The sequence below is a fragment of the Elgaria multicarinata genome, chromosome 3, assembly GCF_023053635.1.
Source record: "Elgaria multicarinata webbii isolate HBS135686 ecotype San Diego chromosome 3, rElgMul1.1.pri, whole genome shotgun sequence".
Taxonomy (NCBI): Eukaryota; Metazoa; Chordata; class Lepidosauria; order Squamata; family Anguidae; genus Elgaria; species Elgaria multicarinata.
In genome coordinates, this window is record NC_086173.1 from 38,095,675 (window position 1) to 38,346,027 (window position 250,353).

The window sequence follows — 250,353 nt, forward strand, 5'->3', positions numbered from 1 at the left end:
CTAAATGGATAAGCCTCACCAAAGCTTGGCTTTCCTGACACAAGAGTAGGTTGCTCTTTATAGAGGGCAAGAAGGCATCTCCTTCCTGCTATAGCACCATGTTTTCCTTGCAGTAGGGGTTTGGCCTATAGAGAGGTGGGAGTGTGTACATAATGATTCTATTCAGTCAACCTCCGGAACATGCAAAGACAGAGGAGCATGCTGCACACCAGTAAATTACTACATCACCAACACAGACTAGACTGTTGGGTATAAGAAGAAAAAACAGTTCATCAAATTGGTGTACATATTCACATTACAATTGTCTCTGAAACAGCCGCTAACCTGAATTTTTAAGCCAAAATGCAAAAGAGAGCAAGTAGTGGAACTCCTTGGAACAGTGAACGACGGCTAGGTTTTATTGTCTTAAAGGGTAAATCTAGGGCAGAGCACACATGTAATGTTTCTTCTTGCCTACTCACATGTGACAATGAGTGCACTATGTGTCCCAGGTAAAAGAGGCACTGCTGGAAATGCGTTTGGTGTAGTCTGTGCACTATGCTACCCCTTCTTGCTAGAAGAGGTCGAATAAGAGTTAACACATCTCCCTCCAACAGGTCAAACTGCAACTTATCTAAGGGCCTACACATTTACCTGGGTGTAAACCTCATTGGGCTCGCATGGCTGAGAATATCAGGCTACTATTAGCACTTAAGGCAGTGTCAGTTTTTACATATTAAGGTATAGATTTTTTTCAATAAAACTACATTTTTATAAAAAGCACTATATCGCAAAAATAATTCTTTGCTGAGTTGTGATTGGTTAGTGCTCCCTTATGTGTGTGCATCTGGTGTATCCTTGTAGTTTTGTACTCTGAATATGTAATAACTAATTATCACACATTTGGCACATGAAAAAATACTATGAACTTTAATATTGATCCAGCTGCTGTTCTCTAAATGCCTGACCTGGCTGGGGGGCAACAAGTACAGGCTTAAAACTTGTTTGGTACAACCACAACAGCTTACATTAGTCTTCTGTTGTCATCTGGATGTGCAGTGATGTCATATATTAAGGTTGCAACCCCATGTGTAAATACTTGAGTTGGAAGCAAGTCCCACAGAACGAAGAGGTACATGCTTGTGCACAAAAAAATCATAGGATCAGGCTGCACATTTCCTGCACTTCAATAATTTCGAATCGTCAGAACCTAGGTATGTTTTTAGACTTCTTCCATGGATTATTGCTAATCTTAGACATCTGGTGTGAGTTACGTTTGGTGGTTAATGTGTAAGAGAAGGACTGCAGTTTAAAGCTACCTGCCACCCACGGTTTCTGACCTTGAAGATTTAAGCCTAACCATGTATGTGTGTGCTGTGTTTACCAAGTAGTTTAAGAAATGCTCTCTGTGTATGCGCAGAGGCAGTATTTACTGTATATATTCTATCGCTGAAGTCTATTAATTGAAAGAGATTGGGTTCTAGGACTAGGTTCTGATCAACTCTAGTTAAGATAAGAGGTGGTTTCTCTACAACCGCGGGAACGTAACTCTGCACCGCCACCAAGTCCCACCTTTTAACGATTGACAGACTCTTTCTTTTACGTTCAAAATGGCGGCGGATTACATTGTAGCCTCAATCTGGGAGAAATATGTGTTCCCTTATAGATGAAAACTACATCTCCCGTCATGCAACGCGGAGGTCACTTATGTGACGTAATCCTCACGCGCATAAATGGACGTATAAATAGCAACGGACGGCCTTCCTGGGCCTTTCTGCTGTTGCCACCATCGCCATCTTGTATGTGAGGTGTTTGGCGGGGACTGGCGCGGTCTTGTGTATCCGTCGCCATCCGACTACAGTCTTGTCGTCTGTACTCGGGAACTGAGCCCAGGGGCTCCACCCCAGCATGAGAGCTAAGGTGAGTGGAGGATCGGACTGGATAGTGAGTTTACCTGTAAATGTAGATTGGATTTGGGGCCTGAACGTCGCTTTCTGGCACGGGGAGGTCGCACCTTCGCTTGGTTGGCCGAAGATATATATGGGATGTTAATGAGGAAGAGTCAGGGGCATGAAATGAAAAATTCGAAGGAATGCCTGAGGCCTTGAACTGAGCAAGGATTTCTTGATGCGTACGGCCTATGAGGCGAGGTGGACCTATATTGAGGCCTAGGCTATTTCTGAATATATAGTTCGATGATGGAAGAAAGAGCACATTGTGTGTGATGCAAATTGCCTGGGAAATGACTAGCAAAATATGAGAGACTCTAGAATCGTGGGGGGCAATTCCTTACGGAATCGGATATGAAAATCTGGTATCCGCAGAAGCTTCTTGCTTTGCCTGGGCCACAGCTGAGTTAGGTAGTGACTGCTGTGCGCCATGTTCCTGAGTGTGCGCACTCTCTTTGTGAACGGAATGCTGGACTAGATAGGCCTTTAGTCTGATCCAGCATGGCTGTTACGTTTACACAGGTACTTAGGCTTAAGCCCTATTAAACTCCGGGAAACGTACTCTTGAGTAAACATACCTTGCTTTGTTAAATAGCATTTGTGAGTCCTGAATAACTGAGTAGAACAAAGATGTGATGTATATGGTTAATTCTTGATTTCCAGTACAGTGCAAAACACCAGCTTTGACTTTATATGTATATAGTTACTTTGTGTAGTGCTCTCTGTGTATCTCGTATTGATCTAAGTAAGGATAGGTTTCTGTATTTTGCTCCTGAGCTTGCAGTTTCTAGATAAGAACAGTGGTTGACTTATAAGTATTGACAGAGTTCAGCCCCCCAAAATCATGTAAAAACATGCAAATGGATATCCTGTACATTTTACTTAGATAATGTAACATGTGCTGAAATCTGACTTACGTATGTGATTGTTCAATGATTTGGTGCTATAAAACAAGCTAATGAGACTTTTTTTCTCTTTCCCCCTTTTGTTCTTTAGTGGCGAAAGAAGCGAATGCGCAGGTATGTGAGCACATGGTTTTATTTTACTCTGCAGCTTATTTGCTTGCTATCTAAAAGTTTACTGTAAAAAATCGTTTATTTTAATTCTTAAATAGCTTTAATCTTATTTTAGCGAGACATACATGGACGTCTTAAAACTAGATGGTGGTAATTAAAATCTAAAGGCCCCAAACATATCTAAGCTCAGAACTGGTCTAGTGGCTAAGGTGAATTGAAATACAGTTCTAAGCATGCTTATTCAGAAAGTCCTATTGAGCTTACTCCCTGGTAAGTTTGCTTAGAGTTGCAGTGACACTGGTGCAAGGATGCTGAATTTCTTCTTTCATTGATGCAGCCAGAAGTCCACACTGATGCAAAGAATCTAGGCAGTGCAGGTGCAGCTGAACCATGCAAAACCTAGTTTGTATAAATTCTAGGTGAGCAGAAACAGGCAGTGGCTGTTCTGCAAGGAAGCATTTAAGAAACATGAGTGATAATTCAAAGCACAAGACTGCCAGTGAAGAGCTCCATAATACAACAGGGCATACACAACTGTATTCATACAACAGGCCATAGGGGTCATAAATTGAGAAACAAGAATTTGTGGATGCAGAACTTCGTCTTACTATGCACACATATTTATTAGGGATGTGCTCCGCTTCTCTTCAGTTCAGAGAAGCAGGAGCGAGGCGGCCTAATTCGCCTCTGGAAAAGGCGGAGGCGAAGAGAGTCAGGGGTGCTGCGGATCGAGGCGAAGAGGATTGCCTCAATCCGGAGCTTCGCCTGCAGGTAAGTGGGGGGGGGGGGAGAGGGACTCATCTGGCGCTGGCAGTGCCGCCATCCATGAGGCGGTGGCAATGCCGGCGCTAGGTAAGAGAGGAGGGACGCTTACCTGCGTCCATCGCGGGCTTCAATTGAGGCCCCAGTTGAAGGCAGAAGTGAAGGCCGAGGCCTCGTCCGGCTTCAACCAGGGCCTCAATTGAAGCCCGTGATGGATGCAGGTAAGGGGGCGGGGGTGGCTTATCTTGCGCCACTGCCGCCGTCCATGTAGCGACGGCGGTGGAGCGGGAGACTGGCGGAGCAACGTGAAGAGGATCGGGCCACGAAGCAGATTGGGGGTCTGTGCACACGCCTAATATTTATTATTGAGACATTAAGGTTGCAATCCTGAACACACTAAGGAGTAAACCCTGTTAATCAAGTGGGACTTAGGAAACATACTATACTTGCACTGCACTTACGTTAAATGAGAACTTCACCTAGGGCAGGATCTCTTCCTTTAGCTAAAAACAAAACAAAAACCCTACTTAAATCTATTTTTTTCAAACTGCAGTAACAGTTTTTTCTCTCTCTCCCCACCCATCCCCAGTAACTTCAGTATAGAGAATGAAAATTCAGTAAGGTTCTCCCACTTGCTTGCTTTTTATGTACAGTCCTTTCATATCTCCCCCACCACCACCCCAGTGTATTATCTTATTATGCCAAAGTGTGAAGGGTTTGGCTTTGAAAAGAAAATTCTTAACAAATCTATGTCAAAAATACTATTTCCTGATCATCTGTACTGATTCTAGGGGAAATAGCAAAAAACAAACAAACCCACAATCCACTATTGAATCCTTAGCATGAAAATAGTAGATTAGGTTCAGATGTCTAGCAGTAGGTCATTAGTGAATTGCCAGGATATACTGAATTAAGGAAATTAAGTGTTATCCCCCAATTGAGACTAGAGAATTTAAGGCTTCAGGCATTTCCTATGAAAAAAGATTTGATTGATTTATTGCATTTGTATACTGCCCCATAGCCTAAGCTCTCTGGGCAGTTTACAAAAGTTAAAAACAGTGAACATTAAAAAGTATACAAAATTTAAAACCATCAAAAACATAAACAGTATAAAAACAATGGCTTTGTTTTACTGTGCATGGAAAGTGATAGAAGTTCTGCATTCTGTCTGGTGTGTGCTTAGCAGCTAGGAAACAGGACATGTCCCTTGGCTGAGGAGAAATAAATACTGCCATCTGTCAACTAATTGTCTTCCACTTCTAGAATAATGAGCTTACACATTTCCTCACTTTTTTTATTAACAATACACTAATACAATACTACAGTAACAACAAGAAAAAATTTTTTTTAAAAAAAATTAAAACATAATAAATTTGAATAACCTTATAACATTTCTAATTTAATATTTTTAATATTCCATAACAAAGTGCACCCCCCCACCCCGGGATCTATTCCTGTTTCCAAAATCTCATTGATTCTTCTGGAGATGGTTTTCCACTCCCCTTAGATAATACATATTCTAGGAGCTGATTTCAAATTCCCTCAAAACCATTCGTTTTTGTTATCCCTCTTCTTACTTTTATATTACATGTCAATTTATCATTTATAGCAATATCCCAAATCTCTTTATACCAATCCTCAACATGATAATCTCTTTGTACCTTCCAGTTCCTAGATATGATCAACCTTGCTGCTGTCAGCAAATTCGTTATCAGTTCTTTTGTTTCTTTATTACATTTTAAATCTCCATATAATGATAGCAATGCCACTGTAGGTGTCTCTTCAATCTCCATTCCCACTATGTCATTTATCTCTTTAAACACCATTTTCCACACATTTCCTCACTTATGGAGGCAGAGTTTTATTGCTCTGGTTTATACTTCAGTGTGCCTCTTGCAAGTTGTAAAATCTGACATAGCATTTGGTGTTCTAGTTTTCTGTCCAGATGATTTCTATTGCAAAGAAAATGTTTTTAGTGGCAATTGTAGAGCTATAAGTTGCCTGGTGAGCACAATTATTATTATTAATATTATTATTATTATTATTATTATTATTATTATTATTATTATTTATATAGAACCATCAATGTACATGGTGCTGTACAGAGTAAAACAGTAAATAGCAAGACTCTGCCGCATAGGCTTACAATCTAATAAAATCATAGTAAAACAATAAGGAGGGGAAGAGAATGCAAACAGGCACAGGGTAGGGTAAGCAGGCACAGGGTAGGGTAAAACTAACAGTATAAAGTCTGCACAACATCAAGTTTTAAAAGCTTTAGGAAAAAGAAAAGTTTTTAGTTGAGCTTTAAAAGCTGCGACCTGAGATTTCCAGTTCATGGTCCCTCAAAGGTGTAATCTTAACTTGCTTACCAGAAATGAATTTGGGGAAGGCATGATAGGCTGCATTTTGTCTTGCTCCCTCTCAATTGTCTCTTTAGTTCAGATTCTGCAAGCAAATTGTGGGAATTATGCACAGGTGTGGTGGGCATGCCACTGGAAGAGCTAACTGCACTACTTCTTGAAAAGTGTCTATTGAACTGCCATGTGGTGCAATGTTACATTAGTACTGACAGTTAAAGAATATTGTCTCTTATAGGCTGAAGCGCAAAAGGAGAAAGATGAGGCAGAGGTCCAAGTAGACATCGCTCACAGTGCTACTGAAGCTGCAAAACAGCATGGAAGGGTGGAGCTTGGGAAGCTGACTTCCAGATAATGCCTCCTATTTGTTGCTGCTGCTGCTGCTACTAGAAGACTCCTTACCTATCTTCAGGCGGTTCCATCTTAAAGCCTAGGAGCTGTTATCCTTCAAGGGTGTTGCCCCTGAGCTTTACTATTCTGGACTGATCCTGTTCTTTGCGGCATGATGTAGCTACTGTATAAAATAAAGCCTTTTTTGGAGGAATTCTGAACATTTTTTCCTTCTACCAAATGTTGAATCTTCAGTAAAAGATTTTCGAATGGTAGTGACCAAAGTATGGTTTCTGGGTGGCTTAAATTTGACTTGAAAATTGGGCCTACGTTTATTAGTACTCACTCCATGGTGGTTTTTCACACTTGTTCATACACTGCTACCATACTGCATTCTAATTGTGGGGTGGGATCCAGCCCTGTAGCCTTCAGTTTGAAAGAAATTATGCTATGTTGCAGAGCTCCCTTAAAGTGAAAGCATTCTGCTTTCAACCTGGTTAGCAACATTTTCTAAACTTACTCTGCTTGGGAGCTAGTTCTGGCCAGAACAGAACCAACTGGCAAGAGGCTGTCATAGCTTTCAACTACAGGTATTGCAGCAACTTCTGGGAGCAGACTTCTAGTCAAACTACTCAGAGGAGCACAGTGTCTGTCTGCCTATCTGGATCCCAGGCTTTAAAAAGTCAGTATCTGGTTAAAAAAACAAAACATTGGCCACTGCTTAGGGTGACCATATGAAAAGGAGGACAGGGCTCCTGTATCTTTAACAGTTGCATAGAAAATGGAATTTCAGCAGGTGTCGTTTGTATATATGGAGAACCTGCAGCAGCTATACTAGAGTGACCAGATTTAAAAGGGCAAGGCAGCTTTAACTGCTGTGATGAAGAGGAAATTTCACCAAGTTCTCCATATATACAAATGATACCTGATGAAATTCCATTTTCAATACAACTGTTAAAGATACAGGATCCCTGTCCTTTTCATATGGTCAGCCTACCACTGCTGGTCTATGCATAGCAAAGTTTTTTGCTTGGCAAATATGTTCTGTGAGCTTGCTAGCTAAAGGTGCCCTGTTGAATGTTTCTAGCTCGGTTCTGCCGTATTGGAAATGTATTGGAACTGCTTTACAATGGCTTGGTTTTTCCTCACTTCACATTAACAAAAACTGGTCCAAGAACTGCAGTTCTTATAATCCATCCCAATGTAAGGCTATTTCTCCATCCACAAGTAGCATGTAGGCTACTTAATACTAGAAAGCAACTACCATCCACTATACCAGCTTTCCCTAGCCTCATGCCATCCAGATGTGTCAAATTATTCCCAGCAACCCTCAACCAGCCAGATTGGGAAAGGCTATACTACACCTATCTAGTGAATCTTCTATAGTCTGTATTATGGCAAGACTTAAAACTTTCCTTCACGTTAGATGTACAAGAGCTTGCAAGGCAAGTCCTTTATAACCTGATCTAGTATTCAATTTCTGAAATTAGTAGGTGCTTGGTTAGTTTGTGGTAAACTTCCAGTTTGGAAGATCAGTTATGTAGGCATGCAGTATTGTGCTCTTGTACAAATGTGCTGTTCAGATAAACTCAAATTTGTAGCATGATACAAGCTGCTGAATACACATCACATGCTGTCCAAACATTAAGGGTTGGGAGAGAGGTATATGTGGTTGCCTAGTTTTCTAATGCTGGTGCCTAGAAAAGTGGAAACTACATTTTAGAAAGTGTCAGTGCATGAAAACTTGGGAATTTTCTAGAATTATAATGCCTGAACTTGCACAGATAGTTGTCATGAAATGCACTTTTCCTAAAGGCATTTATTTCTTAGCTGTGTAATTTAGTTTACTAGGAATTGGAATAGGGAAAAGTGTACTTCGTAGCTTCAGCTCTCTAGGAAACGGGTCAAAAGGTCGACACATGCACGGTGGGTCTCTAATTGCACATTTCCTCGTTATTTTGTTCCACTGCCAACAAAAGGCCCCAACAAAACGCCACAAATCTAGCGCCGTCGTGTTGGGCTGATGAAGATCCGAGCCTGGCGGGCGGTTAGCGATCTGATGAGGCTTCGCTCAGCTCCCGCCGAAGGAACTCAATGGAAACGTCACGTAACTCTTAGAAAGTCTCCTCGTGTTTTTTACAAAGTCCTGCAACGTAGAGTGAGTGGAAATAGGCCGCGTTTCGTGCTTCTCTCTCTTCATTACACCTCCGACCCGTTTCTTATTTTTAACGATGCATGCGGCAGTCGAAACGGGGGGGGGGGGGGAAGCATCATGTTGCCACGGCAACGGTAACTCCCGGCTACTTCCCCCCGCGCGGAGGAAGAAGCATAGAGTACTTCCGGCGGCAAGACGGGAGAGTTTACGCCGGAAGGGGTTGCGCTTTGTTTGCACCAGACGAGGTCGGAGTGAGGGTGAGTGGGTGGAGGTGGCGGAGTGGGGAATTGGTAGTCCAGCCTTGGCTCCCCTGTTCCTGCTACGGGTTGCAGTGTGTGTGTCCCCATTTCCTTAGAAATGAACGGCCCGTACCTGGAAACACTTAGGCCCCGACCCTGCGGATGCCTTCCCTGGGCCTTCCACAGGAGCGCCCCGCTCCCCTTCTTTTTCTCCTGGTAGGCTCTCTTCCTTCTTCCCCTCGCTGACCTCATAGAGCCAAAGTGAGCCCTGCCTCGGACCTTTCCTTCACCAGAAGTGGGTTTCCTTTTTTTTTCCTTTTCTTTTTTAAAGGATTGCTTGTTATTTTTGGATTAGGGGGAACTGGTAGAGTTTGGCTGGTGCTGGATAGTTGGAGAACGGAACAGCAGCAGAACTATGAAGTAAGGGCGAGGGTGCTCAGGAACTGTCATCAGTGCTGAGCTACTTTCTCACTGCTCTAATTGGGATGTGCATCCTCACCACTGATCAAAGAGGTTTGTTCTTAGTCTTGCTTTCTAAAAACAAATATATCAACATCACTTGCCATCCAAGTGCTACAGAATGGACCGATGAAGTAGAGACTTAGTTCCAAAAGTTACTTGATGTGAACATACAAATCGTAATTGTGCTTCTAGACCTCACACGGTTTGGAAGGGAAGCTGCATCTCCTGTTCAGAAGATGCTCTTAAAAAGGCCCCACAACACTTTCATCTGTAGTGTTATAAAGATGTGTCCCCAATCAACGGAGAAAAACACATCTACCAATGTGTAAGTAAACATACTAGGACTGGCAGATGTGTATTTTTCTTTGACTTCAAATGTTGCCATTACCTTTATTTGGTGATCAAGTAGCTTAATAGTTTTTAAATGATGTGCTTAGGAGCTCTGAGTTTTCTCAGAAGACTGTTGGGGATTCTTTGATAAAAAGATCAGTTGTGGTAAACAAAATTCCTTAAGGGCTGCTTCACCCCACCCCCCTCAGCAATGTACAGCCATAGAGGAGTGTGTAGATTTACATCAGACTTAGCCAGGGCAGTGTGAATTAAATGTACCCTACTTGATATATCTTTCCACCCCACCCTGTTTTGTCTAATCTCGCATGAGAATTCAGTGTAAGCTTTGTGTCAGTCTGCAAATATAAGATATGCAGAATTTACAGATTGGACACACTCCCATTCCCACAGTTCTTGTGAGACTGACTCACAATTTTTAGCCATGGTATTTCTATGACAAAAGGGAGACAGGATAACTGTAGGTGCACCTCCTCCCCCCACCCAATATAATGTATTTATCTGATGTATTTGTATGGTTGTTGTTAGCCACTTTGAACGTCATTTGGTAGAGAGGTAGGATATAAGTTTAACAAACAAGTACATTGATTAAATATATACTTTCCCTTTTCTAGAGTACTTGAAGGGTCTAGCAGCCAGTCTTCAGGTTGATCTGTGTTTTCAAACAATTATTTCTGCTAGAAATGTTAGGTCCATCTGTGTGTCTGCATCACAGAATACTGTTGATTTCCAAAATGAGAGAATCACAGCCATTCCATCTCTTTGCTTGATCTTAAGGACTTTTATGCAAAATAGTAGCTAGCTATAAATGAAGCATCTTATATCAGCAAGGTGGTAAATTGGGGTCTGGGCTGTGCCACGACAGACTGCAGCTGAGGGCTCATGTGACTGAATGCTCCGTACGAAAAGATTCCTTCCATACAGATAACTGGATGTCTGGAAGAAGGATTCTAGTACTTTGAACGGGGAAGTATTCAACCTGCAGTTTGAGATAGAACTGCCCATACATGGGTTTACCACCTCAGTGAGAACTAGGTCTAAGAAATAGCCCAAGTGTAGGGCTGTGATGACAGGGAATGGCTCAGTTCTCATTGCAATCCATTTCCACATAGATCAATCTGGGACATACCGAAATGAGACAAAAGCTGCTCAGTCCAGACACGGAGATTATCATGGCAAGAGAGCAGCTATCACTTCTATTCTAAAGGTGACTTGAGCAAGACCCTTCCTTTCTTCCCATATACATAAATGGCTGACATTGATTCTTACTGGCAAGAGTAAAAGCCTGTGACTTTGTGATGGCACCATAGCTCAGTGACAGAGCACATGCTTTGCATGCATTAGGTCCCAGGTTCAATCCTTGCCATTTAGAGGTAGGACTGGGAAGACCCCCATTTGAAATGCCGCTGTCAGGGAGTGGCACTACCAGGCAATGTAGTCAATACTGAACCAATTGTCTGATTTGGTAGCTTGCTATGTTCCTAAAGCACTATGCATATGGATATAAAGTTGTAGTTGGAGCAAAATCTATGCACCATCCCTGACTCTAGGTGACACAGGCACCACTGGTGAGGGTTCCATGGGAGGGAAATAATGTCCCTCCTAAAGGCGAATTGAAGACTGGGGAATGGGCGTGCATTTCTGATCCCCTGCCCTGCAAATTGGCAGAATTAGAGGGGACCATTATCTTCCCCCTCCTATGTGACTAGCTTCTGTTTGGGAAGCACTCCTAACCCCTTTCTTAAAGGGTATGGGGCCAGGTTTGGAAAAGCAGGCATCAGTCGGCTTTTCGATATTTCTGTTTTTGACAGTGACCTTACTGATGGATGGCAGATTGGGTTGTTTGGTGGGGTGGGAAAGTAGTTGAATCCTCCCTACTCTGCAGCTCAGTCTTGTTAGGCCTCATATAGTATTTACAAGAACTAGTTCTGAATTTTGTTTATTACATCTAGAGCAGGGTGAAAAGAAGAAAAATGTAAAGTTGGCTTCCCAGGCCTAGGAAAGGATGGCAAAATGTTGGAGGCATAATGCTTCTCTCCCCTTGACAAATTGGTTTCAGGGGGAAGAGGCAATTCCCAGGATATGAGAGAAAATCAACTGTGTGTAAGAAATTGGCTTGGTTAAGGAAGGTATGGTGGATCAGGCTGAGGATGCATAGGTTTTGGCCTATAACTAGTTAAAAATAATTTAAAATGGCTCAAAGATTGTCCATATCAAGAACAACTTTAATGTATATTTGTTAAAAGTCAAATTAGATTTGATCATATTGATTCACAGGTCTTGAGCCCTCAGTTAAAATGCTTATAGAGTGACTGATACAGAGAGCCAGGTAGTAGTATCTAACTTTGCAAAACTATACAGACGCTTACATACACAATTGCTACCTTGTGCCCTACATTAATTAATCCTCCTAAGGCCATCTTCTGTTTCTGCACATGAAGAATCCCTTTTTCACTCCTTCAGTTGAAAGACCCTAGATTATGGACATTTATAAGAATGCTTTAGGTTGCTCTGAGTCTGGGATATAGCAGGATATAAATCAAATAAATAAGGATATCTACGAAATATTTTTTAAAAACTACTCTTACAGTCATGATTATGAGCACAGTAGAGTGGTTAAAACATGTTAGGAGGTAAATAAACTTCATTAGTGATCCTGCATATGCATGCTTGAAGTCAATAGGATCCCACATAGGCTGTCCCATACCTAAATAAATCTTGATTTAATGGTCTGGCAAGATAAAACGTGAGAGAATGGAGGAGAGAGGGTATTTTGAAAGCGTTGTCTATGGGCATTTAATTAAAAACTAATGTACTAGGCTAGATGGATTTTGATTTATCACTAGCAGTTTAGAATTTCTTGATTTAAACTTCGCAACACCATAATGAGGCCCAGTGTCATCTTTATTGTTGGTTTCCTTGGCCATCAAGGTCCTAGTCCTGAAGCCCTGCATTCACAAGCACAAGTATTTGGTTTCAGGACTATAAATGCTATTCAGAATAACTATATGATTTTTCTAAACATTTGTACAGTGGGCTACTATAGTAAGAAAGGCAATTAAAAACAGAGAACTATGAAGAAAGGGATAGAAAAGAAGCCAGTTGAATAACCCCAGTGTGATGTTCAGTTCTGGTCATCCCTTTCAACTGCTAGAATTGTGGGGAAATACGGAGCGAAATTAAAACAGCCATTCCGTCTATGCAAATGCTGTAAGATTATGGTGCCAGTTCAATGATTTCTCTCTTATGGTTGAGAGGGCATGCAAATGGACAGTAAAATACTTGGATCTGATCAAACGTTTTTTAGATCTGCTAATTGACCACTTTCCCCCTTTATGTTTCTTGCTTGGTGTCTTGTGCTTGTACAGAAGCCTGATTTTGGCACCAGGAAAACATGCCTGACCGTGACAACACCTATAATGGTAGTGGCAGCGATGAGGCCAGTGCCAACTCTGATGACCTCTGCCGAGACTTCCTGCGCAACGTCTGCAAGCGGGGTAAGCGCTGTCGTTTCCGCCACCCTGACATCAACGAGGTGACCAACCTGGGAGTCAGCAAGAATGAGTTCATTTTCTGCCACGACTTCCAGAACAAGGAGTGCGTCCGCATCAATTGCCGCTTCATCCACGGCACCAAAGAGGACGAGGACTGTTACAAAAAGACCGGGGAGCTCCCCCCACGCCTCCGCCAGAAAGTGGCGGCAGGACTAGGCCTTTCCCCAGCTGATCTCCCCAACAGCAAGGAGGAGGTACCCATTTGTAGGGATTTTCTCAAAGGAGATTGCCAGCGTGGGGCCAAATGTAAATTCCAGCACCTACAACGGGATTATGAGTACGATACCCGGGGGCTGGCTACCCGGGAGCAAGGCATCACCACTCCTGTGCGTCGTTATGACCCCTATGATCCCATGTATGACACTGACCGATGCTATGATGACCACGAACCTGTGCTCAAGCGGCGGCGGGTAGATGGGCTCCACTTCGAGACCTATGAGTATAACTTCACCAGTCCACGTACGGTGGAATACAGGCTCCTGGAAGAGGAGAACATCATGCTCCGCAAGCGTGTGGAGGACCTCAAAAAGCAGGTCAACAACCTCCTGGCCACCAATGAGGTCCTCTTGGAACAAAATGCCCAGTTCCGCAACCAGGCCAAAGTGATGACACTCAGCTCAACAGCGACAGCCACTGAGCAGACTCTAGCACCCACTGTGGGCACGGTCACCAACTACAATCACAGTATTGCCCAGACTCACACCACCCTGAGCAGCCAAGCTCTGCAACCACGGCCTGTCTCCCAGCAGGATTTGGTGGCACCAGCGGGAGCACAGGCAGCACCTCCCAGCAATACAGCTCCTCCTATGAACCCTGAAATCACCCCGCTGTCAGCAGCTCTGGCTCAGACCATTGCTCAGGGCATGGCTCCACCAGTCTCTATGGCACCTGTGGCTGTATCGGTAGCGCCTGTGGCTGTGTCAATGGCTCAACCATTAGGGGGCATCACCATGAGCCATGCTACGACACCCATGGTGACTTACCCCATTGCCTCCCAGAGTATGAGGATAACAGCCATGCCTCACTAACCCACTTCTGAGGGAAGTGTCCTCATTCAATTTGTGCTGCCCCTAGGTCAAGGGAGAACACTGATCAGGATCCATTTCTGTTGAAGGATAATGATTAGGAAAAGAGAATGAATCTGATTTCGGATGTGGATCTGAAAGCCACTGGAATTCTCATCTCTACTCAGGGGGAAGGACTGTAGCTTGGGCTGACAATTTTGCCTTAAGCAGGCATATGTGACTTCCCCTACCCACTACAAATGGCAGCAGGGCTCAGGGATGACAGAACTAACAAAGCGATTTGGAGTGTACAGTAATCTCATAGACTTCATGTGTATCGTGTATCTATTTTGCAGGTTGTCCATCCTCATGTAGTCATCCACCAAGCCCTTTGCATTTAGTAACTGAGCAAATCCCCCCATCTCTGGAAGCATTGCTTATGTGCACACACACACACAGAGAAAGAATCCTGTGGTGAGCTAGAGAGAAAATACAATTAAGATCCCCGGTTCTTATCAGTGGGATGGAGTGATGCTCTCCTTTGATCAATCAAAGAAACTGCAGAAACTCAAAAGAGTACTAATACCGCAAAGAGCCAGCCTGCATCGCTTACCTTTGCACACTTGTTCTTGCAAGGATCCTGGCTCTTAAGTAGAGTGTAAGCTCCATTGCTCTAATAATCAGTGGGGGGGTGGGGGAGCTGGAAATGGTTCCAGAGAACAAAATTAAATCTGGTCATTCCTTCTGTCTTGTTTGGAAATGGAAAGTTGAAATTGTAGCCCTGGAAAGAGCAGGTTCAATATGCCTACCGTTACTGAAGCTTGACAGTTTGCAGGCTAGAGGGTGTGGCCGCTGTATATGAAGATGACGTCTTTTGTATGAGTTTTTGGGTTTTCAAAGAGTCCAGAATGAAGTGACAGGATCTCTTGCAACTGCCCTAAGGCTGAGCAGCTTAATTTCTTGTTGACCTTTGCAAGCAGTACTTGGTGCCTTGCAAACCCAGAACAGCTGCTTAGTTTTCTCCTACTCTTTTGTTCTTTCCACTGAGGTCTTTACTGCTTTCTGCCTGTATTTCATGTCTGAATTGCTCTCCCATCCAACGATGTAGTTGCAGGAACTTACCTGCTGTACATCGCTTCACATTTGGTTATAACAACACCACACTTTTTTTTTAAAGAAAAGAAAATCCAAGAAACTCTTTCCTCATCATATGGGGTGGGATTTTTCCTTTATTTTTAGGTTTTGTTTTGTTGGTGTGAATGTCAGCTCCTCCTTGGGTCTAAAGTAGTTTTTGTGTCTTTTGTGTTGCATTGGATTAATTTTTATTAGAATGTTTTAAAGACAATGAGGAAAATGTTTCATGACCCAGATGTTTCTACAGTTAAGAGTGTAAATGTTCTCAGCTATTAAAACAAATGTACAGTCCTCACAATATTCAGCACGTACATGATTTCACACACACACATGTATATATTTAAAGCTCTTCCCTCTTCATAGATTTCTGCATATGCAATTCAGAATCTCTAGTGTGCAATTTTACAGATCCCGACAGGTGGTCTCCTATGGGGCAGAACACAACAGCTTCCTCAAGCAATGACAGCATTGGAGGAGAAAGGGAGATAGTGAAAGAAACTGGGAGCAGGGGAAATCTCTTCTGATTTCAGACTAAATTGGTGAGCCTTATAGGCTTGTTTCTGCTGATATTGATCAATAGTGGACATCTTGATCTGCTCATCAACCTGCAATCCTAACATCCTATATGTTAACAGAACAATCCTATGCATGTTTACTCAAAAGTAATTCCCACTTTGTTCAATGGAGCTTGTTCCTGAATAAGTGTATTTAGGATGGAAGCTTAATGGCATTAAAGGCATGCCTTTGCCTCAACGGTTCGTCTCTAAACCTTGAACGCCTTGAAGCGTGGAGATAGCAACTAGCCTGGTATCTTTTAGGCTGCCTCTCTTTATTCTCATCCTGGCTTGTAGGAGGGAAACCATTAACCCTCTGTAAGGCACTTCAGAGCAGCATAAACTTTAGCCCAAACCAGTAAAATGGTGCATAGGTGTGTGATTGGTTGAAACCATGTTATGTGGGTTTTTGATTTTTGATAGCCCTTGCTAAAGGGAGTTAATATAGCCATTCTGTACTGTGTGCCAATACAAACTGATCTAAATGCCCCTGCCATATAGATGAACATTTGAGCATTTTATTTACCTAACATGCAAAGGATAAAATAGGTTCACCTTGTTGACATACAAGAGGGGCCCTGGAAAGGGGGGAGGAATGGGGAAGCTGCAAAATTATATATGCAACTCTCGTATAAATGCTATATGAAATTATATATGCTATAACTCACCGCCAGTTCCTATGTGTAAAAAATACATTGCACATCAGATATGATGGATGGAACTATATATTTAAACCAAATACAAAAGGAGGTGAGCATCCAAAACAGGTCAGAAAAAAAGAGAGAAAATTTTAAGCCACATTCAACTTTAAGAAGTTGACTATTGAGTCCCTGCTTATGTATAATTTAAGTGACACAGGGCTTTTTTTTTTTAAAAAAAAAGTGTGTGCTCTTTGCATTTGTTAAGATGTGGTGTTTTAATGCATTAGACTAAAATATAAATATTGGCTCTCAGAACAAGATGTCCATCACACTGAGGGTGCCCACATGAGGAAGTAGGCAGGGGAGGCTGGTGCATTAGAGTGAAGAGGGCACTGCCCCCACCAAGCTCAGGCCAGGCTGCCCCCACACCCTGCCTGCCTCATTATAATCAGTCCATGGTGTGGCATTGGCTGTTCGTCTCTTCCTTAGTCATGCTCCGTGAGTCTTTTCTTTGCGAGGCTCAGCAGGCAGTTCTCTCCCTACAAAGACTCACAAGTACAGAGGCTTTTCTGGTAAAGGTACAGGAGGCTCTTTATGGACAGTGGTAGCCTTCAGCCATGAAAAGACCATTTGAGGAGGGAGAGTTATAGGAGGAGAGATGGAAAAATTGACAAGAGCTGGACAATGAGTTCTCATAGAATCTATTGTCCAATCACAGACTCAGAAGGGTGGTTGGGGACCTTCACCATGGCCAGTGAGATAGCATGCTGGTGCTTGGGCTGAATAGATCTCCATGGCTTGGTTTAGGCTAACTGGGCTGCTGTTGTGCTTTGCTTTTGAAGATGAAGTGGAACAGCAGCTATTTCCTACTTGGAAGGGTTTCTTTTGTCTGAAGTTACATTATGGTGTGGATTGGGGGGAGAAGAATCAAGTATGAGCAAGGGTGTGAGAAATTGGGTGAAAATGGGAAGTCTACAGGGCAAAAAAGATTGAAAATGAATCAGTGGGCATGGGGGAGCTGAAATGGAAGGTGTGTATGTGTGTGTCTATGTATGTATGAAAATGGAAGCCATGCATGGCAAAAAAAAAAAGGTTGAAATTGAAGCTGCCAGAACCAAAGAGGCTCAAATGGAAGGCCAGAGAAAGGGTTGGAGAAAGAAATGAAAAGTGGGCTGGCGACTGGATTGAAAATGAAATGGTCAAGGTGAGGGGCAGAAATGGGAGGCCTCAGTGAGGGGGGCTTTTCCATTCTTATGACATAGATTAGGTGTGTGGGAAGCTGGGCTATGGTTTCCGCCCAGTGGACCACATGTCTAAATTGGGGTTCAGCTTCCCTGCTCTGCTTCCTTTTAATTTGGGGGTCTTTGCTTTTCCATAGATTCTGGGCAAAAGTTGCATCCAATAGAATTAAAACATCCTCTTTCATTTGCATGGCTTTTATATGGGATCCCCTCAGAGCTATCAACAAAATTAAAGTTTAGATTGGTGTCTGTAGACTGCATAATAAGCATCACTGATCAGATGCTTTCCAGCACTGCCAGGGAGAGAAAACCTAGATCCTGAGCATGGATCCTTATGGATACTGATAATTTTTTTATGATGGCTTACCCCAGATCTATCAAGTCATAGGTCACCTGTGTGTCCACAAATCCATTCTGTGATTTAATGGTGGTTTCGTTGGCTCTGCCACCCTGCCCTCTGTCCCACAAGTCCCAATGGGCACTAGCTGCCACTGGAAGCAGGACTAAATGAAGCCCTGCAGAAGTTGCCAACATTTGTTTTAAACACCTCTAGCCTCCCGGGTGGGACTAGTGGGCAAAGCCAGGGCTGATGTGGGATCTAAACAGAGCTTGATAGGTTATGGGTGCACCCTGGCAAAATCTGGAGTTTATTTGCTTTTCAGACACTAATGCCAGTTACTGACATCACTGCCTTGTTGCCCAAGTGGCAGAATATGGAGTTTGCCCTGCCACCTACTATCCCCACTATCTACTGTGCTGCAACCCAGGCCTGTTGAGAAGATACTGATGCAAGATTAGGGCTCTGTTCTAATCCCTATTCTACAGCTCTTCAGAAAAAATTATAACTGTGTTGAAAAGTTGCATTTGTACATCCAAGTGGTCTTTGCTATAAGGCATCCCATTGACTGGAAAACATCTACTGGTGGTTGTCCACAGGTTTAATTGCTGCATCTTCTTTGAAGTTGTACTACAGAGTTCAAAGGTCTTTTTGCTCTCCCCTCCCCACTACTGCCTCAGTGAGATGAAGCCCAAATGATTCCCACAGCTACTGGTATTACATCAGCTCCAGTGGTAGGTGACGAGGTGGTGTAAGGTCCCAAATAGAGTAATGTCTTGGAGGTTTTCCCTCCAAGTTCACCTAACTTTCCCTGAATTAGCAGGCTCCCAGAACAGATTTTAGCACATTTTACTGTTATACGTGTGTATAGATAGATAGATAGATAGATAGATAGATAGATAGATAGATAGATAGATAGATAGAATCAAAGTCCTAATTTACAGTAGAAACAATTGTTTTCAAGAAAAGGATAGAAATATAGACATAAATAACAGGCATATGAAGTATAGAAATTTTAACTATTTACCTACAAAAAGGAAAATTCAATTGCACAAAATACAGCGCTACAAAGCCCATATACAAAAGAAGAGGAAAATACAAAGAAACAGGACTAAACTTTCAAAATACACAAACTGAGATCCATTCAAAGATGCACAAATCTGAAAATGGACACAGGCATCCAATACATAACCTGTTTTGACAGTTTTCATCAGATGGAATGAGTTCTTCTACCATTTAAACTCTGAATTCATAATCAGTCCAGCAGTATATGTTTTATACATTAATAATCCCCATAAAAAAGTACAGGACATTTTTTCAAAACATTTTTATAAACATTTTCCAACTTAAAATAGGATGCTTCTAGAATTTCTTCTCCAACATACAGTTTATTAATCTGTTTTCTCCCCAAAAAATTAATCCTTGACAAGAAGGCATCCACCTTTGATAACAAACAATCCCTTAATTTAGAATTTAACAAGGCCAAATGCAGTAAGATGTTTTTTCTCCTGTGCCAGCTTTTTCAGTTGTTTTCCTTTTTTCATGCTGATCTGAAGACTAAACAAGGAGGAGCAATACAAAAAACATTTTGCAAAAATAAAACCCAGATAACCTTACCTTAGGACAATAAATAATACATAATGACTTTAGCCTGCTATATGGTTTAATAGGTGATTGCATTTTCATGAAGTGAGTGCTCTTATAACCTGTCCTATTTAAAGATATAGTACCCCTTAAAGAGCTACTCGCATAATGGACAAAGAAAACAATATAAAATGGATACTTCCTTCTGATTACTAAGTAACAACATTAACACACCAACCGTTGATAACACACTGCATTCGGACAACACAATAGTCAATGGGGGGTTAATAGTCAACTCCAGGTTTGATTACAGAGGGTATACTCCCCATACAACATGTTTCTACACAACTGTGGAGTGGTTGGGGCTGGCATTGAGTGGACTAGTAGTCAACCTGGCGTTTGACTGACACAGCCCCCAACACTTCCCTCCCTCCCTCCTTCTTAAGTCCTTCTGGTGCTATCCCAGCAGCCTCTGCGAGTTGTGCTGGCTGTAGCAGAGCGGCTGGCACGGCTTTGACCACTCTTGCTTGGGAACTCTGTAGCCAGCCTAGATAGTCAACTCAACCTCCTCCGAGTGCCTACTCTGAGGGAAGCTCAAGGGATGGCAACAAGGGAGAGGGCCTTCGCAGTGGTAGCCCCCCAATTATGGAATGATCTCCCTGATGAGGCTTGACTGCCGCTAACATTGTTATCTTTTCGGCGCCAGGTTAAGACTTTTCTCTTCTCTCAGGCAGTTAACAACATATGCTGAATTTTTAATTGACCCCAGAATAGTTGTTTTAAATCGATATTGTTTTTATGCTTTTCAATTTTTGTATATCTATTTTTAATATTCATTGTTTTAAAATTTTGTGAACCGCCCAGAGAGCTTCGGCTATGGGGTAGTATATAAATGTAATAAAATAAATAAATAAGCCCTGAAAAATAGTCCACTGAGCCCAACAGAGTGGGCTCAGAGTGTTGTAGACTCTGCAGAGCATTGGTTATCTCCGCTGGTTATTTTGAGGGAATAGTCAACTGTGGGGTGGTTTTTGCCCGACAGACAGTACAATAGCCAACCATTGACTATTTAACCAACAGTTGACTACTTAAACCACTGTTGGTTATTGTGTTGTCCTAACTGAGCCACTTTGTTGTAATTACATAATGATAAAAAATAATATACTATCATTGTAAGGAAAACACCAGAAGAGAGGAGTCGTCAAAGAACAAACTAACTTCAAAGAAAGGAACCCAGTTCCAAACTGGGTCATACTTAAAAACCCCAAATTCATGTTTTTAGATTTTTTCTGACCATGTACATGAAGACCTGGCTGCATGAACAGCATTAAGGCAGCACCATATGTGGAAATGGGTAAACATTTCTGGACATACGTGACACACACATACTTTCCGCTTCATAGGTAGAGATTACACAGTTCTTCCCTGGTTGGTCTCTTAAGAGTCCCTTATGATTATTCTACTCTAGGGTACAAACAAGTCAATTACTAAACAAGCGGCTAAATTTCTGAATCTGGCTATACTCATTAGACCATTCATAATCAACTGATTATTCTTTTCAACACATTGATAAATATTTTCATAGATTTTGTAGCCTTACATTTCTACGGATATGTATTCTTATTAATATGGGTGTATTTAACATGTTACACTAAGGTTCTGTTGACTGTAAATAAAGATTGGTTTGATTTGATTGTAATGTCCCTCCTCAAGTTGGTTTTAGAAGGGTTATTTAGATATCTGGGCAATGCTGGGTATATTTTGAAAACGTATTTTTAGGTTTGCATCTTTTTTAGCTGATAGAACGTTGTATGTCCTGACTGTTTTTGAAGTTTAGATGGCTGCTCCAGCCAAGGCATGATGGGAGGTGTAGGCTTTTCAGGTAAAACTAAAAATGTGGTTTATCACAAAGCTCTAATTTAAAATACAGTTCTTATTATCACAATTTCCCATTTATTCTAATAAAACAATGTACTAACTCAACCAAACTAAAAGAACAACCAACATAAAGATGAATAAGTTGCATAGAAATTTATTATATATCAAATAAATGTTATAAACATTATTCACGGACCCGAGCAATGCCGGGCATATCAGCTAGAAGGATATATTAGGTCTTTTCTGGCCTCTTCATAATAACTACAGTGGAATAAAACATGCAAGATGGACTCCACCTTGGCATCATTACTAGGGGAGGAACCTGTTATTCCTTGGAGTTTTATTAAATCTGTCCTCTAATTGGAGGGGAGTACATTAAACCTTGCTAAGGAAAATTCCTTTCTATCTTTAGGGATAGTTAACCATCCTAAAGTAGGTAGGGTGACCATATGAAAAGGAGGACTGGGCTCCTGTATCTTTAACAGTTGTATTGAAAAGGGAATTTCAGCAGGTGTCATTTGTATATATGGAGAACTTGGTGAAATTTCTTCTTCATCACAACAGTTAAAGCTGCAGGTGCCCTACCCTCTTTTAAATCTGGTCACTCTAGTATAGCTCCTACAGCTTTGTGATGAAGAAGGAATTTCACCAGGTTCTCCATATATACAAATGACACCTGCTGAATTTATTTATTTATTTATTTATTACATTTTTATACCGCTCAATAGCCGAAGCTCTCTGGGCAGTTCACAAAATTCCCTTTTCTATGCAACTGTTACAGGAGCCCTGTCCTTTTTATATGGTCACCCTAAAAGTAGGTGCCCTGCCCTCTTTTGTATAGCTGCTGCAGCTTTAACTGTTGTGATGAAGAGGGAATTTCAAGAGGTGCAAATGACACTTGCTGAAATTCCCTTTTCCATGCATCTTTTAAAGATACAGGAGCCCTGTCCTCCTTTTCATATTGTCACCCTATTTAATCAATTCCTTCCTTGGCCTAGCGGGCAGACTCCTGAATCTTGCTTCCCTGCTGCAGTAGTTGACTGGAAGTTCCATCCCACGAGCATTTTATTGCACACTCGTTACTGGGCGCTCATGGAGTTTGCTCTGGTCCCTCACATGACATCGTCTGCCTCCTGCCCCTTCTGGCCTTCCTTGCGCAACACCCCCCCCCCCCCAATTAAGTCCAAAGTATTTTTAAACACGGAATTGCTGCTCTCTCCTGCTGTGTGCAGACGCTGCACCGCCATTAGAGCAGCGGACTCAATGGTCCTCCTGCTCATTGTGAACTTCCTCTTCTTGAAAGAGGAAGTAACTTGAGGAAGGAAAGCAGGGGCGGAGAAGCGAGGTAGGGAGCACACTCAAACTGTGCCATGTTTGTTCTGTGTGAAATTGTTTGTTCCCATAGTAAGTAACATTTCTGCCCTCAGTTTTCAATTGTCAGAAGAAAAATATCCCATTTTCCAATTATTCTAATAAATGAGAATTGGAACTTGAAAATAGCTAAAATGTTTTGAGCTAAACTTTGTGCCCTGCTTTTGAGGCAGAGAAGCAGAAATGAATTATAACTTTAACATTCATGGTACCTTGTATATGCATATCAAATCTTAAACGTTCTAGATTTGGCTTGAGTCAGAGTATCTTTTAACTATTGTGACGTGCAGTTGAGAGATAGGCATATGTTCTTCTTTTTAGTAAGAGTGCCTTGAGCTATGCATGTGATAAATTTTCTTTATAAGTTATGTGGAAGTATATAACACCTTTTGGGGTATACTTTTTGGCTTTCATTTTGAGGGAGAATGTACTGCTGGCATTGTGGACAAAACCATAAACCAAGTGAGACTGTGTTCCAGAGTCCCTTAAATTTATGAGGGAGACTTTGAATTGTGCTTTCAGTTCTGGTGGGGTTCAGCAAGATTAATCTACTCTGCTATAACCTTTTTCATCATGCTGAGTCCTCTGCAAAGTTGAGAATGCTCCTCAGAGTCCACAGCCCAGAGGACTTTGGGGTATTGTTAGTTGACATGCCCTGCTCCTCACAATTTCTAACTGGCTGTAATTTGTTTCTTTAACCTAATAGTTAAGGTAGCAAGATACCTTGGATAGGGTGTGCAACAGCCAGCAACCCATAAAACGTGACAGGAAAACTGAGGAACATGAATATACAAAGAAGGGGGTGTGGGAAATCACACAGCCACACAAATGCACTCCTTTTAATCCACATTCTTCTGTTTCAGCAACAACTCCCATTCTACAGAAAATCAGGTGACTTTAAGATCATAAGTGTACAGTGGAGGGAAGGGGGGATTGAAGTCACACAACCACATAAAACCATGATGTTGCCACTGCTAACAGTGATGTCTTATAATGAGATCCTTAGAGCCACACACCCAGGCTCAGAACAAGGTCACGATGGGCAGGGGGGGGGGGGGCTAGCCATCTGTAGTGACCCCCTACTCTTGCCCTAATACACATTTGTTGCTGAAACAGGAGAATGTGGATTAAAAGGAGTGCATTTGTGTGGCTGTGTGATTTCCCATACCCACTTCTTTGCATATTCATGTTCCTCAGTTTTCCTATTATGTTTTATGGGTTGCTGGCTGTTGCACGCCCAACCCAAGGTATCTTGCTACCTTAAATGAGGCAGCAATACCTACCTAGCCAGCCAGCCAGCCTACTGCTGATCTTGGCCATGGTGGCTCAGCCATTGCCTGCACTCCTGTGTGTGATCCTCCCTTCCTGCTGGATGCCCTCTCTTTCACTTGCTTGCTCTTGCTGGCATGGCCTCTGCTTCTGCCTTGTGCACCAACCATCACGAGAAGTCTAGCCAGCTCCCAGGAGAGGTTGGCCAGGGTGAGCCTCTCAGGATCGCTTGTAGGGGCCCTGCAGGTGGCAGGGACGGGGTTGGGAAAGCAGTGAAATTTGTTGCCCTTTCCTGCTCCCTGACGCTTGACCCAGCACAACGGTGGGGCCAGCCCTGCACTGCTGGGGTTTTCAAAGACAGCTCCACCTTTTACATGGCTCTGCCTCTGCTGAACTGACCTCTGACCCACATCCAAATTGACCGCTATTAGCCATAGGGTAGGGAGGAACAAACCTCCCTCTGTCTGGTTTTGCTAAGCGCCCAACGTGCCATCACTGCTGCTCATTCCTGCCTGCCAGGCTGTGCAAGCCCCTGGCGGGCTCGGTGAGTGGTCTGGGAGTGCCCCACCGCGAGCTGGCATTTGTATGGAGGATGGGGATTCTACGCCTCTACTATTGTGGAATTTGCTCTTTTACAGCTGCCATTTTGCACAGGAGTGGACAGCAGCAGGATGCTCCAGAACCATGTGGGGCCTGATGAACATGTGCACGAGCTCCACAATGCTTGGAGAGCAGAAGGATCCGGGTGCAGGGGAGTCCACCAGACTCCTGGGCAGAATTTACACTATTGCTTTAAAATGGTTTATAACTGTTCGGGTCCAGGACACACCCCATATGCAGTTTTCAAATTTTTTTCCATGTGAATGAATGAATGTTTGTTTATTTCGGTCATTCATTCACATGGAAAAAGATTTGAAAACTGCATATGTCTGTCATATCCTGGTTGGTGAAGATCTAGCCCTAGACTCAATTGGGTGTCTGTGCCATCCCTTACACCAGAGTGATTTTTAAAAACAACAACAAAGCATTATTCTGACTTCTTTAGCTGTGCATGGACGTGTGTTCCTGCCCCACATGGTTTTGGTTCAATCCCACATGTAATTACCTTAAATGGAATTTATTGATGTTCATAGGTTGTTAGAATGACATCCGAACCTGGATGCTGTAAATTGTTTAGGGGTTAAACAAGCCATTATCAACCCAACAATAAACTAAGGAAATGAGGAAAGCAGCAGAGGCAGTGCACTTGCTCGCTCCTGCTCACCCCAGCCAATGCATGGGTTAAACAACACACAAATTGGTGTTAACGTGCAAATCAAGCTACTGAATAAGCAAGTCGATTTTTTCCAGACATGTAGAGATAGTGAAAGCTTTAAGTGCCTTATTTTTTTACGTATCAGGCATGGTCAGTAAAAAAAAAAGTTGGCAACCACAGCTCAAGGAGCCAGAGCATAATGCATTTCTCTTTTGCACATCTTTTACATTCCCAAGATTTTCTAAGGGCACTAGTCCACTCAACAGAATTATTTATTTTTATTATTAATAATAACAATCTGGGTGATTCATAAAAACAGTATGAAAGCCATTGAATTATTTATTTATTGCATTACTATACCGCCCAATAGCCGAAGCTCTCTGGCGGTTCACAAGAATTTAAATCCAAGTATAAAACAACAGTATAAAAACATGATATAAAATACAATATAAAAGCACAACCAGGATAGAATCAGCAGCAGTGCAGAAATACAAATTTAAAACAGCAAAGTTAAAATTAATTTATAGACTGTTAAAATACTGAGAGAATAAAAAGTCAATGCTTTTCCAATAGGCTGCAGCAAAATTTGTATTTGGACCCATTTCCCTGCTTCCATACATGCTCAGAAAGAGAGTATACATTGACTATATATAGTCCTGCCTGTTTGAGATGCTAGGCAAATTTTAGACTGGTCATTAGAAATTGTTTCTAAAGAGGCCCTGCAAAGAGAAATGTAAACTCAAGCACAATAGTAGGCCTGGTACTGTGGGCAGTCTGATTCCTTAAACCTTGCAGGATATTGAGATATTTCCTACATTTTTATCCGAATGTCATAGGCAACAAGTCCATTGAATGAGAAACCTAGATAAAATTTTACATTTTCATTTCCTGGCGGCACTGAATCAAAATGTAAAGGTAAAATTGGAATCCGTCCAGAGTGACCCACTGCAAAAACCCGGCCGTCTTCTGTCCATCCATCCACTCTTTCTAGGACTTTATGTACTTCACCTATTTTCCACACTTCCCCGTTTTGCCAGTTTTTTCGCCGTTCATCCAGGGAGCCCTTCATTAATTTATCAATTTTTGTCTTGGGCACAATCTTCCTTAGGCCATAGCCTTGCGCCAAGAAAAATATTGTGTAGATTCTTTTCTTCCTTGGAGCAACGTCTTTTATTTTGATGTCATATAAGCGCTTCAAGGTATCAAGGGCTGATTTTAATATATCATCTTTATCAGAGTTAGAGTCTTTGTCCAAAGCAGCATCAGGCCAGTAAAGTAAAGTAAGCAAAAAATAAGCACTTGCGGGAAATGTTGTTTTTCTCCTTGTGTAGAATCTCTTGCTGAGTTCTCGAAGTTTTTGAAGGTCAAGGAGCTTGGAAGAGCCAGGGGACAGACATGCTAGTGTAAAATGACATAATATATAATTTGCAAGGTCTGTGTCTTCTAGACTCTCTTTCTGTGGATCTTCTGAGTAGAAGCTTATTATTTTTTCAAGATTCTCAACTGATTTCTTATCATTCTTATTATTATCTGATAGGAATGACAGAATAGTAGTGACATTCCCACCACCATGTTTATAAATATTCATTTGTCTGATCAGCTGGATTTTAGATCTTGCACCTTTTTCTTGAATAAGTGTCTCTGAACTAAAGAATGTTGCGTACTTCTTACATAGCTTTATCAGCCATCCTCTGGGATTATGCACTTGCTCTTCTCTCTCATTATCATCTGTTTGGTTTTTATCTGTTTGGAAATAACTTAGATCTTCTGAAATCCAGTCCAGAGCATTATAAATATTCTGGCGTAGGCCTTTTAAGCGACTGTGAAGTTTTCGCCATGGCTTTTTAATGTCTTCTGGTATATAGTCTGTAAGTAAATACTGGAGAAGTTCAGGATGTTCGCCTTTTGTATTTTTAGGAAATATATCAAGTGTAGATAATAGTTTCAGTAAACGGCATCCCACTTCTACTTCTCCAAAATAACCAGAGTTATTCATGCTGTCTTTCTCAAACTTTGCGGCTTGCTGTTCATTTCTGAAGCACTCCATAGCTTTAAGAGCAATTTCTATAATTTGAATGATGTCTTCAGGAGTGTCTTCATCTGATTTTTTTTCCACTCTAAAGCTAAACCATTTCCTATACACTTGTCCCTCTGTGTCTAAAATAAAAGAATCATTTGGCAAATGAGATTTAGCTATTTCTGCCCAGTATTTTGCATCTTCGAATTTTTCATAATTGTAATGTAGTCTGGCAAGTTGTTGGGCAAAGAAAGCATCTCTTCCCAGGCACTCGTAAGCATATTTTAAGACATCTATGGCTTTTTCTGGGTTTTCTTTGTCACAGATGTGCTCAATGAATGGAGAGAAAAGGCTATCAGTGTTATCTCCTCTACTCTTTTTATCACGTTTTATAAACAGATGTCTGATGAACTTTATAAACTCTTCCCGCCCAAACCTATGCTGAAGAAATGCCTTTTCCTGGAGAAGTTCCATGGCAATTTCACTCTGAGTCCGACGTCCAGAGAGCTGATTCAGCATTTCCTTTGCAACCAGGTGGTGTATTATTTGAATGGATGAAATATAAGTGGTGGTTTCTCTCAACTCAATGAAAATAAGCCATGCCTGTTCACTTAAGTTACTTATGAAATCATATTGTCTCATTCTCACTTCTTCATATGCCCTAAGCCCCAAGAAAGCTTCACAGTGGGATAAAGAAATGTATGAATTGTGTACGTAGAAATTGAGCAAGGCAACATACCTTATCAAAGTAGTTTCACGGGAAGAAAAGTCTATATCTTTGAGCAGATGCTCTACAAATTCTCTCACGTATTCTGTTTCAAATTCATTACTCATGAGGACAAATGTAATGATATATTCTAACTTAAAATCCTTCTGATTTTCAAATTTTTCTAGCTTTGTTCTGAACAAGTTTTTCTCTTGGTCTGTCAATTTATGAGTGACAGCGACTGTATCCTGAGCAGAAACCTTGCAAAGCTTTTTGGGGTCATTGGATCGTTTACAGCAAAGGAGGATGAAAGAGGGCCTGGAAGGATGGCGTTTATTAGGTCCCATGGCATCGGCTAAAGAATAATTTAATTCATCAAGGTAGTCTTCATCATAATCTTCCACCAAAAGGAGGACAGGGAGAGCATTTTTGAGATCTTTTTCATCATAATGTCGGAATTCAACTGCATGCTGACAGACAGTAGCAACCGGGTATGTTGTTTTGATAACAGCACATCGTAAATCCTTCCGTTGTTTCCACAGCACTTGCCTTGCAATGGTACTTCCTCCACTCCCAGGGTGATGGAACACTTTCAGTTTAGTCACAGGATACCTGAACCGATTCCCCCACACACAATCATTCAACATTCTAGAAACTTCTTTACAAGCTTCCCTTTCAATAAGCTCTCCACACTTCCTTTTATCAGCAAGCCAGAAATTTTTCCAACTGACTTTTTTACCTCGATAAAACATTTCATCTATCTCCTGTATTTCTCTTGAACTCAGAAGATCTAGTTTGATATCATCACATTGATCAGCGCACAATATTTCAAGAGAAAACATTTTCTCTTCTTCCAGTGTGGGAAGTGAGCACAGCCCCTTTGTGGAAACTGGTAAATGTGTGCAATTCGTTGTAGAGGGCAGCATGTTTTGGATTGTGGCATCTACATGGCTTAGCTTCATGCCTACGATACTCCTCTGTTCTAGTGTCTCAATGCTGCAGGATGCCTGAGCCAAATTAGCCCACTTCTCATAGTTTTCTCTGGACTCAGCAAGGCATATTATGAACTCCATGCCATTCATTTCACTGTAGAATTCATGGAAAGTGTCTACAATTGGTTTCTCCACAGGTGATAGCAGTAGAAAAAGCACTAGAAAAGATCCCTTTGGAAGGAGCTCATCGCAGATAAAAGATACTGCTTTCTTCATATACTTCCTCTTGACTCTAATCCAAGTGTTTTCATCACAAGGTTTCTCATCCCCAAGGAAGTCACTGCGTCCATTGCAAAATATCCAGCTTTTCTTAACAAATAGGCACATATGTTTTTGAAATTCAGTTGTGCTCATCTTGTTGTCATTAGAATAGTTTTGCAAGAAATGAGAGCTGGTAGCATGGTGTTCTTTGTACTTGGAGTACAAACCTGATACATTGGAGTCCTCATCAAAGTCAAATACACAGAAGATGTTCATGTACTTCAAAAAGTTAATAGAATTGAGGTCTTCCTCTCTGCATTTATTTGTAACAAGAATATACCACAGAGTGTCATCCATGTAGTTTTTGCCATCTGTCAATAAGATGGATAATTTTCGCCCTAAGTTTTGAGGCTCATCGATTTGATTTTCATGATTAAGTAATTCAGCCTTTTCTCTCCAAGCATCTCTTTCTTGTAACTCCTGAATGAATGTCACTAGATCTTCATTCTTTACTGGTTCAGATTTTGAACCAACTCTTTGAAAGGCAATTTTATCCTTGTCAAAGTTTACCTTTTTATTTTTTTCATTAAAATGCGGCAGACGAACTTGAAAAAACTTCCCTTTTACAATGTTGGATGATGGTTCAATGTCAACTTCTACTACAAAATATTGCTCGTGAGTGCCTTTTTGAATAACTTCAATGAAAACAGGAGGGTGAATGCAAAGTCTTGCAGCTTCTTGAAGATTTGAATCAAAGCATCTTCCTATGTAATCTAAAGCATCCACATACATGTCTCTGTCACTTATCTGTATCCCACCTATCTCTCCATGTTTCCAGCCCTTTTTCTCCACACTATCCATGATTCCAAAGTGAATAGTACCATTTGTTCGGACATTAAGGCAAGCAGAAGCAAACTTAATCACCTCATGGGCAAGCTTTGCTTGCAGTCTTAGTCTGTCCAGCTTTGCAGCTGTAGCAAAAGATTTGTATTCGTGGCAAGGGCTAATTAGATTGAGAACTCCTGTTTCTGGGTTGAGGACTGTATTTCTAACATACTTGAAATTAATGCTGTCACTGTTGAATGGCCTGAATGGGCTCAGGCGTACTTGGTCTTCCAGAACAAAAGTATTAGTTGTGCTTTCTATTTTGCTAAAAGCAGAAATTGTATGTGCCATGTCCATCTCATTTGAGCACTGTTGTTGTGAAGCTCCATGTGATAGCAAAACTGGTTTAATATTGGATTGTTTGTGTTTGGTTTCTTCTAGAACACTTTTTTTCTCTTGGGTTGATGAGTCCAACTCTGTGGGTTTGGAGTTTTTCCTATCTGAATTGGTTTTGTTGCTGACTGATACATCCACAGCCTTAATGTTGTCATTAACTACTTTGGTGACATGTATCCCAATATTCTGCTGCAAAAGTTGATTTCTTTTGTGCATTAGTATATGGATCTGGCCTTGTTTCATGCCCATTCTCTTGAGGAATGGCTCATCTAATACTTTGAGAGTTGGACCGGTTACTTCCTCTTCACAGAGCTTTTCTACATACTCTTTTTTAATTCCAACGGATTCTAGCCAGCACTTAACATGACTCTCGTTCCATTCATCAAGAGGTAATTCTTTGTAATCTGAAAATAAAATTGATATTTTTCAGTATGGCATGAAATGTCATGCAGTCCTTTCCAAAATCCTGTGTGCGTTTAGCTAAATTTCACTTTTAGAAAACTGATAGCTTAGTAGTTAACATTTCGTCAAAACTCGTGAAATGGGATTAATTTTGGGTCGCTGCATGTCACACAAAAATTCATTACCTATTTCTTTTTTGAGTATCATTTGAAATTGTTTAAAAGAGCTGAGTGATTTAACATAGCAGAGTAGAAACTCTTCTCTACGTTGCCTGTGACTCAGTATCTCCCTTGGGTAGAAACGGCTTTAAAAGTGTGGAGAGCAGCTTCCATTCAGTGGCCATCTGCCTTCCAGTAGCTAAATTTACAAACAGTTCATCCGTTTTACCTATTAAAGAGCTACTTCTTACAACAAATAGCAAACTACAAAATAAATGTGCATGAATTGCACCTTTTCTCTTTCCCACTAGTTGCTTGTGTGTATTTTAAAGGAAAAAGCTACACTTTATATGTATGTGTAACCTCCAAAACTGATGTGAGATGCATGTGTTTTGTAGTTGGATATTCAAGTACAAAAAATATTTGTTATAAAAAGGGCAGTTCACCCTATTTCCCCAAGTGGTAGGAAGTTCCAAGGATGGCCTCTTTATAGGGTGGCTTTCCTTGTCATGCAGGTTAATGATATCCTTGCAGCACCTGTTTATTTATACAGGATATTGGGAGCAAGCAGGTAGCTAACCATGTATCAGATTCTGAAATAGCAACTGTATGGATCCAGTCCAGCTAAATTTTCAACTCTCTTTGCGATTAGAGGGATTATTACTTTGTCTCTGCTTTAAAGTTTATTATGTTCTGCCTAAGGGCGCAATCCTATGCATGTTTAGACAGGAAACAGTCCTATAACTCCCAGCATTCCCCAGCTGTAGTACTTTTTTTGGTCTAACATGCATAGGATTCCTCCCGAAATACCTGATCTTACCACATCCATATGAGTAATTCCAGCAGCCCCCTTGGCTTCCTGCATTCCAGTATCACTGCCACATAACCCTATATGTCTAAGAGAGTCATGCATATATGGATATAAATATTGAGGATAACAAAACCAACCCTGAGCATTTCTACACCAGGGAAAATCTTGCACCTTTACCGCAGTTTTCTCCTCCCTTTTTCTTCCCAGGATCATGACAATGCTCTCTTTACACACACTTCCCTTCCCACCTCCCCTTTTCCCCCAGCCTTTTTCTGTTTCAAATTAAGCCACAGAAATCCTTCCAAAGTACGAGAGAGGCACTGGAAGTTAACAGTGTCATGTAATCACAAGCATGCTATATATAGATTGTTTAGAGAAGCCTCGTAATATTAATGCTTGATCTTAGGCTATGCAGCATAGATAATAGAATTGGGCTCTTATATCCCAGCAAGGGCTAGTTACTCTAGTGTTGGGAGCTGAAGCTACCCTGCTCTGCAAAAGCAGCTATCGTTAATCTTGTGCCATCTAAGGATTGTTTCAAAAGGATTTGTTCTTGTTTTAGAGCGTCAGAGTTGTCCAGTTACCTACTCAGCTCCCTCCCCACCTGGGGGGAGCACTGAGGGCAATTCCCCCTGGGCTCGCATATAGAGGGGTGGCCACATCAAAAACGACAATCAACATTGATCGATAGACAGTACCGCATTGTTGCCTACTCCATTCTCCCCTCCCGCTTCCTTGCACAAGTATTCCACTCATAAGCTTCATACATCCAAGGGTAGGAAAATCATGAACCAAACTTCACTATAGGTTGGTAATACCATTTTCCCATAAATTAACTATGTTAAACACATCTTAGAAACACAAGCTGTAGTCGGTGGCTAGTGCATCACCAATTAGACAATGTTTTAGAAATGGGATCAGCTACTCTCATACCCCATTAAAAAATAGCAACTGGTCCTCCCCCCCTCACACACACTTGTGCCTCTGTCCTATTCTTTCTGTCTGTGGTGGGAGGAATCAGATGACCATGCCAGATAGTTTATTATCTGAGAGAGCTCATTCTCCCAAAATTCTGGAATCCATTGCTTCTGCCTGACTCAGAACCTCTTGGGTTCCTCTTGGCTAGCAGCTGCTGCTCTCGCCACTGCCTAAGACTTTGGCTTCAGCATAGCTGAAGAGCAACTGAGAAGGCCTGAGGTAAACAACTGAGGTGCAAACTGAGGGGGGTTGGTCTTCTTGCAGAGGCCTGATAGTGTGGCAGAGTGATCCTCCTGTGCATCTCCCACTCCTTCCACCATTTTTTCATTATAAAATAATCCTCAGAAAACATGACTCTTCTGAGCTACAATGATATTTGACACTATTTCCTGCCGCATGTAGGAGAAGTTGCACATTTTGGGCTCTGGGCACATTTGGCAATTTGATAAACTCTCCTGGGCACCACCACAAAATGGCTGCCATGGCAAAGAACAAGTAAACTGGCAGAAAGACTGAGTAAGATGTGAGATTCTGATCTGGACTACCTTTTAGTAAAACGTTTTTAAAATACATAACTGCTAGATATGAATTTAAAGTAATATCTGTTTTGGTCCTCAGGCAGCCGATGCTAAGTGTTCTGAAAGGGCAGCAAATTGTTAGAAACACAGTTATTTAATTTATAATCACTGTATTTTTACAGTGAACTAAGGGGACAGCTGCCTGTAGGATTGTCTACTTCAAATGTCAAAAATCCTCACTGAGCCATGAAGCTCACTGAGTGACCTTGGGCCAGTCACTATTCTCTCAGCATAGCCTACCTCAACGATTGTTTTCAGAATAAAATGTAGGGACAGGGTAGGGAAGAACTATATATACTACTTGAGTTCCCTTGATAGAGGATGGGATAAAAATGTACTAAATAATACAAACCCATGTTGCCTTCGTAGCTGGTTTCTTCTTGCACTAATAAGGACAGCTAAAAAGGAAAATAAATGTGTGAGAGATGTCTAAGGATAAGTTGGATACATTTTTAAAATGTTTGTTGCTTGCAATGAAATGTACAAATAAATAATATTGAAAAATAAGGATTTTGTATTATGCCAGCACACAGACTAAGGCTGGGTTCACACAACACACTAACCTACCCAGTGTGGGTTGTTGTTGAACTGTGGGTTATTGTATTGTCTGAACACACAATGCATTTTCTGCACAGTTGATGTTAACCATGCATTGTGATTTGTTAACCACCCTGGACAACCCAACAACAAATCAAGGGTTCTCAAGGTGGCTTGTTTGAGAAAAATAAACTACACTGCATGGTTAACAAACCACCTTGTGGAAAACACGCTGCGTTCAGACAACACAATAACCCATGGTGTGAACCCAGCCTTAAGCAATGAGAGAATTACTGTACTATTGATTTTTAAATTATACATAAATAGTAAATTCAATTTGAATTCTGTAAGCATAAGCACACATCTCTGGCTGTCGCTCTCATAAAGATTCATTCCAGAACTCCCACAGGCCAACACTCTAAAGTCAGCCATGCTGGTTCTATACCAAATACTTGCTTCCCTTCGGAGGTAACATTTCTGCCCTCAATTTTGAGCATAAGAAGAAAAATGTTCCATTCCATTTTCAAATTATGCTAGTAAACAGAGAGTTGGAACGTGAAAGTAGCTTAAATGATTTGAGCTTTTCTTTGGGCCCTACTTTTGAAGTAGAGATGCATAAATGTCCCATTACTCTAGTACTCATGGTGCCTTATATATGCATGCCAAATCGAAACTTTCTGGATTTGGTGAAGGCGTAGCTTTTACCTATTCTGAGGTACAGTTGCCCCATATTTTGAGAGACAGGTATATGTTCCTCTTTCAGATTTTTCTAGTAAGAGTGCTTCGAGTTGTTTGAGTGCCATTTTTTAAAAAATAAGTGATGTGAAAGTATATGACACCTTTTTGTGGTACACTTCTTGGCCTCCATTTTGACGGAGAATATGCTGCTTCCGTTGTGGACAAAGCTTACACCAAGCAGGACTGTGTTCCAGAGTTTCCTAAGTCCATGGCACAACATCAGTTAAAAAGTGATGGGGTTGTCTGGGACACCTTTTCTACTTTAGTGCACACCATGATTGACTCCTCCATAGATTGTGCAGCGTGATTCTGAACCTAGACCACTGGATGGTTTAGAGGCCAAATAAGCAACTGGTTAACTGATTGTTTGTTGTTGATTTAACCACTGGGTTCTTTAGCCCCCAAACAACCCAGTGGTCCAGGTTCGGATGTCATGCTGCTCAACCTACGAATGTGCCCATTGTAGGTTATGTTGTAAAGCAGAAGAGGCAGACATGCTGCAGGAAGCATCCCCAACAACCTGCAATCCAAGTCTATATTTATTTTACCAGATCTCCAGTCCATATTGAGAGATTGATCATGCCTCCATAGCAGGTTAATAGTCTAGCCAGGAACAGATATTCCAGGCCTTGGCTCTCCTTTATGCCCATAATCTGAGTTTTAAAAATACTTTTTGGTCCCCAAGATGACTAAAAGGTTTTCCTTTGATAACTCAGGTCACCCATGTGATGTTTAGTGCAGGGCGCAGTGTGCCTGTGGATGTTAGATAACTGCCCCAACATTTCAGCAATTCCTCCAAATCCAAATACATGAATCAGACTTAGCTTGCAACATGCTTATCTGTCCCTACCAGCTAGGAAGCAGGGGTCTCACCTTAATTTCCTTATGGAATGTAACCTCATTCCCCATTTCATAAGGCTACTCTGTTGCAAAGCAAATAGATATTATTATAAACTAGCTTCATTTTTATATGTTAGCATTTATGAGGAAAATCTGCGGAATCTCTCCCACATTTCCTTCTTTGTGGCCTTTTTAGAATGAAACGTCAAATTATTTGCACAGCAAACAGGTCAGGGAACCTCTTACCCAGAGTTTTCTAGTCAGCACATAGAGCCCCATGTTTCAGGGAATACCCCGAAACACTATAATGGGACCAAAGTCATGGCAATAGAGACAAACAAGAGTAGGGCATCAAATCTAGGCACATACTGTTGGGTGACATAGTAAGGTGTATCTAGACTGGGTAAATTAACCAATGGACAGTGAAGATACTTAGAGTTTGCAGTGGCAGGGGGAGATACTCCTTACTGTGTTGGAGGACCTGACTGCATACTTTACCTTGCAATTCCAGTGACTTTGCTCATGATCTGGGAGTGGTAGAAGCCAAAACTAGTGCAATGACTGTCTTCTACATTACTTTTCAGTCCATGGAAACCTAGAAAAGAGGATAATGCTTTTAGGAGTTAGCATAAATCCATCTGGACCCTCTCTAAATGCCATGAATAAGGCAGGGCAATTGTGTGATAAAAACTTAATCTGGAAGCACCCATAGACTTTCCCCCTCCTGCTACACTGTGGTGGTGGTAGTAGTAGTAGTAATAATAATAAAGCTTTATTGTTCCAATCCATGGTTACAACAAGCACAATAAAAACAATACCAAAACAAATCATACATAAAAGATCAGAAATTTTGCTACACTGTGGTAGAAAAAGTGCACTGGACTCATGTTTAAGGGAATAAAGAAGGGTGATTATTGTAATTCTGCCATAGGGTGCTTGGAAGAGGTACAAATCACTTGAACGTAGCACTTTTGTAAAACAAAGAAAATGAAAAGGAGCTGTAACTCTGATGCAAGGCAAACAAACCTTGCAAAACTTGTGAACTGCCCAGAGAGCTTCGGCTATTGGGCGGTATAAAAATGTAATAAATAAATAAACAAACCATAGCAGTGTTTAAAAGATTTCGAACAGGGAGAGAAGCAAAGCTGTGCTTTAGGGTTGTGGAAAATGTAGCTAAAAGATTTTACAGGGTTAAGTGAATGATGGGGAGAAAAGGACACCATGGTTTCCTCACCACCTGTAATAACTTCCCATGCTGTTTTATTATCCTTGGTGTATAATGCCAAAAAGGGGGCAGCAAAGTACTGTGTTTCAATCCATAAGTTTCATGTATTTTAAAGGGTTTCTCAAGATGGGACCGGAATGACTCATGTAAGAGAAAATGGCTTTCTTATTTTTAAATTTTATTTTCAAGACTGTGTTAATATAATATAATTTCAATGAGATAACGTTCATAATAAGATTAGGTGCTTAGTAATACATAATGATGATGATGATGATAGTTATTAATATTTACATAACTCACATTCAATATCACACTTAATTAATCAATAAAGAAAATGGCTTTTGCCCAAGTCTGCTAAATACAATTGCCATAAGGTCAACGACAGCAATCTGAATTTTATTTGCCTAGTGTTCAAATCAGATTTTGGGCTGCCATTCCTTTCCCTATTAACAGAGACTTGGATTTGTGTGCAGAGGGCGCTGTACTTGTGTGTCACAAGCTGCCCAGCCTATATAGGAAGTTCCACTGTGATTCTTGGGTGAAAAAAGCCTTACCCAGAAAAATGTACAAGGTCCTTGCAAATTGAAATGCAATAGCAAATGTGCCTTCTACTCAGTTGAGCCATAGTAAATACAACAGCTCAGTCAGCAACTAATGCATTTTTTTTAAAATGGGATTATCCCTTAAAAACTGCTGCCGCCTTCAGTACTCCTGTATCTAATGCTGCACGCCTGTATAGTGCATTCCTGATCTTGATTAGAATTCTTTAAAACAGGCTGGTGGGGGTGGGGAAGAGAGAGACTGAAGGCAGGAAATGGCATTTCCTTTTAAATTTGATGCCTGACACCGTTGTTTCATGTGGTTTCCTGGTAAACCCGATGCTGGCTCAAAGAAGCATCTTACCTTGGGTAGCAATGTTGAATCAGCAAAAGGCTCCAAGTCGGCTCCCAAAATAGCAAACTCCGAGATGCTGATTTGTAGAAAGGGAAGGAACAGTCTCCTTCTTACATGATCTGGTTTACTCAAAAGTGTTAGATCAATGTTCTTTTCACCCAAGGACGAGATCCAAACAGCCCTTAAGCACGACTCCACCATTCCAGCGACAGAGGGTTCAAAAGCGCTTTATTGATTAGTAATCAAGGCCTGGTCTCTTCAAAGGGAGCAATCAGACAAAAGACATAGGGAATATGGTACAGTATTAAAGCTTTCAAGGGGCAGGGCCCAGTAGCAGCATTAACCAATCAGAACATAACACTGAGGCATAGTTAATTATGCTAAACAGTCCTGTAAACAATACCTTTGGCCTGACAGTAAGTTACAGAGAGTTAACTTCAACACAGACAGCTGGAGCCAGGACTCTTGTTTATATTAGTAATCAAGGATGCAAGGACGCACACAAGGAGACATTCTCATACAGGGCATTTTGACATTTTGCTTGGAGTGCAATGGAGATTTTACAGTTTCCTGTTAAAAATGGAGGTGGTTCTGCTAACAAAAGTAGCTGAGATAATTGCCTGGCCAACAAGTCTGACGCACACTGGGAAAGATACGGCGCGGCACGGCGTCCTTTGCCACCTCTAGTTCCGAGAGAGTGAGCCTTATACTTGGTGCAGAAAACTGGAAGAGGGTCCCATGCCCCCCACCCAGCAGCCTCAAATGTGCACTAAATGCGAGATGGTTTCTCTTACCTTTGCCTATTTGGGGCCGGAGCAGGGGGGGTGGGGGCGGTAGACTGTGGAGTGCGTGAAAAGCTGCAGCCGCCTCTGTGCACCTCTCTTGCTTTCTAGCAAGGAAGGGCGGAAAGTAATTCATGTAGCGGGATGGGGTGGGGTGGGTCACGGGGAGGAAGGGTGCTTGGATTGGCTGGTTCCAGGCAGCATTTTGTTTCGTTTTGTCAGAAAAGGAGGGGTCTGGACAGCCAGGGTATGTAAAATCATACTGCCTCAGAACTGTGGACAGTTCTACCAGCTCTTCTATAAATCATATCTAGCCAACATCATGGGCCTAAGAAAATGATCTGTGATTTCAGTATGCTACGTTTTCTTAACTTGATGCGGTAATTGTTCTTGTTGCTTAATTCATAACAAATAATTTTTGTTATGAATAAAGCATAACAAAAGTTATCATTCTGTTTTTGCTTCTTTTGGCCATGATAGATAGGTATGAGAGTGACCATCACTGCGGGAAATTTTCTTCCAGCAGAGATGTTTTGCTAAGCTAACCGTCTTTCCCACAAAGTTTGCACTTAGGACATACAATGCCTTACATAAGTATTCACCCACACAGCTCTGACTTGTCCCTGGGTGGGGGGCATGGGACCCACTTGTCCACCATCGGTGAACAGCAATATTCAAGTCTTGCCACAGATTCTCAATTGGATTGAGGTATGGCCTTTGACTGGGGCATTCTTAGACACTCAGGTTCTTGTTTTTGAACCACTCCAGTGTAACTTTGGCTGTGTGTTTAAGGTCATTGTCCTGCTGAAAGGCAAATGTAGTCCAAGGTCCCTTGCAAACTGAAACAGGTTTTCCTCTAGAATTGCCCTGTCTTTGGCTCCATCCATTTTGCCCTCAATCCTGAACAGCTTGCCACGCCCTGCTGATGAAAAACATCTCCACAACATGATGTTGCCACCACCATGCTTCATAGTGCGGACGGTGCTCTCAGGGCGATGAGCACTGTTGGCTTTTTGCCACACATAGTGTTTTGTGCTAAGGCTAAAAAGTTCAATTTTGGTCTCATCAGACCAGAGAACCTTTTCCCGCATGTTTGCTGTGTCCCCTACATGCCTTCTGGCAAAATCCAAACGGAATTTGATATGGTTCCCCCCACCCCACAGCAATGGCTTTCTTTTTGCCACTTTTCCATAAAGCCCAGCTTTGTGGAGCATCTGGGGGCGTTGCTAGACGTACCGGGTGTTCCGTCGTTGAGGAGCGGTGAAAGCGGCTTTTCCCGTTCAGCCGTGACGCCTCATCATCCACACCTGCCTTCGATTTGTGGCGGAAGTTTGCGCCGGTTGTGCTGCTGCCGCCGCGAGAACGGTTGCGCAGCCACACCGGCCTGATTGCCGCGGCTTTTTTTTTCGCTCGCTGCACGGTTTGCGCACGTCCGAAAGACCGCAAACTTGCGCAGCCGTCAGCGATGCCGCCGCCGGCCCTGGCGGCGGCAGCGGCGGCAGTGCCAGTGCCAGCCGAAGTGCTGCTGGTGCTGTTGAGGGTCAACATTGATGCGCTCACTTCCTGATGGGGGTCGTGGCAGGTGTCATATGACCCGAGGTCAATCGTCTGCATGGCCACTCTGTGCCTACATCTCCCATCATGCCTCTGAGGTGTCGGCGGCGATGACCGCCTCTGTGCCCCATCCCAAGGAGCCAACCCACATCTGGCCGTAGCCATGGCAGCAGCCCACAAACAGCTCTGCCCTCTGCCAGCCTGGTACCCACACTAACAGGCAGCGTACAGCACCGCCATTATGCGGCCACGGTAGCTGCCCACCGCAAGGAGTCACCAGCCACTTTTCCGGTCCTCCGTTCCTGCGCAAACTGTCACTGGGGAAATAAAAAAAAAAAGCCGCTCCGCCGCGCTGCCCCAGCTGCCGGACTGCGCGCAAATGGCGGAGGCGGCTTGACCGAAGCCGCTGACCACTCCCCCTTAGCACGCCTTTTCCTGCCCAGTGCGGACCGCAGTGACCTCACATCCTCCCACACGTACTCCGAATTACTGCGGGACAGCAGGAAAAGGCGTCCTAAAACTCACTTTTTTAAAGTCGGGAGAAAGAGGCTTCACCGCGGGATAACGGCGGATCCTCGTGAACGTCATCTGGAAGCCTCGACGTGACTGCGGAAGGTAACGCGCGCTAGAGCCTCGTCTAGTAACGCCCTGGGTGATAGTTGTCCCAAGGATGGTTTCTCCCATCTCAGCTGTGGATCTCTCCAGCTCCTTCAGAGTTACCATTGGCTCTTGGTTGCTTCTCTGACTAATGCCCTCCTTATCCAGTCACTGAGTTTTGGTGGACAGCCTTCTCTAGGCAGAGTCATGGTTGTGCCATGTTCTTTCACTTTTGAAATAATGGATTTAATGGTACGCTATTGGATGCAATCAAGACCTCTTAGTTTTGTATTTGTAAATCATTTTGTAGAACATATCGATTCTTTCCCCACTTCAGCGTTATGGACTATTTTATGTAGGTTAGTGAGAAGAAATCCTAATTAACTCACCTTTAATTCCAGGTTGGAATACAACGGAATGTGGACAAGTCAAAGGTGTGTGTGCACGCACACACGAATACTTATGCAAGATTGTAAGCAATGTTAGTCTAACTCAGGAGTCCCCAACTATTTTCAGTCAATGGATACATTTGGAATTTTGAGAGTCCTGTGGGTGCTCTCACAAAATGACTGCCATGGGATGACATGGCTGGTCACAGAACACTCATTTTCCAGAATTCAAACTGGCGAGACTAAAAGAAAAGTAATTTGCCCAAGAACCTTGGTATAAGGCAGAGGTAAGCTTAAAACATAAAATTACTGTTTGAATTCATATACAGATGGTGCTGGAGGACAGTCCTTTATTTGTAGCATGTTAGCCTCCCAGTTAATTAAAAAATAAAAAGGAAACAAAATTAAAAAATCAGGAGGGGCAGAGAGCCTGGACGACACCAGGTCTAACTTAAGTAGGGCTGACATTGGATACAACCAATGGAAATTATTATTTGATGTATGATTAGTAACTATTCTCTTGCTATGCTTATTTCAGTGAGTCACTGAATGAGAAGCAGAAGGGAGGGACTGTAACGCCATGCAAGAGCACATGCTTTGCATGCCAAAAGTCCTGTTTAATCTCTAAGTAGGACTGGAAAAGAGTCTTATGAAACCCTGGGGAGTCACTCTTAGTACTGAACCAGTTAGTCCAATGGTCTGATTCAGTATAAGGCAGCTTCCTATATTCCAAAGATGGTGTGGTATGTGTTGTATGTATTTTGGTGCACAACAACAATATGGAAGTTTTATGTTTTCAAGACACTCGAGGGTTTTCTTTTAAAAGATGCACCATGATGGTGAGCTCCCTATTTCTTACAATCTATGACAGGGATTACCGAAAGTGATAGTATTCGGTTCAGTCTCATTAGCTTGATTTTTCTATACATAGTTTTGTCTTGGATTTCAATATCACAGTTATTATCATTATTTATATATTGCATTTCCATACCACCCCATAGCCATCTCTGGATGGTTTACAAAGATTAAAAAATATTCAAATATAGTATACAAACCACTTACATAAAGCACACAAACAAACAGTATCCATGAAGGCAACATATGTCTAAAAACAACTTTGAGCAATCAACCATAACCATAACACAAATCCAGGACCTGATTAAAACTCATTGTATGGTGCCAAATGCCTGAGAAAAGAGAAAGGTGCTGAAAAGAGAACAATGTTGGCACCAGGCAAGCCTTATTGGGGAGATCATTCCACCATTGGAGGCCACCACTGAGAAGGCCCTTTCCCTCACTGCCGCCTTCTGAGCTTCCCTCAGAGGAGATCCCCAGAGGGAGGATTGAACTGTATGCCTTTGACCATGTGTGAATGAACACCCAAAGCTGGGAGCAACCACAAAGGAACTGAACCAGTCTTGCCCAGACGCATCTGGTTGGCTCTATTGTCAAAGTGCATTAGATGAGCTGGGTTTCTCCGAAACAAGGATTTAGGGTTGTCTTGGAGAACTGTTCTTTAGCCACATGAACTTTCAGGTCATTTACTCATCCTTTGTCACTGTACAGCTGAACACCCTAACTGACAACTGCAAGCAGCAGCAATCATCAAGATGCTTTGAAGTTGTCAACCACACCCACATGCATCTTGTCATTGTATTGTCCGAAAGAATTAGATGAACAAAATTCTCAGAAATAAGCTTTGAGTGTTATCTTTGGGAGCCACATGTTGAATGCGTGCATCCTAAGGTGGTTGCTGTAGTGTGGCAATACGCTGGAAGTGTGCACATGTAGCATGAAGGAGTTGTTGTTCTAACCTGGTGCACCCACTTTGTACATTGATGGTGCTATATAAATAAATAATAATAATAATAACTTTGGAATTCCCCTCCCCATACTGCAACATTAAGTGGCTGGAATGGGTGATGCCTCAAAAATAGCACTGTTCTAGAATCAGTGCTGGAGGATTCAGGTAGTTTCGTCTCTGAGATTTTCTTTTCCCCACCCAGTGCTGGTGACTCTTCTTAGAAGGCAAGAGATGTAAGGGCTGACAGAGGGGCTGTCTTCAGAGCGCCAAGTTTGCGTTGCTTTGTCGCCAAACTCCACAGTATTGCTGGTGCAGGATGGCAGCAAATAATCTAGATCAGCCTTCCTCACCCTGGGGCGCTCCAGATGTGTTGGACTGCACCTCCCAGAATGCCCCAGCCAGCTGGCTGGGGCATTCTGGGAGGTGCAGTCCAACACATCTGGAGCACCCCAGGGTGAGGAAGACTGATCTAGATGATGGGTGGCAGGGCGGGCTTTAGGCTCGCCAGGCCTGCTCTCTGCCCAGGTGGCTGGTGACCAATCAGGGATCGCCATCCACCCGGCCATGCCGCTGCCGCCGTGACTCCAGAGCGAGAATAGAGAGTGGATGTGCCATACTTGCCTCACTCGGTGTGCAGTGGCCGCTAGGTTGTGTGGTCGACGCAGCGCCACTACTCACTCACCCTGGGGCTTTCTGTTCATTTAACAGCCCCAAATTTTGAACAGCTCTTTCATTGATGGATTTTCCCACACTTACTTGTCACCTTTAAATGGAAGCAAAATTTGCTATACTCACGTGGGGTCACCACCTCACTCCAATAATGGAGCCAGACATCTGGTCCTCTCGTTCAGCATTATTTGCTCCGACAATGGCTACAGCTCTCGGGATTTTAAGTTGTTTCCAGCCTGGGCCCTTTTGTGTGCAAAGCATGTGCTCTTCCACCAAGCCTTGGCAAAGCTTCATGGCCAGTACTAATCCCACATTGGCCACTAGGTGTGGCATGTACTAGCAAAGGGGCAGCTGCAGCCGTAAGGCAGCAGTTGTATGCACTTAAGTTTCACTGAGCATAGTGGGGCTTACATCTAAGAAAAAGGATATAGGGTCAGGCAGCAATTTCAGTTGGCATCTTGACTCTAGGGAACAGACGTGCAAAGGATTCTCATCTGTTTCCTTCAAAACTGCTGGGTAAATTCACTCTTCATGTGACCCCACCCCCCAGGAAATCCTGAAAAGGATTTAGTTAGAGAACTAGACCCAAGCTTTGAATATTTTCTTCCAGCAAAGAGTGCCTAAACCCTCCCAAGAGAGGTTTGTCTGGGACCCTTTCTGGAATTTTAAGACTGATTTATTCTGGTGGACATCCTGATGATATGATTTTTAGTCGGCTGTGGCTGATAGGGTTTTTTATTATAATTGGTGATGATGTTTTAACTGCTGTTTGTTTTGCTTGGTTCTTCATGCTGGTGGCTGGGGAGGGGGGAGGTGCTCCTTAGTAAGGCATTTGGGAATGAAACCTGGCTGCAAACATCCTCTTTATGAAGAAATCGAAACCATCAGAAGCACTTTTTTCTACTCGCAACCCCCTTCAATATTTTTCGTATTGCAAGAATTATTTGTCCGTCTGTCCCTATTACTGCCCCCATGTGGATGGCAGAAGATGCTGACTCATGTATATCTTTTGTGACTTACTGCACATCCTTATGGCATATTTCCCATACTGTCAATAAGCTAGTGCAGCACATTTTTCTGTTTCTTTCCACCTGACATCCATTTACTTTATCAGCTATGCAATCCAGTAAGGAAGTAATTCAAGCCTAGGATCCCATGCCCCCTGTGTACTGTGGGGAAATGGATGCACTAAACTGGCTCTCAGACATTACATTTTAAATTTACATGGGATCATCTCATTTTGGCACACAGGTAGTTTTGACAATATTATTCCACCTCAATGTGGGGCTAGAGCAGAGAAGTCTCTACATTGCAATCAAAAATGAACTGAAACTATGAGGGCTGGTGCACACACAAAAATTGCCACGCGGTGGGTACCCATGTTCTTTCTTTTTTAAAACTGTATTTTTATGTCATTATTTCAGTACCATGAACATGGGCTAAACATAGCTTGAAAAAGTTAAAATAATCAAACACAGGATGCAGCGTACAGAATTACAAAATGTTCACTGACCATAAAAATGGGTACCATGTTGTGTAACGTACGTGTGTGTGTGTGTGTGTGTGTGTGTGTGTTTGCATGATCTTTAACATCCTTCATATGGTGGGTAAGCTTGTCCATTCATAAATGATCCCAAAGTCTTTGAAACCAAGCTTTGATAGAAAAGTCCACTGAATTAGCAATTGTTGTTCTTGCTACTTCTAAAGACTGCAAAATCTTTATGCAGGGTGGACTGTAAGTCAAATATATCCCAAATTGCCAGTCTTGGTAATGTTTTGTTTGGTCACATTGTTAATTTCTTTGAAGACATGAGTCTTCTTTAAATGAGCGATTTATAGCACACTTGCAATTGGCCATTCACGGAAGTTCTTGAGTCATTTTGACTACATTGTGAGTCTCCTGTGCATCTCCTGCTCTGTTTCCCCGTTCAACTGTTCAAAAATAAACCTTGGAAAACCTGTTTCCTTCTGAAATATGTTGGGATTTCCTACTGTGTGCAGGTGAAATTGCGCTATAAATTGCCCACTAGAGGGCACTGTCCCGTTGAACTATATGGGCTGGGAGGTTCTAAATTACAAACCACGTGGTTGCTTTATAGACTATATTAATGTGATTGCCTTTAAAACCTGGATGAAACATAAAGGGCATTAAAGGGGATACTGCAAACACTAATATTTTTGCCACAAAAGTTTCCACACCACAAAAGTTGCATTGATGAAAAGATTTCTGATTCCATGTAGATGTTTTAATGCAGATAGAATTACCATGATCTCATTAATAGGAAAATCCTATACTTCTGTATATCCTATCTCTATCCAATGAAAATCTCCCTGATGATATGAATGTATTAATTGGTGTAACTGAAATTCTTTGGGCTGTAGTTCTAAATTTGGAATGCTTAGCTCCCGCCCCTTTTCTTTATGGCAGGTGCTTTTAATTGTTCCCTGTGGTGGCTGTCTTCATGTGGCAAACTTTCATGTTCAGCAGCTTGCCATGTGCCCTGGGGATTTCTGCCCCCCTCTGCTAATAGTTTTCATTTAGTTCTGTTTATAAATGTTTTTTTTAAAAAAAATGGACAGGAAATGAAAAACCAGTTATTTGATTGCTTAATCAAAATGTATGCTGTATTACTGCATAATGTAATCCCTAGCAATATGCATCCCAGATCCTTTATAAAGACTGCTGTCATTGTACAATATGTAAAAATACCAGGCATGTTCCCCCCTTAAACAAACTTGACTAGGCACAAAAGGATCGCCATGTGGCGTCCGCCCCACCCGTACATTTTCCTACATCATATGGATAAACCATCGGGTGGAACACGGAACTCACAAACTCTACTCTTCAATCTGGGAGCTTGAAGTTCCATTTAATTCCTGTTTGAGAGGGCCCCTGGCTTGCGGGGAAGAGGGCTTGGCTGACATGCAAGCAGTGTGCATACCAAGGAGTGGAAGGGAAGGGAAGGGCCCAATGGCAGTTCTTTTAAGGAGTGGGGCTGTGGGACCTTCCTGTTATGGAGAAAGATGGTGCATGCCATTTTAAAATGAAAGGACACCACGCAACTGTTTCAAAATCTATTTTTATTCTTTATCTGTGTGAAGTTCTTATTCAGAAGAAATATAAAAGTACTGTACAGAAGAACTACAAAAATATGAAATACCATTTCAATTAAGTTAGGTTAAGACTACTATTATTTTCAAGCTTTACAGTCCTGTAACATCTGTATTTGGATATCTTACCTTAATATCTGCCACTGCATTATAAAACTAGAAAAATCCATTTCCCTGTAATGAATAGAACAAAAGAGAAAGCAAAATCCACATACCCATATCAATGCCCAATCATACAAATAACCATTAATAATTTACTCATTTAAGACACACAAGAGTACAGCCACACAGATTAAAGGTTTCCTTATAATTAAAAGATTTTTATCCAGATTTAATAAAAATGCACAAGTTGGTTGAAAAGATGCAGTATACCTTTTTCTTGTCCACTTTTAAAAATATGATTACTGCACCAGAGAGAATTTTCTTCTTTTTTTCTTATAATTAAAAAGATTTGGCATGCTTTATACCCGTACCATTTCAATGTGGTACCACTTTGTAGTAAAAATTAAATAAATATAAATATGTAAAATAAATATTTTGTAAAAGAATACTACAAATAGGATGTTGAAACTTTGGAGAACATCACCGGGAATTCTTAATGCTGCACATGCAACGTGCACCACAGTTTTAGGGACACTGAAAATGAAAAATGCATCCTTCAAAATGGGAAGCAGATACCTCTCATTTTAGCTTTCCAGGAGGATCCTGTGTAGACATGAAACTGGTGTTTCTACTGCTTGACAGAACCTCAGTTAAAAAAAATACCAGGTTTTACTGTAGTTTTTAAAAGATAATTTATATCCAGCCCTGTTTTCTCCTGTTAAATCCTGCTGCCTCTAGATTAACAGTTTGCAGAGCATTCCTAGGGGGGCTTGGGGGTGGGGGTGGAATAAACCACTGCACTCCCTAAAGCCCTGCTGGACTCATTCCAGCCACTGTAAAAGGTGTGGGTGTGAGTGTCCTTCCCCCCACTTCCCCCCCACACCTTTTTTATTGATGAGTTTCTTTTTAAAATTTTTGTTTATGCCCACTGGCTTCAATACAAGGAAAATAAATACACTGGCTCCAGAGTTTATGCACTTCTTTGCCCTTTCCGGGGCCTGTCAGGGGAAAGAGGGAGCTTTGGATCCAGTGGATCCAAGGCAGGGGAAGGCAACCTGCACGCCTCATTCAGTCAGCAGAGGTTGCCCATCCGGCCTGTGGATAGTTTGGGGACCTCTGTGGGCTTCTCCCCTCACCCCAAGCTCTGCCCCTTTGACAAGCTCCACCCACTGGCATGAAGGTTACCAGGGGTGGAGGTTGAAGAGGAGGTGGAGAAAGAGGACACACTCCTTTATTTAACTCCCCCTGCCACAAGCGGAGCAGCAATGGTGGCAGAGCCTTGGCCACTATCCAGGGAGGGCCTTTGTGGGCAGGTCTCCCTCTCCATAGGCAGAGGGGAACATCTACAACATCAAAAAGCCCTTCAGTGGTTCTCCTCGGGAGCTTAGGATTGATCCCTTAACCTTACAAACAGAATTAAGGAGCCCTTCTAACTGTATTGACTGTTGCATCTAAATCACATCTACCAGCTACTCACATTCTTGTAAAAGAAATCAGAAACAGCATCTGAATAGATTTCTCCAAAAGTATAAGGGATTTCCAGTACTTGTGACCTAAGCCAAAGCTTGTTCCAGAAATATCTGGATTTTTTTTTTTGGTAATACCATGCCATGTAGTCTTGCATATCTGTGAACTCATCGCATTTGGAGTAATGCTTCCAGTTGGCAATTTCAATGACAACTTCAGGTGTATGCAAAAGTACTCAGAGACTAATGTTTGAAGATTCATACTTTTCACTCCAACCACTGGCATGTTTGCGCTAACGTATTCCCTTTAAAAACCAACCGTGTCTGTTTTAAGTGCACAGTATGGCAGTGGTACAATAGGGGACGGAAATAATGTGCTACACTTAGGTGGCTCCTTCCTGAGATCCGGAAGGTGCTTGGCAATGTTATAGTTCCAGTCAATAATTGTTTATGATTCTGTGCAGTAAAGCCTGAATGCCAGTATAAAAAAAGAGCATACAGTGTAGGTATTTCTGAGATCATAATGATGCTTGTGTCAAGCTGAACTATTTTATACTCCACTTCACTTTTTCTTCTTAGGAGCTGCCATTTCGCTGCTCCTCTCTTCCGCGGTATAAAGCTGTGTGCAAGTTACCACGTCTCCTTCCTTGGATTCCAACCTGGAGTCCTCTTCCTGAGTTAGAGCAGGCAGAGTACAAGGCACGTTTGAGAAGTCTGGATCTCTCAAAGAGGCTTTTTCACTCTATGGAAATCCCTCCAGTCACCCTGCGAAGGACGGGCCTGTTTCACAGCCCCGTATGTGCAAAGAACAAAGGCTCTCCATCTTTCAAACAGCATCTCCAGGAAGAATCTGCCCATCAGAGTCTTGCATATAATAAGGCTGGAATAGTCTTTCCTGGCAGCAGATTCGCATAGCATGATAGGTATGCAGAAGAAGGTGAGGGAAACGCAATGTAAAGTAATGTACAAAATCATCTGGGACAGTACCCAGGGTCTCCTGCACCTCAGGGGGCAGCTCTCTATAGTGATGTTTCTGGAAGAAGTGGAAAAAAGAGGATACAATTAGATGTTTCCAAGGAATTCATATTTTTAAAGCAACAGTTTAAAGGAATTCCCTGGGTGTCTTCTGTGGGAAGAAGGGTCCCTCTGCCTGATTTTTGGTTATTTATTTATTTATTCCATTTGTATCCTTCCTTTTCCCTCCAAGAACCCAAAGCAGCGTGCATAATCCTCCTCCTCTCCATTTTATCCTCACAACAACCACCCTGTGAGGTGGGTTGGGCTGAGAGTCTGTGACTGGCCCAAAGTCATCCAGTTGGTTTCCATGGCCGAGTGCGGACTTGAACCCGGATCTCCCGACTCCCGGTCTGACACTTTAGCCACTACACCACACTGGCTCCACATCTCAGTTCATCCCATTCAGCAGGGTCTCCTGGCTCTCTGTGCAGCGGTTTCAGGGGGCTATTTACTCCGCTGGAGAAAACATATAATACCTGTATGTTTTCTCTAATACAGTGAATAGCTCAGTGTGTGGGTGTGGGTGTTTAGATTGTGTGTGTGTGTGAGGAGGGAGAAGCACAGGGGAAAGCGTTAAACCCCTTTTCACCACTACTGTTGCCCTGATCCAATTTAGTGGGCCCAAGCGTGCTGTTAATTTATAATTAACATTTTGCCCACAGAAGCAGCTAATTAAAACATAAACTGTTTAGAATTACAGTATGCAAATGAAATGGTCAGATTTGTTCCTGGAACCAATTGCATAGGTATAAAGAAAGGCAAGTTAATTGGATGCATAAGAAAGAGGCCAAACTCTATGAAAACAAGAGTCCCCCCACTCTCAACACTGTGCCTTCAAATGCATCATGTGACTGGCTGTTCAAAGTACACAGACCTTATTTCTCATTGCCCGCAGGAGATCTCTTACTGAGCCCCCTTTATAGGATCGGAATCTTCGAAGATCTGGGGGGAAAAAAGGAACAGAACACTGGAATTAAAAACAAAAACAAATGAACAAGATCTAACACTGCCGTACTTCTTTCTTTCTTTCTTTCTTTCTTTCTTTCTTTCTTTCCCCTTGTAATCTGGACTCCTAAAACAACAACACAGTTGGGTTTGCACAGGTAAAGGCTTCTTTACTCTACAGGAGAAGAGTGACAGGCTTCATTCATTACACAGTGAAGTTTAAATTGCTCTGGGAAGGCAATAAAATAAGGTTTTACCCGTTTGTAAAGGGACGGTGATGTGCTCTCTCCAGTCCATATTCACCACTGTTCTTCCTCCTCTCTCCAGCTCCTTGACTATTGGACCATCTAACGATTCTTTTTCTATTCGGTCACTCACATCCTGCAATTGACATTGCACATTAATGGCACATCAGGTTTGGCTTCAGGATTATTCGGGCCCTTGCCCACCAGAAAACGGTGAGCCCCCTTTCCCTTGAAGTCCTATCGATGTCAGTAAGGCTGCTGCTACTGCTGCTCTTCCTTTTGAGTCTTTGGAGCAAGAGACTCCGAAAGTGCGGAGCTCAGAGTGCCAGCCCCAATGGGAAGGTCACCTGCAGCAATCATTTCCTCATTCACATACTTTGAACAGTACAAGGTTTTGAAGTGCTATTTTTGGCTATATTTATAGCATGTAAAATTAAAAAGCAGAAAGAGGGAAATGTCATTACTGACCTGGAAAAACTGGAGCTGCTTTTCTAAACCCCAGAAAAATGGATGTTTTAGTACACACTTAGCTGAAGGACGCTTCTGAGGATCTGTACTTATCATTTGCTCTATTAAGTCACGTGCAACTATGTCCTCTGCAGAAGAAGAAGAAAACTGTTTATTCAGGGATTGTGGAACTCTGTGACTCCTTTACGGTACCTTTAAATAAGCTAAGTTGCTGAATGTTTGACACATTCACACAACTCGTTTCACAAACCAAATTCTGTTTCAGTTTGCAGTATTGTGTAGAAAAGCAATGACGTTTGCCCCACCCCACCCCAACCTGATCACTCTTGAACGTTGTGGCTAGATTTTATCTCATTTTCTCTTGGTATACAACATAAGGCTTTCTAGACTTTATAAGGAGGACACAAAGCCACTAATAGCAAAATGATAGTTGGACGAAATAGGAATGCACAGCTACTAATAGAAGAAAACTCTGACTTGCTTACCATGCTTCTCTGGACTTAGTAGGTCCAGACTGTAGGCACCCAGCAAAATGTTGGCTTGCCGCTGCAGGGATTTGCCAAATGGATGATTGCCTTTTGATATCAAATAGTAAAAGACGCATCCAGCTGAAAAAATGTCCACTGTATGTGTCTGCGAAGAGAAGCATTTTTTTAAAAAAAGACTCAATATGGCATTTTCAACTTACTGAGGCACATGAAAAAGATAAAAATCCAAGGTACAAGAAGTTTGAAAAGGTACAGCAAGCTTGCACTTGTTCTCATTTCCCCAGTTAAACTCTAAAAATAAAAAAATACAATCAAGTACAATCTGAACTTGAAGCACAAAAGTGTGCATTGCATAAGCCACCTCTGGGCATTTAGCCAAATATAAAACAGATAACCAAAATCTTAGAATCTATTTTAATTTCAAAATATATTGAACAGTATTTACTGCCAATATAATTAACCTTCTTGCAGCCTTGGATTTTTATCCTTTTGCCTGGACGCCCTTATTGGGTGCTGCTGTTTCAAGTGTGTGTGTGTGTGTAGTTGGAACAAATTCATACATTTTGTAATCAGGAGTACATATGCAATTTCTTCACAGACAAATTAGTTGTGTTCTGCGACTGCACACAAAAGAAACATATACCCAGTTTAAACCAAACTGAAACATTTCATTAACACTGTGCTAAACTAGTCTTGATTGAATATATTTAGCTGAACTAAGAGCTTGTCATCCATGACCAGCTTTACTAGGGGGGCTGTCTTGACAGTGCCGCGTCCCCCCAAAACACATTTTCGCTTTTGCGGGGTTGTGTCAGGAAATCTCCATGCCAAGGATCAAGGGCAGGGTTTACGGCGGTCGTCAGTACTGGAGCCACACACCCTGTCCTTCCCTGGCTTTCCCCCTGCTGTCTCTTTCACACACAACCTTACGTCATAAAATCTTGCCTGCAATTCTGCAGGCAAGTGTAGAAAGGGAAACTTCCCAGCAAAAGAGACTCTTCTCCCTATGCCTAAAGCAGCGTGGGGGCATTCCGGTGGCCATTCAGCTCGTGTCCCGTCCCCTGCCCTCTGCCCAGGCACATGGCGTCCAATCAGGGGCTGTCATCCACACAGCCACGCCTCTGCATCATGGATGGAGCAAGATTAGATGGCCGAAACGCCATGTTTACCTCGCTCTATCCTGAAAAGTCAGGGTAAGTCCCCAACTTTTAAAATGCGGGGCTTCTCTGGAATGCTGTGTGATGGCTTTGAGGTGGCTGCTGTGTCGTATCATCGACACAGTGCTACCGTGGAGACATTTCGGGGCTTTCAGAGCATATGGACAGCCCCTCGGGCTAGGAAACTCGTACTCTGGCATCAGACACACACAACAACCCTCTCACTCTCATAGTATACTGACCAAATAATGCTGCCAATTCTGCTTTGGGATGAGTTTTTAATAAATTCTAGTATGGAAGTCTATGAAATCCAAGCTAATTTAAAATACGAAGGGATGAAACTGGATCTTTAGGTCTGAATTCAACAACAAGAACCCTACCTCTAAAGTTTTACAGCATTTTGTCTAAACTAGAAACAGTAAGGGTCAGTTCACAACTTGGCCCTCTAAATTCTACCAAGGGAGAATTTGGAAGCAGCTCTTTTGCATCATTTTTCCTTTCCCTTCACCACAGGGAAAAGGTTATGATACAACCAGGAGATCCTGGGTTGATCTGAATGTGGGATCTCTCTGGTCTTGCAAGAATGATCCTGTTTGAAAGGCAAGATTTAGCTTGTAAAACCAAGGAGTTCAGATCAATGCGGTGAAAGGGGCAGTCACACATTCCTGAGGGGTGCTTCAGATCACACTCCAGGTAAAATTCCTGTGGAACAAGTAATGGATGAGCAAGCCCTATAAAGGGCAAGGGACTTACCGGATTCTCTTTGCAGTCCTCACTCAGTATTTCCGGAGCAATCCAGCCTTCAGTACCTGGTACTCCTGACCGACGACTAAAACTGCGTCTGCCCACAGCAAGCTTCTTACACAGGCCAAAGTCTGAAATCATGGCTTTGACTTTGCCATGGGCATTAGGCATAGAAATCAGGATATTGTGGGGCTTCAGATCTCTGTGAACTAATATAAAGACATTTAGAGACTCAAATAATCAAAGTAAATTTATTCTGGAACGTATTCATCTTAATCCAATAAGCTTACATTTCAGACTTGTTTTAGGGTCTTTCTAATTTTCTTTTTAACTGTGGGTATGGGTGGAAGAGAATAACCCTCACATTTTTCAGAGTATGCAGCTCCCCCCAAATTTGACTCTTCCTTACCTTTACTCTCACGAGTCTGACCCATATACTTCCCATATACTTCCAGCTAATGATGTGATGTTGCAATAAGACAGTAGTTGTTATTTCCCCTACTAGATTTCTCTTCCCAAGGTTTTGAGTGGCTACTAAGAAATGCAGGTTGCTTACCTGTAACTGTAGTTCTTCGAGTGGTCATCTATGCATTCACACATATGGGCTTTGCGCCTGCGCAGAGACCAGACCGGAATCTCCAATAGCTTAGGGAAACGTTTTTGGGCGGGAACCCCTCCCCCGCGCTACCGCGCATGACCACGGGGTTCCCGCCCTTCCCTCAGTTTACAGGAGTCCGCATTGTGCCCCCATAAACATGAGTGTAATTCAATAAATAAGATAAAATATAATCCCTAGTCACTAATGTCATTATTAAATATCACACCACCAAGAGGGGATGGTGGGTGGGTTGTGTGAATGCATAGATGACCACTCGAAGAACTACAGTTACAGGTAAGCAACCTGCATTTCTTCATCGTGGTCTCTATGCATCACACATATGGGCGAGTAACAAGCTCACAAACCTTTGGAGGTGGGTTGGTGTACTATTTCAACACTTCCGAGAGCACCGCCCTTCCAAACGAACAGTCATGTCTGGATCGAGTGTCCAAGCTATAATGCTTGACAAATGTAGAAGGGGTGGACCAAGTCGCAGCCTTACAAACGTCCTGAAGTGGAACACCCCTGCTGAAGGCCACCGACGTCGACATCGCTCTGGTTGAATGAGCTGTCACAGGTCGATGTATCTCTAGTTTAGAGATAGAGTAGGCAAGTTCAATTGTCTCTACTATCCAGCGTGACAATCGCTGGCATGACACCGGGAGTCCCTTATAAGGCTCACCATAACATACAAACAATTGTTTGGATTTTCTAAATCCTTCAGTTCTAGCTCTATAAAAAGAGAGAGCTCTTCTAACGTCCAACATGTGGAGAGCAGTGTCTGCAGGCGTTGTGGGGTTTGGAAAAAAGGCTGGCAAAATAATGTCCTGAGCCAAGTGAAAAGGCGTCACAACCTTTGGTAAAAAAGATGGGTCTGTACGCAACACAACCTTGTCATTGTGAAAAATTGTATAAGGAGCATCTATCCTTAGAGCTTTAAGCTCACCTGCACGCCTTGCTGAAGTTATGGCCACCAAGAACACAGTCTTGAGAGTTAAAAGTCTTAAGTTCGTTGTAGCCATAGGCTCAAAGGGTTTTCTTGTCAATGCATGGAGCACAACCGACAAGCTCCACGATGGTACGATATTTCTAGAGATTGGTATGGTGTTTCTCAAACCCCTTAAAAATTCCTTGGATGTAGGATGGGAGAAGGGGGAGAACCCTTCTACACCCTCATGAAAGGCAGTGATGGCAGCTAAATGAACCCTGATGGACGAAAGTCCTAAGCCTCCTTTGAACAGTGAGAGTAGGTATTCTAGAATCACAGAGACGGGACAAGTCTCAGCGATGTGATTCATTTGCAGTGCAAACTTAGAAAACCTCTGCCATTTAGCAGCATACGATTTCCTTGTCGAAGGTTTCCTCGACGCAGTCAAAATACTGTGTACCGTCAATTGTTCGATACCGGAGGTTATGGTACTATTCTCCCTGCCGTCATCTTGAGTGTCGAGAGGTCTGGGTGTCGAACTCTGCCTTGGTGTCGAGACAGAAGGCTCGGTATCGATGGTAGCTCGATGTAGTCCCTTCTCGACAGTCGAAGAACATGGGGGAACCATGGTTGTCGAGGCCACCACGGCGCGATCAGAATACAGTTTGTGCTGTCTGTTCTTATCTTGGCCACGACTTTTGTTAGGAGTGGGAAAGGTGGGAAGATGTATAATAGTCCCCCCGTCCAAGTTCTTGCGAAAGCGTCTCCTAGCGAGTTCCTTCCGCTTCCTGCTCTGCTGCAGAAGTTGGTACAGACTGCGTTTTCTGCAGTGGCAAAGACATCGACGGCCGGATCGCCCCAATACCGAAAGAGGTTGTTTCTTACTTCGGTATCGAGCTCCCATTCGTGGTTGACATGGAAGGACCTGCTTAGGGAGTCCGCTACGATGTTCTCCTTCCCCGCTACGTGGATCGCAGTCAGGTAAGTCTGTCTCTTTATGCACCAGTTCCAGATCCTGAGTGCAGAACGGGTTAAGGGGTATGACCTCGTTCCCCCTTGCCTGTTTATGTAGCAGACAACAGTGGTATTGTCTGTTGCAATCAGAACGTCCTTGCCCTCGATGATCTGGGCAAACGCTTTCAAAGCATTTTCCACAGCCAAGAGTTCCAGATGATTGATATGATCCCCTTTCTGCCGAGGGGACCATCGACCTTGGACGGTAAGCGAATTGCAGTGAGCTCCCCATCCATCGAGAGAAGCATCTGTCGTGATGGTAAGCGATGGTGCTCCTTGCTGAAAAGGAATCCCTTCCAGGAGGTTTTCCATCGAAAGCCACCATTTCAACGACGCCCGAACCTGACTCGGTATCGAAAGGTAAGTCCTGCGAGCGTTGTGTCGAAGATCGAAGGTCTTCAAGAACCACCCTTGAAGAATCCTCATTCGCAGTCTGGCGAATCTGATGACAGCGGTAGTCGCCGCCATCAAACCCAGCAACCGTTGGATTGTCCATGCCGAAGGTCTTGCTTGGGTTTCGACATCGAGAATTAGATCCCGAAGTGTCCTTGCCCTCGCTAACGGGAGGTAAGCTCTTCCATCTCGAGACGACAGAGTCACTCCTATGAAGTCTATCGTCCGCTGAGGAGTCAGTATAGATTTTTCCTGGTTGACCCACAGACCAAGGGATTCTAAAAGTTCTAGAGTCGTGGCTATATTCTCCTGGAGCGTGTGACTGTCCTCCGCTACCAGGAGCCAGTCGTCTATGTATGGATAAACATGTATTTCCTTTTTTCGCAGGTGGGCACACACAACAGCCATCACCTTCGTGAAGACCCTCGGCGCCGTCGCGAGGCCGAAAGGGAGGACGTTGAATTGGAACTGTTCGACGCCGATGGCGAACCGTAGGTAAGTTCGATGCGATTCCCTGATGGAGATGTGGAAATACGCATCCTTCAGGTCTACTACCGCGAACCAGACCCCTGTATGCAACAGTTGGAGGATTGAAGTAACTGTTATCATACGAAACTTCTTTGGAGTGATGTATCTGTTCAGTTGTCTTAAGTCCATAATCGGACGAAGACCTCCATCTTTCTTCGGGACCGTGAAGTAACGGGAGAAAAATCCCTGGTTGAGTTCCTCCGCAGGTACGGGAGAGATGGCTCCCTTCGATAACAAGGTCTGTACCTCGAGCAGTAGAGGAGGGGATGGTGCTGTTATCTTCACTCCCGAAGAAAAAGGAAGGGCATCGAATTCGATGGCGTATCCCGTCTTGATGATAGTGAGCACCCAGGAGTCGGATGTTATGGACTCCCATTGATGGTACTTGGGTGCTAGACGGTTGGTAAATGGTAGTAGGCCTGGGACGGAGAAGTCAAAGCCGCTGTCTTTTAGAGAAATCAGGCTGATGTCTGCTTTGCTGGTATCGGGCCTGATACGGCCTCTTTCTTTGAAGTTGTTGCTGCTTTGCAGGTTGTTTGTCGTATTGAGGGCGCTGCTGCATCTGTTGGTACGGTTGTCTAGTCCAGCGCCTTTGTTTAAATTGCGGTTGTGGTTGCGAGAAGCCCATCTTCTTGGCTGTTGTGCGAGCCTTGTATATTGAATCTAAGGACTCGTCAGTTTTATTGTTAAATAGTCCTTCTCCATCAAACGGAAGACTTTCAATTCTAGTTTTTGTTTCGTTTGTCAGGTTGGCTGATCTTAACCAAGCATGACGACGTAGGGCTATGGAGCCCATCATTGATTTTGAATGTGAATCCGTCTGGTGTTTTGCTGAATTCAATTGGAGACGAGCTATTGATGTAGCTTCGGTCTGGAAAATTTTTGCCAACTCCTTTTTCTCCTCGGGTAGATGGTCGCAGAGGGAATTTAACTTGTCTAATAAGAATATCTGGTATCTGGCCATCGTAGCCTCATACGCTGCAGTCCTTATCCCTAGAGAAGAAGACGCATAAACCCTTCTGCCTAAATAGTCCAATTTTCTGCCCTCTCTATCAGTAGGGGCTGAATGTACTCTTTGGGATCTTCCTTGGGCAGATTCAACAACGATTGAATTAGGTTTAGGGTGTTGGAATAGAAAGTCTGCATCAGATTCTTTAATTTTGTACATCGACTCAAGTCTTTTAGACGTTGGTTGAGTTGCACAAGGAGTTTTCCAAGAGGATTGTGCTGTCCTCCGCAAGGTAGGAGGGAACGGGATAGCGATAGTAGAAGTAGCTTCCGTTTGCATAACATCATATATTGGGTCATCATCGACCTCTGTCGGTTGGTCGACATCGAGACCCAACGTTCGTGCCATCCGCCTTACATGGTCGGTAAAGTTTCCCATGTCCTCCGATGTGGAAACGGGCTCTTGTGTGTTTACAACGTCATCGGGGGAAGGCATAGATGGGGCTACCGACACCACAGAGTCTGAATCAGATCTATAGTCCTCATCAGGAGAGTCTTGTGGTTGCAGTGTTTGACGCACTGGCTGCAAGGTCTGGCTTTGGTGAGGTGAAGAGACATGTGTTGTCAGCCTCGGTATAGAACGCTGTTCAGCAGGGTCGACTCTGCTGTGCTGACTGCGAGGAGTGTGAGATTGAAGAGCAGGAGGGATTTGAATGACCCTTGCATTTGGAGGAGGATGAGCATAATGATCGTAATGCCTCCGTTCTGCTGGGTAAAATTCTTGGGGACGATAGTATTCCCAGTCATAAGAATAGTCTCTTTGAAAACCGGAGTACTGCGAAATGCGGTCAAAGTCAGGTCTAGGAGAATGCAATTGTCGATAAGAGGCAGACACAGCGAGACCAGTTGGTTCTTGTGGAGCAGTAGCGCACGGTACCGAAGGGTACGGTGCGGAGATAGCCGATGTGGAGTCACGAATCTCGCCCTCCGACATCGAACTCCTTGCAGTTGGTAACGGAGTCGGCATCGACGATTGCGTCGGTATCGAGGTCGCCGCTGGCAAACTAGGCTTAGCGGGCACCGTGGGTACGGTATCGACCCTAGGAGAGGAACGTTTATCAGCGTCCTTCCTCTTTTTCTTCTTCTTTTTTAAGTGTTCTGCCGACTTAGGGGTCCGGGCTTTCTTTGAAATCTTTCTCGCCGCAGACACCGCTAAAGATCGGCCTGGCGTCAGGGGTATGGCCCTGTTATCCGCCCTCATCTCCTCATCGATAACAATCGATTGAACTTCAGGGCTATGGGTCTCTTCCATTGCCCTTGAGGAGGATTTTTCCTTACGCTTTTGAGGCGTAGGCTCAGTAGCTCGTAGAGCTTTTTCCCAAAGTATAGACCGAAGTCTATCCGCTCTGTTCTTCCGCGTTTGTTTGGTGAACGCCATACAATGATGGCACTGCTGAACCTTGTGTCCCTCACCCAGGCAAAGCACACAGAGCGAGTGACCGTCCTTTGGTGGCAATTTAGAGCCACATTTTACGCACTTACGAAATGGGGCCCTAACGGCCATGCGCCTGAGGCGCCAACGCGATCGAAGGATCGCTAGAAAAAGAAAAGGAAAACAGAAGAATAATTGGGATTTTTTTTTTTTTTTTTTTTTTAGGCAAAGTAGGAAAAAAGAATTGAAGAATACGAGGAAAATGTAGTGGTAAGTTTAAAGATAACTGGAGAGATACGGTTTCTAGGTCTGTGCACAATGCGGACGATGAAGAACTGAGGGAAGGGCGGGAACCCCGTGGTCATGCGCGGTAGCGCGGGGGAGGGGTTCCCGCCCAAAAACGTTTCCCTAAGCTATTGGAGATTCCGGTCTGGTCTCTGCGCAGGCGCAAAGCCCATATGTGTGATGCATAGAGACCACGATGAAGAAGAGGGCCTTTTCTGTGGTGGTTCCCCTGTTGTGGGATGAGCTTTCCAGAGAGTCTTGCCTGGCCCTATGTTGCCCTCTTTCTGGTGCCAGGTGAAAACCTCCCCTCCACCCCCCCCACCCCCCGGTATTTTAGTCTTTCAGTTTCTGTTGTTTGAAATCTGTTACTGTGTCTTAAATCATTGCACTGCTGCTAGGTTTTATTTTTGGTTTTATTTTTATTTTATACCGTAGTTTTAACTGTTCATATTTTGTCATGTTATATTTTATGGCTTTAATTCTTGTGAACCGCCCAGAGGGCTTTAGCTTTTGGGTAGTATAGAAATGTAATATATAAATAAAATTTAAAACAAAGTTTCATTGGGGACAGACATTCCGTATTAGAGAATGATGCTAAGGCCAAGTATAGATAATAGACCCCATTACCTATTCTTTCCATGTTTACCTCTGCTTCCATCTCCTCCAAGCTACTCAGGACAGGAAGCTGCCCTTGTGTATTCTCATTTGTGCCATGGACACTGATGGCGGTATAGAAATTAATAAATAATATATGGAGCAGAGGTCTGAGGTTTTAAAAATCAGAGAAACTCTCCTTCGGATGTCAGATGTGTGTTTTGTTTCCTGGATATACACTACATACTAGGCCCTTTTCAGAAGTTTCCCTCATACGCTGGATGGAATTAAAGCATTATTAGAATGTAAGCCTATGCGGCAGGGTCCTGCTATTTATTGTTTTACTCTGTACAGCACCATGTACATTGATGGTGCTATATAAATAAATAATAATAAATAATAATAATAACATGCTAGAAAGATCCCAGATTACTTCAGAATGCAATTTTTTGTACATAATAGGACAGGAGAATAATTTTACTTTGCTTGTATATATTTGGAATTGCCTTTGGTATAGTTTACGGCATGGCTGTGACTAGAATCTACATGTTCTGGCTTAGTGGTTGGGCAAAAGAGTAAGCATTTCAAAATAGCTGGGTCCATGAGATAAATTATATAATCACTGGAGACCAAGATGTTGCTGCTTCTGCAAAAGGCTATACTTTTCTCTGAAATATGCAACCATCATAGAAGTTGGATATTCAAATAAAATTGTTTCTTACCAATGTTGAGAGAATGTAGATAAGCAAGGCCAGACATTGTCTGCTGCAAGAGGATGATCGGATGCAAACCATGGTGACTGAAGTCCTGCTCCACATACTAGAATGCATATAAGCAAAACCGATGTGAGTTTTAGGCTGCAATGCTAGGCAGTTTTCTTTGGGAGCAAGCTCCATTGAATACAGTTGGAGTTACTTCTGAGTAAACTGGTATAGGATTGGGCTGTGTAGCTTCCATTACAGGTGTAGGCAACTAGCTGCCTTCCAGATGTTTTGGACTACCAGTCTCAGAATTCCTAGCCATTGACCATGCTGGCTGAAGCTTATGGGAGTTTTTGTCCAAAACATCTCACGGTCACCAGGTTGCCTACCTCTGTTGTAGAGTATTGAGCTTTAGGCATGTTATCAGATGCTTCCGGTAATGTTAACGTCTTGAATGAAGGCTTAGAGCGTCATCACATAGGGGGAAATCATGTTTCTTTACCATCGTTTCTCCACCCATTCGTTTGTCCCTCATTACTTCCTCTTTTGAAAGAGGAAGTAAACAACTTGCACATTTTGATCGCGCTGCTTCTCCAGCACACAGCAGGAGATAGTGGCAACTTCCATCTTTAAAAATAAGTCAGACTTACTGGAGTGGGTTTTTTTGTGGCGCAAAGGAGGCTAGAAGAGGTGGGAGGCGTGCAGGAGACAGATGACGTTGTGAGAGGAACCCATGAAAATTCGTGAATGCCCAGTAAAGAGCGTGCAATAAAATGCTCGTCTGATGGAGCTCTCAGACTGCTGCTGTTCTATTCTGCTTCTAGGGGGTGTGTGCAAAATCTGGCCTTCTGGGCTTCCCCAGAAGGCCACGTTCCCTTCCCCTGGCCCCACCCTCTTTCACCTGACCTCCAATTGTTTGATGGTTTCCTGGCTTTTGTGCAAGTTATCCCCTCCTAAGACTCTTACTGGCAGTATGACCCTTAAGCTAAAATATGCTGGTATTTTGGGCCAGCCCCTTTTGCCTTTGGCCCCACCCACCACTGGAATGCAGCCCCTGAGTGCTTCCCTTGGCTGAGAGAGGTCGTGCACCTCTCTGCTGTAAGCTCATTATACTGCCTGTGATCCACGGCTATTTGCTGCACTGAGAAAGAACAGAAAAAGCTCTATCTAGGGGCAGAGTAAAATGATCTTGTCACAGAACCCAGTATAAAAGAATTAACTACGTAAGCTGGAAAAAATCAGGTTCTCTTCTTTGAATTGCAGGGTCTCCCAGTTTAAGAGCTGGTGCAAATGTATGTGTAACCCCGTGTTTACCTCTTGTAAAGTGGCAGCACAGAGCTCAAGGGCTATGTATTGGAACTGCCGGTCCTTTTCTGTGCAGAAGTAACGGATCACATTTGGATGTTCGTCAGATTCTCGCAACAGCTGCACCTCCCGATCAGCAAAGCTGAAACATTCAGGGAGAATCCTCTTCACAGCAACATCTCGGTTGTCAAATGTCCCCCTGTAGATATTCCAATATTCAACAGAGAAGCTACTTAACTCAACTAAGCTCTTGCTTGGAGCATTTATCACATTAAATACTGTGCTGAAAAGGATTACAATCTGATTTGGAAGGAGGAAGATCTTGGATTATGGATACACATATCAGGAAGCTGACCAATGAGATGGCTTGTGTTGCCATCTCCAAAATGACATTCATGCTGCCAAGTGTTACAATAGACATGCTTTCTCCAATGCAGAGGGGGTTGGATTCAGCTTTGCTTCCCTGCTCCTGCAGCAGCAGGAGCACTCCCTGAGTGGAGTTCCCCTTTCTGCAGTGGAAGTGTTCTGAGTGGTTGGGAGATGACTGTCCATTTCCCCCTTCCTTTGCAGCCCCCAATGCCACCTCCCCACCACTGTTCCAGGAGGTCTCCCCAACCTCTTAAGATTTAGGGAGGCACAGGGAATTAGAGGGGGAGTGGGGGAAATTGATGGAGATTGCTGCCAGCTCCATGCTGCCTGCAAAATTCTTCCCACTGGATCAGAAGCCTCCTGCAGATGGAAGAAACATTTCTATCTGTGAAACGCATATTCTGGATCCAATCCAAAAACACCATAACTTGAAGGATAGCCCACATTTACCCTAGAGGATGCAAATGTCCCATGGAGTAAATGTGACAAAAAGCATGCAGAACCTTAAATTATTTTCAGTGCTGGAAACAGACAGATAAAACAACCTGAACATTTAATATAGTCATCAGTACAATAATGCACAAATGACAATATAGAGATGGATGTTTTCATTGTTAAAGAGAATGCAAGAAAGGCTGTTTCTCCCAAAACATAAAGGGTTTCTAGTTGTATTCATTTGCCATGATAAAATACTGGATTTTTAAGCACATGCTGCATCCAGTGCTTTACCTATAAACAATTGTTCCCTCAGCTCCATGTCCAAGAACATCCTTTGGGTTGAATGAAATCTTTCCAACCACTATCGTGCCCGTGTTTCCATCTGAGCAACAACAGAAGAGAGAGAAATGGGGAAAATTATACCACACATTGCACTTTCCAGGCACATGTCCTCAGGTAACATTTAAAGGCTCAGTAAAGAAACATACAACAAAAACAAAGGTAAGGGGACATAGTTAGGGTAACTGTAAGGATTTTAAAGGTTTCTTTTAATGCACACCAGCATTCAGAACTAGAAATGCAAATTAAATCATGATTTGGAAATGGGTGCTAATAAGACTGCAATCTTTGACACATGTACCTGCGAGGAAGCCCCATTGGACTCAATGGGACGTACTTCCCTGTAGACGTGCACAGGATTGCACCATTAGGTTTGTAACTAGCCCATGGAGCAATAGTGAAGATTAGCACTACCTAACTTGCATTGCTATAACGACTTTCCTTTCATTCACCTGAGGGAAGCAGCTAGCGCACGTGTTGCCAGGAGAATGAGAAGCGTTTATGTCTCTTCTCCCTGACATTCCACCACAGTCTTTGATAACACCCTTGACTGTGCTGACTGTGCACCAACCTGTGCACAATGAGGGTGCGTGGAGAGATGCTTTCAATATCTGTCCCACAGTGTAGAGCCCTCTTCCTGCTGGTTAGCTGCCAATGTTTAAACTAGGGAAGTGCTTGCCTGTTCATGCTTTTGGAAATCAGGATGCAACTGGTTTAGCAAGGCCTCAAGATTGACAGTGTAAATATATCAAATAAATACATTTTATACAAGGCAAACTGTTTTGGCTTTACTGAAGAAATGTGAAGCTGCATGAAATATATGCATAGTGTTCAAAACCAGATTAGTAAGAAACTGATCCTGAAAAAACACTGGACAAACAGTGCTGTTGATTCCTCCACAGCTCTGCTTGCTTAGACCTCAGGACACAGACATGCCGTCTTTTACTCTTAATCCTACTACAAGGAAAACTTAGACCACGTCACCTTCTTCTTGCTCAGTGGAAACACAGCTTCCAACATCAGAAGCAGAGACATTGGAATATGCAGAGTGGTTTGATGCTTTTGGAGACATATTTGGTGTGCTGGTGGCTGAGCTTTCTGGCCTGACACAGGAACCATCCAATAATTCTGCTTCGGGTGGCAGGTCTATGGCAGGAGTGAAGGGCTGCTGCTTCAACAACCTTATCTTCTCCTCCAGCTGTTTCTGGAACTGCTGATGTTGTCGCTGTTGCTGATGATGTACGCTCTTAAGGGGAGGGGGAAATAATAGTAGGCAAAGGTTAATAATTAAAGTTTATTTTAGTGGCTGTATTCAGACATCACAATAAACCATGGCTGATCATAATGGGAGCAAGCCTTCGGATCATGTGCTCCTCTGGCATACTTTTGCTTCTGTTGTTGATTAACCACATCTTGTGTTTCCCAAACCCAACAAAATGTGATTAATTTTAACTTTACCAAGCCAACTTTAAACCATGAGTTCTGAAGCTGGCTTGTTTCAACAAAGCATAGTTGTGATTAACTACAGTTTAGGATTCAAATGAGATGCCAAACGGTGGTATCCTTGTGGCCAATCAGATTGCAATGCCTGAATGCAACTTGAATCTTCAGATGCTGTTTTTGTTGTTTGTTGTGTGTCTCTGTTTATTGGTTGATACTGTGTATATTGTAATTTGCAATCCACCCTCCATGCATGTTAGTAGAAAGGTAAGATATAAATTGAATAATTAAGATCCTGAAAGAAAAGAAGATATATTTATTCATCAAAATGCACACAAATAAGTTTAGCACTTATGCAAGCATATTGGTGTGGAAGAGAACTAGCTGTGAAAGAAGCAGCAGTACATTTGTCATTTCGATCCACACAAAGTATGTTAAACTGTTTAGTTACTTCTGCGTCCAAATTAACTGCAGCATCTTTGTTTGTTCTAACTTTAATTACAGGACTTCCAACTCCAATGAATGCTGGTTTCATTTAGTGGCAATAAATTGGAAATTCTTGGTACAATTAACTTGAAATGTATTTTCCAATAAAAATGTGCCTTGTATTTATTATATTCATATCTCACTCTTCCATAGAAAGCTCAAAGTGGTTGACATGGTTTCCCATCAAAACACTGATTATGTTTCCACCTCCTTATTTTTTGTCATTGTTACAGCATTGGGTGACCCCCAAACCACTCAATGTTGTTAAAGAATAAAGACATCCCTGGCTTAATTTAGAACCCACTTCTTGGAGTTTCTTCAATTCAAACAGGTTCTGATCAGTTCTGTAAGATTTTTTTAATACCTAGAAAATTAAATAAAATTCTCTCTTGGACCTTCTTGTTGCTTTAAAATTATGCTAAATGCCCTGGGGACTCAATGAAGCCATGTTTGGTAGTATACCATCTCAAATAAATAAAGAGAATGAATAAAAAATAAAATTCCCTTATTATTTACTATGCATTAATGATAATATCATTCTGTTCAATACACAAGATTCTCAAACAAGCCCATTACCATTGGATATGTGATGACAAAGGCTACCCAGCCAAAAAGTAAGAAGCCGCTCAGGACAAATGTGGCTATGTCCTTCAGTATGGAATCGACGGGAGCTTCTGGTCGTGGTGTAGTTTGGCTGGGTGTCTCTCCAGCATTCTCTGGAATAGGCGAAGGCAAGTCTTTTGGAGAACTCCCAGCCATATCAATTGCCTGAGTGAACCAAGAATTGTATTAGTCCAGAGGCTTTAATGGAAAGAAACACTACCTCCATTGTGGTTACCCAGTTGCTTGCAACACACATTTATCAATGAGGATAATTTGTTGAAAACTTAGTAACATACAATTAGACACACAGACAAATCTCCAACCTTCAGGACTTTTGATGAGAGTATGAAAACTGGGCAAAAATGGCAAACTGATCAGGAAAAGGAGACCACAATTTCTGAATGGATCTGGATATCTCCTAGCTGCACAAGAACAGACTGTGCATACTCATGTCTCCTATTCCTCTGCAATAATGTCAGCTCTGGAACAACAACGTTCATATTACCGTACTTACAACGGAAAGAACCACAAACTCTTGTATATCTCCTGGTGGGGGAGATATAAAGGTTATATTTTGAAAGGTGTATTACTGCAGAGGGAAAGGAATACTGAGAAATGTGTGCACCCTGTTTCTAGGTGGCACTCTGTTCCTGTCCAAATCACACGGACCTGTCCAGCCATTCAACTCAGCCTCTGAGGCCCTGTTGCACTGGATCACCAGTAATTTCCATCAACCTTATGGCTACAACAGACGGGGATTGATTTGAAATTGGCCCAGGCTTTTAAACTGATTAATTTTTAATTGTTTCTGCTTCTATTATTTTGGTTTTGGTTTTAGATAGTATTCTTAACTTGTGACTACTAATACAGTTTTTGTATTTTTGTTTATGATAATTTTAAGGCTGTACAGCCATTAAAGGCAACAAATAAATATTCAAAATAATAAATATATTAAGATATATGTGACTGGGAAAATTTATGGATGATTTTTGCCTGTAGTTCAATCCATTTAAGAGCTTGTTGGATAAGGACCTCATCCTGTAATTTGCATTAGTGTGTGGGTGAGATCTTAAATGTACTAAATCAATACATTTGGCAACTTGGGGTCCTCCAGGTGTTGTTGGACTGCAATCAGTCCCAGGCCATAAGGTAACCACCCCTGATCTATACAAATTCCACTCACACACATACTTTTTACACAATGCTTCCCTAATGAAATTTGTTAATGAGAACCCACAAACCTCTTCAAAAGCTGATTTGTCTGATTCTGCCGGGATCACATTTTCATGCCGCTTTGGCAAATTGCTTGGAAATTTCTCCAGGATCTTTGTTGGAGCTGATAATGGTGTCTCGTGGTGCCCTTGAAATAGGAATATGGCTTCTGTTATTCCCAAAGAAAAGAAATGGCCAACCAGCATTAAAATGGCTTAAAAATATAGCAATGCATGGGATTATTACCAGGTCTAAGAACAGACCTGCTGGAGAAGACCAAAGATCTATGTAGTTCAGCATTCTCTTTGCAACTGTTATTCAGAAGTAGACTATCCCTGAACATGGAGGTCTCATTTAGTTATCATGGCTACTAGCCACTGATAGACCTACACTCTATTGAGTTTATCCAATCCTCTTTTAAAACTATTGAGCAACATGACATGTTATGGTAGTGAATTCCGTAAGTCAGGGGTGGGCACAAGGCAGATCTGGCTCTACAGGTAGATCTCTTGAATTTGTATCCAATATTACCCTACTTAAACTAGACCCACTGAACCGAGTGGGACATCATTTAGAGACTAACACTGGATACAACCCTTGACAATTTGCAATAGGTTAGTAAGGATATCTGGCTTTCAATAGTTTAACAAAAGCAGCAACAAAATGACACCCGTCCCTGCTCTACATTAAATGCCTGAAATGAAGCAAAAGGTGATGCAAAAGGTAGATCTTGGGGTTCTAGTAAAAAAGCAAATTAGATACCCCTCAAAGTTCTTTAATTCTAAGTTTCTGTCTTTTGCACCAGCTTCCAAGTGGTGGATCTTGGAGTTCTAGTAAAAGAACAAAACAAAGCAGGTCCCGCAAACCTGAAGTCAAAGACTTGCATTCTGTTTCTGTAAAATGGCTTGTAATTTGTAAATCAGTGCATCGGTTTTGAAGAGAATCAAAATGCCTTCTCATTACAGCTTTAGGTTTGCAATTCTTCCTCATGATAACATATAATATCAGCAGGACAGGAGATAAGATTTAACTCCACAGTGTGCATCTGGCATCCTATAGTAATCCCATAGTACATGATCTCTTCCATCTCAAGTCCAGCACACTGGTACATATTTTGCATTACAGATACTGGAAGCATGGAAAACTACTTATGGAACTTGATATTAAACACATAATATGGAAGCAATTAATCATGTTCTTGGCTCCTAGAAAAAAATAGCTGAATTCTTAGAAGTGCACTATTACTTTGCCATCTTTTATTTATTAAAAACTGGTAAGAATTGTAAAGCACTTTGGTGACTAAAAATATAAACAATAATTTTCAAGGATATAATTCCTATCTTAAATTTCCATTTTGTCCAGCAGAGGGCAGTGCATTGCAGAAAAAGGTCTGATGTTTCTACCTATTAAAAGCCAGTGGTTCCTCAAATAGTGGAATCTGCTGTTTTGTTTAAATCCAGATTCAAACTTTAGATCAGTACTTGGGGTGATAACACACTCTTCAATGGTGATACCGTGTGTTTTTGGACCCTCTATCAGAGGTATGGGACTTCCCCGGGGCTAGAGAGAGAGAGAGAGAGAGAGAGAGAAATGTGTAAGTACTGTTCTTTGGACACAGCAGTGTTACATTTAGTGCTTCACAAAAGCAAAACAAAACAAACATGTTAAGATAATAAACAATTTTAAAATGGATTTGGAATTGAGTTTTGTATTGTACCATGCACACTATTTTTAACCAGATGGCCGTGGCGACTTTGTTGGCAAACAAACAACCAATTCAAAGAATTTGAGCCATAAAGAGTAGGGTAAAGTACCCAGAAGGTAATTTCAGGTATTTATTGGTACTTTGCAGTGCGCAACCTTGAATTAATGGCCCAGACAAAGAAGTACTTTAGCCCTACTATCTATGGCATAGGACAAAGTCAGTTTCTGTGTTTTATATGGGAAGGACGTCACTGATGTGATTGGTAAGATGCTATTAATTAATAATGATTATACACAGCAAGGATCACAGTAAGACAATGTTTATTTTATTTTTTTAAATGGCCAGATTTACATACATACCTAGCTGTAATGTCATTGAATGGGTTTGAATGACACGTTAACCCATGATGGGTTAAATAAACCACAATGTTTATTCATTATGGTGTCGTCTGTGAGCTCTTTTCCCATTTACGGTGGCTTATTTCCCCAAAATAAGTCTCCCTCATAATCCATGGTCTGCAGTATGAGTTAGCATGTTGTCTGTTGCACAGAGTGGGTTAAGTTGCTCACTACCACCGCTCTGCTCCTCTTGGGTGATCTCTGTTTCCAAGATCTGCCTAGCAACAGATTGCGCTGCATAGCTGTGCAGGGTTTTCAGTATGCATCGGAAGCTTCCCCATGAGGGGAACTTTTGTATGAAATTTCCTCCCATTCCTGCAACATTCAAGGGTTTATACCCCTCACCTTTCTGGTGCACATGGCCAGAGATAAGGGAAGGGCTTAGAAAACTGGTTTGGCAAACAGGGTGATGGCGGGAGGGGAGGCTGCAGCAGGAAGGAGGGTGATGGCGGGGTGGGAGGGGCAGTGAGGGAATGATGGAGATGCAGAAAAGCAGCTAAAGATCGATGCTGCATAGAGAACAATTGGAGACTGGTAGAGACAGGAGACTGAAGATGCCCCTAGTGCGAAGCAGGCCAACCAGAGATAGGCAGGTGATGAAGGGATGGTGCGAGGGATAGTGGGATATGGTTTCCACTGCAAGGGAAGCTGGGACTCTCTGTAGGAGGAAGAAATAAACTACGCGCAACAGCTTATTTGCCTGATCGTGTGACAGGGTATTTCTAAAACAAGCTGCTGGGTGTAGTTTATTAAACCACCATGGGTTAAAGTGACATGTGAATCTGCCCTTTGAAGGATCAATGTAGCTTTCTTTCGTTTTCAAGACAAAATAAGCTATCAATCCCTATGGCTTAAGTGGTCAAAATATTCCCCCCCCCCCAAAAAAAAATTGTACTACATAATAAATTTAACTCTTGAGTTATGAGTAGACACGCACTATTGGACATGAACCCAAACTGAGGAGAAATGTGAGAAAGCATTTCATTTTCTGTGTTGCATCTGAGGACTGTGTCTGCTAAAAACACAGGCTCAGCACAGCTTACCATAATAGCTACTCCTTCATGAACCATTGATGCCGATGCATACAAGCCTGTGGAATATTTCCCTACATAGAGGGTTGGCCTAGAAAAGTAACAATGAGAGCCAGGAAGAAAACGTTACAATGCTACAACGACAATACCAATAATAATTAAGCTGACTGAATGGCCAAAAATATATTTATGAATGAGAAAGCCGGGATCTGTTTTAAAAATGTCAAGTACACTGTGTACTGACTCACCATTCGCTCAGCCTACATTTATGCTAGTGCCTGATATGTACTGGTGAGTTAAAACACATAAATATGGACCTCTTCTAGGAACAGATGCTATATGGACACTAATGAATTAACCTTCACATGGCACCCATTATCATGCGTACCTGCCCTTAAAACAGGTCCAAAACAGGCATTCGGAAAGCTTAATCCACAAGGGAACCCACATAAATCCTGCTTGTACATTTTGTACAACTGATATTCATTTCAACGGGGTGGAACAATTTCCTGTTTGCATTTCTAAATACAAATCTATATCTCGATTTTAAGCACCACGAATTAAATACAAATAAATATATTGTTTCCAGAATTTTTGTATGCCAATATGTTTACATTGCTAATTATTTGAACTGATCAAGTTAAACCCAAATGTTGCCTTTGTTAAATCTCATTATGCTCATGTAAATAAATAATAAGGTCACATAAATAATTAAGAAGTGAATTGGAAGGTCATTTATATGAGGGGTGGGGAAAAAGCAGATCTCCAGATATTTTGGATGTTAACTCCCAGCATTCCTGGCCATTGGAGATACTGGCAGGGGCTTCTGGGAGTTGAAGTCCAAAACATCTGGAGATCTACCTTCCACCCACCCCTGATTTATGTAAAATATTTAACATCATTAAAAGATAAGACTTTAAGACATTGGTTTTGATTCAGACAGTTCTGTTCATACAGTCGGGCTGTTTATCTGTGCCTTCTTAAGCCCCTCCCCCAAATCCACTAATGAGGATTGCAGGACCCTCCAAATATGGTATGAGATGTGGATGAGAATCTGCATGTGGGAGGGAGGGGATTGTTGGAAATTGGGGAGCTCTCTTATATGAGCAGAAGCGCCTTCCATGCTGTTTTTTCGAACAGGGAAGAGATACACTTCAGCAGTGGAAAACAAAAGTACTCAGCTTACCATTAACTTTTTGAAAAGCTCATTAAAACAACAACAACAGGGCACTACTACAGAGAGGTGAAAATCCTTGCTTGATTTTGCTCGGAGGTTTTTTAAAAACATTTTTAATATTCTTGCAATGTAAATCAAACAATGGATTTTTGTTTGGATTCATCTGCAGCAACAGGGTAGCAGAATTTTGTATAGCTGTCTGATGTTTTAAAGAAGATCAAGGTGGAATAAGTTTTAATATTGAGAGTAAAAGAATAATGTGGAAAGGCCCTAAGACTGACTATATGAATTACTTAACATGGGGTGATCACCTTCCATGATCAGCAGCACCAAAGCATATAACTATTTTAAAAAACACAGGTTGCTTGTAAGCACTGGAGACCATAGGAAAAATGTGTATTCCCTCCCTGCAAGATAATAACTGAACTATCTTGATATAATAAATGCAATCTTTATCAGATCATTAAATTTAAATATATAAATATATATAGATATATACTCACATCAATTTGCTTTTGGCCTCTGTTTCTTTGGGAAATGGGTACTTCCACTTAGTGATGCGTCCAACTTCACCAGACATGAATGTCAGGTAGCGCAGTGTTTCTACCCCCACATTTGTATGCATCACTTTCCATAAGCCTTCCCGCTGCCAGATGTAAAAAGCCACAACAGGGGAGCCATAATTCTGGATCCACAAGACGTCCCCGGACTCACTGTCTACAGTCACCACCAGCCCGTCTCCATTAGATGCAAAGTGGGACATTTCTGGAATGTATACAGATGCAAATGATCACTCAAAGCTTTTGCTTATTCGTAATTAAGTTAGCTAATATGTGCAGCATTAGCATTGCAGCCTGCAATTCGGACCAATGTTCTTACTATATTGCACATCTTCATCAGGCAAAGTGGCTGCATAGTCAAAGTAAGTGGCATTCCAGCGGAGCTCCTTACTCTTGGTATCGTACATGGTGATGGTATATTCTGTTAAAAGGAAACCCACACTGTCAATCTGTACGAAGATAACACTATCAATGATGGCTATATATTATTCCTGTATTGGAGGCAGTATGTCTCTCAACACTGGTTGCTGGGGAACATGAGCTATTGCACTCATGTCCTCCTTGTGAGATTCTCACAAGCAGTTGGTTGGCCGCTGTGTGAACAGAATGCTGGACTAGAAAGGTCTTTGGTCTGATCCACCAAGACTTTTTTTTGCTGTATCCTTCTTATGTCTGCAAATGGCACAATTCCTATTGTTACTTGAAGGTTAATGATTTTTAGCATAAAGCCTTCATCTTGGGCGATCAAATAAACCTAATAACATGAGTGTATCCTGTTCAGGTCTGCCTCGATTTAAAAAGTTACCTTTTAAGTAGCAGAGGAAAAAACATCTTACCTGTTCGGCCAAGATACAGGAGAGATGTTGATGGGCACAGGCTTTCGGCAAATGAAGAGGTTAAAGTTTGCTGTTTTTCCCCCGTCGCAAGGTCTACCACATACCAGCTGTCTTGCTTCTTCCCTAACCAGAAATATCAGCATTTGAAATATTATTATTATTATTAATTACATATTTATACTGCCCAACAACCTAAGCTCTCTGGGCAGTTTACAACTAAAAATGTAAGTAAGACCACTGGTGCAATGGAACCAGGGTTCAAAGGGAGAGAGCACCGGCACTTTTTATTAGCAGGGATGTTGATATCCCTTGAAAATTCCTTCTTCTGTCTGAGTTTAGCTGCAATCCTCACACTATCTGGTGGGGGAATGAATTTGCTGAACAACAATATATAGTTTCCTGTTGTAATGCAAAGTATGTTGGTGTAGTTTGGTCTTGAATGGGCAAGTAAGACACATCAGCTTTAGAAAAGACCTGCTCTTGGTGGAAATGAAAACTGCTAGAACTGGGTGGTGGTGGTGTCTTTACAACGCTGCTTTGCTACTTTGATTTCCACAAAACCCTGCAGCATCGCAGCTGTGGTGTGGGGACGATAAATCCTGATGGGAGGAAGGAGCGCGGCTTGTCAAGCCCACCTCCTTCTCTGCTTTCTGGTGCTTACACAGACCTACCCTGGGCTTCCATCTGCCCCCAGGAATGTCCGCTGGCTCAACCCAAACCGAGGCCACCACCAACAGATGGAGGAAAGAATGTAGTGACCTTCAAACAACTTAAAAAATCACAGTAAATCAACACAAACACAAAAAAGCGCAGTTTTTTTGGGAGAAGCCCGATGTGGCTGTGAGTTGGTGGCTGCGTCATTTGAACAACGCAGCGCCACTGTGCAGCCTGAATTGTCTAAACAGGGTGTATAGATAAGCCCCTGGTTTGTTTCTATGGATCTAAACAACTGCTTGAATTTTGAGACTCTCATTGGAGGTGTGGCTATGGGGACTGTCATGATGAATGCCTTCACTGCAAAATTAAGATTACGACAGATTCTGAAAATGCTCCCTCCCCTCAATTCCCTGCCTTCCACCAACTGGATACTCAAAATGTTGTTCTAAGGTACTGTGTGTATGTTTTCAGTTTCCCAACACCACGAGGGAATGGATGCTGATAGATTTAATGCAGTGCAATGACTTTATCACTAGTATCAAAAAACAAACCAAAACCCACTACATATCTGCAGCAAGGGGATAGATCTTGGTGGTTTATCTAAGGGAAGGATAAACCTGTGCATAAAAAGAATTTTACAATTCCAGGTATAAAAAGGCAAAAGATAAAAGCAGTGTTTTGCAAAACAGCTCACTTAAATAAAGGCAGGTGACTTTTAATAATAATAATAATAATAATAATAATAATAATAATATATTAAAAGCTAGATTTAAATATCAGGAAATATCAAGAGGGACAGAGAACATACAGTCATCAAGAATACTGACTCCATATAAAGGTATAATTACTTAGGTGGCAGTTCCCTAATACAAATGCAATTACTTTTAGGAAGCAAATCTAGCCTTACCCATGTACAGAACTCCATCCGAACTGCGGCAGGGGGATGCTTGAACTAGCTCAGGGATGGTGAATGGCAGTTTCTAGAATATAAACATTCGTATTAGCCATCTTAATTGAATATTCACTATTTAGTGAGACTTGAGACAAAAAGATCAGCGAACTTCATTTCTAAGCATGCTGTCATTTTAGAACCAACTGAAATAGATTTGGGGTTTGTCGGCTCTAGCAGTTTCATGTACGTCAGGGCCAACTAGAATTATCTACAATCTGCAAGTGCTTTTGACGCAAAAGATTTATATCAGCAAAGCTGCAGTATTAACTTTTTGCCATTACAACTTGCCACCACGAACAAACCAGGTAGTGCACTGTTTCTAAGGGAAGAACCTGCTGTTTTTCTTACTCTTTTGCTTATTTATTCTTCCAATCCTGATGGGAGCTCAGTGTGAGCTTTGTCATCCCCACTCCTTTATGATATATTGCAACATCGTTCCCATTCACTAGACAGGATTGTAGTCTCCGTTTAAAGAAACAAACGCAGGAAAGAGAAGCAGATGTTACCTCCCTCTAATGTTGAAATGTGCATTTCTTGGAAGAAGGGAGGAGGATGACAGTTTCTTTTCTACTTGCCCCCAAACATCCCAACATATACTAACACAGAACGTACTCATTGTGAGACTGAGCTGCCCTTCAGTGTCTATTCTTCTAAAGTTACAAGCATCTTTGTCCAGGATGCTGGCATCCATAGGCCACTTGGAACAGCATAATCTTTTGGGGGGCTTCCAGGTCCACAAAACTGAAAGCCTTTTGATGCATGCTGTCTGCCAGAGACAGCTAAAGCCATCTTCCTTTTAAATTAACACTTTGATAGCCCATCTCCTGGACTCAAAAGGTGAGAAGTGCATTTTCCTGTTTACATGCCACCTCCCTGATGGGTGAAACTTGTTGGGCTGTCACCAGTCAATCATAATAAAACAAAAACATGGTTCTTTATTCCTTGGTCACTGTGGTCCACCCTTCCTCACACTGTCACACCAGTCTCTCTTTGACCTACCAAAGATACTGTGCATGTTGCAACTCTACATGTGACCTTTGTGTTGTATTTCATCTCATAGTATAGGTTAGCAAACTTTTTAACTTTGTTTTCAACTACCCACTCTGTTTTGTTTTGTTTTCATTTTTACTTCTGATTATTGTTGCTTTAATAAATATTTTATTAAAGTCACACAGCTTCTAGGTGCGTGAGAGCAAGGAATAGAGATATGTTTCATGCCTGACAGAAAGATCATTCATTCCAGTGGACAGGGAATCATCCCAATAAATTGTTGACCATATACCAACGCATTGAAATAATCAAGTGCACTGTGTGATTTTTACTTTCTTGTGGGAAGATGAAAATGCGACACAGCTGCTACCTCCAGGACCTTAATGTACTTCAAAGGTCTAGAAAGGTGCCTTCCATTACATAATTGTTAACATTCTAAAGGACACAAGAGATTAAAACACATACACACACTGTTCAGAAAAGGTGGCCACCTACACAAAACAAAAACAAACAGTGAATTGGGAGCATAGCAACATGCCTTACGGGGTCAGAGTATTTGTTCATCTATTCCAGTATTGTGTATTGACTGGTTGCAGCTCTGCAGGGCTCATACAGTACAGTGTCTTCCCCATTTTATTTATTTATTTATTTATTTATTTATTTATTTATTTATTTATTACATTTATATCCCACCTTTTTTCCTTCAAGGAACTCAAGGCGGTGTACATAATCCTCCTCCTCTCCATTTTATCCTCACAACAACCACCCTGTGAGGTAGGTCGGGCTGAGAGTCCAGACTGACCCAAAGTTACCCAGTGAGCCAAGTGAGGACTAGACCCTGGATCTCCCAATTCCCAGTCCGATACTCTATCCATGACACAGTCCTCTCTAAAGTGGAGATGCATCTTCTGAATGCAAGGCACATTGCTCTACAACTGTGTCTTTTGGGGCATTTGAGCGGAAACATATATTTGTTAAAATTGTAAGAGGAAGTCGAAACAGCTTCAGGAAAAGCAACTTGTAGAAAACCAACATTTATCTGCATTTCATCACAAAACTGCAGTTCTTAAGCAATTATGCAACAAACATCTGTAAGGAGGCCTTTCATGTACTTTGAAAGGAAATACAAAAGCATAACGTGCTGAAATTAATACTAGTTTCATATTTTATTTTTCCTGGAATAGGGTGGCTTTCTTGAAAAGATTACTGAATTCCTTTAGGCTATCATTAAGTGCCTTGTGTTCTATCCACCTCAAAAGATGCTCCAAGGACCAATTAATCTCTTGCAAATGCTGCAAGTGTAATATAATTGAAAAATACACCAAAGTGTAAATTAGACTTACTATAAAGCCAAATACATTTGTCCTCAAGGTAATAATGAACTTTGCACATTCATTCCTCCCATGCCCCTGAACCAGGAGTTTGGGAATCCAGATAAGCTGGCATCACAACTTGGGTGTATCCCTTCCTGGAATTAGTATCCTAAAGTTGGCACAGGTAGTTAACAAGCTTATTAGCCAATTTCCCAAGTTGTACATGATTCTGGTAAAACTAGAACTCTACCAGCAGATCTTCACAGCATTTTGCGAAATAAGGAAGATAGAGAAATGTCTAAACCTCTATACAACTTGACTACCGATGGACCTAGTTTGCTGCCTAGAAGAAAAGCAAATTATATTAGACACAGGCTCAGCTGCTCCTTTTAGAACAAAGAATGCTTTGCTCCCTAGTTTATATTTTTACTCGATGCATGTTTTCCATTTGCTGCAGTGAGGTGGTTCATGTATAAGACCAAATCACGGTTTGGCTGTCCTTGGGCTCGCATTCCCCTCTTGCGTGTCCTCCTGCTCCCTTCTTTTGCTTGCTCTGATTCCCTGCCTGACTTCCTCGCTCTGGCAAATCTAGGTCAGCAGGTATATATGAACTGGCAGACTATGGTTTGCACTTACCCTCCAAACCAAAACTGGAAAGTTGGACGCATTACAAGATATTTACACACACAAGTTAAATCCAATGTAGACTATTGAAATGCTCTCCACCTAGGGCTGCCTTTAAAGACAGATAGTTCAAAAATTTCAGCTGGTGCAAAATTGAGTTGTGAGAAACCTGAGGGGCGGAGGGCGGAGGCTGGCAGTTTGATCATATCATACCAATTTTGCTTCAGTCACATTAGTTACCCACTCTTTTCTAGAGTCAATTTAAACTGCTGCTGGTACCCTTTAAAGCCCTGAACGGTATGGGGCCAAATTATTTGAAGGACTGCCTACCAGGTGGATAAAAATCAATGATTTTAAAAATATATATTAAAAAAATCAGATTTTTTTATTTAAATTGGATTTTTTTAATAAAATGGTTTTTGAGGAAAAATCTATCTAAAGATAGTTTTCTGTTTAAGATACATTATAGTCCAAAGGTTATTCATCATAAAATAAGGATTCGTTTTTAATAATGTAGCATGAGGCTGTTTAAAATTTTTGGTAAATGAATTCCATTAATCCATTCAGAATGTCATGCTCTTCTAGAGGTTTCTGTAAGATTATTTTTTTCCTTTCAATAAAGTACAGCAGAAAAGTTGTCCAAATATGAATGATTAACCTATTAAACTGGAGATAGTTAACCTCGCAATAATTTAATAATTATCTATCTATGATGTGTTTCTAATAGTATAACCAAATCAGTATATACATATAACTGTAAAACTAATCTGAAAAGTTGCTATTCTAAAAAACGAAACCTTCATCTGGTTGAAAATATTATATACCAGCAAGAATGAGTCTTTGGTAACTCTGAGTTGTGTAAAGTATAGCGAGGAAGAGTGCACTTTTGGGGTGATGGGGGAAGTCACATGATTAAATCGAGTCTTTCTGAGTAGTGATTTAAATCGTGATTTAAATCAAATCCACCCTGCTGCCTACACCCAGATGAATCTGCCCAAAGCCTAAGACTGACCTCTGAGGCCCTGCTATCTGCCTCCCCACTAGGACTGATTAAGTTGGCAGGTACCAGGAATGGGACATTTTGAGCAGTAGCCCCACACTTATGGGATTCCTTCCCCTGAGAATTCTGCTTGGCTCCCTCTCTTGCTGTTTTTCAGTAGTCCCTAAATATCCTTTTATTCTAGCAATCTTTTTAGTTTGCTCTCCTGAATATAATTTTACACCCACTACTTTTATTATATGCTATTTATTTCTTCCCAGCATTCATTACCCACCACTTGTGAACCAATCAAACTCCCTGTTTCACATGTGATTACAGTCTTCCAGCCTTTAAAGACATGGATTTAAATTCAACATTGCGCAAGCAAACTTCCCCTTGGTCTCCTCCTCCCCTGTAGCTCTCTGTGCCTCTTTCAAATCTACTCTAGAGAGTCGCCCAACTACTCAGACCACATTTGGGGTGCATGTGGAGGGGGGCAGGAGGAAACAGTTCTGCTGGCTGGTGATTAGAGTTGAATGCAACCTAAAGGTCTGTTGCTGTCTTGTGTATTTTTGGCCTCAAAAACCCTCTATCATGCAATGTGCAGAAATTCCACAGTAGATGTGCGCAGGCTTTCCTGGGGACAGAAATGGGATGGACAATTCCCATAAGATTTCTTGTGAGAAGAAACTATTTTAGGGAAATGTTTCAATAGTTTCATTTTAATTATTTTTTTTAAAAAAAATGTTAACTGCTGATTGCTCTCCATTGCACCAATCAAAGTTGGGAACACTCATTTGACATTGTTTTAAAAAACACAACTGACAGACACCTGTCCCCAATAATAATGCCTAGTATTTCGTTATTTTTTTTTTAAAAAAAAGAGTTTAAAAACTATTTGAAGCCTGTGGATGCTTAGCGTCTATGCAAACACAGCTATTGTCTGACCAAACTATACGTACAGTCAAGCCTTCATTATTCTTGCCGCCAAGTGTGTACAGACTTCCATCATTCGGATCAGGAAGAAATGCTGGTCTAGGACTTAAGAAATTATTAAAACAGTAATTAATGCATTACATTTGTGAAAAAAGGAAACACAATAGTATTCAGTACTTGCTTCCTCGTGAAGGCAAGTACTTTAGAAAAGAATCTTATGCTTTTCTTAAAAAGACAAAAGTGAAGTGTTTAATAGTTAACTCAGCACAGCAAATTAAACCATCAGTTTTTTTACTACAATCCTAGTCCCATGAGATTGGGCTAGCAGCCTAGCACAGTAATTTTTCAAGTCAAATGATACATTTCCACTTAAACTTGAAGGTTAGTTAAATGAGTTTATTTCATACTTATTTTATAAATTGGTGTTTCCATAAAGTAATAAATATTTAGATCTGGTAAAAAAAAATAGAGTGATGATCTGTTAGCTACTAAAACAAAACTGCACCATGCCGAAGCAAAAATCTTAGTGCACTTCATTGGCTAAGAATCTTTATTCATTGATACTTAAATGGTTGTTATGGATCATTAGAATAAACCTTAGAATTCCAGCTACAAATTCAAATAAAGATCTGATCTCTACATGCTTTGATTTGATCTTGGTTTGTTACCCTGGTTTTAAGTGTCACTTAAACCATAGTCTCCTGGTTCTGTTGTCACAGGAAATTGTGGTTTAACAAACCTTGGAAGTACTGAATTAAGGGAAAGAGAGGAGAACATCAGGGCACATGGCTTTTTCCTAGTATGAAAAACAACAGTTGATCAGACCAAGATAATTATATGTGAACTGGACCATTCATGTCAATTACCAAGTTATATAATACAGATTAATTCGACAGTAACAGCTTATTAATAATCATAACTTGGTATTTCTATATACAGATTTTTGTTTTTAAGAAGCAGATTTTTAAAAATATATACATACTGCATTTGGGTCTACACATTTATTTTCATTAGGTTGCATTATTTTAGAAATTGAATCTTAGAATGCCTTCAAAAGTTCATTGTAAACACTCAGTCTTTAAATACAGAGGGATGGGGAAACCATATAATTATAACGTTCCCAACTATGATACTCCCCCATAAAGGAGATTAAATTTATGACAACCGAAGCTATTTATATTTTAGTTCTAGGGGGGAGCATTGAAATAATATTGCTTCTAGCTGAGCTCAAAATGGCCAGTGATCACTGTAGGTTACCATGTTTTTCCTGGAACTGCTCTGGTGCTTTTAACAACAGGCTGACAAACAGAAATTCAGGAGGAGACATCTTTCCTGGCATGGGAGGTAAATGTCTGGGACACCCTCTATAATTTCTGTTTGGGGCTGCTTTTAAAAGCATAGGTGCGCATCCAGTAAAAAGCTGGCAAATACAAGCTAGCTGTAGGGCATTCATTTAAATAGAATAACATGCTGGGAAGCACTATGCTGACATGGTTCTTCCCAGCATCTTTGTAAAGTAATGCCACCCAAAAGCACTCTTGTAGCACAACCCTAAATGCATTCACCTGGCCCCCGTCTTGATGGCGGCGCTTTGGCTCCGCAAGGCCTTGGGCTCCCGCATTTGCACTCCTTCCAGGCATCTGCATGGGAAGGAACGCAAATGTGGAGCTTCCGCCACCACTGCCACTGCGCACTGGGAGGGATGGGGGAGGAATGAGGCAGCCAGAAGAAGACGAGGAGAGGGACACGGGGCGCCCGAACCCTCTGACCTCCCTCTGGCTGTCCGTTCCTTCTCCCCCATGCAGATACAGATAAAAAAAACTGAGGGGGGGGGAAATAAGCTTCCCTTCCCATCCCTACCAGGAGGACTTGCCATCACCTCTGGTAGGTGTTCTGGAAAGCCCCACCAGCCACAGCAAGACAGCGGCTGGCAGGGCTCTCTGGAGCAGCTGCCTGCCCTGTTTCCCTCCCTCTTAGCTTTGCTTCTGTAATATTCCAGCCAGATGTAAATAACTTTTTCCAGCTCACTGTAGAGATGTTTGATTATCTGGAGTGTGAATTGAACCTATTCCAGACAGTGTTCAGCTACTCGGACATATCTCGCTCTGTGTCAATCACGGCTGCAGGCCTGTGCTGCTGCTCCACACCCACAAGGAATTTTATACCAGGAATTCTCGCTGGATCAAGGGGCTGATTTCGGCCTCCAAGGTTGAAGGCTGGGGAGCAACTGTGATGGTAGATGCTGACAGATGGCTTGACGAGATGGGCGAGAATGACATGAATATCTTTCCTTTGCCTTGAAGTATGAGGACAGCAGCATCTACTGTCACACTGCCTGAGCTCTCACAAGACCGGGTCAGCTGAGCTCTCACAAGAGCCCTGCAGCTGGGAAGGGGCACAAGGCGGTGGCAGGGGGCACATGTTCTTGCCTCAGGTGGCAAGTCACCATGGGCCGGGCCCACTGGAAACCCTTCCCCACCTGCACTCATAAACTATTGCTTGCACGCACACATCAAATCATGGTCTTTGTATCTGTTATCTGGGATTATTCCATGGCTTCCGTATAATTTTAAGATGCTTTCTAGTAACTATAGGAATTGGAGAGGCTGAGGTGTTGAGAAAAGAAAGCAGACTTACTCTTCCACATGTAAAGGCACCTGAAGTACAGGATCTGCACAAACAGAAAAAGCAAATAGTCAAAGAGTTATTTGGGGCAGGGACTGGGTTTTGCTTATGTCACTTCAAAAGGTATCATGTACAGTGACTGCACTATACAAATAACGATGATGATGTTGATGATGATTGGACTCTACTAACCTACCCAGAAACCCAGTGGCTGCTCCTTCATCACATAGCAATGCCACATTGCAAATTATAGGAAGACTGATAATTGACAGTAGCCTGGTCAGCATAAGAAGCAGAATATTGTCTATATTGCAGATTATTTTAAAGGCAGAATGGGAGGGAGGTTTGCTACGTATATATACGGTATCGTATGAGAGGCCCCACATCCAGTCTTGAACAGAACGATTCCTCTTTTTGCCCTAAGCTGCTTTCCACACTAGCTGTTTCCTCCAGAACAGGCATCAGTTTACTTTCCAGATGATGTCACTGGCAACCTGCTACATTCTAGTGTTTTCCATGTTGGGAAGAAACTGCTTTAAAAGAAAGTGGCAAGAAAGGAACCACTAACTAAAGGGCCAGAACCAGGATCTTTGCTGAAGCAGGGTTTATGTCTGAATAAATATATATTAGGATCTTGAATAAATATCCATTAGGATCGGCTTTGTGGGACTGGAATGGGGGAATATAGTACTATTTTAAGAACTCTGTGCAAGCACCATTTAAATTCTCTTTTCAGCTTCTCTTCCTCAAGAAGAACGTAAATGGTGCTTGAGCACAGTTCTTCATACAGCTAAAAACTTCTAATATGGAAGCAACCCCTTTTTTCTAAAGAAAAAGAAAAGAAGCAGCTCAGGGAACTAAAATGCACCTTTCATTTGCTTGAGGTGGGGTGGAGGAAAAGCATAATTGTAAAAGAAAAGAAAAGAATTAATCAGGGCTGCAATCTAATATACACTCACTTGGAGTAAGTCCAATCAAACTGGGTGGTAGTTACTTCCTAGTAAACATTCATAGGATCCTTCCAATGCTTTTGTCAATAGCTGTGCCAGTTTGAAGCATATCCGTTAGCCTTTTATTACTTGCAAGCAGAAAACCTGCATAAGGCTTGCACATTTCAAACTCAGCTGCACAAAATAATTCTAAGGGTTTGGAAAATCTAGTAAAAAGGATTTTAAAAAGGACCTTGGTCTCAGCAGATTAAAACAGTAGTACAGTGGCTAAAGAAAATAGATCTACATGCCAACAAAGTCTAGTGCTATAAACAATTTTAGATCAGCTTCCTGCCCGCACAAACAAAATGATGCAAGAGCAAAGAAATAAAGGAACAAGTAATCCTCTTATGGACAGGCTCTGAACTGCTTCACGCAAGGCGATTTTTCTACATAAACAGAATGCCACTTCTTTCCGGCAAGCCTTAGCAGCTGACGTTTCCACACCACTGAATCTCCATGCAAGACCTGATGAATTTCTGCCTGTCAAGCAACTGTTTAAACACAGAGAAGTCCTGGCAGGTGCTTCTACTCACAGCTTTTATATGCAATCACCCTGCCTCATTCATGGAATTGTATAGGGGAGTCCGGACAATGTTGTCTTCTATAACCCTCCTGTGTTTTCACATCACTTTTTCTATCTTTTTTCTTACCACAGAAAATTCAGTCAGGGGAAAAGAGCGAATAGCTATACAATCTGCTTTGATGGGTCACGCTAGGAGCCCTCCTGTGCATGGATCTGTTGGACACCACACGTACACATTAGTTGAGAGCAAGCCACTTTTATTTTGCCACGTTCCAGCATAGCAGCTACCCACCCATCGCTTTTCAAGAGGCAAAATAAAGAAGGGTGAACTTGTTGCACGTTATGGTCCACACATGATTTTCCTACATGGATGTGATAAACGTGGGGAAATAGCCTCATGAATGAATGGTCACCATTTTCAGACCAAGGACTCACTTTGACCACAATCCGCAACTGAGGACCCACTTAATATTTAGCTATATATTGGTATGTCTCCTTCTGTAAGCCTGTTTGGCTCTGCACACCCTTCCCTCCAAATAGTAATGATGCCAGAACCCATCATAAATCAGAGTACAGTGCAGCCCTGACTTCATGCATTCAGCAGGGGTGTGTGTGCTGAAATAGTGTAACAGAGGAGCAGCGCAAGCCCTTCCATTACGCAGACAACAGCAAACGTTCTTAATGCCTATTTCAGACTATGACATATCCAAACTGTTGCTTGCATTAGCGGCTCCTTTTGGAGCAAGTTGTCTAAGCAATCACAAGAGCGATTTGCTCGAAAGGCGTTGGAAGTTATACAACTGGCATCAATAATTTTTTTCTCCTGTAAAATTATTTCTAGGCCACCTTTAAGAGCAGCTCCCCTCTTCCCCCCCCTCCAACCACCAATCTTTTCATGCTTTCATGTTTTTTGTGCAGCTTTGCTATCATTCTAAACGGCTGGAATGCTTCTCACAGAGCTCCAGCAGACGAGCGTATTATTGCACGTTCATTACTGGGCACTCACAGTTTTTTGTGGGTCCCTCTCACAACGTCGTCTGCCTCCCGAGTGCCTCCCGGCCCTTCTAGCCTTCTTTGCGTCACAAAAAAAAATCCCAGTAAGTCCGATTTAAAATTAAGACGGAAGTTGCTGCTATCTCCTGCTGTGTGCAGGAGAAGCAGCACAATCAGAACAGCAGACTGAACGGGCCACATGCATGTTGTTTACTTCCTCTTTCAAAAGTGGAAGTAATGAGCAACAAAAGCGGGGGCGGAGAAGCGACGGATGGAGCTCTTAAATTACTAATTAATGTGGGAGGAACGCTCAACAAGGTAAATTCAACAAATAGGCAAGGACCATAAAACATAAATGGCTGAACTGTGTTAATTGTTTATATACAACACTGAACATAAGTAATGCTGAATATCCACGCAGTTACTTCTAGGTGCTCTTATCACACATATAAATGATACACAATTCAATATATCTCATACAATACAGGAAACAGCATTGGTTTCAGTTAATTCTTTCTAAAAAGGAATCTTATTCACCCAGTTGTTACAGAAAGAAAACAGATATAGTCATTGGAGATAATAGTAGATAACCTAATAAGACGAATGTGTTTGCCATTTCAATGCTTCATCAGTCAGAAAATATAGGAAAAGTGACTATGTGTTGTTGTTTTGGCCACGCTCTATGCCTCTCTCTTAAATTACTGGCAGTAAGAGATTTAAGCTACAATATGCTGCTATTTCTTTTTTTGTCTTTTTGACCCCACTCCCTTTTGCCTTTGGCCTCACCCAAATGCAGCCCATGAAAGCTTCTCTGAAATTGAATTTAGCCATCAGGCTGAAAGAGGTTCTCCAGCTCAGGATGCCAATGGTGGTAGCACAATTTTCCTTCATACATAAAACAATGCCAGATGATTAACAAATATTGTGGAGCTTGTAATATCTTATATTTCACCCATTCCCTAACAATGGAATGGGAGAAGCAACCATTGGGATTTGGTGGAGTACATGATTTCAACTCGTAGTGTCCGAAAGGCACAATCTCTGCAAAAAGCTTCCTGAAGAGCCCCTGGCCATCTTCAAGAGATTTGACTTTGGCCAGCTTCCAAAGCAATTATTATTGCTATATAAAAACCACCACATTTTAAAATTCTTAAAAGTTTTCTCTCTCTCTTTGAAGAGATCTTTTTATTTGCCTGTTAAATTTTTGAGTCTTTAGCATACGTGAGTCCCACATTTCCATGTTAGTGTCAACAATGATAAAAGTTAAGAGAGAGGTTTTAGAAAAGAACCAAATAGGACCTGCAACAAAATGTTGTTCAAGGTCCCAGGCAATCAGCCATGCCCTTTTCCAGGATACTCCATTCAATTCCCCTTTCCTCTCATCCCGCCCCCACCACCCAAAAGATACTCAAACTTTCTGTAGCCACTGGACATACATACTCCATCCTGTTTTGGGAGGGGGGTTCCCTCCTAAAGTTTTTCTTCCACCTAAAGCTTTTTTTGTACTTCTGCAAACCAAGCCTGCTGATACTTCCCTCTTGTGTCTGGTTACGTAAGAATCAGCAAAGAAGCAAGTTTGCTATAATTTGTATGATTAAGGAGCTGTGAACGCTAAAGGGCTATGTAAAGCTTAGCGGGATGTTCTGATGCATTGCCCATCATGTCACATGGTATAACTTATTAAAATTAATCTAAATGTACAGATAAAGGGAATTAAATAGAACAAGAGCTAGAAGAACTATGGGACAAAGTGTTTGTTTATAGTCAACTGGTTTGTGTGTGTTTTTTAATAAGCAAGGGGAGAACACATAGTGGCTGGTTATCAAGTGTCTAAAAAAAGAAGAAAAATAGGCAGTGCCTCTGTTAGGTGAGAATTTAATTAACATGTGCAAGGCACTGCTCAAGGCAAGTGAAGTAACCAACTGACTTTGCAAGTTGTCTTGGTGAACTGATTACGGACAGAAACTTCTCATCTAGAAAGAGAAAAGCTCTCCAGATTAGAAAGATAGCTCAAAACCAAACTTGAGCAACAGCCATAGTAAACTTCTCTGCCAAGGTGGGTATTTTAGGAGTTTACTTTCCTGAAAGGATCACAATTCAACTTGAGATCTGCTTTAGGGTGAATATTTTAAAAACTAACAGATTTTTAACATGACCATGTGAAGCTTCATGGCTAAAGCCTGCTTGATCGTGGCAGTCTTTATGACTGCAGAACATTTTAAACAAAGAAGTTTAGAAATGTGCTGCTGTATTGGATCAAAAGTTTCCCAGTACAGCACTTTGGTCTCTAACACTGGACACGGTCACTGGGAAGCTCACAAGCAGAACATGAATATGATGAGCCATTCCCTACATTTATCCCTCCTGTGCAGCAGGTCCTATTTTGTTTTTACTAAAATAGCTAAGACCTTGTCAAGTGAATTTATCAAAACAATCACTACATCTTAAAGTAATAAATTTGATATGAATGTTATGTGCTGTGTGAAGAAATACGTCCTTTTGTTTGTTTTGAATCTATTGATAATTAATTTCAGTGGATACGTTTAGAGTTCAGAGAGAGAGAGAATTTCTCTATCTGCTCTCCCCACACCACACTGTTTTTAAGTTTATTTATTTCAAAGGGAGTTAAATGGAGTAACCAAAACTACGAAATAGTGGTGCATCACAGTCCTCTATAGGCTTTATGATGCTTGCTGTTTACTTTCAATCTGTTTCATAGGGTTGGATCCAACCCTGGCCATCTGCCAGCAGAATGGAAACTGAAACCGCTGATGGGATGGAATTTCCTTTCCCCCAGCAGCTCCCTCAAAATCTGCTCTGGAGAGTTGGGGAACCCTTTAGAGCAGATTTTGAAGGTGCAGAGGGAGGAGAAGATGGGGACAGCCTGATGAATGAGCAGGGGCCTGCCTGTGTGATGTTGGATGTAATCATAATTCCTAACACTGAATTTTCCATATCACTGGCTGCAAGGCACACTGGCAATTGACATTTTCATCCATTCAGTTTTGAGATGAGTGTCAAAACAGATAAAGTTAAATCAAGCAAATGCCTCTCTCACTGTCTAATTACTCTGTATAACCCAAAGAATAACTGATCCAAAGTTTATTCCCTTTACAGAAAACAAATGCTTTAACTCAAAATGTGTGGGTTATCATAGCTATGGCTCATATGCTGAGGAGTGTATGACACAATATCTCTCCATCTCAATGACTGGATTTTCTTTATCAAACGCAAACTGGAGATGAGGCAAGGGCCAGAAACGGGGCAAGGGGAACTGAACATGCAGTCCACAAGACTGCCACCTTAAACGTTTTCTATGAACTTGCCCTATACAAAATGTCAAGTTTGTATGTGTTGCAATGATCTGTGGATTGAGCAATAAACGTATTGTTGTTGTCCGTTGGACCAATAGTCCACCTGCCAGAACACTCTCTACTCTGATAGGCAGTGACTCTCCAAGGATATGGGAACCATTTCACCTGCAACCCAGGTACCAAAGATCCTTTTTGGTGGAAATGTCAGGTTTTGAACCTGGGTCCTTCTCCATAAAAAACATTTTCTCTGCTGCTCAGCTATGGCCACTCTCCATTACTTATCTGCTCCCCATTAGCAAGCAGACAATGAGAAACAGGCAAATATATTGCCTTGTGCAGCATCATAATCTATGTAACAAATTTCTGCCAAACATTAATAGGAACATTTTGTTGTTCTACCTACTCACATCCCTGAACTTTCTGTAGTTAAAGTACCGCTCTGCTTCAATGCTTATAAATCCCAGCGCAAGGCCTGCTGCAGGCCTGCTCTATAATTTAGACACCTCGTTGGCCTTGTCTAAACCAACATGTGTGTGTGTGTGTGTGTTAGAAACGTTTAATTAAGCACCCTTAAGAAACTGTAGTCGTTGGGAGGACAGATGAATACTGTTGTTTTAATTTAATATGACATGTAACACAAATATTATAAGAGTATAATATTGCTCTAAGGAAGGTTTGAATCTGGCTCCTTCCCCAATGAAGTATTTATCAACAAGATTAGGACATATTTTGCTGACTCAACATTTGCATGATGTGACATGATTTCTTTGGTAAACTAGTTTCATTGTTGTGGTTTTGCAACTTGCTTAAAACATCCAACAGGGAAAAACCCAACTTGTCAGATTAGGAGCATAAGAAGAGCCATGCTGGATCAGACTAAGGGTCCATCTAGTCCAGCCCTCTGTTCACACAGTGGCCAACCAGCTGTCGACTAGGGACCAATAAAGCAGGACGTGGTGCAACAGCACCCTCCCACCCATGTTCTCCAGCAACTAGTGCACACAGGCTTACTGCCTCAGATACTGGAGGTAGCACATAACCAACAGGGCTAGTAGCCATGGATAGCCTTCTCCTTCAGGAATTTATCCAACCCCCTTTTAAAGCTGTCCAAATGAGTGACCATCACTACATCTTGTGGTAGTGAATTCCATAGTTTTAAGTATACACTGTGTGCAGAAGTACTTCCTTTTATCTGTCCTGAATCTCCCACCAATCAGCTTCATGGGATGACCCCAGATTCTAGTATAATGTCTCCATATCAACGTTCTCCACACCATGCATGATTTTGTACACCTCTATCAGGTCTCCCCTTAGCCTCCATTTTTCCAAGCTAAACAATCCCAGCTGCTGTAATCTTCCCTCACAGGAGAGATGTATACACACACACGACAACTTGTTTGGCAGTCTTCTTTTTAATAGGTCAATAACAGTCATATTGTACCCAAAAAGCTTTATGTGCAGGCTCCCTTTCACAGTTTATTGTTCTTGAGGTCAGGGAAAGTAGAGAGCATTTTCTTGAACTACTGCTGCATTTCAGGTTTTTCAAGAAATACCTGGGAGAAAGCTTTAACTGCTTTCTACCACTGCAGATAATGTCAAAAGGTTAAGAGCTTAATTTTGTATATCTGTATCAAGTTTGTTACTATCCAAGACAAAGTTGTGTAAATGTTGTGAACCACACAGGACCACGACCAGAAAGGGCATTTTAATTCCCACACCATCCCTGGCTTTGCAATTAATGAAATTGCATTTCAACCGTCATGATTCTAGAGATAAACAATTAAGTGACAAAAACAAAGTTCTCTCACCCCAAAACAGCAAACCCATTTCCTCTGCAACATTCCTTGCAATTCATTTTAATAGATATTGCAAATAGATTAATATTATATACTAAGTAGAAAAAAATCAGAAGAGTATATATAGTGGAAAGGCATGGGAATGAATTCTACCCCATGACCTTGGTAACAGCAGCCATTAAAAATCAAGCCTGCTTCAACTTCCATATCCTCATCCTAGATTCTTGTCACAACAAGAGTGTGATATAATGTTGGAAAGATGGAATGGAATGTTGCCACTTACTTTTTATAGAGAGAAGGAGCATTCTCAGGAAGCTTTTATTAATTCAAGTATTTATTTCTCCCTTTGATTTGTTATAAGGTGAAGGAACTTTGCAGATGCTTCAATTTGTCTTAGATTTCTGGAGCTTTTGTCTTTCACAGAGCAGTCCCATGGCAATTTGCATGGCATTGACGATGCAACTCTTTTCTCTGCTGTAGCAACTTGTACATTTTAGCAGCAGATCAAAACTGATAAAAAGAAGTAGTTTGGTGTACCTGCATCCCTCAGATAACCTTCCTTAAAAGATTAAGGAGGTTGCATGAACCCTCAAATGGGTCTTTATCTAGATGGGAAGGTACACCCTGGGGACGGGGAATATTAGGGCATGCAAAATGTTCCTTTTCCTATGCAATCCAGCATCAGCCCTTGCCAATTGAGGGCAGTTCCTGGCTGTTTTTCAGCCAAGTGTCTTGGTGCATTTACAGTATTGTATTAATGTTGGAACTTTCCTCCAACCTTTGTGTGTTCCTGTCTTGGTGTTCTCCCCTCTCCATCCCCAGTGTTCCACTGTAGGTCCCATAGCAAACCCTGGGCCATGGCTCAGTGGTAGACCATCTACTTTGCCTACATCTCTAGGTAGGGCTGAAAAAACTCCTGCCTGAAACTCTGGGGAGCCACTTTCAGGCAGTGTTGAAAATACTTGGCTAGAATGGACCAGGGCTCTATCCCAGTATAAGGCAGCTTCCTAGTTTCCCACTTCTCCTTTTCTTACAGGTGCTTCTTTACAGGTCTACCTTGTAGTCACATCGCTAATTTGCTCCCTTTGTTTATAATGCAAAAAGGAGGATTTAAATTTGATGCCCAGACCTTAAGATCATCCACAGGGGCCCTTCTCCATGAGCCCCTGCCAAAGGAAGTGAAGCAGGTGGCTACTAGGAGGAGGGCTTTCTTCGCTATGGCACCCCGGCTGTGGAATGAGCTCCCCAGAGAGGTCTGCCTGGCGCCTACACTGTACTCCTTTCGTCGCCAGCTGAAGTCCTTTTCATTCTCTCAGTATTTTAACACTTAATTTTAACTTACATTTAAATTTTACTGTTCTAATTCTGTATTTTAATCTTATATCAATTTCTGCAGCATGGTTTTATCCTGGTTGTGCTTTTTAAACTGTATTTTGTATTTGTGTTTTTAGACTGTTGGTTGTTTTATTATGGTTTTAACTTTTGTGAACCGCCCAGAGAGCTTTGGCTATTGGGCGGTATAAAAATGTAATAAATAAAATAAAATAAATAAAATAAAAATGGTTAAGAAAAGCATTTTTTTCAGTTGCAGCACCTGAGAAAAACACTTATCAAAGATTTTATAACTCTGTACCTATAAGCCAAACATCTTACAACTCTGTACCCTGATATTTTGGCCTACAGCTCCCATCAGTCCTCACCAGCATGGTGAGGGATGGTGGGAGTTGTAGGTGAAAACATCTAGAGATCCACAAGTTGCCCACCCCTGCCCTAAACTGTTACCTAGTAATATTCCAGGGTAGCTTAACATTTCTGATTATTAGAGTAGAACTGTGCAAGCAGAAGACACTCACAGGATTTGGCTACAGTCTATTTAAAATAGGCATAGTAAGATCGATCAATTGCTCTCACAACTTGTGAAGACATTGTGAAAAATATTGTTTAACTAAAACTCCAAATTTCGGACTGCATATATACAAGCCTTCTAGTGCAAGTAAGATCCCTTTTGGATCAATAACATTTTGTTTTCATCAAGAGGTTTGAGAAATATTTTTATATCAATAATACAAGCCGTTTTGGACTTTTTTCTGTCTAAACATCCATAGGAATGCACCCTAAATAAGCGTAGTAGCAACAACAAAAAGAAGATGCATTTTTAATGCAATTCTTGAAAAGTTACCTCCATTAGCTCATGGTATTTAAAAATTAGCTAGGAAACAGAATGAAAATTGGTTAATCACCTCTGACCAAATCCAGGTGTGGCATCCTTTGATTAGGCTTATAACAGAATAGTTACTGTCAAAGATGTCTCAAATATTACAGTTCCGCATTGAAAAGTGTAATTATCAAGATCAATTCCCACAGTGTCCTGATCCAAGAGATTTTATATCATTAAGCCAGAACACAGAAATGCTTTTAAAAGCAGTCCTAACGTTACTGGCTCTTAATGTTCTTCTTAGCATAGAGAACTGTGGTTTTTATTTATATGGAACCATACCAATGGGTATTAACTACTTTAAAATACACTGACCGAGTAGAGTATATTGAAATAAGGACCCAGATGAACACTGCAAATGCAATAAAGCTTTCTATAGAACTGGTTTATCCAGTCTGACTGTTTTAATGTGCCAGTGTTATTTTGCAATACATTTGCTTTAAAACGAAGGGCAGTAATTTAAGTAACTGGAATGCTTTCTAGCTAGCTGCAAGTTCAACAGCCTTCTTTAGAGGAATCTCTTGTCTTATTGTTTGCCAATGCACAAGAGTCAAAATCAGCTGTGCAAGCTATATCCAATTTGCATATATTTATGTTTCTTAAATGAACAAGTAAAAACTGTAATATTATATTTTCAAACTAATTAAAATATTTCCAGGAGAAGTATTTCCAGAACAATAGGAGCATCGATGACTATTAATTTGAGTTTCAAAAGAGAAGAGTTTGCATAAGAGTTATATAGTCAGGAACATCTAGCCCAACATATTTTACACTTGGATTATTAACATAGGGGACTGAAAGCAGCAGTCAATAAAGAGGATTTGCTACTAGATTAAGACTGCTTAAAGGCAAAAGGATCCTAGTGGTACCAAACAAAAGGCACTATGCACCTTTCCTCTTTAATGTTTTTTTCCTGGTAAGAAAAAAGATGGAGCAGTGGGGAAACATGTGAGGTTTACAAATGGAAGACAGCATTGTTTGGATCCGCTGTAAAGTTTAGTGTTTGAGGCAGAGCGATTGCAGAATAAAAGCTTTGTCTAGAAGCACCCTAAGACTTGAGCTGAGATCCCCATTCACACATTCACCAAGCTGCTTGTGAGCTGTGCTCTCCTAGGAGAATCCAATGCCATTGTGACAGTATCAGAATCATGTGAGCTGAAATGTGTACGTTCAGAACCCACTCTCCCAGAGATCAATCAGCTGGGAATGATCCACATAATCAGCACTGGCCATAGAGTTGCAAAATTCAGACATACTGAATACCTGCATGGAATACCACCATGAAGATGCACCTTCCATACAACTTAGAGTATGTGTGTCCACGTGCATGTGGGAAGTGGGCCTGATAATAGTCCTTCAGAGTACATTTGGGAGCTGAAAGAAGCAGACCCCTTCCCCTCCCCTTCTTGCAAGTGACCCCCATGTGCTGGTACTGAAGGTATAGCGCCAGACCCTATGCACTGCTGCAGCTTCACAGGAGAGCATAAGATCAGGCTGTTTAAAAGGCTGAAAATGCCAGAGGAAAAATGTCATTACTATCCCTGCACTAGGGAAAGAAGAGAAATTTTTATGTGACCGTAACACATTTATATTACCCAAATCTATACATGAACCAGAATACAGTTAAATGTCGCTATCTACACTTTCCCCAAAGTTCACATGTCAAAAAACTGCATACAAAACTGCATATATTACAGGAAAGTGTGCAGAAGAGCAATAAATGCCTGCAATAAATGCGTAACATTTGAAAGATCCGTACAAATAAGGAAACAAGACAGAATGAACTTAACTTTGGAAAAATGAGTGAAGTTGAAGTTGGCAGGTCCCACTTGTGCAACAGAATTGGTGGGACGGGCCATTTGTGGAACTGAATTGGCGAGACGCGAATCTCCAGGAGCGGTGAGTTCTTGACTCAGCTGGTCAAGAACTCAACGCTCCTGGAGAGTCGTGTCTTTTTGGCTGGGGACCCAAGTCAATCCTTTTTTGGAGGACTTAAAAGCCTTGTTGAAATATGAGGAATATAACTCAACAAATCCTCTTCTTTCCCCAACCATAAGCAACATTAAGCTGTTTGTGATATTCTGATCCCGACGAAGCAGTTGTTGTGAAACAGGTAGAAATAAAACCGGAGGCCTGTAGCTTAACCATTCAGTTTATCACTCTGTTATTGTAAACTATTTGAGTTTGGTACTGCTAACAATTTGTTTAGTTACGTTTGATTATTGTTATATAAAATGTTTGTTCACTCATGATCAATTCGTTTAGTTATGCTTGATTATTATTATTATATAAAATGTTTGTTCACTTATGAAATTTATATAAAATATCTGTTTACCACCCCAGTTGCTTATAACATCACATGCCTTTCATGTGTCAAGCATCAAGAGCCAACTCTAACCATGCTCTTTTGGGTGAAATACTTTCACCATAAGATAAAACTGAAGTGTCCTTTCAAATAGCAAAAACCAGCTGTACATTGAACAAAGTGAGTCCATTCTAGAGGAAATTGCCATTAAAGCAGCCTTCCCCAAGCTGTTGCCCTCAAGATGTTTTGGACATCAACTTCCATCAGCCTCAGTCAGCATGGCCACTGGTCAAGAATTCTGGGAATTGTAGTCTAAAACCTCTGGTGGACACTAGGTTGGGGAAGGCTGACTTAAAGAATAGCCAACATTTTTGGGTGGCCTGGAGCTTCTGCATAATCATATATTCTTTATAATTACACAAGTAGGACCTGCATGGTTAAATACATGTTCCCATTTTGTGGACCCCACCTGTAACACATCAGAAATAGTCGATTTAAATGTCTCAGATTAATTCAAATGAAAACTTTCTTACCCATTACAGATTTTTTCTTAAAAATTAACTTCTTAGACAAGAAGTACATCCAGATGGCAGCTTCCCACACTTCTAGTTGGGAAATAGTACCAACTACTCTGGGAACAGAGAGTGTACTTTATCAGGTAGCCATACAGACTGGCAAGTAGCAGGATGGTCTAAACATAGCACACCAATACATCAGAACAGCTGAAGTAAGAAGCCCCATAACAGGTCACCCAGGTTGTGGAATCAGAGCCACCTGGACATACCTTTATTGTAGATTTCTAGTGATAGGACTTCACAAGTCATGTTATTGGTCATAAACTGGCCAAACGTGGAGGCTAATTTTATAACAAGGCAATTATGTAACCTTAAATGGGGTGGAAAAACTTTAGGCTTGCAGGGTCATTCATTTTTTACTGGTACCTTGAGATCTACCAAAGAGACCGGGATACAAAAATATAGCTCAGGTGGGCAGACACAGGATAGGAATGAAGGAACAGGGTGCATATGAACACAGGTTCAACCTAGGAATTTCTCATTATTAACAGAACCATGCATGCAAGTCCTTTTCACACAAAAAATCATGCCTGGTTTTCCTCCAAGGTTTTTTTTCCAGCAACTTAATTTAGAGGGGGAAATCTTTTAGAGCGTAATCCTATGCATGTTTAGTCATGCTGACTGGGGGATGTTAGGAGTTGTAAGACTTTTTTTCTGTCTAAACATGCATAGGATTGCACCCTTAGTTGTTGCTATTGTTAGACAACTAGTAATCAGAACACTTGCTGATCAACTGAAAATTATCCAGAGATCTACCAGTAAATCCTGATCTATCTTCTGCCCATGTCTGCATCCACAATGACAACTCCTGGCTTAGTGTTTTGAAAAATTAAAAGTTAAAGACAGATATTTAAAAACAGAATCCAATATTGAACTTGTGCACATGGCCAGCCCTGCTAACTTTGTTCAAAAATGGCTCCTACCACTTGCAGAACAGAGATTTAGCACTTCTGGATACTCTTAGGCTGCAACTTGGAGGTAAAGCCCAGTGAAAGCAGTAAGACTTACATCCAAATAAACATGTAGGGGTCAGGCTGTTCAGAATGTGACTAGATTTACTAGTATTTGAAACGATTCCCAACGTTATGTTGACTTTGCAGTTATCAGAGTTCAGTGAAGAAAAGATGACATTTCTCATACCTTCTTTTAAAGTCCACTTAATTGACCCTGTCCTCTTGCTAACAGCATGTAAACTTCCATCAAGCGTTGAAACAAACAGCAATGTTTCTGGCAGAGTCACTGAACTGGCATTTCCACAGCTCTGAAAAACAAAAACAAAGAAATGGTACATTTGCTTTATTTGTTAACTAAGGAAATTTAAGAATTGCCGGACAGGCTAGAAGTGGCCCATGGTCCATGTAATGAATAGTTTGCTCCCCTGCAAGATAAATGGTCTAGCCAACACAAAATAACTTTTACAGCTGATCAGGAACTTCATTGGTCCTTGACACCTATGGTGTTCCCTAGGCCAAATTTTAACCATCTCTCCTACTGCTGCTACCATATGCTTGGTTTGTGTCAATGAAGACCCTGGCTGGGCACTTTAGGGGCCCAGTTTAAAGAAGAGAAGAAAGCTCTGGTTATGCTGCCCAACAGTAGTGGCTTGTACCTAACATTCAACTAATATAAGTCCTATTCATTTTAGTGGATCTAGGACTAACACTGGATACAACCCATTCAGTTTGTGCAGCGTATTGCGGGACTGCTGAACACGCACCATGAGTTCTTCCACTACTTTCGAAGAAAGAAAGATGGGGAAAAGGCTCACTTGGGTAAAATGTGTATTAGCATATTGCACACCGAGGAACACAGTGAACCACAAAGGGATTAATCAGGATTAATACAACTGGTTTGCCTTCCACTTCTGCCTCTCCGGCTTCAAAGGCCCTAAATCAAGGAGCTGCCACTTAATTTCTCTGCCTATATTCCTCAAGAAATACCTTAAATAAGGCATGCTATGTCCTTAGAGAGTTTTCTATTACAGTGAAGAATAAATGTCTAGCCTAACTTGTTTCTCTTGTTTTGCTTCCTTGTGGTTTCCTTGTATTGTTCCATGGATAAATACAAATGAATTGTCACACACCTATTACAGTGAGTAATTAATATCACTGAGACCATGGCTAGACCTACCTGGTCTAGCGTGACAGAGGGGTGAGGATCTTCCAATGTGGTTATTGCAAAATCTCCCCTCTGTCTACACACAGTGTGTGACGCCTAGGAGGAACAGGACGTCGTGCCCTCCATTTTTTTAAAGGGGTCGGAGCGCACGAGTGCTCATGCAGAAAAGGCTACTTTTTTAAAAAAAAAAATCCACGCTCCTGAGGAGCTCTGTGCCCCATGCCCGGTTATTCGCGAGGAGCCGGGACAAACCACAATGCCTGCCCACACATTCCGCGGCCTCAGGATCATCCCGAGACCGTGGAAAAAGCGGGATTAAAGGGTAGGGCGATATCCTGGGGAAAGAGAGGGATCATCCCTCCCTGCTCCCGTGATGACCTGTGCATTATGTGGACGCACAGGGACAATCCTGGGGAGATCCTCAGGATATCACCCCATCTAGCTGTGGCCTGAGGGACATCCTGAAAAACTGAATGCCAGAGTAAAGGGCACTGCTAAAAAGGAAACTGAAGAATCGGTAATACCATTAGTAAAGTGCATAACTAAATATAGAACAAGAGTTAAAACCTATTCCGCATTTCAACTCCATCCCATCCCTGAAACTGAAGATCTTCTCCTCTACCATATTCACTGGAAAATCATAAAAGGAAAACAAAATCCTGACAATGTACATTTTGCTATGAGTCTTTTTAGTAGTCTTTAAAACAACTCACTAGTAACTTGCTTGGTTGCTTAGCCACCTGTCATGTCTGGGAAGTTTCAGAAGTATATTTAAAAATCAAGTTACTATTGCAGGCATTGTGAAACCAGTTGCACCTCTCAGAATGATTAAATACCTTTAAAGACTGACATTCTGGCTATCCTAATCTTCTATGCCACCACAACAGAATTTGTTTCAGGGTGGGCTAGAAAGTCAACACAACAAACTCATTGTAATTATATGTTTCAAACAGCATATAGCTTTTACAAAATAAGAAGTAACCAATAAACAATGATAAAGTACATACAAAGAAAAAACAGTGTTTCATATCTGAATGGAATATTACAGGGAGAATACAAGCATATAAGTAAAAGTTACACATATTGTCAATCAAGCTAGTCATGGGAAAGCATGAGACCAGAATTTGAAGTGACAAGGTAGAGGGCTAAGACTGGAAATTTCTTTGTTTGCAAACGTAATAAATGGGAACCATGATATAAAGAATATGTCTTGTGTTATTCCTCTGAATAGTCTGCTTTGACATGTTAATCTTTCAGCAAATGAAATTTGACAAATATTAATAAGCCATCATTGAATCATGGGTCCTTTGGAGATTTTCCAGTGGGAATAATGGGAGGGAATAATGGGACTTGTAGTCCAACACAACCTGAGACCACCAAGGCTATCCTGGAATAACTGTACCCCTTTTGAACTCACCTAGTTCTTCTAAGAGCTCATAGAGAATTTTTTGCTGCTGTTTATTTAGGTTGTCACAAATCCCTGGTGAGATGCTACTCCCATAGTTTCCCCTTGACTAGCATAAACCTCCTGTCTGAATGTCTGTAATATCACTTACCAGAAAGGTTTTTTTTTTGCCTATTATCACAGGAAACCCTTATGATCTGGATGCATGAGATGTTACAGCCCAACTATTTTTGGTGGGTTTCCTGCTTTTTGTTACTTAAAAAGGATTCTGTCTTAAAACATCCATACTGTGTGATCTCTTATTCTTTCTATTAAGCTGTGTTTTAGATCCTCCCTGGCTCCCTTCAGGGGTTGAGGTGGGGTTCATTCCCAAAACACAGACTGTTATTGTGAAGATGCTGAATGAACTTTATTTCAATGTGAACTTTATTTCAATGTGTTTTATGTTTTCTTCCACACTTTGAAAATGGGTGTGGAAGTCTAGCTGAGGGTTGTACTGGAGATACAGAATTGTGCCCTGAATGTTTGTGACAAATTTCAATATGAAATGTTCAACAAAAGTTATTGAGTTGCATAGAATTTCCCCTTAATAAGCGTGCACAAAACTGCAGCTTTTAAAACAGAAGTGCTGATCCTAAGGACTGGATGGGAAACCTCCACAGGTTGAATCTGTCTTGGGAGCTAGAGGTTCCCCCATCCCTGACACAGCACCATGCCATACATTAACAAAACAAAACCATCAGATCCCTGCTCCAACTAGCTTAACCGTCTAAATCTGACAGTAGCGGAGACAACAGAAAAGAACACAGATAAATATTTAACTGTTTGCAGAGTTGTGCAATTCTCACACATCCTTTTCTGACAAATAGTTAGGAAATCTTACGTGCACACCAAATAAACGAGAGAAAGAATGGTGCAATAAGAGATGAACCACATCTAGTGTTTCTAAAACAATGGCATTGGAATTTCCGGACATTGTAGATTTTAGTTTAGGATACAATCATTATACTGATATTTGAGACATAGTTTATTAAGATGACATATTTTACTGGGACAACTCTTACCTGGAAGACTACGGTTTAAAGTTTAAACATTTAACCAGCTATCCTGCATGATATTTTTTTATATATCAGTTATATTGAGAGCCTTTTTTGGCTGAATGGTGGCATAAAAATGCTTAAATAAATAAATAAATAATATTGGAAATCGTGAAATATACCACCAGACAACACCAGAGAGACAACATAAAGACAATTTATCCACATGTTTTAACTTGCTGATCAAAGAGGTATAAAATTGCAAGCCCTACAGATAACACAGCTTTGGATCCTTGTTTCAAAGTTTCCTGTTTCAAATGGAAAATGTACTATGTAACCAGGAGAGGGGAGAGGTTCCCTAACAAATTTGCCATTTACACATCTTTGGCAAAATACAACTATTTTTGACCAATTTGAACCCTTTCACTGAAATCTGTTGTCATCTCCCAAATCATTTGCTAATGAATCCAGTGTATTTTGTCACTTTCTTTCTAGAGGTGGAGACATGAGCAGGATTTTCACAAGCTTGTAAATGAAATGAGCAAACCAAATCATTCCTAAGTTTGAAAGTCAGAATTAGGATGCACAAATCCTGGCTGTAAACTGTTTCGCTACTACAGTAGACTAATTTCTGTTTGTACAGTTTCATCTGTCTTTCAAGGTCACATCTAAAAGGCTAGTGAGTTACTTGTTCTTAATATTTTCAAATATATATATTGGCTAACCAACACTTCTGTGTCCCATATGATATTTACATTGACCTCTGTCATTGTGTTCTTCAATTACGTATAGTTCCACTCTTTTGACCTATAGTTACTTTGAAACTAACTGGAAAATTTAAAATATCACATATAACATTATTTGTATGGACTGTCAGTAAATAAACAATAAAGCATATGGGTAGTTCCCACTCCTATGAAATAAATTTCACCTCTTCACCAATGAAAAGAAAATGTCACTTATCCAGTGATATTTGTTTTGGCTAGGAGCCACTAACTGAGATCTAGCTGACAATATTTACTGCCAAAAAGGGAAGAACAGACTTGTGTATTTTCCAAGAAACAGCCTTGAAGTTGAGCAACTTCTTAACCATTCCAATACTGGTTAATAAAATATATATTCTACTTTGGGGCTTTAAGAAAAAAAGAAAAGGAAGGAAGGAAGAAAAAAGGAATTGACACATTTACTCAGTTCTAATGCGATTTTCCGCCTTTCATTATTATATGTTCATCAATCAAAACATCATTTCTAATCATTTGCAATGTATAACAAGGAATGTGTTAGTTATGTAGCTACTTTACAATTAATACCTAACATGGTTTCAAAAAGCCTGAGCACACCTTGAGATAATATTTAGTATTCATTTATAAACTACAACCATTTCTTTTCAACGGCTAGAATACTAGATTTCTCTCTTTGATCCTGGATGATCTTCTAAATACAATTTTAAAAGTTGGAAGTGAGATTGCATGTGATGCAACATATGCCTTTTGCTCAGTTCCTAGTTACCATGTATATGTTCCTTCCTGATGTGATTTGGTGCACCTGTAGTTATTTTCAGTTATTAAAACACTTAAGGATGTGAGTAGTTTTGCTTCATTAATTTTTTGGCCTAAGAACTAAACGGACCACAAGATCCTATCAGCAATGAACTGTCTCTACAAACAGAAGCAAATAGCCTTAGGCTTTTGGACTGGCGACTGCTTATCCAACTATGAACAAGATAATTTCTATTTAAAGTTATCATCTTCCAAAGTGATTGACTAACATGTATCCATATGGGACAGCAGAATAATATATCCTATTAGAAAGAGGCCTCTACATAGGTATGCAGGATCAGAATTCCAAAATAAAGAGTGCAATAAAGGACATTTCTTGTGTTTAATGAAGCTAGGAATTATGGAAATAACAACACAAATAATTGTGGGGTACTTTGCACTACAATGGGAGGCAAAAAAACCCATGATGACAAGGCTTGTGTTTAAAAATAATATTAACATATTTTATTATAAATGTGCAAACTGAGGAGAGCAGAGCAGAAAGGGCCAGATGACCACATGAAGAAGTATAGATAAAACATTAAAGGAAATGGTAGCAAATACAGCAATATTCTTGGAAGGATAACTATTTTTTCCATGTATGAGACTATGGCCTCTGCTAGACCTACGGGTCTAGCATGACAGAGGGGTGAGGATCTCGCGATATTTTTATCGCAAGATCTCCCCCTCTGTTTACACGCGACGCGCGACGGCCACAGAAGAACAGGATGTCACACCCGCCATTTTATTTTTGTTTTTCCTTAAAGGAGACGAGCTCACGAGCACTAGTGCGCAAAAGGTGAGTTTTTTTATTTTTAACAATTTCCCCCGCTCTCCCCACCCCACCCCCTGCGCGGTTCCTGGCTCCTAGCGAGTAACCACGAGTAGCCAGGACAAACTGCGAGGCACGCCCACACATTCCGTGGTCTCGGGATCATTCTGAGACTGAGGAAAAAGCGGGTTGAAAGGGTAGGGTGAAATCCTGGGGAAAGCGAGGGATCATCCCTCCCTGCTCCCAGAATCCCCTGTGTGTCATGTGGACGCACATGGACGATCCCGGGGATTGCCCTGGGATATCGTCCTGTCTAACTATGGCCTAAATATCAAAAATATTTTAGAATAAGTGTAGCATATCCACTAATTTATAATTAGACCACTACCATGTTCACAAAGATGATATGCAAAATGTTACCAACATATAATTAATATACAGATTTGGTCCTTCAAACTCTTACCATTTTCCAGCTAGTATCACAGATTGAAAGAACAAAGGATCTAAAAAGGAGCATTACCAGAATCAGAACAGCATAGCTAGATATATGAACATTACCCATACGTCTTTAAACTGCATGCTACATTGCAGGAATTTTGAGGTAATGTAATTTTGCCTAGGAGAGGTCTCCAAATGAACCCTCTCCTTTCTAATTACACACAGAAGTTAACATTATTATTTCAAACTACACCTTCAATCTCCATAAACACTGTCATCCAGTTTTGTTTTGTTTGTTTTTTGTATGTTTTTGCTACCTACATTCTTTGAAGAAGTAATTTCAGAATGTAAAGACTGGTAGGAACAGGGGTGGGGTGGTGGGGGTGGGGGTGGAGAACCGTTCATGTGCAAGAAGACCCTGTGTTGCTCAAACTGTTCTCTTGTTGCTACACAACTGATTTTGGGGTTACTACATCTATGGGCAGAAAGGAGAACCTGAAAGGTTTTTAACATAATTCCAGAGGAAGCATAACTTCCATGATCAGTAGAGAACATACATCAACAATTTGTCTTTTAGCACACACCTCTTGACATACGCAGTACAGAAGGTCAGGAAATGTGCAAATGAAGGTTCTCCGATCCTTGACAAGAGTCTACAAAGGCCCATGCATTCACAAAATGTCTTTTTCTCTCTCTCCTTGTCTCCTCTGTGGGTCTATTAGCATGTGATTTAATGTCTGAATGAGGGAATCATATTATGGGTGCTTCCAGACGGAGAGCTCATAGTGGTAGCAAACAGAAGGCACTGTGCAGCTGTTCTGTCTTTTTCTCCTTAAAGGATTCTCTGCATTGAGCAAAAAGAAGGAAGAAGCTGAAAGAAAATGTGGGGGGCCAGACGTCATCAAGACCCTTCCCCCTAAACTTCAATGAATGAGAGAGCACAGCGGCACCATAAAAGCACTCTATGTTTAGTTCCCTGCTTCTTCTTCTGAAGAGGAAGTGGCTTCAGTTTGAACGGCGCTCTGGTAGAGAGGCAGTGGAGAAGATGAATAGGGAATTGTTTAATCCAGGGGTGGCCAAGGTGTTATTTAAAGGCTGCATTCAAAACCAACTTTGACAAATTACAATTACAGTCATGGGTCTGAAAGACTAAAACAAAGATACAAAATGTTCTGCCAGCTTAGAAGTGATGGTTGTTTAATACTATTGTCGAACAACCATCGCTATTTCAGAAATGAGAAAATGAAAATCTACATGGCATGGTAATTCCAAATATAATTTTTAAAGTTTATTTTTAGGTCACCTGATAAGAAAGGTTCTCTAGGTGTCTTGCAATGTAGACCCAAAATTTAAATCGATAATTACAAAATAAAGAAAAAGACAACAAATGAAACATACATGCATCACTTAGGCTGCAATATTATACTCAATTACCTGGAAGTCCCACTGAATTCAATGGGGCCTACTTCTAAAATCTGCAACACAGTACCCATTACCTGTCAATACTTGTTATGTGGGTGGGGAGGGAAGGTAGCAGAAAATAAGTTCCTATGTGACTGTATGGTCAATTGTGATTTACACATCACAAATTGAAAACCCACACACTGTTCATAGGTTGTTAGCGTGATGCCTGAACCTGGACACTTTGGGTTGTTTCCTAACTATTAACTATAGGTTAACTATGGATTGTTCAACTCATAAACAAACCAGAGTGTCCAGGTTCGGACATCATACTAACAACCTCTGAACGGGGAGTTTGTAGGTTGTTTATGCATACTGGAAGTGACTTGTATATAGTGTGCATCCTGACAAATCCCACCATTTGTTGTCGTGACTAGCCCATATAGTCATATAGTAACTAATTTTCTGAAGTTAATTAACCCACACTTAGCCAAAGTGATGTGGGAACTGAATCTATCTGGCATTATTATATGGCCTAAGGGACCATTTCAATGTTTGTCTCTTGCAAACTCTCTTATACCACTTTCCCCAATTTCTAGAGAGAAATCAGGGCTTGTTGCGTTCAGTGAAAGCAACGCTTTAATAATAATACTGATCAGAGTTGTCAGCCATAAACATGCTGCTTTTCACACTATGGATAATCTACTTGCTTCCTTCTATTATTATTACATCAACCGAAACATTTGTGAGGGTTTCGTAAGAACTTTTCCTACGTAGACTCGTCAACTGCATTTTGTCCTCCAAAGCTCTCTTGCTACCCCTCAAAGGGTGAAAAGGTAGCCTAAAAAAATAATAGAAGTCACTTCTATTTATTCTTTATTCTTCTATTTATTCTTTATACAAACCTTCCAAAACTCTGGAAATGGGTGGACAACTTGTGGCCTTCCAGATGCTTTGATTTACACTTTCCATAAGCTCTAACCAACACAGCCAATGATGAGGCATGATGCGAGTTGTAGGTCAAAATTGCCCCCTCCCTCCCTTAAAGAATAAAGCAAGGATGGGGAATGTGTGACTCTTAGAATATTGTTGGCCTGCAACTTCCACCCATCATCCCTCACCATTGGCTATGCTGGCAAGGGCTGATGGGAACTGCAGTTCAACATGTGGAAGGCCACACGTATCATTCCCCACTCCTACTTTAGAGTAAATGCCATGTATTTTTCAGAAGCAAATATTTTTGGTGGGCTGACATTTGGTGACGGGGTTAACATTGATGGGGGCTGCAGTTTAAATTTTTTATATCTCTTATCAAGTGCAATTAAAATACTATTATATGTGCAATCAAAACAAACAAATTTGCTGTAATCCTCATGTTTATATTTCTAACATGGCTGCGTGTGCAGAACATGTTGTTTTCCACATCAAAGGCAGCATATAATCTTATGCACACTTATTTGAGTGTCATGAAATGCAGTGGAATTTACTTCCAAGTAAATTGGAAGTATAGGAAGGCATAGGAATAGGCTGTACAGAAGCCAATGTGAATCTGAGATAGTAATTGTAAACATGCTTCCTGATCCAGTTCCTCAAAAGTGTCAGGCCATACATAGCTAGACGGGGCAATATCCCGGGGCAATCCCCGGGATCGTCCCTGTGCGTCCACATGATACACAAGGGATCCCGGGAGCAAGGAGGGATGATCCCTCCCTTTCCCCGGGATCTCGCCCTACCCTTTGAGCACGCTTTTTCCATGGACGCAGGCTGATCCTGAGGCCGCGGAACATATGTGCGGGCGTCGCAGTTTGTCCCGGCTCCTCATGGTTACTCGTGAGGTGCTGGGACCCGCACTTGGGGGGCAGACCTCCTCAGGAGTTCTGTGCCCATTGGGGGTTGGGTGGGAGGAGCAGGAAAAATTATTTAAAATAAGAAACCTTACCTTTTGCGCACGAGCATTTGTGCGCTCTTGTTTAACCAAAAAAACCCACCACAAAATGGTGTGCGTGACGTGCTCTCCCTCCGAGGTTATCGCGGAGGGATATATCTCAAATGCTTATGGTGCTGTAGTACTGGCATGTAGAGTGGCTGGTTTTTTCCCCACTCTTGCCTGCCACCTCTGTAGCCAGAGTTCACAACCCAATAACAACTATAGGTCCTCTTGCTGGGTTGTTTGTGGTTACCATACCATGATTTGTTAGTGCAGCTGGGTTTGCATATCATGACAACCCAGAATTCAACAACCCATCAGTTAAATAAAGCACAGCTTACTGTTATATGCGAGCCAGGTCACTGTTACCCAACCAGAGCATTTGGATTGAATAGGCTCAAGATACATAAAATACAAGGCAGCCTGCCAAATGCTGGCACTAAAATAAGGATATAATGAACTAGCCCATGCCTAATAGGAGTTCACTATGTGTCCCCCCCCTATAATATTACTGAAAACCTTGGAAGCAAATGTTCCATCTGTTCTACACCTTGGCCATGCCATAGGCATTGCTCTACTGGAAATAAATAGTGTCATTTGAAATTCAGATACAGTAGTGTCTAATAGTTACAACAGCATGTTATTTACCAAAGGCGCATTCATAACCTTTAAGTGAAACTTATGGATAGGTGATTTTTCAAAACTTTACCAAGTTTCGCCATATTCCTTGGAACACTATTATCTGTTAAAGATTTAAACTCTCCATTTTCTTATTCCTTCTATCTGCAGATAAGTTAGAAACCTGCAACCATCCACAACAACTTCTTTCTCTATATACATAATTGTCAATTAACCTTAATTGTCATGGGCACAGTTTTTAGTCATGGGCTTTTAAGTGAGACATACAGAAATGCTAAGGAAGCATAAAAGCCAGATTTTTAAAAAAACTAGAAACCAATACCCAATGAGGGACAATCACGAGCCCCCTTCAGAAGTTAGACACCCATGCATTCAAAGAACATGTTGGGGGAGAGGGGACACACATACCAGCCCCACTAACAAGTGTTAAGAGGGAAGTTCTGCATGTTTGTTGGTTGAACATGCTTGGAATCCTCTCCACAATCTGGAACCTCTACTGCACAGGGTTCCCAATCCCTACCACTCTAAGCACATTCTGCTGAATGTGTGAAAAATTCCCCCTTCAGAACTTACCCTCACATTGCACAAAGGTTGGAGGTGGAGCGAGAGCCAGTGCATGCAGCCCCAGCCCCAGCCCCCCTCACTGTTCCATGCCTTTTTTTTTTTACCACTTGGGGAAATAACTCTGAAGGGGGCTATGATGTATCTAGGTATCTATATACAAAGTGCTTCCACTGCAAGTGCAAGAAGTTAGGAGGATGCTGTTCATAGTCCTAGTTGCATTTATGGTTCCTGCTCCAATACATCAACAGGTTACCTGCCTCATGGACTCCTCTTTCTCTCCACACTGGGGAAAATGAGATCGATGCTCGTTGTTGTTAAGGAACTCTACAAGTGTAGAGCCGAATCTTTGAGCCTGAATCTGAATCATTTTTAAATCAAACAATTGACTGTTAGGTATATACCCTTCTACTAACTGATAAAATAAAGTTCAGAGAAGCGACATTTCCTTATCCCCTCTTCCTCTTTGCAGCCACCTGTGCTCCCCAAAAAGCCTCTTTAAAGGGTCAGACGCCCTCTTGAACAATGTGAGAGGGGGTGCAGTGGGACTGGTCTGGGGTGGTGGGGTAGGAACCTTTCCTTCCATCAACCACCTTAAGTTAACTTATCTTAGGATCCAAGCCCAATTTTGGAAGAATCCCCCCATGGCCCAGCAGCCCCCACCACCTTGTTTAAGAGAGCATCCCACACTTCCAGTGAGGTTTTGGGGTGGGTGGGATAAGTGGCTCCAGTGGGGAAGAAAAGAAGGGAATCTTTCCTTCCATGAACTTCCTTAAATTAACTTAGGACACAAACCTATGCATATTTAGACAGAAAAAAATCCCACAACTCCCAACATCCTCCAGGCAGAATGGCTGATAGAGAATGCTGGGAGTTGTAGGGCTTTTTTTAAATAGATATCTAAACATGCATAGGGCTGTGCCTTAGGATTCAAGCCAATGTTCCCATAAGACGTATTAATCTAGCTTTCTTTAAAGACTGACTGGGCTTTGCTTTCAGAAATTCATTACTTTTAGCCCTAAATACCGTATTTCTTCGATTGTAAGACGCCATCGATTGTAAGATGCACATTAATTTCAGTACCATCAACAGAAAAAGAACCCTAAGACACACCCGCGATTCTAAGACACACCCCATTTTTAGAGATGTTTATATGGGAAAAAAGTGTGTCTTAGAATCGAAGAAATAGGGTACAAAGACCCTTAGGCCTGGCCTATACATGCAATAGAAACCAGAGGTAGTAGTGTGGAGTATATCACTGCAGGCAGCAGGTGGTGGACGGCATTTTAGAATGCTCCCTGGTGTAAAAACACTAACTGCAAGTAAAATAGCACATCAGGGAGAAAGGCCCAGTGTGCTCCTTGTTCTGCTGGTTTTCTATTTACATGGAGCTTCTTATGCAAGGGTGCATTCAAATATGTGATACCAACCACCTAACATGGTCTAAAGTGGTACAGTCCATTCAATCTTCCCAGAACTCCAGCTCCTCATTCTGCAGCATGTAGAAAATACCTCAATCACAGTTAAATCCTGTTAAAATCAATGGCAAATCATGAAAAACATGTCATATTTGTTTCAACAGGTGGGACTAACCTACTTTTGGTCAGCGAAACAAGTTTGGCAAATGTAAATGAAAGCAGAAGCTTTAAAAGTTATTTTTAAATGCTACCAATTTTTGAGGCTGCATTAGTAAAAATTATTTTTACTAGTTCTGCAAACTAGCATATGATAGAATCCATTCAGAATTTTTGTAACAAATTAGTCAACGGTATGCTGTTTTCTGTACAACAACCATCTCAGAGCATGGCATATCTAAAATTATTTTTAAATAATTTCTACTTTTTATGGTATATTTGAGGAATTATGGCAGTATGAGTTAAATGCTTAGAAACCAGAAGGCAATATACAGGAGCCCAAACTCTTTATTTCAAATTTCATGATTTATAGATCAACGTTGTGACCTCGTAATAATGAGATGAAAACGTTAGTAACTATATACAACAGGAACATAAAAGTTAGCTGTGGCACTCCAGATTAAGTTTATATTTTTACTGTGGCTGTTATTACTGAACAAGGTGGCTTCCAAGACTTCTCAGAGTCATCATATTGTTACTAAATAAACCAGCACCGATTGAGGATGACAGTTCTTAAGTATGAATTGCGAACATAAGTATAGCATAATAGGGGGGGAAAGATATTATGGAACCTATAAATCAAGTATTTTTCTGCTTTTAATAATGTATTAGTAATAATGTATTACTGCTTTTAATAATGTATTAGTTTTAAATGTTTTGATCAATTATATGTATTTTATGGCATTTGCATTGTACCCCGCCTTGATCCAGAGGGCAAGGTGGGTAACAAATAATTTTTTTTAATTATTATTATTATTATTATTATTTAGAAATTGCATGGCCGTGCTAAGTTAGCTATATTACTGTTAGGGACTCAATGCTACTATCTACTGCTACCATAGAAAGAATAGCCTGCGCTAACATGAATCATTAGCATTCTATTTAACAGGGAAACCTCCTTGCAAGCAAGCATCCAGCTAGTGCTGGCTACTGTATTATTTATTTAATTTTGATATACTTCTACTCCACTTTTTCCCCCCTATGAGATATTCATAGCGACAAACAAAATTCAATCAGCAACCAAAGATTCATGGAAAGAAGTAGGTCTTAACTGCCCAGCAAAATGCAAGCAACAATGGAGATAGATTAATATTTTCACAGGGAGGGTGCTCCATAGTCTATGCATCACTACAGAATAAGTGGGTAGCACCATTTCACCCATCGGGGATGCTGCATCTGGAATGCCTGCTGCCACCATTTTTCCTAACAACAACAGCTAATCGGGGGGGGGGGGGGGTGAGCTGGGATGGGATGTGTTGTTCAACTGACCTTGAGTCTGTTGTGAGCATTCAAATTGGATGCATGTAAAAGGCTTAAGATTTTGCAAATGTATGACTTGGATGCTTGGAAAAGTGCATCCCTTTTGGGTGGGTCACACTGTTGTTGTTTATTCGTTCAGTCGTTTCCGACTCTTCGTGACTTCATGGACCAGCCCACGCCAGAGCTTTCTGTCGGCTGTCGCCACCCCCAGCTCCCCCAAGGTCAAGTCTGTCACCTCCAGAATATCATCCATCCCTCTTGCCCTTGGTCGGCCCCTCTTCCTTTTGCCTTCCACTTTCCCTAGCATCAGCCTCTTCTCCAGGGTATCCTGTCTTCTCATTATGTGGCCAAAGTACTTCAGTTTTGCCATTAATACCATTCCCTCAAGTGAGCAGTCTGGCTTTATTTCCTGGAGTATGGACTGGTTTGATTGGGAAATCAGAAGTAGGCTTCAGGCTCTCTCCCCTACCTTCTTCCCTGCTCCCCAGAGAGAGGTGAATGACCAAACCAGGAGATCAAGAACTTCTTTGAACATGAGATCTCCCTGGCCTTGGGAAACAAAATTTGCTTTCTTAGCAAGTTTAATTTAGCAGGATCAGGGAGATCCTACATTCAAAATAGCTGAGTATGTCAATTCACTTCTTTGAGAAGACAAAGTGGGGAGGAGGCACATGAAGAGCACAAGCACAAGGCCAGCCCCCAATCTCTCCCTGGATGCCATGTGGAGGAGGAAATATTGCCTGAATCCTCTCTACCCCATCCCCCAATTAGACGCAATAAGGAAAGAAAAATGCTTAATGCATTAACTTCTAATCTAAAATTTAATCTCGCTTTCTTTGTGCTTCTAAAAAGTCTTATTATCTTGAACAGAATGTAGGGTCAGACTGTACAGTCACATTTGCGAATATTTTACTAAATTTAGTCTCTGATCCTGCCTCTATTAACTTTGATGAGAGCACAGAATTAACGTCAACAAACAGCGGAAACACAAATTGTGTTACTGGGAGCTAGCACTGGACATATGGGCAAGGCAAAACATTTAGGAGAGCTTCCGCACAATAACACAAGCAACCAGCATGATCATCGTATATGCCCTATGATTCATGGAGCTTATTTTGTCAGCTAGTGCTCTAATTACATTGCTAGGTTACAGGAGGATAGCATGCATAGTTTAAAAAAACAATATATTTAATGCAGTAGACAGAATCATTCTTTTCTATATTATTATTTATGTCTAATGGGAAATAGAAGCAAATATCACACTTTTCAAGTGGAAAAAGCTTAAATACGTATGTTAGTTCCACAATAACTGTAGCATCCAATGTATTTTCACTCAAATCTTCCAGCCCAGCTCAATAATAGTTTTCTTTATTCCATTTATATTCTGCTTTTCCACCGGGGAGCTTCCCTCATTTTATCAGTCCTTACGAGATCAGACCTGACCTGTAATAAATGCCTTCGTTACATCCAGTTTAGATTACTGAAGTGAGCTTTTATACGGGGCTACCTTGTTTGAAGAATCTTTGGAAACTCAGGTGGTCCAAAATGTGGCAGCAAAGATGCTAGTGGGTACTTGCCCTTGGGAACGCATTACACCTATTGTGAAACAGCTTCACTAGCTGCCAATTTGTTTGCAGGCACAATCAAAGTACAGGATACCTGAGGGACCACTTCCACTTGTAGCAGCCTGCCTGCTCTCCAAGATTTGTTGGAGAGGCCCTTTTCTACATCAACTGGTTGATACAAGAGAGGGGCCATCCGGCTGTGAAATACCTGGACCCATGAAATGTATTTACCCCTCTCTCTTACTGTTTTTTGAAGACTGGTTAAAACATTTCCTCGTCCAGCAAGCACCCATCTTGCTGGGTAGAAGACTTTTATATGATGGACACTCATCCGCCACCTCCGCTGGGCCGGTTTCCATTTTTATATTCTTCTCAATTTCTTCTGTGAAATTGTTTTGTTTTTAATTGTTGTGAGCTGCCCTAACTGAGCAATGCAAAGTGGAAAATTGGAAGTTTTGGAGAAAACTGAAGAAACCTCTTTCCTCTTTCAGAACGAATCATGAAATTATATTAATGGCATTGTAAGGTATCAATTTCTGAGCTTTCCCCTAGAAATATGGACTATTTCTGTTACTGCATAACCTTGAAATCAACATATTATTTCTAAGCCCAACCAATATAACCATGTATTAAGGGCCATGTGGTCAAAAGTAGCACATAAGTGAGTGAAACAAATAAAAACAGTTTAATTTTAATGGCTTCCATTTTCACCCCCGCAATAAACTTTTTTTTTGTCTGTGGGCTTAAGTACCTTAGGGAGCAGCAGATATAGATATCTAACTCTGGGTATTGTTGAAATTATTGTTTGAATTTTAAAAAATCAGCCTGGCCCTACAATGCACCATTGGGTGCATGCAGACATCTCACAACAGCTTTTACATTTGGGAAGAGTCTCAATGGGGCACAGGGATGGTGATCTGCAACTTCCAATGCACTGAGCTGTGGAACTGTATTATCTCTTTAGAAAGTATATGTTTTTTCTTTATAACTATACCAAAACGTAGTATGTTGTGTGTTACGTTATACCCAGAGGTGGCCAACTTGTGGCCATCTAGATTTTTTTGGCTTACAACTCCCATCAGGCCTAGCTAGCGTAGCCAATAGTGAGGGATCATGGGAGTTGTAGGCCAAAACATCTGGAGCACCACAATTTGCCCACCACTGTTATATACAATGCATTCCAAAAGACTATCAGATAAATTCTGGAAAATAACAGCTGTGGCCCTTGCACACTGCATTTTCTAGAGTTGTATGTGCAATGCCACAGTGCCTGCATCATGCAAGCAGAACTTCCATCCTTCCATAGCTGCCACTGCCACCCAGGAAGTGTTCATGATGTACACGCTTAACTTGACACAGCAAGTTAAGTATAATGAAATCAAAGATAAGCTTCCTCTGTAGCATATGGTACACAATCTTCAAGACAGACTATATATTTGTGTTTTTCAAAATGTTTCTTTTTCCCCCCAATCAAGGTTAATGTGATTTACTTCAGAACAAGAATCTTGTCACGAGGGAAGATGTAAAAAATAAAAGTAAGCGATATGATTTTTAGACCAGGCCAAAATAATTCTGCTATCTTTTTTAAAATGAAAGAAAGCACAGACATTAGGAGGTATTAATCAAGTTCCACATGATAAAACCAAAAGCAAGTAACAGAACACTAACTTCTTGTTTGGATTGGCTACCTAGTTCAATGTAAGTATTTCTTAAAGAGAAAAGGTTAATAAAATCTTAGGGATTCCTCCCCTCGTTTTAAAGTCCTTGTTTTGAAACACTATAATAGTATTTAAAAAATTAAGACTTTTTGGCAGTATGCATTTAATACTTTGCAGCTTATGACAATACTCTGTTAAGCATACTCATTTTTGAAAAAGATATACAGAAAAAAGACTATAGTTCCACCTGAATATTTAATCACATATAAAAGATACTAAACAACAGCACATTTTAAAAAGTAACCTAAAAGTTCACCCTTATCAAATGTGAATAAACCCTGCATTCCAAGAGTTGGATTCTTAATTAAATTGCCATTATGTGCCAACAGATTGAACCAGACAATTAGATATAACTAGTGATTGCCATACCAATCTGAGAGAAGGGATACGCATATTTTTTCAGCACACTTATACCTTCAAAATTAGTCCAATGAAATAGACCACCTTGGGTTGTATCAGATGTTGGTTTAAGTTAAGTCTCGTTCATTTCAATGGCAGTACTCTAAGTAACACCAACATTCGATACAACCCATTGTTTCATAGCTTGTATCATATAAAATACAGTCATTTTATCAGCAGATTAAAAATATTAATGTGCTACCTCTATGCATATGCAGAGTAGTAATGGGATGGAAGGAAGAAGCCCCTCACCATAATTTGAGATGAACTCAAGTCTGCATCACTAGTTAGCAAAAACTAAACTCAGCTGGAAACCAAACGCTCTTTCGAATTCCCCACATCAATTTCTAGAGGATATCCAACTACCAACCTACCCTGGACTCATTATTACACAAACCAGATAATTCAAAGAGGAGTTCTTGAGCAATAATCCTTGCACCACAATAGATTTTGGCTCCAGTATTTATTTATTAATTAATTACATTTCTATACCGCCCCATAGCTGAAGGTCTCTGGGTGGTTTACAAAAATTACTTATACAAAAATTTAAAAATCACCACTTTGTAGTCAGTGATAGCTGCCACAAATGTTGTGCAGGTGATCCTTGCAAGTTATGAATAATTTCACTGATGTACACATACACTTTCTGCCACAATGAGTATGTATACTTTTTTGTTGTAAAAATCTCAAGCCTATTTATGGCCTATATATTTATTTGCAATTTACTTTTTAGAGCACAGAGAAACATGTTCCAAAAATCAGCCCAGCATTGTTTTTAGAACAGACGTAATACACATGTGCTGATGGAAGCCTATCACTTTCAAAGAAAGTGTGAAAACCATTTGTACTAATTTCCCCTTTCCCATAAAGGGCAAAGGTTAGGTGGGATAACATAAGAGGGAGGAAATGTTGCAGTTAGGGGTGCTTCCACACTAGGGATTTAGTGCGGCATTCTCATTCTCTGTTCACTCACTTTTTACAAGGCATCCACATGACACTGTCATCCAATTACTATCATATGGTATTTTCCCTGTGGTTCTTCCATTTTTATTCAGACAGCAGAAGGTCTGGCCTCTTTTTATAAAAATAAAAGAAGAGCGCAATCTGCAATTGAGCCCTGGATGGAGCTCTGCAAACTCAGGCTTAAAAGCCTCAGTCTTGGGCACAGAGTTGCTGGAACAGCATCTATACATCAGGCTCTACTTGTATATTTCTTGATTGCCTAGATCTCTTTGCTGGACCCTCCTCTGTTTGGTATCCTTGGCCTGTCTTCAGATCTGCCTTTGGTCCTGACCTTCCCTGGGTACCTTGCTCTGTGCTTGGACCCTATCTGCTCAGACCTTGCCTTCTGACCTTGCCTTGGAACCTCACCATTGGTGGTGGAGGCTCACTCATCTGCTGGGGCTCCACCTGAAACAGGACAATACCTGTCTTCCATGAAAAAGGAAGGCACAGTGCTACAATGTACAAACAAACAAACATACAAAAGAGTCATAAAATGCTGCTGACCATGGAAGTTATAATGAACATATGCTGAGCTTCTAAAGGTGCTACCTGCGTAGCCATGTCATACACATTGGTGTAGACAGAACATAGCAGAATATACACAATACTCCTGATAAGGCCTTGAAAGATACCTATTCTTATAATAGCAGTGCTAATACTCAATATTTCTATAGTGCTGGTGGTACTATGAACACAATAATTACTCCAAGTAAGTACAAAAGAAACGTGTATGGTAAAAAATAATAATTTACAGCTTGGCTCCATTTAGTGGAGATTTAGCAGTAGAAAATAATATATAGAAAAATAATGACATTGGGATGGATCCAGACTTAGTCACGTATAGAGTAGACCCACTGAAATCAAAGGGACAATTTAGTCATGACTAACCTACATCCCATTTATTTCAGTGGGCCTACTCTATGCATGACTAACTCTGGATCCAACTAATGCCTGTATAGATAAACGTACATAGCAAATATCAGAAAATAGCAATTAATCTAGTGCATTCAAATAATAATAAAAATATCTCCTTTACAAAGGTATAAAACATTTTGTTCTTCTAAAGATGTGCATTGCCTTCTGAATTCAACAAAGAGGTGTGAGAGGTGGTTCATATATCTTTAGAACTGACCAGAAAAAGAAAAAACAGGCCATTTATGCCTCCCCCTCCCCTATTTCCTCTATTAATGTGAGAAATTAGGTCCATAGGGCTTTAGAAGCATGGTAAAATTCAGCTCACTGTATAGTAGAATTTTATAGACAACCACCATTCCAAGCATCTCAGTCACTCTAAAGCAAATTTAGAGAGCTGCTATGGTGCAAATTATCGGACTCCATCACTATAACATAGGGGCAAAACTGCTTCTCAGACCCCAAGCCCTGAGAGGAGCACCTTTTAAAAGGTGTGCCAGCCTAGACAGCACACTGACCTGGAAGGGGAGCACAACAATGTTCTATGTAAAATGAAGAACTTTCCCTCCCATTCTCCCCTTCCCTCATCAAAGAAGGGAGGGTACCTGGGTCAAATTTCCCACATCCCACCCTTCAAAGCTTCAGTGTTGTGCAATAACTAGTGTTTGGCCTTCCAGGAAGGCCTCAGGATAGAAGAGCCAATGGTCTGTTATGTTCACCTTCAGAGCCACAAGGAAGTGGCAGAATAACAGGAGGAAAGCTTGCATACATCTCAACAGTCCACAGAATGGCAAAGAGATAGGCAAAAAGGATGCCATACTTTTTATAAACAACAACCGCGACCAGGTACTACTTGTTTTAAATACCTCTGTTCTTAGAGGAACCCTTTGAGAAGCAAGTAAAAGCTAGTAACTCTAAAAGGCAGCAGTTACCTCACATTTTCTGTCCACTTCAAGTATCCTAAGGGGGTGGATAACATACGAAGAGCAGGTAGAAATGGCTGGACAAATCCTCCCCCCTCCCCGCGTCAATTTGCCTTTCACTCTCCTCCCCACCAGCGGGCACCATTGGTGACACCACCTCTGTGCGTGGGGATGTGTTTATGCGTGTGTCGCAGAAAGGTTAACAGCTGCTGAGCGGGCACGCGGGTGTCCTGCACTGCCTCCCTCTTGGCTTCCACGGGTAACGAAGAGCCTGCGCCCCGGAACTTACTTTGCCCTTTCTTTTTGTTTCTGCTGTCCTTACTGGCTTTCACTCTACGTCCTCCCCGCTTGGGAAAACAGAGGAGATCCGAACCCCTCGCCAGCCCTTTCACGCCCCTCTTCTACCCCCGTGGGGCAGTTTCAGAAACAGCGGCGGTGCCCGATGTCCAGTCCGTCCATTCGTCCCACCCTGACCGGGAAGACTCAGCCCAGCCCAGCCCACTCTTGCGCTCCCTTACCCGGGGCCCCATCCATAGAAGCAGCAGCAGCAGCAACAACAGAGCGGCCCGCCTGAGGAGACATCGACTCCGGGCTAGCCGATCCTGCGCAATGCGACCGCCCCACTCCATGGCCCGCCGCCGGGGCCCGCCGCGACGCACGGCACGATGTTTGTCCGGCCGGCTCGGTGGCCCTGACTGCAGCGTGTCCGGCCCTTCCTCCTCCGGAGGCGGAGCTGAGCCCGCGTCAGTCACACACCAACAGGGAAGCCGGGCAGGGTGGGGGAAGGAGAGGAAGACGGCGAGAGCTTTGCAGGGTCAAGGCCTGCGGTTCTCTTGGCTGGCTCTCCGTGGGTCAAGCCTCGTGTGTATAGATGTCTGTACTAGGGAGTCCTTGACGCCCTCGGTTTTATAAACAGGCTGAACCTCGTGATTAGGGCTGTTCCCAGCAGGTTCTCCGCCTCTTCCCAAGAGGGAAGAGGCCTGGCAGACGTCCCACAGAGATGGCCGGCTTTGGAAACTTGCAGCTAGACAAGCTGAGGGGTTTCAAGGTGTACTGGCAACCCGGCAGTTAGGTGTGTGCAAGGCACCCAAGCCAGACTGCATAAACCTCTCTAGCTCACATACTGGACGAATCAATCCCTCGTTGTCAGTTCTTACGAATAATTCAAATAGGTTTGCAATGGAAGACCTCGCTGGGATGGTGAGCCTGTATCTGAGCTCGAACCCCTTCAGTCTGCACTTGAAAGTCGGTTCGAAGTTGCTTCTTTGTACAAAAACTTCCTGACTGTTAGAGCAGTACGACAATGGAACCAGTTACCTAGGGAGGTTGTGGGCTCTCCTTCAAGAGGCCTTCAAGAGGCAGCTGGACAACCACCTGCCAGGTATGCTTTAGGGTGGATTCCTGCATCGAGTGGGGAGAGGATTGGACTCGATGGCCTTATAGGCCCCTTCCAACTCTACTATTCTATGATTCTATTAAATCGGGTGTCAGGGAGAGGGGTTCTAACCTAGGGTGACACATTGGTTTTCTATATGCAGGAAATAGTTCAGCCCAGATATATATTTATTACCTCAGTACGGTAGCTTTGATTCACAACGTTGTTATAAAGGAGGGGAAAATAACAGTTGCAGTGGGCAGAGCACATAGGAAAAGTGATAGATTATTAATTACTCCAGGGGAAACTGAATGCCATCCCCTCTGGTTGGTTAGACACAATGTTGTATCCCATTTAGTACATGTATCTCTGGTTCTAAGCCAAAGCATGGCAACCCAAACTTAAAAATACTTAACTTCTCCAAAGTACCAAAAGCATTCTTGGTACCACAGATACAATATACCCAAGTGTCTGACTTGGCATATCATGCCCTTGTCCAAAAAATGTGCTACACAGAGGTTTCAAAGCTGAGTGCACTGCAGTTCCCATTTGTAAAATGGAAATAATAATTCTCTTCCATATGCAATTAATTGGTTCACAAGATCATTTTCAGCGATAATGGATTAAATAACCCACCATAACTTGCAGCACATGCTGGACACCCTTGGGTGCCTGTAGCATAACGCAACATCCACTTGTAGACTGTTGCATCATCCAACCCCAGTTAGGCTAGCTTGTGGGGGTGGTTAACAAATCACCCATAGCCCTAAAACAACCCATGGTTTTCTGGGTGTTTTGTTAACCACTCCAACAAACCACCCTTGCCAGCTTGTTAGATGACCTAACAACCTATGAGCAGGAGCTGGGTTACGGAACAGACACCCGTAGGAACTCAGCATGGCTTATTTAAGCTACCGTAGATGAAAATGGTTGTGCGAACCTACCCATTGTGGTAATGGAAATAAAGTAATGTTATACTGAATCTTAGTGATAGGGTAGGCTATAAAGACAAATGAGTGAGCACTAACTTTCAAGCTTAGGATATTTATATGGACAGATGGCACTTGTGTAGGGTATTTGGGTATTGTGTTTCTTGATTTCTTTGTACTTGTGAATGCTTATCATACGATCTTATTGTAAGAATTTATATGCCATGTGGGATCATTCATACTCAAAGGAAAATTAACAGCAATGGAAGCAAAGGCATTAGAGCTTGATAGGGTGCTAAGATTCTGAGTTGCACAGAATTTTTCTTCCAACAGGAAAAACAAAACAAAACAATGCTTGATAAAATGGCAGGCCAATCCATGCTTCTGAAATGTCTAAAGGTTAATTTTATAATGCATTTAAGGCATCTTGCAAAAGCTTGTCTAACTTTCCTAGCAATTTTAACTTGTACACCAAGTTAGTCCAGTGATAAGTTTATTTGTTTTGCATATTGGCAGGAGACTTAGAGACAGAAAGTCACCATGACCCTCCTATGCCTAGGTGAATTTCAGTTATAATAAAAAGAGAAATCATGCATTTCCATTAACTATCCATCAATTCCTAAGATCCTTGAACAAACATAATGGTGACTGAAAGACATTTGATCTCTGTGAATGAAGAAATGTTTAGCAAATGATTTTTCCCGAGGGCTCCTAACCAGCATTTATATTTTCATGCTGTACTCATTTGCCCTTGTTAGATAACATTCACTGCTCTTATCTTTAATAGGAGTTGCAAGGCAAATGGTGTTCTATTCAAAATAATTCCCTCTATTTGTGAAGTTCAGAAGCCTAATACACATCTCCAGAGTCTGGTCATAGAGTACAATTTATCTGGAATAAGTTCAGTTGAGCTAAATGGGTCTTACTCCCAAGTAAGGTTAGAATCGTAGGCATGTTTACTATGATAAAAATTGCATTGAACACACTGGGAATAAACATAGTATCAAAGTATGAGCGTTCATATGATTCTAGCCAATGATTACAATCCTACATATTCTTATTTGAGAGTAAGCCCGAATGGGATTCTTTTCTGATGCATTTGAGCACATTGCAGGTTTAACTGGGATCAGTGGACTTCAGTAAACTGGAAGGATGCAAGATTGGAAGGCCCTTTAGCACTGTGTAACAGATTTGTCACTGTTGTTCCACAAAGCATAATATTGAGGGTCATCACACGGGGGAAACTGTTTCCTTACCATTGCTTCTCCACCCATATGTTTGTCCCTCATTACTTCTTCTTTCAAAAGAGGAAGTAAACAACATGCACATGGCCCATTTAGTGGGCCGTTTTGATTGCGCTGCTTCTCCTGCCCACAGCAGGAGATAGTGGCAAGTTCCGTCTCAAAAAAAAAGTTGGACTTACTGGGGTGTTGTTTTTGTTATACGAAGAAGGCTAGAAAGAGTGGGAGGCACGCAGGATGCAGATGACATAATGAGAGGGACCTGTGAAAATCTGTGAGTGCCCAGCAACGAGCGTGCAATAAAATGCTCATCTGATGATGCCCATGGTCTCATTTGAACTCCAACATGTCCACTCACATGCTAAAGACAAAAGTTGCTGCTGAATTACTGCTTTAGCCATAGTAACCCAAAGCAAAAGTGTGGAATTTTCTCATTAACGTTTAATGTCCTTTTTTTATTAGCTCATTTTACTTTAGTGCCAGACAAAAACAGTGTAATTTATTCATTTATTTTAAAGAAAAAGGCAAATGCCAGCCTATGAACAGTAACAGAAGAGACCTCACTGCAGGATATGTAATGGTGGTGTTACAAACAGTGCAGACTGTAATCTTGGCAATCAGTTATTTGGCAAGACAAGAGGGTGGGATTTGAATCTACATCCTCTCCCAAACTGCTGATCTGCAGAATTTTAACCTTATGTGAAAGGGCTCCGTAAAGTTTATGATGGCAGTAGAACAAAAACAAGCACAACAAGCAAATCAGAAAGGAAGGACTTCACCTTATGTCACCATCAACATCATGGGCCACTTTTCCACACCAAGTGAATTGAGGTTGGGTTGGAATCACCACATACTAGATCTTAAAGCAGCGGTTCTCAACCTGTGGGTCGCGACCCCTTTGGGGGTCGAACGACCCTTTTACAGGGGTCGCCTAAGACCATCGGAAAACACATATTTCCGATGGTCATTTATTTGTAATTAGAAATAAATATTTCACAATATATAATTACATATTGTTTTTGTGATTGATCACTATGCTTTAATTATGTTCAATTTGTAACAATGAAAATACATCCTGCATATCAGATATTTACATTACGATTCATAACAGTAGCAAAATTACAGTTATGAAGTAGCAACAAAAATAATTTTATGCTTGGGGGTCACCACAACATGAGGAACTGTATTAAAGGGTCGCGGCATTAGGAAGGTTGAGAACCACTGTCTTAAAGAATAGGGGGCAATGGCTTGCAATGTTACATTAGGTGTAATGCAATGGTTTGCCAGTTACATTAAGTTCTCTGTAATAACTGAGTCAAATATGTCAATTCTGGGGAAGAAACAGGCTGGGAAGCACTCCAGGTCACTGGGCTGGATCCAGACTTCACTCATACTTAGAGTAGACCACTGAAACCAATGGGATAAAAGTATGATTAAGTTTGGTTCTAACCCAGAATGTGAAAGTAAGTTCCCAGATTTCAATGGAATTCAGCTGTGCAAAAATGGCTCATAAACATGTTCATAAATACATTTTTTTAAAAATGACATAACGAGCCCAGCCACAGCTATTTGAGTGCTTCCTTTCCTTGTCAATATTTTTCATTTGTTTTATTTTAAAATTTTGTTCACTGGGGAGTTAGGAAATTATGGTCAAAATGTAGTATGCCCCCCCCCCCCCCAATATCTACTGGCTTTAACGTGTTGCAATGAAGAGCAAAAAACAAGTAGTAACAATTTAATTTAGTGTTCATATAATTAGTTTCTTCTAGTTGTCTGTCTCATTACAAAACATACTTTAAGGGTGCAATCCTAGCCAAGTTTAAATAGAAAAAAATCCTCGTACAACTCCCAGCATTTCCCAGCCAGTATGGCTGGGTGGGCAATGCTGGGAGTTGCAGGACTTCTTTCTCTCTAAATATGCATAGAATTAGAAGTTCAACTCGAATACTCTAGCTACCTTATCAGTTTTTTAAAAACGAACAGTTAGTGTCCTCTAGCGGATAAAGCATCAAACACACGCTAGAATCCAAAATAAAAAAGCCGTTAAGGCAACTCCCATATTGTTGGGAGTTGTAGAAATTTTTTCCCGTTCCAAATATGCAATGGAATACGACGTAAATTGGAGGACACGCCTTGAGTTGACTAAATGACTCCAGAATTACAGTAATCCAGTTCATATGCAAATGTATAAATGTAGAAAAATAAAACTGATTCTTAAATAATTGAAGAACGAAGTATAATTTATTACACTGCACCATTTGCCATCCCCTTCTTCAGCAGAATCCTGTTTTACAGCGCAATCCGATCTATTTCTACTTAGAAGTCCTATTTAATTCAATGGGAATTACTCCCTGGTAATCGTCCTTAAATCTGCAATTCTATCCCCACTGACAAGGCAATAAGCCTCACTGAAATCAAGGGGAGTTACTTCTGAGTAGGCAAGTATAGGATTATGCTGTAAAACTGCAGCCACATTTAACTTTTCTTTAAAGGCTAGGAAGCTTCAAAACCACCCTAAGTATAACTTCCCATCAACCTCTCCCAGGTGTTAAACTCAAGGGAAAGAGGAAAACACACTCATTGCGCATTACCGACGGACTTTCAGCTCCGTCACATCCATCACGTGACAGCGTAAAGGCGTCCCAATTGGCGTCTGACGAACAAGGGTGGGACCCGGTGCGTCCTGACGGCTATAAATAGAGATGCTGCGTATTTATTCAGCCTTTTCGCCGCAAGAAGGAGGTGAGTGGATGATGGTGGTAGTTCTTATTTGGCAAGCGCGGGAAAGGAACCAAAGGTTAGTTCACATTTGCAACTGGAAAATAGGGAGCTGCCACCGTAAAGCCTGCATGGCTGCTTTCCCTGATGCAGAAAAGAGAGGAGCCAGATTATGGCCGCCAGAGTGTGCGTTGGTGACAAAACAGCGAAGGGAATCTAGGCCGTCTAATCTAATCTAAAGGTTGCCATCGTGTGTATGCATACCGGCGGGCAAGCCCTATTGAGCTCAGTGGGGTTTTCCGAGTAAAAATGCATGGCGTCGGGCTGCACGCGTCATCAACGAAATTGGGGAACAAGGGCGGAGTAAGTTTTGCAGGCGAGATGGCGCAGTGCGAATCTGGGGTGGTAGTTCTCTTGCATGGTTCATACTCTGAAGTGGATTTTGCCCTACGCCAGTCTTCCCCAACCTGGGGCCCTCTACATATTTTGGACTCACCCAGACAGCATACTGAATCGCCAGGAATTATAGGAGTTATAGTCCAAAAGAGCTGGAGGGCATCAGGTTGGGGAAATAACTGTTTTACTCTTGTAACCGCCAACGTGTTTTGCAGCTTTGTTACAAAGCACGTGCGATTATGAACTGAAAGGGTGGCATTGTTTTGAACAACGAACGTCTGTCTTAAGTGACCCTTAAGTGACCGTGGATACTTATGGTAACCGTTGTATTTAATGTCATCGTAGTTGCATCTCAATACTAACAGTTGAAAAGAAAAAGAGAAATTAAGCCTTCGCATTTAAGATTTAATTGGCAATTATTTACAATAATTGTAAATATCTCAATTGTTCTCTAGTGCTTAATATACAGTGATATAAAAGTGATGTTCTCTGTGCATTTAATTTACTTTATATGGCCAAGGTTCTACTGTAGTGATTGATTGGCTATAGCCAGGGTAATTAGGGGGTGGATTTATATGACTTTGGTGTTAATAGATGGAGTGTTGACTAAAAGCTATGCTTGAATATAAGGGTGATGCTGCTGGGGGCTTTTTTTAAAAAAGAATACACTTTTGGTAAGGTAAAACCTCACTTTTTGAGGTTAGGATGCAATTAGAAGTGAATCCATTAGGAATGGAGTGGAGAACCTTGTCCCCTAAAACAAGGATAGGCAAGTTGGTGGTCTCTTATGTTTTGGACTACAACTCCCATAAACCCCAGTCAGTATGGCCTATTGTGAATTATGGAAGTTGTAGCTCAAACATCTGGAGGGCACCAGGTTGCCTGGGATGAGGCAGGATTTGGGGAGCAGGGGGTGGTAATTGCATGATGGAGTGACTAGGCACATTGCTGGCTGCTGTGATGATGATCTTTTGGCGTGTTAGACTTCTGATATAGATGAAGAGTCGATGAATCTGAGCTTCCAGCATCAGTGCCAAAGTCAGGTAGTGGTATCTAGTTTCTCTTTACATTGCAACTGCTTCTGTTGCTCCTGGCCATCTGTGAAAAGCAATTTCTACTTAAAGATGGCATGATATCTCAAAGGGAGGGAAGCTCAGAGGATGGCAACAAGGGAGAGGGCCTTTTCAGTGGTGGTCCCCCAATTGTGGAATGATCTGACCAGGCTTGCCAACATTGTTGTTTTTTTGGCACCAGGTTAAGACCTTTCTCTTTTCCCAGGCATTTAACAACATTTAACAACAGGAGCTGAGTGTGTTTTTAACGGACTCCAGAATAGCTGTTTTTATAAGGATATTGTTGTTTTTATGCTTTTTGTTTTTAAACTTTGTATATTTGTTTTTAATGTTTACTGTTTTTAACTTTTGTAAACGCCCAGAGAGCTTTGGCTATGGGGCGGTATATAAATGCAATAAATAAATAAATGATAGAAAATCCCTGAAGTTTATAGCTAAAATAAGGTTTAATTTGCTTTGGGCTTACAGAAGAATACTTAATATTCACAGCCAGCAAGTGGCATTATTAATTTGTGGAAATCTGACTGGTGCTATGTGTATGTATTTGAAAAAGCAGGCATGGAAATCGTTCTTGCAAGACAGCCCCATGTTGACAGCACTTTAAATTATGTGTTCCTTATTTGCAGGTATGACAGATTCTTCCTTGAACTCCTGGCATGAAAAACCTGGATGCAGCCATTGCTGTTTAGACTAAAGCACTGCTGAGAGGACTGTTATAAGGATGCACAGAATATAAAAACTAAAGAATAAAAGCAAAAAAACCAAACCTTTGTGTGGAATTTTTCTTAGTTGGCTTTAAAGCACTGCCTTTGAACTGGTGCATGGCCCTGTTTATGGCCTCACTGGCTACGCTACAGTGCAAAAATAAAAACTTGCTTATAACTAGTGTTGCTCAGCTGAAACCTGAGTGATTCTTTTAAGGGCAAGTTACAATTCATCCTATGATTAATACTACAATCCAGAAATAGAGCAAGGGTAAATTGCAGTAAATGTTCAGGCCAGCCTTCAATTACCATACTGGCTGTGGAATGATGAGATGTCTTAAACACATCTGGAGGACTACAAATTGTCCACCTCTGGTTTGGAGTTAAGATCACAAGGAATAACTTGTGGTAGAGGACCTCAGCTTGTCTTTAGGGCTGCTAGGTTGGGGGCTATGTATGCCTATCCATGCACACGTACTGTGATTGTGATACAGATGGTGCTTTCCTCAAAGCTAACTCGCAAAGTGGCTATTAATTCGTGATCGCATTGGCAACTATAGCAGTACAGTTGGTAGGAAACTGGAGGGTGGAACTCTGGCCACATTGGAGGGGCTAAGAGATGGTAAGTTAAAGGTCAAACTGAGTAGACCTCAACTAGTTGCAGATTGTCTGTGTTCTTAATGCCCGAGAGCTTTGGTGGGTTAATCTTTAGTTTGCACAGCCCATTGAATTTTAATGTATAGGCGTAATTACAATGTTGCACTTGTGCAATGGGACTTTTCCCTTGTTCTCCCACCAATTTTTGGAAAGGTAGCAAATATTGCAGTACACTCCAAGGTAGAATTTCCCCCTTGGATAAGGGTTTAGAAACGATGTCCTTGCAACCAAACATTTAAGTTCTGAATCCTGTATTCTTTCAATCCCATGTCAAAGTAAGGCTTCCAGATTGCCCTGACAAAACAATTTTTTGTCCTCTTCAGCAAGCCTCCATGTTGGCTGGAGTTGCAGCCCACAAGTGGGAGGCTGCTTAAACCGTCCTTTTCAGGAACCCTATGGGGGAGACTTATAATTCACTTTTCCTAAAAGATGTGGTTACAAACTTTTTTTAAAAAAACTCTTATTAAAACTATTTAACTCCATAAATCCTGGTGTTAAATGATGCATTATGCTTCGTGTTTTCATAAGGAAAGCAGGCAAAGTATTTTTGCTTATGAAATGTAGTGTGTGCTACCTTTAAAGAATTCCCCCAGAAATGCTGCATGGAGGAATGGGGAAGCTTCCTCAATGGTGTGGGCTAAGGGGTATCAAATGGAAGAAGCTGCAGCTGATCCTGCTTGCACAAAATGCCTCTGGTCTATTCTGGGGGATTGCCTTGTTGCCCCACATCACAGCCCACACCATTTAAAATGGCCCCTGATGCTTCTAGCATTCTGGGAGTAGCAGGGAAATTTGTTTCCTGAAACTCCCACCATAGATGTTGGGCATTGCCCATATCTCAGTGTTTTATCAGGTGCCTTATATGCAGTTAAGCACCTGTGCATTGAAGAGTACCAGCCAGAGCAGCTTACAAGGGAAGAGGTAAAACTGCCTGCAGGTTTACAATCTGAGATCCAACGAAAAAGAAGAGCCGGGATGGAGGAGGAAAAACCAAAATCGGGTGCAAAGGTGTGGGTGTGTCTAAACACTAGACTGGGTTGCTTCTAAAGTCCTCAGCAGTGGAGGGCTCAGTAGTAGGAGGGCTGTGGATTCAGAGGTCAGATCCAAGCAGCAATTCTGCCCCTACTATTTCTGTTGCACAATGTCAATTCAGCACTTTGGAGCAACCCAAAACAAGTGGAAGTGCTAGTTTCTGGAAGAAGGCAGGTTGGTTGACCTTGCACAAGGGAACTCTGCCTCCTAGGAAGTGCTAAATCTCACTTGCACAACAGAATAGGTGGGGTGTGAGTGCCCATTAGATTCTGTTACCCACTAGAGAGATTCTCCAGGCAGAATTGAGTTTTCTCTGCCCCAAGCCCATCTCACAGCTGGGCCTTGGGGGAAGTGGGAGGGGCTGTACTTGGAGCAGTATAGGGCAACAGGTCATGCATCCCTGAACTAGATAACTGCTGTGGAAGTCCTGCAATCAAAATTTCCCCTGCTATTCGACAGAACCTCTTCAGCCCTGCTCATGACTCAAAAAATGACATCAACGCATAACTTATGACATAGGATAAATTTATTTCAGAAAACAAAGCAAACCCATTGTAATAACCCACATAGTCTGATTATGAAGTGCAATGAAGTCACTTGTGTCAAATCTGGAAATCGGTTTACATGTTAGTGCAACTAGCCTTTAGACTGATTGTTATTGCACATGGGAAAAAGAGCCATGAACAAGACATGCAGACTTCAGGGAGAAGCCAATGTTTTCATAGTGAGAACAAGGACTTGGAACAATACCCCAAAATGGAATGGTTGTAGGAGTTTAGGTAACAAAAAAACCAGTGTCCAAATAATATGAATACTTAAATATATTAAATGCTAATTTTCTTTAAATATGTTTCAGGCAAGGTGCTTTAAAAAAAACTTCACTCAATTAGCTTCATTTAGAGATTGCAAATCATGAGAACTTTTATACACAGTAACTGAACACAACATACAAAAAAAGGTTTAAAAACCACTTAAAGCATAATAGTACACTATTAAATGGTGAGTTCAAGAGCTCACCAGCTTTGTAAACTAAATTAACATTCTCTTGACATAGTTGGCAATATTGAGTATCGAAAAACACTCATTACTGGTGTTGATCATTTGTGTAGTGTTCAAAAGTTATTGATTTAATGTGCATGTTTAATGTCCATATAGAAAAAGGAACAGCAAGGCAGTTTCTCTTCAGCACCCTTCCCCAACCTGCTGCCCTCTGGATGTGTTGGACTCCCAACCAATGGTGGTCCAACACATTATTAGGAAGGCTGTTCTTGAGTATTGGCTGCCATTAGTGCTTCAGAGACCTGTTGCGCTTCCTGTTTTCATACCAAGATGGCCTAAAAGATGTACTTTGTAATAGCTCATGATGACAACGTACAGTCAGGATTTGCACCTAAAAGGTTAAAAAAATGGGTGGACCTACTGTACTTGCATAAATGGAACAATGGATGCAATGAGGAAACAGCAACAGAAATGTGAGACAGGTTTAGTCAATTAAACAACTCTATACAGGCTAAATGGCAATCATTTCTAGGGCACACATGCATGTACACACACAGTATTGGACATTTCCATGTGTGTTCATGCCTAACATTCATTGTAAAATCACAAGCTATGGTGATTGTACCTCACTAAATAAAAGGCTTACTATGGTTTGGTCTCATGGCTTTGCCAACCAAATTGGTTTCTTTCACTAACAAATTGCTAGATCCCGCCTCACTAATCAACTCTGTACGTTTGCATGTGTTATATGGCTACTTGTTTCCAAAAGAAGCAGAATTCTGTATGAAAAAATAAGTTATTATGTATAGTCCACATGAAGTGATTCACAATATATCACCTATACATCCAATTTACATTCTTAGCTCCAGAAAACATTTCAAAATTGCTTGACACAAGCTAATGGACTGCAGAAGTGAAAGAACGTGCCAGTTCATTTTACACCTCCAACTGCCTGAGAGAGAGAGAGAGAGAGGAAAAAAAAAGGGGGGACATCTTCCAATTACACATATCTGCTGCTTATAGAGGATAGGTTTCATGTGGCTGCGTGAGACAAGACTATGTGCACTGCCAACACTGCATGTCCACCAACAATCTCATTTGTGTCAAAGCGCCTGGATCTATACTAACTGGTGGGAATTTTGCTAATTCTTGACTGCAAAATAGTGCACATTAATTGCTATGTTGAAATTCCACCAGCAGCCACTGTAAAGATACAGACCAGTTTAGAAATGGAATTAATGCTCGAGTAGATAGGAGCAATACCTGGATAACTGGTGCAACAACTGGCAGAAGCAATCCTCTTCAAAAGCAAAATAAAATGTGGCACAAGGACAAAAAAAGTCTACTCAACAGTTTCTTTTTTAAAAAAACGAAAACAAACTGTTAATACTGTAAACTGCAGTCTTCACATTTCATGGCTGATCAGTAGCGTCTGTGATAGAATCTTTCAGAGGGCACCCAGATGAGCGTGGATCCATGGCGGAGTGCATTAGAGGAATATAAACATCGTCCATGTTTGGCATAACAAAAATTTTCTGCAAACCATTAAAAAAAATTAATTGGAACACAATTCAAAAAATGTAGTCAAGTCAAATACATTGCTCCAAAAGCATGTTCAACTGAACTAAAGCAGGTTAAGAAAGCACAAGCTGCAGTTTCTACTTTTTAATCTGGAACTAATGAATAAATTGGGCCACCTTCTCATCAGTAGGCAAAACAAGTATGATACTAAGTGGGTTTATTGCACAATAATGTGTTCCCAGTAACATTTTATTTAAATTATGAAACACAAAGTTGGAAAACTAGTCATGGCCATTACACTAACACAGCAACTTCATTTTTCAGATGAGAGAAGACAGTCAGCACTGTTGCATTTCAACAAACTTAGCCTTGATTAGTACTTTTTAATATTACGTTTATATTATGTATAGTTCACTGCTGTCTGCAGACGCCCCGCTTTTCCACTCACACTTCTGAAGGAAGTTTTGCTAGAAGTTTGACTTCACCAAATTATTATAGATGGAATGTTTCAATAAATGTACTCTGCTATGGACAGAACTCTAGAAATACACTCACTCGATAAAAATGTATGGATGTGTGATAATCTAGTCGCCTCAGGACAGAATCAGCTTTCTGTTTGAGATCATCCACAGTAATCTGTACTCAACATTCCCCCATATCCCTCTTTAAATCTTGAAGAAAACTAAAATCATGCAATCCCAAAAAACCTGGGAACACAATGGTTCGGTTCAGACAACATGTTAGTCAACGCAGTGTGAAAACTCCACTCAATGTTTGAGTTTTTAGGAGGTACTCCCCAAAACAACATGTTCTATCTCCACTGTTGTGTGACTGTGGGCTACAGTAGAGTTAAGTAAAATCCATTGCAATGTTTGATTGTCAGTTCCTCCAGCCTCTCTCCTCCCCAGGTCCTCCCAATGGTATCCCATCAGCCATTGCTGTGAAAAAACAATCCTGGTGGCACTCCCTCCTTTCGTCACTCTGGCCAGAGAACTCTGTAGCCAGTGGGAAAAGTCAACTGAACGCAATGGAAAACTCCATGGAACCCTCCACACAATACGCAACACAACGGTTGTGCAGGGGCTCCCCTTTGCACAGCAGGGATATTCAACATTGGGTATTTTCCCAAAAAAACTCCATCATGGGGTGGAGTTCTCCTGCGAGACAATGAGTTTCTCAACAATGGTGTAAGAACTACACCATGGAGTTCTAAAACCCACCATTGACTAATATGTTGTCTGAACTGAGCCAATATTTCCACCTTTGTGCTGACTTGAAGACCACTATTGATGCAGTGACTGTTGAGGTCTCCAGTGCATTGTCTTACTCTGTTTCATGAGATCAATTTCAGTTTTTGGAACCTGAGGATGTGAACAAGATGTTTGCATCTGTTTGACACACCACATGCTCCCTTTACCCTTGCCCATCATGGCTTATTTGAGCTAGCTGCAGGGGTTGGATCAAGGGAGTGTGTGACAGTGTGGTCCCTACTGCCTTGACTGAAGCAGTAGGGCAACCACTCCTGAAAAAACCCTCCCATGATCCAGAGATCTATGCTAATTATTGTTCAGTCACAAACACTCAGTTCTTGGGTAAGGTGCTTGAGAGAGTGGTGGTGTTTCAGCTGCAGTCTCTCTTGAATGAAACTGATTATTTGGATCCATTCCAGTCTGGATTCAGGCCTGATTTTGGAACACAATTGGCCTTGATCACCTTGATGGATGACTTTCTTCAAGTGAGGGACAGGTCAAGTGTGATTGTGTTACTACTTCTTGATCTCTCAGCGGTTTTTGATACTGTTGACCACTTTATCCTTCTGGACCGCCTCCATGAGTTGGAAGTTGGAGGCACTATTCTATAGTGGTTTGACTCGTACTTGTGGGGTTGGTTTCAGAGAATAGCATTGGATGACTCCACTTCAGCTCTATGGCAGCTGAACTGTGGGGTATCACAGGGCAACACCCTGTCCCCAATGTTATTTACCGTATTTCTTCAATTCTAAGACACACTTTTTCCCCCATATAAACATCTCTAAAAACGGGGTGTGTCTTAGAATCGCGGGTGTATCTTAGGGTTTTTTTTTCTGTTGGTGGTACTGAAATTAGTGTGCGTCTTACAATCGATGGTGTCTTACAATTGAAGAAATACGGTAGCATCTATACGAAGCCATTGGGAGCAGTCATCATTACCAGGAGATTTGGGGCAAATCTGTGACATCTGAATTGGGAGAGGCCATGCACATTCTCAACTGGTGCCTGGATGCAGTTATAAGCTCTAGCTGAATCCCAATAATCCCTAAACAACTTGGAACCAGGATACCTAGCAGACCGTCTTCCCTTATATATACCCAAGTGACATTTCAGATCATCAGAGGAGGCCTTGCTCGTCATTCCAAAGTGAACGGAATGTCGCCATGATTAACCCCGATGGCAGACCTTCTCTATAGTAGCACCCACCCTCTGGAAAACCCTCCCCTGTGCAGTTCGGGAGGCAGAAAATGTGGCATCTTCCAAATGCTTCCAAAAAATGCACCTTTTCACCCAGACTTTCCCTGGGCTGTAAGTAAACTAATGTGCTTTTAATGTTGTACCTGATGTATTTTAACATGAAACACTGAGGAATTTTACTATATTCAGTGATGTACAAATCGCACAAACAAACACACCCAAAATAAAGAATCTGAATATTTTCCAGAATCACTGCAGGACATGTTAATTTGAGGTAGCATCATATGCCTGGCATTAAGCCAACAGGCAAGAATCTCTTTTCGTTGGTATTTTCAGTTTTTTTCTACTATGCTATCTTCACCAAACCTTATGGAAGGAACAAGTTAGGTAATGACATATATAAATACTGGCAAAAATTAAAAAAACATCTTTGAAGAAACATACCTGGAATTCTTGTTCCAATTTCTTTTCTATCCACTCAGTGACATGAACCAAAGTCACTTCTCTCTCACCAAGCTTTGGCCGAGCTTTTAGCTCCAGGTAGGGTGGCCTTCGGAAACCGTACCTGAAGATAACACAAACAATATAGGATTACACTTAGTTTATCTGATTTATATCCTACCCTTTCTCCAAAGTGTTTAGGGCAAGAGACATATTCTGTGGTCTCCTCAAACACCACCCTGCGTGAACAGCTAGGTTGAGATGCAAATACTTCTCCATGGCCAATTTGTGTCCTTCATGAAGGAACAGGCATTTACACGCATGTCTCCCTGGTCCACATCCAACAATATATCCATTTACAATATAACAAAGATGTGCCTCTTCAGTGGTATATTTTTGTTAGTGGGTGGGTTGGGGGTCTACCTTAAACCGAATGAAAAATATTTCTTTCTAGCATGGTGTGCATATTCCGATATTTAGAAATAGTGCTATTTTTTCTTCCAGTTCAGAAGTTGTAGATCTTTTCTTCTGTATACTTTCATCAATTAATTTGTTACTTTCCACAATTCCTAATATTGTAATATGCAGCTTATTAAAAGCTGGTATTGCTGCTGAATTCCAGTACCAAGCTAATACAACCTTAGTTGCCAAAAGGACACAACAACAACACTCTACAGGCCTTGGAATATTTTTGTTCAAATAAACCTGCCAGGCTTCAAACATATTCCAGATACTTAAGATTAGATCCTATACTGAAAAACAATAAGTTCAAATGTGGTGGCATCCCCTGCCATCTACTTAGCCACCATTACACTTCCAGCATTTAAATTTGTCATCTTTAATATTTTATTTAACCCAATTAGAGTTAAATGCTAATGATACAACAATTTATGGTGGGTCTCTCTCAAGGGCACACATAATGAGAAATCAGTTTTTGACCTGCTTTATATCCATAATTAGCATTCCCAAATCTTCCCACAGACATTTAAATACATTCAACACTAAGCTATATTCTGAATACAATGTCACTCTTGCACTGTGAACCATAAATTCCTCCCAAGTGTTCATTTCCTCAAATTTAATTTAAGGATCTATTTGTTGTGGAACAAAAGTTTTTAACTTGATGACAATGAGATCAAAACACAACTCAAGCTTGCTCTCCCTTAAGAATATTACTCAGTAATAACAATCACTTGTTTAGTGGGTCTTACTTCCTTGTAAGGGGATATAAGATTACAACCTTAGATTTGTAACTTGCAGTTATAAATACATATTTCTATTGCATGACTTTCAAAGTACATTTCTGCTGCTTGTTAATCAAAACCCTGCTGAAAATAGTGTAGAGAGAGAAGTGGGGAGAAGGGAAGCCTCTCGAAATCCAAAATATTAAACAGATATTATTTCAGTGAAATCTTTCACAGTACACACACAGAAATAATACACCAAATTACTGTCATGAGACTTTCATGAGAACAAATCACACAGATCTTGAGCGTGACAGTTTTGAAAAGTCAAAAGTCCTCTTCACTACACACTTACCATATTCTATCAGTAGGTGGTGGTGGAATGTTAACTGCTAGCGTTCCTTTACATTCTTGCACCTCAACAGTTAGCAATAGTGGAGTATTTGAGACCTCTTCAATCTTTTTTTTAATGAACTCCGTCTCTGTTGCTTTCTGGAAATATTTTGACTTTGTAATCTTATCCACAAATCTCATTATTTTACTTGTTCGGTGCCCTCCCACATACCTTTGAGAGAGGGAATAAAAAGAAAGCATCAGAGCGTGTTTACAGCTGTCCCTGAAAAATTAAGGATCAGTGCATAACATTTTGTACTGTTCTGCAGCTATAAATAGAATGTTTTAGGCCATGGATGGCCGATCTACTGCTGAAAGGCCATCAGTGGCACAGACAGGAAGGATCTGTGGCACTCCCAAACAAAAGCAGAAAGCCGTATGGGCCTGGCAAAAGCCACAGAGTAGCTTTCCTGAACCTGGTGCCCTTCCAATGGTTTGAACTACAATTCACAGCTTTCTTGACCATTGACCAAACTGGCTGTGTCTGACGGGAGTTGAAGCCCCAAAGATCTAGAGGGTACCAAGTTGGGGAAGGGTGGCATACACAAAGTCAGACTTTCACACCTGTCTTTCCTGCACCACTCTGCAAATCAGAAGAGAGGCAAAATTCCCAGTGAGATGCAGAATGCAGATGTCATTTAGCGCACACTATGAATTTGCTTGTAGCATTTCTGTCAAAATATTTGCCTACTGCTAGAGGCCAGCCCCAACTCAGTGCCCTCCAGATGCATTGGACTACAATACTAATTGGATACTACCCTTGGTTTTCTGGTTCAACTCTTATCAACCAGATGCATTGGACTACAATACTAATTGGATACTACCCTTGGTTTTCTGGTTCAACTCTTATCAATGTTAGAACTTTTTGCCTTGTTGCATTATTATTCTTAACCCGATATTGGTTGTGCTGCAGTGTTGTTTGTCAATTGCTTTGAGCTCCCAGTGGGTTAGAAAGGTGGAATACCAACATTAGAAATAAAATCAATAAAAATGAAGGTGCAAATATGCGGAATGAGATTATATATATTTTAAAAAGCCTGATATTTAAGAACAGGGAAGTCATGTCTTTGAGAAGCTTGAAAACAATGCCAAGCATGATCCATGCAGGGCAGGGATGGGGAACCTTTTTCAGCCAGAGGGCCAAATTCTATTTTGGAGAAGCTCTTGGGGGCCGCATTCCAGAAGTGGGTGGAGCCAAAAGCAAAGGGGGAAGGGCCGAAGTACAGCATATTTTAGCTTAAAACTCTTACTGCCTGCAACTAGGCCCTAAGAGAAACTTCTCAACCTTTCAGAATGAAGTGAAAACTGCACAAAAGCTGGGAAACCACCCAACCATCGGTGGGCAAGGGAAAGAGCGACGCCTTCGCTGGAGCCCGGGAAGGCTGGATTTAGTCCTTAGACCGGAGATTCCTCAACTGTGTGTGGCCACTTGGCAGGTCTTTACCCAAGAGCATACAGTCAAGGTGCAGAGGCAGACTACTCATCACTGTATGATGATTGAAGAGGACAATGTAGAGGACAATGAAGAGAACACAGTATGAAGAGGACAATCCAAATGATGCCCATAGCAACTGTATCCAATTAAGTAGCCATTCCTGGAATTGCCATCATCAGTTAAGATTTGCTAAATTATTTACGATTTTGCTAAGATGACTAGCCTTATTTACAATTTTTATTTATGATTATTTACGAATTATTTACGATTTTGCTAAGATCAATGCACCACCACCACCAGCAAAATAGATACACAGAGACATGCAGACAGCTATAGCATTATCCTCAAAAAGCCAGCAGAAATACCTTCCTGTTTACAAATGTTTAGCAACCGTTTTTCATTCAGCCCAAATGCTTTGCCTTTCCAGATGGCACTGGGAGTGTGACAGCTGGCTATTTTTAACTGCTAAATGAGTTTATTGTTAGCGTGAACTGGCATGATAAAAGAGAATTGATTCACCAGCTTTTTAACAACAACAGTAATAAGTAGCAAATTCCTCCTCCTGGGGAGACCTTCAAGCATATGGATTTATTTCTGAAGCCATGTGCATGCCATTCCTGTCCCTGGCTCTCTCATCCTAATTATTTAATACAGTGACAATACTAAGTTAGATAGACAATCTGACTCAGTATAAGGCCGTCTCCTGTGTTCATAAGACAGGAGCTTTATATGGACGAACAGGAGAATAGCAGCGTAGGAGTACGGTGGACACTAATGGAAGCAGGGAGCATTTCATTCCCATTCAGAACCAGCAATGATGCATCTTTGGTGTATCAGGCAGTTTGTGTATATTTCCCAGCTGAGGTTCATAGCAGACGTAGCTCTCAGACAAATGGATCCAAATGCAGTCATACTTATAGTAGACCCACTGAAACCAATGGGGCTTAGTCACAGATAACTAAAGACCCATTGATTTCATTGGTTCTGCTTGAAGTATGACTACGTTTGGATCCAACTTGAGAGCCTAGTAAATGGCCTGGTGATGCTGTCACCTCATCACTGCACCTTCTACAGAGTTGCATGTGGGCCAGATGATGTCCAGATGTACATTATTTATTCAGTCCAGCTGAGAATCATATTCCATACGAAAAGGCCAGTACAAAATGCAAGTTAGCACCCTGCAGGTCCCTTGGCTTCAAGAACAGGTATTTCCAGGTGGACTAGATCTGATAGTTCCCCAAACAGGCTGTGCCCACATTAGATCTCTGTATAAGAACATGACTTATGGAGCTTTAGGTTGTGGGACAATATTGTCTCCTGCCTTTATCATCTGCTCATTCCATTTACAACTTGTAGTTCAAGTCCACCATTCCCTCCATCAGTGAAAGAGAAATTAAGATGTCCTAGTGCAGCCTTTCCCAACCTGGCACACTGTAGATGTTTTTGCCTACAACTTCATAATCTCTGACTGTTGGCCATACTGGCTATGACTGGTGGTAGTTGTAGCAAAAACATCCGGAAGGACCCTATTGAGGAAGCCTACCCTCAGGACTCTATATGCTCTCTGGACTCACAGCCCTAAAGCAAGGATGAAATCAGTTTGTCTGTAGTGAGCCCAAAGTTCAGGATAAGGGAAATGTATCTACTCTCACTTAGGACCACTTCAGATGTTCAAAAGAAGTGCTGATACAGGATGCATGAGTGACTTGTGTTTCTTCGATCTATGCTAGTATAGCATACAAAGCATTGATTTTCAGTGTCCTCTAGAGCAAGAAATGCATGTTTCAGATATAGATGTGGAGATCACACATCTCACCACGGGACTGATGCTCGAGAAATTATTATGCATGTTACAACAAAAATATGGAAAGACAGCACAGAAATCCCATGTGCATTCCACTGGCACTCCTTTGAAAGCCCGAAGCCAACTTCACTTGCTCAAGAGCAGCTGTGTTGGAAAATCATGGAGGCTTCCATTACATTCAGTTGTGTCACTACCATATAGACACCATGAACTTTCAAAACACCAGTTGAGTGGCCCAAGGCCTTTTTGATGGATAACATACATTTGCTGTTTATGGTATGTGACTGAACATGCACCATTTGAAAGAATACCAGTAATGAGCTGTGGTCACAAACACAACCAACCCCCTGCCTTGTGGCGAAAACACAGTAGTACTCACCCTTCTGCTCCTGGCACTAACAGCTTCTCACTTCCAGTTGCTTCTGGAGCATCATCTTCCTCTGAGGAGCCAGCGCTAGAAGATTCTTCATCGCTGTCTGCAAGGCAATATGCCCTTGGCCTGAAGCTGGAAGTAGGGAAGTAGGGAATTTCAGTGCGGAAGTCAAGCTTCAATACTCTTTTTGTGCCTTATAGGACTACTAGAACAGCCTTCCCCAACCTGGTGCCCTCCAGATGTTGACCTGGAGGGCCAATGGCTATGCTGGCTAGTGATGAGGGAACTGTAGTCCCAACACATCTGGAGGGCATATGGGCAGGGGAAGACTGTACTGCTGTCAAGGCACTCTTTTCTGTTTCCAGTGAATTGGGATTCTGACACAGTCGTGCACAACTTCATTTTTTTCCTTCAGCACAGTTATGCCAAACCTTGCTTAAAATGAAAAGAAGCACGTGTGAGGATCCTGCATGCAATCATATGGAATGTGTAATAGTTTAATGTGTAGAAATGTATCACCTTTATAAGTGACTTTTCAGTACAATTAAATACAGTGCAGACAACTATACTACCAAAATATGATGATGAGAAGTTCGACTTAGTACATTTTTTTTAACTTGATGGGGCATGCTTGGGAAGTCCAAATGGATTGCTGTATGAAAAGTTAGGATTGATTTTGCCAGTGCTGTGCGCTTCCAGAAGAGTTTTCATGTCTCTCATATATAGTTACACGCCTCTTATTGCCCACTGCACCCATAATTGAGACACATCTGCCCATCAGACTAGTTGTTAGCAGTACGGAGTTAGAGATGTGTAAAACAAGACATTGGGTAAGTAGCCATAAAGGCAGCGATGGTCTTGGATTCAAAGTATAGCTGGCATATTAAAAAAAAAGCTTGAAACAATATAGCAGCCTCCCCCAGCATAGTATCTTCCAGTTGTTTTGGACTACAACTTCCAGCATTCATGACCATTGGCCAAGCTGGTTGGGGCTGATGGGAGTTGTAGTCCCAAACAGGCCCACTACAGGTTAGGGAAGGTCACAATGTACAATAAAGGTATCGTTTATACAACCTCTTTACTGTCTGGCAGTTCTTTAGAGATGTATTTTAATCTCACAGTGAATCAAAGTTCTCTTTAAAGCAAAAAATTCTACTCAATTTTAATGCACTGGGCAAATTATTATTATTATTATTATTATTATTATTATTATTATTATTAGGCTGCATCCCTTAGCAGAAGACTTCACTAGCTTTTACCATGGGATGAAATGTATTCATAATCTGTAGTTGGGAGAACGACACAATGTAGGTTTCACTACTGTAGGTGGGAATGGCTGGAATAATCTAGAGTTGAGTCCACATGTTGTTTTGAGGTACTCTGGGTTTTAAAGCATTCACAGGGTTCTCCCCCAGATGGCAATGTACATCCTATAGGTTAAATCAAATGCCATACGAGTAGAAATCCATGAGACTTTCTCCCTCTCCCCTCCCCCTGCAGCCCTCCACACTATTAAAAAATCTACTCCAGAGGGCATGTGTGGGGAAGGAGCAGATTTTGAAGGTGCAGGGGAGGGGGAAATCCCAGTTCTGCTGACAAAATGACACTATTGGATCCAACTCTATTTCTCTTGTGCAAAGCCAATACAATGCTTCTCCAAATGCCTGTATATTGGTTGACTAAATATTACCTGCACATAATGAATGCCTGACAAGTTTTTTAGAAGTTGCTTGTTTTTAAAGGAAAGCTGCTTCGTAAGGGTTTGGTCAATTTGAGATGGAGAATTAGGGATAGGAGAGAGAGGTTCTTAACTTGCCTCCTGCCAAATAGGCTCTTTTCCTCCTGCCTACTCCTATCCAAACAGTCCCCAAGGTTCCTCATCCCCTGTGAGGTTCCAATCACATGTTTACCCTCACAAACATCCATTTTGAAGCCTACATGGGAAGAGCAACTGGGGGAGTCATCTTGAATGGAAAAGTTGTGTGTCTGGGGTGTATGGTTAAGCTCACATCCCTACAATACAAATTGATCCCTCCCAAAACAGCTTTTCTATTTGTTTATTTTTAAGTGTTGGGGCTCCATTTCAAGCATTTGTAATGTCTGTAATGGAGTCAGTGTCAGGTAGTGGTTAGAGCACTGGTCTGGGACTCAGGAGATCAAGATTCTAGTCCCCACTTGGCCATGAAGCTCACTGGGAGACATTGGGCCAGTCACTGGCTCTCAGCCTAACCTATCCTGCAGGATTGTTGTGAGAATTCAATGAAAATTAGGAAGATCATGTAGGCCTCCTTGGGTTCTTTGCAAGAGGAAAAAAGACGGAATAGAAATGTAATAATAAAATAATGGGAAATAGCTAATACTGCTGCTGCAGTTCCTCCATTCTGTTGCACCCATGGGACAGACCACTGGCACAATACGAAGTTAGTACTAAAACAATCCTTGGAATGATCTGAAATGCTCGTATCCTGAACAGGACAGGTCAGCAGGGTAGATCTCTCCTGAAATCTCCACTGACCTGTCCCATTGTGGAAACTAGCATTTTCAGTTGCTTTAAGAACCACTAGCTTCCTGTTATGCTAGCAGTGGATCGCACTCAAGCACAGGCAGTGTGGGATGCTGCCCATAGGATATTTAGTCCACTGAAAACTGATGGGCATTCCCAGCTGGGGGAACTCTCCAGGCTCTAATCATACTAGTACAGAAGCACTAAAAAAGAGCAACATATGAGAGAAAGCCTAAACAGTGATTGAGGAAGTCCTCCCCTGCCATCTGTCCATAGCTCATATAATAGTCTGATAAATTAGCACTTTGCAGCACACGTTCTACAAGCACAAGGGACTAAAAGTGAGCAGTTGCAGCCAGTCTTTCCAAAGCCCTGCCCTAGCAATAAGCACAGTATTTTTCTAAGCCGTCTGCTACCCGACAAAACCACACTACAAGGAGACTACTTTCAAGTGGTAGCTTACCATGGTGTTCAGAGAAAGCCAGCATTCTGCATCATTCTGCCAAGATTTATGGACTGGTATGGATACAAAAGAGGGCAGGGCTTCTGCAGCTTTAACTGTTGTGATGAAGAGGGGATTTCACCAGGTGCTGCATGCAAACAAATGACACCTGCTGAAATTCCCTTTTCAATACAGCTGTTAAAGATACAGGAGCCCTGTCCTCCTTTCCATAGGGTCACCCTAGTAAAAAGAATTTGATATAGTTTGATTCTGCAGAAAACTACTCTACCACCTCTCTCATATGAGCCATACATCGTACACAAATTAAACTCCCCCTTTTGAAGTCATACATAGCATTCATAAAGAAGGGTGTAAGAAGGACCCAACAATAATGTAATGAAATATTTCTGGCGCAAGCCATCCAATGTTCAAGGAAACTGGGCCATTCATAGGAAATTGGCAGTGATCCAGAGAATCTATTGATGCTTACAGATGGGAACAGTGTGCACAGGTGGGAATTTCTTGGCGATCCTATGGCAAAAACATACAGGGGGCTGCATCCACAAAAACAGGTGGTGGTGGGAAAGCTCCCTCCCTCCCCAGCCAGCCAGGGTCATTGGCTGGGGTGGGCTTCCTCTACCTCAGCTATTTTGGCGGGTGCAACCTTTATCTGCGTCCTTTGCCATTCACTAGGGGTCACAATAATAGTGGACAGCAGCTGAACATGTACAGAAAAACACACTTTTACAGAGTGGGTGCTTTGTTTTTCTAGCAGCTTATTTTTCCCCCCTGACAGGTGCAATGCTAAAAAGTCTCCAAAGAAAGGGCAGTGATTGAGGCAGGCTTGTTAAAAGTATGGAATCAGTGTACCATTCCAGGGAACCCTATTTTTAAATCTTTAATATTTCTTTCTTTTTTAAAAAGCAAAATAGTAAGAATGTCTTGCAAAATAGCCAAAGGTGCTTTATTTAAAATTATTTTAAAAACATTCCATGCTTTTTTTTGGGGGGGGGGGCTTAAGGGATGGGGAAGCACAGCTTAATGATGCAATCCTATGCATGCCTAACCAGAAGTAAGTCCCACTGAGTTTGCTGAGACCTATTCCCAAGTAAATGTGCTGAACAAAGATTTGGAGAAAAAGCCAGTGGGCAGGGCTGTTTCACAAAACTGTTTCTTCTCGTACTACTGGGTCAATCTCATGATTTTTTTGGTTGAATCATGGTTTCCCCCCAGCCCTTCTAAATAGATTCTTGATGTGTTGACTATTCCTTGGGGTTTGTTATTTTATTTTAATGGCCATGCCTTAGCAACAGGTTTTTTTTCTTATTGTATTTAGGACCAATATACAATTGACATGGGAAACTTGCAACCAGATCTCCCAATGTTTCTTTCCTTCCTTAAAGCAGCTGTGTGGGAAGGAACTGGGATTGGGTCTGTGTTTAGCTCTGCCCCATGCAATTTCCATTGACAGAAATTGCCCGCACAGGCTGCTATTAGCATGGCAGGGGCTGGGAGACATTCACTGCCGCAGTCCAATTGCTCCTTTCCTTCTGTTGCTGCTTTTAGGTAAAAATAAATGAAATATTGGGGAGAGCCAATCACAGATCTCCTGCATCACGCGTAGTTTAGACCTTAGTTTGCCCATGTGAAATTTAATTTCAGTGCCATTGTTATTAGAACGATCAATAAAGCATTATGACCTAGCCTTCGGCATCAGAAGCACTGATTTTATCTAAAGATTTCAGAAGGCTAAATTTGCAAGGCTGTTTTCTTGAATCCGAAGCTTAGAAGCTTTCCAATGAAGCATTCATCACATAACAAACCTCTTTCTGGATTTACCACTTCATACTGTAGATGGGGAATAAACTGTTTGTCTAGACAACTTCCTAGTTAAAACAGAATGCTGGAAGTGCTTACTTTTTAGGCAGTATCTATACTTTACAAATAACAGGGAAAGTTGTGTTAAACCTGGTGGAGAGATGCTTGTCTCCAAATACAATTAGAGCACATTCCTTTCTCCTGCACCCCCAACAGGAAGATGTGTTAGCTTAGCTTCGGACATCCCCAAGAAACGAGGTAAAAGAAGACATTGGCCCCATTCAGAAGACACCTTAAATCATGGCTTTAACCACAGTGAATAAAGCAAAAAGACTTAACCATGGTTAAAGCCATGGTTTAAGGTGTCTTCTGAATATGGCCTGGCTTTCTGGCTTAACCACTATGGTTAAAGCCATGGTTTAAGATGTCTTCTGAACAGGCCCAATATTTCTTTGTGCTTTCCTTCCCTTTGCTGGGGGGAGGAGAGAGAAACCTCTTTCAAGCCTGAGGGCAAAATTCAATTTTAGAGAAGGTCTCAGGGGCTACATTGCAGATGTGGGTGTACATTGCAGCTCCTCCCCTTTTGAAAGCAAAAGGGGAGGAGCTGAAGGCAAAACGGGTGGGGTCAAAAATACCAGCCTATTATATTACTGCCAGTCACTAAGACATTTCAACCTTTTAGAATGAGAGGAAAAAACTGCACAAAAGTTGGGAAAGCCTCAACACTGGAGATACTTGGGAGAAACTGTGGAGCCAAGGGAAGGGGCATGGCCATTTTGGGAACAAATTTGAACCCCAGGCCTGAGGTTCCCCACCCCTGCTCTGCTAGTTCAAAAGTTGTTCCAGTGATTCCAGTTAGAACCAGTAACCAGTGTATACAAGTTTAAGAGTCGAAAGAATCTAGTCTTCATTGTGTATTCAAGACACACGCTTATGTGGGTTAAAAGGTAACTATTAAGTAATATTGGTTCCAAGGAATCCATCTCCACATCCAGATTATGAAAGATACTACACCAGAATCAGGTGGCGTCAGCAACTGGAGAGCTAAACTGCTTTTAAAACCAACTTTTTCTCCCAGGGAAGAAAAGCCTCTGAATGGCCTCAGCACTAACAGAATCAACACTCCACAAGGAATGAGATGATGTGACAAATACCACTCACCAGAGAAATTCCACAGATTTGACAAATCCAAATATTATTAAAAAGGGAAAAGAAATAAAAACAAATGTAAGTTAGGGAAGAACTGGCCTGGTGAAGTTTTCAACTAGTTTCAACTTGCAGAGACTTAATTTAGCCAACATGAAGTAAATAGAACTAGCTGGCTGACATTTAAACAAACTTGTATTTACATTTTTAAAAACACATGTTCTTAAAATCATACAGAAAAGCTCGGACTGTTGGCACAGTATCAGATACACTGATGGGATAGTATAAACAAGTATGTGTAGCAATCAAAATATTAATTCTTAAGAATAAGAGATATAAAGAGTTTAAGGGGAAAAAATTTGGAGGGAAAGAAAATCATAATGTGAGAGAGACTCAAATGCAACAGGCATTACTAGTATTAATGCAGACTGGAGATGCTAGCTAAACAGCGGAGAAGGAGCAAGCCTAAAGAAAAACTGTAACATAAGCTGTCATATAAGCAAGTGTAAGGCAAAAAAACCCAATTTCAAGTATAACCTAATGGGATTTGAGCTGGCAGTAACTGAACAAGAAAGAGATCTTGGGGTTGTGGTGGACAGCTCGATGAAAATGTCCATCCAGTGTGCAGCTGCTGTAAAGAAGGCAAACTCCATGTTAGGCATTATAAGAAAAGGAATTGAGAATAAAATGGCCAGTATTATACTGCCCTTATACAAATCTACGGTGCGACCACACTTAGAACAACAGTTCTGGACACCACACCTAAATAATGATATTATAGAGCTGTAAAAAGTGCAGAAAAGGTCAACTAGAATGATTAAGGGGCTGGAGCATCTCCCCTATGAGGGAAGGTTACATCAACTGGGACTGTTTAGCTTGGAAAAGAGGAGGCTAAGGGGAGACATGATAGAGGTGTACAAAACGATGCATGGTATGCATCTCATCTCACACTATTGCCCCGCTCGTGCTCTTCGCTCCTCTGATGCCATGTTTCTCGCCTGCCCAAGGGCCTCTACTTCCCTTGCTCGGCTTCGTCCATTTTCGTCTGCTGCCCCTTACGCCTGGAACGCTCTTCCAGAACATTTGAGAACTACAAGTTCAACCACAGCTTTTAAAGCTCAACTAAAAACTTTTCTTTTTCCTAAAGCTTTTAAAACTTGATGTTGTGCAGACTTCTACTGTTACTTTCTACTGTTAGTTTTTCCCTACCCTGTGCCTGCTTACCCTTCCCTGTACCTGTTGGCATTCTCTTCCCCTCCTTATTGTTTTACTATGATTTTATTAGATTGTAAGCCTATGCGGCAGGGTCTTGCTATTTACTGTTTTACTCTGTACAGCACCATGTACATTGATGGTGCTATATAAATAAATAATAATAATAATAGTATGGAGAATGCGGATAAGGAGACATTTTTCTCCCTCTCTCAAAATATTAGAACCCAGAATCATCCCATGGAGCTGACTGGTGGGAGATCCAGGACAAATAAAAGGAAGTACTTCTTCACACAGAGTACAGTTAAACTATGGAATTCACTACCACAAGATGTAGTGATGACCACAATATGCTGTCTCTATGAAATAGATAGGGAAAGGTAACCTTATTGCGGTTTGCCTCCTCTCCTGTTATGTGAACCCGTGTAACCTCCAGCAAAAGGGAGGAAAAGTGCACAACGAAAGAACAAAAAACCTACAAAGGGAAACACACACATACACACACTCTACAAACTGCACAGAATATTAGGGAGGAGGGAGTAGAGACGTGAGAAGGTAGCAATGCTGCCTTTTAGCTTTTCAAAATTTAAATTGGACTGGATATGTATTCTCATGCCATGTACAACCAAAGACACACACATACACATTTTTAAAGATTTGCATACTTTTTTTTAAAAAAAAAATACTGCTTATAATAAAAGTTTTGCACTGTGCCTCGCCTTTTCTCCCACACTTCCTTATGGTGGAGAGGCTAGAAATTAAAGCATGGGTACTTCAAGCTTTTGAGGTCTACTTTGTTTTTTTACTTCAACCCAAGATTCACCAACTGAAGTCTGGTCCAAAAAATAGACACACAGAATTAAAGAATTCTGATCCAAGGAATTTGTTTGGAGTCCCAGCCCAGAATGGAACTCCCAGCCCTTCCTTCAGCACAGAAATGCACTCCAGGTTACCCCAAACTGTCTTCATTTCAAGCAGTATAATTTAAGTGTGTGTGTCATCTTGTTGCTGCAATTGTTAAGGGGTTGGAAGTCAGAAGTCCTTGCCAAACTACTGCAAGTCACCCAGAGATCTACCAGGAGATCCACATCTACCTTCTGCTCACCCAGAATTAAAGAAAAAATATTTCTGGAATAATCCCTTGTCAACAAATTGTTGTTAAAACTTAGTTTAACTGAACTCTAACACACCAATGTGGTTGGTATTTGTCGTTCATCAATTTGTAGGGAATCCCAAGACCAAACAACCCCTTTCCACACAGAGAGAAAATGCTCATAAGTGTACTGTAATGTACTTGGAGTTCAGCTTCAACATAGCAGGACAGCAGCTTCTACATAACTGTAACAACAGTCACTCACTAAGAAAAAATGTCATACACATCATCTGGTACACAGAATAAAACTGCAGTTGCCTATTAGGCTCTAGCTTTTTCTCCACCATCAAAAACAAAATAGTAAAACTTTCTTACCCTTCTTTGCCAATTTCTCCAACCTTCATTGCTTCACCCAGAGGCTCTTTCCCAAGTTTGGTCAAATTCATTTTGGTCTCGAGGGTCATTAGGAAAGATCCATTGTAGGATATTTCCAAGTCAATCCAAAGCCCTGGAATTGTTGGGAAAGCAACATTTTAAGTATAAGTGACAACACCACATAATATCCAGGAAACACAGCCACAGACTATATATCCAGATTGATCCCCCACCTCTTTTTTCAGATCACTTGCTTCATGGCAAGCCAAGGCTATCATTACTAGTCAAACAGCTACTTAAATTTACAAACACTAACATAACATGGGGGTGTAAGTCAGCAGGTTTGGAAATTTTAGCTTTTTAATGGTACAGATGGCATTTGCCATGCTGGTCTCAGAAACAAGACACAATTACGTTTTACTAGAAAATAAGAGAACATTTTATTCCCTTAAAACAGAAGTGGGCAGAAGTTAGACTGGGTTCTACTGGATTTGCAAGAGTCTCCGATTCCCACTGCAACAACGTTTCCTTCCTAAATTAGGTTGCTGAAATGAAGAAAGCTTGGGGTGATGAGGATTGGGCTTTTGTCTGAAAGGACTGGGAGCTCCGTCCAGCTCTGGTAATGAAGACAAATTCGTTGGCTTAGAATGGACCCAGAAGCACTCTTTACTTTAGTTCTACGTGTATTTCTTTTGCAGTTGGTCTACAGTTGGTGGAGTTTGGTGTTCTAGTAAAATACAAAGCAGATCTGACAAGCCTGAAGTCTGCATACCTAACACAGAAGGAGGTCCGGTAAAGAGGAAACAATTTTGGCTTAGGGTCACCTCAGGGAATTCTGACAGCCATTTTCTTTTCCTGCCACAGGCTGTTGTTCAGTTCATTTAATTTAGGAATGTGGAATCTCTTTCAACCTGAGGGCCAAATTCAAGTTCAGGGAAGCTCTCAGGGGCTGCTTTCTATTGGTGAGTAGGAAAAGAAAAGGCCAAACGGCTGGGGACACAAATCTAAAAACATATCACCATATTTTAGCTTAAAGGTCTTGCTGCCAGTAACTAAGACGCATTTCAATCTTTTAGAATGAGGGAAAAGAAGGTGCAAGGAGCATCCAAGATGAACACAGAGAATATTTTCAGGATGCTGTAAACAAATTTATTGATGAAAAGGTCAGAGTAGTCTCAGGGCATTTTGTTAATAAAATCATTTACACCATCCTGAGACTATTCTCTCCCTTTGTGTTTGGACGAGGGGAAAACAGCACAAAAAACAGGGAACCACCAAACGATTCGTGGTTGGGGGAAAGGCAGCAGGATTGGGATCCCAGGAGGGCCGGATTGGCTTCCAGGTCTGAAGTTCCCCATCACTGATTTAATCCATAGATGACCAACCTATAGGCAGGATTCCAGAGAGCAGCAAGAGAGTTGGTGGACCTAGCAAGGTCATATAGTCAGTGTCACATTCCTGCCTGAATCACTACTTCTTTGCAGTTCATCAGATAAGATGCAAAACCACGCAAAGGCAAGAAGGCTGCATATGTATTGTGCTGCACACTAGAGTGCCACTGTGTGTATACTCTAGAATTTAAATGGAGCACCTTTGCCAAAACAAAAGTTGACCACCACTGATTTAATTCTACTGCCACTTTTTGAGGCTGATGCTCCACTGAAAATAGTTCTACAGGCATTAGCTAGAATCCAAAAGGTATCCACTCCTTGGCAACCACTTTTGTCCGCAACTGCAGCTCCCTTGGTGAGTACTCTCGTGAAGATCCCCTTGTGTTTCTGGAGCAGCTTGCCAAGCAACGCAATGTGGAGAAGAGAAGAAGATTGTGATGAGAATCTGAGTGCTCTGAAAACCAGCCACGCAGACCTCAGAATCCAGGCCATAATGCTTAAACCCTTAAAGCATCCATCTGCCATTAGCTTTATACGGGTACCCATTTGTGCAGGGAGGGACCATAGCTCAGTTCAATCCCCAGTATCTCCAGGTAGGGCTGCAAGAAACCCTGGAGAGTCACTGCTGCCAGTCAGTGTCAACAATACTGGGCTAGCTGGACCCACTTTCTGACCAGTATAAGACAGCTGCCTATGTTCAAGGGACATTCGGAATGGAATGCAAAGAACTGACGGCAATCGTACTGGTCTAGTTTCATCTGTGCAACCATCCTGCAATTATGAAGGAGGAAGCTTTAGAGAACATTTCTGAGGCAGAGAGATAAGTGGCCACTTAACAGACTCAAAATGTTGTGGCTGCTGCACTAGTGAAAGCAGGAAATGAAAAGAAGTAGCATTTCAGAGCTTCTGCAAGGTAAGATTTACAATGAATCTGGAGGAAGTATGATCTTTTTACTCAGAAAGAGCACACAAGCTGCTGATGAAGACCCCATTGTCTGCAATCCAGAGCATCTTCTTGATATTTACCAACTACGATCAATGGGCATGTGCAAAATCTGCCCCTTGTTTCCATGGACCTCCCCTTGTCCCTATGCCATGCCTCAGATATCCACAAACACTCTGTGGATTTCTCCAATATCCTTAGGAATATAGAAACATGGGAAGCTAGCTTATCTGGAATCATCAAGCCCAGTATTGTGACACTGACTGGCAGCCATGGCTCTCCAGGGTTAGGAGATTTTCAAAGCCTACCTGGAGATGCTGGGGGATTGAACAGGGCACCTTTTGCATGCAATCCAGGTGCTCTACAACTGAGCTACAGTCCCATTCCTTGCTTTTAAGAGTTGCATGTCTAGGCCTGGATACACAAATGTAGATGCTGCCCATCAATTTCAATCAATGTGCTAGCCTGTGCAGGTGCTTGAGCATCCAGCTATAAGTAATTGTCCTCCAATGAATCACAAATTAATCATTTAATTCCTTCTTTTTTAATTTAACTCTTCCTCCAAGGAGCTCAGGCTGGCATACTTGGTCCCTCACTCCTTTTTCTTTAACAACCATCCTGTGAGGTAGGTGAGGCTGAGAGACAGTGACTATCCCAAGATCACCCAGTAACTTTTGTGGTTGCAAGGTGGGTGGGATTTGAAACCAGATCTCCACAGATTAACTATCTAGCCACCGCACTACACATTCTCATAAACACTAACCTTCTCAAGCATTTAAGGGGGTGGTAGTGAATGGAATTACCAGCCAATGAGAAATCTTAAGTGATGTCAAAGGATTTCCTTCACTGCTATACATTTGGAATTGGTTTCTTAGGGCACAATCCTATGCATGTTTTTACAGAAGAAAGTCCTACAACTCCCAGCATTCCTCAACTAGCATGAGAGGTGTAGGACTTTTTTTTACTGCCTAAGCATGCATATAATTGCACCCTTAAAAGATCTTTCTACATTATACCTCTCTGAATGACTTTAGAGTCAGTGATGCATTATGTATTCCGTAATGCCAGCTCTAGGTATTAACCTAACCAGTTCAAGGAAGTTGGGAATGCCTTTGCAAGGTATGGAACAGATCATTCCCTATGTAAAGAGTAGTGCATTCATATTAATTAATGCACTGAATCATGAATACAATACAATCTTTTGCTTGAATGGGAAAACAGGATTTCTCTTTGAAAAATCAGGCATCTTCCAATAAACCAGTGAGAACATGCTGCAGAATAACATGGAAACAGCAAAAAAGCCATTAAAGCAATAGCTTAAATTTTATGAACTCATTAGTCTGCATTCAGAGACTGCCTGGAAAGGAGATATGTTTTTCTATGAAGAGCCAGACTTGCTAATGGCTTATAAAAACCATAGTGCTATAGGGATTTAAAATACCAAATGGACACACAGACCGGCAATACCAAAGACATAATTTTCCTTTAGTTTCAGCTGGTGAAATGAAAGGGCACCAGAAACGTTCGGATTCCGCATGTATCTGTAAGCCTAAAACTGCCACTTATGTAATCAATGAGTCAGCATGCTCCAAATACCAACAGTACTTTTAAAAAACCCATAATGAATTAAGCAAAGGAAAGAATTCAACTAGGTTACCAAGAGTGGATATTGTCTATCCCTCAGCACAAATCCAAATTTCCCAGTATTGGAAAGGGGATGAAAAGCAGGTGCACGGTACAACATAGCCAAGTGTTTTATGTTCTCTTACAAAAATAGAACAGTAAATCACTGTTTGGAGTCAGACAAATAGTTTTAAGAGAGCTGAAGGTAGTATGAGATAGGCCTTGCTTTCCTTTTTGTACATCAGCCTTCCCCAACCCGACACCCTCCAGATGTGCTGTAATACATCTCATGGGGATGTACTCCTATCAACTCCAGCCAGTCCAATACATCTGGAAGGCACCGGGGTGTGTGTGTGTGTGTGTGTGAAGGTTGCAGTGCACATTAATTTCTTCTGCCCCACTACTATCTGGTCAGATTCACAAAATTTAATATTTTTCTTTTAAGTATTCATAATTAGATAGAACAGCAAAACCACAACAGATACTGCATGGAAAGGAAATAAGAAAGGAGATAACACATAAGAGAGTAGCATATCTTTAAAGTAGAAATGGGCAACTTATACTATGATTCCATTCCATCCTAGGTTCATGATTATGATTTTGGATGTAGAAGTTCCGAGCTCTAAAATTCCAAAAGGGTAAATTGTGCAGTAGGGAGGCAATCTCAGTGAGATTAGCTGGTAGCATTGGCTTCCAACACACACACACACACACACAGAGAGAGAGAGAGAGAGAAGAGAGAGAGAGAGAGAGAGAGAATATGACACAGGGAACATTGCCCACCTACAAGTTTTCCTGCACACAACTGCAGATATATAGACCAGATTAGCTACCCCACAGTGTCAACTTCTTTTCTTCTACTGCAGTCATAAGATTTGCTGCCGTGATAACCATACATATCTGCAAAACAACCATGCTTTTGGGGGTTGCTTTGGCCCAGAAGTGACACCCTCAAACGCTAAAGGAAGGTACCATGCATCATTTCTGAATCATTCTATTTAAGAATAAAATGACAGAAGGACTATGGGTAGCATCCAATGTTAGTCCTGCATAGAATAGACCTATTGAAATGAGTGAGATTTAAGCTAGTCAATACTTACTTTCCCCACTCATTTCAATAGGTCTGCTCTACTTAGTAATAACATTGGATACTGCCCTATAAAACAAACTAAAATGAACAGCATACAAATGAAATAAGAAAATAAATAAATAAATAAATCTAAGGAGCATTTGCATATGTATATAGTTCTCCTCTGCAATTTATAATACTATTAGATTTGGAAAAGAAAAACTTTAACGTAGCATTCATAGCTGCCCTGATTCCATCCCTTTAATTATTGACTAGAAGCAACTTTACATGGTTAGACAACTCTAGGATAGTTGTGCTATTAAAGCATTGTATAATCTTAAAAATCTAACCTGTTACCTTTATAATCAACAGCAGGCTTGTAGGCTTGAAGTATTTTCGGCATTGCAATTCCCATGTCCAGTTCAGTTAGTGTTAGCTCATTCATGAAATATGGCAACTGGACAAGAGGGAGAGGGGAAGAATGAGAAAGTCAGTCTTGGTACATGTAGTTTGACTGTCAGCCTGTAATGAGTCTATATAGGAGCATCTGCATCAAAGGAGCCTGTGTGAAGAAGCCTTGGGCTCACGTACTCTCCCTTCTCCTCCTGCCATACAACCAGGAGGAGGAACAAAACAGCATTCAGTTTCACTTTCGCAGATTCCAGGCTTGTCATTATGTGTGAACCAGCAAATGTGGTTTAAAAGAAATTCTGAGCATCATCAGACAGCGGGGGAAATCACAGTTCCCTACAGTCGCTTCTCTGCCTCCGTTCCTGCCCCACAATACTTGCTCTTTCTTCCCAGAGAAGAGGAAGTAAATAAAGACCACATGGCCCATTCAGGGGGCGTTTTTATTGCACCGCTTTTCCTGCACACAGCAGGAGATTGTGGCACAGTCTGTTACCCTCCCCAAAAGTCAAATTTTGGGGGTCTATTTTGTGATGTAAAGAAGGTAAGAAGGAGCGGGAGGCATACGGGAGGCAGACAACATCTTCTAAAGTATGCGTGAAAAACCATGAGTGGGCAGTAACGTGCAAGCGATAAAATGTTAATCTGATGAACCCTCTGATCAATTGCTAAACAAGCCAACAATAAACCCTGAATTTTTGCTGGCTTGTTTAACAAATTAGCTTATTTTAAATCTTAATTTCTGGTTTGCACATAACAGCAAGCCAGGAATCTGTGGTGGGGAGCCCAGGCTCCTTCCCATTTGTGCATGCATTGCTAAATTATGGCTTAGGGTAATGGGCTAACATTACCTTAAACCACAGCACTGCTCTTAAGCAATGTGCTATAGAAGTAGAGGGCTGCTTCTCCTGATCTAGCCTGCAAGCTTCTGGGTAGCTTGGTTCTACTTACGAGTTACTACCCTTGCCTGCCTCCCTTTCCTAGGCAAGTCAATGGATGGGATAAGGTGCAATGCGAAATTTGATCCTAACTCAATGGAAAAAATCTATCAATAATGGTGTAGCATAACTATCTTTGGCTGAAAAACTAACTAAACAGATAAAGGTACAAAGGCCACAAAAAGATGTTGACACCTTCTATACAATCTGGTATAAATGTACTGACTTTATTAACAAACAAGGTTCCCAGGAAAAAACCACCCTTAAACATCTGATGAACATCTGATGATAAATATAAGATTATTAATATATTTAAACTCCTGTGATTCCTGTTAACTGTAATTGTATTTTTATGGAATATTTGTGTTTTTGTTAATTGAAAAAGTTGAAATATTTTATATACTCATTAATTACATTGAAAACATGTTTTTTACAGTTTAAATGTGTATTGTTTCAAAACACAAACACGCAAACATCACAAGAATAACAAAAATTGTGACTAAAATTCAATAAAAAAAATTGTGATTAAAACTCAATAAAAATAATTATTTTAAAGAAGTTTGATTCTAGTTCTATTTTCCATGGTTTTTCGTGGTGCTCAAGCTTTTAACTACCGTCTCTATCTTCCCAGCTCCTGACTAGTAGTTGGTGAGGCAACTTCAGATGACAGTTACCAAGATGATGTGGATAAGAAAGAGGGTGTGTTAGTAACAGGTAATTAAATTGACCTGGTTAACTCTGCAAAAAGTTGAGCAACACCTTATAATATTACTTTGTGTACATCTGACCAAAGTGCATTCAGCACTCAATGGTGATAAGCCATGAATGCAGGAAAAGTTTCCACTGTGCTTGGGGTGTTGCCTTTGTGGCCAGAATTGCATGTTTCAAGCCAACAGATGTATTATCCATCACACACACACACACACACACACACACACACACACACATATGTGTGTGTGTGTGTGTGTGTGTGTGTGGTTTGCAAGCTAAGGAGAAGGACAAAATGTTATTTGCACTATCAAAAAAGTGACCAGTTTTGGGCTCTAAAGGCTGAGGAGAAGGAAGGATGGGAAGCAAAGTCCACCATCAGGTCTGCTAAGAAACCAACTCACTCAGACTCCTCCTTCCATCAACTGACACCTAACATCAGGCTGGGGTGAGGGAGAAAAGGGAAGCAGTCAGTAGAGGCTGGTGGCTCCTATTGCAGTGGGGCAGTGAATCCGCTCTGAGTTTCAGTCAGAACTCTAAAGGAGCTATCCAATGTCCTGAACCCATTTGAGGCATAGGTTTCAACATTTGCCTCTCCTGAGAGACCAACAACGTTTGGCTTCTCCTCTGCTAGAACCATTTCTATTTCAGCTTATCATTTAGAACTTTGCAACTAAGAACTAGTGCCCAGGTTTCCTCCCCAATCCAATCCCTTTTCCCTTTGTGTCACGTCTTTTAGGTTGAGAATCAGCCACAGTAAATGATTACACAAAGGGCCAAGTAACTGCATGGTTCAACAGACACACACAAAGGATTAAGTAACTCTGGCACCAAGGAGGGCACAGGAACATCCTTCACCCCCACAGCTTGGAGCTAGGCATTTTATTCTTTGTTCAGGAATAAAAAGGGAGACACTTGAGAAAGTGTTCATACCTTTATTTTGCTGAGCTTCATTTGTATCTTCTTGGAGACCATGTCAGACCAGTACTTTTCTCCCAAGAAATCCCAAAAGATTCTTGCAAGCAAAGCATTTACCCATGCTTCCTGCTCTTCCTCTTCCTCCTCTTCTTCTTCACAATTGGCATCTGGCAACTGCTGGGAGATAAAGGTTGTTCCACTTTTAGTAACCATCTAAATACTGCTGAAGTTATACAGTCTCATCTTGGCTACTATCTACCAAAGAAACTGCATAGCAAACGTAACACACTAGCATGAACCTGTTTACAAAAATGATATAATTTTATCTGCCTCCCAGCATGTTAAACTTAAGTATTTCATGTGCATTATTCCAAAATATTTTTCAATGCTGTCAGTCCTCTATTTGAGAGCAAGGGCACATTGCAGCAAATGGGGAGGAGCTAAACAGCGGCAAAAAATGGAAGCCGGCAGAGGAAAATGCTGCTGTGACAGCCAAGGCATCATCAGGTAACAAGGGGAAGGATTTGTGCATTTCCCATCACAGCCCCACTGGACATCCCAGTCACTGTTGGCCTCCAGCTACAGCCTTCCAACGAAATCAGGAGGGTTGGCAGACTTGAGGCCTAATTGCTGGAACTGCCAGATTTGGGCAATTTTAACAGCACTAGGCACAAGCATCAGGAGGTGGCAGCCAGCTGGTTACAGAAAGGGAAATGCTAGATGCAGCACACCTCCAGTTGGTGGGACACACTAGCAGGAGGGTGATATTGCATTCATGTCCTGCTTGTGGGCTTCCCATGCGCATCTGGTTGGCCACAGAATGGAAACCGAATGAGGGACTTCATAGGCCTTAGTCTGATCCAGCATGGCTCTTTTTATACCATGTTCAAAGATGGGAGCATCAGTTTGGGGGCACCACTTTTAGTAGGAGCAAGGTCAAGGTCTTTGAGAAGCAGGTCACACTGCTGGGCATGGAGATGAAGTTTTTAAAATTATATTTATGAGTAGGCCTGTGGCTGTGAACTGAAATCCCGAGTGCAATCTTGAATAGTGCAATTCATCAGTTACATGCTGTAAATCTTGCTATTACTCTGATCAACCAGGAGATGGCGCATTTCTTGTTGACTATGTATATTTTTATTATTGGGGGGGGGGGGGAGAGGCAACATCACTCCTTATTCTCAGGACAACACTGGATTAGGCCCAGCAGGCCTGGCCAGGCTAATACGTGTATGAGGACTTGGAAGAAAGGGTTTAAAACATGGACGCAGAACCTCCAGTCATATCTGTTGATGGGTAAGCTACATTTAATAAGTAAATTACATAAAGTACCTATTGCTGAGGCGACATACTATGGAAACCAGTAAACAGAAAAAGCAGACAGGAAATGTTGACAAAGTGGCAGCGCTCTGCAAAGCCCATGGAGGATATACCTTTCTCAACACCACACTACTGGTAGTGAGAAGAGAAACCTCTTGTACAATGGAAGTGTAAGGGCAACTATAATATTTCAATACAAAATAGTTAAACCATATACTTCACCTTCTTCACAGCTGTAGGACTGCTGTCGGGACTTTGAACAGGACTAACTATGGGGCTTGTGTGTTCCTGTGGAATGCACTTTGCCATATACACGTTATAGTCCAAAAACATTTTTTGTCTCAAGCTGGCTGCCAGATCCTTCTGCTTTGGCTGAGAGAGGATTTCTTCTGTGCTTCCTTTGCTGCTGCTACGGCTGTGTGTAAGAACTCCAGACTGGCTATTGGATCTACTGTGTGCTGGCAAGAATCCTAAATGCAAGTGGGGGGGGGGGGGGAGGAAACCTCAATCATTAATAAGTAATCAAATATGAAACACAATGACCATGAAAGCCAGAAGTTTAAGACGCTAAGACTCTAGTGAGATGTGATGACTATGTGTTCGTTAGTATGGCAAGACAAGAAGCATACATTTGGTTTTATCTGCCCGCTGTGGAAGTGGATACAATATATACCAAGATTGCTGTACATTAGACTTTGTCTTTAATGTAGCCACTCTTGTAACTAGAGACATCACTCTTGCACTTAGCCAGTTCCCATAGATGTGTTTTATTAACTCATCAGTGAAAAAGATTTGAATTTTCACACCACTGTGCCAGATGGTGCCCTAAGGCAAATGCTAACTAAACTGGCTGCCAGGAAATCCTTTTGAAGAGTTAAAAAGTACACATTCTTAATTATTTTTAAAGATTAGTGCAAGAAGCAACGGTTCTTTGCAATAGAACCATAAGGATGAATAGAACACAGAAAGTTCCAGAAAAAAGGCAGCCAAGGGTGCTAATCCTGGTACGTTAAGGAAATTCACCATACAATGGGAACAGGGATCCTCCCAGGTCTAAGTGAGGTTATATACCCACACGTCATGGTAAGAAAGATACACACATCCCCATCAAGCTTCCCATGACTTCTGGCAAAAAGCTGTCTGCTCTGCCTTGAATCAAGTGCTATGTAATTGCCATGCTATAGGTTAAATCCAGTGTTGGCCATGCAGTTTGCCCAGCTCTCCTGAGCAAATTTTGGAAGTGTACAGGGGGAGGGGGGCTACAGCAGGGAGGGGGAGGAAATTGCTCCCCTCCTGGTACCTTTGACAAAGCTGCTTATGTCAGCCAAATGACACCATTGGGTACAATCCTCTATGCTCAAAGGTTCAATTATGGTCCAGTTTCTAGATTTCAGATCTATATTGTTATACTATATCAGAACTAACTTAAGCATCTTGGCAGGTCACAAGCCACCAAAAACATTTTGTTCCACTAACTTTCTAAACAGGGGAAAAATTGTAACAGGAGAGGAAGGATGAGATAATAGGGTTTATTAAATATTAATGGAGGCTTGCCACAGTAGATTTTAGAATCACAGATCTCAGCCAGTTAAATCTTCTGTTTCTTGCCAATGTAACTTTAGAACATTTAGATTCATGTCGGTTTGAGTCATTAAGATGCCTTCAATTGGGCTCCTGTTTTTCCTAAATATTTCTCTGAAGAATATGTGTCATTATCTGATCAATCTAAAGTAACAATGGAATTTTAAATGCAAGCTGGCACAGCTCAAAAAAGGAAAAGACCAGAAGCAAGTCTAGAGAAACTGCCCTACTAAAATACTTCAAAACTGAGTGTCCAAACATTTTACAAGTCCTTTCACAGACCACCTTTTAAATTCTGCTTGTTGGACTGATACTAGCCTGGATTAAATATGGACTACTCGTTCATACAACATTTGCTGAAAGTCAAACATTACTTTACATTTCACCTTTAGGAAATATTTTTTAACTGCAACAAAAGTAAAAAAGTACTAACAAGTACTCTAAACTAGGGGTGGGCAAAAAGTAGTTCTCCAGATGTTTTACACTTCAACTCCCATCATCCCTGACCACTGGCCATGCTGGCAGGGGCTTCTGGGAGTTGAGGTCCAAAACACTTGAAGATCTACTTTCTACTGAACTCCTACTCTAAACCCCATTCTTACTCAATGCAGCAAACTACATATGGCAGGATATAAAAATGTGGGTTGCTAAAAATGGTTTTAATGGTGAGTCTAGGAGGAGTTAAATTACCCTCAGATTGCAATCTAGACATGTTCAGTTTAAGACACTGAATGCTCAGTGTTCCTTCTGGAATATGCAAATCCAATGAATCTTTAATAAGCTGATTTTTTGAGCTCACTTCAAGAAATCTTAACTCTATGAGCAAATGGGTTCCTACCTGGCTTGTTTCCACAAACAGCAATTGGCTTTTTTCCTTCAGATTTCAATCTGGAAGCTAGAAGGAATCTCCTAAACCATTCTTCCTTCTCCCTACCAGTCCTTCCAAAAAGATAAAGTACTTGATCCTTCTGAGTAGTAGACTTTGCTCCATCCTGAGATTGTTTCCTGGACTCTTCGCTGCTTAGGTCTACTTTTTCGGTAGGTGTCTTCTCTTCTGAGCTCTCTTTATCAGCCTGGACTTTAGCCATGAAGTCGTCTTGTCTCCCAAGCTCAATGCAAATAGGATACTTTTTATTCCAGACTCGTTTTCGAGCCAAACTTTTGGGGACCAGATGAATCTGGAAAACAAGTTGTGAGTCAGTTGCTTGTCCGACCACACTTGGAAGGGAATACAGGATAGAATGCATTAACCAAATTTAAATCAGTTGCAAAGACCACCACCTATAATAATCTGGAGCAGGCACTGGTTTTTCTGAGCTCTCTCAGAGAAAGCTCAGGCTTCTTCCAAGAGTCTTCTAAAAGTTTGGAAAAACCAGACAAAGCCACATCAGCCCTCCTCCATCCCCAGACTTTCCTGATGCTGCTACGTTTCCTCCCCTACAATAAGATCAGTTTGGGAAACCAGCAGTAGGGAACACTGAGAGCAGCTAGTGGCTGAGAGGAGCCAGTTATAAGCAGAGGCAAATTTCAGGGGGAAGGAGCTGACTCATCTTGTAATGGTGTGGATTTTCCAAGCTGAGAAGGGCAGTTCACCACCCCATAATTGCAAAGACCCATTATAATGTGACATGCACTCTCTGTTCATTATTTACTTGTAGGATGCCAGTTGGTGTTTTCAAAATGGCCTTCAGTATCCAGAATTAGCTGAGATGGGTTCCCATGCACTTTAACCTGAGTAGGCGAATACATTGGCTAATACATGACTCTTCTGCTACTAACACATGCAATAGCCCCTTAAGCCGGTGTGTCAAGCTTCCAAATTCCATTTCAGAGAAGATATTGGGGGCTGCATTCCAGTGATGAGTGGGGCCAAGAGCAAAAGGGGCAGAGCCAAAATACCAAACATACCAGCGTATTTTAGCTTAAACCTTTTAGTGCCAGTAACTATGCCTTAGGAGAGGTATTCCAATCTTTTACTAAAGGAAAAAAACTGCACAAAAGCCAGGAAACTACCTAAGGATCAGAGGTCAGACAAAAGGGGGCAGGGCTGGATTTGGCCCATAGGGCTGAGATTTGACACTCCAGCAATCAGTACCATGGCCTCAGTACACTTAGGATCCTAAACCTAAGCTGCAGAGATCAGATTTCTTCTTCATTACATTTGGTCTGTTCCATTCTTTTCTAATGGTTCTAAAATAAATCCTACAACCAAGTATAAGTCTCAGGGAGAGCAATCCTATGCCCACCAGACAGCTCTGAGCTGAGAGACAAGGCTCTGAGCCAGGAAACCATGCTCCCCTCCCCATCCCTCTCATAGCCAGTGTGGAGAGAATTGCATCAGCTACCTCTCAGAGCACAGAGACAAGAAAAAGGGGGGTGTTCTGGGTGGCGGGGAGGGGAGGGGAGGAGACCAGGGCGGCTGTGTTATGCCATTTCCTATGGCTGCCCCAGCCTCCTTCCTTCCCCCTCTGGGGCACTGCTGCTAGACGGGTGCAGTCTAGCAGAAATGCAGGGTGGCTGGAGCACAGAGCCACTGCTCTCCTCCCGCCTTGCATCGGATACTCGGCAGCCTCTGAGTTTGGATAGGATTGCACCCTATAAAGCCAGTTCTCCATAGATGCAGAACTTCTTGAATTTAATATTTAAAGTCCAATAAAAAGGGAAGAATCAAGATCATTCTATTGGCTCTGTTGAGAGACCAGCAACATTTGGCTCCTCCTCTCCTTGAGGTTTTTATAAGGCCTTTGAAACAGAAAACTAATGCCAGAATTTGACCACCCCCTCTCTTCTTTCTCCCAATCACTTTCCTATTGTATCATGTCTTTTAGACAGTAAGCCTGAGGCCAGGAACTGTCATATTTTAAATCTTTGCAAGCCACCCAGGGAGGCTTTATCTTTTGCTGAAGAGATGGGCAAAAATCCTTCAAAACAAAACAATTACAGTCCTTAAATGAAATGAAATCCCACTTGGGGAAAGAGGTCTGATACCATGTATAGACCCTGTTTAGACAACACGCTAAGCCACAGTGGTTACGTATTTTGAGCTAAACATTATGGCTTAGCATGCTGTGTGAACCATGACTTACAGCTTGTTGTGTGAACCATTCCTAACCATGGCTTAGTGTGTTGTCTGAACAGGCCCATAGGAGACCAGACTTCTGTACACTGTTAGTTAACTCTGAATAACTACTACCTGTGGTTTCATACTAACTCATTAAATCATGCAACCCTACTGGTCTGAAATGGCCCATATTTTTAGTTTTGATTTTTAACCTGGTTACATAAATGGTTTGAAAATTAGGACCAAACACTGGAAAATGAGTAGCGAGAGAGAGAGAAACAAATGGTACCAAAATTTGGGGCAGAGGGAAGAGGAAAATACATTCTAGCCATTTGTACATTGGGAGAAAGCAGTCTTGTTTAAAAGCCAGTCAGAGCAGAACTAGATTTTATGGGTAATTCAGGAATACCACTGAAAGAAGCAGCCTAAAGACTATTTATCTGCTATAATACCTAGGGATACTCAACATGTGACTTCTCTGCCTCTACTCCATTCCATTGGCTGCCAAATTTGGTGGACAGGGAAACCCTCAGCATAATTATGTCTGAGAATTCATAAATACTAGGGGGCAAATGGATGGGGCAAGCAAAACACAGGGATTATATATTGGCAGTGGTCCATGTCATTCATAATGGGTAGTTCTGATGATTTTCATGTGAAAACATTGCAACAGACTAAAAAACAATTGTAAAATAAACATTCCATCATATGGGATTACTAATGAATATTAATTAGAGCTTACCTTGCTGTCCGTAAGATCATAAATTTTCTGGCTAATGTAGATGACTTCAGGCTTGGCTTCATTGTAAATAGCTCTTCTGGAAATATTTTTGTTGGGTTTTGAAAGTCTCAAGGTACTTCCTTCAAGTCTCACAAAGACAGAGTGAGTCAATGTAGCATGGTATGTTTCTGGATCATAGTTGTGGATCTCATTCATCCACCCCTAGAGAACACACACAAGTTATTAAAAGGCGATACTTCATTCATTATCATTCCTATGAATAATTAGAAATATCAACTACTGTAAGCCTAAGTGAATCCCTAACAGAACATGTTCAAGCTATCTTCTACCCCAGTTACCAGAAGGACTGGTCCCTTTTCATCAACCACATCTCTTCTGTAACATTTGAAGGGGAGACATGTTTAGACACGTAGAGCTGGTGATGGCTAGAGCATGACTATGTCTCGGCAGGCCCCAGAAGGAACTAAGTGATTCAGGGCTTTCTAAGCTAAATATTACTGCTGGAGCAGAGAAAGAGAAATAAAGAAGGAGTGGGGCAATTTGCCTGTCCAGACTTAAAAGGAAATGAAGAATGTAAAAGGTAGGTAAGAGTGGTATAAAACGCCTCACTGAGAATCAAGTGCTTGCTAGCCATGTAGGCAAGTCAGCATGTGGCCAAAGGAAACCAGAGGGAAAGGTCTCCAGGGATTCCTGACAACCAACACACCCAGGAGCCTTACCCCATGCCCTTTCATCGCCTCTTAAAAAGTCACAAGAAGCATGTCATCCACATCACAACACAGGCCTTGCCATTCCGACATGGTGCAAAGCCCTTCCTTAACTGCTACAGTACAATGCAAAGCTCAGCAGGGATCTCTTGCTGGGAGTGCTTTCTCCAACTGGGGCCAGATCTACAGCAAGCAGGATATAACACTTTGAAAATGTTATATGGAGTGTGTCCTGGGCCCCATATTGTTATAAACCATTATAAAGCAGTAGTGTAGCCGTAGATCCCACCCTGGTGTTGTCCAGATGTGTTGGACTACAATGTCCGGCATTTCACAGCCAGACAGCCATGCTGGATGCAGATGATGGGAGTTGTAATTCAACACATCTAGAGGATGCCAGGTTGGAGAAGTCTGGCCTATGTTATCTTCTAACTGCTCCACAACACTTGGTGCATTTTCCATGACTACAGAAGAGAACAAACTGGCCTGTGTATACATGAAGCTTTTGTGCACATTGCTGGCCATAGCTGACATCATGTGAGAGCATCATCAGGCCGTTACAAGCTAGTACAGGCACAACATTAACACAAAGTACACTTCTTAGCAGTAACAGAAAGAATCCCAAAACATCACACCACTCTATAGCAGGAAATGAAACTAGTACTGAAAAGTTATGGTTTTCTGCAAGAGCTTATATTTGAGACATTGCCAAACAAACATGATTCAGACCAGCCTCCAGTTGCTCTTTTTCAGTATTCCTGCCTTTCTTTCCATTTAAATTGCATAATGGAATTAGAAGAACCACATGCTGTTCTACTGATTTATTACACCTGCTGGCTCAGGTTTTACGGTTAAAGTAACTGGATTAAGTTCTGCCAGTCTAACCGTATCAGAATTCCATCCCACTCATTTGTTTACTTCACTAGCAGAAAAATAGCACCTTTATTTATTTGGGCACATTAAATACACGTGTGTTGCTTGTAAGGGGGAGGGGGGAAATTAGAACCTTTTAGCCAAAGATCTCTCAAGTCTCTTAAATCCAAGTCCAGTGCTTTAGCCATCACATAACATTGCTTTCATCCAGCTACAGATGAACAGGATCCATAAACAGCAGTTTCCCTTACATTATTCATGACAGAGTTATCAACCCATCAAGCAAGCAGTGCCTGGACTCTTTAGAAGAAAACGGTAAGTTTGTCTCCCCACCCCACTTACATAAATATGTCTTTCTTCTTTTTTCCAAGCTATACATGCCCAACTCTTTTAGAAGCAGTTGAAAACGCTGGCTATGGTTAGCCTGGACAAGAAAAGATCAAGGAGAGACAGGATAGCAGTCTTAATATCCAATGCATTACCACACTGAAGATGGAGCAGGCTTGTTCTCCATTACTCCCAAAGGCAAGGTCTAAAACTAATGAATGGAAATTGCAGAGAAGCATATTTTAGCTAAACGTGAAGGGAAATGCTCTTATGGTAGGTTGGTGGGCTGCCGGAGGTATTTAAGCAATGTTTGGCTGGCTGTATGGAAGAGATGTTGTAGTTGCATCCAGCTTTGTAGACCCTGCATCGAGCAGTGGGTTGGACTAGAACAGGGGTTTAGGGTCAGTGGGCACATTTGGAATTTTGAGACAGTGTCATGGGCTCCTTCACAAAATGGCTGCCATAGGGTAGGAGCTTGCCCATTCATGAAATGGCTGCCGTGGGTGATCACAAAACACTCATTTCCCAGAAAGCAAACTGGTGAGACTTAAAGAAAAATAACCTGCCCAAGAACATAAGTACATGGCAGAGGTGGGATCTGAGCTCCAAAACATAAAACTACGCTTTCACAGTCAAATAAAGACAGAGCAGGAGGGCAGAACTTCACCTTGTAGCATGTTCAAAATAAATAACTAAAACATGTTAAGAAATAAAATTCAGGATGATCCCTGGACTAGATGATTTCCAAGACCCTTCAAACTCTGATTTCAAGATAAACGTTTTCAGAAATAATTGTGTAGTTTATTTATTTTTAAAAACCTTTAAACTATACAAAATATGGTAAAATGAAATCGAAAGGCAGATGTAAACCAATCTCCAACTCAATCAAGTAAAGAAGGTATTGCTATATTGATTCACAGTAGAGCAAAAGAGAAAGACGGTGCAAATTGAAAGTCAACATTTTCATAATTTTAAAAATATAATATTTTAGTATTATTTTGATAGTTTTATTGTTGTATTTTTGTTGTTGTTGGGTTTTACAGTTGTAAACTGCCCTGAGGGAATTTGCCAATTGAGCAGTATAAATCTAATAAATAAATCAATAAATAATTTTGGTACCATTTTACATGTCAACAACATTTATTATTTTTAGCATCTTGACCCAATCTCTATACCCACAGAATTGTGGCAAAACCTTCCTAGGTTCAATATGTCTGAATGCTCTCCCATGTTTGAATACAGATGCCATCAGGTAGAACGACTCCCTCCACTAGGCTGCTGTTCATGGCCAGGGCCATTTTGATCTAGGAGAATGTTCAAGGATGTGGCCCCCTGTCCAGATTCTAATCTAGAGCAATACACTCCAGGCAAGCCATATGAACTGGGAGTCTAGAACTCAGGGCTGACCTTCCTAGAAAGTAAAAAATGGTGGTCGTCAAGGTTCCTGCCCTTACGCTTCCTACTAAGGAAGCCCCACTCTAACTTTTCCTAAGGGAAAGGCAGGTGGAGATCATGGTTGCTTAAGTACAGCTGGGCGGAACCACACAGCAGCCAAGAAACCTTCCTCATCCCTGTCCCCCAATCTTTCTATTCAGTATTGACGCATAGCTTTGGTTTGCTGCCTCTGCAACACTTAACAGTAGTCAAGGAGCCTTAAGCGGAGTCGGGAATTATGCCCAAATAGCCAAATATGCTCAAATAGACTTCATAAAAGAAAAACACATTGTCTTTCAGGAAGAAAAATGCTAGTATCCCAATCTTGTAAACATGCATTATGTCAATAGTCATAAGCACTTGCTTTAGACCCTGATTTGTTTGTCTTGTAGCTCCTGCCTACAACTCTTGTTGAAACAGACTCTGTCTGCATTGTGTTATCTATAGAGACTTGTGCAATGATATCAAGGTCACTTGAGCAGCATGCAAAGACATCTTTCACCTAAGGGTTTACTCTGTGTAGATGTACTTCAAAACAGTTTTGGTTGTTTATATTGTAAAGCAGTCCTACTATAACAGAGAGAATATACCGCAAAAGTAGTTGGACATTAATCTGCTTGACATTATTACTCAAAGAGCCAATGGTAGCTTCTGAAACCATTAAAAGGGATGATACAAATTATTTCAGTGTTCCAAACTGAGACTTCTTCTGCCCTCCCAAAGGAAATAGCTGGAAAGTATCACTTTCCTATCTCATTGCAAGGGACTAGGATGGGAGCAGAGGCACCATTTTTTTTAGTTGTATGCGATGCTGGCTCAGCAGCAGTGCATAAACACACAAGTGATCCTAATACATATGTGTTTTCCCTCACTGTACACCTGGAGGACAGGCATAAAATTCCTCTTAGTATCATATATGCATCGGAGCAAATCAGGGGGAAACCAATACAAAACTGGATGTGAAGTTACTCTAGAAATACAGTAGCCGGCGCTACAGTTTACCCTAATAGTACATTGGGCTAAAACAAGGAATTTCCTAAGAACACAAGACACTACTTTTATCTTAATCCCATATTTTAAAAAGGGGCAGAGAGTTGTTAGGCACATGGCATGGTGAGACCAGGGCTAATTACAGTTGATACCTCCCAACGAGGAATGTGAAGGCCTGGGGGGGTGGGAAATGGGGAATGAAATCAAAATATGTTCGACCCCACCCCCACCCCAATTTTCCAAGAGTCCCTGAAAATCCCCTGGGATTTTTTTCCTGGTTCCCATCAGCACTGGCACTGTCACTGCCAGGCAGTTTGCTCAATTGTTAAGAGCAAGTTTCAAGAATAGAAACTTGCCAATACCCAGGCTGCAATCCTTGCAGAACTAAGTTTCATCTCTGTCTACAGGCCATTGAATGATCCTTACATTAAAAGAAGTTGTCTGTGACTTCAGATACTAGATTTTTTTTTAGAAAATTAACACACTTGTATTTAAACTTAAAACTTCCTCCATGTCACTTTCAAGATGCTGGACTAGTTAAACTCTGGACTCAATCAACAGCGCTCTTCTGTTCTTATGCAAGACAGGTCATTTGTGGGACAGAAAAATATTAAAGATTGTTACATAAACATTGCGATATTGCTAAAGTAATTTTGAAAGATAAAACAAGATTACAAGCCTTCCACTTTCTTATGCATGTTTGCGATCTTTTAATTTGCGAGGTTTCACGTGGTGTTGGCTTAGTTTATCTGTGCTGACTCTCAGATTACGCAACTAAGACTCAAACACCACTTTGTGTTTAGTGTTAGGTTCTAGTCCCAAAGCCCAAAATCTGGAACATGCATTAGTAATACAATTCAAATTTCATTTTGTATGAGAACATAGATAAAATGTCTGAACCTCTGGGAGATAATTGTGGTATTTGCAGAGTTCTGCTACTTGTTCCATGGGATAAATCGGGCTACAAGGCTGATTGATGAACACACTTTGCTCTTAAAAGTCTGTTTAAAATTAAACATTCCACTCCTGAATATATTACATGGGGTTAAGGAGAGCTTCACATATTATAAATCCTACACTGGTTTTGCAGTAGTGTTCCTGCAGCAGACAGGTAAATGTGGACATTATACATGCATCTAAATATCTGAGTATGTGTGTTAGGGAAGGGAACAAATTTCCATGCTACTTCCAAGGCAATATAAAACATATGAAGCTACCTTATATTAGGCCACAGCTAGACCTAAGGTTTATCCTGGGAACATCCAGGGTTCACCCCTGCCTGAGCACTGGATCCCCTGTGTGTCACCTAGATGAACAGGTTTGAGCCCTGGACGATCCTGGGATAAACCTTAGGTCTAGCTATGGCCTTAGCCATTTAGCATTCATTATATTTCTGCACTTTAAATTAAAGACATAATGAAAGCACGCACAAGAGGAGTACTGTGGCACTTTAAACACTAATGGTTTTGTGACTTACTGTTCCACAAGACAAAGGACACTTCATCACACACTGTAGTCCAGCCTTCCCCAAACTGGTGCCCACCAGATGGTTTGGACTTCCATCAGCCCCAATTAACATGGCCAATGGTCAGGAATGCTGGGAGTTGGGAGTAGTAGTCCAAAACATCTGGAGGGTACCAAGTTGGGGGATGCTGTTTTAGTGTATTAATGTTTATGCCACAATAATTCTTATTAGACTTTACGGTATCAAAGGACCTTTTTCTTTTGCTGCAACAGATTAATAAGCTCTCTCCCTGAAATTAAATGCATTGTAACATTATTTTAAAACAATTACTGAATAGCCATTGAATGAGTGTTTCACAAATTTTATTGGTTTGTATACTGTTAAAAACTAACTTTGCTATTACTACCATTGTAAAAATTGTGTTTGTTTTGTTTATGAGATATGGGGTGTTTGTACTTTGATGCAACCTACAGATATATTGAGTTAATCACAAAAGAGCTTTGTATTTCACTCTGGCCTAGAAAAGCACACATTTGAAATTGTGGTTTAATTGGTTATATTGACTATAATGGTGTCTTGTATTTCTCGATCACGGCACTTAAGGTAACGTTTTATATCGCCTAGTAGTAAGAACATTGTCCTAGCATGCATGGATTACTCCCCATGGATACTTCAACTGGGTGACACATATATCCCTGATAAATCTGCTCAAGGAGACACCAAGCATACATGTATTATGCAAATACAAACAAGATAATAAGTGACACAGATGTGACAAAGGTGTGTCTAGCATTAAGTGCAATCTAAGCTGTAACCCAGGGTCAAACAAAATATGACAGAGGCAGATAAGTTTATTTCTACGTTTGTCCTGTTCACAAATGAGCAGAGGATGGGGTAGGGACATATTTTAACAACAAAAGGACACATAGCAGAGCAGAACCCAATCCTTTTCCTCAGTTGCTTCGAGCACTTTTCTCCTAGCTTGTATCGTATAGCAGAAATGAACTGGCCTGGGATAATAGCACCCGGGTCAACAAGAGTGCAAGGTGGAACATTTGGGAGGAGTTCAGTTCCCTGCATCCGCATGCTGCTTTTCATGTTAAAATTAAGACCCACCCACTCCACTTTATAAATGGCTGGATAGGAATGTGTTAGCCATCTTGAGCGCTATTTTTGCAGAAGGGTGGAATATAAATATCTCATTTGCCCTGGTGGAGCAAACCAAAGGCCTGAAGCAGGTTGTGAGGGTAATAGCTCTTTCACGCTGTGAAAGTGCTACTGGTGTTCAAAGACATAAATGTCATCAATATGCTGATGACACACAGCTCTACCTCCCTCTGACAACTGAATCAAGTGAGGCTGTGCAGGTCTGGACCGGCGCCTAGACTCAGTAATGCGCTGGATGAGGGCCAATTAAACTGAAACCGAATGATGGCAAGATGGAAGCCCTGTGGGTGAGTGGTTCCTGAGTCTGGGAGATAGGCTCATTGCCTGTTCTGGATGGGGTTGCACTCCCTCTGAAAAATCAGGTTCGTAGTTTGGGGGTAATCTTAGATCCATCTCTGTTGCTGGAAAGGCTCAAGTGGCTGCTCAGAGTGCCTTTTACGAGCTTCGCCTGGTTCACCAGCTACGGCATCTCCTGGACAGGGACAGCCTGGCCATGGTGGTACAGGCATTAGGAACCTCAAGACTGGATTACTTCAATGCACTCTATTTGGGGCTGTCTCCCTGCCTCCCAGCAGCACTTCACTCTGCCTAATGGTAGGGCTGGCCCTTAGAACAGTGAGATGTTGGGTGAAATGTGGACACCCCAATGAAGCCATTATCCAAACATTCTTTCATTCCCAAAGGTTAATAACATTTCAGAAGCATCGATAGAACACCACCCTCTCTTGAACGCTATGCTTCCTCAAATATTCTTAAGGAGAACACTCTGTGGCCAGAACGTTTTGCCTGGCAACAGCAGCAAATTTAAGCCAGAGACTTTATCACATAAACATATGGAAAACTGAACAATGAATTACATTGTCTGATTGCCACATAGGCAATTGCAAAAAAAAACCCCACCCTCTTAAAAATCAAAGCCTAGGCAGCACTGGAAAATTCCTCTGAAGGGGGGGGGGGAAGGATAAGCCTCTTCAAAAGTTAAGAACACTGGCATTTCACTTCAGTACACAAAATTAAGCTCATTCCTCTGCTTGCACAATCCTTCAGCATGAAAAGAACAATAATTATTAAAGATACATTTAAATAAGCACTTTTCCCATAGGAAAGTCAACTTACCACTGTGAATGTGTGAGTATAATTACATTAACATGTTGCAACAATCTACAATTTTCCTAGCTCCATATGTTTGCCATTACTCTCTACATGTCATGGTAGCAGCACATTAGAAAGTAAAGGAAGATGGACTTCCCCATTCTACACTACCCTTCTGTTGTCCCTCTACTGTCTTTCTTCACTGCTCTCTCTACCAAATGCTAATTTAAATTCTTCATAGCTCCACCACTTCTAACCTGAACCATTATCTTCCTGTTCCAGAACTAGATGTTAAAAATTCCACTGCCAGTCTGGAACTCATATAGCTTCCCAGCACATATATGCTGCAAATTGCATAACACCCTATTAATTCTTGCCCAAGAGTGCAGGCTGTTTAAGAATTTTGCAACATGCAAATCAGGCATGAGAAAATTTAGGAGTGGAAGCTGAGGCTACCTATGAATCGCCGAAAAAGAGGAAACTTATCACCCCCCAAAAGAGGACAAAACAGGGCAGTGGTTTGCATAATATTTGCATCTATGTACAAATTTAGAAATAATTATTATAATTGGAATTAAAATACAATACATATCACCGTAGTGTGGAAGACAGTGACTAGGTGACCTGTGATTCTCATCTTTAAACCAGAATTGGACACGACAACCTTTCAAATAAAGGTTGCTTTCAAACAGAGGGTCCTGGCAGCCCTTTCAAATAGAGGCCTGTCTCTGTAAAAGATGCCCTTAGACCAGCCTTTCTCAACCTGGGGCGCTCCAGATGTGTTGGACTGCATCTCCCAGAATGCCCCAGCCAGCTGGCTGGGGCATTCTGGGAGTTGTAGTCCAACACATCTGGAGCGCCCCAGGTTGAGAAAGGCTGCCTTAGACCATTCCTTTAAAAAAATGCAACATGTGTAAAAGGGTCACAGCATTAATACTGTGAAGAGTAGCAAAGAGACAGTAACTAAACAAACATCCCAAGACAGTCTCTTTTCATGTTTGTTTAAAATCTAGCTGGTTGCAAACCAGACCACCCAATTGTTCAGCTGAAACACTCAAGCATAAGGCAAAAAGTCTTGACCTGCCGTTTTGTTTCATTTCAGACTCACAGAATGGCTAAGAGGGGAAGGATAAGACAAGAAAAGTCGCACAAAGGTTTGCTAAGTGGGACAGTAAACAAGAGAGTAAGTGCAAGAAGTCCCCCTGGCAAAAGGGCAGAGGGTTAGCGCCATTTTAAGGTAGGAGTGCATTTTAGCATCCTGCATCAAGAAGAGAGAGGAGAGACAGAGCTCACTGGAAGCAATGTCCCATGCAAAAAGCACTTGGGTTCAAGAAGAGTTGTTCGAGAGCCAAGGTCAAGCGCAGGAGGAAGGATAATAAACAATCTACAGGAGTGCTGCTGCTAAGCCTTTGTATTGAAAAAGCCACAGGAAGAACCAAAATACACAAAAACAGCAATATCAGACAGACAGCAAGACTATTTGGGGGAGGGGAGTACTCAATTCATTTATTCATTTAGATATATAATGCTGATTACACAGTGGGAGGCTTCAGTCACAGGTCTGAGAAAGAGATTAGTACCAGATACTAATCTAAGGAGGGGTGCTTGTGCAAAAATCCTTCACAGAAGGTTCTCACCATGTTAATATCCAAAGAGATTCTAAAGAGCAGTTGCCTCAGAGGCTAGAGGAGGTCATGTTTAGCATAAGACTATTAATGGAATTTTATAAATTGAGTTACAATATTCCCTTAACATATCTTCTACAGGTTAGATTGCCCACAGTTCATCCTCATATACTAAGCCTCCATTTGCTTTAACATAGTTGGCCTTGTGCTTAACCAACTGCAAAAAATGTTACACAGCCTTTCAGCTAGTTCAGTTCACTGATTTCCAGAAAGAGTTGGATACACTCTCTTTTATAAATTTATTTGGGAACTTCAGGCTTCTTGTGCCCTACTGGCAGAAGACCTTAGGCATGATAGAGAGAGAATGTTAGGTACAGCGGAGCTCTGCTCCATAAAAAAAATTGCAGGAGAAGATTCTGTAAATTGTTTTCTTCACAGTATGATGCAGACTCCAATGCAGACATTGGGCCTATTCCAACTAACCTAGGCTGCTAACACTTTTGCAGTAAATGGTTAGTGAGTGTGTTTAAACCATGGTTATGTAGCCACCATAGTCAGGAGTGGTTCACACAACACGCTAAGGCTTAGCTCAAAATGCTTAACCACTATGCTTTAGCGTGTTGTCTGAACAGGGTTATTTTAGGTATTTGGAAGGAAAGAATTCTTGAATGAGCGTCTCAGAGAGGCTCGCCTAGCACCTACGTTCTGCTCATTTTGGCACCAGGTTAAGACCGTTTTATTCTCCCAACCATTTTAGTTTTCAGTTTATTTTTATCTGGTATTGTATTTTAAATTTTTGCACTGCTGCTTGCTCCTACTTGGTTATTTTTATTTTTATACTGTAGTTTTAATCTTTTAAACTTTTGTATTATATTTTATCATCTGTATTTTATTCTCTGTTATTTTAAGGTTTTAATTCTTGTGAACGGCCCAGAGAGCTTCAGGTATTGGGTGATATAAAAATGTAATAAATAAATAACTATTTTCACCCATGCTGCCAGATTTTAGGGCTTTCCCAATATTGGAAACATTTCAATCAATACTTGGTTCTGGGTATTTTTCCATCTTGCCCCACAATTGTGGAACTCTCTCCTTGTAAACCTTCATATGGAGCCAGAGTTGGATAAATTTAGACAACACCTAAAATTCTATTTGTTTGAGTTGGAGCCATAGGTGTTGGTTTATGGACTGAGGAACAATTGTTATGTTTTGGGGTTTTCAGTTCTTTGTTTTAATTGATTGGTTGTGAATTAGTTTAATTTCTGGTTAGTAGTTTATCTAATGTTTATTTATTGATTTATGTTTATACTGTTGTATAACAGTACACAGTATATGTGTATACTGTGGCTTCTCCCTGGCTCTGAGGAGCATATGGGAAACTGATCTACATATACAGATTGAAGATACAAAATGGAAACAAATTTGGATAAATCCCCCCCTCCGAACAATATCGTCCCGCATACAGGAGTCAGCCCTCAAGGTTATATTAAGGTGGTATATAACTCCAATTCAACTCTCGCATGCAACGACTTCAATCTCCCTGTTGTGTTAGAGAGGATGCGATGAAAAGGGCTTTTACTTACATATGTGGTGGGAGTGTAAGGCCCTGAAGCAGTTCTGGGAAACTATCTTCGATATAATTTCTAAGGCCACTGATCAGATAATCTTGCCAGAACCAAGCCTGTCCCTGCTGTCCCTGCCCAATGCTCTAAACCCCTCCCTTATCCATAAAGAATTGGTATTTATCCTCCTTACGGCAGCTCGTTTAGAAATCGCTGAACATTGGAAGGATCCGAAGGGCCCTACACTCACTGGATGGAAAGGGAAAGTGTGGGATATAGCCTGCTCTGAAAAATTAACCTACCACCGCAGAGTCTCATCGGGCCAACTTAGCTATGACCCATTCAATGAAACATGGTCTCCTTTTCTCGATTACATCAATGGTACAGATGCGGCATCCAACTCTGGTTTAACAAATCTTCCTCTGACCACAGTAATTTGAAGGATACAAGCTCGGTTCGGCATCTACAGAAATCGTGTTTGTGTACGTTGTCTGACTTGTATGTTTTTATATATATATTTAACTTTTTAAAACTGCTTTGTTAAATAGAGTTTAATAATAATAATAATAAAAGTTTATACTGTTGTATTGTGTGTGATTTGGTTAAATGGAATGTGCTCTGGTATAAAGTGCAATATAAATTATTACTATTATTGAAGCAAGTTGTTCTCAAGTTCACTGTTTAGATCGGGGTAATGAACCTTTGTGAGGCCAGTTTCAGAGAACTCAGTGCATTCTAATGGTGGGTGGGGTCAAAGGCAAAAGGGGAGGAGCCAAAACACCATCCTGTTGTACCTTAATACTCTTACTGCCAGTAACTAAGCCTTAAGAGAGGCACTGCAACCTTTTAGAATGGAGGAGAAAACTGCATGAAATCACTAAAGTATTGGTGGTAATGGGAAAGGGGGTGGGGCTTTGGGAAGGAGCTCAGAAGGATTGACTGGGATGGCAGACAGGCCAGATTTGGCCCCCAGGCCTGAGGTTCTCCACCCATTCTAGATTAAAAGGGCTGATTGGAGGCATTACGGTCATGTACTTGTTTTATGGACATCTGATCTTTTCAAATCACAAATTCCACTTACTGCTATTATCTTAAGAAAGTAAAAACTGAACAGCACTCCCCAACAATAACACATGCGAAAGAAAAGTAAGAGTGCAAAAGGATATGGTTTTTAAAAATTGTTTCTGATATGTACATATTTAAGCAACAACACTCTTTCTCAGGAAAATCATCTTTCCAGCAGGTGGAAAAAGAACAGGGACACAACTTTCTCTTAGACAAAGCTGAACTTCCAGATTACCTGCTTTTACAAAATGGACATGCCAAGCAACAAACTTCTCTGTGCTACTCAGGAGTTAACTAGCCCTGGCATAGCAGATTCAGGCATTCAATGGAGGTCACTGCTAAATTCCTATAAAGAGCTAGAGTCAATTTAAAACAGAGATGGGCAACTTGTAGCTCTCCAGGTGTTTGGCCTACAACTCCCATCATGCCTCACCAACTCTACGCTGGCTAGAACTGATGGGAACTGTAGGCCAAAACACCTGGAGGGCTAAACATTGCTCACCCCAGCTTTAAAAACACGGAAGTGGTGAATGAAGAAACACCCCCTCCCCACATTTATCCTCCTTCTGAAACTGAGTTCCGAATGCTTTTCTCCCAATAGAGCACCAAACCAAACCAAACCGAATCCTTATCAGGAAAATATGGCAACTAGTCACCATGATAAAATATCAAAGGCAGAGGAGAGGGAAGGGAAGGGTACGGAGCCACCCTCCTGCTCAACTATGTGTTCTGGCTTCTTTATAAAAAATCAGCACATTGCACATTCTAAGAAGTGGCTCATGCTGCCATCATAGGTAGAGTAGTGAGAGTTAGAGCCTAATTGACCAAAAAGCAAATACCAACGCGTCAGTTTTATAATGGCAACGGAACCACCATCGCCAAAGCAAGTAATAAAGCCTTTATTACATTACCAGATCAAGCCTACTTCCCAAGCACATGTGCTCAGATCAAACTGTATCAATGGAATTATACAACTCCATTACAATTTAACTGAGGGCTGATTTCACATTGTCTGATCTGTACTACAACGGAGATGCAGTAAAGCAGACATTTGACCACCTTATTGATGTTTCAGATAGCTTGATTTACTGTTCTTATTACTATGATTATTCTCTTATTTCTGTTTTGTGAACCCCTTCCCCCCCTTCATATGTTTTAATGTGATTTTAGATTGTAAGCCTCTAGGCAGGGTATTGCTGTTTTATTTGTATATTTTGTACAGCACCAAGTATATTGTTGGTGCTATATAAATAATAATAATAATAATAATAATAATAATAATAATAATAATAATAATAATAAGAAGAAGAAGAAGAAGAAGAAGAAGAAGAAGCAACAGCAGCAGCAATCTCATGATAATCTCACAAACTGCCCTGGGAAAGAAAAATTAACTCAACCCGTCATAGCTTGATGCAACCTACGCAAATGCTGAAGTGAATACAACTAGTGCTTTATCGTGCATCTATTGCAACAGAAATTAGAATCAATCTTCATCTTACCACACTGCTGAGTATGACATTAATTCTGCCTCTACCACCAGAGTGGCTTGAGGGACATTTATTATGTGAGGATTTTCTATGTTATCTGTAAACGTTTAAAAATAAAAACAGTGACTTACCTTCAATATTTCAGGTTCTCTGATGTCTAGAGGTTCTGTATTCAGCTGCTTGTTCCAATTTGTATGTAACCTGTTGTACCTAGCACTTGGTGTAAGAAGCCAAATCACACAGATAGCAATCATAAATCCAACGGCAACTCCCAAGAAGAGCCCATTGAAGTAACTAGGGAGAGGGAGTATAAGGTAAGCATAGATCAACATGGTGAGAAAGTACAATGTCTTCATTGGAAGTTGAGGCTGCTGCACAAATAGTTCAACGTCACCTTCATTGCTGAAAGGTGTAGAGCTTTCCTCAGGCATTTCCATCTTCAGCGCACTTTCCAAGCCTTTGTCAGGTTTGTCGTCCTCTATCAAGCAGAACTCCTCAGAATACAGTTCACAGAACTCTTCATCTTCTTTGCTTGCCAAGGCAGACAGAGAACATCTTTCCAGCACCAGGGAAGCCTTTGAATTGGAGTCCTTTGTGCTTAACAATGGGGAGCTTCTGCTTTCAGCTTCTCTTGAGTGTTCTTCAGCCATTTGGGCATGTTTAGTACTCTTGTTTACATTGGAGTCACTTCCGTAGAAGTCTCCTTCAGAATCACATTCTTCCTCCTTAATGCTGTAGTTGTTATTGCTTTCCAAATGGCCATTCAAACTGGAGAGATTGGACAGTTCTGAAGCACTTGAAGATAAGGCTTTGGGCCTGTGACTACTGCTCTCGTCACCCATTATTTTACTGAGGAGCTGGAAAGGCTCATAAATCACTTCCGAAAGGCGTCTTTTTGTGTCCTCAATTTTGGCCTCCATTTCAGGTACTTTAAAAAAGGAGCGAGTATCTGAAGGAGATGTTAAGGGGGATGAGGGAGCAGTTTTGGAATCACCACCCGTGCTCCGAGGCTGGGTGAACTGTTTGAACAGGTGCAAGTTCAGTTTGGAGTCAGGCGGCTTGTACGACACTGTCTCAGACTCCTGTTTTGAAGTGTCCGTGGACAGGGACTTCACGAGGGTTTTCATTAATTGCCTATGTCTCGTGGGTGGAGTGGGCTCTTTTGGTTCGATGTCTGTCGAAAGGGACTTGACCAAACTCATAAAAGGCTTTGAGCTAGTAACAGTGGATGGCGTGCTAGACAAGACAAGCGACTTGGAAGGAGAAGGCAATGGAGAAGTCACCAAGCTAGTTCTCAGTTCTGAAGGCAACACCGCACCCGGCGGGCTTGGGGCATGACACAACTGTGAGGAAGGGGAGAGGGTTAATGGCACTGCACTGAATACTTGAGACTCCAATGGCTTTGCAGTTGGCATGAATGTGGGAGAAGAGGTGAGCAGAGATGCAGCCATATTAAGCGAGGTAGTGGGACCAGAAGAGTTGTGGTCACCATGATCAAAGCACAGGTCTTCCTTGGCTTCAAGTGCAGTTACAATGCTTTGGTCGTCCAGTGCCTCGGCAGGAGAATCCTTGAATTCTTCTTCCTCCTCCTCCTCTTCCTCCTTCCCAAACGCCGAGAAATGAATGGTGATGGTTTCTCGGGAAACAGATCGCTGAACCTGCACTTTTGGCGCTGGCTGCTTTGAAGACATTTCACCGGTTTTCTCTGCATGGCTAATGTTCAAGCTTGTCATTGCAAGTCCCAGAGATGCACCAGGGGCTGTGAAGAGAAAGCCAAACATAAAATCAGACTGAGGAAGGAAGAGTTTTAGTTCACAAACCTTTGAATGCCACACATGAAAATAAATGTAATCTATGAAGGGCTAAACTGGACGGAAGAAGTACAAGCTGATGATATCACCCACACCTGAGCTGATGGAAAATACTAAAAAGCCAGAATATAGTTAACTGAGAAAAAGAGGTCTCATCCCTGGGACTGCAGACTCTGGCCCATTCATCAGCCAGAGAACCAAGGGCTACTAGGAGGCTCTACCCACTGCCTCCCAGGAAGAACATATCTGCACAGGGGAGACCTTGGCCCCATACATTGGCCAGAGAAGCAACAGCTGCAGGGAGCTTGTTGCACCCTTTCTGCCAGAAAGAATACCTATAAGAACTTGGAAACTAAGAACTGGTGCCTGAGTTTTGCTCTCTCTCTCTCTCTTTTTTTTTTTTTTGAGGGGGGGGGCTTTTTGTTGTTGTTGTTGTTCCATACTCCCACTCCCTTTTCCTTTTGTGTCACATCTTTTTAGATTGTAAGGCTGAGGGCAGTGACTGTCTTATTATTAATCTTTGTAAGCCACTCTGGAAGCCTTTTACATACATACATAAATGAAAAATAAAATAATGTTTGCTACCAAAGCTGAGGCCTATTCTCATAGCCCCTTTGGCCCTGCCTGAAAGCTTCCTACTGTTAAACTTTTAGGTGAGAAAAATAAGTGAGAGAAGACATGGGAATAAATGGGCAGGTAGGTAACTATGACATGGAGAGAAGGATGTTGAAACATGCAGGGACTCATAAGAGCATGTTTTAATGGGGGAATACAGGTATGGAAGTATCATTTTGAATTACTGTGAAGAAACATTAGCCAGGGAGTATGTGCAGATATGCATACATGAAAAAACCTGGATGGCTGTAGCATGATCCCTAAAGTTAATTGGTAGGCTGATTCTTTAACATATAAGATTGACACACTGAAAAGCTTCAAGGAAGTTATGGTTTGGATCCAGGGAGACTGAAATAAAAAAACAGATATTGCCATGTGCAATGAATGTACAAGCCCTCGCACAAGCGCTGAGCCAAATGAACTGGGTGGTGAACTGGATCTTTGGATCACTACTTCTGTGTGCAGATGCAGTGGTATGGCAAAAGGAAGGAGCGGTAGAACTCTCTGGTCTGTGTTCTACAGATACTAAAAATGTGCATAGTCATTGCCACACAAGTAACAATTCTACCATGAACCAAGTTTGCACATTGTAAACAGTGAGAACTGTATGAGATGATGGATATAGTATTATTATTTGCCTCTCCAACTGATTTGTCAAGTTACAGCCAATCAGGATAATTACTGTAATGGTAATGTGCTCTCCAGTGACTGTAATGGCAGGCAATTAAGGTTATTAATGGGGAGGACTGGTATTTCATAAATCAAAGATTCTGAGTCCCTCCAGCTGAGTATTCATTGCTTACAGAATTATACTTTGGAAGAGTTTATATGCATACAATATATTTGTGCACACACACACAGTTAAGATCACTATGGATCTATCCAAAACTTAACATTATTTGTCAGAGCAAACTACATAGCAGAAGATTAGGTGCTTTGCATTCCAGAATAACAGATCATGCCAGGATGTGAATTGCCTTTGGTAAAGTGAATATCAAATTACATTGCAGAACTCTTCAATACAAAACCGTTTTCATGCTAACCAGACACTGCAAGTACCAGAAATTCTCCTTTCCAGATCAAAACAGCCACATAATTGGGGTGTATGTGTGTTACTTTGCAGAAACTACAGCTGTAGAACATATTTGTCTCAAAGAGAAAAGCGCTATACAGAATGACTAACTTCCCAAGGCCATATTCACATATTGTAGTCAGGTGCGTCTACCGCTAGTCATTTTTCTTGGTAAATGGACTCATAAGAATATAGTAAGAGCCTGGCTGGATCAGACCAAAGCCCTATCTAGTCCAGCAGGCTGTTTCCATTATGGCCAACCAGATGCCTATGGGAACCCCATCAGCAGGACATGAGGGCAATAGCAGCCTCCCACTTGTGTCCCCCTCAACAATAGTCTCCATGAATTTCTCTAATCCCATTTAGAAGCCATCCACGGTTGCGGCCACCACTACATCTCATTGTGGTGTATTCCTTATTGTCTTCTTGCATTTCTTTTGTGCAAGTCTTGGCAGAACTACTATTTCCTGAAGAGAGCATTCTTCTCTCCAATAGCTTCCTTGACACTGCTCATTAACCATGCTGGTTAATTCCTGGACTTGGTGGTACCTTTCCTGACCTGCAGGATACATTGTAGGTGAGCTTCTATTATTGTGGTTTTGAGTACCTCTCTCCACACACACAGTGGTCTAGAGTGATTTAACCCTCTTGACTTTCCTTTTCAACTTCCAAATCAGACTTCCCCAACCTGACAGCCTCCAGCTGTTTTGGACTTTAACTCCCATCATCCCCAGCCAACAAGCTTGGCAGATGTGCAGGGTGGGGATGATAGGAGTTGTAATCCAACATACCTGGAGAGCACCAGGTTGGGGGAGCCTGCCACACACAGAGACATCTGGTTGGCCAATACTGGAAACAGAACGTTGGACCCTTGGTCTAATCTAGCAGAGTTCTCTTATAGGAAAGAATAATTGTACTGGGGTATGAGAACGCAGTCTGTTCCTGCAATGCATTAAGAATTGAGAGATTTTTCAGAGAACAAGGTCAGTAGCAAGTCTACTCACATTAAAATGTGGGGACCTGCAGGAAATGGCTTACTCCACTGTCTCAACCTGTAGTGAGGCAGTCACACATCTACTGCTGTGCATAGGACAGGCCGCTTGTAAATGCTTTAAAGGCCAAGTCTGTGGTGGCCCCTCCAACAGCCAAAACTTGTGCAGCAGCGGCATAAAGCAGACAAAGCACAGGCTAGCTCATAACACTGGAGACTCTTCCTGTTATTGCCATGTAGCCAGGGAACACACATTTATATTTTCAACTTGATGTTTGAGAATTCTGATCTCTTTACACTAGCTTTAGGAATCTAGGCCGCCTGCTAAAACACCAAAAGACATGTTAAGTGTTGCCTCAGGGAAATTGGGAGGGGGCAGGGGAGAGGGAGGATAGCAAAGCAGAGATTACCTCAATTGCCAAGACAGCTGGTTTGTCACCTTAGTAACTAAATTATTTTCAGGAGCTGTGAAAGGTGCCATAATCAAACTGTCAAACAGAATCCATCAGAACTTCTTAGCATTTATCTGAAAGGAACATCTTTACAAAAAGCAGGAAAAGGCACATCCTGTGAGGTGGTGGTCTACATGATATTGCCAACATAATTTTTATTCTAAATGGCAAAAAATACTCGAACTACCCTGTGACCAACTGGAACATAGCAAAAAAAATTGCATTTATTGCCATGTCACATAAATAATGAACAAATCTGAATTAAATCTGAATTAAAATCTGAATGGGCATTGTGAAAACTATTATGGAACTAAGTGGTATTTTATAAAACCATCACCAGTATATTATACATGCATTTCTCTGCTAAAGCCTGAGGAAGTTTATTATTTGAAATTATTGTTTTTACAAATGATCCAACGGAAGAGGCGGGTAATAATAATAATAATAATAATAATAATAATAATAATAATAATAATAATATTGCAGATATACTTTTAAAAGTGGCCTTCAGAAGCCACAGTAAGCATGTCACACTACTGCTTTCCCATCCAGTAAAACAGAGGATGTAATTATAGTAAGTTAACATTAACTAAAGCAGGAGGATATCCTGGAACACAGTATGAATACATCCTGGTTATTTAATTATGGGGCATGCACACTCAAGTGCTAGTCTAAAAACACATACAGAAGTTCAAAGCAGCTCTATTGTGTTTAAAATAATTCACACATGTTTCTTAAAATTGCATTACAAGTGTACAACTGACCCTTTATTTGCTATCTATAAAGAAATTAAACAATACATCTAAGGGCAGTAGCACATACATCAAATGGCTAATCTTTCCAAAGCATGTGGCAAAGTATAAACAAAACCAGTCCTTGGATTCATTGCCTCCATTATTAAGGCTGCAGTCCTGTACATACCTGGAAGTCCCATTGAACTCAATAATAGGACTCATTTCTGGGTAGACACGTATAGGACTGCGCGGTTAAACAGAAAACAATATTACACATTCCCTGGTATCTATCAATTAGAACTTTAGGTTCAAATTGCCTATAAGCTACCGAGCCATGTTCAAGCTTTTGTCATTGACATACAAAGCCCTAAATGACTCAGGACAGAATACCTAGCTGACCGCCTTTCCCGATATTTATCCAGTCAAACCGAGACCTTCTGAAAAGGCCTTACTGATTGTTCGACGGCCAATGGACCGTCACCAGGTACAGAGCAGGTTGGGGTTTCCCAACAGTTGGCTCTCACCATTTGGATTACTGCCGCATATGTGGTTTGAGAGGCAAAAACGGTGGCAAGTTTTAAATGCCTCTTGAAATCACACTTGTTCACACAGGCTTCCTTGACCTTGGGGGGACTCTGTTACTACTCTGTTTTATTGTTATGTTGTTGTAATATTTTTAATTATTCATTATTTTGATCTTTTTTTATCACTATATTATATTTTAATATGGACCACTAAGGGATTTTAATATATTATGGACAAAATGGAGAGGAGGATTAAGTACACCACCTTGGGTTCCTTGGAGGAAAAAAAGCGGGATATAAATCAAACAAACAAACAAACAAACGGAGTATAAAGACATTATAAATAAATAAATAAAATGAGTCCAATACTACCTGGTGGCTAGGAAAATTGATGCTTCTGCTACAACAGTCAACTTCTCAAATACAGAGCTATGATTAAGGTTTGTATGTATCATTTTCCCCAATAATTTTGAGAAAATCAGTGTGTTGTAGTTGGTTACAGTGTTGGACTGGGGCTTGGGAGACCTGGGTTCAAGTCCCACTCGTCTATGGAGCACACTGGGTGACTTCGGCCGAATCACTATCTCTCGCCTAACCTACCTCACAGTTGTGAAGGTGTGCTTTTTATATTGTATTTTGTATTCATGTTTTTAAATTGTTGGTTATTTTTATGCTTTTCATGGTTTTAATTTTTGTGAACCGCCCAGAGAGCTTCGGCTATTTGGCGGTATAAAAATGAATAAATAAATAAATAAAATGGAAAGGAGGAGGACCATATAATCCACCTGGGGGTCCTTACAAGAGGAGAAAAGGTGGGATATAAATGTAATAATAAATAAAGTTGAACAGACACCTCTTCTGTGATGAAAGTTTGTGCTATTAATGCTTCACTTTTCTAGAAGCAAGTACACGCATTTCACTAATGCACTGAAATTCTAAACCCTATCTATACCTATTGATTTCAATCTTAAATTAAGATATCCCCATTGACACTGTCTGACTTAGATTTAGCACACACATCAATACAACTGTGGTCTGAATCCATCAGCAGCCTTTTTCTTCCGCCTACATTTCAGAATGGCATGCAATAGACGATTTCCCTCCTCCTCTGCTAAATGCATTACTTCAGCCTATTTCTGAGTATATTGAAAATGTACTTGATTGTGTGCATGAATGATCTCACTGCATTGTCTCAACAGTATATGCTATGCAAACAGAGGTAACAGCAGCTATGAATTTCTCCCTGGAAAGTTCATTGGGGTGGGGTGGGGTGGGGAGGGCTGCTGTGCCAGCTAATTCTTTTTGTCTGTCAGTCCCTCAATTTTGGCACAAAGTACCTTATACTTGTCATCCAATCATTTCCCCAATAATGGAGTTAAGAACAACTGAACCCTTAGTACATGGGGACAGCATATGGCTCAGAGGGACATTGGCTGCCTGTAAAACAGTTCCAAACAACCCAACATCCACATAATGCAGTTTGTAGTCCAAGCAGAAAATCTTGAACCAAAGTGCACAGCTTTGCAACTGGGGCCAGGCAGCTTCAACATGGAGCTTGCTCGAAGAGGGGAATGAGAGACCAGATCCTACTGCTTCAACTTTTAGATCAGTTTTTTTGAGATTGACAGAACTGGGGGACGGGGACGGACAGCTTTGCAACACTGTTTTCTGACTGTGGCAGGACGAGGAAAGCAGAGGGAACTGTAAACTGTTTGGACTGACATACAAACACCACCATGTCCTCAAACAAACAGAGCCTGCAAGTGGAGCAAGTGGAGCAAGTAGTTCCATGATTAAGAATGTACCCTTCTCTGGAAGGATTAGAGGCTTTGCTCCTTAAAAACACTGCTGACCTTACAAAATTTTCAAAAGGTACTTTTAATTAACAATTCCGATTATTATATGCACGGACTTATTTGACACGTATCACTCAATGTGATAAATAACTGAAAAAAGATATTAAGCTTGGATTTCAGCAGCCTTAGCCTAAAGTGCTATTAAGATTATGTGGCATAAACCTACACCCTAATCATATTGAAATAGGCATAAAGGTATTTCCCTTTTAGAGCTTTTATCGAAAAGCACCCTAGTGGAAAAGAACCACAACATCTAGAACTAAGGGGAGATCACACATACTCCGGCCTGTTAGCAACTTTTGTGTTTATTGTCCATTTCTGTTCCCTATGTAAATTCCCGACTTGCTCATCTCAAGGCAGAAGCTTCCAGTTTTTCACATTACAAAAAATATTTTTTAAAAAAATCAACCCCAGTGATGTGCAGTAACATCTGGCCTTGCAATGAATGGGGAAGACGACTCACCTTGCCCATGCATGGGGACCATCAAAGGCTGAAAATGGGTGTTCGCATTTCTGCTCGCACTCATTCCAGGGCACCTACCTCTGTTCTACAAACTGAGTGAAGTCTGAAACAGCAACACCTGGCTGAAGAAAAAGGCAGCTACCATAAGCCTAGTGGGTCTTGCGAATCACCCCAACAGAATCTACTACAGACTACAACTTTGCAGACTCGAGCGGTCCCAAAAGCCATTGCTATTTATACTAGCCTTTAAAATGGGAAGCACAGAGTATGCTAGTAAATTTCAGACTTTAAAAAAACCTTTACAGCTTGAGAATCACCACTGAAGCCCTTGTTATTTTTAAAAAGAAGCTGGCAGAAAGGATATCTGCAAAACACAATGGACTATTATACACAACTGCCTCTTTCAGACGTGACCCCTTTTGATCCACTTTTGGGAGCACTGCAGCAAAAATCCACTTTGTACTATTCTTCAGCATTTTGGTTCCCCGATTTAATCCGTTTAGATCATGTTAAGACTTATCAAAACTGACAATTCAAACCATTTTTCAGCCCTTGGGCTTATGTCCAACATTTTTATTTTCACACAATTTTGACTAGCATGAAATCTACTGTTTAGATGCATCTTTGCACCACTTATTGCCAATGTATACTGTGGTTCTAATTGCCTAGCTTTTAGAACAGTTTCCATTATTTCTTGCTAATATATGTAGTGTTAATTTTCTGAAACCAGATAAAATTTCCCATTAATGAATGAAATGGAAAAATATAGATGCATATTGAATTAGTAAGTTTTAAAAAGAGAAATTAAACCTACAAGTGTGCACTTAAATATGAAAACATCACATCACTAATACAAATGAGATTGTGCTCCATAGTAAGAAATTGCTAAAAGTCTTCAGATACTAACTTTGGACTTACATAAAGAAATGCTGAAGTGCTCCTAGCTTAATATTTTAGAGGATACTTTTGACAACATCCATTCACACAGAGATCCTAAACCATGTATCTGACAATTATTTCCCAGCTACATTCAGTTTGTGGTTCTGCTAACCCAATGAAGGGTTCACTATCTCTGTACAGCCAATGTAATAAAAGATCTAAAATATGATACCTTGGAGGATCAAATAGTGACAGAAAATACTCACTGTTCTAAAGTACACAGGGCCAACTGGCAGTCTTCAAACTGAATCCAGTGCCCAAGACAACTTTATCTGGTCTCTGGCTGCCCCTACCAAATGACTGAGGTATGATAAAAACTCTCTTAAGAAAAATGTCTGGTTGTAAAAATGATAGTCCAGACACAGTTACATCTCGTCTGGATTTTGGATGTAAAACTTAACTGTACATATTTTATGTAATGCTATGCCTATATATGCCATAGCTGAGTACTGGATGGTGCCAACTTTATTTTAGATCCTGATCGCTCGTAAAGTGTTGGGGGAGTGGGGAGTTGTTTGAGGAAGTCATCTTAGAGGCTCTCCTAGTTTACAAATGACTATCTAGCCATCCCTGTACTGGACATTCTAGAACACCACCTGGTTGTTGTAGACAGTTTACATACATCAGAGATGACTATAAACTGCATTTAAAAAAAAAAAAAAATCTCTCTCCATCTGGCACACATTAAAAACCTGGTTATCTATTTACTTCTGTTAGTATTATTCTACCTATTAGCATCAACAGTGCAATTTTAGTGCTAATTGCTACAATTCATCAACACACCATACAAAGTGATGCTAACCTTGCATTTGCTCTGGTTGAGTTTCATTTGGAAACTGAGGGAAATAATCCTATACTCCAATGAGAACATTTACAGTTTACTGGAAAGGGGCACCCTACACTTTTAGGTAAGGAAACCTATTCATTTGATTTAGATTGAAGATACCTTTCTAATTCCACCTCCCCATTCTGGTGTTACCTCATCCATTAACTTCTTTGACCACATTGCTGGTAGCTAACCCATCCATCTAAAATGGATATAATGCCAAGTACCAAACTCCTAGTTGCCAAAAATGTGATAGTAATGCCAGGAATTTGGCCCATGACTAGATATGAGAATTGCTGGTCTATGTCCTTCATTCATTAAAAGTTTGAGGTACTCAACCTTAGAACATGAGGTAGTAAGTAAAGTTTCAAGCCATCATGGTTGTGGGGAGGAAAGAAAATACACACACACTGTTCTGTGTAATACAGATTCATAAGGAATGAGAGGGAAGGAGACCTCAAAATGTGCATAGAGGATAACTGAATGCCCAGTGTGGTTTAAGTATTATAACTCCTCTTCAGGGGCAACTGATTCAGTTCTTCGTATCATATTGAATTTTATTATTTTAAATATTCATATTTTATTTTCGATTTCAACTGTTTGTATGGCACTGTAGTCTTTTAACAGCAATCTGTTAACTATTCTGTATTTTTTTAATTTATTACATTTATATCCCTAATTTTTCCTCCTTAATGAACTCAAGATGGCGCACATAATCCTCCTCCTCTCCATTTTATCCTCACAATAATAATCCTGTGAGGTAGGTTGGGCTGAAAGTCTTTGACTAGCCCAAAGTCACCCAGTGAGCTTCCATGGCCAAGTGGGGACTAGAACCTGGATCTCCCAACTCCCAGTCCAACACTTTAGCCACTACGCCACCCTTTTTGCAAACTGTCATTCCACACTTTAAGGAATTTTATAATATCAGCATTCTTTTCCCATATCCTTTTAAAGAAACATCACAGTAACGAATTTATGCAATATTTCACAGGGGTAGCGATATGCTTGAAGTAATTTATGTGGTATTCAATATCTCATCTGTAAGAACTCTGCAGAGTGTTCAAGCTTGGGAGGGGAACATGCTAAAATCCATACTCTACAATTCTGTTGGGACTAAAGTGGACTTGAATAGAAATTTAAAGTGCCATTGAGGGCAAAGGTCTGAACAACACCTGACTACTTTGAACAGGGGCACTTAAAAGCACTAGGGAAAACTGTAACAATAATATTCTTGAGACTACTAATGCTTGCTAAAGATAGCAATCCAAAAGGAAGATAATCAAAGGGCGAGTATCTCAGAGGCTGATATTTATCAGGCAGCTACCAAGGCCCCAACACCATGTAAGGGCCCATTACTGACCTTGAGCCACAATGGTGCAGTATCTACTGTTACCGCCACCCCCCATCTCTCTCTCTCTGAAGAGCAAGTGACATTGAGTTTCCTCAGAGAATTGGGGTCCCCTTCAGAGCTTTCTTCCTCACAGTTGCTCCTCCTCCTTCTCCAGACAGGAGAAAGGTGGTGCCCTCTAGGCCAGCGTTCTTCAGCCTAATGGCTTCTAGGTATGTTGGACTGCAACTCCTATAATTCCCAGGCAGCAGCTTGGTGACCGTGATGGCTAGGAATTATGGGAGTTGCAATCCAACACATCTAGAGGGCTCCATGTTTCAGAAGGCTGCTCTAGGCAGTGGCTTAAGTGTCTGCTTATGGACAACTGCTCACCCACCTGATAGCAATGCACCTAATGGGGGTGGGTACCCAAAAGGCATTGTACCCAAAGTGCCCCAAAGTATGAAGCCAGCCCTGGATAAATACACTTGCATCATAAACAGCTGCTCTATACGCGATATAGAAGGGGACAAATGATCTACAAGTCATACTTCAACATAAAAGCTACATAGAGTTGTCTGCTATTCAAGGACAGACGAGGAAGAGGACTGATTTTTCAAATCTCTAGCACCAGTATGACTCAGCATTCAACCTCTGAAGCAACTGGCGCCTCAGCAGGTATACAAACCTTTCTCTTTAAACAAGACTCCTTTGAAATGCTTAATACTTATGCCTTCCTATAATTCATTAGTGTTAAATCTGTCACAAGCATAAGTACACATGGTTTTCAAGTCCACCTCTGTAGTTTAATTAAAAGTCAGCAACAAAGCTGGCAGGACTTCACAAGAACTATTCTAACCAAGAATACTATCCCACAAGCCTTCCAGAAAACAAGATAAAGGGGGTCAAAATTCCCAGAATCTCTGTGAGCCAAATGATGTACAAGGAGCATGGCCACACACCCTGACATAATTTGGACCCTAGCGAGTAGATGTTTACTGAATCCTCCCCAAAGTGTGGCCTTTTCAAACCTGTTTGTTGCCCCTTCTAGTATCTGCTCCAGCACCATTTTTTCTTTCATGTTCTTCCTGTTGAATATGTTTGCTTCCACACTAGGCTCTTTTAGCGTTGCTAATGTGTTGTTCTTCCACCATCAGCTGAAATGTAATTAAAATGGTGGTTCTGCCCAGCACTATATTCCGCATAAAGATCTGGTAATGCCTGGTAATTATATGCATACTCAGAAGTAAGCCTTTTTAGTCCAGTGGGGCTTACTCCCTAAAAAGTGAATTTACGACTGTAGTCTTAAATCATTAAAATATCTCCTTTGTTTACTACTGCTACTGGCCCCTTTAAATTAGTTGCTTCCTGTTCACTCTCAGTCTATACAGTATTGAATTTGCCCTTACTCAATTCCTGCTGTGGGCAGGAGGGGCCTTTTACTACTCATTTCCTCTTTGCAGAACGAGCAACTGCTCCATCCTTAATACTTACACAAGATGGATTTAGTCCCTTCCAGAGTCAGATGAATTGTTTATTCTATGAGGATCTGTTGATTATTTGTTGTGAAGCTATGTTTACTCCTTCTAAGAAGGATTTCACTATTTCATGTTAGCCATGACAAAGGACCACAAGAACAGCACACGCTTTGCTCATTAACAAAGGCAGCAGCTGCAGCCATGCCCTCAGAAAGACAAGTGCCAGGAGCTGGTTGGCTTGATTAGAACATGTTTCAGGAAAATCCTGTTTGTCCATCCTTCACAGACTGTGGCTGGAAAAGTACACTGAGTTGATGCCTACACTTTTGTCTGCTGCTGTCATCGTCATCATTATCAATACACCCACTTTAGCAAGAGAACAAATACATTCTCAAATACCAAGAGGAGGAGGAGGAGGAGGAGGACAAACATTTTGCATTCAGGCCCTGAAAGGATGGCTGGATAGCAACAGTTTCACTGTGCAATTTGAAAACGGGGAGTGGGGAGAGAGAGAGAGACCATTAATGCATAGACAGACTAGGAGAAGGCAAAAGAAAATGAGGAAAGTGGGGTGGGGAGGAAGAACAATATGAAGATTTGCCTAGCTTAGCAATACATAATAGTCTTTTGCCCCTGGAGAGGCATTTTGTCATTCCCTCACTCCCCTTCTTCCTGTTGCCAGTGTTTCTCCATAACAGTCAACAAAAAATATGGTTTTAGAAGTATGTGCACAAGCCCCATTCCCCTCCTCCTGAATGGCCACAGGGAAGTGATAAACTTCCACTTCCATTTCCAATTAACCAGTTACTCCTTGGGCAGGTTCACATGATCACACCAAGAGAAATACATCATGGTGGCTTATTTTCCCCACAGCGTGTGCTGGTCACAAGCAAGATGGATTTGCCTAATTACCTTCACTGGCACAGCTTGCTGTGTCAACTGAACCTGGGTGGCATGGCTTGTTTGGAGCAGTCAGAAATCTGGAAATAATCCAACAGCCGCATCCTTGGGGGCAATTAAGGGAATTCAGAAGACATGCAACCGGCACATACAGCAAGGTTAACAATCCTTGTTAACCCCATTGTGATCGAGCAAACCAGGTCATTAGGCTGGTCGCATGATTGCTGCACCCACCATGGTTTATTTAAGACACAGTGGGTTGCAGTGCCTGCTGACTGCCCTTTTGAATATTCAAGCCACACTGGGTGGTCGCCATGGCTTATAGTGTCATGTGAACCCAGCAAGTGTGGCATTTGTGAGGGTTAAACAATCCTTGCAGAACCCATGGACTGTTTTAGGTTATGCAAGAGCTGTTCAACCTTCACATATGCCACCTGTGCTGGATTCATAAAACACAATAAGCCATGGTGACTGACTATTCTGGCTTGAATATTCAAAAGGGTGGCTGACAGTGGTGATCTTGCGAACCCAGTCAATACATCTAAATCCAGACAAAGTATGGTTTAGGGAAACAAGTCCAGTCCACGATCCTGCCTTGTTTCCTTAAATGCATGTGCTGGTAACTTCGAGGCTCGACTTCTGCAATGCACTCTACATAGGGCTACCTTTGTGCCTAGTCCGGAAACTTCAACTAGTTCAAAATATGGCAGCCAGGTTGGTCACCAGTACACCAGTACACATATTACACCAATTTTAAAATCACTTCACTAGCTGCCAATTAGTTTCTGGGCGAAGTATAAAGTGTTAGTTATTACCTTTAAAGCCCTATATGGTTTGGGTCCAGGTTACCTGAGGTATTACCTTCACCCGTACAATCCGCCACACACACTCAGGTCCTCTGGGAAAAATTTACTTCAGCCAGCCAAAACGAGATTGACAACTGTTACCCAGACGACCTTTTCTTCTGCCACTTCCAGACTGTAGAATGGCTTGCCAGGAGAGATTCGCCAACTCAACAATCTTTCTGAATATAAAAAAGCTATAAAGACTGATCAATTCTGGCAAGCCTGCCCAGTCTGGCTGTTATTTTAACAATGTATTAGTTTTATATGTTTTAATCCGTTTTATGTATTTTATATTTTTGTATTTTATGTTGTTCCCCGCCTCGATCCAGAGAGAGAAGCGGGTTACATACATACATACATATATAAATTATACTTAAGACTAATAGTAGTTTCGGTTCAGAAAAAAACAAAGAAAGGGAATTAGTTGAAAACAGAAAATAGAAGCAAATGCTTCCAATCTCCACATGGCAGAATGGAAGAAAGTGGGGAGCACACGAGCCTAAGGCATGCCCAGGCTAATTCCCAGAGCACTGAATAGAGGTTTAGCACTATGTCCAAATCCAGGCACTCTAGAAAAAAGCAGCAAACTAAGAGGAAGGAGGCGGAGAGAGAAAGATCAGCAACAATTAATACTAAAGCATAAAAAGATTAAGAGGGTGGGTAAATCAAAGTTATCCCTGCCTAACCTTCAGAAACCTCTGTGGCAGTCATGGTTTTCTGGAAAAAGTGGAGTGCCACCACTGAAAAGGTTCTTTTCCTGAGCCAGATCTACACCAAGCAGGGTATGACACTTTGAAAACGGTTTGAAAACTGTATATGGAGTGTGTCCTGGGGCCCAACAATTGTCACTACTGTTATTAACTGTTTTAAAGCAGCGGTGTAGATATTGCCCTGGTTGCCACACAGCCCATCTCAGACCAGAGGAGAACCCAGAGAAAGACTTCAGTTTACCTTAATCCTCAAGCAGGTTCATATGGGAGTAGGTGCTGCAGTCCTATAGATACTTGAGACTCAAGCCATGTAGGGCTTTAAAAGGTTAAGGCTATCCACTGAATTGCACTCGAAAATGAACCAAGCCTATTTAAGAACTGGGGCAATGTGTTCGTCCAACCTGTCCCTGTCAGTATCGCAAGTGAAGTTTCTAGGTAGTCTTCAAAGGCCACCCCATGTACAAAAGCATTGCAATGTTTAAACTGTTGGTTTCCAGAGCATGGGATAACAGTGGCCAGCCTCTTTCTGTCTAGGAAGGATCACCTTAATAGAACGTAATGCACAGAAGTAAAAATACTCATAAAGATGAGGTGGATATATATGTAAACTGTTCAACCAACAAAGTGGGCTGTGGGTAGGAGGAGTGGGGGTGCTTCGAAAGGCTGCAACAGATAACGCTTTGTTACAGACAGTAGGCAAAGGATTTGAGCAGGTGGGAGGTAGCCGCACTGAATCAATATGGCTTCACATTGCTGATCAACAGGGCATTATATTTTTTAAGTGGGGAGAAATGATACAGCAGCTCCTGCAGACTGCTGTGAGAAACCATGAAGATAATAAGATTTTGCCTTAATCTCTGCCTCTCTGGGAGCAAATCTGTTACCCTGTGCACAATCTTAACTGATGAATGCCACTGTGCAGAAATACGACAGTCAAAAAGTAAATCCACAAAGCTGTACTGAATAATCCAGATGCCTTCTTAAAAAGCTGTATAAGCCTTGGGGGGGAAATGGAGCAGATAAGAACTGAACACCCTTATACAACTCAGGAAATTGCTCCATGTTCACCCTTGCCAAACTCAATTTAGTGAGAAACATGCAGAACAGCGAGGAATAGAACAGCTTTATATCCCACTGCTTTTGTCCAGTAAGAAGAAAGGGAAAGGGGGTGGCAGCTGAACATTTTTTTAAACACCATCATCCAATTTTCATTTCTTCTGTAATTAGAGGTGTGAAACTGATAGGCATGTGGGTGGGTGGCTTTCCATTGAGAAAGAAGCTTCCAACTCAAACCTTTAGGATTCAGCTCTCATAGAAACTGACATGTAAACCCAGTTCACCATGGGTTGATTAAATGTACGAACTAGATCTACATGTCTCTTTGGGGCTAAATGGTTTGTTCTTGGGTAAAAACTCTAGGTTGTTTCCACCTCTACAATCCAGAGTTCTGGGTTCAGACATCACAGTGAACAATCCAGAAACAAGGTCTTTCTTGAGTTGTTTAGCAGAGCAGAAGCAGTCAGAATCCAGCATGCTCACTAGCTCCTGCATACTCACAAACAACCCATGGTTAACCAGCCAAATGGTTAGGACTCAGTACGCTTGCTCCCAAATACTCACCAACATCCCAGTTAACAAACCATGGGTTGTTTAATCATCCGAACCAGGTCACAGAGACACAGCCAAGGAAATATTCCAGGAAAGGAGTTTTCAAGAATGTGTGCGCTGTTTGTAAGAGAGAAAATAGCTCTCAAGCTCTCAGGGAGAAATGATACGAAAGTTATGGATCACACTTGTATCCTGCTAAAGAGGGCTTCCCCTCAATTAGAATGACAAGTTTGCTCTATGCAGAGTGCATTAGCAAGATGTGTAGTCACAAACCTTTTCTTTCTGCTTTAACAGATAAATGAACTTCCTCTTCCTAAGCACCAGCTCAGTCGAAAAGACCATGTTTCAAAATCATGAGTGCAACTCATTAACTGACGTTTTTGGTTGTTCACTGTGACACAGCATTCACTGAAAAGTTTAATATCTAAAGAACATCTAGAATTATCTTTCTGTAAAAAGACAATTTTACTTAACCTCATAATATCAAGCCCTTTTAAACTACTCCATCCTCGATAGCGAGGCCTTGCTCTGGATGCCTGGGATGAATTAAGTTTGGCAAGAGTCAACCAGGCATAGGACCTTTTAATGGTTGCAACAACCTGACTGAATGCCCTCCCCCAGGGATGCCTGCCTAGCCTTGACACTGTGTGCCTTCAGGTGCCAGGTGAAAACCTGGCATTTTCCAAAGGTTTTCAGGACTTGCTGAAGCAGTTTCTGGGTATTATGGATTTTGGTTTCTATGCTGCTGGGTATTTTTAGGGTCTTTCTTTCTTTGGCTTAGAATTGCTTTTATTTGTCTCTTGCAAGCCACATTGAGTTTGTTTATAAAAAAATGCAGGATATAATTTTAATAAATAAAATAAATGTAATTAGTATATTTTTGCCACATTTATCCTGATCCATGCTCCACAAAAGGCAATAATTTTGCATGCAAATATATGTATAGAAAATAGGCAAACTGACTATTTCTATGAAAAAATGGGTAAATCACCTGGACCAAGAGAGCTGAGTAATGTTGTGATGAATCTATTACACTTTATTCTGCTTCAGTTTCATGCAAGAGATGTGACTCTTGCCAGTTACCAACTCAACATCCTCCTGTAAATGAAGAGTGTTCTAATTCTGTAAACGTGTGCAACATGTTTACAGCTTGTACCTGGGCCTAGTGCATTGGTGGACAAAGTTCCCTGAAGTCACTGGGCCACCTGTCTGGGAATCCATTAACTACTATGCAATGCATTCTACAAATATAACATGCATTGGGCATATGCCTGGGCTCATCCAATCACTTGTGGGTGTAGATGAGGCAGCTAACAACAGGATTATTGTAATATCAAGTCAGTTACATCAGACTGTTTTCCCACACACACCAGCAGAACAAAAATGAGCAATGGGGCCAGGAGAGTCACAAGGCTAGCAAAGACTTGGCAAGGAGAAAAATAAAGTCATGGTATCTCGGAGTTGGAGCCAAATAAACTACAAGTTTACATCTAAGCATGGGATGCGGAGAGATATCTTGGATAGACAACATGAGAACCCTGATGAAAATAGCAATTTGCTGTCACTAGAAAAAGCTCACCAAGGTTTTAGCTTGCACGGATTGTTCTGCACAAACAACAGTTTAACACATACAGCATACAGCGCTGTATGGAATACAATTTAGCATGTACGTTAAGAAGGTATTATTGTCAAATTTTAGTCATAGTAGGTGGGTTGTATACTTCAGGCTCACTAGGCATAAGACCAACTCTCTAGGCATAAGACCAAGCATGGTAGACAGCCAAGATGGGGTCATCAGGTAGAACCCCATCTTTGCTTTTTCCATGGGTCAGGCATTGGTAACCTCAAGACTGGATTACTGTAATGTGATCTATGTGTGGCTACCTTTTGGGATTGATCCAGAAGCTGTGGCTGGTGCAGAATGCAGCCGCAAGGCTACTAAACTGGGGCCTCCTTCTGACAGCAAGCTACATACTTACTAAAGGACCTGCACTGGCTGCTAATAGACTACCAGACCAAGTTCAATGTGTTGTTAACATATAAAGCCCTATAACAAACTTGGGACTTTAGGGAGCCCATAATCCTTCATATTTCTGCCTGATCTCTGCAATCATCAGAGGGAGCACTTTTGAGGAAGCTGGATATTCATGAGGTTCACCTCAGAAGCACTTGCAGTAGAGCATTTAGTGTTGCAGCACCAAACCCTCTGGAACACCATTGACATTAGACAGGCACATTTCTGACACTTAGATGTCTTCTTAAAACTCATCTCTTCACACAGGCATTCTCTGAAGTGTGACCCAGGCAACTATGGTTAAGAACATATGAAGAGCCAAGGGTCCATCTAGTCTCACCAATGTTCCCCAGCAACTGGTGTATATAGTCTTACTGCCTCTGATACCGCTGGTAGCACATAGCCATAAAAACTAGTAGCCATTGATAGGTTTGTAGCACACAGTAGAGTGTGTAGTTTTACTACTGATTAATTTATCCTGTGGTCTTTCTATTGTTATATTTATTGTTGATTTTATGTCATTGTAATTTATGTTGTTCACTTTGATACCTTTGTGGAAAGCAGTATATAGATCTGAAATTATTATTATTATTATTTACAAAAGCCAGCTGTATGTATGGGGACACGCTGCAAAGATATAAAAATACTCCATCTCTACACATATGTTGATGTCTCATTGATTCTCTATGAATTGGCAAGATACAGAACTCTGCCATGTGAAGTGTATGTGTGTATCCTTTAGGACTGAGGCCCAAACTAGGACACTTGTAGCTTACAATATTTTTAAGCAACACAGCCCAGCCTCAAAGCAGTATTTTACAAAACAAATGATGCTAGAGTGCATCAAAACTGGAAGACTCAAGGGAGATTCCAGCGCCACATGCTTTGCACACTTAAGGCTCTGGGTTGAATCCCTGGCATCTCTATGGAAGCAGCCATAAATCCTGGTTTCAAAACATGGTTAAGACGGAGCCCTGGTTAAAGGTGGCCATTGAAATCTGAGCCGAAGACTGCATGCAAATCCAGTGTTCAGTTTTGTGATCTTCTGCTTTTTAAAACTGCTGCTTGTTTTTTAACAGCTGTTGGTTTTGTTTTGTCTAATTTTTTACTTTGTTGATCTTAGGTAAAGTGCTTGGTGTACGAGATACATGAAGAGTCATCATCATCATTAGTTAAGATAATCAGACAGCAGGTGATGGAAAAGCCCTGTGCCCAAGATCCAAGACAGCCACTGACACTCAGTGTAGACAAAACTGGGCTGGTTGGACCAGTGTGGTTTGACCTGGCCTAAGGCAACTTCTTTTGTAAAATGTAGCTGCAGTAGAAACATCCTCCATGTTCTAGCTGTAGGATACTATCAGATTTGCTGAATGCAGAGCTCCGGAGCTGATGAGCTCAAACATTTGTTCAACGCTTTATACTTTTAAATATTTTAAACAAATAAGGCCTCTTTTAAATTTCCCAAGTTTTTTAATTTGCTTCTGTTTTAAATTTGTTTTAATCTTGGTTATGGTTTTTATGTTTTACTGATTTATTGTATGTATTTTTAATTTGTTTTTCTTTGTTATAAGCTACCCTGAGAATATGGTTGTAAGGCAGCATATAATAAACAGTTTTAAATTCTGAAAAATGCTCCAAGAAGGGGGAGGGGATTGGTTTTGTGACTGACACAAGACCCAGCCTATCAATCTGGATTCTGCTGCAAGCCAGAAACACAGGTTCCCCCTGAGCTAAGTTCCCCCCAAAAGTTGTGACTGCTCATGAAAAATTATATAGACCAGCATTCACCCTTATGAGGAGATCCACTGCTATCACACTTACCCTGTGTGCAGCCCCAGTTTCCTGACCACTTATAGCTATAAGATGCCAACACCTGGGAAGCATAGACAGACCCACAGTCCTGACAAAGCCTCTTGCATAGCCACTGGCTGCTGCTGCAGCCACACAGGGGATGGAGTCAAGTACCATTGACCCAACGAGGGCACCAATCTTCTGTGCCATTGTCTCATGGCACACCTCAGACACAAGTCACACAACATGAAATAAAGAAACAAAATGGCCTTATTTTGTGATAAGGCTTTTTACCATTCGGTAAAACCCATTAAAAAGAGACCAACCTTACCCTGCTGAGAGTCCTCTGAATACAGACCAGCCATGGGGACAAAGCATTATTTTTCCTCTCATACAGAGTGAAATCTTGAGCAGTTTGCATTTAACATCACATTATTTAGTGCCCTTTCATCTCCACTGTCCTTTTGACTTAACTGCCGCCAGACTATTTGCTTTATCCAGGACCTGTGGATTAATGTTAATCTGGGAGATAGAAGATAGCAATTGCTGGGTGTCCTCTATTCACATTGTGCAGTGCAACAATATTTATCAGCTCAGCAAGCAGGAATTTAAAAGCAATGAAAAACTAGAAGCATCCAGCACCAAATATATAGAACAAAAATGGACACACACAGCAAACCACTTGGTTTAGTAGAACCCTGTAAATCTGCAGTAATTTTAACAGCCTGGATGAATAAATTTACCTTGATACAAGCTGTATCCAAACTTGAAACGAATCATAGTACACAAGTGTCTTCCCCAATAGCTCACATTCACAAGTCTATTTCGGACAGACGAATATACAGAAGCTAACTGCAATTCTGCCTTTCAAAGAGACTATGTAAGATCCACAAAATCTGTTACGAAAAAGACCCCAAAAAGATCAAAGACTAGTACGCCTCATATGCATTCAACATTTGTTTGTTTTCAACTAGGCTCCAGGTTACCTGAAATTATTACCAGCAACATTTAAACCAGCTTCTGGCTTTTGTTTGTCACAAGGCTAAAGTGATCAAACAGTGCAATTCACCACCACCAGAGAACACAGAAGAGCTAAAGGTTTAATCAGCCTTAAACCTTTGACTTAGTGCTTTTCCATCATTATTATTTTACAGTATTTGCAATTAAATAGTAACTAAGTAAGTCTATCATTCATATATTACAGACCTTGAAATTAGAAGCGGTGAAGGGCTGGGCTTGTATTTGCTTAAGTTTAAAAACTCCAACACTAAACATTTTCAGAAGTAGCTCTTGCAAGAATTAACAAAGTTAAAATGCATTCACCTGCCTTACTGTTGCCATATAAAGTTAGTTTCCTTTTAAATACTGAGAAGTCCCAAAATACAAGTTGTCCATTAACTGCTTTTAAACTCTTGTGATAAGCATGCAACAAGGAGCCATCTAATTGGGTCACCTTGACATCACTATAGTAGTAGTAGTAGTTCTATTTTCTTATGGATAACACAATCACATTAGTGGCTCGTTTGCAATTCCCTCAGTTCCTAGCCTCAGCTGCACTCCAGGATTGGCAGACAACATTTTCAATTAGAATGTGATGCTATGTAGAGTTTACAAAGTTTTTTGACTATGGTATGACAAAACAGCATATTTATATCCTGTTTCAACTAGTTAGTTCCCCCAACACACCCTCAGCTTGGGAAGTTTTCCTTTGTTTATTTATTTTATTGCATTTGTATACTGCCCCAAAGCCGAAGCTCTCTGGGTGGTTCACATTGTTATCTTCCCATTGTTTGGTGGACTAAAAGAAAACTGGAAAGAACACAGATCTAGGTCATGATTTCGATCTGGGAAGCCTCTATTCAAATCTTCATTCATCTTTGGCGCCTGCAAACTTAGGCAAGTCAAAGTCTTTCAACTTTTGCTTCTCATTTGTAAAATGGGAACCCTGATAGATGGAGACAGAAACATGGCTATGCTCTTCCCAGGGTCACAAGAGGGGAACCACAAGATGCAGCCTAGTTTCATACTGCAAGGAAGTCAACAAAGAATATGCTTCCAACTCCTCATGTACCAGCTACATAACACTTATTATGTAGCAAAACTATAGTCACCAGAAAAGATGTAAATGTAAGAGTCTATGGCACCCTAGATTTGTTTAGGGGGCAGTTGTAAGTTAGATGAACAATATATGCAATATATTTTAATTGTGAACTGCCCAGAGAGCCTTGGCTGTTGGGCAGCATAAATATGCAATATAATAATAACAACAATAACATAATAATAATAATACTTTTGCAATGCACTAAGCAGGGATGGTAGCATATTTTTGCATTGATGAGAAAAGCATCTTTATTCTGGGGTTTGGGAGCTGTTTTCATTTACTTGTCCTAAAATCCAATTACATGTCAAACATTGCTGTGCAAACCAGTGGAACTTCTGAAAGCCATCTTGAAACTAAATGCCAAAATTGCCCCAATCTGTGCATGAGACACAACCATCACTTAATTTTAGAAGAGCAAATCTTTGCATAATTCAACAACTGAACCTCTTTGGCTGTCACCTTTAGGAAATTGTATTCTGTAATTAACATCTACTGTAACTCTTACACTGTAGGTCATTACTTTTAAATGAGGTAAGGATCAAATGTCTAACAGATGCTTACATGGCAGAGTTTGTAAGTTTGCATTATCAAGGTGAATGCCCATTATTTCAGGTTCACCTTTCTTTCCTACTATCTCAGTTTTAAGAAAAAGGATTCCCCTCCTAAGGTGAATCACAATGCTTACCGAATGGCCAAAGGAAAGTTGAAATGAGCTGGGTTTTAAGTTAATAGGAAAGGGGGTGGGGTGAAATGAAAGGCTCAATGGGCAGGATCCAAGCAGGTAATTGGGCAAGTGGGGGCTACTAGTGGCACCCACCTTTAAGGCAACATTCATTTAAGATTGGGCTGTGGGGTATCAGAAACAAGCAGAAATACTTGTTTCCGGAATGGGGCAAATCAGCAGAGTTCGCATAAGGGCAGCAGATCTATAAACAAGTATTTCCACTTGTTTCAGTGCTTCCTACAGGAAGCACTAAGTCCTCATTGCACAAGCAGTGGGTGCCACTTGCAAACAGAATTGACAGTGCCTCCTGCTTTTGGTGCGCAATCAGTGGTGGGCTCTGCTTGTGAAACAGCCCACTTGGATACTGCCCAACAACTGTAGTGGGAGAGACAGAAATTCTAAACACACACCAATAAGGACAGGAAACATTAATGGAATAATCAGGTAGGGCTATTAGCTAAACAAAAACAAATGCCATCTGGGATTTGTATAATATCCTGGCCATGTCCAAACACACATGCATTACAGCAGCCTTTCGCAACCTGGAACCTACCAGATATTTTGAAATACACCTCCCACCATTCATACCATTGACCACACTGATTGAGGCTGATAGGAACTGAAGTCCAGAACTGAAATCTAAAACATCTGGAGGGTACCATGTTGGAGAAGGATGCCCTACCAGCTATCATGTCCTTACTGTTAGGTGGAGCCAACTTTGCAGAGCCTGATAGGAACTGAAGTCCAGAACTGAAATCTAAAACATCTGGAGGGTACCATTGGAGAAGGATGCCCTACCAGTTATCATGTCCTTACTGTTAGGTGAAGCCAACTTTGCAGAGCCTGACTCGTTTGAAGGGACTGGGCTGTGTGGCAAAATACATTTCAACTCCCCAGATTGTTCTCCAAACAGCAAAACAGCCTTCTGGTGCCAATTAATGGTTACTAGTCCTGATGGCTAAGTGCTACCTCTAGTATCAAAGGCAGTAAAGCCTATATACAGCAGTTGTTGGGGAACATGGGTGGTATGGTGCTTTTGCACCTGTGTCCTGCTTTTGGGTTCCTGGTCAACAACTGGTTGGCCACTGTGTGAACAGAATGCTGGACTAGATGGACCCTTGGTCTGATCTAGCATGGCTCTTCCTATGTTCTTAATCCTGATGTCTTGCTAGATTGTGATGAACTGTCCAGTTTCAACACTGGGCCTCCTTTATAATACCTCCCTATAGTCTTCAAATGGCAAATCCATAAGAAGTCTTTATCCTTTCTCATGACACATAGTTTCTTGTTCACATGGTAGCAGATAGTATTTACTGGGTCAGGTCTATAGTGCCCAAAACTAGCCAAGGCAATACCAGTTGTCTCCAAGTTGGACTGGCATTTCATGATGACTGTACCATGTCTAAAGGGGATGAGAAGGCTCGGTTTTATATCTATAGATAATAGGCAGATAGGAAATGGTTATGTTTGGAGGAGAGTGAAGGTTGTCTTTATAGAGGAGGCCCAAGAACCTGAATCTACAAACAGAGAAAAGAATAGACTAATCAGACAAGGAAATACTGGGTAGATTGCATAAAGGTGACTATTAAAAAACTTATTTAACCATAAATACTGAAAAGTTTAAAAACCTAATGTTAAAAGTTAAAATTGAATTTTCTATACTATTTAGGAGAGGGAAAATGGGGGCAGTAATACATACTATGGCATAGCAATAATATTAAATTCTTCCCTCGAGGATACACAATTCATTTTTAATCTAATAAACAATATTCCAAAATTAGTTTGGAATTGCAAGACTGGTGTATCAAGGATTTAAATTTATCTGAATGCTTTTATGCTTTGTGAGACTTTATTGGTAGGTTATTTGAACAAATGAATTTTGAGAGACTATTGAATCTGGCTTTTCATAAGAAGCCAACAATCTCTCAGATGTATTAACAGAATTCAATTTTATCTAGTGTTGATGTTTGATCAATGCAATGAAGTTTCCTTATTGTAGTCTGAGAGCACTAAACAGAATTTCTAAGCATCTGGTTCACTTAACATTAAATTACTGCCCAGCTCTAAACTATACAGCAGGGGTAGGCAACCTACAGACTGCGGGCCACCATCCAGCGTGCCCCCTACTTCCCTGACACTGTTGAATTTGGCAGCAGGGTGGAGGCAGTGATTTTAGCACCCCATAGCAGTTTGCCAATGATATTTTCTGAATCAATTCTAACAGGTATAAGCACATCTTTATTAATGTGCCACATCTATAAATACTAGATAACTTTTTTTTAGGACAATAATGCCTAACAAGATGCCCCAAGACAGTCTTAACACAAGGTTGTTTCAACTTTTTCGCTAGTTCAGTGGCTTAGAATGGACAAAGCTGCTCCTGTCCCCTGGTAGGAGTTACATATGCCATCTATTTCCAAACTGCCAACAGTGAGGGATGAGGGAAGAGATGCAGATGTTTACGCTGCAGATGTTTTAAACGGGTGGAGAAAGAGGACACAACCCACCTGCTTCCTTAGAACCGCCAAAGCTGCTATCAGTTTTTTCTCACCATGAACTTTGTTTAGTTGCACTTTGTTCTTTTAAGAGCTTATGTTTTGCTCCATTATAAGCATTTTTAGGCTTCCTCAGAAGTGGAGAGAATTAACTCACACTCATAACCGTAGCCCTGAATTTATGCTATTCAGAAAATCATAAAAAGTTGTAGGCACAATTAATGTGCTTTTTCATTTGACAATATGTATTATAGCAATTGTTTCTTAGAGACATTTAAAGAATAACATTAAGGTTTCCAGTGGGTAGCCGTGTTAGTCAGCTGCAGAAAAAGCAACAAAGAGTCTTGCGGCACTAACAAATTTATTCTGGTGTACAGTGTTCACGAAAGCTTATACCAGAATACATTTGTTAGTCTTTAAGGTGTCACAATAGTCTGTTATTAAGAAGGCTTTTTAATCATCCCACATGCCAGTTGCATGCCAGTCAGATTTGCGTAATTATCCCTCACCGGAGGAGCTTGTTGTGACATCTAAACCTGGCAAGAGTGGGTTGTTGCTGTGGTTAACAAACCACCCACAACCCATTGGTGGTTCTTAGGTTGTAGGTGGTTTTCTAACCATGACACCAATTCACCTGGAGCTGGGTTCAGACATCATGATAATCCATAGCTTGATTATTCAAAATGGCCAGCAGCACATGCCACAACCCACCATGGCTTATTTAAGCCACCCTAGGCACCAACAATCAAGCAAACCAGCCCAATGTTTGTTTGTTGTCCCTCCACCATGTCACCTTCTTTAAATTCCTGACTGCTATACTGAAGCTCTTTGCAGCACCCAAGGACTAGCAAGACATCACTGCATCAACAATGGGGCAAGGAACACAAACCCTCTCCTTCTCAGAGTTTGGGAGGATAGCAGTACAACCCTGAGCCAAAGCAAGACAAAAATATCCCTCCCTTCCCCCATTCCTAGACACTCCCCACAAAAGCTGGTTAACTCTCTGTTAAGCCTTTCTTCCCAACCCCCAAACAAAACTCCTCTCCACTGTGGCCATTCTGAAGCTGTTTTTAATACTAAAATTTTAGTATTAAAAATACTAAACACCAGAAGAACAGGTGTTAGCAATAACTTTGATCTTTAGGAAAGAAAAAGGGGATGCCTGGACTGTTACAGAAACAGTTTAGTGCAAAGTGGGTTCATGGCACTAATGGTGATGTGGTGAGGTGCTTTCTGGTCAAACTGTGCAATTGCTTTTGTTAAACTGGTAGAATAGCTTACTAAGAGCAAAGTTGTGCTTGTAACTTACATCCATCATTAGATATGCTAAGAGCACCAATGTCCCCTTTCTTTAAAAATGTCCCCCTCGTAAGATTACAGCAGGGCTAGGTAGCTGGAAAAGACAGCTGGTCAGTAAGAAGGCAGGCAGGAAATGGAGCTTGTTGCCAGGTAGAGGGAGGAGGGAGGGTGCGTTCCGTGCTAGTACCAGAGCTATATGAGTGGTTCCATTGTTGAACTGCTCTTCCTATGTGTCTCTGTAACCAAGCAGGCAGTAGAGGTGGAGTAACACACACAACAATTAAGCCATGATACCAAGTTCAGACACAACAAACCAGTCAGCATAAGCAGAGTTTCACAAGCCAACTTGAAAACATGGTTTCACGTTGTGGTTTGTCAGCCCAAATGGAAAGTCCTTAGTGAGCCTGGATTGTTTTTATCATACAAACAAGCCAGAATTCAGCTAAACAAGTCATGATCATAGAATCATAGAATAGTAGAGTTGGAAGGGGCCTGTAAGACCAACCCCCTGCTCAATGTAGGATATAGCATTATGTCTCAACTAGGCCGCTGTATCATTCGATATTGGAAAGAGACACTTTTAGAGGAGCCTGTCATAAACAGATTTTTTAATATGCAGAATTTGGCATTCAATGTAATCTAAAAGTGTCAACAGTAATTCTCCCACATTAAGGAGCCTATGATCTGACTTAACATAAAAACACTGCACCCAGAGGATTATCTGAAGGTGCCTTGCATTTAGTTGGTCTTTGCAGGTCTGGAATTGGTAAATAAATAAGTAAATAAATAAAAGCAGGCAGATCTGTTATTCTGTCAGATATAGAACATAAAAATAATTTCATAATTTACTTATGACTGAGTTTTGGAGAGAAGAACTATTCCTAAGTGCTTTAGAAAAAAATCATTTATTCTATGTTGGAATGCCCACCCACTGACCCACACACAATATGACAGCACACTCCATTTTCATTTACCTGAAGCATGATGCCACAACCCAGGATATGAGACATATCTTAGGATTGGAAGGAGGAATTAAGAGGGGGTGTTGAATTGTTTTGCTTTACTTACTGTCTCATCACAACCCCACCACCACCAAGAGTGTTAGAAGCTCCCCCCTACCTTCTCAATAGGTAAAGAGAAGGAAATTAATAATGCAAGAAAGACCTATGAAAGGCTATTAGCTAAAGCATCTATGCTGAGAGAGAATACACCTACAATTACATGATGCTAGACACCGACAAAGAAGAGCTGTGGACTTCATGCCCTGCTTATAAGCTACCCAGAAACAAGTCAATGTTACAAACAGAATGTGGGGTTACATAGGTTCTTTTGATCTGACCCAACAATTTTCTGCCACCAAAGACCCAACAGACACAGCTTGAACTCAGAGAAAGCAGCATGAGATAGATCTAAACAGCACCATTAAATAAAGCCATAGCACAAGAATCAGCACATTGAATCCATTGCAGTAACTGCTCAGTATTTGCATACTGAAATGTAGAGATTAATTCCAAAAAACAACATCAAATGAATATCTTAGAAATGCATCTTGTCTGATTTAGTATTATATATTTGTGTGTACGTTGCCATAAAGTTTAAGCCAATGATTCTGCAACACAGTTTTAGGAGTTCCTGATTACACGCACTGTAGAACCTGCCCCTGTATTTCCATGTACAAGAAGTGAGTTCGTTTTTACTGTAATATTAAAGGGTGGAAGCCAATTAAAACAAGGGCAGAAGATGCTTGAGTAAAAGCACCTTTGAAGTTCTTAGTGCTGGAAAGCCATTTCAGCCCATTCTGAAGACAATGGGCAGGTTTCACATTTACCCTGCCGAAACAACAATCTGTCTTTGGAGTGACAGGATGTGACACGGTGGAAAGCTACAGGTCAACGTAGTATAAAGGTAAATGAGGAGCTCATATTATATACTCAAAGCCTGAATGGCAGAGAAAGTCTCTACACCAGGCATGTCCTTCCATACAGTCTGATAACTAAAGCAACTGACCAAATTCTTCCAGCAGTACAGTCTTAGGCAGGGGTATTGCTAGGCTCATGGGATCACTGGCCCCAAATGTATTCCCCAGAGCTCTGTTTGTCTGTTTCTTTGCTTAATTGCCATGCGGGGGGTGGGGATTTTCAAGGGGGGTTGCAGAAAGGTAGGAAAGGGTTGACCCACCTCTCCCCATATGCTGCAAGAGCCTCCCCCGATGAATCTTTCCCTGGATGGCAATTAAGCTTGGGGGAGGAAATCTTTTTCCATCAGTTTGTAATGGCCTGGGCAAGGTGAAAATTAAGTGAAGAATTTCATTTTATTTGAGATTATTTGGCTGAGAAATTAATTGGCTGGCTTTGCCTCCTATGAAATGTAAATAAATCCTAAATTATTATTTCTACATTTATATACATTGATATCAATATACATAGGCTATTTATATGGAGATTTATGACCAATGGGCCTGGGCCCAAAATCTTTTAAGTGCCTAGCAACACCCCTGGACTTGGGTTTAATCATTTCAACAGCTAGTGATCAAAACCAATTCCTTATGAAAGAAATATTAGGGCTTTATACTTTCCCATTATTGCTTAACCTAAGATAATCTTAGACAAGTTTTGGCTAAGGGGTAAATCACTGACTGAAACCATTTCTAAGTGAGAGAGAATCTCTATGGTTTTGAGGTGATTTAGAACATAGGCCAACTACTAGATTTTGTAGGCCAAGCCCTCCTATGGGCAAATACACAAATCCAGTAACTAACTGATGTGTCTTCTCTTCACACCCTAGCAACAATATAACCAACAGGGCCTAACACCAATTCCAATATAAAATAAGGACCACTGAAGCTAGCACAGGTTAACCCAGAAATACTGGAAGAAAAAAGTTGAGTGATCACCTCTCTAGATCGTATGGAAGCAGCTTCAGGCTGGCCTGGGACTTTTCTATGAACAAGCAAGATCCACTATGAGGGGCTTGTCTTGAATTCATTTGTGGTCCATTTGTTTAACCCTCAGGTTTTGGTCAGTCAGCAATTGGTTCCTCAACCATTTAATAAAACACCTTGCTAAGAAAGCTTCAGCAATTGAGTGTTATAGAAATGCAATAAATAAATAAATAAATAAATAAGATCTCCTCAGTGCATTCCAGTCTTCTATTGGAGCATGTTCTTATGAATGTCCACTTGCACCGAAATAAATTTCAATGGAAATTTAGCACCACAGAGAATACTTCTGTCTAAGCAAGATCTGTACTATAACCAAACCTTGGAGTTTCTGCCCATAGCGACATCTCTAGAACAAGCCAGACTAAAATATCAAAGATCAGATAAGAAGAGCAATAACTACCAGTAACAAACAAACAAGGATTCAGTAGTACTTTTTCAAAAGTATGGCTGAGTATGCTTGGTATTTCCACTGGCAGCCTCCATTCCCAAAGCTCTGTAACTGCAGCTATTTGAAAATATGCCCCAGGCAGAAAATCATATGATCTCTACAAGGAAATAAGAATGTTTAGTGTTAATACATAAAAGTTAAGTTAGCTCCACATATTTTTATTGGGTAATAATGACATGTTTGATGCATAAGTATTTCAGCTTGGGTTAACCATCTTTTATGAACTTCTTTTAGAATCAACCCTACTACTACCTCAAGAATGTGTTTTGCCAATTTACGTTGGCTCTGGTTTTCTAGTACTAGAGATATAAAAGGTTCAGACAGGAGACTAGGGTGGAGAAGGCATTTTCTCCAGCTTTTTGGGAAATGGAAGTTTTGGGGTAAAAATGAAATATATGCAACACTGACCTGTGATTTTTTTAAAAAAAACTAATTTAAGAACATTCATTGAATTATCTATTAATTAATTAGCATTTAGCATGTAAAATGGAAACTTTCAATACTGATAAACAAGGAAAGTGATATTTGGGCTTAGAAATACTGGGTAGATTTCACCATTTTGAAGAAATTACATTTCTAGAGAAAAAGCTTAAATGAATATCCTATTTCAACAACCATTCTGAAACTGAAGAGTTTATTTTATATTATCAGATCTCTGGGGGAAAGAGTTTTTCTCCTAAGTGTTTCTTGCTCTCTCTCGCCAGGCATTCATATTTCTATCTAGGACCAATACACAGAAAATGGCCTCTACACAAAGAGACAACTTTAAGTTGTTCCTTGTGTGGATTACTTTGGGGGATTTTTTTCCATGCAACTTCAAATCTAAAAAAGGGTTTGCAGTAGAATAGAGAAAATGCAACTGTTGTCACACAAAGCAGTTTAAAGAAAACTTCATATAGTGGTCATTTCACATGCACCAGTCCATAGGAACATGTAGGTGGGGTGGGGGGAGAATTATTCATTGACAGCTGTTGACCAAAAGGCAAGTTTACTAATGACTTCCCAATTTAAAATAATCCTTAAAAATAATCCCGCGCCAAAGATTTTGTAAACAACAGCACTGGAAGATAAGTGTACAAGTGTCAATTCACACTTCAGCTTTTCAAACTATAATTTTAGCACATTAGTGTGGTCTTGTCATCACACAGTACAATTCCAGACACTTGCCTTATGTGCTATGCCCACTCCCCTTCAAATCAGAAAAACAGTCATAAAGATCACTTCATACAAAGCAGATATCCAGTTAATTTCCTTTTATCGCATGGCTTTCCAGGAGTAGAAAAGTGCAATCCCAAAATTTCTGCAGATGTTTGAAATGCACTTCTGAATACTGCACTAATTAACCTCTGACACTTTTCAAACCCTCAGTGTAGATGCTCCTATCAAACTTGGTTTGTAAATGCAGCAAAATGAGGCAACAGAGTTTCAGGGTAGTAGAATGGATTATACTAATTCAGGTTTCCGGTTATTGGGAGCACATATCTGAATGCCCTCTTAAAGGATTCCAAAGAAAACACCAGCACTCCAACGAGGACTGGGCAAGATCCTCTTTCATCGATGCACTTTCATTTTTGTTTTACTTGTAGGAAGACTCTCTGATGTGCAAGTATTTTAAAAATGCATATCTTAATTGTAGTCTGAAGTTATGCAGTGCACTCTATCAGCTCAGGATTCTACCACCTCATTCTGCTGCATGCGTAAACTAAACCTCAGTAGCCCCAGCAAGGCTCGGGGATCTATTGATTTCTTCATTTATCACTAAAATCCATTTATTTCCTGCTGTAAAATCCATTTATTTCCTGTTTCATTCTACTGCTGAGAATAATACCATAGAAGAAAAAGTATAGGTGAAAGGAATTAAGGGAGCCATATTGAATACCCAACTTGAATAGGATCAGAGAACACTGCCTTTAAAAAAACAACCCACTGGGGGAGCATTAATGACTCATGGAGGTCAAGCCCTCATTTTTAGATAACCGTCAAAGGTTAAGTCATAGATTTATTTATTTTTAATCTCACATGCCCTTTTGTCCACAGTTTATTGAAGAAAAGGTAATCGTGTGAGGAAGAATGGTAGAGATTCCTGACTAGCAGTTTATCAGGTTTCAGGATTACCTATTAAGTTCACCTACTTGAACTGGCACCATCCCAAGAACATAGAAATGCTTTCCAAGAAGCCCACTGCTTACATCTACCCTGCTAGAACAGATGTTTTGCAATTCCAAGCGTTTGCTCTCATCTCAGAATATCTAACAGGATGAAGAATCATTGTCACAGCATTCTACCTACTGTATAGTAAGATTGTCTATAGCAGGGGTACAGATCCTCCAGCTCGGGGTACAGATCCTCCAGCTCGGGGTACAGATCTAGCCCTCTGGGGGTGCCCATAAAACCACAGTCCTTATTTATTTTATTTATTTATTTATTACATTTTTATACCGCCCAATAGCCGAAGCTCTCTGGGCGGTTCACAAAAATTAAAACCATCATAAAACAACCAACAAGTTAAAAACACAAATACAAAATACAATATAAAAAGCACAACCAGGATAAAACCACGCAGCAAAATTGATATAAGGTTAAAATACAGAGTTAAAACAGTATAATTTAAATTTAAGTTAAAATTAAGTGTTAAAATACTGAGTGAATAAAAAGGTCTTCAGCTGGCAACGAAAGGAGTACAGTGTAGGCGCCAGGCGGACCTCTCTGGGGAGCTCATTCCACAACCGGGGTGCCACAGCGGAGAAAGCCCTCCTCCTAGTAGCCACCTGCCTCACTTCCTTTGGCAGGGGCTCACGGAGAAGGGCCCCTGTAGATGACCTTAAGGTCCGGGTAGGTACATATGGGAGGAGGCGTTCCTTCAAATAACCTGGCCCCAAACTGTTTAGGGCTTTAAATGTCAATACCAGCACTTTGAATCGGGTCCTTCCCTTGGCCAGACCCCTTTTCCCCCAACCACTGATCATTTCGTGGCTTCTGGAATTTTGTGAAGTTCTCCCCTGTCTAATTCTAAAAATTTGAAATGCCTCTCTTAAGGATTAGTTACTGCCAGTAAAAGCTTTAAGCTAAAATATGCTGGTATTTTTGGTATTTTGACCCTGCCCCTTTTGCCTTCAACTGCACTCACTACAGGAATGCAGCCCGAGACCTTCTCTGAAATGGAATTCATCCCTCTGGCTGAAGGAGGTCCTGCAACCCTGATCTATAGTTATGAAGACCCTGTGCATTCAAGGGGAGGGGGCCCTGCCTCCCCAATGCCGCATGGAAAACCTCTTTTGAAAATGGAATGAGATTCATAAAAGTTTATGGTAACACACACAAGGTCTGAAGATTATGGGGAAGTGGCAACAATCCCACTGACTGGCTCTAAGCCTTTCAGTATACTAACATAGTTTTTTGTATCCCTACCAAGGTGTCCAAAACAAGGCCTTGCCAGCTATCTAAAACAGCGCGAAGTAGTCAACATATTTATTTTTCTGTGTCAGGCTCATTTAAGTATTGACAATTATTAGGAAGCTATTCAACAAGACTTTGGTGTTATAGGACTGACACACGGAAGAAGTTATTATATGGTTAAACTTTGTATTGGAACACACTTTAATATGTACTGATGTACATATTATTTTACAATGTCTACTATCTCCTGAAAGTTAACACACAGCCAGCACAAATAGATTCTCTGTGCCCTTCTGACATTATAACACTGGGAAGATAAACATTCACCTCCTACAATGCAATGGACTAAAAACATTACAATGTTTTCAGCATTTGAACAGGTGGTGTATAGACAGAGAGAGAGAGAGAGAGTTCGTATGTATGCATTGAAACTGATATATTCATATTTATATAGCTACATTTTTTATTCTTTTGTTTTATATTGTTGAAATTTCATGATTAAAAAATTAAAAACAAGGGGAAAAACCAACACACCATTTACAGTCCTCCGTTCTGTCCTTGACCCAATGCAGTCCTGAATAGACTCAAAGTAACAACATTTTCTCAAGCACAGTAATATGACGCACCATTCAAAGTCCAAGTGGATAATGTCACATTTCTGTGCAAACTATGCTAGCCAGCACTCACTGCTGGAACAGGATGGCATGACCATCTCTATTATAACTGCAATACAAGTACAGATTCATGACGTTTCATAAAATGAAGGTAGGGTTGTTTCTGTTGAGTGCCAGAGAATTGCACTGGTACTTCACTGGGGAAAAGCCTTCAGGAATTGCTAATTCCAAGTTTTATGCCCTTTAACCCCATTATAATGGCTTAAATTATATGCAACCTCTACCTCATCTCATCTGCAGGGTGCCAATACAAGCTCAGGAACTGGATGCTTGAGAAGAGCCTGTAGGCTAGGGCAGCAATCCCCAACTTTTTTGGCACCAGGGACCAGTTTCATGGAAGACATTTTTTCCCCTGGGCTGGCGGGGTGGGGTGGGGGGTTGAAGGGATGGTTTTGGCAAGCCATGCCCACTCATAGAATCATAGAATAGCAGAGTTGGAAGGGGCCTACAAGGCCATCTAGTCCAACCCCCTGCTCAATGCAGGAATCATTGCAGAAACTCTCCCACTCCAGCCAAAGCGAGGCCAGGACGCTGGAGCAGGCGGGCGGCTTCGGAACGGTGCGCCCGGAAGTCACTCTCCCAGAGTGGCTTCCAGCTGGGCACGCCTTTCCGAAGCCGCCGCCCCCACCCCAGCATCCTGGCTTCACTTCGGCTGGGCAGGCGAGATGGCGCCCTGAGCCCAAGTACGCTGGGGTGGGTGTGGGGGTGGGTGGGTGAAAGCAGCTCACCTGTGTGGCCCAGTTCCTAACAGGCCACGGACCCTTACCGGTCCGTGGCCCGAGGGTTCAGAACCCCTGGGCTAGGAAATGGACAGATCTGTTAATTTCAATCTTGCCAAGATTGTCAGTTTTTTGAAGTCAAAGTCATTCCATTCTATTTCTGCACAAGTTTGGGATTATTCTTATTATTGGGATTATTAGAGCCTCATGTGGCGCAGAGTGGTAAATGGCAGTTACTGCAGCTGAAACTCTCCCTACGGCCTGAGTTCGATCCCAGCGGAAGCTGTTTCTCAGGCAGCCGGCTTAGGTCGACTCAGCCTTCCATCCTTCCAAGATTGGTAAAATGAGTACCCAGCTAGCTGAGGGAAAGGTAACTGCGACTGGGGAAGGCAATGGCAAACCACCCCACTACAAAGTCTGCCAAGAAAACGTCAGTGAAAGCAGGCGTCCCTCTTGCAGTCAGCAATGACTCAAGTGCTTGCACGAGAGGTTCCTTTCCTTTCTTCTTTGGGATTATTATTTTTAAAATCCATAGGGAAATCTACCCACATTTCTCATAACCTGCATTAATAGCCACATTTATAAAAACCCACACCCATTGACTAAAGATTGTTTTTGCGCATTTGTGAAATTATTATTTCACAAATAATAATTTGTGAAATATTAGCCAGCTCTTATGGCTTTGGCTATCTTATGGCTTTGGCTATTGTAAAAAAAAATACAATAAAAACATGATAAAACACAATATTCATCTTTATTTACAGTCAATTGACCAGAAAGGAAAAGATACAGATTGTTTCAACAAGGAATCAATGCAATAAATTGATCACAGAAAACATATCATTAAGGCATATAAGGGAATAATAGAAGGAGGCACAATAGAAAAATTTAAGAGCAGCAACAGTCACTTAAGATAGTTTTTTTTAAAAAAAAGAGATAAATATCAAAACTGCTAAAACATGAAAAAGTATGATTTTAAAACACAGCTTTAAATGTATTATTAAAAATAAAGCAAGCACTATTTAAAAATATATACATTTTTCTTTGTGCATTTTTCAAATGTGCACATGCTGTCAATTTTTTGTTGCTGTCATTGCAGAACACATTGGCTGCATCTGGACAACACAATCGTCAATGGTGGGTTAATAGTCAACTCTATGGTTGATTATTGTCATTGACCTGACTATTAGCCAAATGTGTGTTTGATTGATACATCCTCTGCCCTCCCCCACAGTCCTCCCACTGGTATCCCATCAGCCATTGCGAGTTCTGCTGACTGGACTAGAGCAGCAGCAGCTGCATTGGTTGCTCTTGCCAGGGGACTCCGTATTCACTGGAAATAACCCAACTGTGTGTGACAAAATAGTCAATGGTGCTCAACACATGACACGATAACCAACAGTTGTTCAGATAATCAACGCTACATAGCATTGCTTATTTCAGCCAAATAACCAACCGTTGTGTGAAAAAGTCCCGACACATGACACAATAACCCACCGTTGACTATTTAATCCACCGTTGGTTATCATGTCATCCGAACCCAGTCATTGTAAGGTCAGAAATATACTAATTTCCAATGCAAATTGCACTCAGGTCCAGGAGGTGCAAATCAGGTCAAATTAACAAATTTCTCACACATCCCTAATAGAAGTACACAAAGAAGAATTCAGTGTCAGCATTCCAGGTTTCCCTTAAAGATCATGAAACCTGCTCTAACTGTTCTATGATCTACTGAGCGGCTCCTCAAATCCATCCCAAGTCATTGGGTTTAGTCAAGTTCTGCTCATTTCACTTTTGTGGAGGAACCCAAACTGAGCAAGACACAGCCCATTCTACTTCTTTCCCCACTGGAATGGGGAATGTTTTGGACAAAGGACTGTTTATTGAATGTGATTCAAAGCCAATTTGGTCTGTTTTCTTATTTTTATGGAAATCTATTCAATACTTCTGCACACAGGAAACAAGAATGCCTGCAAATCTGGTGGTGTGTGTTCCAATTATTGCATTAATCTTCCATTTACAGATGACCTACAGCCATGTCCCATTGCTGAAGCAGTTAATGAGTACAGCTTCTATGGACACAAATGAGCAGTTAGCATGACTTATCAATTAATTTATATGAAAGTGGAAAAGGGTCTGTTCTCTCTAGAATTAGGAGTAAAAGGAACACAGCCTTGAAAAGAAATCTGTAAAGCTCAATGCACTTTGGCCAGTTTTCTAAAAATAAAGCCAACATTACACAGCACCTTTGGATATTTACCTTTCCCTCTGCCATTAATTTATATGGCTTCTGCCATTAATTTATATGGCTATACACTAAAGTGAAATTATTGGTATCTAAGCCACATAGATAGGTGGGCATGTGGAGGAGGAGAGCTAGTAAGACTGTTCATATAACTATGCCTGCTGGGTATCCAAGACAAACACCAATTTTTACTATGTTTTATTGATCTGTCTTTGGAGAGTCACCTCTACTAAAATCACTGACTTAAAAAAACGTTCTCCCTTGAAGAAAAGAGGCACAAGCAGCTTCTCTTTTCAGGGCAAACACAAGAACTGCTTTCCGTTTCCAAGATTTCTTACGACAAAAGCAACGCACTGATCAAGCATTTACAGCAAGGGTGGGCAATCTGTGCCCCCACCATGTTGTTGGATTGCAATTCCCATCAACCCAAGCCAGCATAGCCAATGGATGATGGGAGTTCCAGGTCAACAATGTCTGCAGGGCCACAAGTTGCTCACCCAACTTAAGAGTATCATACTGAGCAATCTTAGTGCCTGTTCTCATAACCAGTTCTGCACAGGGCAGCCACGCACAACAACATTAAACAGTTTCAAGCATCCAGCCACATGCAGGGGTTTAGGCACATCACCACGCACCTATTTTAAGAATGGCTCGCAGTAGCTTGCCAGAAGCCAAGCAAGAACAACTAGAAGTCAATGTGGACAAGATGTTTCCTGCAACGGCCATATACTGGGTAGGACCAAGTAGATAACTAACGGTCTGAAACGTACATGTTTGCTATTAAGAATAATGGCCTCTATGAAAGCCAGGCAAAATGTTTATTACTACTAGAGGTATAATAGCTTGGAGAAAAATTGGAAAAATTCAGGGGAGGGGGGAAAGGGTTTTTTCCTTCTTTTTCCCCCAAGGGCCATTTTGTATTTTTTCTGAAAAACTGGAAAAACTGAACAGCTTTGGATTATAACATATTTTATTTTAGAAATGAAGATCAAGTATTTATATATTGCTACCCAGCCTTTGCTCCTCCAAAATGATATATAAAAACTATATAATAAGAACATTTTTATAGAAAGTCTAGAGATGTAAAATGTCTGGAAATAATTATGGCGGGGGGGGAATGTGGCTTTTTTAATCATCTCTGTAAGATTCCCAGCATAGTTATTTCTTTCCTTATTAAAATTATAGCTCTAGAGTATATTTTACTGCTAAGACAGTTATACACAGTTTCCCAACATGTGAGTAGAGTCACCATTGTGCATTCTTGACAGTAAATGTGGATTCTTGACAGTTTGGGCTTTGTTCTATAGAGTCCTGTGGTTCTGAGGCTGCAGTAATCATTTAATGTAGTTCTAATCTATTCAGACAATAATTACACATTTACTGAGTTTACTTTTAAAAAGTTTTAAAATATGCCAATTTTATACATGAAATAACTTTAGGAACAGAAATTATTATTATTATTATTTATTTATATAGCACCATCAATGTACATGGTGCTGAAAGTATGCTTTATGTTCCTGAAGCAGCCCTCCGGATATTTTGGACTAAATTGCCTAGCATTCCTAACCGTTAGCCATGCTGCCTGAGGCCAATGATAGACGAAGTCCAAAATACGTGGAGGGCACCGGGTTGGGGAAGGCTGTCTTAAAGCAACAAGGTGATTTTAGATCTGTAAAAAGCACTAAAAAAAAGTAATTCTTATTTTTTAATTTCCCACAAGATTTCCATTAAAAAAACAAATGGAAAAAACCACTACTTTTCAAGGCCTCAATATTTCCAGAAACTTTACATCTCTAGTGACTCCAAATAAAAAGGTGAGGGTGTATTCAACTAGAATTCACATATTTTTGTAACAGAGATCTGTTTCCTTCGTAATTTGGTTGTCAGCCATTTACAATGTAGTATATGAGTTTGATTATTGGACTAGAAGTTTGGAGACACTCATTCAAACTCCTACTCAGCCATGAAGCTCACTGGGTGACTCTAGGCCATTCTCTCCCTTTCTCTCCCTCTCTCTCTGTTCTAACCTATGTCACAGGGTTGTTGTGAGGATAATTTGGAGGGGGGAGAACTTCGTACACCATCCTGAGTTTCTTAGATGAAGGAAGATTTTTTTTTAAAATGTAATAATGGAATTCAAAATGTACATGTTGAACCTCACCCATGAACTTAACTCACTCATAACCTACTTGTTGGGATAGGGTGGGGGTGCGGGCAAGAAGGAAAAGTGTCAATTGTTGCTGAGGAAAAAGTCTTTGGTTATTGCTCTCCACCTGAGTGCTGCGTGTTGGCAGTTGAAACACTTCTTCCTCTAGAAGAATCACCAGATACCAATACGATGGTGCTATATAAATAAATAATAATAATAATAAAATAATAATAATAATAATAACTTCATTTTGCAATTCTAGTTCACCCAGTGAGGTATCACCAGAGGGTCAAAATCCTGGAATTGATTTAAATCTTGAGAATGTGATAAAAAACTTTAAAGAGCAGCTGAAAGACAATGCCACAAGTTGTACATATTATTTGTGTGGGCCAGTCGACTTTGCCAAACCAATTAAGTAGTTCTACAGCTCTTTTCAGCCCCACATGCAATATCTTTAAAAATTGTATTCTCAAAGGAGACAGCACTGAAGAGCAGGGCTGGTTTGCAACCTACATGCATTATAGACCACCCACCCACCATAAACGGATACTAAAAGCCAGAGGGGCTTTGATCAAAAAGGTTTTCTACAATGGTTCACTAAAATGAATGGGATCCGATTAGGACAAGGATTGCCAACCTGTTCAATATTAAGACTCCTGCATTACTTCTAACAATTCTGTCATGGAGGATTTTTCAGCTCATGCAATTTTTCAAGTTCCTAAAACAGCTTTTCCCAACCTGGTACCCACCATATGCTTTGGACTACAACCGGTAGTGTTCTTAGCCAGTGGCCATGCTGGCTGGGGCTGATGGGAATTGAAGTTCAAAACATCTAGAGGGTACCAGGTTTAGGGAGGCTGCTCTAAAGCATTAAGACAAGCTACACTTTGAGATGCCATCATCTGCACAACTATTTAAAAAATTCGAATGTTTGACAGGTTAGCTACCCCAGGCTCACCTTGACAATGTCGGGAATGCTGGGCGTGGCGACCGCGCATTAACGCTCCTTCCGACCATCTACATCAGAAGAAGCACTTCTGACCATCTACACCGGGCTTTCCAGGTGCCACCAGTGCCACTGCACCAGCCCACTCGAGCACTCATGCAGCAGGTCTGGGGCGCCTGCGAGCATCCATGCTCCCTCTTCTAAGGTTAGTGGGTGCTTGTTTTTTAAAAAGGACTGACTTGTGTGTGTTTCTTTTTTTTTAAGCTGTAAATACGAAGGATCACATTTACAACTAAATGAGGGGGAAACAAGGAGGGAGGAATGGGGTGCTCCCTCCCTGGCAGGATTTCCAACCCCCCCTTTTTAAAAAAAATTCTTAACAAGTCTCAGCAGAGGTGCAGAGCCTTCCTCCAAGCTAAAAAAGTCGGGATAAGTACCCAACTTTTTTTAGTGCAGAGCTTTGGGGCTTTGCTCCTGGATCACTTCAGAGTGGCAGCTGCATCATGTAGATCACCTGCCGTCACTTTGAAGCTACCCCTGGGGAAAGCGCCCATGTAGACGAGCCCCAGGACTAGTGTTCATTTCTTTCTTTAGTTGAGGGGCAAATTGTTTTATATCAAGAATTATTATAACAAGCTTCCAGTGCTCCCAGTTATATAGAGAGTTGTTACGAACTTCTAAGCACAGACTTATTGTGCTTCTGGAGACAATTCTCAACTCCTCAAATGCTATTATTTAATGAAACCTTTAAAGGAGTAGATTGAGGGTAGAAGGAGTTAGTATTTGGATAACACTTGTTCAGCATGATACATTTAATAGTACAACAATTTCTCATCAATGCAAATGGGCCTGTTTTTTATGCCTAATTGCCAGGGAGGAGGACAAGGCGTGCCGCCCCCATGAGTTCCTTACCCCTGGTATAGACAAAATAACCATAACCCCCAATGGATTGTTTAGGTAGGATTAATTCACTTGGAAACAAATCTGTAGCATTTTCTTCCCTTGCAGGGGAGTTATTGTGCAACAGAGATTTTTCCATCAATTAATCCATGAGCAGCAGGAGTATACATCTATATTTGCAGGCACAGGGACAGCAAGCAAAGCTATTGATACAAGCATCAATAGCACTATAATCAAATTAAAGGAAATCATCTAGGGTTTTTTCAGCCACTACTCCAGCACCATGCACTTAAAGTCAGTTGATTGTCTTACAATCAATGTTTTCCATTTAACCTACATCACAGGGAGTAAACAGCATCATGTACACCAGATTCTCAAGTCATGTAATTCTACTTAGACAGGACGAGAAGTTAAAATGTGCTACACACTTGCAAGTCAGAAGCTGACATAAGCTGCAGGCATTACATAGATCAGGAGTACATGTTGACATGGTTCACACATAATATCGACCCATGGTTTATTGAATGCTTAGTTGACGGGTGTGTGAACCCAGCCATGCTAACAAACCATGGTTTCTTATCCACGAACAACCAATGAATTTTTGTTGGGTTGTGAGCATTTGGTTGTTTCAACCATGGGTTGTCGTTATGTGTGAACCCAGAACTGTGAGTTATTCATGGAGTGTATCACGAGGCTACAGAAGTGGTGGACAAAAGAGGTAAAAGAAACCAGCCACTCTACAGGCTAGTACTACAGCACTGCAAAAGCATTTCAGATATAGGGAGGGAGTATGTAAAAGAGAATGGGGAAAAACAACAATCCAGGAATTAAGAAAACAAATCATGGTTTGTTTGACCATCTTCCAGACTCTTAAGTAAAGCAACAAACCATGGATTAGTGTCATGTATAAATCAGGTCACTGAGAATATTTTAATGGCTTTTCCCTACTTTACCAGTTTCTCAGTGGCTTCTGCATTACAAATTGTAGACGCAGAGAATAATCCTTGAAATTAAGACCTATTTCATTCAACTGGGCTTACTCCCTAGTAAATAAGTGCAAGATTGTAGCCACAGTACCTGTTTTTCCAGAATATTATGGGATTGAAGAAATAGAGTTCTCAGCCTAGCCCCAAGAAAAGGAAGTCTAGTATGAACAGGACAGTATTCATCATTTATGTTAATCAGAAGGGATTACATGGTGGTAAGGATTTAACTATGAAGTAGCTAGTTCAGCCTTGTAGCCCCACAAGAGGCACTAACCCACCTGTCCCTTTTATTTTATTTATTTACTGTACTTTTAAACCACCCAGTAATCAAAGTTCTCTGGATAGCATATAATACATGAAAAACATACAGTAAACAGTAGAAAAATAAAAACAGTGCAGAATAAAACCAAGATAAAACCTACAGCAAGGAATAAAACCATTAAAACATCATAAAACCAAATTAAAGCCAGCAGCAACATAAAGTACTAAAGCACTAAAACAATTCTTAAAATGCCTGAGAGAATAAAAAGGTCTTCGTCGGAAAGACTACAACATAGGAACCAGGCAAGCCTTTAAGGGGAGAGCATTCCACAAACAGAGTGCCAACTCCTCACTTTGCCTCATTTGGCAGGGGACACAAGGACGGGTAAGTTAATATGGGAGGAGTCATTCCTTAGTCATTTATGATGTAAAAGAAAACAAAAGAACCAGTTTATAAGAGGTCAATGCTTCATCACTTAGAGGCAATTACTCACCACTAGTGATCAGGTAAGTCGGTGTTTAGACACTTGAACTAGATGCTGTTCAACAAGCTCCCACAAGGTCAATGACCTTAGCCTGGCTTCAGACTAAGCAATTCACTTACCTGTAGGTCTTGCAGTAGAAATCATTTTGCGTTTAAAGAAATCTTAGGAACGGGATGTCTTGGTTCTCTTACAGAAACATCCTCCGCCATACCCACAATATATTTATAATGGAAAATGGTCTACAACCATTCTCAAGATGGGATCAACATATGTAATGGCACTTGAGTTAAGCCTTTAGAGAAATACTTCACATAAGAGGCTGCTCTCTACCTAAAATGTGGCTCAGACTGCAAACATGAACACACTAAACACACTTACATGGAGGTAAATCCACATTATATTCAATGAGATTTAATTTTAAGTAAACATTAATATAATCACACTGCCCATTTCATTAGGAATCGAATTTTACTTGATTTCAAAGAGCTATGTTATTTGGAATTTTAAAATATAATACAAAACAGAAAGAACCACAGGAACAAAAGCTGATCAGGAGCAGACCAAAGGCCTACCTAGTCTAGCATTCTGTTCCAACAGTAGCCAACCAGATATCTATGGGAAGCCCATGGATGAGGGAATAGCCCTCTCTGACTGTTGTTCCCCACCAAATGGGACTGAGAAGCATACTGGCCCTAGTACTAGAGACAATATATGGCCATCATGGCCATTGATGGTCTTATTATCCATGGACATCTAATCCCCTTTTAAAGGCAATCGGGGCCATCACAACACTTTGCGATGGCAAATTCCATAGTTTAACTATGCACTATGCAAACAGGTACTTCCTTTTCTGGACCTTCTCCAGCTCTACAATATGAGGAGCGATATCCAGAACTGTACACAATATTCCAAGTGTAGTCTCAACAGAGATTTATGTAAAGGCATTATGATATTGGCAGTTTTATATTAGATTCTTTTCCTGCTGATCCCCAATATGGAATTTGCCTCACAGCAGCTGCAAGGTATGCAACTAACCATATTATGACTATCAGAAAACTTTGTAAAAGCCCAAAGAGGTTTTACAGCCAAAAAATGTTCTAAATGGAAAAAGTGTACACTTCATTGATAGTGTTAGCACTCAAGGATACAACTAATGTTAAAATCAAATATTTTCATCACTTTTCAGAAGCCACCTGATAATTCCGCATATCCTACAGATCTTTGTTCTGATCCAGTACAGCTTTTCTTATGTGCTTATGGTTGCTCACATTTTTTAAGTACATAAAAAATAAAAACTTTATTTCCAAGAAATAATTCCTAGAAAATAAAAAGGGTGGGCAGCTGTAGCCCAGCACTTCATAAGTGTTCTTTTATCTCTCAGCTTTGCAGCCTCACAGGAAATAAGCAGATCCAAATAAATTCCCCTAAATACTACAGTATCCCCTACTTAGAACTGACATCAATTAAGTGTCGTTTGTCTAGCCCATTAAAGAAAGCCAAGACATCAGACATACTACCTGCATCTCCTATCCAAAAATGTCACCAGGCTTTATAAAAAAATTTTTTTACCTATGACAAGTAAAATCTGTTTCCAGGCAAGCAGGCACACAAGCTTTGGAAAATTCAAACTGTTTGTTATTATTTTTAAGTTATTTATGCACCACAAATAACACCTTAGTACATTGTGGAAACGCAGATTAGTAAGTACTAATGTTTGCTAGTACATTTTGTAGACTTATTTGGAGTATTTATACCTGCTTTTTGAACAATACATTCTCAAAGCAATTTCCAAGGCTGCATTAGTCAATAACACAATAACAACATTTCTTCTTCTATGTTGTTCTCTCAACTCTTCTTGCCAAAACATATGGCCATTTTATTCAAATTAGGTCCCCATTTCTGCACAAATTTATCCCTGTTGCCAATTCCGACAATTTCTGCTATGGCTGCAACCCTTACCAGTAAGAAAGTCACACTGTATTAAGGAAGATGCAACATCCAAGTAAACATGCTTAGGATTTCACTGTAACTTGAAAAGAGATCATGATTTTATACTTATGAGCACCTAAACAAGCAGCTGATGCCCAGTAAGGAGGACGTAATCCAAAGTTGCTGGGTGAATTTCACAATGTTGCAAGATCTTACTTATTAAAGATGGGGCTGAAGAAGAAATCAGAAATAGATCTAGGTGGCTTTGCAGAGCTTGATCTTTATTTTTATTTAAAGTGTTACAAGAAAAGAAAATGAGTACAAACAATCCCCTAATGCTTAATATCAAACCAACAATTATATTAATATGTATAATATACAAAGAAAAGGGGAAAAGGTTGATTAATATAATTACTAGGGGAAGGAAGCTTAATCGAATTAGAAAGAAACATTAAAAGGAAAAAGAAGGAAAAGGAAAATTAAAAGGAAAAAATATATAAAATATATACTTGTGCTGTAATCCTTCATTTGTTGTTACAATGTCCATCAGAGCTTGAGCTTGATGGACACAAGTTAGTTTGGAAAATATGCTCAGATCAAGGAACGCAGACAAGAGTTGTTATATTTCTCCCCATCGTGCACTCTTTTTCTAGAGCTTAGAAAAGAAAAACGTTGTGCTACTAAGATGCCTAACAATCCACAGATATCAATGACACAGCACTCTCCAGTGTCTTCCCCACTCTGTGATCCATTATACTTTCTCTCCATAATACCCATTCAAGAAAGACCACACACACACACACACACACACACACACACACAATCACCTTTCCTTCCTCTTTTTAGTTTTTATTGGGAATGTCAACTGATGGTTAACAAGTTTCAGTCTTCACTTAGTTTGCCTTTCACACTAATATTGTAGAACAGGGCTGGCAAGTTGTGTCCCTCTAGTTTGGATTACAATTCCCAACAGGATTTTTAAAGCAGAGGTTTTTAAATTAATTAAAATTGATTGACAGAAACTTGCAGCCCTTGATGTACCTCTTCACATGTCCAGCAAAACCTGAACGTCATCATAATGGGGCAGAGTGTTTTCTTGCCCCGTTCTCTTCTTGCCCTGTCCAAGAACCACACCAGCTATGGTGGGGGGAGGGGGGAGAGCAGTTTGTGGGTTCCAAGCTGGAGCCCTGGTTCCAACCTCAGTTTCCAGAAACCGAAGAATCCTATGGCCCTCTAGACAGTGTCTAGTGGCCATATGATTGCTCCCTAAGTCTGTTAATCTTTAGATATACATACTAGATAAAACATTGCAACCATATCACATTATAGCTTCTCACAAAATAGGATTGCGCTCTTACTTGATATTCTTTTGTCATGGAAGTTAAAAACTTGTCCTTTAGCCAGGACACACAAAAAGAAATTTTACGACACACTAATAGAAGTTTTATAAATGTGGCTTTGGATGCGATCTTATGCATGTTTAGATAGAAATGATTCCTACAACTCCCAGCATACCCAGACAGCATAGGTTTGTACCCCTAATAGTCCTCCATACAGAGAAGCAAAATAGGAGGAGTGTGGAGTTCATGTTACCTACCAGTTTGTTGGGGAGATGAAGTGTGCTTCCTATTTCTATACACTTAAATCCAAAAACTTTTTTTTTACACTGGGCCAAATAAAAAAAATACCTCCACCAGCTGTAAAATCTGAACAGATCAGAATCTGACTCAGCTGTAAAAAACGAACATAACAGCATCCATATTTGTGATGAGCCTAAGGACATCCTCCACACCTCCCCCTCCCTTCAAGTAGTGATGTTCAGACATTGCTCACTCTGTCTGAACTCAGCTGTGGCCTGCAGAGACAACAAAACCACCACTCAATAACAGCCCAGGACAGTCCAATACATAAAGAAAATAAAACTGGTTATTCTTCTGCCCTTCCTGTGACCAAACCAACCAGGCTGATTACCTATAAACAAAGAGGCAAATATAGAACAAAACTCACCCACAGCCCAGGACTAAAACCACTTCTCTGCTATATTTCTAGGGCACAAGGTACCCTAGAAATATAGCAAGGTTGCAGGTCTCCTTCCAGGAACTGCTCTTTCTACAAATTGTGACAGTTTGAGTCAGGCATTTGTCTAGCCACATCAGAGAAAGTCTTCCTCCACCACTACACTCTGCATCCAGAAAACGCCCCGCTTCTCTACACACCGAAATTAGTCACACTCCACTTATTGCTAGAGCAACTCACATACTTACCCCATGCAGAAACTCATATCCAAAACCTCCCCCAACACTGCTCTGTTGTTTTGTCTGATCTCCCTCCACTTACAAATGACTAAGACACCCTCCCCACCCCAAATAAACAACATAGTTGAAATCCATAACGCTAAGATAACACAGCTCCCTCTTTCTTAGAAGGTCTCTTTCGCCCTTTGACCCTGTTACTTCTCTAAAGCTGATCTGTTGTTACTCTGGCTGTGGTTACGCTACCGGGGGGGGGGGGTTCTGTTCTGTAGCACAGTCTTCCTTTTTTAGGATTTAAAATATTTCAGAACTGGCGTCTGGTACAGGGGGCAAAAAAGTTCCATGGTGAGCCAGTGTCTTCAGAAATCCAGCTCCCTAGAACCTCTTGTGTCTCCCCACACCCTTTGCCCGACACAAGCACCTCGCTGAAAGCCAGCTCACTCTGTCGTGGGAATACCCCCAAACGAGCCCCCCAGTGGTTAATCCCTAAAGAGAAAGGTTCAAGCCTTTCCAGAAGTCACGCCCTCTGAGGTGGGGCTCCTGGAGCCCTACAACAAATTAAAGCACGTCGCAGCCAGAAAACCAGAGCGCTGCACTCTTCACAGGCTCAGAGGCACCCTCATCTTTCTCACGCACCAGAGGTCCCAGCAAAGCAAACAGGTGCAGGAGCTGAATTACCGAACTCGAAGAACCCTTATTCCAGTCACCTCACAGAAAGTCAATCGCAAGCATGCCTGCCCGCTTCTTCCAGCCTTCCTTCCCCGGCTCGTTCTGCTCACCTATCCGCCTCCCTCTCCCTGCACTGCCTGCCATGTTGAATCCCAGGAGACTGGCTCACTCTCTCTCCCCAGTTACCCCAGCAGCCTTAGGCCCAGGCGGGCTCCGCTGCCTCCGAGGCCGAAAAGCTCGCCTCCCCGCAGCCCAAGAGAAGAGGAAGGCGGGCGGGCTCCGACCTAGAGCCTCAACCTGGGCTCCGCTGCTGCAGGGGCGAGAGCGGCAGGGCGGGCTGCAGTTGCCTGCCAACCCATCAAGCAGCGACGCGAGCTTCGCCTGGTTTACCTCATCTGCAGCAGCTCATGGTGTAGCATGGCACGGCACTGCTCTGGCTGTCTTGACTAAAGGGCTGGCTTCCTTCTTTCCTGCCCGGTCCTCAGCAGGCTCAACGCGCCGCTGCCAGCCCAAGCCAGGCGGCAGCAATAGGAACAGCAGCTACAGGGACTGACAGAGGCGGCGCCGCCCGGCGATGGGCTGGGTCTGCAGTGGAGGCCGGCTTCTTGGTTAAAGGCACAGAAGCCAGGGAACGCGGAAGAGTGAAGGGAAGCCGCTTTCTCTCTAACGCAGCGTCGGCCAAGTTGTCGCCTTTCAGACTTTTTAGCCTATAGCTCCCCCCTCACGTTGACTATGTTGGCCAGGGATGATGGGAGTTGTAGGCCAAAACGTCTGGAGGGCCACAACTTGCCCACCCCTGCTAACCGCCCTCCCCTGTTAATTTCCAGGGCGTGATTCCCAGCCACGGATGAGACCTCTCAGCCCTAGAATCTTTTTGGAATGCCAGGGATCAATATTAGAAAATGGAAACTTCAAAACAAAGGCCATGTAAGCATGTGCAGAGTACATCATCACTCCCGGGAGGTGCCAGCCAGATTAGCGGGCGGGGCTTTTAAACTGACCCTGGCACAAACAACCCTCTTAATTGTTCTTAAAGCGTGAGTGCTAATCGCTTGAGAACTAGCCCACTGTTTAGAACTATGGCAGCTGTGCACCTTAACTCTTATTTTGTCACTGGGAAAATAATTGCTGGACTGGAACTTACCTCTCAATATTCTGGTTGGTGATACCTTTTTTCTAGCACAGCTTCTGTGTTGTTATTATTTCCCGCCTTTACAAATTAAAACATGTACAGTTAAAACAAATATAATTAAACATGCTACAATAGTAAAACATTTAAAATATGAATTTTTTTTTAATCCAATATATAAACAATGCATAAACAGAGGTCCTGACTATTCCCCAAAGGCCAGCCAGAACAAAAAAGGTTTTAGCCTGCCTCTGGAAGCACACCAGCGAGGGAGCCAGTTTAGCTTCCCTGGGAAGGGAGTTCCAGAGCCCAGGGGCAGCCACCGAGAAGGTCCTCTCCTGTGTTCCCACCAGGTGTGCCTGGGATGGTGGTGGGACCAAGAGAAGGGCCTCCCCTAAAGATCTCGGGACAGGCAGGCTCATAAGGGAGAATATGGTCTTTCAGATGACCTGGACCCAAGCAGTATGGAGCTTTATAGGTCATAACCAGCACTTTGAATTGTGCCTGGAAACAGACCAGAAGCCAGTGAAGCTGTTTTAACAGGGGAGTTGTGTGCTCCCTGTAGCCAGCCCCAGTTAACAGTCTAGCTGCAGCTCTTTGAACCAGTTGAAGTTTCCGAACACTCTTCAAAGGCAGCCCCACATAGAGCATGTTACAGTAATCCAAATGGGATGTTACTAAGGCATGTGTCACCGTGGCCAGATCAGACACAATCACTGCAGCCCAGCATGGCTTAAATAAGCTACATGGGTTCCAGCCCATGCCGTGCAACATTTGAATATTTAAGCTACAACTGAAGCTTGTCATGTTGTCCGAACCCTGACAAATCACCCAGAACCTATGGACTGTTTTAGGTTTGTGGGTGGTTTGTTAACTACTCCAACAATCCACCCTTCCCATGTTCAGATGACACAACATGCTGCAGGCTGCTTGATCATGTGAACCAGCCCAGAGAGTCAGGAGACCCTGCTGAATGGGGTGACCTCTGGTGTGATATGTGGGAAATACCACAAAATTGGGAAAAGGGACCTTTTGCAAGTGGAGCCTTTCCTCTAGCATTAGGATGTGCAGATTTTGTTAAATTAATTGTGTCTACACTTCACAGATTTCTCCGACATCCCTCCTCTTGCAGAAGGTCTCCTTTTGAGGAAGGCAGATCCTGGGTCCATTCCAAGGTGTGGGCAGTATGAGTGCCTACCAGGAAGCAGATCCACTTCTTCATATTGGAACCCCAGAAAGGCATTCTGTGCCCCCAAGATGTTGCCAGCCTTCAATTAATTCCCAGTTCTCTCTCTTTTTCTTTTCTTTCCCCACCTTTTGTTCTCCTTTCTCTGAACCCAGAAACCTTCTTCCAACATAGATATCAGTTAACAATCCATTAAGAAATATTAACATTAAGGCAAACTTGTTCCATAACAATCAGACAGCAACAGGCCTAAACAGTATATATCCAGGCTTGAACTCAGCAGCATTGTTTGCCTGTCTGCAGGCCCATTCCTCTTTGCACATGTGGTCAGTTCTACAGTTACAGAGACGCACATGTGGAATTCTCCATAGAATTTATGAAAATATCAATAAAATCTGCGCAATTTTCTAATGTTTAACAATGAAGCAAATTGCAACCAAAAGATTGCAAGACTAAGTTATTGTATGCTACTGTACTTTATGGCCACAGTTCAGAGGGTTAAGCTCACTAAAGTCAAGGGGTTTAAATATGCTTAACTCCCTGTTGGATTGTAGCTTGAGTAGAATCAAATTGTTATGCCTGTTAGCTAATTATATGCAAATTAATGGTCTATAGCTCAGAATGGGCAGTTGATGTCTACTCTTTAATGGGAGTTAATTCTTAGAAGGTTTCCTGATAAGTGTGGAATCTGTGTATTTCAATGGTACATCCATCAGTAGTTGCAGAAGGTCTTCTCCAGAGAACATAAACTAGGACTTTTTCTGTGGCAAAAGGGGAAAATATCTGGTTCACATGTAAGGAGAAGCCACCATGTGTGAATATCCCCACAGGGCCTATTGTTGCAGCAGTGGCTGCCATTTTGAATATCCAAGCTGCAGTAGAGGGTGCCGTAGCTTCTTGTTACATATGAGCCTGGTGAGAGTGGGTTGTTGGGGTGCTTAACAAGCCACCCAGAACCCATGGGCTGTTTTAGGGTTGCGGATGGCTTGTCAACCATCCCAACAACCCACTCTTGCCAAGTTCACACATCACAAGCTATAGTGCACCACCACTGCAGCTCAAACATTCAAAATGGTGACTACCACTACAACAATAAATGCATGGGGGAATTCACTCATGGTGGCTTCTCGTTACATGTACTCTGGGCGAAAGAGACAGAAAGCGATGATAGAGCTAATACCTTGGGAATGCTGTCTATCTCTTTGAAGATCTGATGCAGAATAGTAGATCTGTTGCCTTGTAGAAGTGCCTGCTTCTTTCCTCTACTTATGGTCTACTCGTATATATTTTTAAATAAAACAATTATTGCAATAATACCATAAGTCTCCAATGTCCACCCCACTCCAAAGGATACTGTTTGGGGAAAAGAGGATCGCAGAGCAATATATTGATCCCCCTACCACTGGCTGCTTCTATCACAGATAAATGTTTAAAAAACAAAGGTTATTTGAAGAAGAAAAATGTTTAATACCTGTAAAGTACAGTGGTTGTGCATGCCATTTCTCAGACATTATTTGTAAGGCAAATCCTCTCTTAGCTATTGTGTTAGCTATTGTGTTAGAAAGTGGAGGTGTCAAATGGATTCCAAAGTCTGAAGATAAGATCTTGTTTTCATAGTCACACATATGTCACAGCAGGAACATATTCTATGACCTTAGACAAAAACAAAGAGACTGTGTGCTTACGTTTAGATACGTGCAGTTAGTAGTGCTGTACTGATAAGAGGTTTATTTTAGCATTTGTATTGTTAGATTTTTTTCTCCATATTTTTGTCTTTTGATATATATGTATTTAGTTTTATAAATTATTAGCTGCTTTGGGTTTCCCTTTAGAGGGAAAAGCAGGAGACAAATAGATGATGATGATGATGATGATGATGATGATGATGATGATGATACAAAATGGGTCCACACATCCAAATGCAATTACATTCACTTCATCAAAACCTTTGATACTTTGAGTCAAACTAGATGTGATAGTTGCTTGAACGCAGGTTGTGCTGAACAGAGAAGTGGTTACTAGAAAGGGATGTTGAACCCACCTCCCAATTTGTGTCTCCTGTTCTTAAATTATTCTTCCCTACCCCCCACCAGCAGCTTTTCTCCTTTGTTCTCTGGTTTCAGAGCCTAAGCAGGAGAAAAAAAGCTGCTGGATTATTTTCAGAAGATGAGGAAGTTATTTTGTACAACAGTAAAGTAGATTTCTGTTGAACTCTTAAGGAATCCTGCAGCAAATAATGTTTACTCAAAGAACAGCAACCTACGCAACAAAGGGGACTCCTGTTCCCTCGCCTTCTTGGTTCATTTAATTCAAGACAACATTAGTTCAGCAGCAATCTGATCTGATGTGTTGCGCAAAGGATTGCTAAATGAACACTTGAAACAGATTAGCTCATGACTTTGCTATATGTCTTTCCTTTCTGGGTAAAGTTTACTGGGACGTTTTTTTAAAAAAAATGCCTATGATTTCCCTTTCACTTATATTACAAAACTCTTTCAGAAATCACTCCTAAACTACACAGATTAGCTGGTTAATAGTGAGGCTTACTTCTGTACGCCGCCCTGAAATCTTAATGATATAGGGCGGGATACAAATGCTTTAAATACATAAATAAATAATAGTAAGGGAGTTTAGGATTTCAGCCTCAGACCCAGGGGGCATTGATGTACTTTGAATATGGTTTATCATGGAAAAACATAATACAAATACATGATTCTGATGATGTGAGCAAACACCTTTTGATATTTGACTCCCCCATCACAACCCTATGCTTTGCAGGTTCAGCACTTGGTACTTTCTAAAGTCATGGTTGAAAATTTCTACAACCTATAAACATATATAGCCAACCCCCCTACAGGTTAATAAAGAATCAAAGTTCAATTAATTAAAAATCAGCATAAATCAATTATTTTTGCCAGGCGCACACATAAGCCTTCTTAAAGAGGTAGGCTGTTCCCCACTTCTTACAAACTCTCAAAAGTGTAAAACAGGTGAACTTCACAAAATAGTAGTGACCAAGTCACTTCCATAAGACTTGGCATGCCCTACTAAAGAATGCTTGAAAGATTATCTTCAGGGGCAAACATTTTCTTCCAGCACAATTTTCTCATTTATATGTTTTCCCTCGGATTATCCCCATAGCGCTAAGCTTTTGCGGTTGTTGTTGTTTTTGCTACCGGGCGACAGCGATCCTTTGCATACCAGGAAGTGAGTTTAAGGGGGGAAATGTAAAAAATAAATAAAAAATCAACAGATGGCCCAATTCAATTCAAATTTGGTATGCTTAAAGCTCTCCCTAATATCTATTACTATGCCAATTTTGGTGTCTTTATCTTTAAAGCTTACACAGATGTAAGCATTTCTTTAAAATCCTGCTCCTGTGCCCCAGTGGTGGCTCGGAAAATATGCTCAAAAACTAGGGGCTAAATACGGCAAATCTTTTGCCTTTGAAGCACAATTAAAGCAGGATGCATGGGAGTACTTCACAATCAAAGCAGATTATAAGGTGGAAAACGTCTGAGTCCTTTGCATGCTATTTGCAGTGATTGCACAGTATAACACTAGTGTGATAAAGCTCATAATTACAGTTCTCATTATCTGTCAGTTCTGTAAATTTAAAAGCAAGAGTGAAGATTCTTACACTGCAAAGTGCTGGGTATATCTATATTGTATATTCAATGGGACTTTCTCTAAGGTAATTGCATTTAGGATTGCAGTATTAATTCTCAAGTTAGCCAGATATTATTCTGCTGTTCAAAACAGGTACAGTTGGACCTCCAATACTATTTTATTATCATTTCATTAGCAATATTTATATACTCCTAAAAATAATAAAATCCCTAAGCGTTTCGTGTTATAAAGGCTCACTTTTGTACTAGGTACAAATTCAGTATATGAAATTTGTACATATATTGTGGGGGCAGGGGGAGAAGGTGTATTAAATAGATACAGCTTTCAGCTATGCTGCTCACCCATTTGTAAAGAGAGAAACAAGAACATTTTGCTTGCTTAGGTTGCCAAATTCAACATTGTCACTTTTTACTCAATCAAATTTGTTCAAGCGTTGTTGGGGTTTTTCAAGCTCTGGGGATTGTTTGCGTTACCCTGGAAACCACTGAGGTACTTCCATATCTATTAGATGTGTACACAGATGCATTGTGGGTGGGGTGCGTGGGGGTGGTATTGCCACATCCATGCATGCACACATGTGTCTCTTCTGCTGTGGAGAAGTTTTGATTTTATGTTGCAAAGCAAGCAATTAAAGAGGCCTAAACTGTTTGAGGGCTTGTGTATTTGTTTACTTGGGTCATCCCAGCAAAACTGACAAACTTCTGCATCCCCCATTGAGCAAGCAGCTGGTGGGTGAGGAGAATTGTGAGTGTTTGCTGAATGACTCTGCCTTTCTCCTTTCAGCGTTTGTATAAGCTTCACTTCTACCTGTCACTGAAATGCTTCAGAGAGACACAAGTGCTTCCTTTAAGAAGCATAAGTGTACCTGACAGAACTTCTCTCAGTCCTTTTCCTTACCATCAGTTATGTGGTTATGACCCTGAAACTCAGCTTCCTCCCTCCCACATATTTACCAGCCCATCTGCCACAGTGTCTCTGTTTGTCATTTGTCCTATTTCCTGCCACTCGATCAGTTCATTTCCTGCCACTTTTGTCTTTTCAGGTTCTGTTATTAACATCTGCTCTACCAGCCCAGCCTCTGCAGACTTTACTGACACTGTTTATCTCCTTCATTGTGCAAATAAATGTAACTGCGCCAATTTTACTGGCTTCTCTTCCACCCATTCTTCTTTCACAATAAGGTTCCAACTGCCTTTGGTGCTTTGTAAAGCCTACCCTGAAACATACAAGGCAGCTCAGTTACTGTGTTACTGAGGACCACATACGGGGTTTCTCCCTGCTTTGGACATAATGCAAGAAATATATCTGAAGACCTGATATCGGTGTCCAGATCATTACTGTCACTGGGCAAAGTGAGGCAATCACCTCAGGCAGCAGATGCTAGGGGGCAGCAGAAGCAGACCCTCCCCAGACTTTCCTACTGAGCCCCCCCAACTGTTCTTCCAAAGCTCCCCCCCTCTCAAGTGTTTCTCTTTTCTCTCTCTCACTCTCAGTTCGGACAATCACCAGGTAAAAGAAGCCACCAGAAGCCCATCTCCTCATGTGCTGCTTACATGCCTAATTATCTGCAATGAGGCGCAGGTTATCATGTCATCCAAACCACCCAGCTTGCCAGAGAGAGAGAGAGAGAGAGAGAGAGAGAGAGAGAGAGAGAGAGAGAGAGAGAGAGAGAGAGAGAGAGGAGGAACACCTAGGAATAGGCAAGGAATCTAGAGTGGTAAACCTGGTAATTCTCTCACCTTGCCTATTTCCATCTTCCTGACCCATGGCTTATTTCCTCTCCCTATGCATGCCAGGGGATTAGCATAATTACCCCCAGCAACACAACTTGTTGTGTTGTACAAACCTGGGTAGGGTGGCATGTTGCCAAGGGTAACAAGCCACCCAGAACCTATGGGCTGTTGTAGGATTTTGGGCGGCTTGTTACCTGGGCTCACATGATACAAGTCACGCTGCTGGGAGTAATTATAATTATCCCCTGGCACATAACTAACATGCACAGAGAGGGGAAATAAGCCACCATGGCTTTCCTCCCCATGATCATGTGAACCCGGCTAGTGTCTTGGGGATGGCAATGCTTACTTGTTATCAGCCTGGGCTTCTCAGTGCCTCACCTAGTCATCTTCTCCCAACAGGTCACAGACAGCACCATTGGATAGGGTCTCTGAATGGGCAAGCAAGCAGGCAGAGGGGCAGCCAGCACAGGCTGTGCACTTCAGCAGGCATCGTGCCTGAGCATGTATTGCTTCACTCATGTGACACACCCTGGTGGCGCCACTACATTGCAGCATTTGTTTGAATGGGCAACAAGCTGGTGCCAACCAGAGTTGCGAGCAAGCAGGGGCAAAGTGTAGGAGGACAGAGCTGCATCCCCTATGTCAGGGGCAATAAGTGGCCAATGCGGCCCTCCAGATGTTTTGGCCTACAACTCCCATGATCCTTCAGGATTGGGTATGCTGGCCATGTCATCAGAACCCAAGCACATGGTTTGTTTGAGGAGGCAGCATCCCCAAATAACCCATGGGCTGTTGTTGGATTATTTGAGGGTTTCTACCCTGTCAAATAAGCCATTTCTCCCAGGTTCAGACAACACAGCAAGCTGCACCAGTGAGACAAATCCAGCCGGCATGCCCAGCAGGGGAAATAAGCCACTGTGGCTTAATTCCCTCTCTGCAATCATGCAAAACTGGCCCAATGTCAGCAGTCAGCTGTACAGAAGAAACCTTTGTTTGTGTTTTAAGACAGCACCTGGGTCCCTATCTGACTGCAGGCTATATAGGTAGGCTTGCCAGATCATCAGGCAGAAACTGTGCCCAGGCCTTTCAAGACTCAAAGCATCAGAAAAGGATATAGTTGCTGCACCACCTGCTCCATTTCCCTAGCAGGAGGGGACAGGTGGAGGAGCAGGGTAGGAGAGCAGTTGCCTCATAGCATTTAAAGGTATAGGTACCAATTTTGGGTGAGAATCTGAGATTTCCATGAATAGGATCAACATGGTATGGTGCTCCAGAAAATCATCCAAAGAGGTCCTCATAAAATATAATCTTCTTGCTTTAGTCACTGAAATGAGATGGGTTGTACTTCCTTATGAATTGTATGCCTCCAGCTTCTGTGGTAGGGTGACCATATAAAAAGGAGGACAGGGCTCCTGTATCTTTAACAGTTTCACAGAAAAGGGAATTTCAGCAGGTGTCATTTGTATGCATGCAGCACCTGGTGAAATTCCATCTCCATCACAAGCAATAAAGCTGCAGGAGCCCTGCCCTCTTTTGTAACTGGTCAAGAGGGCAGGGCTCTTGAAACTTTAACTGTTGTGATGAAGAGGGAATTTCACCAGGTGTTGCATGTAAATGACACCTGCTGAAATTCCCTTTTCTATACAACTGTTAAAGAAAGATATAGGAGCCCTGTTCTCCTTTTCATATGGTCACCCCATTCTGTGGCCCATACAAGGCATGTAGCAATTAAACTCCAACCAGGACTCCATCCCATACTTCCAATATTTCCTCCACATTGGAGTTTTCTGATGACCGGGGACAGGTGTAGAAAGACAATTCTGATGCTGTATCCACCCAAGAGGCATCTTATCCAATGACATTCTCTCCAGAGATGCTTTGCTATAAATTTGTGACTCACAAACATAGTATAAAACAGACTCAAGAGCATTCATGGCTAATTTCCAAAAAGAGAGTTACCATGGCTCAAACCTGCATAGAAGTAACAGTTTCCAGATGCGTGGAGGCCAGCTGTGTATACCCTGTGGTGAAGAAAGAGCTCTTTATTACTTTCTTTGTTCCAAGACTGAGGCACAGTGTTGAAAAACAGTCTTGGGATTGAGCCCAGCTCAATTTAAGTCCTCCAAATCATCCATCAATTGGGGTGAGTCACCTGGCATGAGGCTGAGACACTTACCTCCTTTATCATACAATTTGCCCCCCATAGAGGAGCACAAACCTGTATACCATGTGCACACAGGTTCTAGTACAGCCATGAGTACGCTGCCGAATGTCAACACTCAAGATCACAAGTGCTGGAATCATCTGGATCACTAAAATGCCTAGCAGTTGCTCAAGATGCTCTTAATGACTGATATTGGATTGGAACATGATAGAGAAGTCAATTCCTCTCTCTTTCCAAGAGCAAATGTGGATGGCTACGCACAGAAGGCCAGCTTTGCAAGGACTCCTTGGTGCAACCTTGAGAAATGACAGGAGATCTGAAGGATACAGCAGCTCTGCTATAAATTCAGCTCTCTTCCACAGAGAGCCATTTACACCAGAAATCCTTGACAATACCATTAGATGTCACAGACTTTTTGCTACTGATATTTGCTACTGGCTTTCTATTAGCAGAGAAAAGAAAGGTGTTGCAGAAATCTAAAAATTAACATTAAAAAGCCTTTGTTACTTTTGTTTTTAATACATTTTTATTTAATAAATGTTATAACAAATTCCACAATACTTACTAACCAAACAAAGATGGAGAAAGAGGTGCTGAGGAAGGATGCAATTACAGGAAATAATAGGTTTCACCACACCAGGCTGAAATCCTGAAATCCAAGGCTTTCTGCTTCCTGTTCCTTTGCAGAATTACAATGGGTATCTTTACAAGATGGCAAGTGATTTGAATTAAAAACTTCCTTTCCTGGCAAGGTTTGATTTAGTTTCATTATATATCACATATCATATTCTAGTGATAGTATTGGTATTTTTAAATATATAAGTATAAAATTTAAACTAATTTTTACAGCATTTGAGGGGAGTAACTTTTCTTTGTTTTAAGGAAAGAATATAGCTGCCTATTTGTGTCCCACTACTGTTTTCCAGATTAGTAGTGGGTGTGCCAGTGTCTTTGACCCAGTTAGGAAATGTACATTTTGTCAACAGCACCCCAGCTGCTCCAGTAAAGGTTAGAGATAATTACAACAATGAGAAATTGCACTTCTTGGCACTTAAGTAAAGGTCATTTGAATAACATTCCTTTGACATGCATGTTTAAAGTTCTGCTACACAGAACTGTGTGATAGCCTGCAAGTAATTCTATTCATTGTAGATTTGAAATGTTTCCCATTTTAATCGTGGATTTATTTAACTATTTTTTAAAAAACTTAGAATGCCATTTATGTTGATATTTCTCATTATTACCTGTCTGTTTCCCCATACAGTCAACTTACACTATTCTTGAATCAATTCCATACGTATATTGCTACATCAGGGATAACTCATATATAGCACAATTTGGAAATAACTGCCCTCGATGGAGCTGTAAATCTCCTCAAGTTGGGCTGATCCTTTTGTTGTGGCCAATATTTGAAGAAAAAGAAAATGGGTAGAGCAATCCTACTTACATCTGTGTATATGTGTGTAAGGATAAGTGTGACAATACCTTTAAGGTAGGGTGACCAACTGTCAGGATTTCCCCGGATTTGTCCTGGTTTTTGTTCTTTCCATGGTGTCAGGGGGGGATTTTCTATAATTTTCAATAATGTCCTGGAATGACACACCTTCCCCTTTAAGGCTGCCATTAGCATGGCAGGAGGGAATGACATGCTTTCTTGAGGCACATCATTCTCCCACCCCGAGCTCCAATTGAGGTCTTAAAGGGGAAAGTGGGTCATTCGTGGACATTATAGAAAAGGCCCCAATTGGAGTGGATGGTGGTGGTGCAGAATGAAATCCTTTCCCCTCCTCCACTCCAATCGGGTTCTTTAAGGTGGCGGGGGAATAACGTACTTTCTGCAGGACTCAGAAAGCTGCTTCCCCCCACACACACTAGGTGTCCTCTTTTTTGGTTTCCCAAATATGGTCACCCTACTTTAAGGACACCTCTCTTAGTTGGGTTATGAGGCTATTAGTAGGGAAGGAGCAGGACTTCAGAGAAGGAAAGCAGCTTATAGGCCTGGTTCGCATGGAATGAGAAGCCACTGTGGGGGTGAATTTTCCCATGGAGCTTATCAGCATGGTGGTGGCCATTTTGCATATTCAGAGTGTGGAGGGCATTGCTTCTTGTTAAGTGTGAACCTGGAGACGGGGAGGGGGGGCTGTTGACAAGCCACCCACAACCCTAAAATTGCCAATGGGTTCGGGGTGGCTTGTCAACCACCCAACAACGCAGCCTTGCTTGGTTGCAACCCACCAATTAGCCACAGTGGGCTGCGGTGATCATGAGAATCTGGTCTGAGGTGAAGACCTTTTTGATATAGTTCCTTATTAACTTCATTTACTGGATATCTCTCTGACCTGCTCCACGTTCATCCAACACATTCAAAGTCATGATAGTTCACAGCAGCTGGTGGGAGGGTGGTGGGTTGTTGTTGGGGGACAGTTTTGAGCCTTTTTTTTTTTTAAAAAAAAAACTTTCTCCATTGGAACCAATGGGAGGGAATTAAGATGCTAGCCTCAGGGCTGACATAGTTAGAGGGTCTGTTTGGGGATATGAGGGCAGGGCACGATGGGGCCTTGAACCTTGCAGATCCATGGCTCGCTCCAACATTCCCTGTTCTGGCCCCACTGGCCACAGAACACCACAGGAGGGTCAGTCACAGCAGTGGAGCTTCCTGCTGCTGCACCAGAGGTGCCTCCGCCCACAGCGAAGGAATTCTCACAGCATCCCACACCCACAGTCACTCCACAGCCCTCTATGGCAGTTTAGCATTGCTCCCAAAGTGAGGAAGGAATGGAAACATTTGCAAAAATGCAGGAGACCTTGAATGCCACAAGTAGGGATTTTAAAAGAACCAAAGACAAAGCATCCAAGTCAGTGATTTGCGTTCCAAAGCATATAAAAATCATGATCATTGTAAGGCCACATTTCATTCACAGACAGGCCTTTTAAATCTAATTTATTTAAATAGGACATTTCTTTTTCTTTCCTTTTTTAAATAGAGTTAAGCACACAAAAATCATGTGTGCAGCCTCTCCAAACGTATGCAAGCTTACTCAGATGTAAGTCCCAAAAGGAATTACTCCATAGTTGGTGTGCATAAGATTGCAGCCTTAACTTTGGACTTAACTTTGGCTGGTTTGTGCTCATACTGTATAAATTAGAAAAATTAAGTTCCTCAGTTACACCAGTATGCAGGGGCAGGAATTGACAGGAAAACTGCAAAAGGAGGAAACTAAAAATGCTGAAACTGGTTCTCAACTCATGACAGAATCAGTCCAATTAATACCCATTACTACCATAGGAGATTATTTTGCATTAAGAACTCAACAACCCTCCAAAGTTTCCACTGGCTGAAACTACATTAAAGTGAAAAGTAAGTGATGCACTTATATGACTGCAATGCCAATTTCCTCTGTTAATGTTTTAATGTGATTTTATTAGATAAGAGAACGGGCATTTTGCTTTAGAAGCTAATGGTTCCCATTTACTTAAATGGAAGGAACTTAATACTATTTATAGGCTGGGCATTGGCACCTGGCACTCCTGGGCAGTTGCCCAGGCTCCAGCATTCTAGGCATAGGAGGCATTGCTGAAACCCCCCTGAAACCTGGAGTTGGCCCTGACTTTTTAATTGATACACTTGTACTTCCTTTCTCCCATAGAACTGAATGGGAGCTACTGACTTCTAAAAAGGCAAAAGGATCCTCCTGGTCCTATATTCAGAACCTATGAACACAGACACAGTTACATAATAAAATCACATGACTGTCCCACCAGCTCCTCTCTCTGAAAGCCTTCTGAATAGATCTGTGGGTAACCTTTTCAGATCTACTGCTTCTATAGCTAGAGGAAGCAAGGAAAATATATTTGAATGCCCGACAAAGCGTGTTGTTTCACATGGCTTCCTTATTTATATTAAATGTGGGGTTGATGCATTGATGCAAACAAGAAGCAAATGTGGCAAGCCTATGGAGAGAAGAGCTTCTGTGTTTTTGTTGTAGAACAAGGCCCTCATGTGGAAGATTGTTTGATACCAGTTGTAGATCTGGTTATGGCCTATCCAGTGGAATTTTAATATGTTTTTAGGATGTTTTAACAATGTATATTATGTTTTAGTTCAGTTTTATGTATTTTATATTTACTGTTGTTCCCCGCCTTGATCAAAATGGAGAGGCAGGTAAGAAATACAATTATTATTATTATTATTATTATTATTATTATTATTATTATTATTTAATAATTTTTATTGCTTTTCCACATTACTTAAACATACATCATTATAATAATAACAACAACAACAATAACATACTACATACATGTTGAATAAATGTTGATTACAAAGTATCATATCATAACATAATCAATCTTAACATATAAGTGCACCCCCCACCTCGGGATCTCATTCCTGATTCCAAAATTTCATACTTTCTTCTGTTGGCGGTTTCCCACTTCCCTTAGAAAACACAAATATTAGGAACTGTTTCCAAATTCCTTCAAAATCATTTGTTTTAGCTATACCTCTTCTCCACTTAATATTACAAGTCAATTTATCATTAATGGCTATATCCCATACTTCTTTATACCATTCTTCAATAGAATATTCCCTTTGAATCTTCCAGTTCCTAGCTACCATCAATCGTGCTGCAGTCAGCAAACTCGATATCAATTCTTTAATTTCTTTTCCACATTTTAAATCTTCAAATAGTGACAGTAATGCAACTTTTGGTGTTTGTTCTATCTTCATTCCCACTATTTCTTCAATTTCCAAAAACACCATCTTCCACAATCTTTGTACATATTTGCATTCCCACCACATATGTAAATACGTTCCTTTTTCCCCACAACCTCTCCAACAGTTTGCTGAATGCTGATTATTTATCTTATTCAATCTAATTTTGAAATAATTCTTTTATTCTCACTGACATACTTCTCAACACTCTTTGTTTCCACAGTCCCTCCCAGCTCTGTTGTCTTATTTGTACATTCAAATCTGTCTCCCATACCATTTTTCCTGAACTATCCATCGACCCTTTCTCCAACAATATTTTATATATTTCACTCATTAACCCTTTTAACGCTGAACTTTCTCCCTTACATTTTTCTCTTTTAACTATTAGTTCCTCAAACTTCATCATTTCTCTACACTCTCTATTTTCTCTTACCCACTTTTTAGTCCACTGTTCCAGTTGCCTATACTCTAACCAGGTTAATTTTTTATTTTTCAGAACCTCTTCCATATCTTCTCTTGTATTCATTTCTCTCAACCAATCCTTTAATTTCATTTTATTTTTTTCTATTAATAATTTACTTAATCTGCCCTTCAGTTCCTCCGGGAAATATTATTATTATTATTATTATTATTATTATTATTATTATTGGGTGCTGTTAGCGGGTGGTTCATCTGTCCGGCGAGGTGATGTTTGCACTGTCCTGGACGGGGTTGCACTCTTCCTAAAGGATCCGGTCCGTAGTTTGGGGGTGCTCTTGGATCCAGAACTGTCACTCAGTGGCAAAGAGCACCTTTTATCAGCTTAGGCTGATATACCAACTACGCCCTTATCTGGACAGAGATAGCCTAGCTACAGTTATCCATGCTCTAATAACCTCTCGTTTGGATTACTGCAATGCGTTATACGTGGGGCTGCCTTTGAAAACGGTCCGGAAGCTTCTGCTGGTACAAAACAGGGCAGCCTGTTTACTAACAGGAACTGGCCGGCGAGATCACATTACGCCAGTCCTTTTACAACTTCATTGGCTGCCAGTCCAGGTCCGGACCCGATTCAAAGAGCTGGCATTGACATTTAAAGCCCTAAACGGTTTGGGGCCAGGTTATTTGAAGGAACGCCTCCTGCCATATGTACCTGCCCGGACCTTAAGATCATCTACAGGGGCCCTTCTCCGTGAGCCCCTGCCAAAGGAAGTGAGGCAGGTGGCTACTAGGAGGAGGGCTTTCTCCGCTGTGGCACCCCGGTTGTGGAATGAGCTCCCCAGAGAGGTCCGCCTGGCGCCTACACTGTACTCTTTTTGTCACCAGATGAAGACCTTTTTATTCTCTCAGTATTTTAACACTTAATTTTAACTTAAATTTAAATTTTGCTGTTCTAACTCTGTATTTTAATCTTATATCAATTTTGCTGTGTGGTTTTATCCTGGTTGTGCTTTTTATACTGTATTTTGTATTTGTGTTTTTAATCTGTTTGTTGTTTTATTATGATTTTAATTTTTGTGAACCGCCCAGAGAGCTTCGGCTATTGGGCAGTATAAAAATGTAATAAATAAATAAGTAAATTATTATGGCTGACCAAAATATTTACTAAAAGCACTAAATTAAGCAGGCAGCTGCTCACTGAAGAGAATATGTAATAAAATGTAATGGGAACTCTTAAATGATCATAGCAATATCAGACAGTGAAAGACTGAGGTGAATGTGATTGGGATGTTCTGTTTCTGTATAGACTGAAAGCTTCATCACACCTACCCATTTCCCTCGAATTATCCCATAGCGCTTTGCGCATGAAAGCTGTCGTCATCGTGGTTGTTGATAGCCCCATCACACCACCTCTGCCCTGCTCCTGTGCGTGCCCCGGGAGCGGCTGTTTCCCTGGGTGGCAGTGGCGGGGGGCGGGGGAGAGAGGAAGGAAACTTTGTGCCAGCAAGAGGATCTCTTTATGGGGAGAGTGGGGGTGACAAGGGAGAGACGCTCCCTCGGGGCCTCTCCACTTTTTACTCAAGAGTAAGCACGCACACACCACACACACTAGCAAAAGCAACTTCAAAAGAGCTTACTATTTCTGTGACTGGGGGTTGAATAAATTCCTGGAGGCAAAGGCTATCAATGGCTACTAGTCCTGATAGTTGTGTGCTATCTCCAGTATTCGAGGCAGTAAGCCTGTGTGCACCAGTTGCTGGGGAACATGGGTGGGAGGGTGCTGTTGCACCATGTCCTGCTGGTTCATTCCTTGGCCGATGACTGGTTGGCCAGTGTGTGAACAGAGTGCTGGACTAGATGGACCCTTGGTCTGATCCAGCAGGGCTCTTCTTATGTTCTTATGTCAAGCAAGCAAGGTGTAGTAATGACGAGAAAGGAGATGAGGAGCAAAAGCAGCTGGCAAGAAGGAAGACTAACTGTGGGAGGTGGGCAGTTGAAGGTGTCTTGCCCAGAAGCCCTCAAAAACCTGGAGCCAGCATTGCACAAGATACTCCATATTCGAGCAAAGAAATAGCGGGGGGGGGGCAGGGAGCAGGTGTGCTTAAACATCGCTGCTCGTGTTGTTCTTTTTAACTCCCTCCGCCTGTCCCCCCATTCTTTTTTCACAATGAACAAAAGTAACAGGTACCTAGATCTTTTCCCCTGTGGGTGGGAAAGCAGTGGGTGCAGGAGAGAGGCAGTGTTGAGCAGTAAATTGGTTGGAGGTGAAAAGGGAAAGGGCCCCTCTGTACTTTCCTTTCCACTGCTCTAGATGCCAAACTTCTACGGCTGCTTTTAATTTTTTTATTTTTAAAAAGGCACACTTTGCTGTGTATTGTCTATTTTATACTTCACTATGAGCATCATCAGATGAGTGTTTTATCGCACGCTCATTACTGGCCACTCACAGTTTTTCACATGTCGTTTTGACAACGACATCTGCCTACTACACACTTCCCGCTCCTTCTGGTCTTCTTCCATGACAAAATAAGACCACAGTATATCCATTTTTTAAAGCGAAATATGCTGCCATTTCCTGCAGTGTGCAGAAAAAGCAGCGTGATAAAAACACCCATCGAATGAGCCGTGTAGTCATTATTTACTTTCTCTTTCTTCCCCGTGTGAAGAAAGAGGAAGTATTGTGGGACAAAAGTGGGGGAAGTTATGGTAGGGAAATGCAATCCCATTTTTGTTTTAATCATCCTAAATAATTTGGTTTCATCATCATGTAGATGTGTATAGGATTGCACTGTTGCTGTCATGTTTAAAAATGCCCCAAGATACAATCTTTGCACACCTACCTGGAAGTAAGTAAACCACATCAAACACAGCAGCACTTCTGTGTAAATATGCATAGAATTGCACTGCAAGTGTCTTTGCAGAGTTGCAGCCGTATTTGTATGCAGTGTGGGGGGGAGGAAATATGACCTTTGTCATGCAAAACCAGGGTGCTGTTTAGGATGTCATACATAATAAGCATCAAATATGAATGTGTGGGCTGTGTACTGTACAATACAAAAAGGCGGCAATTGCATAAAGACTGAAATTATGTGTTAATGATGCAGAGTTGAAAAAATACCATAATGCAGGAAATGTATAATTAAGAAGAATAAATTATACCTTTCTCTTTTACAAGGGACATTTAATCAAGTCTACTTTGCTAAACCCAACAGACAGCTGTATATGATTATATAAATTAGTCCATAACACGAAAGTGGGAGGAAGCATCAACATGGAAAGACAGCTTTGTCGGAAAAATATTCCTTTCTTTTTAAAAAGAGATTTTAATAGTTCCTGATGTAACCTGTTACTGACAAAGAGCAGGTGCAGCTATAGGAAAATGCCATCAAACTACCACCCTGCAATCTAGATTAATCCAAGCCCTTTTCAAACTTCTTGGAAATGTTTACAATGAATGCATGGAGTGGGATGATGCCTCCTGTCCCCTGAATTTTGCAGGGTCCCAGATCATGTTTACAGAGCCTTGCATGTACAACCCGTACCACGGGGAAACTCTTCCAGCCTGAGGACCAAATTTAATTTTGGAGAAGTGGTCAGGGACAGCATTCCAGTGATGGGTTGGGCTAGGGTGACCATATTTGGGAAACCAAAAAAGAGGACACCTGGTGTGTGTGGGGGGAAGCAGCTTTCTGAGTCCTGCAGAAAGTACGTTATTCCCCCGCCACCTTAAAGAACCCGATTGGAGTGAAGGAGGGGAAAGGATTTCATTCTGCACCACCACCATCCACTCCAATTGGGGCCTTTTCTATAATGTCCACGAATGACCCACTTTCCCCTTTAAGACCTCAATTGAAGCTCGGGGTGGGGGAGTGACGTGCCTCAAGAAAGCATGTCATTCCCTCCTGCCATGCTAATGGCAGCCTTAAAGAGGAAGGTGTGTCATTCCAGGACATTATTGAAAATTACAGAAAATCCCCCCTGACACCATGGAAAGAACAAAAACCAGGACAAATCCGGGGAAATCCTGACAGTTGGTCACCCTAGGTTGGGCAAAAGGGGTATGCTGAAGACAAAATGAAAGGGCCAAAAATACCAGCATATTTAATTTAAAGTTCTGACTGCCAGTAACAAAGGGCCTCTCCACATTCAGCAAAAATCTTGCAGCCTTACTGGGGCTTTGTCTTCTGGAGTCTTCGCAGATTTAATGATCAGCAAAATACACATGCTCCCCCCACCCCTGCCCCTTTTGCCAGTTCTTTCTCATACACTTCCATTCTACATTTCCATTCCATTTTATTCTCCCAGCATTTTAACAGTCTATAAATAAATTTTAACTTGGTGTTTTAAATTTGTAATTTTGCATTGCTGCTGTTTTTATCTGGTTGAGCTTTTATATTGTATTTTGTACTATGGTTTTATACTGTTGTTTTATACTTTTAATGTTTTTAATTTTTGTGAACAGCCCAGAGAGCTCCGGCTATTGGGCGGTATAGAAATCTAAATACTGCCAGCAGATGGCACTGGGTTTTAGTGCATTTTCCATTTATCACCCCATTTTAGGGTTTTATAAAATGGTAGATTCCTGGTTGAAAACATCGAGAGAGGCATCAGAGGCTGACGATGTCATGAATAGGAGCCGCAAACATATGTGAGTGGCCAATCATGAGCATGCAATAAATCGCTTGTGTGGAGAAGCTCTCAGCCTTGGGAGAGGCAATTCAACCTTTTTTGAATGGGACGAAACTGCAAAAATGTTGGAAAACCACCACACAATTGGTGGTTGGGGAAAATGGGTAGGGCCAAGGGAAGGCATTTGGCTCTCACCCCTGCTGAAATTGCATAATCCCCTCTGTATAGGCATAGGCTGTATTCACAAAAGAAGAATTAACAGCAACAAGTTTGGCCCTAACATTAGGCACAGCGAGGCAGCTGCCTCAGGCTGCAGGTGTAGGGTGTTACAAAAAGGCAATGCATGGTTTGGTATTTAATTTATTATTATTGTATTTTTATTACCAAGGAGAAGAAGAGGCACTTGTGGGATTTGTTTTTGTCTCAGGCGCAGTGTGGCCTTAGCCACTATACTCCTTGGCTTGGAGAGTGGGCTGAGGTTATTGCTATGACTCAGGCAGCAAAATGTCTTGGGCCACCCCTCATATGTTGGAGTGGGGCAATAGCTCCCTGTCAACAGATTTATTACACACAATTTCTGCACACCTGAAAGGGCTGTTGCTAGGGTTTTTGACATTGAGCCCATGAGGACCTATTCCCATAGGCATTTCCCTTGGTGTCTGCCAGGTTCTGTGTCCCTCTAGATTAAAAAAAGAAAAGAGAAAGGTATTTTAAATGAAAATATGTTTTTAGCTGGGAGGCTGACATGCTGCATAGTGGACTGTCAGTCCCTAGTCCTGTCTTTATTTTAAAAAATGCCCCCGTGTTGGCTCTAGAGGCATTCATATAAAATTAAAATAATGGACTGCTGCAGCCCAGAAAAAGAAAAGAAAAAAAGGTGAACTGGATCCTGTTGTGCTGCAGCAAGTAGAAATTTCTGCTGCATTGACTAGGGGAAGGCAAACAATCTGACTCCTAGCAATTTATACCACCAGGCCTGTCCCAACAGAGGCACTGCTGTTGCCAATTACATGGACCAATATTGTGTAGCTCTATTTTATTTGGTATTATGACATTTGTATCCCATCTTTTCTCCTCTTGCAAATAACCCAAGGCTGCTTACGGATCTTAATGTTAAAATACATGTATTTGCAGGCAACACATGGAACTGAAAAAGCAAACACACAAAAAAAGTTTCTAGTCTTAACAGAATACAAGCTCATGATAAAAACAAAGTTAAGGGCAAAGATATGTACAAAATATAATACAAAACAAATAAATTAAAAATATTTTTACGTAGGAGCACTTGTGATTCAAAATTCTACATCCAATGGATTATTAAAATAGTGGTTTCTTTCAAGTGGCCATACAAGTTTTGACCGGAAAGTCTTCTACATCAGTGGCCAAATGTCTGGCATATAAAGACATGGAAATACAAACAGTATTTATTAGTGCCTTAGAAGGAGAAAGGGAAGAAAAAAATTGTATATAGAACATATAATCCTTACACCTACCTAGGCTTGTATGCACATAAGAATTTTATCAAATGGGGTTGACTGTTTTGCCTAAAGGTGGAGATAGTTTTTGAGTAACAGCTGGATTTTGCATTAAAAAGAAAAGAAAATATCAACCATTGTTTGTTTGTTCTTCTTAGCAACCTTTGGCAGGGTCCAGGTTGCAACCTGAAAACATTTCTTTACCTTGTAGAGCCTAATTTGAACATCTGCAGCCTCTTGCTGGATGAAGAGTTCTGGAGAACTTGAAAGCCTGCATAGTATTTTGTGACCTTTGAGTTGGCCAAATACATTTTCTTTTGGAATTCAATATATTGGTATCTGATGACCACTATACAGATCTTGGGATGCTTCCAGACAAAGGGATCCTAGCACTGACAGAGAAGGCATCATGCAGCTATTTTGAGTAGAAGACGATGACATCTGAACACCCTCCCCCCACATAAAACTCCACAAATGAGGCAGAACAACTGAAGGATAAGAGCCTTGTCTGAAAGCACCACTGGTCTTGTGGCAACCCAGGCTTGCCTTTCTTTTGTTATTGGTGTCAGTAACTCCATCTTATTCTATAAATCAAGGAGAGAGGCAAGCCTATTCAAGAATGGGAATATAAATAAAACATCCTGCTTTTGTTTCTGTTGCAGAGGAATTGTCTCTGCAACAGAATTGTCTCTTGGGTTGAAAACATCAATGCGTTTTCAACCAAAGTGCCCTAAGCGATATCAAAACATGAGAATCAGATTTTTTAAAAGGTAATCTCCCAAAAACCTGGGGAGTGGGGAGGAATTATGGACAACTGCCTGGTTCATTTGAAATCAATGGCACTTTCTCTGGATTGGGGCTATTGATGGAGTCTACAGTATAGCAACTTGCCAGCTGTAAACTAGAGCATTGATTCCTATTTGTTGGCTCTGTTTGATTCTCTTTATCTTATTTCCTCTGGACACTTGGGACAAAAACAACAAGAGAAATGAAGAGCACCTTTATGTTCTCTCCCCCATAATGTGTAGGATCAGTTGGCCCCAGTGGGCAAGTCACCTTTCGGGAAAGCTTTGTAATGACTGACCCTATGGGTCCTGGAATGTGTGAGCTGTGCAAAGAAAAGAGACGTGGGCATCTGAGCATCATCACTGGAGATCTGCCACAGTCCCGGTTCTGTGCATGGAAGTTGCCACTTGAGCTGCCTCTGTGAAATGGCCGCACAATCAATGATGTCTTGAATGTTTGTTTTTGTTCTTAGCCGTCTGTTGTTGTTTTTTAAAAGAAGTAGAAACAGTAAGCACATATAATAGAGTCAATCTTAATCTTGTAGAGAATCCGGAAGCAGAAGCCTGGGTAAAAGTATGTGGGGGAAGAAACACATGTAGAAATGCCCTGAGGTTTCTGCTTCTGAATTGTTTGTGGAGTTAAGATTGACACCATTACACATGCTTTTTTAATGAGGGTTCTTCTTTCTCTGCCTTTCTATATGTTTCATTATACAGCCATTCTCATGCTGTGGTATAGCAGAATTGTGCCATTACACTGGCTTTATAACAACGTGTTTTCTAAATAATAGCAGATTTTCCTCCTTCAGGAAAAACAACAACACAATAATGGTTACAAAGAGCAGGAGAGGCCCTGGAGGATGAAGACCTCATATAAAAGACCTGCAAACTACCATGAGTAAGCAATTATGAGCGCACAATAAAAGCCTAGTGTAAAAAGGCATCTCAAACTAAGGCCTTTCATTTTATCTGCCATCAATGATCTTTTCATTGATCACTTGAGAGATCCCAGTGTTCTCTGGAACCCAGTTTGAAAACCACTAGAGGGTAGGCATCAGAACATCTCTTAGTACCCTACTTAGGGCTTCTCTACATTAAGGGAAAACCCTGCAACCTTACCAGGATTTCATCTTCTGGAGTCTTTGCGGGTTTACGATGGGCACAATATATGCACCTCCCCACCTGTTTCACCTGGTTCCTTTGTGGGCATATTCCATATGTTTCATTTATACAGCCAGTAGATGGCAGTGCAATGTTTCTACAATATGGTGCAATTCTTGAATTACACCACCTCTTTAAATGGCGTGTTTTGGTTGTGGTTGTTGTTACTACTGCATTTTCGTCGATTTATAAAATGGCACAATAAATCTAAAAAACAAGAGAAGCACCGGAAGTTGATGTTGTCATGAAAAGGACCCATAGACTTCCGTTAGTGAACAAACATGAGCGCACAATAAATACCTCTTGTAAAAATGCCCAAAGGAAGTTAAAAGCAGGTAGCACTGCATCCCTGGAACTTCTCACTGCTTGGGGAAGTGGGGAAGAATATATCAATGTAGATGAAGGCTATCCTCTTGAAACCCAAATATAGATTTCCTTTAAGAATTTGCATGTAAAACTACATGACATGATGGGGATTATTCCATCCCGGAATCCTCATGAAATCCTGCAATCCATCCATGCTAGGATGGAGAGTGGGATTGCTCTCTTGATTAATCAAAATGATGGAACTTTCAGTGCTGTATTCAAATGCCTAACAAACGGACTGATAAAACCTCTTTGCCACCAGGGGTCAGAAGAGGCCTAGCACTTTCCTAGGAGTTTCCACTTTCTAACTAAATGGAGAAAACTCATTCAGATTCACTTCTGGTGGAAGGAACTCCAGTGTAATGAGTGAACATTCATTGTCATTTCCAGAGACTTTAAGGTTACCTTAGCAGAGGTTCAAGGATAATTATCTACTACTATTTTTTGCATGAGTTAACTACGGTGCAATCTCACTCTAATACATCTGCCATTGCTGGATGAAAAAAGTGCACTGCTGGAATTCTCCTTCTGTGCAATTATTAGTTACAAGGTGCCTCTCCTCTTTGACATCAGGTCACTTTATGGTCAATTTATGTGTTTATATACCCAGCTGATAGCTTCTTCTTTTTTTAAAAAAACAAAAGGGTGGTGGTGAAAAATTCAATACGCAAACTTGTGCCTAGATGAGGATGGAACTGCAATGCCATGAGAAAGTTTCCACCCAGCTATAATCAAGGGAAACCCCAGTGACAATTTAGGAAATAATGCATAAACTTCTTTTGCAATAGGCGATCACTCTTTCTTTTTCAAATGGAAAGACCAAAACCAGCCAGCTGCATTGCCATGCCAAGATATTCCAGGAAAAGCCGGAACATGGCTTAGTGTGTCCCAAAGAAGTCAACAAGGTCATGACCTTGATTTCAGTGAAATCAGCAGAGTTATTTTCTCTGACTTTGGTTTCATACAATACAATGCTATACATTTCTGCTCAGAAATAGACCTGATGAATTCAATGGGTCTTACTCAAAGCGAGTATAGGATTGCAGGCTTAATGTCCAATCTTTATCTCACCCTCTGTAGAAACAAACTTTCTACTTCCTGATACTGTGGTGTGGTGTACTGGTTAAGGATGGGTCCAGTCAGTCGAGGCTGGTGGCTCCAATGTGAGTGGGGCGGTTGAATCCGCTGCAGGTTTCAGTCAGAACTCTGAAGAGCTCCTTTAGAGTTTTGGCTGAAACCTGGAGCAGATTCACCACTCCACTGGCATCAGAGCCACCGGCCTCCACTGGGTATAGTGTTTAGAGCAGCCTTCCTCAACCTGGGGTGCTCCAGATGTGTTGGACTACAACTCCCAGAATGCCCCAGCCATGCAGTCCAACACATCTGGAGTGCTCCAGGTTGAGGAAGGCTGGTTTAGAGTGTTAGATTTGGGATTCAGAGGATCCAGGTTCTAGTCCCTACATGGCCATGAAGCTCACTGGGTAACTGTGAGCCAGTCACTGACTCTCAGCCTAACCTACCTCACTGGTTTGTTGTGAGGATAAAATGGAAAGGAGAAGGAGAACCAGGCAAGCCGCCTTAGGTTCCTTGCAAGAGGAGAAAGGTGAGATATAAATGTGATGATGATGATGATGATGATGATGATGATGATGATATCGATATCTTGTGGAGATATGCTGGTTAGAAATTTACAAATAAATTATCTTTTGTCATTGTGGATGACAATGGGGTGGTGGGTTGTTGTTGTTTTTGCCACACTAGTCCCACCCCAGCTGACCGCTGAAAGAATCCAGGCAGGCTGGCTGCAAGTAGCAGGACCCCACAGAGAAGATCAAAGTGGGTCCTGAGCATTCAGTGGCTCACCCACTTCCTGGTATGAGTTGTAGTTCTGGCTGATTGTTGCAGGATGGATGGAAGTATAGGACAGCGCCAGGTGAATGAAATGGGTTGGGAAGAGCCAGGAGGAGAAGGCAAGAAAAGGGAGAGAAGGGGGGATCTACACTACTGCTTTAAAGCGCTTTATAATAGTTTTGACAACTGTTGGGGCCCAGGACACACTGCATATACAGGTTTCAAAATGTTTTCAAAGTGCTTTAAAGCGCTTTAAAAACAGTAGTGTAGATCCCCCCCAAGGAGAAGAGAGGAGAGAACAGAGAGGGAAGGAGAGCTTGAAGAGGACAGGAGAGGAGGATAGAAATGGTTTTATCTGGTTGAGCTTTTATATTGTATTTTATATTATGGTTTTATACTGTTGTTTTATACTTTGAATGGTTTTAATTTTTGTGAACCACCCAAAGAGCTCCTGCTATTGGGCAGTATAGAAATGCAATAAATAAATAAATAAATGTAGAGGAGACGAGACTGAGATAATGCAGGATGGAGAGAAGGGGAAATCAAAAAGGATTAAGAAAGGAGGGACAGACACAGGAGCAGGTTCCTTTAAATGAGTGATTTATTGCACGCTCATGATTGGTCACTCATTGAAGTTTGCGGGCCCATTACATGACGTTGTCAATGACCAGGTCGTCTCCCATGCTATCCTTTGGTAATCCCACTTTTAAAAGAACCTGAGGCCTTAGCTAGACTTCCCTTTTGTTCCGGGGGAGAGGAGGGGAGACTTTGCGTTATTAATAACGTGAGATCTCACCTCCGTTTACACGTAAGGAGTGATGACCTCAGGAAAAGAGGCGTCATGCCCGCCATTTTTTATTTTTAAAGAGACAGGAGTGCTTGAGCGACTAACAGTGAGTGTTGTTGTTGTTGTTGTTTTAAATGATTTCCCCTGCTCCCCCCCACCCTACCCCTGATGGGCATGTTGCGCCCTGTGTGTGGCTCCTGGCTCCGCTTAAGTAATCGCACAGAGGCGGGTAAACCCGCGGAAATGGGCCACACGCTCTGCGGCCTTGGGCTCAGCCCGAGACTGCAGAAAAAGCGGGGCCAAAGGGTACGGCTGTATCCCAGGGCAAGGGAGGGATGATCCCTCCATGATCCTGGGATCCCCTGTGCGTCATGTGGACGCACAGGGATGATCCTGTGTATCACCCCGGGATATAGCCTGGTCTAGCTAAGGCCATAGATAATGTGGTAATATCTGGGGAAAGCAGGATCTCCCAGGGTGTAAACATGGTGTTGCGCAATAGTTCCACCATTAGATGGCACTGTCTCAATAGAAGTGATCGGAGCACACAGGGAGAGGAAGTATCAAATTCAAATCATGTGGCCAACCAAGTAATTGAGCCAATTGCAATCCTAGAATGAAAGAGGAAGTAGAAAGCCCTGGTAAGGCAGTGGGATGTTTTTAAAATGTAGAGATACTTGAAGAGTAGGGAAAGGACTTGGCAGAGACAGAAACAGGAAGGTGGGAAGAGCCCTTGGTGCATTAGCTGCATTAGCTAATTTCTGCTAGGCTTTCTAACTCGTTTTTATTGGATGTTGATGGAAAGGAGTCTGCTCAGCTTCCGGAACAGAAGGGCTCTAAAGCAAGTTATTTGCAACATTGTCAACTTGCCGGTCAGCTCCTATCACTGTAAGAGGGTCCTGTCTTCTATGAAAAGGTTCAGCCAATTTCACCTAATTCAAGATACTGCCAGGCAAATACAACCACTAGTGTAGAGCCTTGTGCAGGACTGGCCTCAAATATTTCCTGCCCAAGGTAAAGGCCCCCAAGGCTGGTCAAGTTATTTTGTCATCTTGAGGCAGAAAATTCCACAAGTGCCTGCCCCACACCCCTGGACACTAAATATGCAACAATCACAAATTAAATAGCTAGCTATTTGCTGCCCTTTCGTGACATCCAAAACCAGCTGAGATGGCTGCTTCGCTCTACCTAATGATAGACTAGAACCCACCTCATCTGATGCATGAAGCATTGTCTTCAGTTGGCCAGCTCTACACATGCATATAGAAGGAGAAAACAATGGTCCATGCAATGCAAAAGGTAGCAGAAGTAGGCATGTGCTGTTTCTGTACAGAGACCAAATGTAGGGGAATTCTTACCTGATCCCATTATTTCCCTTGAGAACTATTGTCCCCTCCAACCTCTTTCCAATGAAACTGAACAATAGCTTTCAGTGGCAGACGGTGTTGCTCTTGTCAAAGGCCAACCATATTTTGTTTTACAGCTGTTGATCCAGCCTTGGTGAGACAGCTGAAACACTAAGAACTTAAACATTCAGAGGTTTAATGGCTCATTGTTTGAGTCTTGTTGAAATTGAGCCCAGATTCAATTAAGACGTCACAAAGTTCTTTCCAAAATGTTAAGCTTAGCTCCCAGATGGGCATCACTGGCATCCGGGACTTTTTGTCTTAATAAAAGGACATTGACCTCACTGCAACTGGATACTTTCCCAAAAAGCAGGAAGCACAAACGCCCCAGGTAAGCAACGCGATTACCCTTTAATGTAAAGATGCCCTCATCTTCAAGAGAAGAGGTAATGACAAACACTGTGGATCATATGCAAATATGTCTCAATCACAGCATGTTGATCAAGGACCTAAGAAGGAGACTATGCAACTGTTACATTGGGTAGACTGAATGTGCAAATGAGGGGAAACGGAATTGTGACTGCTGGCCCTATGCATGTCCAAACTATACGCCTGAAAAACGGAGAACCCGTAAGTACAATTTGTATGTGTATAGGTTCTTTCATACAAAGTAGGAAGAATGTGCATAGGGCAGGGGTGGGCAACTTGTGATCCTCCAGATGTTTTAGCCTACAACTCCCTTCACCCCTCTCCATATTAACTAGAGCTGATGGCAGATGTAGGCCAAAACATCTGGAGGGCCACATGTTGCTCACCCTGGTGTAGTGGTAGAATCCTCCCCATGTGTATTCAGTCTACTCTAATGTAACATCTGCACAGTCCTATAGTGTTACATATTTTGTGTCACCGGCATTGTAAAGAGCAGCCAAGCTGCTCAACAATTCATGAAGACTTCACAGTAAGAAGGTTATTT

At 41.4% G+C, this 250,353-nt stretch overlaps 4 protein-coding genes, 1 long non-coding RNA gene and 1 other non-coding gene across 11 annotated transcripts; 3 read left to right on the forward strand and 3 right to left on the reverse strand.

The window, feature by feature from the left end:
- The first annotated feature begins 1,736 nt into the window (after positions 1-1,736).
- On the forward strand, positions 1,737-6,610 carry LOC134396642 (uncharacterized). The gene is made up of 3 exons (XR_010025286.1): positions 1,737-1,899; positions 2,925-2,947; positions 6,305-6,610. It is a non-coding gene; the product is annotated as an uncharacterized LOC134396642 (long non-coding RNA).
- Positions 6,611-8,748: 2,138 nt separating this feature from the next.
- ZC3H10 (zinc finger CCCH-type containing 10) lies at positions 8,749-15,592 on the forward strand. 6 transcript variants are annotated; one of them, XM_063119993.1, is made up of 3 exons: positions 9,110-9,303; positions 10,713-10,807; positions 12,969-15,592. In XM_063119993.1, the coding sequence occupies exon 3, from the start codon at positions 12,995-12,997 to the stop codon at positions 14,180-14,182; it is 1,188 nt and encodes a 395-aa protein (XP_062976063.1). In that variant the 5' UTR covers positions 9,110-9,303; positions 10,713-10,807; positions 12,969-12,994; the 3' UTR covers positions 14,183-15,592. The 6 variants fall into 6 exon arrangements, with proteins under 6 accessions (XP_062976064.1, XP_062976066.1, XP_062976063.1 ...); XM_063119994.1 differs by lacking the exons at positions 9,110-9,303; positions 10,713-10,807 and adding an exon at positions 8,749-8,808; XM_063119996.1 differs by lacking the exons at positions 9,110-9,303; positions 10,713-10,807 and adding an exon at positions 8,844-9,085.
- Positions 15,593-25,748: 10,156 nt separating this feature from the next.
- On the reverse strand, positions 25,749-36,192 carry LOC134394488 (sterile alpha motif domain-containing protein 9-like). The gene is made up of 3 exons (XM_063119998.1): positions 36,100-36,192; positions 33,839-33,884; positions 25,749-30,963 (listed from the first exon to the last, which is right to left on the reverse strand). Exons 2-3 carry the CDS (start codon positions 33,840-33,842, stop codon positions 26,234-26,236), a joined length of 4,734 nt encoding a protein of 1,577 aa, XP_062976068.1. The 5' UTR covers positions 33,843-33,884; positions 36,100-36,192; the 3' UTR covers positions 25,749-26,233.
- Positions 36,193-46,581: 10,389 nt separating this feature from the next.
- On the reverse strand, positions 46,582-116,178 carry ERN1 (endoplasmic reticulum to nucleus signaling 1). Its single transcript, XM_063119999.1, has 22 exons — positions 116,138-116,178; positions 95,508-95,628; positions 81,667-81,700; positions 79,056-79,134; positions 74,143-74,215; positions 72,579-72,701; positions 72,062-72,163; positions 71,686-71,947; positions 70,018-70,096; positions 68,275-68,431; positions 66,901-67,019; positions 65,633-65,824; positions 64,115-64,376; positions 63,083-63,173; positions 61,994-62,183; positions 60,701-60,797; positions 53,268-53,467; positions 51,355-51,502; positions 50,870-50,997; positions 50,414-50,537; positions 50,086-50,153; positions 46,582-49,227 (listed from the first exon to the last, which is right to left on the reverse strand). The coding sequence occupies exons 1-22, from the start codon at positions 116,147-116,149 to the stop codon at positions 49,021-49,023; spliced, it is 2,868 nt and encodes a 955-aa protein (XP_062976069.1). The 5' UTR covers positions 116,150-116,178; the 3' UTR covers positions 46,582-49,020.
- A 7,971-nt stretch (positions 116,179-124,149) lies between these two features.
- On the forward strand, positions 124,150-124,286 carry LOC134397023 (small nucleolar RNA SNORA50). The gene has a single exon (XR_010025313.1). It is a non-coding gene; the product is annotated as a small nucleolar RNA SNORA50 (small nucleolar RNA).
- Positions 124,287-127,006: 2,720 nt separating this feature from the next.
- TEX2 (testis expressed 2) lies at positions 127,007-222,464 on the reverse strand. Its single transcript, XM_063120000.1, has 12 exons — positions 222,392-222,464; positions 173,558-175,185; positions 159,633-159,833; positions 156,668-157,007; positions 154,471-154,718; positions 152,944-153,102; positions 150,314-150,413; positions 144,931-145,063; positions 136,348-136,473; positions 132,692-132,901; positions 131,156-131,276; positions 127,007-128,278 (listed from the first exon to the last, which is right to left on the reverse strand). Exons 2-12 carry the CDS (start codon positions 175,157-175,159, stop codon positions 128,156-128,158), a joined length of 3,363 nt encoding a protein of 1,120 aa, XP_062976070.1. The 5' UTR covers positions 175,160-175,185; positions 222,392-222,464; the 3' UTR covers positions 127,007-128,155.
- Positions 222,465-250,353: the final 27,889 nt, after the last annotated feature.

Coding starts and splice junctions, on each gene's coding strand:
- ZC3H10 (XM_063119994.1), top strand. CDS start 12,995: ATGCCTGACCGTGACAACACCTATAATGGTAGTGGCAGCGATGAGGCC.
- ERN1 (XM_063119999.1), bottom strand. Junction 81,701..95,507: donor TAAGTGGACTTTAAAAGAAG/GTATGAGAAATG, acceptor CTGTTTGTGCAG/ATCCTGTACTTCAGGTGCCT. Junction 50,998..51,354: donor ACTAAGTCCAGAGAAGCATG/GTAAGCAAGTCA, acceptor CTTCTTCTGCAG/AGGACATAGTTGCACGTGAC.
- TEX2 (XM_063120000.1), bottom strand. CDS start 175,159: ATGACAAGCTTGAACATTAGCCATGCAGAGAAAACCGGTGAAATGTCT. Junction 159,834..173,557: donor GAGAACCTGAAATATTGAAG/GTAAGTCACTGT, acceptor TGTGTTCTCTAG/GGGTGGATGAATGAGATCCA. Junction 150,414..152,943: donor TGAAGCTCAGCAAAATAAAG/GTATGAACACTT, acceptor CCTCTTGTCCAG/TTGCCATATTTCATGAATGA.